At 40.8% G+C, this 288,358-nt stretch overlaps 4 protein-coding genes across 10 annotated transcripts; 1 reads left to right on the top strand and 3 right to left on the bottom strand.

The window, feature by feature from the left end:
- Window positions 1–25,827: 25,827 nt before the first annotated feature.
- On the bottom strand, window positions 25,828–49,377 carry PXDC1 (PX domain containing 1). The gene is made up of 5 exons (XM_086740272.1): window positions 48,829–49,377; window positions 36,006–36,097; window positions 35,601–35,718; window positions 31,741–31,852; window positions 25,828–27,460 (listed from the first exon to the last, which is right to left on the bottom strand). The coding sequence occupies exons 1-5, from the start codon at window positions 49,082–49,084 to the stop codon at window positions 27,343–27,345; spliced, it is 696 nt and encodes a 231-aa protein (XP_086596398.1). The 5' UTR covers window positions 49,085–49,377; the 3' UTR covers window positions 25,828–27,342.
- A 25,435-nt stretch (window positions 49,378–74,812) lies between these two features.
- On the bottom strand, window positions 74,813–157,063 carry LOC147601700 (uncharacterized). Its single transcript, XM_086741481.1, has 7 exons — window positions 155,728–157,063; window positions 149,464–149,603; window positions 142,519–142,662; window positions 139,456–139,579; window positions 135,856–135,892; window positions 135,121–135,167; window positions 74,813–74,943 (listed from the first exon to the last, which is right to left on the bottom strand). Exons 2-7 carry the CDS (start codon window positions 149,473–149,475, stop codon window positions 74,813–74,815), a joined length of 495 nt encoding a protein of 164 aa, XP_086597607.1. The 5' UTR covers window positions 149,476–149,603; window positions 155,728–157,063.
- Window positions 157,064–157,235: 172 nt separating this feature from the next.
- PRP4K (pre-mRNA processing factor kinase PRP4K) lies at window positions 157,236–183,062 on the top strand. Of its 4 annotated transcripts, none has more exons than XR_015257630.1 (19): window positions 157,236–157,352; window positions 161,247–162,440; window positions 165,407–165,580; window positions 165,839–165,994; window positions 166,683–166,764; window positions 168,324–168,534; window positions 171,055–171,128; window positions 172,602–172,692; window positions 173,073–173,220; window positions 174,475–174,612; window positions 175,795–175,948; window positions 176,925–177,039; window positions 177,543–177,694; window positions 178,143–178,229; window positions 179,038–179,315; window positions 179,676–180,370; window positions 180,895–180,980; window positions 181,815–181,860; window positions 182,881–183,062. XR_015257630.1 is itself a non-coding variant. In XM_086740257.1 (15 exons), exons 1-15 carry the CDS (start codon window positions 157,315–157,317, stop codon window positions 179,239–179,241), a joined length of 3,018 nt encoding a protein of 1,005 aa, XP_086596383.1. In that variant the 5' UTR covers window positions 157,236–157,314; the 3' UTR covers window positions 179,242–180,576. The 4 variants fall into 4 exon arrangements, 1 of the variants encoding a protein (XP_086596383.1); XR_015257629.1 differs by having other exon boundaries at window positions 179,038–179,810; window positions 180,325–180,370; XR_015257628.1 differs by having other exon boundaries at window positions 179,038–180,370.
- A 13,698-nt stretch (window positions 183,063–196,760) lies between these two features.
- Window positions 196,761–228,046, bottom strand: ECI2 (enoyl-CoA delta isomerase 2). Of its 4 annotated transcripts, none has more exons than XM_086741905.1 (10): window positions 227,973–228,046; window positions 210,145–210,307; window positions 208,792–208,890; window positions 206,973–207,164; window positions 206,055–206,124; window positions 204,044–204,146; window positions 202,311–202,431; window positions 200,281–200,370; window positions 198,098–198,241; window positions 196,761–197,305 (listed from the first exon to the last, which is right to left on the bottom strand). In XM_086741905.1, exons 1-10 carry the CDS (start codon window positions 228,038–228,040, stop codon window positions 197,150–197,152), a joined length of 1,206 nt encoding a protein of 401 aa, XP_086598031.1. In that variant the 5' UTR covers window positions 228,041–228,046; the 3' UTR covers window positions 196,761–197,149. The 4 variants fall into 4 exon arrangements, with proteins under 4 accessions (XP_086598031.1, XP_086598032.1, XP_010122339.2 ...); XM_086741906.1 differs by having other exon boundaries at window positions 227,837–228,040; XM_010124037.2 differs by lacking the exon at window positions 227,973–228,046 and adding an exon at window positions 213,705–213,722.
- Window positions 228,047–288,358: the final 60,312 nt, after the last annotated feature.

Genomic DNA, 288,358 nt, shown 5'->3' with positions numbered 1-288,358 from the left:
ACATATAAACAAGTTATTTTTCAGAAGTGGAACACTTCGTGCCTTCTACTATGCTCCTGAACACCACTCAGCAAGTGATCATCATCAGCAAGAAGTACAGAACCTTTCTATAAACCTACATATTCCTCCTTGAACAGCTGGATTTGAAAAGCACATCTCCAAAGTTTCATCTACAGATCCAGGTAGCTCAGAACACAGAGAAGTGGCCATTGGGATTTTTAGGGATTCAGAGGAGACTGCCCAGCAGCCAGCAACTCAGGCTATTCCTGGTGAAATGATAGTCTCACCTTTCCACTCACTTCCCAATTTGCTGTGCCTTGACTCCTTTTAAAAGGAAAGGTGCAGCAGGCACTGAGCAGGAGATGAACACACACGTTCAACTGTTCACCAAAGTCACTGAAGACCCACTGTGGTTAGACAATATTTTCACTTTCCCACTGAAAGTTCATATCACTGGAAGCCTAATTCAAACCAAGAGGCAACAGTAACCCACTGCCACAGAGTAATCCCAGATTGCAGATAGCAAAAATAGCCCTTGCTAGATTTACCAAAAGGAGACTATTTCAGAAAAAGGTTTTCAAGTGTTTTATTTTAAAGATAAAGATTACCTACTTAACTTTTCATCATACCCATAGAAGAAAAGGCACTTCGTATTGCTGTATGAGGGGATTTTAAAACAGTTTCTAAAAAAAAAATCTCTGAATGGCATTTACAGCAGGAACAAGCCTCCCCTGGTATTATCTACTTAACCTCATCCACTGCTGCATCAAAACCACAACTGGTGCAAACCACTGTCTGACTGACTTCACTGATCAGAGGCCAAGTGATGTTGATTAGCAAGAAAAGAATAAGCTGTGGTTTGAAACCCAGGCAGCCTTGTGCAGACAGATCTAGGCACAGAGAAGTGCAAGCAGAGAAATTCCATGAAAGCCCCAAGATTTGGGGAAGCAGGAAACAAGGGAAGAGAAATCTGTTTAAACAGAAACCTTATTTACCAAACTATGGTTGTTATTTGATCTGTTGCTCTGGATGCACAGTAAATTAAATCCAGAAAACATACTCTGCCAGGCAATCACATTATGATGGACACCATGCCCAGGCACACAGGCCACTAAATTGCCATCAAACCTTCAATTTGGAGCCGTATAAGACATAGCTGGGCTCATGGGCTTATTACCTCTCTAAACAGGCCTTGACAGGTAAGATACCATCATACTGAACTAGACAATCACAGCTGACTGTATGTATGTAGTGCCATCTGTCTCTCCCTTGGGAATGTGCATCTTTGGGTATCCAAGTCCTCCTCCATCTGCAATTCCTGCCTAAGCCCATGGAACGATTTTTATACACATCAGTGTCCAAAGTGCATTGATATGCTCACATGGGTGTTTTAAGCTTTGCACCTTAAAATTAATGTTGTCCTGGCATCCCTGGCCTCCTCATTCTTTGAGAAAAAGGAAAAGGTACACTTGCTAGTCTTGAAAGGTGAAGTGTCAGAACAGTGCCCTAAATTATTCTGAGCAGTCACTTTACAACTGGCCCACAAAGCAAAGAATATCTACTTGCTTGGCAAGGTACTAGCATGTTCAAATTACTTTTAGCACTGAAGCTCTCATTCTGATCAGTGTAAAAGCACAGTTTCTGCAAGCATTTCCTCATAGCTATAACCTGCCACTCAAAATCAGCTATTGCATGGGTACATGAGGCTTTGGAGCACAGCAGTAACCAATATACAAGCACGACCTACTGCAAAGCCTCTGACTAACGCTCATGAAAACAACCTCTTTCTGTTAGATCCTGGGCAGAATTATGTCACATTTATGAGATTGAAACAGCTGGAATGAAAAGGATTATTTCATTGATTACTTCAAGCAACAAGATTATTGCTTTTCTTTTTACAATTCCACTGCATTCACAGTCTCCTAAAGCTATCATAAAGACTGATTCCTTTCATACTAACAGCACTAGCAGCCTAAACTAATGAAGAGCCCACAGAGAACTTCAAAAACAAGGTCGTTGCATGATGAAAGGTTACAGTTTTTCCTGTAATTTTGGCTGTTAAATCCCAATCTATTGAGATATATGACAGGCAAGAAGTAAAAGAAAAACAGCTAGAACTACTGCAGTGATTCATCTGAATTTTCTAAACAAACTCCAACGCATAGACACAGAGGAGAAGCTAGTTTTCTTCCTGTGACGCTGAGTACTATTCACCATTGCCTCATTTACAGCTGTATTCCCGTCATCGCCCAGGGTACCTGCGCAGTTAGGTGATGAAGCATCGGCAGCAACAACAGCCAGTAGTGCAACACAACAGTCAACAAGATTGTTCTCTGACAGCCAACACACTTACAGAAGCCTAAAACTCCTGTAAACAAATAAGATTGAATCAGCCCATGCATTTGGATGTTGGACAGCCATACAGAAACTCATACTCTCAAGTATCACCTATCCCCTCCCTTAAGGGCCATAGGAAGGACAGAGAATCTACTGATAATAGCTGGTTCAAGCCTCTCAGTCTTGTAGATCATTCTCATAGGCAAGCCATGCTACAGATTTCTTAAGTCTATTGACAGGCCTTTGTGGTTCTGAACTCAGGTAGAAGAGCTTTGCCTGGGTAAATACAGGCTAGCTCCTCTGTGAAGTGCCTTAGTGCATACTGGTGCTTCATGTGAGAGCACAAATACTGTTGGTAGAAGCAATAACTTTGAGAAACTACATCAAACTCATGCCTTAATACACCTGATATTTGAAATAACATGTTAGGTGCATTGGTGGGATCTTATACTCCCTTCCACAGGGAGAAGCAGCCAAGAAGCAATGTTTGGGACATAGTGAAATTAACTGATTTTAGTTCTGGCCCAGTATTTAGATCCTGATTCTCAAATTCTTCCTTTAAGGTGCAAAGCTTTGTCAGCATATGGAAATGGTGGTGAATGTTCAAACAGATATGTACATAGATATACAAATATACACATATGTCTGTGTACATATATTTAAATCAAATATTTATATTTGATTCTATGAAGAGTTTCATTCCTTCAATCACATTAGAAAAGCACACCCCTAACACAAATTTTCCTTAGTAACAGCACTACACTGATAAGAATGACATGGTGGACTCTTTCCAGATTACCATATTGTAATTATTACGGTATAATTGCAAACAAGAATAACATGTAATCATAATATTGATTATATCACGTAATATGTTTTAAACTATACTTCTTAAACAGGTGAGATAATAGTGTATTAGCTAGGAAGTAATTCAATATCATAAGAGTCGTTTCTTAGGACAAGAAATATGATATGATATGTATAACAAAAATTAGAAAATAGAGCTCAAGAATCCAGTCCAGCTGTCAACATCCTGCGTGGGCTCAGTTTGCAACTCAGGCTGGAAGTACAGTAGACACAGAATACAAACACAGCTCCAGTGAGTAGTATGAGCCTCTTGCCACATAACAGCGATCCTTTTATTTAAGGGCACCAGAAAAGTGCGTATACTAGGGGCAGGTTGGGCCAGAGGGCAGCAGGAGGGTATGCAAGACAAGAGGGACCCCCAAGAGCACATATGGCTTATAACACACTTGTTTTGTGCACTGTAGAGATCTCTCCCCTGACTCTAACACAGCTACTTGGGCCACTCAGTAACACCGCCATCACTCTACAGGAACCGTGCCCCTAAGAAAAGAAAACTTTTCAGTCTCATTCAGTTTTGGCACCACATAAGAGTACATTTGAAGTAATTAAGAGCTAATTAGAAAAGCTAATCAGTTGTCAGAAGCCACTGAGATCATCAAAACCAGCCCCCTGCAATCACAGGCTATTAGGACACAGATACTAAATTTAAAACATCACCTCCACTTTCTTCCTGCATGCCACAATCCACAGAACTTCCTCTGAAGTCCTAGACCCTCACACCATGTAGATTTTCCTTTTTATACTGTAGTTGCCACCTTTTTCTCCCAGCTAGAAGCGTTCACTATACCCAACGCACATCTAACAACCTTGGGGAAGGCGAAATGAGTCTTTCGGGGGACACTCCTAAGACAAACAGTTTTGTTTTACACAAAAACTGGAGGCACACAGGAGGATTAAAGTCTCACATCACCTTACTAATGCAAATGTGGCAGCCGACCACATCTTTCTTAGATGCAGTGATCCATTTATGTGCTTCAGCATGTGCTTCTGCCAGGATCATAGAATCATGGAATAGTTTCAGTTGGAAAGGACCTTTAAAGGTCAGTTAGTCCAACTTTCCTGACAAGGAGCAGGGACATCTAGATCAGGTTGTTCAGAGCCTCATTCAACCTGGCCTTGAATATTTCCAGGGATGGGGCATCCACCACCTCTCTGGGCAACCTGTTCCAGTGTTCTACCACCTTCAGTGTAAAAAAAGTTTCCTTATTTTCACTCTAAATCCACTTTCTTTTAGTTTAAAAACATTACCCCTCATCCTGTCACAACAGGCCCTGCTAAAAAGTCTGTCTCCATCTTATAAGCCCCCTTTAGGTACTGGAAGGCTGTTATAAGGTCTCCCTAGAGCCTCCTCTTCTCCAGGCTGAACAACCCCAACTCTCTCAGCCTGTCTTCTTAGGACAGGTGCTCCAGCCTTCTGATAATTTTTGTGGCCCTCCTCTGGACTTGCTCCAGTAGGTTCACATCCTTCTTATGTTGGGGGCTCCAGAGCTGGATGCAGTACTCTAGGTGGGGTCTCATGAGAGCAGAGTAGAGGGTCAGAATCACCTCCCTTGACCTGCTCCTTTTGATGCAGCCCAGAATATGAATGGCTTTTGGTCATGATCACACATCAACAGCTCATGTCTAGCTTTTCATTCACCAGTATCCCCAAGTCTTTCTCAGCAGGGCTGCACTCAATCCCTTCATCCCCCTAGACTATTGATTTCCAGGGTTGTTCCAACCAATGTGCAGGACCTTGCACTTGGCCTTGTTGAACCTCATAAGGACCACATGGGCCCACTTCCTGAGCTTGTCCAGGTCCCTCTGGATGCCACGGATGAGGAGCTTTAGGGCAGGTTAGGGTGTGAGATTGTTGCTAGTGCTATAGCAGGAAAGGGAAGGACTCAAGCAAGGGCCTTGGCTGTTCTCACAAAGTGGGCGCAGAAATGAAGCTGTGAGATAGGCTAGGATGGGTAATACAGCCACTGAATAAATTGATATTTGCAGTAAGGAAATGATGCTAGTGTTTATTTTGTATTTGTTTAGTGAGCTACTGTCCTGAAAAGCAGTGTATCAAATTTTGGAAGTTGGCTCATAGAGTAGATTTGAAATTCTTCACTCTCACAAGTGACCAAAGAGTGACCATTACAAGAGTTGTTTTACATTTTTCCCTACCAGGCAGCCACTGTAGGCTCAAAGCCCTCCAACCTAAGAAATGTATGTTGTAATATCATTATTTAGTAGGCTTTAATAAAAGGTGCTCTCTAGCATGAATGTGGAAGTCATTAATTTTTATGTCCAACTGGAAGAAGGCTGCTTCTCAGTTATTGCCATTCATCTACAAAACACCAAAATCTAATCTCTCTAGTCACTACTGCTCATCTTTATTTTTTTTTAATGTAACTGCCTTTCTTGCTGTGACCTATTTTCTAGAGAACGTATACTCAGCTAATGCTGGTAGATCAAACGAAAACTGTACCTATGCTTCCTTTGAACAGAGATACATCCTTTGCATTCAAAATAAAACACCAGTTTTTTTTTCTTGGCATTTATTTCTAAATGGAAACACTAGATCTGATGGGATACCTAGGATGCCTAGCTTAATCTGAGAATCAGTCAACCTTTTTTTACAAAAAATATTTCTGTATTACAGCAACAAAAGCTCATTATTTTCTCAAAACAGGCTGGGATACCTCTATAAGTAACTCAGTTATCCCTTGTCCACAGATCCAATAAAAAGCAGATGGGAATAGCTCTGCTGATCTGATTTTTGGTACATTTGTCCCTTGCTGCTTCTGAAGCCTGTTAGACCCTCACCAAATAGAGCAACTTAAATGATACAGCTCAACCCAGTGAGGGGCAGGGAAATACCTTTGTGAGTCTTCCTACAACCAGCTCAGCACAAGACATGCTCAGTTCTGCTTCAGCACCCAGTTACAGCTCAAAGTCTTCCTACCCTTTGAGGTATTGCAAGAGTATTTACCTTCATTGCCCAGCAGCAGCCCATGGCCTATGCAATGTATATTTCTCTTTCAGTATGTATCCTGGGCTCACCAGGAGTTCATTTCATCAGGCAACCGCAGCAGAGCACTTTGAGGTGGGAATTGCAGGAGCTCAGCAGATACCAAACCATCCTCCACAGGGACAAGGTGCTGCTGACCAGAGCTGCGATTTGCAGAGGAGGCAGCCTGATCTGCAGCAGCTGCAGGAACCTGGAAGCAGCTTGAGGCTGGGTAGGGCAACAGGATATCCACTTGCAGGGATTCAGCAGGAGCTAGGATTTCTTTTCCCACAGCAACACCATCTTACCTCTCAGATAAGACTTACACCCCTTAACTTGGAGCCAGTGAAATGAAGACAAGCTCTAAGTGATACTCTGTGGGCATCCCTTTTTTTTTTTCTCCAGAATACATGCATTCTCCCAGCTTGAGCAGTGACATGGAGGCTGTGTATTGGAAAGGGAGATCCCGGATGGGTTCTGGCAGGTGAGTAGAAGGAATTTTTGGTCTGGCAAAGTAAAACTTTCATACCTCTGGCTGTTGAGCTGCATCCTTGGCCATGTTGCAACACTGACAGCAGTGGTCCTTAATGGCTGGGCTGAGCTGAATGGCATGAGGTTCAACAAGGCCAAGTGTCGGGTCCTGCACTTTGGCCACAATAACCCCATGCAGCGCTATAGGCTCGGAGCTGAGTGGCTGGAGGACTGTGAAGAGGAAAGGGACCTGGGGGTGTTGGTTGATGCTCAGCTGAACATGAGCCGACAGTGTGCCCAGGTGGCCAAGAGGGCCAACGGCATCCTGGCCTGCATTAGAAATAGTGTGGCCAGCAGGAGCAGGGAGGCAATCATCCCCCTGTATTCGGCACTGGTGAGGCCGCACCTTGAGTATTGTGTTCAGTTTTGGGCCCCTCACTACAAGAAAGACATTGAAGCCCTGGAACGTGTCCAGAGAAGGGCAACAAAGCTGGTGAGGGGTCTGGAGCACAAGTCTTATGAGGAGCGGCTGAGAGAGTTGGGATTGTTTAGTCTGGAGAAGAGGAGGCTCAGGGGAGACCTCATTGCACTCTATAGCTTCCTGAAGGCAGGTTGTGATGAACAGGGGTTTGGCCTCTTCTTCCAGGCAACAAGCAGGACCCGAGGAAATGGCCACAAGTTGTACCAGAGGAGGTTTAGATTGGACTTGAGGAAAAACTTTTTCTCTCAAAGAGTGGTAAGGCACTGGAACGGCCTGCCCAGGGAGGTGGTGGAGTCTCCGTCCCTGGCAGTGTTCAAGAGGCGGCTTGATGAGAAGCTACAGGATATGGTTTAGTAGCTGTGGCAGCAATGGTAGTGGGAAGACGGTTGGACTAGATGATCTTATAGGTCCCATCCAACCATGTGATTCTATGATTCTATGGCTTTAAGAGAGGTTCTCTCATTATTTAATAGCTGCCCCTTAAGCCTTTGTCTGACCTGGGCCTTTAGAAGGCCTGTCTCTGCTACTTCCCCCTAAAGATTGTGCTTTTTAGGGGCCTGTGCACACAGAACTCTCAATCCCTAAATATTTCAAGTTACTTTAAAAATACCTCTTCCCCAGCTCCCCAAAAAGGGCACTGTTGATAGCCTGTGAGCTGCACACATTAGAAGACAAAGTTGCTATATAGAAAAAGAAGTTGGGAGAAACCTAGCTACTACAAAAGGCTCCCTTAAAATCTTTTGTCATGGGCCAAGAGTCACATCTAAAGCTCTTCTCACATTAATGGGCATCTTTCCACTTGCTTCACTAAGAGCAAGGTCAAGACCCTGGCTTTCCTCCAAGAGCTCCTACACTGAGAACTTATCTGCCACAACTGGAAAAAGGCTGAATTGACCCCGCAAAGATTTGTAGCCAAGCTTCAGGGGAGAAAGGTGGGCACATTGATGGAACATGAGTGGTCATGCATTTGTGTTCTCTTATTATTCTATACACCTAGATCTTTTATCATATTTGCTTTTGGAACTACAGTTTTAAAAGTGTTTCAATTAGGAAAAAAAAAAAGGAAATAGTGTTTTTATGGGGCTTTGACTCTTGATTGGGACAATTTTCAGCTTGCACACATCTATGTACTTATTCAAATATTTGAAAAAATTGTGTAAAAAGGACATTTAAAGCATTATTCAAAATTGACTTTTCTCTGTGCCAGTTGAAAAAGTCAGATCTTTTATACTATGCCAGCTGGAAAAGATGCAGTTCCTTCTTGTCTGAAGAAAACAGGATTCATGTTTTCTAATGCAGTGTTATGCTCTGAATCAACTGCACATGCTCTAATACCAATTCTCCATGGATTACCTTCTACTAAATATTGGATATATCTTAAAAAAAATCTTCTCTAAAATGAAAACAGAAAGCTTTTTCCTCTTTCCACATAATTTCCAGTGCAGACTAGGTGACAGCTTGACAGCCTTGAAGAATTTGATGCAACGAGTTTACCATACAGCTGCAGACAATCACTGCAATCTTGATCTTCTAGTGTTTCAGTGACCATCTCTCAAGTGAATGATAAGGATCTTCATATTCAAAAAGTAGTGGCACAGATGACCAAAGGTCAGAAGGAATAAAAAAAACCCATAAAACTCTCTTTACTATGTCCTGCAGTTTTGCCTTTAGATATCCAGAAGACCTTCTAACAACACAGTCCTGTGCCACAGACAATTTGGAGTGCAGCTTCAGAGTGAGAAACTGAAGTATTGCAGGTTTATTTGAGTGGACACTCTTGAAAGGAGAGATATTTGATTCTGGAATAACAACTCAGTTTTCAAGTGCAGTACTTCTCCAGAATGGAGTCATCTGTGTTTTGGGGGAGGGAGCGAGCCGGAAGAAAGGACCTAGCTGAAGGAAACCCATCACATTGCCACATCGGTAACCAAGCTCACTATAGCAGAACAATACACTTAAGACAGTTGACAGCCCTAGTGAAGCCCAGCCTGCATTCCAGTTTACAAAAGTAGCCACTGCTACTGCAGTTTGCATGCCATTTCAGCCTAATGAAATCCTTCTCTGTCTCTAAGCTGCTTTTGGAAAAGCAGATGTGGGCTCCTCAGTAACTTAGGTATTACTGAAAACTCTACCCTGCTCATGTTAATTAAGAGGAGAAGAACACATTACAGATCCTAATTAGCACTAGATTTGTCAGAGGGTTATGTATCATAAATGTGCAATGTTTAATGAGTACATGACAGATGTTAATCATCTCATTTAACACACAGCTGGCAGAGATCCCTTTCAACAGAATAGGAATGTAAAGAGGAACCAGCCACAAATACCACTTGAACCTACACTGTCCTTTACATAAGTGTTTCTGGGTCACTAGCAGACTTGTTGTGGTTTTTTTTTTTCCCTGCCCATCAATGATTCCTAGAGATCCACCTTGATTTTTGTGGAGCTAGCACAGCCCCACATTTTTGCAGGGCTGCTGCATATCTTTTAAAGGTGAAGGCAAAGCTAGAAGAGGTGATTTTCATGAAGTAAAAGGGATAAGCCCCACATAGCCAGGCAAATGCTAGGTCACAGAGGCACGCATACATTTACTCTACTACATAAATCAGAGCAGTCCCAATTTTCTCCAAATTTGGTTTGACTAGAGCTGTGCCCTATGGCTGCCAGCAGTGTAAGAAGTGACCACCATAGACATTTCTGTCAGGTGATTAAGAACACCAGTAAACATCTGTCAAAAATTCTCCTTATGGAGGAGCTGTTGCCTTGTCAGGAGAGCCTCATGGCTGGCTGGTGGCTGTTATGGTGGCCAAGAATCAGCAGCAAGCTGTGCCTGGTCATATGCTCAGCTGAAACCTGTCCATCACAGCAAATAGTTCCTTAACTCTTCAGAACTGGCAGCATTACAAAAGCACTCAATTAAATTTCAATATCCTATAGTGTTAAGCTGTCACCCACTAGAAAAAGTGAAGCATTCATTTTAATCATTTTATTGGAATATGGAAGCCTGGAAATGTTTTGCTTTGGTATTTGAATATTTATTGCCATTTGCAATGTTTTACTGCTCAGTAAGCTCCCCTGAATGGCTAGCCACTTCTTTCATCAAAAACTAGTTTTATTTTTCTTGGTTACTGCAGAGTTGTACTGGACAAGTTGCAAACAAAAAGACATCTGCAACTTGGGCCTTATAAGAGACACATTTAAAAATGGGATGGCTTTTTGGATGTATTTAGCCAAAAGGTTAATTTTTAACTGTACTTAAATGAAGGATTTATAACAATTAATTAAAATAAAGTAAATTAGCATAAAGGCTTTGTTAGTCTTGCCTGGAACATCAGTTAGTCCCCCAAGTGCTTTTATCAGCATCCATGAGATCCAGCTGCACTCATCCTGGAAATTTTGTTGATGCTTGCTCAAATAAGCAGTTCTGTGTTAAAACAGTAACAAACTACAGTTAAACACTGTGGAGGAGGAGAACAGGAGCAGTCACGCAGTTTAATTTCTACTGTAAGATTTTTTTTTCCTTTGTTGCTTTTTCTTTCCCCTTTCTGTTCACTACAACCAAGGCTTACAGAAGGGCGTTAACTAAAGTTACCTGATTGGCAATTAACACTCCAGATTTGAAACTTTTTTTAAGGGTTGGCATAAGTATCCCCTAGCTCCTCATTCCAGGCTACATACTTGTGCAGAGGCTCTGTGCTGGCCTTTTCAGCAAGGCCTGCCCATTCACCCTCTGCTTTTGCAGTGAAGGAGGCTCCCTCAGGTTTTGCAGCAGAGGCGATAAGTTCTTCAGTGACAGTCATGGGACCAAGGCTTGCCTCAGGTTTGTAGCAACCAGTTAACATGTGAAAACACAGCTTCTTCCTAAGAAGATCTTTGTGCATAGTAACAAAGATGTTTAAAACATAGGGAGAGACTGTTCAGTAGGGCCTGTTGTGATAGGACGAGGGGTAATAGTTTTAAAACAGAGGGAGGTAGATTTAGATTAGATATTAGGAAAAATTTTTTTACACTGAGGGTGGTAGAACACTGGAACAGGTTGCCCAGAGAGGTGGTGGATGCCCCATGCTGGAAATGTTCAAGGTCAGGTTGGATGGGGCTCTGAGCAACCTGATCTGGTTGAAGATGTCCCTGCTCCTTGCAGGGGTGTTGGACCAGATGACCTTTGAAGGTCCTTTCCAACCCTTACCACTCTATGATTCTATGCCCTGTGTTCCTGTAGATGTGGCCAGCACTGTTCCTGGGTTCAACAAAGCAAGTGCTTGAGACTCTGACCAGCTCTGCACAGTACTTGCCAGTGCTACCAAGAAGCGTAAAGGCAAGGAAGGAACCACTACATCTCTCCCAAAACTCTGGAATTTATGCTTCCATTCTATTATTTCCTCCAAATAAAATGGAGAAACAAGCTTGGATAAGAGGGGAAAAAGTACTTTTTCTTAAACAACAAAATTGCACAACTTTGTTTAGTAGCATATTTTGCAACATAGCCTGTTTCCTGCTCTTTAATACTCAAGAGAACACAGAAGTCAGAGTGCTTTCAGCAATCTAAAAAGGCCTAATGGTAAAGGAGAGCACTATATTTCACAGTTAGACAAGGGGGTTAAGAATAGCATCCACTTTTCCAATTTCATATTGGCTTTTACCTAGGGTGGAATGGTCATTATGGATACAAAGCACATTTCCCATGTCCCAGATGCCCTGATTTGTGTATTTGCTCTCTGCAAATTTCTCACTCCAAGAGCAGCTATACGCTCGTAACCATGGAAACTGCTTGTGGCAAATTCCCTCAAAACACAAGCAGAAGGATGGAAAGGAACAAACATTTTAAGAAGGTCATACACAAAGAGCAAGACAGCATCTTCTCATCATAGAAGCATTTCTGGTGGCTTGTGGAATATGCAGGAGAAAACTACAGTTTCTTGATGCTGGAGGGTCAGCTACCAGGACGCTTACCTTCCTCACTGGACAATAAAACAGAGAACTTCGTCTAAGGCTATTCTTTAGCATCGTAGTTGTACTCTGAAGACTTGCACGCATGCAGTGTCAAAGCTTTTCTGAACATTTGGTGGATCAAAGTACTCAACGCTGAATGTTCATGGCAGTATACGACAACCTTACATCATGTCTAGAACAGATGCACTTTGAATTAAAAAAAAGGAACTCAGATTTTTGCCTCCAAAAGTAAGAAATAAAGGTATGCTCTTGTGTAAAATCATAACAACATAGGAAGAGTCATATCTGAGCAGACCTTGGTCCACCTAGTCCAGTTTTCTGCACCCAACAGTGCCTGTGAATGAGGAGGAGTAAGTATCACTTGGGAGGCACTTTCACCCCAGTACTCTCCCTACCTCCAACTCTCCCCAGCCTCGGGGGACTCCCCAGGCCTGTTGTGGTTTGTCTAGATAGTAAACCTCAAAGCAGCTCTATTCCAAACACTTTTCCAGGCTCCCTTCCAAACCATCATTTGGCAGGCAGTACAACAGGCCTCATTTACTCCACATGAACAACCACCTCCTGTTTGCATTGAGCTTACCTCCTACCAGTGTCACTTGATGGCCCCCTGTTCTCATGTCAGAAGAAGTAACAAACCATTAATCTCTATTTACCCCTCCCATGTCACTCATGATTTGTAGATCAGTATCATATCATCCACCCATCCTTGGCAAAGGACAATGTGAAATTCAGCCGACTTAACTGTTCCTTGAGCAGATCATCTCATACCTTTGCTCACACACATTGCCTTCCTTCAGACTTTCTCCTGCTGTGATACATCTTGAGATGAGAGGACCAGAACTACATGGAGGGGGTGAAGTCTGCAGTCATGCAGTGTTCTTTTAATCTCTATTATTCCCTAGAAAGTAATAATATTTCATCTTTTTCCACTGCTATTGAACACTGAGTTGTTCATTTCATGGAACCCACAGTCTCACTCTTAAGTGGCAATAGTGAAGTCACAGCTCAGAATATTATACGTGAGGCTAGGATTACTTTTACCCAGGAGTTACATTTACCTACACTGAATTTCATCTGCTATCTTACTATCCATCTTTCAAATTCTGCAGGTCATTCTTCAGTCTACCCTTGAGCTCCTCCAGAATGCTTGGGTGGGTGAATAGCACCAGCCCTGGCAATCAGCTAGTTTTCCTTTTGTTTATTTGTACCTCAACCTGTTCCATAGTTATGTCAAATTTTAGACTGATCATATGCTGAATCATTGCTAAAAGAGAATGGCATAGGGAATTACTTCAGCTTCTTCTACAGCAAGCAGACACAAATAATCACTTTTTCTGCAGTAGTCTTGTCCACATGGCTATCAGGTCACCCCACCAACCATCTGGTGGACTTTTCGTTCTGAGTATTAGGCCCTGCAGCCTCTCCTCCCCCTCCCAGGCCCTTGATAGCCATTTGTCCTGGTTCTGGCCAGGACAGAGTTAATATTTACCTGAGCTGGGTGGAGAACTGAAGCTGGTAGCCCCTATGGCTGGGATAGTTAACTAATTAGCTAACAGCTGGGGCTCATTTACCCAAATTAGCCAAAGGGCTATTCCATCCCATCTGACATCATGCTCAGTATATAAGTGAGGAGGGTGCTGAAGGGAGGCCCCCCTGCTACTTGGAAGAGACTGGATGTGGAGATCTGTTGTGAGCTATTGTACTGTATTTGTGTTCCATCACTGTCTTGTTTTCTTCTGTCATTACCGTTAAATTTACTTTTTGTTCAATCTCAACCTGTGTGTTTGGTTTTTTTTCCTGGTTTTCTTTTGTTTGTCAAATCTCCTCCTATTCTCTCGGAGAGTGGGGGGAGTGAGAGAGAGACTGCGTAGTCTGGTCGCCGTTGGGGCTGAACTACGACACCATTGCTCAAGGACAGCTCTGAAATAGTGCAGCTGTGTGACCTTGGACCTGACTGCTGGGAACAGAGCTGGAAGAAGCCTTGCTGGGAGCCTCTGCTCCTTTCAGGGCATTTAAACTCAAGCCCTTGTCCTTGATCGTTGCCCACGCTATGCTGTAGGTGGTCCTGTGCCCACGCTTGCTCGTCACCAACCAGGACCCTGACCCAATGACTTGAATTCCCAGCCTTGGATCTGCTTGTCACTGTGGGCTTGTGTGGCAAGCTGGACTCCTGGCTGCCCCAGGTCACTGTCACTAGATCTGCTCTGCTCCCTCTGCCTGCACACTGTGGGACTGGGACCCATCATGAGGGCACTGTCCTATCTGCTTTGCTTCACCTTCACTTCCAGGCCTCCTTCCTCTGTGGAGCCACCTCAGCCCCATTGCTGCCTGGCAAACAGGCTGGAAGGAGGGCCAGTTCCTTTACCTAGCTGATCCTCAGATTTGGATTCATATTATATTATCATAATACATTTCAATCCCATGAAGACTAAACCTGAGGAATGTTTCTGGAGAGTGATATGGAGAGGAGGAGAAACAGAGGCCTCCATTTTATCCTGGTGTTAGCGGAGGAGGCTCGGCAGCTGCATACTCCGCACGCGTTCCCTGGGCATGACCTTGATCTGGTTGCTTAACTGCTCACTGTTAGTTTCTCTTGCTCTATAAAGGGATTAAACTTTCCTCCTGAGAACAAAATAACACTTCTTCCTCCTTCCCTGTAACAAATGTCAACAGCAACAGCCCTGACTGGAGCTGGGGAAATTTGGAAGTTTGCCATTCACTTTAGCAAGTTAAGAAAGAGGCTTAATTTACAGAGCAGGGACAAGATGAACTGCAGAAAAGAGTTTGATTCACCTCTGTATTAAACACCTATAAACACAATAGCACATGAGGTTGGTCATCAGATATAATTCCCAAGCCTTGTAAAAATACACTTAGAAATTTGCAGAAAGTATCTTTTCATTCTGAAGCACCAAAAATCTACTAGTGAATACAATAGATTAAATGGCTTGTGTCAATGTAGCCAGCTTGTAACCTCTGCTAGCCTGCTTTCCTTTTTAAAAATCTGTATTTTAGCAACAATTTTACTATGCCAGGCTACAAAGGAGATGACCCTTAGTCTTCCACTTGCTACACTTTAAAAAAAAAAACCTCTCCTGAAATACTAATTATTAATATGGCCTTCAAAAAAAAAAATGCTAATACAGTTTTGGTAAGTGTGTGTTGAGGTAGACATAGAGGCACAGAAAGTCAGAAACAAAACTCAATCCAAGCTCAACAGTCACGTTGCAGCAAGCTGTAAATGAACTGCAAGGGGGCCAGAAGCAGGGAGAGCACCTTGGAAAGGCAGGAGGTCAGAACACCAGATTTTATTGACATCGAACCCACCTGTGATATTAAAATATCTTGTCTTTTTTTCTGATTCCATTTAAGAAAACGAAGACAGATTTGCAGTGCTGTGCACTGTAATTGTAATGTTTTTTTCCACCCCTCTCTCCTTCCTCTCTTTTTTGTTGCACCTTTCTTACCGGTAAAGTGACAAGAGAGGAGCAGTGAGAAAAACAGCAATACAAATATCAGGGCAGAGGGAAATGAAAAACTAGAATATATCTTATCATAATGAAACTGTTCAGGGTGAAAATTGCCCTTTTTTTAAAAGAAAAAAAAAAGAAAAAAAAAAAAGAAAAAAAGCCTTGCTATAATGGCATAGGAATATATGGAAAACCAGGCCTGGAGGCTGAAACAATATTTGTGGGTTGTTTTGTTTTGAACTGATAGATATCATTGGTAAAGTTTTTAGGAACATAGTAAAGCTTATGAAGGAAGTCTATACCTAAAAGCTTCAGCTTTTCTTCACCCATTCCTATCAGTTGCTCTTCATAAAACATAACTCTGTACAAATTTTGCCCCTTAAAAAAAAAGTTGGCATACCTACATTCATATCTATCTATGTTTAGCTCAACTGCCTAAGATGTTTATCTTAAATCAGATTCCAGTGTCATCTCTAAGATTAAGAAGCACTGTCAGTAACAGGGTAAAACGAAAACAAGCTTGGTAACTGCCTCACTTTGTGTTTAAAGTTAGTCCTTCATTTCAGTGTCCCAACTTGGCTTCTGAACAGGGAATTGCATACAGCATCTACCTAGAGTATGGGAAAAGTTACTGATAATAACAATTGCAACAGAGCACGGAACACTCCTCAGCTCTGCAGATTAAAGGGAACAAGGACTTGGAATCCTGGTGCAAAAGGCTCCCAGAAAAGGCTTAATATTTGCTACATAAACTCAGGGAGCAGATTATAGTAAAAGGAAAAGGCTCTAAGGAATCAGTATTGTTCATTGCATGTCACATCCTTCCTCCCAGGCCCTTGCCAGTCAAAAGGTTTAAATTGTTGCACTGGATCTAAAAAAAGAGAGATAAACAAGCCTTACCTTAGCTCTGGAAGGTGGTGCCTGAAAGGCCTCTGCACTGGGTGACTGAGCAGCTGATCCTGCTACAAGCCCTGTGCTGGCACTGATTTAGAGGGGCTTGTTTGGGAATAGCTTGGTTCTCTAAACACCATGCAGGAGTGTGCAGAGCAGAGACATCCTGAGTCCCAACCTAAGCAGAAATTCACATTTTCACCACTTTCTGAAGCTTGGCAACAGCCAGGTGAGAAGCTGGCGTTTCCCACCTGGGGAAATTATTCCTATGCTCTGGAAAGCTTGCTACAGATTTTAATTGCTCAGAGCAACACATCTTCTAGATGTGTGCCCCATACATCTTCTTTAACCAAGAATTCAACATTCATAAATGCTATCAGTGTCTGTTTCTAGGCTGTAACCATAGCTTCTGCTGCAATTGTAAGCGGTAGGCAGCTATTTTTAGCACAGCAGCCTGGAGTCCCATTTGATCTGTGTTATGTTGGAGGCTGCTTCACCAACCGGAATGACAACGCTACCATACCCAGAAAGTGTATTTTCCTCTTCAGGCTAATTAAATGTGTTAGGGGAGGTTCCCGAGTGAGAGCATTTAACCGCATACAAAACACGAAAGATATCCATCTTCCTTCCCAGCTATTAATGAATCACCATTTAGATGCCTAACAAACTTGCACATTAAATTCTAATTGCATTCCTGCTTCCCTCATTAACCTGAAGCTCTCTACTGGTGAAAAACCCATTATTCCAGGAGCCACTGCAGTGCCTGATACTCCCTGGTTGGACTAAAATCCTGTATCTGGATCTGCAATCTCAGAGCTGCCTAAACTGATAATTCCATCTTTTCTATTTATCATGGCCATGCAACTGCTCTGGAACTCTCTTCTGACTCATTGAGCTATATATTTCTCTGCCCTGTTGCTTGCTTCATAAAAATCCTGTCTGGTACCGTAGCTCTATGGAAAATAACGTCTGTTTTCCATGTAAATGCTTCAGACATCTTAAGCCAAAGCCCAGTAAGTTCATTATAGATTGCTATAGCACCTGTTACCATATCCCTCAATTGACATTCTTGCTCCTGTTTTGCTAACATCTACTTATACCCATTATCAGCCAGCTTTCTCTCCCCTCAGTCATGTATCTAATCACGCATCCTCCACAGCTGGCTTGTCTCCTTCATCATTTCTCAGGTAGTTAAGCATAAAGGAGCTAGAAACTCCTAGAAACTGCAGTTCTGTGCATTTTAGTACAGATTGGTTAAATGTCCCTATTGTCTCCTCAGCTTGAGAAGTGGGACTTCCAGCCTCCTTAACCTGTTCACAACCAAACCCCAGGGTACTATGATATTTTCCCCATCTGCACTTCAGTAGTGATTAAGTAGAAAGGAGATCAGAATTGTTCTTTCTGAAAAGTGTATCACTTGCACATTCAACATGACCAGCACCAGCAGTGGTTGTGCAGACACAATCACTAGTGATTGTGATGTCTCACCCATCAAACCTGTGATCTTTATGGACCACCTGCCAGGGGACACTTCCGTTCTTCCTCCTGCAATGATCATATTCACCACCCGGAGCCAAAGAGTATAAGCCCAACATAGGTTCAAATTTGTGATCACTATACTGCCAGCTTGTCTGCTGGACTAGATATTTACACACTCTATAGAGAGGATGCCAATAAGCCATCTCAAGTGAACTGCCCATTAATAGTTTTTTCTACCAAAACAGGTTGGATTCAGAAGAGAAAGACAAGCAAAGCATGCAATTATCAAAGTCTGTAAATTGATTATTACATGTGGACAGATTTTATCATTTTATTCTAAAACCCAGAGCATCATTAATTCATCATAAATATCAATGTCACATCAGTGTTTTCTAGCGGCTGAGCCATCAAGCAGCTATACTCACCAGAACAAACTTACTATACTGTTAACTCACGTGTTTTACAAAGAATATATTCCCAAGCATGTAGTCTCTTTACACACTGCTGGTAAGTGCTCCTCCATAACAAGGAAGTTCACGCTCATATAATGAAATGCTTGTAAAGATGATGTTTATCACACTAAGTGAAACAGGGGAACTCACTGTGAGCAGAGCAGAGTGGTGACAGCAATGGCTCCCACCAGGCATCCAGTGAACATCAGGCAACACACATGTTGCATCAGAGGGCAGTGCAAGAAATCCCCTCAACAATCCAGGAGCAGACCCAAGAGCAGCCACTCTTGTAGCCCATCTTAGGAAAGGATTAAGGGCCCCAGGCTGAGCTGAAGTAGAGCCCCTGGTGAGAGGGTGTGGGTGGGCTCCCAGGTGAGGGTGGTCAGGGCAATCACAGCCTGTTAGTGCCCTCATGGCCCTTACCTGCATCCATGTGCATTTTCACTCCTACAAATGCACAAACAAAGCGTGTGGTGTAAGATGCATGGCGGACTAATTGAAACAGAAGCTGAATTGCTAAACACTGAATGTTAGCTGTGCAGTGCTTTAAAGGGGCAATCACAATAAATTTTGTTGCTGCAAAATGTCAGTTTCCAAAAAGTTCAGCACACTCGGATAAAAGACCTCCTGATCATATGCAGACATCACCTCCTTTCAACAAAACCAGCCAGGGCTCATACTGTTCCCTGCAGGATAATAGGTAAGGAACAGTGTGATCCAGCGCCCAGACACTGCCAGTACAAGAGCACACAAACCCACCCTCACTCTGACAAAGATCATAGAATCATAGAATAGTTTGGGTTGGAAGGGACCTTTAAAGGTCATCTAGTCCAACCCCCCTGCAAGGGGGGTTCAAGAGAAGCGTGGCCAGCAGGTAGAGGGAAGTGATTCTCCCCCTCTATTCTGCCCTGGTGAGACCCCACCTGGAGTACTGTGTCCAGTTCTGGAGCCCCCAACACAAGAAGGACATGGACCAGTTGGAGAAGGTCCAGAGGAGGGCCACAGAGATGATAAAAGGGCTGGAGCACCTCTTCTATGAGGACAGGCTGAGAGAGTTGGGGCTGTTCAGCCTGGAGAAGAGGAGGCTCCGGGGAGACCTTACAGCAGTCTTCCAGTACCTCAAGGGGGCCTACAAGAAAGATGGGGAGAGGCTGTTCAGTAGGGCCTGTTGCAATAGGACAAGGAGTAATGGTTTTAAAATAGAGGGAGGTAGATTTAGATTGGATATTAGGAAAAATTTTTTTACAATGCGAGTTATAGAACACTGGAACAGGTTGCCCAGAGAGGCGGTGGAAACCCCATCCCTGGAAACGTTCAAGGCCAGACTGGATGAGGCTCTGAGCAACCTGATCTATTCGGGGATGTCCCTGCTTCTTGCAGGGGGGTTGGACTAGATGACCTTTGAAGGTCCCTTCCAACCCTAACCATTCTATGATTCTATGATCTCCAACCAGATCAGGTTGCTCAGAGCCCACCTGACTGCCATGGCTTTTCAAATGTCATGGAGAGTGGCTTGGCAACTACATCAGCCAAGTCATCATAAGATGACTTATTGCAGCTTCAAGACTGAAACTATCCCTGGATAAACTATCTCTCCTCTGTTTGCACTACAATCCTTCCCTTATTTCTCCATCCCTCTCCTTCCAAGCCATTCATGCCCCTCCTGCCCCCTCTTCTACACACACCCACTGCTTGCTTTTCTATCTGAAGGTCACTTCAAGATGGCTGAATGCAGCATGTGGTATCACTGCACTCAACCACTGAAGCCAGCTCCCATGAGACAAAAAGAAACTTGGCAAAATTTTGGAAATTTCTGTCTTGAAAAGAGCGTATGTTCATTCTGAAGTCATGGATTCTGTTCAAGTCCATTTTAATAGCTACAAGGGAAAATAATGGACAATGGTTGTTTTGCTGGTGGTGGTGCTAATGTTGGGGTTTTTTTTCATTTTATGTAACAAAGTTGGCTTCTGGTACATGTAATTATTTCTATCTTCAGCCTGCCCAGTATAAGGTGATACAGCTAAACAAGAGGTTGTGATTACTTGCAGATAGTTTCCAAACCAAACTACAATGCTAAACAAAGCTATCTTACTAGTAGAAATTGCTAAAGATGCTTGGAGCCCGTCAGAATCCTGGAGGCATTTTAAGGTTACAACACAGAGCTTTGTACAGAGGACCAGTGCCCTGAGGAACAGAGAGCCTCTTGTGAGATGCCATGGGAGCCAAAGGAGGCTCAGTGGCTCACAGACCTTATAAACACACACACTGTAATGGTGGCCAAGTGTTAATTTTTGCCAGGTTATGTCAGAAATAGCTGTACCAGAGGGATATGCAAGGTCTTACATGGAGCTCCAACATATGCTGTAAAAGATTTTAGAGAAGAATTCTCTGGTTTTTTAAGTTCACTTGAAAAAAAATACACAAAGAGCTGATGCTGGGATGCTTTTAATCAGGATTCAGTGTTCACATTTGGGTTTTTTTCTTGCAAGTATATCAGCTCTCATTTCCGTCTAAAAGTTTTTGAAAATTGTTCAGCAGCATTTGAGGACTAGAGGACAGGTGTTGAAGGCATCTCTGCAGCCCAGGCAAGGGCTGGGATTTAATCCAGTTCTTTCTGGCAGTAGAGGGCCCTTGTGCAGCTGAGAGCTGATCTGGAACCAGCCAGCTTCTCAGTTCAGACGTGTAGGTAGCCTCACCAGACAGTAGAAAATTAATTTTACTATTATGCAAGGTTTGACAAGGCAAGTTTAGAGAATAAGGAGCTTGTATCTAAATCTCTGCCTGAGCAGGTTCCTTTAATAGCAGCCTTTCAAATGAAGAATGACAACCTAAACCTCTGTAGCAACTCCCATCCTGTGGTGCAAGGCATCTACCTGCCAGATGTCCTGCTAGAACAAAAACTAAGCACTGCAAAACCCTGTCTCAGCCACCTCTTTGCGTCCCATCTCCCCTTCTGTGATAGAAAAGTCCAAGATGTTCTCTCTCACCAGAGCATGGTGGGGTTATATACATTAATTGTAAGAAACACAAACATGATAACAAGGATTGGGAAACTCCAAGAAAGTCTGAATTCATACAATTCAACTAATGCATCCGAGCAATTCCCACTTCTTCGCTGCTGCTATGGACTTCGAGGTGAATGCAAATTCTCAATTTCTTAAATCTGGATGTATTATGTATAAAACTACTTTGTTTTTTTTCCCTTACCTAAATCCCCCGATGTACGTATTACTAACAATGTTAATTATAATGAGAATGGGTTTAGAGCAAGAAGAAATTACCTGACCACACTGAAAATGGCAATGCTCTGCATACTATAAAACTTGGGAACTGCACTTCAGGGTATGAATATTTCCATAAGAAAGCTACTACACTGATGAAAGCTGAGCAGTGAAACAGCCTGAATAACTTGAGTGTGTGTGGGAAAGAGAGTTCAAAGATAGCTGACTGGAATAGAATTGAACATTATTATAGGAAGAAACTAAAAAATGTTCATATATATATTTTTTTAGAGTTTGATGCTGAGCAAATTACTATTGCTGCTATAAAGAATGGCCTTGGAATCCAAGGTTGAGATTTTAAGAAGTATTTGCTACAACAAAAACATAACAAAAAGACTGGTGGACATGATATAGTGTAGTGTGATACCCCTTCTCTTCCCTAACTCTCTTAAGATTTGGCAACACTACTATGCTAGTATATTTTGAAAAATAAAAACCAAATGATTTTGTCATTACCATTCCTCCCGAGAAACACAGACCTCCTGCTCCTCCACTAGATACCAGCATACTTCAACTCTATTCTGCTCGTGCAGCTAATAGCAAGGACTGCTACACACGATCCCCACGCAGCGTGCCAAACAGAGAAGCCACAGTTGCTGAGAAAATAAAGACCAGGATTTTAACAACACAGCTTACATAGGAAGTGGCTTTGCACTGTGGAGAGAAGTCTGGGGACAAAATCCTTGTGCCACTCATTTCTGTTAGAATGATCCATAGGTTAACTAAGGAACAATGCTGAAAATTACATGTTCACTGTTAGGTTTTTTAAGAAATCCACCACCAAAACGGATGGCAGCACTTCACATCCCGCAAGGTATTTTTCACAGGGTTCTGCAGACCTGAGCATGGGGGATTTTACTAGCTACAGTGAGTTCACAGGGAGGAGGTCTTGTTTAGACATCTAAGAGATGGATTTTATTTCAGCTATGTTTTTCTTAAATGATGAAAGAGTGGTGTTTGTTTGTTTGAGGGTTTTTTTTGTGCATACAATAATGCAGCAAGAATTGAATTCTGCACCATGTTTCATGCCCCCAGAATATCAGGCTACCCGTTTAACTGTGGCAAAAATAAATGTGCTTCCAAAACACGCAGGACAAAAATCCTGAGCATCCAGCATCTGGGCCCCAAGGGCACTCACAGACCTGGCTCTCCCTGCCTCTCCTCGGCCCATGACCCCATGTCAGCTCCCCAAGGCCATCAGCCCTTGCCCCACCAACACCACAGCAGAGCCACTCTCCAGCTTCCCACAGAGAGCCCCCGTCCTACCCCATACTTGGCCTGTCCCCAGGGAGGTGCCCAATGCCCGGGGCTGTCCCAGTGCCCCCAGTGCCCTGCTCCTTGCCTGGCGGTGGCACAGGCCCCGGCTGCCAGCCCCTGCCCTGAGAGCCCCACGGGGAGCCCCCACTGCCACCAGCCATCACGACACCCTGACATTCAGCTTGAGAAACTGGAAATGCAAGAAAGAAAAGGAAGAAAACCCAACATGCCCAAATAACGAGAGAGAAAACCAGTTACCATAGCGTATGTTAAGCACCTCAGCAAAGGACTGCAAGGAAAGTTTAATTCCTGATTTATAAATTGTTTTGCTGGCAGCAGCCACAGCAAGTCTTTCCACACAAACCTTGCCAGGCTAGGCATGAGGTCCTCCTGTGGGCACGGAGCCCGGCATTAGTCCAGGCCCCGCAAGCCCTTCCCAGCAGCCAGGACGCTGGGGCACCAGTGAAGGCTGAGCACAAGGCAGCAGTGGCTGCCACCATGGCCTCAGCAAGCTGAGGGAGGAGAAGCCCTGCACACCCAGACCGCTTGTTGAGACATTTCTTTCCAGTTAATGCAGCAGTTGTTGTGCAGTAACACTGGGACTGTGCTTCACAAATAGCTTTTGCTCATGCATTTATGCATGTCGGTAGAACACTAGAACAGGTTGCCCAGAGAAGTGGTGGATGCTCCATCCCTGGAAACGTTCAAGGCCAGGTTGGATGGGGCTCTGAGCAACCTGATCTAGTCAGGGATGTCCCTGCTCCTTGCAGGGGGGTTGGACTAGATGACCTTTAAAGGTCCCTTCCAGCCTTAATGATTTTATGATTCTATGCTCTCAGTACATCAAGAAGATTGTTTATATACAACCATATAAACGGGCAGAACATCCCCATACAGACAGACATGCATTAACTGCCCACCACCATGGCTCCAAGCCCTGTATAAACCCACCCTTATATTCTTTTTCAGCAGCACTGGTCAATGGAAATGGCCACTTCCCTACCAGTTATCATGAAAAAAAGGGAGTGGAGAGTCTGCCTGTGTTCTAGGACCCTCTGCCCCTGCACCAGTTTGTGCCCATCATGCCAGCCAAGGATCTCCGTAGACACACACTCTTTCCAACAGATAGGATCCACAAAGAAGTACCAGCAGCTCAGTGACACCCAATTGTGGACAAAAATTACAGCAAATCTCTGAATAACAGAGATTTCCGGATGGATCTCTGTTTCTGCAGACTTTCTTTTTTTTTTTTATCCTCCCAACAGAGAAGCAGCTGCAAGAAGATACAAACAGGTTTTTTTGCAGTCACCAAGGTGAAAGAAGAGGAAGTAGCTAAGATATGTTTTTAGGTATTCATTTCATTGAAAAATAGAGTTTCTTCTGTGAGGGGTTCTGTTGTGACACAAATTCTCTGGCTTAAAAATTCCCCAAAAGGGTGCTGTGGAAGGAAAAAAAAATGCATGCAGCCTTCCTGCCCCCCAACAGATGTTTGGAAGGCTGTTTTGGAAGAGAGACACTCCAAGAGAAGAAATACATTTAACTCACACACTGAGCACTTGGGGTTCCACTTTGCCATCTTTTATTTGCTTCTGAGTACTTGATGCTTCAGCTGAGGCAAGTAGCACAGCCCCAGGTCTCCTCTCACTCCTCCGTAATGCTGAGGACATTACCAGGAAGCCAAAAAGAGTGGCCCAAGCTCTGTGCGAAGGGCTAGCAGGACACAGCAGAAGGTGCATGTCTGCTCCACGGTGGTCTTACACCCTCTAGCATTGTGGGTGAACCGTGTGCCAGTCCCGCCCCACAGTGTAATTCAGGGTATTATAAAATGTGAGCTGGAGAAACACTGGGCCAGAGTAGAAGAGAGACAACACCAGGGCATGGCAAGAGTGAACATTCCAGCTGGAGCCTTCCTTTTCTTAGCAGGGTGAGAACTGTTCATAAAGGCTCTCCACTCCCAAAAAATAATTCTCTAAGAGGGCCAGGTCCACTCTCATCACTAACACATAAGCTTAGGGCTATTCTATCTTTAATGAGTAACACGTTTACATCTTAGTACACTATTCACAACTCACACACACTTGTAGTTGTGCATACATTTCTACCTCATATCTGTTAAATGTTTATCACATTATATTGATTGAGGAATATCTTTACTCTTCAGCACTGGCGTAACCAACCACATTTTTAATCATAAGCTTTATACCAAGGCCTTAATCTGCCTTGATGACAAAACACTCTCTTCTGACCACAGTTTTTCGTAACTATCTATGCTTAAGCTGCTACACTACAGGCCCGTCCTCTGGATCCAACATCCCTTCCACACCTAAAGTGTTCAGAATTACTATATCAACCCACGTCCTGCTGTAAGCGATGCTCTCTTTATAACGTTGCCATGACATGCTACCCAACAGAATGGAAACTGAAGCACAGTCAGAAAAGTTGAGTATTCTGCTACATCAAAAGACAAAATTCAATGGAATGATGTCTGGACTATTAATTTAGACTGTCTTCTTGCAGGATGTTACTAGTCTATAATTAGAGCTGGTTGAAAAGAAAACAAAAAAAATCATGTTGAAACTATGATTTTTGTTTTTGATCAAGAGTGAAGTACCTCTACATATGAATTGACCATATGCATAATTATACTCTGAACCTCCTCCACTAAACTTAGTGGTATTAAACCACATACACCTAAACAGAAGATCAACAATTAAACAGAGAGGTTTCACAAGGGTATACACCACATCTACAGCATGGGCAATGCATGGAGCACCGAAAGAATTGCCAACACTCAGCATGTTTCCAGAACTACTAGAGATAAAAAGAGGATTTGGCATGGCTGGGAAAGCATCCTCCAAGGAGAAAAAAAAAAACAAACAAAAAAAGGAGCCATTGTTTTAAGCTGCAGAAGTGTACTGAAGGTGAGTTATATTTTATTTCATTAAAATATATTTTAAAAACATACTGTGTAAAAGAATTAGGATTCTCAATAATTTATTATTTACATTAGCAAATTCTGTTTGACTCTTATTCTATAGATAGAAATGAAAAGTCTGCAGAAGAGACTCATATCAACTTCTTCAGGATCAAGCCCCTTTACCAAGAAACAAGTCCAAAATGCATTCCTTCCCATTTCAATCCCTTCAAATTCATGTTTGCAAACAGATCGCAAAAAGCTCCATGAAAGATCACATTGGCGAGCGTTGAGCACTCACAGCGAGAGCCAGGATTTCGAAGTGCTCCACAAGAAAGAGACCCCGGGAGATTTTAACGTTGCATTACTCAGTAGTCAGGAGGCTGCAGGGCCTGATCCCGCTCTTGCTCCCGCTGTCCTACCTCCACTGAAATCCATGGCATTACACGACGACGAGGCCTGCATCCAGCCCTACGGGTGTATCTTGGAAAGCTAGACAGACTCCTTGAGCCAGGCTGGCAGGGGAGAGAGTGTTTTTCCCTCCACTGTAGCTTATCATTCTTTTTCAGTTTAAACATGACATAAATCTCATTGTTTTCCTCCCCATCCTCTGGGGAAAAATATGCATAGGGAATTATCTCTCTGATGTAAACAACTGTAAGCACCATTCACATTTTCTGGTCCACATGAAAAAATTCGTATCCAAATGCCTGTCGTAGCCTTGACTGTTCTTAGCAGGGTGCAGCTCAGCTTTCCCATCAGCTTTCCAGACCTCTGAAATCACACGGGTACCCAAACATCATGCACAGTCCATTGCAATGCCAGCTGCTGCCTGCTTCACTATTCCACAAAAGAGTAGTCACCTCTTCAGTGATTATATAAAAACCCATGATTAAAAGCAGTAAAGCGGTCAGCTCGTGTTCTATTTCCTGGAGGCACTCAATGGTATTTCTGACATCTCATGTAAGGCACCAGTCATGTGGTAACTGAGCAAAAATTGACTTGCAAGACCTCCATTAAGCAACTGCAGAGGGAACTGACAAAAGTCAGCTGGTTTGCTTGCCTTCTCGGTCACATAGCATAACAAATGTGGTCACGCCATCTGGGGAAGTTTCTGCTGGTATCCTAAAAGAGGAAGCCTCAACTTGCACTGCAAGCCAAGGAGGATGGGTGACAGCGTACTACAGCACAAGTTTCCGATGGCTGCATCAGAGTGGCAGTTCCCACAGACACGGCAGAGGTTTCCTCGAGCTCCAAGAGGCCTCTGCTGTCTTGCTTTCATGGAAAATGAGTTTGTTGTCAACAGCAAAGCAGTTACCTCCTTACAAGATGTCTCCATAACACACAACGGAGGTCCAGACTACAAAATCAGATTTGTAGCGTACTTGCTGCAACTTCTCTGCTGTTGATCAGCCTGCACAGCCTTACTCAGAGAGATGCAACACCGGAGATAGCAGAGCCTATGGACGAAGAGGTCGGCTGGATGCTGGCTGATTGCGTCACTGAGCAGCCTCAGTCCAGAATATCAGTCTCAAACGGGACCAGGTGGTAGTATGTCAAATTGGTGACATAAGCTGTTGGATCATCACTGTCTTCTAGCTCTGAGGTAAAGTCACTAACACTTTCAAACCTAAAGAGAAATTAAAAAAAAAAAAACAAAAACACCAAAAGGCGTTAGGTCATTAATGTTCACTTAGAAAATCAAAGTCAAAGGAATGGGAAGAAAAGTACTGGGGGAGAGGGAGAAGGCTAGCATATCTGAAGACTGACCCCCAGAAATTTTGAGAAAAGACATTTGTAAGAGGACTACTTGGAAAAAGGGCTGCAGGCAAGAATGCTTCTGCTGGTACTGCAAGTTAAATTTCTGAGTAAATGTAACGTGGACTTGCTTCACACCAGAGCAGTGTTGCAGTAGAAGTACTTCTAATGCTGGTTTACAGCTTCAGCTTTGTGAAGCTCAGTTTGCAAGACAAAGATTTAGAGTCCCAACTCTTTTTCCAAAGCTTCAGTATCTCACTCCCTCACTTTGCAGTCTGAAATTTGAATTCATACTAGAAGTTGTCAAGGAAGGTCCATACAGATCAACTATGAATCATGAACCTACAGTTTCTCTGACATCAGCCTATGAATCATTTTGCTAGCATAACCTACTGGAGACACCAGCAATGGCATCTACTGTCACTTTCATAAACCAAGATTCAACACTTCCTAGAGAGAGTTGAGAAGGAAATGGAAACCATTGCTTTCCATGTCTGTAAATAAAGAGAAAATCTATTTCTTTATAACCTATGAAAATGAATGGACTAAAGAGTTTGCTTTCAGTAAAACAGGATGGCTATTCCCTTTTAAAACTGTGATAAAACACAGCTGCACAGCTGTTTCACTTGTTTTGGTATTTTCCTTCCCATTTCTTAACTCCTGTGTTATAACCTGAACTTTTGCAAGGATTACCCACTGTCTGACACCTACTCTCAACCAGAAGGCATTGACTTTTTAAAACATACACTTTCCTCAGTTACAAATGTTCCTGTTCCAAGAAGGCTTGGATTTCTGCAGTCAGAAAACATTTTACTTCTTCCCAGATAGCCTAACAGTTAAAGGCAACCACTGCAGGCCATGGACTAAATGTCATCTCAGTTCAGGAAAGGGGCTTGAAGAACTGTCAACTTTCTTTTTCTCATACTCTCTCTTTAATATTTTGAAAGAACTTGCATTCATTCTGATAGAGTGAGAAAAAAAAAATGAAATAGAAACTGAAAAATTGCACAGGATGGAAAGAGAAATTCTAACCTAACTCTGACTAGAGGACGTCTAACATATTTTTCAGCTGGCATACTTCAGGTCTCTGAATAGCAGATAAACAGATGAAGCTTTCAAATAATTTGGTTTAAAACCGCATCTTATCTACATATGAACTAGTTAGACTCCTTCAGGTAAGTAAGGCAACTGCAGACAACCCTCTAACCTTGCCCTAGACAGCCCTAAGAATCAGGTATTTCAGAGGACTCGAAGAAGAGTGGTAGGGTAAACAAAAAGATAAATCTCCCATTCCCATCTCTCCCCAAAACTTTCTCTAGAAGTATCATAGGTTATTGGATAGCATGGTCTGTACATCCTGCAATGTATGGACACAGCTCTGTCTCTTCCACAGTCCTACCTGGTCCTTCTCACCTCTTTTTTAACTATGAGGACCACAACATTTTTTTGAGCAGAAACTAATGGATTTTCTTCTTGCAGTGCTGTTGCTATACTCTTTACTTACAACCGAGCTGAAATGAGACCGAACTTTTAATGTTTATTACCCTCATTCCTCTATTCTCTCCAAGCTGTTTGCTTGCTTGCATGTGTGGGAACACATGCAGAAGGGAGTTGACTTGGTATCTTGCAAACACTTCACAGATTACGTTGTGCTGTCTTTCAGACCACTGGTGATCCAGAGACAACAGATTATGAAACAGCAGTGGGGAAGACAAAGCAAAGAAAGCAGAAGAGGAGTCAAGAAGGCTACTCAGATTCTGCTCTCCTTCTCTCGTCAATTGTACAAAACTAGATTATCACAAGTGGAAGGCCTCACAGATTTTGTGGTTTTTCAGCCTCACTGATAGAGTACTACAAGCAGCATGTGAAGTACAAAGCAGTGGCATTCATGTGCTGCGGTTACGCACCGAGCTTTCCATGCCGCCAGAAAGGAAGTGTAGGCCCAGAAGTCTGCAAAGCACTGCTATGGAGAACTCATACAAAACCAAACCAAATAAACCAGGACTGGTTACTACAGCTAGCAGCTGTATAGCTGAGCACACTGGCTTTACCACGTTTTGCAACAGTATGGTGTACTGCCAACTAAAATTAGAGAGAAAATGAAGGAAGTGGAAAGCAACTACTTCAGAACAACAACAGTAAGTGACTCCAGCTTGCAAAACCACTATAGTCTCTTTTGCAACAAATATGAGATGTTTCAGCTGATGGATCACTGGGTAGGCAGCACTGCAGGCTACAAGAGCTAACCGGTGTAGCAGGACCTCGGGGAACGATTGCTACCTGTTGAAGCTCCAAGTGCTTCTCTCCAAAAAACACAGGTTTGCTTTGCAAAATGTCTGATTCAAGTATATCGGCAGCCAAAACCCCAAAGTCATACAGATTTTAATGCTGCTGAAAGGAAAAAGTTCTCATCTAAGGATATAAAAGTCCACAAGAAATTAACTCTGATTAAGAATAGAAAATACCTATCCCGTAAATAAAATTTTACAGAGACCAAAAAGGAACTGCATAGGATTTTGAAAGATTTTCAAGCTTCTTTTCTTGGCTACTAACCTACATATAAAAGAACAGTATAGAAAACTCTTGCTTTTAAAAAAGTTCAATTTTTATGAAACAGCTGTGCTACACAAGTGCCATTACCTCCTAGCCATTACCTCTGAGCTATAAAGCACAGCTACAGGATGGGCAAATTTAGGGCATCATGTAAAACAGACATTTAAAATCTATTAACTTCTTGACTCCTGATTTAACTTCCTTCAGGAAAGTTAAAATACAAATGCAGAAAGCCAGGCTGTTATCATGATTTATTTCTTCAACCACAGTTTCTGGGAAACCATGCCTTCTACACAGTTTTATCATATTAATATTTTCTGGCCTTAATATTTTCTGACTTCAATGAGATGACAATTAGATGATGACAGTTTCTGATTCCAGACCAGTAAGTTTTGTTTGGGCTGCAGCATGTTTTTAAAATCAAAGCTAGATTTAAATTTATTTATTTTTTTAAAAAATAATCAAAATAAGGCAGAAAAAGGCTTTGTTTTGTAATTTGCTCCTATTATTTGTCACTCTCAGTACTGAAAAGTGATCCACTATGAACTATGACAACATTCATTTCCAGACACTGGCCTTACAGAATTACCTCCAGTGTGTCACTTCAAACTTATTAATACAAACCTATAAGCTTCAATGTCATTAGCAAGGTCGAGGTTCAAAACACTATGTCATAAGTTAATGAAAAGACTTCAAGAAATTACACCGCAGCCAGAGATCCACTCCAGTCCCTGACAAAATCTTGTCAGGCTCTAAACTTTTCCACAGACTGACAATGACCACATTTCAAATGCCGCAAGGCAGAGCGCTGTATTCAAAGATAAAACTTCCGTAAGCCTTTTAGTCCTGTTTCCATCATTTTGATTTTTCTAACAAAAAAGTAGGCCAATGTTTCTCGTTAAAAATATTTAAATGCTTCGATACCTGAAGCTCATGGAAATATCAATCACCTGTCATGACACAAAGGAGACCATCAATACCCATCTGCCAGTAGAGTCACTGACTTAAGACCTACATGAAAGCCCTCCTGGTTACAGGTCTCTGACCCCAGAATATCTACATGCATTAGGAGGCAGAATTTATGAATAAGACTAGTCTAACACCCCCTAACAAAATACACATGCTTCACCAAGTCCCAGCATGGCACAGCACCTGAGCAGCTGCTCAGCTTCCTTTGACTACATTCAGGGGGTGTTCCCCTCCGCCGAGGATTTGCTTCCCAAATAAAGCATAGCCTTTGTAGTGGGATATTCCATTTCTAAGGATGTTTGAGTTTCCAAATTCGGGCTGAAACCAGCTCTCATCACAGTTATGATAGAAAGAAAAAACCTAGCAGGACCCCTATGACAGCGACAATTTTTTCATACACAGAGGACTGAGCTCCGTGGGATCAGTCATTCTCACTGACAGTCATTTTATCCATTTTAATAGAAAGACCTGTGAAGCCTTAGCAATCAGGCCCAGTAATCTTTAACCAGTCAGAATGACAGCTGGACTGGTCTTGCTCCTAGATAGAGGATAACATTTTGCTGAGAGGGGGCGGGAAAGCTACAATTTATCCAAAACTGACAGCATTACTCATGCACAAACCCCACTTACAAGTGTTCTGCTGAATCTACATCCAGGTGCTTCTCTTTTCCGTTTGGTATACTGTGGTCAATGACTATAGTCTCAGTGTTGGCTAAACAAAATCCATTTGATCGCATGATTTCTGTTGGAAGAAGAAAGAAAACCAGATGAAAATAAAAAAAAAAAAAGCTGGACAACAACTGCATCTCATATGTGATTGACATGGTTATGAACTGGGATGTGTGCGTGACATTGAAAATCTGTACAGGAAAGTAGGAATGAAAAGTTAGTTTCACAGCTTCTTACGTTTGCAAACTGGCAGTGCTTAAGCAATTTTATTCACATAATCAATTCATGACACAAAGCGTTTGAAGCAAGGCCCAGTCTCAGTCTCATTATTACCAGTGGCAAAATTCTCATCACACTTAGCAGAATGGCAGCCCATCCATCTGTTGCAACCTACCACTACCAAAATATAATTGTATTTTTCCTAGATAGTCCCATGCTTAAGCCAGTTAAGCAAAACCCAAAAAGACAGGAAAAAGGAAATAAAAAGTGACCTTCCAAGTTAATCCAACCACCATCTTTAAGGCATGTAAAACAATACCATCTTCTACACTGCCCTCAACTCTGCTTATTTGTTTCTCACTGTGTAAGAAGCCTCCAATCTGGAACAGCTAAAATTTGCAGCTAATTCCACTGACTTACTACCACAAGGAGAGTTTAAAATTAAAGAATAGTATCTGATGTGAATGAGAAGTTCTGTGTTACATGGAAAGGCATATTAGACAAGTCACAAGGATTTCTTCTGGTCCCACAATCTTAGATGAAGCTAGGGCCACCACAAAATGAAAATATATTTCTACATAAATCAGCACCGACTTAAGTGGGATGACTCATGATTTGCCTCAAGGTACAAGGACGCTGTGTTACACCCTTGCACTATCAGCACAAACAAAAGCAAATTAATTTGTGGCACAAAATATGTTAGGCTCAAAATATGCTTGCAGGGAATCCTCAAACAAACCAATTTCAACTACACATACACTTCAAGTAATGAGCAGGAGAGCAGACAGGAGAAAGGAAGGAGGAAATTTTTTAAAGTGTTTGCATGTTTCTACATTAAGGAAACACCAAAACTCACTTCCATATTTTTCTTGAGAAAATCACCTTTGACTTTCAGTCTGTATTTTACTGCGGCCAACTAGCAGAATATGTTTGGGGGTGGTAAAAAACACTGAGTCCTAGCAAAATGACACTTTGGTCATGACTCATCTTGAACCAACATCGTACTGCAGAACAAGATTTACACCATAAATTCAAATTCAGCTTTCACCTAAGAGGGCGGCCCTTTTGCTCTTCCCCATCACCTACCGCTCTGAAGAGGACCATATGAGGGACAGTTCACTTTTTTTCAGAGAATACAAAACATTTTTGCCTGCTTTCCTAAGCCTGCAGGCCATGTAGAAAGCTGCACTATGATGAACATGAATGCCACAGTGTTTTCCTAGTGTCCTTGACATGACCTAAGAGTTACAGCATTATGTGAATGGTTTTAGACGTTAACATTTACTGCCATCTACTGACAATGCCGCCAGACACTGAGACTGTCTCCAGTGTGCAATATTCACACGAGGCAAATACCAATTATCATCAGATTTCTGCCTATGTTCTTAAATTCTTTGCCGCAATCACTTAAGTGAACAAACAAACAACCACAAGATGTTTTTGGATAGCTGCATGGGTAGGAAAATCTTTCTCCAATTAATTAGGTATGACTCATCTCTACCAAAATTAATTTAGAATTAAACCAAAACAAGTTCTTATTCAGCTAATGTAGTTTCCACAGGTCCTCTACATAGAGGCTGGCAGGAGAGTTCCCTTTGGTGCTAGCCTGGTCCATCAGCGGGGCACCCTCACTCTGAATTTATGTTCATCTTGGCCAACCCTTTGTTTTACCCACCATGTGACATATTCTGTCATGCACACACAGAGTACGTGTTCCCTAAGGGGGTACACATCCTCACAAAAACTATACAACACCCTTCCAAACTGTAAAAAGCCCCAAGCCAGAGCAACACTGCAGTTTCTAACCAGTGTAATTCCAAAGACATTTATTCTTGGTATTTGCCTGTTTGAAAAAGAACAAGGTATCACTGACAGCAGCCACCATTCAAAATATTTTTTACAGCATACAGTTTGAGGATCCTTCATTTCGTAATGGGCAGGTGCTAGGACTCATTTCGCAGGAATTTTACCAGAGGTTTCCACGTTGACTCAAGACTTCACCCAAAACTCCCTAGCCACAGATGGAGTGTGAGACGGACATGTTGGCTCCCATCTCTCATTCCCAGGAAGCCAGACCTGGGTCACTCCCCTTTGTAGTACGGGTCCAGGGGCTCTTCTTTACAATCACTGCGCTGCACTGCAGTGCGGGCTCGGGGGAACGATACAAGAAGGCACCAGCCCAGATGGGCTGGCAAGATCACACGTCTCACTGAAGCTCAGCCTTGCACAGCACACTTCTGAATAGTTATTGATGGGCTTGTAAACCATTTACCATTTAATTAAAAGAATATTTATTTAACAGAGGACTAGTTTTCACTTAGAACCAGAGCTCAGGATCAATTACAAAAAGTCTACCTTGTTTATAAGATCAATACTTAAGACACACTGTTTACACCTTTAGCGTGTTGACATGCCTTCTGGCCATTAACCGATATACTGTTAGCATCTAAGAAAACTGATGCCAGTTTCATGCCAAACACTTTATGCACCTTGGAGGACTATGTAGTATTTAATTTTATTTAATTCTCTGAAAGAAACTCTTCTGGTGACACAAAACCAGCAGTTGCCATTAGGCTCAAATGAAATGTTTCAGTATAGAAATACAAAACCAGGCACACCAAAAGTTCACAAACCTTTCAACAAAGGTCACTTAAAGATGAAGAGGGGAAAGGCTGAAAGAATAGGCAAGGATAAAGTGATACTGCTCTCCATTTTACCCCCCCAGCAATCTGTGGTTTAGAAACTTCCTACGTCTCCACCTGTGACAGGTCTCAATGTACTTTTCCTCCATCTGCTTTTCTAACTCCTTTTTGAAGTCATTTATGCTTTCAGTTCTGCCATATCCTATGACAATAAGTTCCACTCCTTAACTGTGCTCCATATGGAAACAAAACAATATTGTGACTTTTCTTTTGTTTTTTTTTTTTTTTAAAGCCTGTTGTCTGTCAACATTACTGGATAACCTATAGTTCTTGTTTCATGAGAAGTACAGGGTAATTGACCTCCATTTATTCACAGCTTTGTAGACTTCCACCATCCCCACTCTGTCATCTCTTCTCAAAGATGAAGTGTCCTTCTTTATTCAACCTTTTTCTTAGAGAGGCTGTTCAATTATTTGAATCCTTGTCCTTTATTTGTATGCTTTTAAATTCTACTATATCCTTTCTGAGATGGAGAGACCAGAATTGTGCACACTGTATTCAAGATGGGGTGGTGCTCCTTTCTTCTGTGCTCACCTCCTTTCCTAACAATATCTAATATTCTCACTGCTGGTTTTGCTCATCGCTTGGCACTGAGCTTGCACTTCCACAGAACTGTATCAATAGCCTCAAACTATGACAACAGCACTATGTATGTGCCTAATGAGGACTGCGTTTTTCTCACATCTACATCTTTGCTTTTATCAGTTTTCAATTTCACCTGCCACTTTATTGCCTGAATGCATGTTGTATGTGAAGGCTAATCACACGTTCTATATTATAAAGCAGACTATGAGAACTATCTTTTGAACAGCTGATGCAGAAAGAGTAAGGGGAACAGCAAATACAGCAATTTTCATTCTGTAGTTCTTGTGTCTACTGTAGGAAGCTAACAACTCTTACCTGATATTTTAACTGGACTTTGAAAGCTCGGCTGAATTTTATGGACATTGTCATTTTTTAGAACTTGGTCCAAAGGAGATCTCTCAAAGAATGTGAGGACGACTTCAGATCTTGAATACTTAAAAAGAGAAACAGAAACAGGTGTCCATTTTTTACCAGTAGTTTGCTCTGACCCTCTTTTCCCTTTCCACCCCGTCATAGTATGACAGAAAGACTAATTACAAGCAACAGCAACAGGAGATGTCATTACACAATTCTGGCACTCAGTACTTCTCCAAGACACACAATAAATTGCTGATTCTTTTAGAGTCTGGCAAAGCCCACTGCTTTCTAATCTGCATGACAGTGTGTGTCACCATCAAGGAGGAGTCAGTCTGGGCTAAAGATGGAACTTGGCTTACTCACCTTCCAGGGCATGTTTATAATAGTCTTCAGAAGTTTTTCCACTTCATTAAGTCTGGCTTCTATATCATGAGCTTCTTTTATCGTGATGAGACCTAGAAACAAAGTAAACAGAACATAAGCATAGACAAAAGCACACTTTGATGTATACACACACTTCAGCAGCCAGGAGCAGGCGCTCAAGAAGATGTGGAACAACCTCAAATATCATGCCTCCCAGAAATGTCTTTTAACCCACACTGACGATAAAGTGCATATTCCAAACTGAGGTGTGTGTAGTTACAAGCAGAGGTTCAAGCTCGACACAAATTCAGCTGTTGATGATCATATTTAGGAGTTGCAAGACGAGCAGAAGCAGAACCACCTACTCCTTCACCCACAGTTTCACTACACAGCATTCCCAGAAGTGATAATAAAACAGCCTGTTTTCTGCTTCCAAGAACCATGATTCATCCTTTTTTTTTCTGTCAAAAAATAAACCAAAATAAACCCCAAGAAAATAAAAAAAACCCACGACCCACAGAGAAGAGGAAAAGACTAAACACAAGCTAAACAAAAAGCTTTCAGGGCACTCTTGTACTTATCTGAATTTAAGCCCCAGTGAGCAGCCCATGAAAGATTTTTCAGTATCATCTTCATCAAGCATAAACCAGGGGTTTTTCATTCCTTCCTTTTTTTTTTTTTTTAATACACAGAATTACCACAGTGCTACAGAATTGATGCATTACAATGCTTCTAATTTTGAATTGCTCAATATGGGGATCTTCAACCGTAATACCGTATTTTGTATATACAACCTTCAGGACATCTGTAACTTCCCTCTCTTCTGGCAGGCTCAGGGAAATACAGCACAGGTTATATGCACCGTATAGGGAATATGATGAGAAGTAAACTGCAACATCTTGCATCCCTCTAGCAGCCCTTTTATTTCTAGTCTTTGTAACCTACTTTTTCTAACCCAGTCATTGTTTCACCTCTACATTTGGGCAGCTTTTCCAAGGATCAGAATATATGCATGAAAATGAAATACCTAAGAGACTATTCAATTTAAAAAGCTCACTGGTTTAAAAAAAAAAAAAAAAAAAGAAAAAAGAAAAAGGTAGAGGAGAAAAAGATCCAATAAATCGGAACCATCTAAATAAAAATCAAAACTAAAAATCTGAAGCAATCTGTGAGAAACTATTTCAATACACTAAAATAGTAAGCGCTAAACTCTAAGTGCATCTCCATCTCCCTATTGACAAGGCAAACATACAGAAAGAACCAGTGAACATGCATAGTGTAGGGACAAGATCCACAAAATGTTTCAGCCTGCATCAGTCCCTGTTGTTTGTTACCAATGAGATATGATCCCATAGAAACTTTCCAGACAAAAGTGTGAGTTTGAACCTCCCAGCTCTCCAATTACACCTCTCAATAAGACAGAGATTGTCTCTGGAGCAACCAGCTTTACTTGATGGTTGTCCCACAAAAGCAGCCTGGTTTCATAAGCCTTTCATCACTCAACAGTCCTGCATTTTGCCTGTTTCTCTCAGCATTGCTACCACCTCACCCCGGTACAGCTTGGTCCCTCTTCTGAGAGCAGAGCAGAGCAGATAGGGAAGGCAGCTGTGTATCCTGCTCTGACCGGTGTACACTACAGTCAGGTAGCTTTGCATGGAAATTCTCTGAAAGGCTGTAAACGCAAATTAACTCACCTGCGTGGGTCCACAGACTGTGTTTTAGCTGGGCTGTGCTTGACATTACTGACCCGAATTGCAGACCAGCACCCTTCATCTTCCTAACTACCGGATGTAAGCAGGCCTGGGTGGATCTGCTTTGCCCCTCCACAAATATGTTCCCATACCACATCTGAACAAAGTTCAAACCTTTCAAAAAAAGTGTTTTCATCTTCCCTAAAAAAAAAAAAGCTGCCAACAGCCCCACGGCTTAGACACTCACCTATGATGTTAGAAACACGCTGTTGCCCTGTCGCCCACATCAGAGAAAACAGAGCCAGCCACCATGGTGCCAGGTACCATGGGATGCCTCTATTTGTCCTACTGGTCTTGCCTACATTAAATACTGACACATTCAGAGCAGAAACTGCCTGACTGTGGCTCCTACCTCGCAGGCAAACACCTCATCGCTGACCCACTCGGGATTCCGCATTCAACTGCTCTCTCTCAAATCCGCCCTTGACCTTGGACCCTTTCCCAAACAAGCATTTGCTGTCGAAACTAGCATTCTACCAGGAAGAGGGATAATCTCAAACAAATGAAGATATTCAGACTAAGGGAAAAAAAAAAAAAGACCAAAAAAAAAAACACCCAACCACATCACCAAGAACGCTGAGCATTCATTCCATGAGGAAAACCAGCCAAGCTGTCAGGATTTTCTCTCATTAGTAATCAAGGAAAGCAGCTGCAGCTCCACACGGCCTTTTCATGCTTCAGCAAGAGAAGTCGGGCAAGGCCATCAGTCTGTCGCACTGTCACAGATCACCCAGTAGGAGGTTTTACAGCTTCTTGCATTCACCAGGAATTTCCAGCCCTGGTGTATTCCTCCTTCCAGCTCTTGGAAAGGCACCAGCCACGCAAACCCACGCTCCTACTTGGAAACTGGCACAGATGACACGCAACATCTGACACGATAACAACTGTTCCTTACTGAAGCTTTTAGTAATATCAAAACCAAAAGGCAGACAGCGTAGGAAGGAGAGCCTAAGTGATACATCTGCCTGGACAGCTTCCTGTATATGTGCTTAAAGATTACAGATGCACAGCTTTGGGGTGTAAAGCTGCTGACCTTACATGAATTCCCTGTACAGGGAATTCAGTTTGGCTGGGCTAAAGCCTTCCTTTTCATACATCTACAGTCCAAATACACAGAAACCACCTGACTGGCTATATATACATTGAACCCTGTAATTTCTTCTGCAATAGCCACAAAGTTTGTAAGGCCCTTATTTATCTTAATTCCCCAAGTCTCTGTTTTTAAGAGTTAACAGATGCCCTCGTGGTTTTCAGTTAGCCGTCGCCTATGATCCCACAACCCGAGGGATCGCTCACAACCCCACAGCCACGCTACCCGGAGCAAGGCTCTGCCTGCCCAGGCAGCCAGGAGGAGGGGAGGCCCCGGCGCCCCCTTTTGCCCTCTCTCAGCGCCTGCTAACTGGCTGCTGTCATCGGCCACAGAACAGAAACGCACAAGGGAATGCTGTGGTTTCATGAGGTGAAGCCTCTGGTGACAAAACTGGTTTAAGGTGCTCTCACCCTTTCCTGCAACTCATTTCCTCTCCCACACCACAACACAGGGCTGCGTCTCCTTTGCCAGCACAATTAGGTGAGCAGCGGGGAACGTCTCGAGCTGCTCTTGTCAAAGCCTTCATCTCAGGAAACCCCAGCCTTCGCGGAAACAGCAAGAGACAGCAGGTTAGGATGCCTCACTAGAGCTCCTTTCTCACCCAGGCACTACACTGAGTTTGAGCAGGAATCAGGACTTGCGTAAAGAAGGGTCACAGAACTGCACCCAAGCTTTCCATCTGTACTCTTCACTATGTAGGGGTTTCTCCCCTGCCTGTGTTCTTTTTCCTGTTCAGAAGCTTTGATGAGGCAGAGAAAGAAAGGGAAAAAAAAAAAAAAAGACAGAGACTGGTGTAGGATCTCTAGATGCTGGAAATGCCTGAACAAACAGACACACGCACACGCCAGCTGACTCTGCAGACAGAGCCCAGCACCTCTATCATTCATTAACCCTGACACCAATGCACCACAAGCTGGATGCATCTGGAGTGCACAGGACTCACTGGCCACGTAGGCAGCATCCGCCCAGCAGCTACAACACGTCCTGAGGCTGTTGTCTCTCTGCCCACAGACCATAAATATGTGCCCGTCTTTCCATCTGGGGCTTTTAGATCCCAAGAACCCTTATTCAGACAGTTTGTTATAAAATAAAAATAAGACACCAGCAAAGCAGCCAGTAGCCTGGGACCGGTTGTGCTTTCTTCCACTTGTTTAGTCATGCACCAGCGCTGAGCTCAGAGCTGGGAAATCCCTTAGTGAGACGATGGTGAGAGGCTGTTCTCATGCCTTCTCCTCTGCCCTGGCCCCTGTCTGACTGCTAATGGAAAACATGTGCAAACTCCTCCCAGGAAAACTCTGTCTTGTTACCTGTGCTGTGGTTGGACAACTAACTACCATTTCAAGTGATTTACATGCTATAAACACCTACGGTTACAGAGCTCAGGTAAACTGGAGCCCCACTGGCTCTTTTTGTACCGCAAACCCTGTTGCCAAATACCACAAACCTCTAAGATTTCTTCACTCTGCGCACAATGGAGCCCACACGCCGGGTGACAGGAGGGATGAAACAGGCACATCATCTAACCCAGGGTGGCTTTTAGCACACCATCCCTGTAGTCAGCGACCTCATTTTAAGAAAGGAAGAGGCAACCCCTTTGATATCTCTGCCCCTTTCCAGACCAGGAGCCTCAGGCAGACTCCTTAAGACTAGGCAAAAAGGATTTGCCTGCAGTTTGAGACCACGCACACATAGCAACTTTACGCATAGCAACACGTCTCTGGAAAAATATGGCACAAACAGCACCAGAGGCCTGGAGCATCCTCTGCTCTGGGACCCTGGTGCCGGAGCAGCTGCAGGAGGCTGAGAGAGCAGGCCAGCAGCTGTGTACCCGGCACGCTGGCTTACGGCGTGGGAGAGGGGCCCAGAGCTGCAAACGAGCAGGAAACAAGCTCAGCAGAGGAGGAGAAGGAACGGGAAGCCAATTCCTGATGTCAACACACAAGCCTTGGTAGGCCTGTTAGCCTGTCCTATTACCGTCATGTGAGCCACCCAATCTGCAACTAATAGTATGTTGACACCTGCAGATAATGCACTGCATCCTTCTACCAAATGAAGCAGGACAGGAATTGCAGCATGCGCTCCATGGCTCGTAATGAAATCACAATGCAGTCCTGACAGTCAGTGTACACCATGAGCATGTTGTCTCAAGAATCCTCTACAGCCTTCCAAGGAAGAGTAAGTTCATGCCTGTGTCAAGTGTGTTTCACATGCCATCTCTCAATGATGACACAGAGCAGTCTGTTTTTCTGGAGATGTGTTGCTATGTACAAGTGGCTATGTATACATGATCTCAAACTGTGGGCAAACCCTATTTCTCCAATTTGAAGGATTCCACTTCAGGCTTGTGGTCAGGAGAGGAACAAAGAATGTCCAAGAGATCTCTTATTTTCTCAATATCAATTAAATATGTATAGGAGGCTGAGCAAGAGCAGTAGCCAAAGTGTACTTTCTGAAGATGTGTGCAAGATGGAATGGCACTGCTCCTATAATGCTGTGTATTTTAGTATATATATGAAGATTAAGATATTGCATTGAGCCCTGCTTACCTAATCCTCTCTCCATCCCTTATGGAAGGACCCCAGAGTAGATATCAAAGTGAAAAAAAGGAGTAGCAAATAAATCCAGGAAGAAATATTTCTGTGTTCTGCTAACCTGCGCTGAAAGATAGATTTAAGGCCAACAGATTTAAACCTTGAGCCCATCCTCTTTTTGCACAAGCCCATGAGCAGCAGTTAGGGATTTCAAATTTTTTGGGAAGACACATAAGCTGTCTTACACAGGAGACTGTTACTCTGCTCTCTCTCCTGACAAGACTGTATGGCTTCACCAGGAGATACGCTCATTTTCCCCAGTATTCGTTAACACTGCAGTGCTCAGTCTTTTTTATCCTGTACCCTCATTCCTCCTTTCCCTCAGATATGTTCTAACCCATGTGCACACACACAGAATTTGGAAGCAATGGATGGAAGCAATAGCAGGAAGGTCCCAGAGATGAGAGGAGGTACACAAAATCACAAAATAATGTCCAATGGAAGAGTTCAATCCGGTTCATCCAGAGAAAGACCAAGTCCGAAGTCATATCAGGCTGGTGGGGACCATGTCCAGTCAACTTCTGAATATCCGCACAGACAGATATTCCACAGAATCATGTAGGAACTGAAGCTACTCAGCTGGGACATGGATCAGGGCCAATAGGGGGCAACTCAGCACAATGTTTTCTGCTATTTTGCTCCTTTGCACTGCTTCCCATTTCCTCCCTCTGCTGAACTGAGCTTTCCTCAATAACACTTCAGCTGGCATCTTTCCCTGCTTCATGGCCACGATGCCTCTCTCTTCCCAGCAGATGGCCTTGTAGCATCCCTCCTCCCTGCAGACACATGTCCCCTCAACCTTGCTGCTTGGAAACTATGGCATTAGCCATCTCAGACTGGTCTCTGAAGAGGCCAAAACAGCTCCCGCTTAGAGTTGCCTCCTCTCTGATGGAGGAGAATAGGATAAAAGGTTGTTAGAAGGACAAAGGAATATTCAGTAGTATGCAAAGGCAGGAAATTAAAACAAACAAACAAACAAACAAAAAACCAACAAAACCCAAACCAGCAGATGGGAAAGCATGTTTCACACAGGAATCCCTTAAGTCCAAAGACTTGATAAGATCCAGAGAAGGGCAGATAATTACAGGCAATCAAGGATATCAGATCTTCAATTACTACAGACCAGGACTGTCACTTTTCTTCTCTCTGCCAATTATTTATGCTGCCTTCTGCAGCATCTGGTTCTCATCACTAGGGACAGGATCCCAGAGCTAGCTATGGCACTGGCCTGACTTAGTCTGGCAGCTCTGGTAACTCTTCTTTGACGACTCTTGCCTAATTCTACAACATCCTTCTCTTGGGGCAGACACACTTGCCCCTTCCCCTCATGTGGAAATTCATCCATCTCATATGACAAGACTACAGTCTCTAAAGCCTTTACAAAGGATTTACTTATGCAATACCACTGACAAAATCCATCTTGGTGGCATTACTCAGGGAGCAGCTAAAAGTATGTGATGGAGTTGAAAAGAGGTGCAAGGAGGTGGATTTTTGAAATTTGTTACATGTTATGCTGCCCTTCTTATACTTGATGTTGAGGAACAAAATAGGGACAGGTTTTTCTAAGAGGTATGGGTACACAAAGTGCATGTAAGTCACTCTATAATTTTATAAGTCCCACTAGGTGGCAATGAGCATACTGAAGATACTAAGAGAAAGCTGCTAGATGCAGAAGGACGGAGAGCTTTCAAAACCTTGCCCGCACTGCACACACTTAGCTCTAAGACAGGCCTTTTCTTCTTTTGCAGTTCATATGGAGCAGATGTAAAAATACAGATGGAGCAAAGTCCTATCAAAAAAAATGTCCAGCTGAAATCCCCCACAGCAGAGGTTGTGACCGTGATCACCTGAGGACCCTGGCACGCTCAAATACCCATGTAAAGCAGAGAGGCAAGTTAAAAGCTGAGAAGTCCAGACCCCCTGGCTAGCAGGTTTTCCACACGTGTATTATTAGTTACAGGTTGTCCCAGGATCTCTGGAGGAAGATGGCACCTCCTGGTGACAGAACTCAGCAGACAGGCTTTCCCTACAGAGTTCCCTATCTTGACACTTGAGAAGCCACAAGAAAGAAAAAGATGTCAAAGAAGCATGAGACAAAAGCGAACAGAGCAATCAAAGCCTGATAACATGCAAGCTCCTACAACCATTTTTAGCTCTGATTTCTTATCAGGTGAGAACTATAATAAAAACCCAACCTCATTTCCATTCCTTTCCACCAAAATCCTCCCAGACATATTGCCTGGGTCCACCACAAAAAGGCAACTTGTGCCTAGCTTTATAAAAACACAGCCAGCTTCAGTTATCTCCATCATTACTAATGAACCATGAAATTCAGCTAATAAAAAAAAACAAACCCAAAAGCCCCAAACTTAATTTCAGTTATACAGTGCTGCTAGAACCTGATAACTACGAGCTGCATCCTTTGTCTGCCAGACAGAAGCTCTGAGCAAGCTCCACTAATGAACTGTTGACAATGTCAACAATGAGAAGAGCACAATAGATGCAGTCTATTTATCTGTATTGTCACAGCACCGAAACAGCTGCAGTCTGTGGAAACCATGTGCTGCTTCTGTAGAGCTCCCTCTTCTCATAAATCATGCTCCCAGATGGTCTTGTAAACAACAACACCATGTAATGCAGCATATAGAAAATCTTAAGTTATGAATGCGACATTTGCAAGCAAACATAATGTTCCAGGGCCGGCTTTTCAGGAACTGCCTTCTGCTTCATGCAAGTCCTTCCAACGGCAGCCCTGAAGGAGCTTCACATGTCCTTCCTGGTGCACAGCCACTCGGACACAGAAATCAGCCGATCATCTACAGACGGACAGAGGTTGAGCGCTGGCAAGGAGAAAGATGACAGAAAAGTTCTGGAGAGCCACAGATAGCAGCGAGCTGGTGAGGGAAACCTGAAGGCAAAGAAAGGGAAGAAAAAGCAGCTCAGGGAAAGCGACTTGGAGAAGCAGAGAGACAACAACAAAAGGAGAGCAAGGGGAAAAAAAGCCATGACAGGGTAGAATGAGTCAGAGGAGGCATGGAAAGAAGGAAGGGGGAGGAAAATGAGCACATTGGAAAGAGAGGGCACATCTAATAAAAAACAAATCTGTAAAACTGAAGAGAGTTTCTGACTTGATGGCTCAGAGTATAAGCAGGAGTAGGTACTACATGTAGGCACGATACAGTGACGTTGGAAAAGCATCTGAGCCTCTGTTCTGATGACAAAGGCCATAAAACAGTGGCAGAGGATTGCCAGAAACCACCCTGCCACTCTGACGGCAAACCAGATCCCAACTTTGAAAGGCTGCCAATGGACTCTTCCGGCTTCCTGGGCCAGTACTTAAGGGGCTGACCCTGCCTGCACTGAAGTCAGAGGCAGGTGCCTGACTGAATCGAAGATGCGTCAGGTCCTAGGATAAGTCTTAACCAAGAACCCCTTAGAAGTAATATTTAGAGAAAACAGAAGAAAAGAAATGAAAGACTACTTTTCCAGGTTTATACTTTACTTCCAGTGTCCATTGGGTCTGTTGCAACTATTTCCAGAAAGCAATTTTAAGTTGGCTTCTAAGTCCATAGTGCTGCCTTTTTCAAGAAGATTGATTTACATACAAAAGTTGTTTATTTTGCATATAGAAACAGGCAGTTTAGCAACATTAGGCTGTCTTCGAGCTCTGCTAAGAGTGAATTAGCCTGTGTTTTTTTGTGATCCTCTTCTGTGCATTTGCGTTCAGCAAGGGATGGGCACATTTCAGACACAAATAAAATACTAGCAAGTTACTGGTAACATCACAGTGAATCATATTTAGTCATCCTGCAGGTATGCACATACCTAACCTTGTTTAGCAGCTTACTAGTAAGATGCTTTGTGTTGCTGAACGTCCTTGGCCCTTAGCATCACAGCACGCTCCAGATGCAAAGAGTGCACTTTGCCATGTGTTGTTATTAGTTTTCAAAGACAAGACCAGACTGTGTGAATGCCATACTCCCCCCCGGGACCTCCCCTCTTCTCATATCACAGAAAAGGTAAGATGAACAGCCAATGCAGCAAACTATACCTCTTGTCCTCTCCTCTGTCATCTCCAAGCGCTCTGCAGATCTGAGAAATATGGAGAGGGAGAATGTTGTGGAAGTCGGTCCAAGGGGATGGGAGGTGGAGGAAGGAGAGGGCTGTTTGCTGTTGCTGAGCAGAAAAAGGAGCACATTCCTGCTCAGTATTAGCATTTTGCTGAAATCAGCAATAATGGTAACAACTGACTCTTCTAATATTGCTGACATTTAAAAAAAAAAATCTTATTTAAAAAAGTTAATAACATGAAATAGCCCAAGCTTTCACTCCTCAACCATATCGCTTAAATGAAATGTACTGCAGCTTGACTGAGCTGCAGGATAATGCTTGTCCTTTTAATGCTCCTTAGGCAAATCTGCAGAAACTTTGGAGTCCTTCAATGCAATGCAAATTTGGTTTGCATCATTTTACCACTTCCTCCAGATAAAAGGCACAGCTAATATTCACCTTCTTTCAGAAAGCCTAAGATAAACATATACACAAAGTCACATACATATGCATAGACATTTATATATATATATAAAAATATTCACACACAAACGTGTATGACTGAATGCAAACACACACAAGAGCGTGCTTTTGTCAGGTGTTTTTGCTGGATTAAGTGTATTGAGCTTTACTGTAGGCGGCAGGATATCTGCTTTTAAACAGGACATTAAGAAACGATGCTTACCCCAGGAGTTTTGTAAAGACCGGACACACTCCGTGCAATCTCTTCTTACATCCAAAGCTTTGCATCAGTGTCACTTAGTTAAATGAGATCTTTATGTTTCAACTCAGTGAAGTCACACAAGGCTGCGGCCAGTCACTTTAAAATGCTGGTATGATGAAGTGTTCTCTATGCAGAGCAGCACACTCTACAAAGTAATTTTTTTTTTAGAGCAGGAGCAGCGTAATTTTAAACAGAGTATTACTGAAGTTGTGAAGTGTGCTGTGATTGCTTAGAAACTGCTCCTGATTTTTATTCCATCTCTGTTGCAAAGTTAACTCCCACCCCCTCACCAAGCTGAACAGATCAAGATCTGCTTATATTGGGTTTCGATTTTTCAGATCCTGGATTGATGCTTTGCTCATTCCCCATTCTACTGAAGTCAGTACTCCTGTTCCTGAGATAAGGGTAAGTGAAGGTTGCTGGCTCCAGGTCTTAGGCAGGAACTGAGCATCGCAGGCTGAGGATGCTTACTTTTTCCCAGCAGCTCATGCACTAATGGTGTATCTTACCTGCGCCTGTCAAGTAAAGCCAGTGCAAGGGACTATAATTCCTTCTGGCTGTAACTGCACAAACGATGCCTCAGAGAGATGTGAAAACAGTTCAGTGTTTTGCAAAAGCTGTCTTGCGGAAGGAGAGGAACCACGCTCACTTAAGGGAGGCGCTGAGGAATGAGAATGGCTTTAGGACACACAGGGGCTCCTGTGCCTCATCGATGGGGAAGGAGCACGCTAGCAGGGGCAGGAAACCAGGGCCAGCAAGGACCAAGTCCCTCTCTGGCCAGAACCAGCACACACCCCAGCCCGGCTGCCAACCAACTCTTCAGCACCCCATAAATCCAACAAGTACAAGGACTACCGGCACCCTGGGAAGTCAAATTTTAGTTCCAGTGACCCTGGCAGGTGCTGTGCCCTGCAGGCCACAGGCAGGCTCACTCCAGACCTTCCTAGCATCCTCAAAAGCCAGGGCCAAGGCACCATATACACTTACAGGCCGTGTTATTTAGAATTTTCTGCCGCTCAGCACTACTAAAAATCACACTCAGGGTACTTCAGGTAGAGCACCCGCAATGGATAATGCATTTTCACAGTATTTTAGATCATGTGAGACACTGTACAAGCCTGCAGCAGGGCTGAGAGGCGGGGGTGCTGGTGTCTGCAGGAACACCCAGAGGACTCCCTCATCCCCACCCTGCACCCAAGCTGGGGGAGACAACCTCCCTCCGGCACCCAGTAAGCATCTCCCACCCCGCACCTCCGGAGCGGGCAGCAGGGGGACGGGATGGGGAAGAGGTTTTGTGGGGGTGCTGCCACCAGCCCGGCCGCCTCGCACCCATCCCCGCCGTCTGCAGGGGGCACTCGGGGCCCGCGAACCGCGGCCCCGTCCCTGCAGCGGGAAGGGGGAAAAGCCCAGCGCCGGGGGAAAGACCGGGATTATTTTAAACACCCGTCAGAAAACATCCTTTGAGAGTTCCCGCTGGTCACACAGGTAGGGCCCAGAAATAAATCCGGCGGATTAACTCCGGGATGCAGGGTGGAAAACCAGCCTCCAGAACGTCAAAACGCAGACCCTCTGCAAGGGAAGGGTCACTCTAGCAAGGCGTGAGGCGAAGTGAGAGCAAGGGAGAAATTTATCCTCTTCACGGAGGAAAAATTCACAAAATACCGGCTTCTCCCCCTTCCCGTTCAAGCAAATCACTTACGCAGTGACTCGAACAACTGAGGAGTTGGCAGTGCTACGCACACATCCATTTTCAGAGGAGCGGATGCTCCGCACCGCTCTACACGCTTGAAATATTTTTGAGCAAAGCACATAACTGCAGCTAAAAAAAACACCACAAACGTTAAACAAATCAAAAACCAACCCCCAAGGCAGCTTAACAGGTACGCGCTGCTCCTGTACCCGTGCTCAGCATGAGCAGCATCCCTTGAATTGGGTTCGATCCACTTCAGAAACCAAAAGAGAAAACCCGGCTCTGGTGCAATTCTGCTTTGCAGAAGTTATGCGAGGAATTATGCCAGCTCCCAGAGTCGCTCCGTCCACTGGCAAACGCTGCAGCCTCTTCCCCCCCCCCCCCCCCCCCCCCGATCCCTGTGGCAAACAACATACCGACATGCGGAGATTTTTCAGCTACAGCCCTTCTCCTGCCAACAACCCCCGCTCCTGGGGAGGCGGGAGGCAGCGGGGAGGGGGCAGCGCGAACAGGGACCCCTCTGTCTTCCCTCCCTGTCCTCGACCCCTTCCTGCCCGGCCCGGAGCCGCCCGTCCCCGAGGAGCTGGGGACAGCGGCGGGGCTGAGGTCTCCCTGCTGCGGGGCAGCCCAACGCCTCCGCCGTGTATTTACAAAAAAAAAAAACAACCAAAAACCCAACCAAAACCCAACCAAAACCAAACCAACCCACAACACAAATCAACAGCCCAGGAGGAGTTTCCGACGGCAAAACGCCCTCGCAGCTTTTCCTACCCACCCCCCCCCCCAACACACACACACCCTCCCCGCCCCGTCCGGTCCCGTAGCGACTCCGGCTCTTCAGCCCCCTCCCCTCCGCCCCGGGGGACGACACGACGACACCGCCCGCCCCGCCACCGCCACCCCGGGGGAAGCGGCGAGGGCTCGAACCTTGGAGCAAAGGGGAGCGGGAGAGCTCGGGCCGGTCCTCGGGGAAGGAGTCGAGGAGCCGCTTGAAGAGGCGGCCGAGGTCGGAGTAGCTGCGGTGCAGGTAGAGGACGTTGCGGTCCGACCACTCGGTGCGGATCTCGTAAAACTCCTCTTCGTCGCCCCGCCGGCTGATGATGAGCCGCCGGATCCCGTTCACCCAGCAGCCCCGCACGTACATGTTCACCAGCGAAGTGCCCTCAAACACGGCCGAGGCCATCCCGCCGCCCGCGCATCCCCCGCCGCTGGCGGAGGAGGAGGAGGGCGAAGCGCACCGCCCCGCGCCGCCGCGGCCAAGTTAAGAGGAGGAGGAAGAGGAGGAGGAGGAGGAAGAAGAGAGAAGGGGGGTGCCACCCGCCCCGGCCAGGCCCTGCCCGCCGGGGCTGAGCCGCCTCCCGGCGCTGGAGGCCGGGCCCGCCGGCGCCTCATAAACGGGCGGCCCGCAGCGAGGAGCCGGCCCGGGCACCCCCAGCCCCCGGCACCGAGCGGGGCGGCTCTCACCCCCTTCCCGGGGCGGGGAGCGGGGTGGCTCGGCCCCTTTTTCCCCGGCGCCGCAGGACGGCCCAGCCCCTCCCGTCGGAGGGGAGCGGAGCTGTGACCCCCCTGGCCCCGCAGCCAGCGCCCGCCCCCTCCGCCAAACACCCGTGGTCCCCGCGGCGGGATCCTCCTCTTCCTTCTCGGGACGGTTTCGCAGACGCCACAGACACGACAAGGAATTTTTTTCCCCTCCCAGTGACAACAGAATTTTTTTCTCTTTTTCTTTTCTTTCTTTTTTTTTTTAAAAAAAAACAAAACAAAAAAAAAAAAAAAAAAACAAAACCCAAACTTCCAGCCCGGACAGCTGAGGGAGGAAGCGGGGAATTGCTTACGCCGCTTCCCGCTGTGGGATGCGAGGCTGTCAGCCCCCGCACGGATGCAAACCATCCCTCTGTGCTCTGGGAAGCCGAAACGGAGATCCCGGCAGCCGTGCCCGCATTTTAGGGAGAGGGAGGTCCGCTATAGACAGAAAAAGCAGGAGAAAGGGAGCAGGCTGCTGGCGCCCGGGGCTCCTTCGGCCTTTTCCTACATGCTCTGGTGGGACACCGTCCCGGAGGGAACTTCCAGCAGCATCGCATAGGGAGGGAGATGGGGAGGCTTGTGCTTGCAAATACAGTCCCCTCCTTCCCACGGGACCCTAAGCACTGTGTCAATGCAGAGACTGGGGCGCTGGGAGAGCTGTGGAGGGCTGCAGCAAGCCAGAAGCGGTCATCTGGCAAAACCGGAGACGTGCTGTAAAGCAAGGAAGTGTGTGGGAGATACCTGGATGCCTGAAAATGCCTCGAAGCTGCAGGGTTAAGATGTACACACTGCGGGTGATGAGAATGACAGCGTGGTGACGTGGGATGCATCATCCGGGACGGGCCTCTGCTTGAAGGCAGAGGCCTCGGCAGCAGCCTCCAGCAGCGGGCTTTCTGCTATAGAGAGGTTCAGTGGGGCAGAGGGAAGCGGTGGGTGACTTCCCGGGGTCATGCCATGGCCCAGGGCGGGAGAGACCCTTCCTGCTTGTATAATTTGTGAAGGCCAGAGGTCGTTGCACTCACAGTAGATATTATCAAATTTAAGCTGGTTTTCGCCAGTGTGACATCTGTGGCTCAGGAGGCCAGGAATTCACAGGGAAACAACTGGAGTGCTGTTTAACTGCTCAGAAAAATCAGCAGAGCCCAGAGACAAGGCCGCTGTTATGGAAACCAGCCAAAAAGCGGTGCTTGGACAACACTGCAGCTGGATCAGCTTGGAGCAGTACAAATCCACCCAAATGTGTGTGGGGGTGAGGAGGCACCGAGATGAAAGATACTTTCACAGAAGTGAAAGATAGCTTTCTGTAAAGTGCATAACTAACTAAATCACGCTTTCTTCAGTGGATAACATTGCTAGTAACTGCCTGAATCATTAAGGTGCCACATGCCTCTATGGTAAACCAACCCCAAACCAACAAATGCAATGATGTCCCAGCCTCCCTATTCAAATACATAACTGCATATTTTATCAATTTAACTTCTACACAACAAAATTGGTTTTAGTTCGCTCTGAAGCACAGTCATGTGTAAAGAATGCAAACAACTGAGCCCCATCTCTCCTAACAGAAATGCACGTGCCTTCTTACTGCAGCCATGCTCTGCAGCACCTGCAGACATTTCTTTAGAGAAACCTGCATTTTTCAAAACAGCATGGGTGGTACTCAAGATTTCAGAGCGGATCCTGAGGCGGGCAGCACTAATTCCTACCCAACCGGCTTCACTGAGAACAGCGCTGGGCCTGTAGCTGTGATACAAAACCACAGACAGAACCAAAACCAGACAACCTGAAGGCACATAACTTTCCAAGGAGAGCTGTGGAGCAAAGCATGTCGCAGAGGCCCACCCCACTTCACCTTGGATGACCAGAAAAACGGTTTTTGTGTCACTGTTGGGCTAGACATCTCCTGAGTACCCCATACTAGCTGTTCAGAGTATTCAGTGGCTTCACAGGAGAGGAATTGTTGTGAACTTTTGTACTGCAGGAAGATCTCCACGCAGCTCCTTTTGTTCAGGGCAGGCTTTTGTAATCCCTCCTCTTGTTCCAGTACACGGTGGTCTTCCCAGGTCTTCCAAAACAAGAAAATAAAATGCCTTCTCTTCTGACAGTTGCTGTGGTAACCCAAAATAACCACATATCCTAAGGAACTGAAACTCCTAGGAAGAGAACTGCGAGAGTAACCCCCCCTTTTTTAAAGCTGTCAGCCTTGCATTGCTTCTATTTCAGCAAGGAAAGCATTTGACTTCTGCTCATTCCGTCTGGTGTTTTCTGCCTTTGCAATAGAATGATTTTTGCCATTGTCGGCCTGCCCACAAACTGTGTGTCCCTCAATAGACCTCTGAGGCTCTCAGCACCTCATCGGAGCTGTGGCTTCAGCTGGATGCTGCACGGTCTTGGTTGAGGGTCCCCAGCTTCTGCTGGGCTAAGGGTGATATGCACTGTCCTGTAGGCTTGAGTATTCAATGTTTGGTTCTATTTTTCTCTTTCGGTCTGACTGGTGCCACGCTTCCAACTTAATTAAAATATTCCAATCACAAAAAACCCTATGTGCCTGTCACTGCCTGCTCACAGAAAATGAGCCTATGCTGAAAATTCTATATCTAAAGGGCTTGAAGCTGACATACCGATGCCAGATCCTGAATTTTAGGAGTATGAAAGCTAGAAGTACTCCTATGTGAAAGTGCTCACACACAGAAAAGAAATGTTTGCATTAGACTAGCGGTATGCTGAGGAGGACGGCAGGACTTGCAAGATTATCTGCAGCGTGGAACATAAAATGCATGTGCAGGAAGGACAGATAGTCCCAAAAGATACAGGCATCTTCCAGATGAAAGTGTCTTTTATTAGCAGACCTTTGATTGTTGCTCTACAAATTGCATCTGTCATGCACTTTTAAAAGTACAGAGAGGGCGAGCATTTGCATTTGACTAGTTTTTCCTGCGTATGCAGCATGGGCAGAGGCACTGAGCAGCAGCTGCTCTTCAGCAGAGAATGGGAAACATGCATTTGCCTTTCTTTAAAGAAAGGCTTTTATCAAAACACATTTTATTCTTTCTTGTGTGACATGTAGGTTTACTGTTTTCCATATTTAAGTTTTGAGACAAAAGTAATTAGTGGCAATTGCACCTTAGAGAATAAAGATGCTGGCTGAGTATGTGTTTTATCCCCTTGCATTTTTGTGATCTTACTGTCTCACTGGAGTCATAAAGTATTATGGGAATGCATGCATTTTCTTGGCCACTTACTAGTTTGATTTCTACCTAAGAATTCTCCAGTCTTGCATTTTGCTTTCAGAAATCGGTAAACAATTTCATTCATTTAAAATACATGCCACATACTGTTGATCAGCTTGCTGAAAGGACTCAGGCCCTGTGAAGGTTACTGTGGCCAAAAATTCATTCTCCAGTCTTCAACGGATGCAAACGCAACAAAAGTGATGCAGCAAAATTGTCTGAATTTGAGAAGAGGCCAGGGCCAAATCACGGGGCTTAAGAAGCCCAAGGGCAGGTAACTCTTGCTTCTTACACTGCGATGTGAACCATGGCTAGAGAGAGACAAATGAGGTTGAATGAGCCTGTGGTTCTAACCTTGTGCGGCACCATGACATCTGTCAGCCCTGGTTTTTTTTCAGGTTTCGGTGGTAATGATAGGGATACTTGCCTTCTGTCAAATACAAGCAGGCTATGAAGACTTCTGAAAGCTGTTTCCATACTATCTACATTTTCTCCACGTGTCCTACACCCTCCAGTCCACTGCAGCACCTTCTTTTGCCCTCACTAGTCATAGTCCCCAGCAATTGTTGTCTCCCAGACTGCATCTGCATTTGGGAGGAACTTAATCTAAATGTCTAAGAAGATCTCTCCCTGTTATTGTTTGAAAGTCATTTTAGGGCTCCTTTTGCCATTATGCCTTCAACCTCCTTAGCAGAGAGGCATGATGATTCACCCTCTTTCTGTCCACGTCCATGAACTATATACTTTGCAGGGTAGGAAGAGGCTTTTGTACTATATTTGTAGTTAAAGTCCTCCTTTTTGGAAATAAGCTTTATAGTAACTAATAAGGAGTATCCACTACTGCAAACAAGTGACAAAGTAAGCAGTTTTCTTCTTAAGGAAAAAATAGATAGTATCTTTTGTGGGCACAACCAGTGAAGTTGGCAGGTTTCCCTACTTCAGTTTAAATCACTCATGTCTTTAAAGGCAATAGATTATGGAAATAGCAGCAGCCACTAACCAGCCAATGTGCATCTTCACCTGAAATAGAGGTCAGAGGTGTTGCAGAGTCTCTCTAGGGCAGGAACACCTAAAGGCGATGATTCTCATGGAAGAGTCAAGTTGGAGCTGAAGGACAGAGGCAGGCTGTGATCTCAAAGCTTTGGCAGCACTGCCAAAGAGTTATGTTTCCTGCACCGCAATGACTACCCCTGCCAGGTGATCTGGGTTAAACCCACAGTATTGAGGTATGGAGCAGGAAGAACCAGCCAGAGGAAGGGAGGGGAGGTATTTCCCTGAGCTGATACCACCACCAAAACTCAAGTGTTGGAAAATGCTGATCTGAGGAAGAAGTCTGAACAGCTTTGATGCACCACCCTGGAAAGAGTCTGAGAGGGGCAGGAGGAGGACAATGCCTGCCTTGGGGTAAGAGGCCCTTTGGTTGTTCAAGTCTTGCTTTGCTCAAGGAAACTGACTTTCTACATCCTTGAAAATAAGCAAAAATTGCGTCCAAGGTGCCTGGCTTCATTAATAATTGCTCCTTCTAACTATTCAAGACCCAAAGATTTCATCAGGCCACTTAAGTCAAGAAGCAGTCTCAGCTCCGAAGCCTGGAGTCACCAAAGACCTCCTGCTTGGTGACTTTCTTAAAATTATTCGTGCTATGAAAACATGGATGGCCTGGACTCTGCAGTGAAGAACAGAGTCACATTTCCAGCCTCAGCTAGCAGATCTGCAAACATGGCAGACCAGAGCCTTTGCAAAGACGCTCAGTTAGCTCATTCTGCTCTGTTGCCCGTGTGATGTTGGAATAAATGAAATGCTCACCTATTGCTTAACAGTACCAAAAATAATTTGGAAAGCAAGGATTGAAGCTTTATCCACTTACACAAACAGTGAAAGTAAGATAATGAGCTTTAAAAAGTGGCCCACACCCCTGCAATACCTGCAAACAATGTGGAATGGGCACGCTTTTTCTGTTCTCTCACGATATGCACCCTTCTGTTTAAAAAGGGGAGGGGGAGGGTAATATGCAATCCAAAGGCAAAGCAGCTCCTCCTGTCTTTAGTTCATTCGACAGGATCATCCCTTCTGAACACCTCTGGTGAGAGGGGGCCCTTGACGAAGTGAGCTACTGGCTGAAACATCCTGTCACGCTCCTGTGGGGCAGTTTGACTGCAAAGGGTTTGCGTGCACAGCCAAAGTACTGCTGGGACTGTGTATTCTCACTTTGTTCTCCTCCTCTCTCCCCCAGGCTGATTCTGTGAAGTATTGAGCCCTCCTGGAGCCAATGGGAGTTTATAAAGTGCTCAACATCCTTCCAGCTTTGACTACCTCGTAATACAGCCATTAATGTATGCACAACCTCTTTTTAGAACCAGTAACATGTTTTCTGGGTAAAAAACTGCTTGTAAGACCCCTTCCTCTCCCTCAGAGTTGACATTCATTTTGATTTAATAGAAAAGCCTGAAATTCTTTCCATTAAAAACAGTATTATAAATGCTCAAGGAGCTGTAACTGCAGTTGAAAGCTAGGTATATTCCTGCCAAAGGGTAAACTAGGTTCATCTAATAGGAGAATATTTCTAGCGGAACAATTTACCCTTTGTAAGCCTTTCTCCTGGAGACAACATAGAAAGCATGTCTTCACTAGGTTTCCAGGAAAGCAAAATAAATTAAATATATCTGCAGGTTACTGAAAAAAAAAAAAAAACAAACAACAAAACAACACAAACAACATCATTGGCATAAAAATATGCAGGACAATTTATTTGCATTTTCAGACTCTTAGCCTAGTGCAATTAGCCAGTTGGTCAATAAAAGGTCCACAGTACTGGCCTTCAGTATGGTTTGTAATGATCCTTTGTATGGCCTAACACTGCAAATTTGCATTGTACATCGAAATAGAAAGCCCTAAAGTATTCAAGGAGATGAGCATTATTATTCTGAGTCTGCACAAGGGCAGACAGAGCCACAGAGCAGAGAAAGCAGCTAGCCTAAGATTGCAGAAAGAGGTTGTCCTAAAGGTTGAAATATTCATAGAACTCAACACATGGACTTGTATACAACCCTTAGAGAACACACTGTTTTGAAGAAGAAGAAAAAAATATCCACCAGAGCCGTAAATGCACAACAGAATCATTTGCACATGCTAAGAAATCTTAGCTTTTTTTTTTTTTAAACGATGAAGCTTCTCTAATATTCTTCCAATTTTTTTCCTCATTATTGGGAAGAAAAATCACTGAGTTTAAAAATGGTAGGTGGAGGATAATAATGTCAAGTTGGGCATTTTTTGCTACTGTAATTGGAACAAATTCTTCCTTTGCTCTTGCTACACTACCCCAGGACAAGCAATTGGCCTTGTTTTAGATGCTGAAAACTCTGGCTGTATTCTAATCAGTGTAAACTCTCCCTGCAAACATACGAACAGTCCAGCTGACCTGTGGTGGACTACTCGTGCTCTTAAAATTAAGGGCACACCAAGCGCTTAGCTATGTGAATACGTAGCTCTTCAACATCTGCTCAAGCTAAGGAGAAGTCCTTAATGAAAGAAATACATAAGGAGGTCACAGCAACAGGAATGCTGAGTATGAAAGGCATGTAGGATTGGACCCTGATCCTGATGAACGAGTATTACTGAATTGCATTCATTCACATAGCAGCATCCGTAAGATACAGCTCATCAGTGTTTGCTGCTTCAAATACTTCAAGTCAAAACAAGCGTGAGTGATTTGATGTGTCTACACGGCATAATTAGAGATGTAAACAATGACTGCCATTGCAGAAACTAGAGCAATATGGTAAGTAATTACCTGAGTTATTTCAGTCTGGCTATATTCTGCATCGTTAGTATAATTACGGGAATTAAATTCAAGCCCATCATACCTTTGGTAGTTCCGTTTGTGCACAACTACCTCATCCTTAATTTTTATTATGCTTCCTCGATCACCAGGGTGGCCCATGCTCTCCTTCATTTTTCGTTATCTGATCCACAAAGGAGAGACCCATTAACGAAAACAAGGTTAATTATGCTTTCATCAGAATGGCTTCAGAAGGGATTCCTTCTGAGAAACAGCAGAGTGGGGAGTCCATTCATTCTGTTTGCTTCCTCCTTAAAAAATAAAGTAACACCACACAATGAATGTCTCTATTTACATTTCAGAGTTCTTTTCATGCCTAATATGCCCGTGTGAATGTACCAAACACGAGTGAAGCATGAATAATATGTGACTATTTTCCTTTTTTTTTTTCCTATGGTGCTCAGCACTCTATTTTTCTAACTCTTCCCAAAAGCAAGAAGGAAACAATTTCCCTGCCCCCTTCCTCTTTGTTTCTTTTTCTTCTTATTCAGGACAGGGCTTGTAGTGAATCTGTTAGGACTATTGTGCTGTATTCATCAGTTCTACTTGGCGCAGCTCATGTGTGAATCGAGGTTCTTTTCTCTATGAGAAAAGATATTTCCCTTTATAGTGTTCTAAGTCAATTACTCTGTTGGCCTTAGGTATTTTTTCCCTTCCAGCCAGACATACGATAAGTATTTTCCCTAAAGTCTTTTTTTATTATTTGTCATATTATAAAGACCAGAGTACCTTAAACATACATATGGTTTGGTTCATGTATACTTAATACACACTGAAAAAGGTCATGAAACTCTTATCACTTTCAATATAAGGAGGTTAAAAGAATAACTAGAAAATTTTTGTGTTTGCATAGGACAGTGACAGTTTTTCCCTTAAACAAATAAGTTCAGTTACTTCAACCAAGGGTTGACTCTCAATTGAGCACACTGTGAAGCCTCAGAGGAACATGAAGAATGAAGCAAAAGTGGTTTTAGTACAGATTGCTGGAAAAACAACCTCTACCCACGTTAAAAACCTTAGAGCTTGATTGTATAGATGCTCCAAGCACAAAAATCCATCAAGTTTCAGCATTAATTATAAGTTGTTTGTTTTCTTTGGGAGAAGATGGGACACAAAGCCAGTGGGAGTTGTCTGGTTCTTGTTTCCATGCACTGCAGGTATAAAGTTCATTGTATTCCAGTGCTAATCCCACTGGACTCCATCTTCAGTTCCAAGTGCAGTCAGGCCCAAATTAGACCAGCTGGAAAAAGCTACAGAAGCCTCCTGGTTTCAGCACACAAAGTTGTCACATCCCATAGGACAGAGCCAGCAAACACTGCAACATGGTGCACTGACCCAACTCATCTTGTCGGAGAGGGAAGGTCTGTACAGTCAATGTCAAAAGTACAGGTTCTCAATTTTTGCTGCAAACAGAGCCTATGCAGCAGAAATCGCTGCAACATCCTACTGCAAAATTACTGTTTATGCAATGCATATTTTCTTTAGGCCTTCCCAGCACAGTTTAACTCCTAGTCATCACTATATGAGCCCAGTGCAGTCCTTAGTCCAAGACCATCTCTTCTGTTGCTCAGTGCAATTAATACAAATATAAATTAATTCTATTAGAAGTTGGAGGTGGTGTATACAATCATTGACCTCAGGAAACAACTGGAAATTAAGGGAGTTCAAGGAGCACTCCTCTAGAAGGATGAAGTTTTAATGGGAATAGTTAAAACGAATTTGACTTAAAAAAATTAAAGATGCAATACAATGAGTAAACAAAGAATGATACAATATAGACTTCTTATGGAAAATGCATATTGTCTAAGCAGAAGCAAAAATTAACAAAAGAACAAACCACAGACATCTAAAAATAAAAGAAAATGGTTTCTGAATAACTCTGCTAGGGAATTTATCAATCAGGGCTGAAAACTTTATGTAACTTCAATTCAGGGACTAACTGTCACAGAGATTTTCACAGTCTCTGTAGAAGGGAACCGCTGCATGAACAGGGGTTCATTGCTGTGGGAACACCATCTTGGAGCCAGACTCTTCTTTTACATGAAACCCAAACAGTGTCATCACTAACATTAAATGATTTAATTATATAAGGCAAAGAGGCAGGATAATACAATCTTACCTTAATCTAAAAGTATCGTAAAAATTGCAACTACTGGCTAGTTTGCTGATCAAGTTGTTGCCTGCAAAACACTAAGGCTTGTTTTTTCTCTCCCACCTCTTAGGTTTCCCAGTTGTTCTATTTCCCATTACCCTAACTGAAGCTAAGGTGACAAAAAACTGCCTGGAATGGTTACATAGATCTGCTAAACTAGTACTCATATTATTTCTCCTCCAGTCTTTAGTGAACATCCTATGTTAGTTCTTCTGTTACCTCATTGTAACTACTGCACTTAGGCCTACTAAAAAAAGTTAAGATTAAATGAGAGGTACATACAGTTAGCTAGATGTTTCTTTGTCCAAACAAGAGATGTACATTCCACTATTATGTGCAATTTTCTTTGAATTGCATTTACTTTTGGAAACCCATTTGACAATGTATATTCCCAGTGCATGCTCTGTTTCAAAAGAAAAAAAAAAAAGGTAATGGTTTTGTGAGGATCTGGTTTCTTTGCATTTCAATTGCTTTCTCATAGCATTTGTGATCAAAACCCCATAATGGTGCTTGTGCAGTGAAACTTCTGAGTAAGTTAGTTCTGTTAATATTACACATACATATATGTATGTGTGTATGTATATATACATACACACTGCTAATATAAGGATACTGTTTGCTCACAGGGTCCCAAATGCAAAACAAGATTTGTTACTTGCTGCAAGAAATGTCTTAAGAGTTCAGCTAGCAGGACTGAACGGGAACAGAGGAGGAACAGTCTTTGTGAGGACTAAAGGCAACGGGGGATGCCTTCTCCCTCAGCCCTAAGGATATTCCCCATAAGAACTGGAAGGTTTTCTGCTGCTGAACATTTTGGAGAGATGTAACTACAGAAACACAGCTTCATTGGTGCAAATCACTAGGGAGCTCTGATCACTCCCATGTACAACTATGTGTCAGCACAATTAAACACAGATGCCAATTAAGCCTACGCAGAATTAAGCACAGAATTGGAACTTCATAGCAAGATGCTTCACTGGGATTAGAATTTCAGTTTTCTTTCCCTTCCTAAAAGGAGTCACTAGGAAGGATCTAGAGAAGACAAAAGCATCTGCATAGATGAAAAAGAGATGACAGACCTTGGGAAGACCTACAGGGAATAGGAAAACCAACAGGCTAAAGCTTCAAAAGCACAGCAGCTTTCTTGTCTTTTTAGCTGCACAGAAAAAAATCAATGTGAAGGCCTTGTATCCTCCTATCCTGAAAGGAAACAAGAAACACAAAGGCAAATTAGCACAAGTATCAGCCATCTGCTTGGGGGGAGCTGCCAGTCGCATGGTTTCCAATAGGTGATGCACGGACGCAAGTCCGTCCTACTGGCAGGTGGGGCAGGAGCAAGCTTTTGTTCCTGCCTTGCCTCGACTGACAAATGCCACCTTCTTTCCAGCAAGAAGTTCTCTCTTTAAAGTGGCTTGATTCCCCCACAGACCAGAAGAAACTCTGTCTCCAAATCAGTTAAGAACATAACTACTTTACATATAGCCAGCCCCTTGCACAGCAGCTGAGTAAAACAAGGGAAACTCTTTTAACTTCCTCTTCTCCACAGTTTTAATTTTAAAAAAGCATGTGTGTGTGTATGGAGAGATTCAACTGCCTCCTAATTGTTCCCCAGCTTCCCGTCAAAAAGGTTTGAACCTAAATCCCTGGAAACTTCTCACTCCCTGTCTGAGGCAGGAGGCAGGACTTGGGAGAACAATAGCTGGCTACAATCAATGGTGCTGCAGCAGAGACTTGTTAAAATATGTGTTCACATTGCTATCTTCTACTGAGAAGTGCCAGTGTATAATAGCAGCACAGAACAATTACAGCAGAAAAGTATCAGTCATCCTAAGCGCTGAAAATCACCAACTGATTTATCTTTTAGCTTCTCTGATGATTGCTAGCAAGAATTACCTTCCTTTAAAAAGAAAAACAGGTCTACAATGAAATTTACCACAGTACAACCCAAAACCATAGCACAGTGTGGTTTAAAAAAGAAGTTTTTCCCAACACCATCATTTCTCATATTGATTTAAGTTTCAAGGATTGGTGAAGCCATAACAACTGAGATGGTGAAACAGGGTGGCCCTAGAGTCATTATTCTTCATACCTTTCTGAATGCTATATCACAACCTTCAAAACTGATAAGCAGTTTCTTCCAATGTAAGCCCAAAAGCTATTTATCCCATAGGAGTTTTCCAAAGACATGTTTGGTACTCAAATGAGTTGGCCTAATTTTCCCAGTAAAAGCAACCCTTCTTTGCCTCCTGGAGCAGTGACAAAGTTGTCCAGCATGGAAGACAGAGTCTGAACAGCTACCCTTTCATGTGGTTGCCACTACCAGACAAGAGACCCCAGCACATGACTGAGGGAAATAAATATCAGACTATATAACAGGCTATATCCTTCTAATAAAGTTGTCATTGTCTCCAGCTTACTTCCCACCATTGTCAGCATAAAACTATTAAAAATACATAATGGTTTCCAGGTTGCTTCAAAACACGTGATAAGATCTCCCCTATCAAAGTCTTCCTTTTCAAATCCTGCTCGGATTTCCTCTGATGTCCCCCTCTGATAGCAGGGGACATTTAAAAAAGTAGTAGATTTGAGGCTGACTTCTTTGAGAAGAAGGTGAAGTGTCGTCTCTTATTTTTCTCTCTCATCGCTGACTCTCAGCTGAGTCTTCCACTCAGCACTGGGATCATCCAAGATATCAGCTGTTCCCACTGATTCGAAAACTTGAAAAACCAATCCTGGAAACAGTGAACAGGACTGGAGGCCCAAATCCTGCTTGTCTGGCTTTATGGCAGAACTGCACATTGAATCAGTCCTTCTTTCTGCCAGAAAGCATGAAGCATAGATGTGGTGGTATAAGCATCAGCAGCTTACTCAGGGAGATCTGATCAGACCGCAGCACATCAAATAAATTAAGAGGCCAAGCAGAGCACAACATCCTCTGTCCTGTTGAGAACAGGGAGGTTTGATGATCAAACTCTCAAAATAAGACTGCTTACTAGAAGCATCTCTGCATATGAATGTCTGGTGCCTACCCACAGGCGCTCAAGCTTGACCAAGTCACACAGACTAAAAATGTCAAGATCACCAAGGAAATTCAGTCAAAAAACAGGAAAAAAACCCTTATTGTCCTATCACTACAAGGCTTGCTTTCTTCCTTTGTTACAGTAATTCACTTTGTACAGATTTAACAAACTAAATCTTAAAGTTCTTCCTAAAACAGATTTGGATCCAAGCTGCCCTCCATACTAGCTGGCGTAAGCGAGGTCAGAATTCAGACTTCCATTCTGCTTCATTCCTTTCCAGGCAGCCCTCCCGCTCCTTCAAATTAAAGTGTAGATGCCAATTACAGAAGTAAGAGCTCATCTCTATGTAAGTGATTAGAAGTGCATTTTTTTGCCGTACTTTTCACCTTATTAATAGTACCATGGTACTTCCAGAAAGTAACGGTGGCTTTAACTGCTAATGATCCTTTTAGAAATAGAAGTAACACTTTGCTTTGCTTTCCCTAATAGGATTCAAGAAACACAGTGTGCAGTAGAAACCCCTGTTGTGCATCTCAGCCTCCCACAGAGATCATTACCGGGGCGCATGTCTTTAACAGAAGTGCATCACCACCTTTCTATTCCCAAGGAGAGGAAAGACCGCTAGAAGGAATTCATCGCAGTTATTAGGCCACAGGTTTCTTGTGCTCAGAAAGGATCACCTATGGTCTTCAGAAATAGTCTTCAGAAAGGTCAAGGGCTTACTCCTGAGAGAGGGAGGAACACTCTGAGGAACAACCCCTGGCTCCAGTGCAAACAGGGGGGCTGCCTGGCCAGGGAGCAGCGCTGCAGAGAAGGACCTGGGGGTGGTGGCAAGCAGCGACCTGGGCACCAGCCACAGCCAGCCTGGCAATCAGGAAGGCCAGCAGCACCCCGAGTTGTACCACCAGCATCATGGACAGCAATTATTTCCTTTTACTTGGCATTCTTGAGGCTGCACTTAGAATATGGCATCCAGTTCTGGCCCCAGGACAAGAACAAGGACAGTCACACAGGACAAGGCCAGGGGAGGGCCAGGGGCTGACACGCAGGTCTGTGAGGAGAGGCTTAGGGACCAGAGCTTGTTCAGCCTGATAGCAGACATCCAGCACCTTTGAGAAGAGATAAGGAGGGAGGTGCACAGCAGAGGAACAATGGTCACAAATTGATAGAAGGGGGGAAATTCTCCATTGGGACAGTCAGGTAGTGGCTCAGGTTGCCCAGAGAGGCTGTGCAACCTCCGTCCTTGGAGCATATCAGGACCTGACTGGAAAAAGCCCTGAGCAATCTGATCTGATCTCATTGCTAATTGTGCTTTGGGCAGGAGGGTGGACTAGAGACCTCCTTAGATCCCTTCTAACCTAAATGGCTTTAGAAAAAAAATCACAAAGCAATAAAAGTTGCAAAATATCTACACACCCCTTGTCACAGGAGAACTGCAAAGTTTTAGGAAGCAGGATTTTTCAGATGCAACGTATAAAAACAAGAACACCCCCCAAACACACCTCAATAACATGCAATATTGAGCTATTATACTAAAATCTACTCCAGATAGCATTATCTGACACTTAAACTTCGTTCTGACCAGTCACTTCAGAGATTAATGTGTTTGGGATTCAGAAGAAAGAAATCCCTTTCTTTCTTCTGGCAGGTATTCATAGCAAAGCAAAAAAAGGGAGTGTATTATTAAAGCTTAACTGCTGCTGAAGCTTTTGAAATAGGACTTTTGCCTGTTTCTTCAAGAAAATCCCTGCTCCTCTGCTCTACAAACATAAAGCCAGACAAAATCCGCTAGTGTCATCCAGGGAGACTCTTATCCTGTTTACACTGGCCCGAGACTGAACAACTCCTCAAGAAAGAAATTCCTCTTGATATACACCACAGGGACTGAGAAACACACACCCTGCTGAATCTCAGCATACACGACTGTACAAGAAAAAGGCCAATCAAGTTAGGTGTTGCTTAAGAAAAATGAAGAGGCATCAAATGAAGCAGGTAGTGCATATCACTTTGTTGGCACAGATAGGAAGCTGCAGAACACTCTCAGTTCCTAAATTTACATGCCACATAATTTGGCCAAAGGGGCCCATGGCATCTGAGCAAGGAAGGCTGCTCCTGACCATCTGCACAAGAACTTCTGAAGTCCTCCCAGCTGTACAGCGATAGGCATGAAATGTCCAGAGTGCTTATTGCATGTCCCATCAAAGGGCCAGACAGCATACTGCCTTCTCACAGAAATGAAAGGAGTCAGAAAACACTTGCAGCTCATACTGCTGCCTTAGCTCTTTTAACATCAAAAACCATGGGCCTGGCTTGACTCTTCATAATGACCTAGATCAGCAATGACCAACTTGAAAAAGACGGGCATGAAGAAGAGTTTTTAACTAGATCCTGAGTATATTGTAAGTTTTTGTTCTGGAAAGATCATCTACATGGCAACTTAAAGGGTGAAAAGTAAACTCTGTGCTGAAAACTTACTTCATCCCATGCTTTGAAATGCTACACTCTGTTTTCAAATTAACTCCCATTCCTGCTTGAGTAATGCAAGTTTAAATACTCCTGCATATACATCTGTGTTTTAAAAAGCATTCCAGAATGAACCCCCTCCATCCTGCATGAAAAAATGCTTTCGGGAATTTGTAGGAGGATTAGAACTTTAACAACAACATGCAGAATAAAATATTAAAATCATATAATGCCTTTCAAAAAGTGGCATTTTCCTTGGAAGTTCTGTGGTAGAAAGCCCTGCCCATGAATCTTCTCTGCTTTGAAGTCCTAGCACTTTTGCAAAATAGGAAAAATTGAATCTGAAGCATAGGGACTGTAATTATGTTCCATCATTCAAAATAAGGGGGAATAAAAAGCACATGCTTCCTTGACTCTTAAAGCTGTAATGGCCATGACCATGAAGGAGATGGTAAAGCCTCAGGATAAGATTCCAGCTTTGCTGAAGTTGACAAGGGCTCTACATAAGACTTCACCCTTAGGATTTCACTCCAAGGGCTTGAACCTGGCTTTGTGCTGTTGTACATCTCATTTTAATGATGGCATGCAGTGATGTACAACTCCCACATTTCAAAGGGAAAAACTCTGGGTGGGTGCAAAATTATTCTTTTCCTCCGCCTCACACACACAAAAAGAAGCATTCAAGTCTTTAGTTCAGTAAATAATATGGGAATTTTCAATAAAAATGAAATAATTTTCTGTGAAGAAAGAAGAAGAACAAATTCCAATTCTATAATATTCAGCAGCCTGTGATTATAAGAGGTTTACAGTTTTTTCTTGCAAAACGCAAGGGATAATGAAACTTTTTCCTTCAGAGCAAATATGATGTCATTCACTATAATCAAAGTTATAAATAGGGCTAATGAATTTTATTAAGTGTATGGACTGCATTTCAGGAGGGTGCTGTCTGTCTCAAACAACTCTCTAGACAGGGAAAGATGTTCCAGAAACAGATCTAGTGTTTATAAAGGGGAAGAAAACCAACAATCATAAAACACTGTGTAAAACAAAGACTAAAAGTAGTATTTTTACATGGTGTATACATCCTAGTAAATGTAAGAAAAAGCTATTAGCACTTAGAGGGTTTAATTCTTCCCTTTCTTGTAATGCTTCCAGTGTGAATTTTTGGGGCTTGGAGTTAAAGAAAAATCATAGAATCATAGAATAATACAATAGTTAGGGTTGGAAGGGGCCTTGAAAGGTTGTCTTGTTCCAACTCCCCTGCTCTAGGCAGGGACACCTTCCACTAGACCAGGTTGCTCAAAGCCTCATCCAACCTGGCCTTGAACACTTCCAAGGACGGGACATCCACAGCTTCTCTGGGCAACCTGTTCCAGTGCCTCACCACCCTCATGGTAAAGAGTTTCTTCCTTATGTCTAATCTAAATCTACCCTCTTTCAGTTTAAAGCCATTACCCTTTGTTCTATCACTACCTGCCCTTGTAAAAAGTCCCTGTCCAGCTTTCTTGTAGGCCCTGGAAGACCTCTATAAGGTCTCTCCAGAGCCTTCTTTTCTCCAGGCTGAACAGCCCCAACTCTCTCAGCCTGTCCTCACAGGAGAGGTGCTCCAGCCCTCTGATCATCTTTGTGGCCCTCCTCTGGAGGGCCATTTAAAAAGGGAAATCTCATTGCTCAGTTTTGCTTGTCTACAAGAAACATACTGTATGCAAAGGAAGATGGAAGTCAAAAGAGAAAATGATGGGTTCTCTTGTTGTGGTGGGAAGCAGAAGAAAACCTATGGTGTATTTGCTGGAAACCCCTTGAATATCGCCCTGAAGCATGGTGTAATAGCAACTTTCAGCTGCATTTAGGAGCAATTTCACCTTCACTATACTTGAAGTGAAAACTTTCATGAACTCCTTACAACATATTGTCATGCCTATGCACCATCATGTGTCATGATGTATAGGCATGCATAGTGACATACTAAAGATCAGTGATCTATGTCAGACATTATAAGTATTTACCACTTGGTTCAAGAGAAAGCATATTTTAATGCTGCTGCTATCTATTTCACATATATTTTGTTAAGTATCTTGCTTGCAAATTACGTTTTGTATCATGCCTGTAACCCTGTAATTCTGGTTGGATCAGATCATCTGGTATGGATTGTTACCAAGACCTGCCCAGAAGTAATAGTGTTTTGGAAAAGCTTTTTTAGAAGCCTCTCAGGTCATTCCTTCTTATCTCTCATCACTTCTGGTACAGGACTATAGCTACAACCCAACAGCACCTGTTAATACAGTACATTGCACTTGGCAATTTACATATTGTTTTGCAACAGGCCAAGAGTGCTTGTTGTTATATGTGATTGTGCCTTGAGTAAATCTCAGAAAGATATAATAAACTTTGCAATTTTAGATTTATTCTCAAAGAAATTATCCTTGGGTATTTCTCATGCCCCATAACTTACCTTCATTTAAATCTACTTTCAAGGATCAAACCTCAAATATTCTTACTGTACCCAAAGAGAATTAAACATACTGGAAATGCTAAAGCCTGTAATATCATCATCTGCTCTTCTGCCATGTTTATGGTCATTCCCTGTCCTATGGTACATGATGGAGTCATTACCCTGAAAGCCAAGCTGGGACAGTGTAGAAGGAAACAGGTTCTGTTAAACTACTGCCATGCTTTAAATGATGCACAACTCTTGCGATCATTGACTGCAAGCAACAAAGTAGTCATTTAAGTGGCAATAAGTCCTATTTTTGGACTATGTTAACTCTTCTGGAGTCATATGGACTAATAAATGAAGTAAGATCTTTCCTTGACATCTATTCCCCTCAAAAAAGTGAGATCAAATTATTTCAGACAAGCACAATGTAATATTATTACAGCATGTTGCACTAGATCACCTAATGCTTCCAGACTCATGCTGAACTCTCCCTTTGCTGCTTCAGTCCCCTCAGAAGTAAAGGGACCAAGAGGCTTGGATGCAAGATCTTCCACTATGTAGAATACATCCACATAGTCTTAAAGCTGATATATAACAAAGCATCAGAACTCAAGAACTTCAATAATTTACTGTAGTTGAAAATTCAACAGTCCTCATACCACGCAGCAGTAGAAAAATGTGGTCTAAAAGAAGTCAGGGAAGAGCAGTATCTACTGCATGCACCATGTTTTCATTTTCATTAAGATCATGAGGATTTATTATTTGTCTTACTGTAGGTTTAGACATTCTATTAAAAACAACAAACAAAAGCATCAGGGCCTAAAGAAAGAAAAGACAGTTCTGAATTGGTGTGCTTATTTAAAGATAAACAAACAAACCCCCTCTTTCCTCATCTTTCTGACATCACTGGATTTTGGGTTACGTGCTTTTTAAATCCTGCCTGAAGAAAACACTTTCCTAATTGGGGCCTAAATAGTTCAGAAGGCAAAACTGAGGGCTAAAGCACAATGAGAGGATCATCAGCATTTTGCAGTTAAGGAAACAAGAGAAAAGGCGAGGAGAGCAGGAAGGCTGAAGGTGCTCTGGAGGCCCAAAGCCCTCTTGGTGTCACCTTGGACTTCCACTGTGGTGTGCCCCCTGCAAATACAACTAGGAACAGTACTTTTAGATCACGGTAACAGGAGAGCTTTTCTTCGCCCCAAGTATTGAGCCTAGTCAGCTTATTTGTCCTTCTTAACTTAGTCAGTCATAAATGCTGGAGTGGAAAATGACATCTGACTCACTTCCACAGTAATTGATCGTGATTTCATAAAAGCATCATTATGTTATTGATTCAGACAGAAGGAAATTGAAATAGATAAATAAAAGTTAGTAATCACACATGTACAAACTATAATAAATTATATACTTGTAAAACCCTTAATTCAAGGAATTACAGCAATTTGATTAAATACGATGGAAGATACATGGAAAGCATATGTAATAATGTATTTTAGTAGTGACAATTGTTCCTAGTCACTAAGCAGTTCAAGTATAACACAAGCAGACACTCTAAAAGGTTAATTCAGAGTAAAACACCGAACTAGGATCAAGGAGATCCAATTCACCCCAGCAACAGAAGTTTCTCCTGAAACTTTAAATGAGTCTCTTCTAATCAGCATTATCTGTGAAACAATTTTCTGTAGTCTAAGAAGGTCCAGTATTTCAGTAGTTGTCCTTAGTTTGTGTCAGTGCCACAGGTTCTTCGCTGGGTTAGCAGAGACCAAGCCTGAATGCCTTGATACAGTTCAAGAATTCAAATGTGATCTTCTAAACTTCAGGACATTTTGTGGGGATGTAAATAATCAGTTTGGCTATAGGACTTTGCCTTTGATAATTCTCTTCTGTAATAAAAATTCTCAACCTGATAACAGATTTCCACTTCCAACATTTCAGAAGCAGATTGTCAAAAATCTCACTTCAGTTCAATTCCTGCCGATGCAGGCAACGTTTCTCTTGGTGTCTTTACAGTCCACAACACCATGAAGTATGGATTTAGCTTTGCTAAAGCAAAACATCCTAGAAAATGGCATGTTCAGGACCCCATGAATACATCTCCCTTCAGCCGCCTGCAGAGCAGAGCCCAGTCTAGTACATTATGGCCCTTTCTTGCCCACATGCAGTAGTTTATTAACCTCTAGGTCATCCTAGGAAAATCCTTGTGAGACCAACCCAGACTGCAGACTGGATAAGGTAAAAGAACAAAGTCTTGGGTTTGTCAAAAAAAAAAAAAAAAAAAAAAGGGTGATTTCACCTTTCTGGTTGCCTAGCATGGACCCACAAGCAATTGCTCTGGCTCCTGTTTGGAAGAAGAGGGCAACAGAAAAAAACAACACTCTAATTTAGCTGGTCCTGTATTCTAGTTGTGGTTTAGTCAGCAGCAAATCTCACATTTACTTTATCAGATCTTAAGTTTATACATGTTTGCTTCTATTTGTCACTTCAAAAGCTCAGTTTGTCATAACTGGTTCCTACTCTGAGTTTCCCCTTAAGCACTTCAAATGCTCTCTGTCTAGACACTACTTCTATATACCAGGTCAAAATTATTTTCTCATTTGTGCTCAGCTCTGGGCAATAACTCCCTCCTCTGTGGTAAATGCTACAAAGACCTTTCCCTTCCAAAACTGAAAGGAGGATAAAAGTGGTATTTTCCTCACACAGAAGTAGCCCTCCACTCCCTTTGTAGACCCAAAGAAAAATGCTTAAAAATGAGTTTTCATTGAAACTCTTCCTATTTTCATTTGCTTATGTTCTTCTTTTAAAAGGTGTTACAAAAAAAGGAGCAGAAAAATAAGTTTCTGCATTTGGTTGGTTGTTTTAAAATTCATCAAAAGTTTTTTTTTCTCCTGCATTTCATATCCAAAATGTTTTCAAGGAAAAGAACATAAAAAGTAATAGAAAGCAATACCAGATTCTCTTCTCTCCACCATGAATTAAAAAAAAAAAGGAAAAGAGGAAATTATGGTCTCTCTAGACATATATATATACACACACTGACTCTTTTATCTTCTCCATTAGAAATCTAGGACATTTAAGAGCATTTTACTGCCCTATTCATTTCCCTTCACGATTTTATTCATGCTTGCAGAAAATGAGGTCTATTTTCAGTTGGCACTCCATAAGAGCATAAGCGTTTTAAGAGCTCTCTCAGCAGAACACCTTATCAGAAGTTGCTCCTGCTGACAGGAGTCAGATACAGCATTCCCAAGCAGAGTGCAACTCTGCCTGTAAGCAGCTCCATAAAGAAAGAGAGATTCAACTTTGCCCATTATTTCTTTCTTTAATAAAATTAACTGAAGACTTGAAATTTCAAGGGCTGGTATGTGTTCAGCCAAGACGAGTGGGTGACTTCTGCCTTCAGCAGCAAGGAGGTAACTCCACCCTTGCCAAGTGTGATAGTTGCCGACATCAGAAAGGAGCCTGGAACACCTTCAAAGTCAGGTTCAGCCTTTACTTCATGGATGCAAATCCAGAAGAATGCCATGTATCCCTGGAATTGCATTAACATCCCATGTTGGATGATGTGATTTTGTCCACTTACATCAACAAAACTATTCTCAAGTTGAATCTTGGTTACTGGGGACAACAGAGGTATTTGGTACACCAGGAGTCCAGCACAGGACCAACCTAGATGCACTGAAACATAATGAATGCCTGTGTGAAGAGGAGAGGAAAAGGAAATTCTTCGCACATATACAAACCAGATTCTTATCTTTTGAAAAAGGTTCTTTTAAGGACACTCTGCAAGGCTAGGTTTGTGAGGGTTTTTTTTGATAGCTGCTGTGTCACTTCCTTCTTGTCTAGCCGAAGATGAATTGATGCTTTTTGACAAACTCATACTCACAACTTGGATAATTCCTAGCCAGCCATCACATACCATTCAATTTAAAACAGCATAAAAATAAAATAATATGAGAAGTTTGGAGTTTTTAAAAGCAACGTTTTACAATTTCAGCTTGAACTTGTTGCCACCAAAGACAGTTGGTGCTCTGGGCCTTGCAACAATGGCAGACTTAGCTTCCAGCTCTGGATGCTTGATTCAAAAATACCTTATTTTCAGGTCAGTTCTTCTGAAAGTCTAAGTCTAATGGTAGAGGACACTACTGCTATACCATCACATAAAGACCATTTGCAGTTATAAGCTTAAGCTACAGTTTAATAGGAAATAGTGGACAATATGTGCACTGGGCTTGCTGGTGTATACATTTGGGAACCAGAATAAGGGAGAAAGACAAGAAAGATCTCTTTGTACTGCTGGATATGGAGGGAGTTCCACAAGGTGTGGAACTGCAAATCTCATCAAGTGCAAACTTGGCCTTGGTGAATTTAGCAAAGTGAGGGAACATCAGAGCTTACAAAGTAGGAAAGAGAAGACTCCTAGAACACAAGACATGGAAGGTTAACACAAGCCAATGAAAAGGCATTTTTGGTACCTGAACATTCACCTATACTTTTGTTGCAAACATAAATAGGACAATTTACTTGTAGGATACAGGAAGAAGACCATAGAAATGCCTTCTCTGAAAACTTTACTAAAAGCAAAGCATTTATTCTAATACAGTCAGCATGTCCTTTTGAGACCTATTATCTATATACATTAAGTTCTTATTGTTGCTTTAAAACCATAAGGGTCTCCATGAGGACATGGACCTGTTGGATTGAGTCCAGAGGAGGGCCACAGAGATGATCAGAGGGCCGGAGCACCTCTCCTATGAAAACAGGCTGAGAGAGTTGGGGCTTTTCAGCCTGGAAAAGAGAAGGCTTCATGGAGACCTTATAGCGGCCTTCCAGTACCTAAAGGGGACTTTTGAGAAAGACAGGAAGAGACTCTTCAGCAGGACCTGTTGTGATAGGATGAGGGATAATGGTTTTAAAACAGAAGGAGGTAGATTCAGACTGGATGTCAGAAAAGAAAAAATTTACAATGAGGGTGGTGGAACACTGGAAGAGGTTGCCCAGAGAGGTGGATGATGCCCCATCCCTGGAAACATTCAAGGCCAGGTTGGATGAGGCTCTGAGCAACCTGATCTAGTTGGAGATGTCCCTGCTCCTTGCAGGGGGGTTGGACTAGATGACGTTTAAAGGTCCCTTCCAACCCTAACTATTCTATGATGCAGAAGGGCCCACAGAAACAATCGTCTCTTGTTCAAGCTGATGTAACTTCTGTACAAGCACTCTCTAACTTCCATCACTGCTGAATGTGATCAGTTCTAACATTGTAAGGAAAGTTGGAGACACCTGTGTGCAGAAACCTATTGATCTGATTTGAAATGGGTTTAAGGTCCCCTCCCAAAAAGATGGTGAGATAAAGAATGGCTAGTACCTTGTTGGCAGGCTGGGCCACATCTGCAGCTGCACAGATCACACAACAGCAGGCATTAATACTACACTCTGCCACTGCTCCCTCCCTTACCTTAGCTCTGCTTGTCTCCTGGCTTGCTTTAAAAGGTGACACCCTGAAAGGCCAAATGGCGTAGGGGAGAACTGAGCAGTTTGGGGGACATCAGAAACCCCTGGCAGGATGGGAGAGGGAAGGGAGGAAAGGAGTAGTGAGAGACACACACATTCCCCCTCAGTGAGAGCAGAGAGGAGGCTGCTGTACACCAAAGGGCAGCACCCACAGCCCCTGCCAGGCAGTTGCGGGACCCGCACTCTGAAAAGGAGGATGGTAAGACACACAGGAAGTTTCTAGTTGCAAGAAGTACTGCCATGCAAAAATCCTCCCAAGTGCCATGAAATGCAGCCTATGGGAGCAACAAAGCCTGTAACCTTGTAGTTGAAATGCAAACCCAAGTTATGCCAGTTCTTAGTAGGTGACCTCTTAGATACACATACGCATGCATAACAAGATGAGACAGTTGTATGCAAAGGAAGAGCCAGCACTAGTGTTTGGATATAAAATGACAAGCCTTTTTGAAATAATGCTTTTGTTTCAGATAAGGTTTAGATTAACAGGCTTTTAGGGTAAACCATTGCAGTCCATCTAATCTCACAAAGGCCACAGAGCTGTAGAGCTGGAAACCAAGGATTAAATCTGAATATGTTTCTAGATCAGTTTTGACAAAAACGTCCATAAGACTCTTCTGAGGTGGCAACAGCCACTGTGCAAAGACTTCCAGGCCTGTGTCAAGGCTCATCTCAAGTCCAAGAGGAGGTGGACCATATTCTTAGATTTTCAGATCCCATCTAGAACCATCATCTGCACCTAGTGATTGACATCTGGAAAATGCATGCATATATGCAACAGGGGAGAAGTACAACACGCAACTTGAATTTCTCTCCAGGGGAAAAGAAAATAGCAGCAGGCAAGAAAAATAAGAGATTTTATATAAAATAGAGAGGAGGTGGCTGCAATAAATGTATCAGCCCATGAACAGCACTTTCTGGTTTGAAGGCAACAGAAGTGCAGTCATGAGCAAGATTCAAGGCATGACAGAAAAAGTCAGAGAGGTTAATTGCCAAGAAGAAAAACACCAGATGTGAAGTGCCAGCTCACAAAATCATGTGAGTTTTACCACTGATTTCAGTGCAGCCAAGCCTTTGCTGCAGGTTTCTTTAGGGCAAGCTACGGTAATTTGTTTGAGTTGCAAAGGAAAGCGTGGAATTTCCTCTCTTCCCTTCCCTTGTGACATTTTCAGGTTTACTCAATAAGGCAAAATGAAGACTTTGCATATGCCAGGGTAAATAACAGCCTTTGTGTAACTTCCTCTGTATCTGCTGGAGCAGTATTCACACAAGGGTTAACTTTGGTTTGGTAACCTCAGTGGATGGCTCGCTCTTGTTGGCAGTCCCTCACAGAGTTTGTTCCTGCTGCAATGTATTATCTGGAAAGCTCAGGTCTCTGCTAAAGATTGACTTCCAAACATCTCTCATTTCAAATTCATTACGCTGCACCACAGTTCGGGACAGAAGGTGAAGGCAGCACATTTCATTAGAATGACTCCATGTTACAGAATATGACACAGGCATTAATGTCTAGGATGGCTGCCCTCCCAAACCCATGCCAAATTTACGTTTACATGATGTGGAAATCCTCAAAACAGAACCCAATAGATGCTACAAAAATAACTGTGCTCATTTCAAGGCTCAACTCCATGCCTCTAGAATCTGCAGCTCTCTTTCAGTGACTGCAAACTAAAGGAATCTTGTAAAAATGGAAGCAGAATCCATCAGTATAGTCCCACTGCCCTTCTGAAACTCTCTTTGGTGCCATGCCTCTTCACCCACAGCAGTTATCCCATTTCTGTTCTGACCTGCATGCTTACTCTTTTTTTTTTTTTTTTTGAGAATGTCAGCCACTATTTTCTGTTTTTGTATCTCCAACTCAAAAGTGTTGCCTTTCAAAAAAAAACGGAAAAGTCCACAAGAAGGCTTCTCTCTGTCTCTGGGCTCAATTCCACTTTGGTCCTCCATGGTCTAAAATACCCTTTCAGCCCTCCTCAGGCAATGTATCTCTTTAATAAATGTCCAGCAGGAAAACATTTCTTGCATAGGTCCCCTGGAGCTTTCCTGCACTGAGGCAGAAAAGGAAAGAGAAACTTCCACGTTTCACTTGAGATGCTAGTTTGGAGCCTCTAAAACAGCACTAGTGCCTGCACCAGCATTTGTCTTTGTTGTACAAGTTTTTCCTCTTCCCAAGTTTTACATTGCCCCAGGGTTCTTTCCCATCCCCTCCTTCTCTGACTTGTAGCCAGCTGGCTTGGAGAATTTCACTATTATCACCCCCTGGGTCAAGAGCTGCAAGATGTCTCTCTAGCAAGTTTCATGGAGAAAGCCAAAGGAAACATACATTGCACAGTCTTGCAACCAGCAGCCTTTGGCATATGCCCGCTGTCATGAGCCTCTCATCAGGCAGTCAAGATTATATCCTTCTCAAATCCTTTGCTTGGGGCTTGTTGAGTTGGTTCCTGTCTTGGGGATTCCCCCATAAAGGTCAGATAGCAGCCTGTTGACATCATCATGAGCTTTTATAGGTACGTAGGGGACAAAAGAAAGTGCAGGGAAAATGTAGGCCCCCTCCAGAAGGGAACTGGTGTCCTGGTTACCCAGGACATGGAGAAGGCTGAGGTTCTCAATGACTTTTTTGCCTCAGTCTTCACCGACAACAGTTCCTGTCCCACCACCCAAGCTGTAGAATGTGCAAGCAGGGACTGCGAGGATGAAGAACCGCCTATTGTACTCGAAGAGCAGGTTCGGGATCATCTGAGGAACCTAAAGGTGCACAAGTCCATGGGACCTGATGAGATCCATCCGCGGGTCCTGAGGGAACTGGCGGATGAAGTTGCCAAGCCACTGGCTATCGTATTTGAGAAGTCGTGGCGGTCTGGTGAGGTCCCCGATGACTGGAAGAGAAGGAACATAACCCCAATTTTTAAAAAGGGGAATAAGGAAGACCCAGGTAACTACAGGCCGGTCAGCCTCACCTCTGTGCCTGGCAAGGCCATGGAGCAGATTCTCCTGGAAACCATGCTAAGGCACATGGAGAGCAAAGAGGTGGTTGGTGACAGCCAACATGGCTTCACCAAGGGCAGATCGTGCCTGACCAATTTGGTGGCCTTCTATGATGGGGTGACAGCATCGGTGGACAAGGGACGAGCAACGGACATCATCTACCTGGACTTGTGCAAAGCTTTTGACACTGTCCCGCATGACATCCTTCTCTCTAAACTAGAGAGACATGGGTTTGATGGACCGACCACTCGGATGGCTGCACTCAGAGAGTGGTGGTCAACGGCTCAATGTCCATGTGGAGACCAGTCACAAGTGGCGTCCCTCAGGGGTGCATGCTGGGCCCGGCCCTGTTCAACATCTTTGTCGGTGACATGGACAGTGGGATAGAGTGCACCCTCAGCAAGTTCGCCGACAACACCAAGTTGTGTGTTGCCGTCGACATGCTGGAAGGGAGGGATGCCATCCAGAGGGACCTTGACAGGCTGGAGAGGTGGGCCCGTGCCAACCTCATGAAGTTCAACCAGGCCAAGTGCAAGGTCCTGTACCTGGGTCATGGCAATCCCAGGCACAAATACAGGCTGGGCGGGGAATGGATTGAGAGCAGCCCTGAGGAGAAGGACTTGGGAGTGCTGGTGGACGAGAAGCTTAACATGAGCCGGCAATGCGCCCTTGCGGCCCAGAAGGCCAATCGCATCCTGGGCTGCATCAAGAGGAGCATGGCCAGCAGGTCGAGGGAGGTGATTCTGCCCCTCTACTCTGCCCTGGTGAGACCCCACCTGGAGTACTGTGTCCAGTTCTGGAGCCCCCAACACAAGAAGGACATGGACCAGTTGGGGAAGGTCCAGAGGAGGGCCACAAAGATGATAAAAGGGCTGGAGCACCTCTCTTATGAGGACAGGCTGAGAGAGTTGGGGCTGTTCAGCCTGGAGAAGAGGAGGCTCCGGGGAGACCTGATAGTGGTCTTCCAGTACCTCAAGGGGGCCTACAAGAAAGATGGGGAAAGGCTGTTTAGTAGGGCCTGTTGCAATAGGACGAGAGGTAATGGTTTTAAAATAGAGGGGGGTAGATTTAGATTGGAAATTAGGAAAATTTTTTTTACGATGCGAGTTATAGAACACTGGAACAGGTTGCCCAGAAAGGTTGTGGAAGCCCCATCCCTGGAAACATTCAAGGCCAGGCTGGATGAGGCTCTGAGCAACCTGATCTAGTCAGGGATATCCCTGCTCCTTGCAGGGGGGTTGGACTAGATGACCTTTGAAGGTCCCTTCCAACCCTAACCATTCTATGATTCTATGATTCTATGATCCATTTCTAAGCACCTTTAAATCAATACTGTTAAGGTTCAGGTAGTATGAACTTGTGTGAAGAAGTTGACACAACATTCAGATTTTTGATGAAACAAAATAGAGAAACAGGTACCTGAGAACTAAACTCTAGAGAAACCTCGATTTTGTTATTTGTTCCTCCCTTGAGTTCTTCTCTGCTTTCTCTTCCGTTTTGCATGGTTTCAAAACTCTTTCTTATTTCATGGAAATATTCTCACCCTTGACTCCTGCCCTCCAGCCTCATCAGTTTTTCTGTTTTGCAGAGCCAGTGTGGGCCAGGGGTGGCAGGAGCTTCTTCAAGCAGTCAAGGGGCCACTTTATTTTCAGTAATGACTCAGCCCAAAGCAAACTGCACAGGGTAGGGCAGGCAGTGACAGCTTTTGTAGTCATGGCACTGCACAGCCACACTGTTTTTGAGCTGCCCTCTCCATAGCGAATGATCTGCATGAGGGAAAAGTGAGGTGTCGCAGCCTCCAATTTTTATTATTTCACCTGTTTTAATATCTTTAAGTTCTGAGGACACTTTCTCTTCAGCTCCAGATTCAAGCCCAAAATCCCATGCTTTTTTCACAAGAAAACCAACAACTGTTCCTTGCTCCTGAATAGCTTGCAAGAACCCAAATATTGCTTTTCCAACACAAATCAATCAATATTTCCACAGGGGAGGAAAATAATGGTCTATATTAATACTTTGACTAATACTTAAACATATCAAGCAACAAATAGCATCCAAAGCTTTTCTAGACAGCAATGAAATCTAAAAAAACCCTGTCATTCTGCTACCCACAGCTTCCTAACCCAGGCACGCCAGCAAAAGCACAGAACTAGACAGGCCACTTCCACTAGGAAAATCGTATTATCATTGTCCTACCATGATAGGTAGGAATTGTTATCTCTTTCACAAAACACACAATTAACTGCAACCTGCATCTTCTCAAAAGACTTGTGAATCGTTTGTTTGCACTATAGCAAGGGAGACTAAGAGCTATGTTTGGAACTGTTGCCTTGGTTGAACCTTTAAATGTGCTGATTTTTTTACTTTAGTTAATTTATTTGTTTGTTCAAAAACACTAACCTATGAGGAAAGGAGTTTGCTGGCTACCATTATACTATTTCCTGTAGTGTCTATGGAGTGTCTTACAATGTTGGTAAATATAATGCTAGAGTAGTAGCCACAATCCCATAATTGAAAGGGTCACAAGGGACAACTACAACAAAAACTGGCAGCACAGACCCCCTGGATTAGCTAGGCTGAATTTCTTCAGCTTATAAGGGCTTTGGAAAACACTACAGAAAGAATTTTGAAATGTACATGGTTTTAATTTCTCTACACATTGCCCAGAAGTCAACTAAACCACTGCTAACAGCTGCTGGAAAACCCATGTGATGCACAGTGAAATTTTTTTTAACCTGATAACTTCGAATCTCCTCTGTGATTTTTTTGGTGCTTGCTGTGTCTCTCATCTGGAGTTCATATAAGTTTCAAAGAATCCTGAACCTCTATTGAGGCTTGCAGGTGAACAGAAAACTACATGACCATGCTGCTCTTCTTCAGGAAACAGCTGCCAAGTTAAGAAAAATATCTTCTGTTCTTAAATATTTTTCTCTGCCTGCTGTTTTCAATTGACATCAGAACATCAGTAACTCAGTGTCAAGTAATTAGTCTAGAAGGTTCATCAGGATGCAGCACTCACACCATAATTCTTAGGGGGAAGAAAAAAAGAAATTAGAAAAGACTGTCTCCAGTGACTATTACTGCTACGCAGTCAACAGCAGGGAGTCAAAGTGTCTGCTTCTTACCTGGAGGCTGAGATAATTGTATCGTGTGATCTTCTTGCCATCTGCCAGCTTGATGAAATAATAACCCAGAGCTGCTCCTGCACCCTTCCATGATCTCATGGGTTTAGCCACCATGTAAACTCTTGTTTTGACTCATGTGGAAGAGAGTTAGTGCCAGTCTCTGTCCTCTGCACCAACCACAAAGCACAGGGAGAACAACAAGGTCTGAATGCATCACTCATTAAAGACTGCCAGGATTTCCTTTCACTTCGGATTGCAATGCTCAGAGTTAAGAAGTTTTATTGCTATCACGTCAACACGGGAAGCCTTTGGTCTGTGAAATCATTCACCCTCCCAGCATTTTCCCTCCTGGATTTATGTCCTTCAGCAAAGCCAATCTTCTGAGTATTTCACAATGCTGCAAATATCACTGTCTCTTAGCATCAAAGCAAGCACCCAGTGAGGAAGCCTGCGTAGGTAACCACAGGAATGGCTCAGGAGAGGCAGGAGAGCCAAGTTTGGTGAGCAGTGCTGAGTGACGTTACCTCCTGGAGGAGTTCAGCTGCCTTTCCAGCCTGTAGTAAACACATCTTTCCCTCTGGCAGAACGGAGGAGTCATCAGTAAGTATTACCTACTCCTGCTGCTATTTGTGAGCCTAGTACAAACTTTGAGGTAGTTTCATAATTTACACAGAGAACTTAATTAACTTCCAGTTACCAGAGGGACGGCTGGGCACTACAGCGGAGGAAAGCACCACAGCTTCAATTTTTAAAGGTAATTAGGTGATATTTCCAAGGCATTAAGAGGTCTAAATGTCATTTTGAAGAGTAACTAGGTCTATGGAGCAAAGTGTCAATGACATATAAAGGGATTTCAGTTGAGTCACAGCCTGAGGTGAACTTCAGCCATCCACATCACATAGGCCATGTAAAAAGTGGAAGGACACCCAATAACCTGAAAATCTGAGCCTGGGCGCCCATTCATTGCCAGCACTATTAAACTTCGCAATTTACATTTTATTTATTTCCTAAGAGATTCTTCTCCTTTTACTCTTCCATAGTAGAGGAAGCAAACCACCTATTAAGCGATAAACCTGCTAGAGGGTGCAGGCAGTACTTCAGATACACCACTGCTCATTATCTGATCATCTACCAGACCCAATTTGTTTCAGAACACAAAGGCAGAGTGGTCTTTTCAAATAGTGAGCCAATTAGTAATAATACAAAGTATTTACTTTGGAGCTACAACTATTTGGAAAGGAAATGTGATTAATCTTTATATATCCTTTAAATATCTTTAAATATTCCTGTTGTCTCCAAAGACCCCTTGGAGAGAATTCCCTTATGTGTCTAGATCAAAACAAAAAAGGGGTGCATGAGAAATAACACAGTCACTCAGCGAGCAGATTATTCAACAGAACGTGAAGTCCTCAGTAACGTCAGGAGAGCTCTGCAACATCAAGAAAGCACGACTCTTTTAAGAAAATGGTTGTACGTAAAAAAAAAAAATACTCCTGAGAACATCAAAATGTTGCCAAAGCATGTGATTTGTAGTAAAAGAATCTCAAAACTGTTTTGAAAAACCATCTCACCGAAAAGCTCAGACTGCAGAAAATTTGCTACTTCTGCGGAGGTATTTGGTCTCGATTTTCAGAGGCACTGCTTTCATGAGTCGCAGTTTCATGGCTCTTCTCCTGTGGATCATGCATAAGGAGCGAGAAGTAAGATCAAATGACCTCCTCAGGTTTCCCAATAATGCTATGAAAAGTTGAAGGACTGCCCAAAAGAGTTTGCCAGTGGAAGCTTGGACCCCCTGAAGGCCTTCTGTATGAAACCCCTGCTAAAACAGAGCATAAAAATGCACCCTTTGCAAAAGGCCAGGCCCTGCAAGACACAGGCTGTTGCTGAAGAGGAACACTCCAGGCCAAGGGCGTGCAACAGGGTATGGGATGGAGCCACACACGGGGAAACATGCAGTGCGGGACTGCACTGAAGTACGAGAACCAGCTGATATATGATATGGCCATGGTTTCATACAAAGGCTCAGGTCCTTTTCAAAGCATCCTGTTACTTTAAGCACATGCCCAAAGTCCTGAATAAAGGCCATTTGAGGCAACGATACAGACCCTGGTAACGGCAGTGACATGAGGAAGAGGTACCATGTGCTTTGCAAAGGAGTATTTTTATCAGGAAATAGACAGCAAAAGTCAAATAATACCCATAAAATCTGAAACCACCAGAATATAATTTATTTCCCTGGGAAAGGAGGTTTCCATGAATGCTTAGAAGGTTCCATGTATTTTCTCAGCCCCACAACAGCTGCCACATGGACAAATCAAAATAATCAGTCACATAACTCTGCTCTGGTCCTGAAAAACCCTGGCAAAGTTAATCTGGGTGTGGACTTTCCCATATACGCCCTCCACATGCAGTCGGCTTCATTTGCAGACCTCACACATTTCTAGGGGTCAGATAAGACTGACTCACAACTTAGATCGAACTTCAAACATGTCAGAAACTTGAATCAAATGCATTTTCTCTTAACAACTGACTTCTGGCTATAGGCTGAGGGACCTCAATGACTGTGTGGACCAGTGCATGCAAGGGAACATCAGATCCACTTTGGGAATTGTTGTGAGCAACCTGCTGCTGGGCAAGAAGGGATGCAGATAACTTAGGATGCCTCTGCCCATGTGCAGGTTATTTCTGCGGCTAGCAAAAAGGTTCTGGGGGAAGCTTCAGAACAGCAAAGATGCCAGATTCCTTTGCAGAGAGAATCAGTCTATCACCACCACCTTGTGAAAAAAAATTACTTAAGCAGCTGCCAAGCACCTGATAAAAGGTCAGTATTGTCATAATATATTGGGGATACCAGTTTTGTAGGCTCAGAAGGCCTACAGTGTAGTTTTTATTGGAAGCACAGAATGTTTGGGTGCCCAGAAGGAAAGCAAGTTGTTCTGAGCTGAGGAAAGTATGTGGGAGTCAGGAGCTTCATTGAAATTTCCAGCTCATTGCCTTTCAGATCCCTCTTTTGTAAACTGTGGTTGAAGTTTCTCTAATTCACGGAAGTGTTTTGAGAACAAGCTAATGTTTATGAAATACTTTCAAAGTAGAATGGTTAGAGTATTATTCTATTGCATTCATCTTCTTACTTCCCAAGAATTGTCTCATAACAAGAACTCAAACACCGTTAGCAACTGTTTCTTTACTTTCACATAGCTGTTCAGAATTGATGCATATATGAATTCATGCTGGACAAGAAAGATGAAAGGTTGTAGACAGACCGTCGTCTAGACCATTAAATAGCCACTATTTCAGGCAAAGAGCTTGAGGCACCCATATTCCTCTATTATTTTAATTCATGGCTCAGACTGCGTCTGCTGACAGCCTTACAGCAGGGGCACACAGGGCAGTAAAATTGTCCTCTGAACGTTCCTGGGAACATATTGCAGAAGGACCATGAACCAATGAAACAAACAACAAAGAAAAATACATCTGAGTGATTGTCCACAGAAGATTTCCCTGGGTTCTCATGCTGACATTTCCATTAGAGGGAAGAATCTTAGGGCTTGGGTATTTAAGCTGGTTGTCCACCTTCCAGGTTCAACCAGATGCCGCACATCATCTGTAGGAAGCAAAAATGGGCTTTGTAGGAATATAGAGGGTGCCTAAAGGAGCTGTTAGAATGAAACTAAGGCTACCAATAGCTAACAAAAAAAAAAATCAATAATGCATTTACAAAATAAAAACCCAGCCAGAAGAAATACATTACAGTCACCTACTACTGTCTGAGAGAAAGGGGCAAACCTCATTCATCTGGCTTAGAGGCCATGTAGCTAATGCTTCTTGAATTTTTGCTGCCAGACAACGCACCTAAATAGAATATTTTTTCCTCTCCCGCATACACAGCTAATTAAAAATAGTTGTGGTGTTAGGGGACATCTGTAGTTGGCCTTGTGTGGAAGCTCTGTATTCCACTGGTAATTACAATTATTCTACCATTGCAACCATCTTCAGCTTCACTAAATTAGCCATTTATTTTCTCAGCTGTCAGAGTTCTGGCTGAAAACACAGGAACTATTAAACTTCCATCCTCCTCTTTCACACTGTGGTATACAAGACACATCTACATACTCTTCAGTTTTCATAAGACACTTAATTCCTTTAACTCAGAGCAGATTTCCTCCAATAATGTACACACTCAAGGCAAAATCCAGCTCCTTTGGGATGCAGGTTTAAAATGCAAAATAACTCTGCTTCTTTTTTTTTCTCCATAGTCATGTGTCTCCCTTTAATAAAGCGCTTTTAGACACAACCCCATAACACCACTGAAAATGTCCAGATCTCACATCAACCTGTAGTCTTAAATACAGATTGGACCTTCAGCCCATGTGAGAACGAGGCAGTTTCGCATTAATTTCATAGTAACAATATCTGGCATTGCTCTGCTTTTGAGGGACTTCCTTTGAAACAGATTTTGCAGACAATTCCAAATTTGGCATCAGTGCAAGCCCACAGAATTCATTTGAAACAGCCTTATTTACTATGTCTCATGGAGAAGAAAAAATGCTTGGGATTCTGGAAATCCAGTCACTTGTAGGCAGTGTCAAATTTTTAAAATTTAGAGGTGACACAGTTATTTCAGGGAATTTCAGAGTTGATGATTTTGGTGAAGATCAATTATACATGGAGCCATGTCCAGGAACCTGAATTCCTATTCAGGAAAGAGTGGCTAAAGCAGGGGAATGACAATGCTGCTTGCTCACACCTGGATCTGGACACACTTTGGGGCTAAAATAGCCAAAATATATTAAGATATGTAATATGTTATATAACATAAAACTTCACTGAAAAATGAAGTTTTGTGGAAGGGGGAAGCACCTACAAATACAAAACAAGATCACAGAACAGCTTAAGTTAAAAGAACAGGAGAAAAAATAGGATAGCCAAAAAAATTATTTTGACATCCTCAAATAATTTTTTTTCTATGTTGAAAAGTGACTAAACATAATTTTAAAAGGGAATTAAAAGAGGTTCAAGCAAATGTAAATACCTCAACAAAACTTGGATGCTGCCAAAATATTCTATCCAGTCAAAATAGTTTTGTTTTGTTTGTTCATTTTCCCAAGAAAAAGGAAATGGGGAATTAATTGCTTTTATTTGTACTTTCTGAATATTAAAATATGCAACTTGTAGCATGTGCTAGAGTCACCAGGCACTTGTGACTTGACATGACTAACCCACATAAGGTCTAGTGGTTTCTGACTGGCTGCTGCTGCAGTGGGAGTGCTCGCCAGTCCCCCAGGCAAACTCACTGAACTCTCAAGGGAAAATATAACTTCCCTCCCACACATAAAGCCGTCCACTGCTGCAGCATTTCCCTCCTCAGCCTTATGTTCGTATTACCAGGACTGCTGTAATCTGAACGTGTGCCTAGAGCAACAAAATATAAGGCTTTAATTAACTTTGTTTTAAACACTTATCATTCCTGAGATTTCCTCCCTGTGAATCATGAGTTTATTTTCGTATCCCTGTGCCAGCCATGCCTTCTGCAGCAGCACCAGAGGCGCTACCAGGGAAAGGATTCGCAGGGACGGTCACCTTTCCTCCAAAACAGATGACATTAATTACCCTCTTTCCTCTTGCCAAACCACGTCTTAAAGGTGGAAGAAGGAAACATGGTGCCTGGGAGCGCACGTGGGCACTGGGCAAAAGCCGTGGCTTTGAACATGGCACAGGCACCGCTGACCTGGCAAGGAGCTCCTCTGAAAACCAGTGCTGGTCGGTGAGGGTACTGTGGGAGGTAAAGGGGTAAAATACAGAGACTTCCCCATCGGGGTTTCCTTCTGCGAGACCATCCACCACTTGCAGAAGGTCCTCAGCACCAACCAGCGTCCTAAAATGCCTTTTGTAGGCAGAGCTAGAGAGCTCCCCTGGCCAAAATAAACACACTTCTGAGCATCCTCACCTGCCACAGCAGGCAATGACCAGAGTCCTGCTGCCAGCCAGGGCTGCCAGGACAGCTTACTTTAGCAAACCATGGCTGCTGCACACCATCTGCAAGCAATCTCAGCTTCACCCCAAAAACCACAGCACCCAGCCGGCTGGGACGCTTGCTCCTTCCTGCTGCTGAGCTATTTTTTCACCTGTGCTACGATTATCAGTGCCCGCTTCTGCCCTTTCGCCTTCCTCCTGACTTGGTCCCATGGCTCTGCCGGTGACACTGCCAACTGACCTGCCTGGCCCTGCCGCTGCGGCCGGTTCCCTTCCAGCAGCCCCAGCAGCTGCTCCGCTTTACGCACGGCTCGTGCTTATTGCAAATGAGTACAGTTAGGGAGGAATCACATGCCAGAGAGGCAGGCTGACTGGCTACACCTCCTTTTTCTATACCTTTTCCTATACTGCACTCGCCCAGCACAACACAGAGAGCCTGGCAGAGCAGCAGATATTACAGCAGAAGTGGTTTCAGCAGCCCTGGGAGCAAGCACACCCCCAGCCCTGCACTCGCACGGTGTCTGTGCTTCGGCTTCACTGTCTCTAGAGCAGAGCCAAACACCTGGGTCACTCTGCAGAGGCTAAAACTGGGCTTTTTCACTCCTTTTGGCAAGAAGGTGATAATCCAGTAAACAGGATCAATGTGGTTTTGTAAAATATTTTCTACATTTTGAGCCTATTAATTTATAATTTTTTTTTTTCACCAGCTTGCCACAAGGTGTGACTTTTCAGATCACTATACTACATCAGGAAAACATCATTACTAACATGAAGTATGTACACTCTTTAAAAACAGGACACATTGGATGGGAATAACAGTACTGATTCCCACAAATTTATACAAAATCAAGTCTAAAAAACATTTTTGAAATCAGCACAGGCTTGATTTTGTTCCTCACCGATGTACCTCTGTCACTTTTACACTGAGACATGCTTCTTGCCACATACTGCCACTGATTTTTATTTTATTCTTGTATTTTAGCAGCTGCAGAGACAACCATTGTCCTAGGCACTGTCTGCTGAGCTACACCAATGTGCTGGATTTCAGAGTCTTATCAGCTCTGCCACTGAGTGGTCCTTAAGCCAAAGCCCCACTTTGAAAGGAAAATATGTCAACGCAAACATGCTGCCTTAGCATCTCAAGATTTTCCAGCTAATCTCTTACGAGGTATCAGAAGCACAGTCTCGAGAACCCACGGATAAAGGATATCAGGTTGTGATGAGTGCCTGGTGGCTTCCTGTGCATTATCCTAGAAAACAGATAAATTCTTTGCTAGCTTTGTGCTTGCAGAGTTCACAGGAATTGTCACCTAGGTATAATTCCTGTTCTTAAGAAGGAAAAAAAAAAGAAAATCCAGCCAAGCAAACCTGCATCGGCAATCAAATGAGAAATGTAAAGAAGATTAGATTCTCCTTACAGTTTCTATACTTTTTTACAGATGCATAATCACCTGCTTGGATGGGATTTTTCTTCAATACTTTCAGCTGTTTCCCTTGCTACAATTTACACATCCGTATCTCCCACTTGATTTGTCATTACCGATAAACCTTACAAGACTATGTCTACTGCTATTTTGCAGGACAGCCAAAAAACCAAACCACTTCTGCCTCTGAGCATCACTTCGCAACCCTTCTCACAGCAAGGGCTGCATTTCCCAAGGCCTGGGATGGGATGCCGAAGCACTGATGTAATTTGCCTGAACTGCCAGGCCCTTCTTTTCCTGTTTCTCTTCGCTCAACAAACTCCTGAATCATTCCAGCTCCACCATGTGACTCACACAGCTTGTTCCATAAATAATTGGAAGTAGGAGGGAGCCGAGAGCAACAAAAACAGAACCTGAAAGTGCTGGAATGAGATCGGTTGCCTTGGTGTTGGTGCTTTTTTTTTTTTTTTATTTTCCATAAGGAAATCTGCTCTTTAAAAGGAAAAAAAAAGTCATCTGCTTTATTTAGCAGGAGTTAGCAATGCATGCTTTGTTCCCTGCAACGGGCCAAGCTGATGTCACCAGTAGCAGCTGGCTGATAAATATTTTTCAGTATAGCTTCACATATTCCTCAAACCCTTATACTGAAGTTGGGATGAGAGGATTCCAAGCTGATTTGCCTGAATGCAAGCCAGAGGAATAAAGTTGCTCCAGTGGCTCCATTTTGTGCTGTTGTAGGTATTCATTAGCCACCAAATACCTCACTTGGAACAGCAATAAAACCTTGTAATCTCCTAGCATTTTCCAGCCAATACTTAGCAAATATTAATTACATTAACCCTCAAACACTCCTGTGAAGTGAAGTAGAATCTTGTTCTACCTTATCTCTACTTTAAACAGAAGACAACAAGAGAAGGGCAAGAATGGATATTTATGCCGACACAGACTATAAGTCTGCACTAAAACCAGGAGTAGAATAAAAGGACTGCGTTTTCTCATCTGTCATATGATGCGTATTCAACTGGAAGGGTTAGGTGCATTGGATGAACTACACATAAAACCCTGCTATCAAAGTATCAGGAGCAAGCAGAGGTATAATGGAGTTTCGACATACTATAAAAAGTGTGTGAGTGATAGTGCAAGGAAGCCAGCAAGCAAGGAAACAAGTTGTATTCAGGATCAAATTTCTCACCAATCATTTAACATGGTGCCCTCCAAAACAAAAATCATTTAGACCTGTGAGGGAGATTGAGCTTGCCTGTTTTCAACTCGACATGACTGATCTACACAGCAGACATTAGCGCAGATGTCAGGTTACTACACACTCAGGGCAGGGTGGGAGCTTTGAGATGCCCTATGTCACAAACAACTTCCAACGCTTTTACAACATGAAGATCTTATTGATCACACACTGATGTTACATGCATACCACAAATGGGCCAATACTGTTTTCTTGGGTCTCTCCTGATTTGTGTGGTCGCTGTTTTTTCTGGACAATTCACACCTAAATATATCATATAACCCATTCCCAATCTCTGTTCTCTTACTAATTTCTGTGTTGCCAAATTGGATTAGCTGACCCATGGCCCATGGCGCATTTACAATATGCGCACCTGTGAAAACAGTTTCCAGCCTGGCAGGTCTGCACTTCTACAGCAGAATTCTCACTGTGGGAGCACGTCATGCAAAGCAGCTGTGCTTGTGGACACCCGCACCTGAGGTGCCCATTTCCTTTTGAACACCTCCAAATCACCCCTGAGATTATTAACTCCCATTAACTGCCCATTACTACAGATCCCAGAATAAAATGGGAATTGATGTCAGAGCATCTCTAGTAAATCTCTGCTAGGAAAGAGTTCTCCTTGAAGTGGTCACAAAAAAAAAAAATCAAAACAATAATGAAGTACAAAAAAAAAACCAGTAAAAATTCTCCACAATTTGGATTTATTTATCACAGAGGTCTATTCTTCAGTTATTTTGCCACTGAGTCTTTTAAGGCATTTATTTCCCCTCCAGCCCCTCACAGTTCAGAGGATTTGTCATACAGGTCTCTCTAGTGCCTCAGCTGCTCATGGCTTGGTCATTACCCGTGAGTTAGACCAGCTCCGCTCTCCACAGAAAGGCACTATCCTTTTCATCTTCTAAGTCAGTTTTTTTTTTTCTGCCAAACTGTGGCACTGACACCCTCTGGGCGTGATTCAGCCAATTTTCTCATCCACTTCAATGAGCCTTGACTCTGTGTTAAGAGGATAATTTCTTCCCACAGCTTCTGGGAACATCAAATGAAATTGGACTGTCACTTACTGGACCCTATTTGTCTTGTTTTTAGGGCAGCCTACTTAAGTCTCCAGTGTACTGGATCTGCTTGCTTTTCATTTCTTTCAGCCTGTGTCAACCTACTTTTTTACCTTTGTTTTTTTTTTCCACAACACAAAATAATCTGTCTTATCCTCATATACGCCCGGAAATTCACCAGCATGGCTCAGTCTGCAGGGGAAAAGATAATCTCAGATTTCCCTTGTGTAGAAATCTTCAGGTGCACAGAAGAGCTGTTCTCATGAGGATGCTGCTGGGCCTTCTAGCAATTCTGCTTGCTGAAAACCCAGCAGGAAAATATCAGCATTAGAGCAGGTGGGAATGTCTATTCCAACATCCAGGAATATCTGTTCACATTTTGAAGAAACCTGTTGTAGAAGACACTGTTCTCCTTTCCAGCTGTCCCCGCCACCTTGGTAGAGCAGATTCTCTGCCCCTGCAAAGCTATCCCCAGCAAGATGAACTGAAAAGTTTTGTGGGTTTCTCTCCCACAAAAAGCTTTATGGGTTTCAGGTCCCAGATCTGACTTCATTAGGATGTCTGAGGTGGACCAGGGCCAAAGGAGCCTTCCCAACTTGTCTTTGCTGTCTTTCCTGCCCTGATGCAGGTATGTGCTGTCCTCAAAATGTATCAGGCCCATCTCTAAAAGCATTAGGCTTTTTTCCCTTAAGGCAAACAGTCAAAACAGGAAATGTTGCAACCCATAGCAAAAGAGAATGTGAAATTAGGAAGAGAAACTCCAGCTAAAGAAGGAAGAAATCTGCTGGGTGTCTATCACAGTATTATCTCCAAGACCATTTTTCAGCACAATAATGGCAGGAAGACAAAACTAGCAGGCACCTACCAGGTCACTGAGCCAAGCCCACTGCTAATACATGCGCCCACACCACCCTTTCCCATTCATAAGTGCAGCAACATCTTAAAAGCAGCCGCGAATCCCACTTGTGGGGCTATTGTTTGAATGCCTAGAAACCATTTTCTAATTTCAAGCTTAAATTTATTCCTGGTCATTTATATTCTAAGGCGTCCACAGCTCCTTTTCTCCTCTCTGGTATTTACCCGCCTGATGCATTTCCAGACGGCAAACATATCCCACTTCTGCTTTTGTTTTGCAAGGTTAAACAAGTCATTCCCTTCCATTTCTTACTGTGAAGTAGGATCCCTGTTCTGCTGATCTTTCTCAATGCCCTTTTCTGTATCTGCCAGTTCCAAGTCACCTTTCTGCAAAGAGAGTGATCAGAACTGTATGTGGTACTGGAGTTAAAATTAACTACCTCAAAATGAGCAGAAAAAGGATCATTTTTGAGGACCAGCTTAAAACCTGTAAAGCAAACCCCAACAGCATTTATAGCCTACATTAGAACTGAACTCCTTCATTCCTTATACCTGTGGAAAAAGACTTAAGGAACAGCTCTGTGTGGCTGTTCTGTCTAAGGATTAGATGGTCAATTGGTCATCACTACTACTATCTTGTATAATTGTGTTACAATTTGACCCTAGACTCAAAAAGAGATTGATAGAAAATAAATTGTAAGGTTTGTGGGATGTCTACTGTGTCATGGTAACATTGCTTCTGTCCCTGAACGTGGGACTAAGGGCTTGAGGCAAGGACAGAGAACTCAAGCGAAAGCCTATGCGCTGATTTCAGCAGGCACAAAACCATCTCCAGAGGAGTGATTTTCATATTTGTGAACCAATGGACCTTTGCAAGTCCACAGAATTTCCCCTCTGTAGGTGGGAGCAGAGTGTGGTGCATGGTCTGCCAAACGACTGTAAAGCCCTGTATATCCTTGCAGCCCCAGTGTTTGCTGCCTACTGGGATGCATCCTACATAAGCCCTGATGCAACCCCTGCAACCAGCCAAAACTATTTTCTGTAGTCTTCTGACCACAGAGGGTTTCCCCAGAGCAGAATTTGTGCAATGGTACCCTAGGAGCATCCTTGGACATGCACAGAAGCTTTCAGAGATAGTTTATGAAAGACCATGGACATATTGTCTCATGCCAGATGTAAAAATACTCTCACAATGAAAGGCAAAATGGCTCTACCTGGCAATCATTTCAGTGACTTTGTCTTTGCAGTCCTAGGAAGGATTCCTTTAGTCGTGAAGGCAGCACAGTGCAACCACAGCAGAAACTGTCAACTTGTCACATTAGGAGTCCTTCCAGCAGAAAAGCGTGTCATCTTCTGGTACCACTCTGCCTTGCATGGATGCATTCCACAAGTGGGAAAAGGGGAAAGCCAAGAGCTTCCCACTTCCATCTGCTTTCCATCATTTATACCTTGAAAATTTATGTTATGAACAAATGAAAGAAATACATGCAGGCACTGGGGCCATAGAGCCAGCAACATCCTCAGAGTATTGGCTAGACCTTCTCTATAGGCTGCTTTTGAGGCTATCAAAAATAGAGGGATTTCTTCCAGGTTTATAACAGAAATAAAGTTCAGAATAGAAAAACACATCATGACTAACTCAAGCAATTGCTCCACTTCAGCACTTACTGCTCCACAGTTCTCAATAATAGTTATTGTCCTTACTGGACCAGGTCAATTCCAATTGTACATCTTTTGTAGACTAGATTTACGCAGACACATGCTAGTGCTCTACTCACATACAGCAGAGAGGAACAACACCCTTGGGTTTTAACTTTTCCCAACTTTCAGCCTTTCTAAGGTTTGCAATGCATGCTTAGTTGGGTTTACATGGCAGTGGGAACAAGAGATGTTTGTTTCTAGGCTTTTCATTTGGAGATACTTGAAACACACATATTGTTTGTAGCACAAAAGATTTTTCAGAGTATCATATGGACATCAATGAAACACACTTTTGCCAGCATTAGTTGAAGTCATAGAGAAGTCACAGTCTCAAAGAGAGTCAGTTGGGCTGGCAAGCCCTAGCTGTCACGCCTGCTCTATTTTCTTGCAGGAGACTCTGTCTGTACACATATTTACCCACGGGAGAGAAACATAACAGAAGCAGAAACCTAACAGAGTTTTGAATTTGCTTACTAACATTTGCTTGACCTAAGGCCCAACACACTGAGAATTGCCAGAGAAAAAAAATATTAAAGTAACTGTAAATACAAAATTTCCAGTGAAGGGATGAAAGCCAACTCAAAAGGCTGAGCCCTTCCTGCAAGAAGTCCATAGCAGGCTAGTACTAGGAGAGGATCCAGGACATCTATCAGTACTTAATGTCTCAGGAATAGGTCCGTAGACTGCATTCAAGTCTCCTTTCTCCATCACAAGGACTTATTAGCTCATCTGCCTTACAGCATAAAGCTCTATTAGTCAATTTAAGCATGCCCATAATGTGCCTAGGCACTCCAACAGTGTTACCTATGCTAATAAACTGTGAGAGAGTTCCCTGGCACAAACGTAGCCTGCTCCAACTAGTGCTTTCCCAGGCAACTTTTGGACCTGTTTTGGTTGCAGGAACGTGCCAGGAACCACGCCCAAACAGCTTGCAGCCACTTAGCACAAGCAAACCCAGTTTGCAGGCCTAGATGCAGGCTGCTCCACGCCAGTTGGCCTCAACGGCTGGGAACACTCCCAGGGACGTTTAATATAAGGCTGGTGTAAACCCAGCCTAAGTCCTTTAACAAAATTACAAAGTCAAATCTAATAATCACTGAAAAGCTGTTATACATACGGTTTTAATAGTTCACTGTTTTGCAAGTGTCTGGCATTTTCTGGGCTCGCTACGCAAATAGTGTGCTCCAATTATACACCCTGATACAATTTCACAGTTAATGGTGAGGTTGCTGTGATGCAGAACTTCAGAAAGGCTGTGATCATCTAGCTCCTTTCAAACAACTAGGGTGGAAGAGTCTAAAAAAGACTTTCTAGGGTCAAGTTTGGCCATGACGTAGACTGCTCTCTCTAAACCTTTTCTACCTGTGACAAGCTCATAATTTTTTGCTGTGTCATTGCAATTGCCTCCCACAGACAGGCACCATCTGAAACAATTCCAAGAAAGCAACTGCTGTCCTATTGTGCGAGTAAAGTTGGAAACACAGATGTGATCGATCAGAGATCTGGCAAACTATACAGTGTATTATTTTTAACTCAAATCGCAAGATCTAGGGTGTCCCATTAATTTACTGAAATAAACATAATACCTTATTTTCTTCAAAATCAGCATGCAGTCATTCTGGTTGGAAGGGACTTTCAGAAACTCCAGTCCAAACTCCTGCTCAAAGCAGATCCAGTTAAAGCAGGTTGCTCAGGGGCTTGTGCAGCTGTGTTTTGAAGATCCCCAAGGGCGGAGAGTTTACAGCTTCTCTAAGAACATGTTCCAGTGTTTGACCACTTTCATAGTGAAAATATTTTCCTCCTACTAAGTCAGAATTTCTCATAGAATCATAGAATGGTTTGGGTTGGAAGGGGCCTTTAAAGGTCAGCTAGTCCAACCCCCCTGCAAGGATTTCTCAGAGCCCCGTGCAACCTGGCCTTGAACGTTTCCAGGGATGGGGCCTCTGTCACCTCTCTGGGCAACCTGTTCCAGTGTTCTACCACCCTCATTGTAAAAAAGTTTCTTCCTTATGTCCAGTCTGAATCTACTTCCCTCTATTTCAAAACCACTACCCCTCATCCTATCACAACAGGCCCTGCTGAAGAGTTTCTCCCCATCCTTCTTATAAGCCCCCTTTAGGTACTGGAAGACCACTATAACATCTACCTGGAGTCTTCTCTTTTCCAGGTAGAACGGCCCCAACTCTCTCAGCCTGTCTTCATAGGAGCCCTCTGATAATCTTCGTGGCCCTCCTCTGGACTTGCTGCAACAGGTCCACGTCCTTCTTATGTTGTGAGCTCCAGAGATGGACACAGTACTCCAGGTGGCATCTCATGAGAGCAGAGTAGAGGAGGAAAATCACGTCTCTTGACCTGCTAGCCACACTTCTTTTGATGTTCCAGCATGTTCCAGCATGTATTTGGTTCTTCTCATCCTGTCACAGTACGCCCCAAAAGTCTGACTCAATCTTCTCTATATTGTCCCATTAGGTAGTTGTAGACAGCAGCAAGATCTCTCCTCGGCCTTCTCTTCTTCAGGTGGAACAGATCCATCTGTCTCAGCCTCTTTTCACACATCTTGTGCTCCTGGCCTCTAAACATTTTGATGGCCCTCCACTGAAGTCACTCCAATATGTCAATGGAGACTGGGGAGCCTAAAACTGGTCAGTACTCTAGATGCTGTCTCACAAGTTTTCATGACCTTCCCAGGGATTGTCATGAGACTGAGCAACCCATAGCTCCCTGGATCATCCTTCCTTGTCTTGAATGCAGGTATATTTATATATTATATTATATATATTATTATATATGCATATTTCCCAATCATCAGGAATCTACCTCAGTCACTGTAACCTTTCAGAAGGCAACATCACAATGACATCATTTGTCTCCCTTCACACCCCTGGATGCATCCCATGTTGGTATCATGTACTTCCATATGTCAAGTTGGCTTAGTGCTCCTCGCTGCACCTGCAGAAAGTAGTAAGATTTGCATTCCTGCAAACTCTACTAGTAGGCTCAGGGAAGCACAAAGCTTAAAATTAGATGGTTTTGGTTTCTGTACCTTTTAGACATATATCGGGTCACTCGTGCACTGAAATTGTAAAAGTCAGTAAAGACTTTATTCTACTCTGTATGCCCAAATGGGCCAAATTCAGACTGCACTGTGATCTTAATTCTTAGTCTTCTCAGTCCCCAAGGGCGAGAGTTCAGCAAAACTTTTTTCAATGTAGGATTTGGTATGTATTTGTAATATACTGTAGAATGCAAGACTGAAAATGAAAAGCTCAACAGCTAAAAGCCTACCTCTTACTCTGTCTCCCAAATTATAGACAGATGAGCAAGGCCCAAACAGATTTTTTCTCCTTGCACTTATATCTATCAATATAATGCCAGCTATGTAAATGAACACCAATAAACACTAACCAAAATGTGCAGTATTCTTTACCAGAGGAGCTTTATGAGATATGACTTGGCCTTTAAAGCAATTGGTCCAGGTCCTTCATAATAAGGACAGGTGAGCTCAGTTTAGTTCACTATGATTGATGATAATTCTGATTGCTTCCATTCTGACAGGCTTCTATACTATGAACAGCCAGGAAAAAAAACAAACCAAAACCCACTACCTTCATTCAGAGAACTTCTATACCATTTAATAAAAGACAAACTCATTAGACCTATGTGTCACAAAAAGCTATCCCTCCTGCTAAAGCACTTTGTTGGGTCAGGGCAGGAAACGGTGACCCCATTCACTGAACATTTAGGCCAGCGTAGACACATCCCATCACATGATTAGGCCCTAAGAGAGGCATTGACGATTAATTACAGGAGATTTTTTTTTCTAACAAAGGTTCAAAAGCTTGTGACAGAAGATACACTGTGCCTGACTACTACTGAATTCAGTCTTGTATGGATTCCCAAGGAATGTTGTTGTTTGGTCTCCCTCTTTTGCAGTGACTCATGTTGTGACACATTTGTCAGGGGAATACTCACAGGTACAGAAATACATACATAGGAGAAACAGGCACAGTATTACAAAGGGGGGGTCAAATTATGGCTCCATTAACCTTGAGAGCATCTCTTTAAAAGGAGATGAAAAACAAAACAACAAAAAACCAAACATAACCTCCAGCTACAAACAGGAGCTCTTCAGCTGAGCACTTTTGTATGCGAGCAAATATCTATAGATTGCTCAGAAATCCTGAATAATGGGGGGTTTAATGGAGTCTGACAGGTTTTAACTAAAATAGTGCTAACGGGTACCATGATGAGGCTTCTCTACCCTTTACCACAGGGGCCATTGTGCTGGCAGACGGTTTGCAGTCTCTGTGACCATGGATAATTCATGTTAGGTAATTAATGACTCCTCAGGGAAAAGAAAACTATAATTCCTGGAGCTTAACAGCAAAGTAAGTGGGTAAATAAATAAATAAAACCTAAAGCTTTCAGATTTCTGTCACATCCATCAGGAAAATCTCAGAATAAAATGCAGAGAGAAAGATCTATTAAAGACAGAACACAAAAACAACAATAGCATGTTTTTGACTGCCATCAATCTGCAACTGGAAGAGATAAAGGATTTGGGGCAGAGGGACAAGTGCACTCAAATTTTTAAAAGGGCATGTTTTTATTTAAGGATTTCCAGTGTTCATTGTTAAATTTTCCACTAGAAAATAAATGGCTCATTGTAATGTCAAAAACTGTCAAGAAATGAGCAAGAGAACTGCAAAGTTCTTAATTCAGCCCTAGGGAGGACTCTCTGGTCACAGCAGACAACCCAGTGTGTGTTTAAATAACTCAGATGCTAAATCCTGTGGAGAAACAGTGGTTTTTATTTGCTACTTGTAGCATTAATAAACAATCTCCTTTCCATTCCTTACAACCCCATCCTGACTCTTTTATAGGGCACAGGATTTTACAGAACCCAGCAGGGTAGTTCAGGTCTCAGTGTCAATTCGGAGGACTGAGATATTTGGCTCTAGAGCTTGGGTTTGGCTAACTGTTAAGACAGGAGAGAGCAACAGGGACCAGAACTAAGGCTAGACCTGGACATCTCTGGACTCAGCATGCCCATGGTTTGCATCTGGAACATCTGTTCACCTCCACAGCAGGACTGAAGAAGTGCGAACAGTTAGAAACATAAGAAGGACATGAACTTGTTGGAGCAAGTCCAGAGGAGGGCCATGAAGACGACCAAAGGCTGAGAGAGTTGGGGGTGTTCAGCCCGGCAAAGGGAAGGCTCTGAGGAGACCTTATAGCGGCCTTCCGCTACCTAAAGGGGGCCTACAAAAAAGCTGGAGGGGGACTTTTGAAAAGAGGTAGTGGCTTTAAACTTAAGGAGGGTAGGTTTAGATTAGATATAAGGGAGAAATTCTTTACTGTGAGGGTGGTGAGGCACTGGAACAGGTTGCCCAGAGAAGCTGTGGATGCCCCATCTCTGGAAGTGCTCAAGGCCGGGTTGGATGGGGCTCTAAGCAACCTCATCTGGTGGAAAGTGTCCCTGCCCAGAGCAGGGGGGTTAGAACTGGATGATCTTCAAGGTCCCTTCCAACCGAAACCATTCTATGATTCTATGAATATCTGGTATTGATCCCTTTGACTTTTATCCCTCCATTTCAGAATGACTTTGTTTATGACTCAATCACCAAGACAAATCTGGAAGCTTTTATTCTGGTGATTCCAAAGCATTCTTTTCCCCTTAGGAAAATGTTAGTATTTCTTTAGGGCGTGGTATATAACTTGGATATAAATTTGGGCTGAGGGCTAAGGCTAACTAAGAAGAGTGCGAATGACGTTTTGCAAGAGATTAACCTTCTTAATTTCCCTCAGTCATTATTGTGAATACCTTGAGACACTTAGTTTTGAAAAAAACATAATCTAAAATATATATTAAAAGGCTAAAGTATACATTTCAAAGTACTGATCCTTACAATACCAGATTTAGAAATGTTCAGTGCAAGAAACTGGCTTTAAACCAGTAAATAAACAATGCCTTTTATTTTGTTTCAGATAGCTGGAGGGGGTGGCCAAATCACAGTTCAAAACCAGAAAAAATCAAGTCCAGCTTTTCTTATTTTGCTAATAAAATAAACAAAGTTTCATCCTCTTGGGTGAATACTTTATAATAATGATTGCTTAAAGATTTTGTTATCTTTAAACACAACACCTCTTTGCGTATCATTACAGTTTCTCTGAGTGCCAGTCACAGTAGCAGTACGTGCCAGCTACTGTCCTTTTCCTCCTTTTCCTCATAAATGGCTGCCTTCCAACAACTTTGGCTATATATAGCTACTGGAGTGTTTGAGGAATTCGGAGAATGAAAAATCTCCAGAAGATGAATTACAGGTATGTAGCAGAACGTTGAGACCTATCTCCATACTTCCTAATTAATGGTAATTTAGGAATATCTATTTTGCTGGCTTGTATACATTACATCTACAGTCCACTCAGACTATGGCTCCTGGATGTCTCTTTTTGTGGCAGTGCTCATGTGAACCTCCACCAGCTCCCATACCCTTCCCAGCTATTCATTTCCACTACTTCACCACTCTCTTACTGGTGCCAGGACATTTACTGATTAGAAAGTTGTGTCTGAACAAACCTCAGGTGGTATCACTTTGCTCTTAGGGGACATTTATTTGGGATGTGGTTATATAATGCAGCTATAAACATCACAAGATGAACTGATCAGGGAATTGATCCAGGTTTAAATCAGGGTATTTTTAACCCAAAGAAGTTCCCTGATCTGATTCATCGTTATAACTAACAAAGAATGAAACAAAAATGAGGAGACCAGTGGTGCTGAAGGTGGCACTACCATCAAGAGTAACTATAGGTGTCTTAAGCTCTCTTTCTATGCCTACAAGCCTCCTCCAAGCTGCTTTATGCCAAAATCGATGGCTTTATCTCACCTGCTGATGGAGCATATTGACATCTCTGTAGGCCATGAATCAAACCTAAGAGAAGCTCCCCAGGCAAGAACCACGAAGAGCACTCAAGGAGTTCATCCTTTGCCAGTGATACTGGGTTCAGATGGAAACCTCATGATCTGGAGGAGGGCTCTGTCTCTTCCTGTGCTCAGGATATGCCACCAAAGGGCCATCCCTCCAGACAGAGACGGACAGGAACTGGATAAAGTCGGTAGGAAGGACTCCAGAGCACATCTCAGGATCCAGCACATCAGCTCATTTCAAGTGGAGGATTCATGCTACCCAAGCTTAGACTGCTTGAATAGGGAACAGAGAAGAAAGCTCCATCGTTCAGGCACTCTCTGTCAGTCTCTGAAGGTTCCATTGGCTGCATATGATGCCTGCAATTTTATTTTAGGCTCTCAAGCTAGATGAAAATAAAGCCAGACAATGTGAATGCTCCATATATGTCTCTCTACTTACTGTGTCTTTTGTCACTTTGGGGGCTAAAGGAAATGAACAGGGGCTCTAACGTTGCAGACTGCTCAGATCCCAGAAATGCTATTACAGATGTGTGTTTGCAAAAGCCATCAACAGCAATATGTAACTAATTGTTCTGCAGAAGAAAATCTTCAGTTAGCAGTTGAAAATTAGATTTTTTTTTTTAAACATTCTCTTATTGCAGTTTCTCATACCATCACTGGACATCTGAAATGCTATCTGGACACTCTTGTATACACAAGAACGATTTCCACCTTCTTTGTTTTAACTCTGTGGTATACAGAGCTCATCTGGATCCCAGTGTGAATTTTGTGCCTCACACCTCTCTGTTAAGACTGCAGACCTAGCAGATGCATCAGCAGGTGTTAAGTTTCAGACCATCTAGCAGAATGTTACAGTTCTGAAATTCTTCTTCCTTTTTTTTCTCAGTCATATTTCCCATTCATTGAGTACAGTGAGAATGCATATCTCTGGTCTTGGTTCCCTGTAATACACTTTATTTTCTTTTTCTTCAAAGATGCAGTAGGAAAATCAGCTTCTTAAACAGGTGGGCAGGACCAACAGTTTCATCAACTATCATTATGAGATGCAAAGGCAGAAGCTCTTACCTGTAGGAAAGTGGGTATGCTTCTGTTTTTCAGTATATAACAACTAAATATATTTATCATGTTAGTACTGTCTTAGTAATGAATAACCCAGACTGTTCTGGTTTTGTATGATATTGTTCTCCTAAATCTCCACTGCATTACACTTGTGTGCACACATGAGCACACACTCTACCACAAAATTTTCTGCTGTGATCCCCTAAGCTAAAAAGCATTACAGCCACTACCGGCACCAGCAGAGAAGGGAAGGAGCTACAGCATATTTTTTAAAGAATGCTGCTAAGCAAGCTAATAATTAGAATTTGCTATGGTCAGCTTCATTCCAGAACACTTTGCTGAAGGTACATTAGTGTGTCCTTTCTAAAAGATTTTCTCCTATAAGACTCACATTCATGCAGAAGGCAGATGTGCATCTGTGGTTTGCAGCCCCTCAATAAATAAATTGCCCACAACTAAGATTTAACAACCTGAAGAAAGCAACAGATGAACCAACCTCTAAAGAAGCAAAAGAAATTTTCCTGCTATGAGGGTGTCACATACAAAACTACTTGAACAGAACATCTGTTGTCTATAATCTGATAGTAGTCTAGTTTTTGTACTGCACAAAGAGATCCTAAAACATGGGCAGATGTGTGGCTAAAGGCTGTGCACAGGATGGTCCCCATTCTGTGCTACGCTTTCCTCTCAGAGGGAAGAATAAAACCTCACGCCTACCAGAGCACCGTCTCACTGTCAGCACACATTTGGACAACCTAAGACCCTATGGCTTGTTTTATGGAGTACCAGCCTTGTATCAGTCAACCTGAGCCTTTGTCCTTGTGAAATCATGCCAAAAAGCTGCTCAGGACAGGGACAGATGTCCTTTGTTCCAGAACAGATGTGGCCTTGCTTTGTGCCCTTTCTTTCATGGCCTCCTGGCTGGGGCTGCAGTGGCACCCTGTCCCCTAAATTGCCGTGTCTGACATCTGTCATCGCGGCACAGGGGACATCCCTGCCTCAGATGCAGAGCAGCTGCGTGAGTCGTAAGGGCACTGCTGCTGCACAACTGCCGGGATCCACTCGCTGCTGCCGCGGCCATACATGTGTGCGGTGCGGGGGCACATGTGTGTGCTCGCCTCCTTGTCTATGCTTCATGACCGCAGGAGGTGACACATCTGTGATTGAAACCAGTGACACCAGCGCTGAGGATGCAAAGAAGCAGGACGTGGGGAAGCGCTGGAGTTGCTCTTGCTGAGTCAGCAAGCCCCAGCCGCCCCCGTGCCTGTTTATCTTACAGCACTCTGTGCAGCAAGCTTCCCATTACACCACGCTTGCTCAGTAAATTAGAAAAGTGCATTAGAATGGTCTCAGCTCTCCCAAAGTAAAACAAAATATCTGAATTTGCATCCCTAGGCTGGCTATTTCTGCTCTGATCTTTGTAAGGAGAACATTGCTCGCATTTCACCCTTCACAAGACCTGACAGAACTTATTGATGGAGGCGAGGATAAAGACATTTAATTCTGCTTCCCCATAGAGTTCTGCTTCTTTACCGTCATTCAGAAAGGAACTCTCTGTCCAAAAGTCTTGAAAAATCTCTATCCCACAGCAAGCATGGAAGCACTGTGGCTGTGTCTAACCTGGCCTTAAGCATATTGGAGGATGCTGAATCATTCAGACACTCTGTCTTTGTAGATTGTCTCCTGAACTTTTCATTTGTGCCAGCAATAAGTAATATAGCAACTGGAAAACAAGCCACTTCAAGGAGCTTAAAATTTTGTTTTGTTTTGTTTTGCTAAACTCATTTTTAGACAGATCAATTCCTTGAACCGCTCCACTGCCTGATAACAGAACTACCTGGGGTGGGAGCAAGCATGCACTGGCCAGCTAGGTTTGGACTGGCTTCAGCCATAGCGAAACTGTGTCCTCCTTCAAAAAGGGAGGCCTTAACCAAGGCACGGCTCATGCAATGACCTAGAAGTTTTTAAAAAAGATGTGGTAAGTGATAACAGCAAAGCCTGAGATAGAAAAAAAGTATGAACAAAGTAAGCTGATGTACTTCCTGAGTGGCTGACCCCTTGGTGGAGCATGTAATGCCTCTCTTTTTCATACACATGGTTATTTGGTTGCCTCATGGCTGAGAAGTAAGCTGTCTAGTTTCTAATCACTGCCTGATGTGGCAAGGACTTGTTACACACACCTTCTGGATGGTGAAGCTATGAAGCTCACATCTGTGAAGCTCAAATAGAGAAATATCGCAAGACACTCAGAGGAAGAAAAGATCCCTGTGAAGCCTTAGACAGCAACAAGTGCTCATGGAACTGGGAGGGAGAAGATCTGAGTCTGTCTTGAAAGGATGGGGAGAAAATATGACCGTTTTCATAGAGAAAGTATCCTAATGTATTTTCATTCATTGCAGGAATACCCTGCAGTTGGAAACTGTGGAGTGATTTAAAACCGTAGAGAAAAAAAAAATCAAAGAGATGTCCCCTGATCTTTTATGTTCTCTTCCTGAAGCACATATGCTAGTTATGGCTTTTGATGTTTGATATCACATCTTTAATTTGTAGGGAAGTTTTCTGTAAGTTGTGATATGTAAGGGCAAGTGAAGATCATGTTCTGTGGCCCCCAAGGCATCTGAAATAACCTCTGTCCTGGAAAAAAAGAATCACTAGGTTGAAGCACACAGGCTTCCTCAGAAGCCTCACTTAACAGTTCAAACTCCTTGGATCCTCTTACCTGCTATGGTGACAGCAGAAGTTTCAAAAATACTATCCCATCATTTTCTGTAATAATTTTTCTCCCTGAATTCAGAAATAGTTCCAACCCCAGTGCAGTCATTGTACAAATCTGATTCTTTCTTCCAGCTGTTAAAGAGGAACACGTGTCATACCATCAGCCTGGAGGTTAGGGCCAGCAGATGAATGTCAAGGGTTAGCCTGCATTGAAACACTAAGCATCTCTCTCTTCCTCAGGCATTGACACAGGCTTCATATCCCTCCCTCAAGACTAGCCATCTCCCACAGATTACCTTTAATATACAACTTCTTTCAAGCAGACTAATCTCCCCCATTGTCTAGACTGCACAATACAGCCTTCAAACAAGAAGTGCAAATGAGGACGATTGTATGTTCTCTCCTCATCCCTCCTACATGAACAGCCAAGAGACCAACAGGGAATAGAGACTTAGATCTTGGATTTGGTTTATACACTGCAATAAAATTGCTATCCAAATTGTAATACTATGACAGGAGAAGGATTTCTTCATTATATTCATAGACTCCACAGGAATTTCCTCAGAGATATTCTTTGGAACTCAGGGCAAAGAGCTTCCTCCTCAGACAAAGGGTATTCTATCTTTTCAAGATGACTTGTTGTAGAGGCCTTTCCTTGGCTTGCCACTTGGACTCTGGTCTTCAGACACGACCTCTTTCTGTGAGAAATCTTCAGAAAGCCTTTGGTGCTGCTGGCCTTGACCCGCCGTGGGAAAATGTGTCAGTGCCAAGGAAGAAGAGGTGATGTTTATAATGTGCAACAACTGGGTGGCTCTCAGCCAACAAGAAGTGAGGTCCAAGGGTCATGTATGCCCTGCTCTGCTGCCTATTCTGAATGAACACCAAAGATCCCCAAAAGGCAGCTGTTGCTGTAGACTTGCGCTGCAGGTTCTTTATTGGTGTTTGAAGGATTTTATTTAAATAATTATTTTTCTGGCTACAGTTTCCATCTGTTTTTTCTCGAGTTGGTGGATGGTCAATTAACTAGAGTTTGGGGAAATCAGCAGTTTTTTGTTTGCAATCATTCATGCAAATCTTTCTCTGCCTTCAGACTGAGCCGATTTGCAAAGACAAACAACTAAAATAAACATAGCTGTAACACTGCCTGGTTCAGAGTCAACTGAATATTCAGCTCTGGAAGTACTGCATGATTTTTAGGTAAAAGCATAAATCAGTCCAAATTTACTTCATATTTGAAAGAAATCCATCGCCAGATGGGCCTGCCTTTGGTTCAGGGGCTGACAGAGTTAGACTGCACTCACAGTTCCTGCCCGGGAGCAGCAGCAGCAATTCCAGTGGAAATCCTAACAGAGTAAAAGCTGAACCCTGGGCAGAAGCCTCAGAATTTAGTCTCCTGGGTTAACTCCATTTCCTTGGCTTCTGCATTGACTGGTCGGGAGGAAACACCCTTCAAATATTTCCTGGCTTTTTCCCCAATTTCCCTGCATCCTCACCCTGTGCTGTTCATCTTCAGCTCTGCCAGTATGGCTCTTTGCGTGGCCAAACCGTAAAACCAAAAAGGGGAAGAGTCCAGCTTAACAAAAAGAGCATGGAAATTTGGAGGAGAGGAGGGAAATACGGAGTTATAACCCAAAATGGTTCCCCGAGTCCATTTAGGATGGGATCCCACCAGCTACTGTGTCAGCCCAACTGAGTGGGGAGCCTGGCAAGGAGAGGGAAGGTAAGGGCAGGCAGAGATGGAGCAAGTCTTGCTGCCGAGCACAACAGCTTGTGAAACACTGACCTGACCCAACAGGGACGCCAGCGCTGCTGCTGCTGCTGCAGCACCCCTCTGGTCATGCCACACCACGGGACAGCCCAAGAAGCAGATTTTAATCCCCGTGGACCTTCAAGAGAAGATAAAAAAATCTGTAGCTTTGCAGGGGAAAAAAGCAGAGGGTATGTTTCACTCTTCCTTGCCTTTTATGATGAGATACTGATCTAATGTCCTCTGAATTCATTTGAAAGACCATTACTGAGGGCACTGGTTTGGATCGAGACTTCAGATCAAATATTTTTAAGACTTTATCAATTCTTCCACTGCCTACAAAGCACTGACAAGGAAGCCTGGGAAAAGATACAAGAAGGAGAAAAAAAAACACAGAGAGAGAGAAACAGCTGTACACCATTGAAACAGGATGTTACTGTGAGATGTAGTTTATTATAATTAGTTGATCAACATGCTAGGCAAGGGATTTTTTTCCATTTTGAACCAGTAGATGCACAGATGGAGTCTATAATAGAACTGGCATGTGTCTGGATTTTTTTTTTCTTTAAGGCTGCAAAATTTTATAACCACTACTAACATTCACGTGTGTTGATATAATGGTAAGAGTACTCAAACTTCTGAGAATTAACATTGTCAAACTGGCTTCCTGCCCACCAGGTGACATTGAAATTGCAATAGTCCTTGTCTGGAGCAGCAGTAGTGGCTACAGCCAGATTGTGTAGATCCACAAATTGCTCCTAAGTAGTAGTAATAGCAGTAGTAGTAATACGATCAGAAGTCCTTTAAGAAATGTAATTTTCCCCATCTTTTCAGCCAGAGGCATAGTGATTGCTACCTTGATGAGGATCAAGCAATAGATCTGCTTTTGAGGCAGAGTCAGAAATGAGCTTTTCTGAGTCTTGTTCCAGTGTTTTTGCCATATACAATATGGTTTCCACGTGAAAGAGAGCATCAGTACACACTATCCATTTAGGCCACATTGACAAACCATGCTCAAGAGCATTCCCAAGCACTCTAACGCGCTCCTCTCAACCAATTAACTACCAGAACATCCTTTCTGGCACAAATTTACCACTTCCAGTCACAGTCTCCTCAAAACATTACCAGATATGGTCTGGCAGTTAGAATGGTCCAGGAACCTTTCCCAAGAGGTGGTTCCCCTGTGACAAGCATATTCTGGAAGTAATGATAGCCCCTCTAGCCCAGAGGTCGGCTGTCCCACACAGGCGGCCAACCGCTTGGGTTGTTTGTGGCCACAGCTGTAAAGGCCACTTCACAAATGCGTCTTCTGATTGCCAGTTCAGGGGTTTATAAAGCCACCAGATTTTCTAAGGCAAGTTTGAGGAGGAATTATTATCCCTTCCTCAGTCACCTGTATCAGTGAGAAGCAAAGAAAATGAATCGAAGGACACCATCAATAATAAAAAGCCTCAGAAAAAGACATGTATGTCAAGAAATGTGTATTCTGCCTCTTTCCAAGGACAGTGCAGGGAGTACATTTTGTTCTGGGACTTCCACAAGGAAACAATCAACTCTTGGAGATTAGCAAATAAATGTGAGTCAAGATTTTAAAATCTGGATGTGTTAGAAAAGGCCAGCACTAGGGAAACTCATACAGACATGCTTTCAAAATTCCTCTAGTACTATCAGTTCAGCCGAATGCCATTAGTTCACATGAGGTGCAGGGGGTCCCCTAAGCAATTCAGCACCTTTGAAATACTTATTTAGATGTCCAGCTACAGCAGGAAAAGCCTAGCCTTAAGCTATGTATCTACCAGAGACCCATACTTAAAATATTACACTAAAAGCAGCTATTGCAGTATTTGGTCACTCCTAAGACCAGTTCAAACTACTCTGCAAAAACACTGGAGGATGTGTCCTGATCCCTGGGATACAACTCAGTTGTGATATATGCCACTGCAGTCACATTTGTTAGTGTTTTAAAAGAAAGGCCTATATAATGCTAATCTGAGCAAACCACAAGCTCAGCACTTCAGCAATAAAAAGGAAGAGTTTTCTTGGTCTTTATTACTGCACAAGTCTTAAAATCTCTGAGATGTAATATGACATCTAAAAGACTCTTGATATCTGCTTTTAAAAGCATAGCTATCCAAGACAGGAAAATAAACGTAGTAATAATTGAAGTAACCACAATCCAACGAACTAGTAATCAAGAGCCTCTCTGAAGGGCTTTCTGTTTTGGATGGGTTCTGCTGATCCCTTTTGTTTGTTTGATTTTATCAGGAACATCAGTGAATCAACAGCTCTAAGAGCTGAGGCCAGTACAGGCAGCCACTGCAAGGCACCGCACCAGGATGGACCTCACCACTCCAAAATAAGTTGCAGATTCTGGGACATCAGGTGAACAAAACCCACTACCATCAAAAAACAAAACTACAGAATTGAAGCTCTGAAGCAGCCAGCATGAAGAGAGCAATGCTGTGCCAGTAGAGCCATAGATTTTTTTCCGGTATGCTTGTCTTTCGGATTATTGCCTCCTCAACCGCTGGTAGCTGAATTCCCATCTCACAAAAGCTTTTTGGAGGAAAAATCTCTCAGAGACAGTCTACTTGCCCATTTTTTTTCTTCAGTTCTTTAGTTCTGTGGAAAGCCCACCCAGAGTTTTGGCTCCCTATTGCAGCTCTTAATTCTGTTTAAATTATTTTCTTGCTCAGTTATTTGCAGCTTCTAATCAGAGAAAAAATGTCTGCAGGGCTCTTATTAATTAAAAAAAAAAAAGAAAAAGAAAGAAAAATCTTCATCTCAGTGCTGAAATCAAATTTGGAAAGCTACAAATATTTCAAAATACACCCTATCTTTTATTGGTTTGGTTGCTTTTTGTCCTCTGTCCCAACTACTGCCAAAATAATTACCTACGATGGATAAACATAAGAAATATACCATCACCTATAGCAACAGTTCTCAGTTTGAGATTTGTGAACCACCATATGTGCATGATGCTTTCCCTCAAGAGATGCTACAGTGGTCCTTGGAGGGTAAGAGTTCCAGACATGCTAATGTCATAGTGCAGACTGTAAGGACTGGATGACGATATTTTTTGCCATTATGAAATGCTTTTGAATAGAATGAGAGTTTTTACTTGAATAACAAGGCCCTGTGATAACTCATGAAAACACCTCATATCTTCATGAAAGGATATTACCAGAAATAACACCTGTATTCTAGGCTACCTTCTTCAGGTTCTGCCAGAAATTTAGACTGCATACACCTTTAACTGATTTTTATATTATATGTTTCCTATCTCCATTCTCACCTCTGGTAACAATACACACATTAATCAATGTCTCATTATAATACTGTTACCTCAAAACTTTTTACGGTACAGTTGTCTCGTAGCCCTGGAAAACACTGTTTTCATTGCACTGCCATTTTATTGCACTTAATGCAATTATAAAATAGCATATACTTCTGTTAAATATTATTATTAGAGAAGTAATAAATCCACTGTAGCACAAGCAATACATTTTTTTTTATATAGTGCATATTTATATTTTGACACTTTATTATCTTGATTCACAAAAAATAGAAGCAATACCCTCATTGTTTATCTAGTTTTACTTGAAGGATGCTCTAGCCAGTTTCTTCCAGGAAGAAAGGATGTTGAATATTTAATATATGTGATCAGGGAAGTCTGCAGTGACCTCTTCTAGTATTCTGTATTGTTAAAAATCATTGAACCTTACAGAGGAAGAGGAGCAGGGGCTGTAAGAGTTCTCATGCATTTAAGATAGTTTCACAAAGCCATTAAGTTTCTTGAAGGAAACAGGTAGCTTAAACTGTTAAGGAATTTCAACCAAAATACGGGTACAAGTCACCATCCAAAACAAAGGGTCATGAGAAACTGCTCACGGGGTTGAATTCTGTGCCTGAGTGGGAGTCCCCTGGGTACTATTTTATGTTTGTTAGAAAGAGACAATAGGAACGCCTCTAGATTTATCTCTCATCCTCAGTGTTAAAATTTCAAATCACTGTGATAATCTTGGCTTTCTCTAGCTCAGCCCCTCAGCAAATCTGCTAGCTGCTAAAAACAATGTAAAAATGGACCCAAAACACAGTGAGCTCTCGAGGCATCACTTCCACGATGGCTGAGATGCAGGCTCTTTCCATCCAGACCCTAAGAGAATATGAGCGTACAGTGCACGTAAATGGATTTTGGCTTGGGTTCTCCTCCAGTCTGAAAGGGTCAGGCAAAAAGAAATGAATGTTCACATGAACACAAGGGAAAAAGTTGGGATCGTAATTCAGTATTAACTAAAGCACTAGGGTTACCCTTTCCCCAACTCCAGAGCTGCCCTGTTCAGGTGCTCGCTGCCTTTCCCCAGCACTCCGCAGTTCACGAGCCCTCTTGCTGACACATCCCAGCTCAGCTGTTGCTCTGGCAGATTGTGAAATTCACCCTCACAGAGCAACCTTGGCGATGCTACTGCACCCAGCACCTACTTCCACAGTAACTTTGCCGGCTCAAAAGCACTTTGCAGTTTTGCTGCGAGGCACGGCGAGAGAGGCAGCAGAGCGCAGAAGGGAAAATTCCAGCTGCGGCTGTGTTTCCCCTTCCCTCCCTTCCTGCCCGACAATAGCTTCCCTGTCAGAAACAACAACAAACTGCGTGACCACATTTGTGCTGATCCCCAGGTGCAGTTCCTACCGACTTCAACCCCTTGTTGTTGAGATCATTTTCTTAGGTGCATTTAACTAGCTCCAAGCCCCTATGCCCATCTAAAAAAGCAATATCAATTATTAATAAATGATAATACATAATTAATAGCAATGCTCAGAAGTAGTTCTGCTTTGCACTGCTCTGGCTACTAGCTAATCAAGCTTTACACTGAAGCATGCTGGAAGATTAATTTTAACATCATCCTATCATTTACAGGATAAATCACTATCTATTTCTAGGGTAACCAAAAGGCAACAGCTCCATTCATGGAGTCCAGTACTGGCCAGGTGTATCCAGGCTACAATACATAAATACATTTATTAGCTAATGACATAGAATATTGTATGAATTATACAAATGGTCAGAGACAGATTTTCTCAGAGCTATAAATGGTCCAAGTGAGGGGTGAGTAACGCTGATGAGATAGATAGCAACACACACATACACAAACTGCTGTTTGCCTGTGGGTCTAGAGTAACTGTCCGGCCCCTCTCTCTTTCCCTTCAGAGTGCTTTTCCAATGCGTGCTGTTACTGCTAGTAGCACTGTGCCCATTCTGTAGAGGAAGAGGAGGCACAGGTAGGTAGAGCAGCTGTCCGGCAGCTCAGTGGCAGAGCCAAGAACAGCAGCCAAGTCCCTCAAGCTCTGTGGCCACGTCCTATTGAGTTAGTCGCATGCCAGAGAGCACCTTGATGAAATAACGGGAACGTTGCCTTGGTAGAGTTTGCTACAGAAGTATGGCAGGAAGAGACTTTGAGTCTCAATCTTGTCTGCTCTGGACCTTTCTCAAGCAATGCGCTCATTTCAGAAGAATTTACTGAAAGGATTTGTAATTTGTTATCAGCCTGCATGGCTTTCAGCATTAACTATCGCAGTTCTCAAAACCACAAAATAAATTGAATACAGATGATAAAGACTAGAGTCACAGATAATGAAAGGGCTCAGCAGCAGAAAAAAAAAAAGAAAAAAAAAAAGAGAGTTAAACAGAAAACTGCAGTTCAAAGACATTCAAATCATGTCAGTGCCCACTAAGCAATGACAGCAAGTGGCCTTCTTTGGGAGGTAGTCACTGTGTTTGAAGTGGCATTTCATAAGGGAGGTTTATTTATGGATTAGATTTTGTTTGGAGACTTAGTTTAACTTTCAGGGCAGTGAAATCTGGGGCACAGGGCAGAACATCGTATCATTTTCTGGAAGAAAGTCTCTTCAAAGGTTGTACATAATCAGAACAGGCACGTTATCACTACCGTATTGCTTAATACACCTGTTCCCCAATACCTAAATAAGTGATCTATAAGACCACCTAAGTAAGGGTCTATTTCTACACTTGGCAGAATGAAGCAGCAAAGGCACAGCAGAAATGGTGGTGAGGGCACGATGCTGTATGGAACAGCAGTGATCCAGGCCTGCCTGATAGGTTTGCATGGACTTTAACCCTTTTTTGTCCTGCTCCTCTCCCAGGCTAGAAGAGGGAACTATTTCGGCAGTGCCATTAAGTACCACTAGCCAGTCCATACTGTTCCAGTTCTCTTCACCAGTAGCTTTTTCTTGGAAAAGAAGAGATTTTTAGAGCATCACAGAAAATTCATCTGGGTCTTTTCACATAGCATGCTGTAGTCAAATGACTTCTGCATAGTGATAGATGTACAAGAACATGTTTTGAAGTCAACTCTTGAATTTTTCAAAGCAGAAAAAGTATTTCCCTCTCCTGCTGGGAGTAAGGCTAAATATTGCTGACCACAGTGACTTCTCACAGTGATCCCTTCCAGAGGCAATAAAATAAACTGCCTTTCAGCATTTGCTGATGTGGTGGTTTAGCCCGGATCACCACACAGTTTCTTATTCACCCTGCCCCTACCTAGTGGGACAGGGGAGAGAAATTGGGAAGAAAGGAAAACTCGTGGGTTGAGATAAAAACAGTTTACTGAAAATACTAAAAACTACAAAGCTAACAGGATATAAGGATATTAATATCTACAAAATATACAAAATGAACAATGTACAATTTCTCACCACCCGATGTCCCAATGACCGACGCAGCCCGTCCTGAGCAGCGATCACAGGAACAACACCGAGCAGCAAGAAAGGGGGAGAGCAAGCTAGCAAGGTAGAGGGAACGATGCCAGCAAGCAAGAGAGTAGAAAAGGATGCCAAGGGTGCCCAAACGGATACCCGACAAGAAAAGGAATAACTGAAAATGATGCCCCCTCCCATGGGCAACCCCCACTTATATACTGAGCATGACGTTTATGGCATGGAATACTCTCTTTGGCCAGTTTGGATCAATTATTCTGTCTGTCTTTTGCCCAGCTTCCCGCATCTGCACGTTAACGAGACTTGGAAAGCCAGACAGTGTCCTTGGTCTCATTCACAACAACTCGTATCATCAGAATGTTTTTATCAACATTCTTCACACACAAAATCCAAAACACACCAGCTACTGAGAAGAAAATTAACTCCATCCCTGCTGAAACCAGGACAGCTGACTATAAGGCTTTAATAGTTTCAGCCATAAGCAAGCAGCATATTTTCTTTTCTGTCAGAGATGCGTGAATTTCAGTTGTAAACTCTTAATAAATACTTATTCATGTACCTTCTCCTGTTACATTTCTCAAATGCTTTGAGCATAAGACTTACTTCTGTATTTCTGCAGCTGATGCAAATGGCTTTAAAACTCTCTACACACTTGTCACCTTTGAAGCCTCATTCAACCGTCCAGGCTCTTTCTAGATGTCAAGCACAGATCTGAATCCTGAGACAGACGCTGTACATTTTTGGAGATCCATTTCCATTACAGCCAGACATGGCAGAAAACACTATGCACTGGAACTATGCTTATGAAGCTTCCTTCACTTCAGCCTGAGCAGCCTGCAATAGCTCAGCGACATCTAAACAGTCTGGTTTTAAAATTTCTACACTGAAAAACTTTTACAAAAATCTTGCCTCCTTTCCATCTCTCATTTTCCTCCTTGGAATAAATTGGCTAGCTCATCGCTGCCTTCTGATGTGCCATATTAAAGGGAAGGAGTACTAGTACAGAGCTCCTTTTCGCATTAGGCAAAAAGAATCAGTGCACATGCCGTATTTTTCTTGGAGTTTCTTTGTCTTACAAAACATGTATATTATTTTGCACATACACAACAGCAGTCCCAGATTTCTCCTATTAATGACAGTGACCTGACCTATGATCTTTAGCCCAGTTACCTCTAAACTTATGCAGTCTATTCATCACCTTCCCTTTCCCTTGATAATAGAGGCAACTAACACAGCTGCATTCATTCTTCTAGCTGCACCTTGCAAACCTGGGCTCCACATCTGTCAGGAGCCTGTTCCCAGAAATGGCATCAGGCTACAATGCAAAAGACGCTTCAGGAGTCCCAGATGCACTACCTGAGCCCCGGGGAATAACTGGGGTTACAGAGGGTGGAATTTCACAGTTTCTCCCTTTGCCACGTTGTAAAGCCACCGTCTACTCTGAAATGTACGGTACTTGCAAACTGCTTTCGCCAGGGGTTAAACACTTTTTATTCACAACACCACAAAGACTTCTCTGTGCAACAGTGCCAGAAGTGTCTAGGAATTCTGCTTGGCTTCATTTATATCTCTCTGGATGTCATGTGTGCTATATTTTCATACATTAAGGATTTCTATAGAATTTATCATCAGCCATAATGGTTTCCAGGAGAATCGCTGGCTCAGCTTTAAGAGTGAATAGCCTCATCTTTAGTTTAGCACTTATGTCAGGCTAGGATCAAATCCAGACACTTTCAATTTTCCTTTTAGTGGATCATCTACACTTAATCTTAGCCTCTGACAAACAGGATTAAGAAAACACTCTATTTTTGTTCAAGGTCCCAATCCCATATATAAACACTGTAATTTACTACATAATAGCAGCTCTTTCAAGGCCTAAGTATAAGTAGCAATAACAATCGTGCCTTTTTTTGAGAAGTTCTTGTTTCCAGAGGTAAAAACCACACAGTTGAAGCGGGATGCCCGTGACCTTCACATACCTGATCTCCACAATGCACTGAAAAACCTGCTGCAGATCAGGAGGATCAACACAGTCCCTTCTCACTTGGAAAATTGAATGAGATTACATAGAACAGCAACAATTTCTCACCTGAGCCCTCCTGCAAATGAGGTTTGCTAAAGTGCCTTGGAGATTTCAGAGGGCAAATTCACCCACTGAGTTGCAGGAGTTACAGCAGGGTTCACTCTGGTTTCAGTAAAGTGAATGGCTTTTGTGTACTGCTGAGGTTACAGCGTGTGCCGAGGAAACGAGATGAAATCACAGATTAGGGAAGGCCGCATTTGCTAAGATATTTTAACAATAACAGAATATTCCTAAGGCTCTAGTACACTTTATTAGTTTAGCTGGTGAAAAAAAAAAAAAAAACAACCAAAAAACACCAAGTTATTTTCCATGGAGACTTTAAACAAGGCGAGGAAGGGGTTTCTGAAGTAGAATGATTTGGTTTTAATTTAACAAACAAAGATTTTCTGCTGTAAAGACTTTTGAATGAAACAGTTTCATTTTTAGTGAAAAATCCCTTTTTGGCCACAATCAAAGTTCCAACTAAGAGAAGTGGAAAAAAATGGTTTTGAACAACTTCTGCAAATATTCTGGGGAAGCTTTGCCTTCTGGTACAGCCATGGCAAGCTAGAAGACAGTATACACTGGATGTTTTAAAAAACATACATTTAAATTCCCCTGTTCTTACTTCCTTTACTGCTGAGCTTGCAGAAACAACAGGTCAAGGGGAGGAAAGGCTCCTGTGAAGCACGCCTGTGCTCCTTGCAGGCTGGCTTAGTCCACATCTGCACACTCAGTCCCTGGCACAGACTGCAGCGGCTCCAGGATTCTCAGGCACGGCACTGTGGTGCTTTTTCCCCCATGCTGAAGTAATGACAACTTGTAGAAATTGGTTTTTTCCCTATTTCCCCACTGTTCCTGCAAAGAGCTGCAAACAGAACCTGTTTATTTGAGCAGTATGTGAACACAGACCTAAAGAAAAGGGGGCAGGGAAAAGGGCAGTAATTTTTTGTTTGTTTGAACTCTGAAATATAGAAAGTACTTGTTATAATGATTTCTTTAGTACATGAGGTTTTAACCTAAGAAACTTTAAATAAATGAGGAGCTTTATACATGGATAATAAGCCTCCAAATAATATTCCAGCAGGGAATATTTTGGTGAGCCACATAGAAATGAGCATAATAAGAGTTAAATTGCTCCTGCTCCAACAGCAGATTTTTCTTAGAATACATGCAATGAAAGCGCCGTCCCTTGAGTATCATTTGGCATTCTGGAGCCAAAATCTTCTCTTATTTACACATAAATCTAGGGGCCTTATTCACAGGATACCAGTTGCTTTGACTCATTTCCCAAGGCAAGCTCTCTCCATCACCCCAGGTACAACCCAACATCTGCAGTCAGGCTGTGGATCTCAGAGGATGTATTCCAGAGATATATCAGGATAACCGCGTTCAGAGCTTAATTCTCATACTTATGGCTAATGAAAGCCCGATGTTGCAGACGTTTATGTACCAGCAGAGGCCAGCAATATCTGAACAGGGGTAGCTTAAATTACCATGTACAACAGTGTTCAGACTCCTTTTACTGCAGTAAGGGAAAAAAAAGCCATTTGAATCTGACTCAAGAAAGGCAAGGTTATTACTTATATCCCAAGGAGATACGGTGTGTGTGATGAACTGAAAATGCTATTAGAGAAGAACAGATTCCTGTTATGATAGGCCAAGTAAGTGCTGGTTTCACTGGTACGCTGTTAATTACACATTCACTCTTTCACATAATGAAAAAAGAGTCTCATGTAGTGTCTACAAAAGGGGCTTGCACATTTGCATATAATGAAACCAGCAACGACAAATGTCAGCAGTACCATACAGTGATGCCATGAATAATGCATAACACAGAATTGTGGAGCTAAAAGCACAGAAATAATCAAAACCGTTGATCTTTTTTTCCCTCCCTCTCCCTCTACAGGCAGATAAAGTATAATTTTCTGAGCACTTCAAACCCAAATGGTTTCAAGGATTCTGTTTCAGACACAGGAAACTGATGAATGGTCACAGTGGCTTTCACATTTACCATATCAGTTCAGGTCTGGTCAGTGAAGCATTATCTGTCAGCTTCTGTATCTGCCCATGGCTCTACCTGGGACTTTATGTGGCCGTCCTCAGCAGAGGATGGGATTTACCTGGTTGTTTCCCTCCAGGAGCAGTGTCTTCATAAAAATGGTGGGGCTGATGAGAGGAAATGTGGAGAGTCATCACTCCCTGCTGTATATTCTTTGGTTTCTAAGATTTTTCCATGTCAGCTAAAAGCCTGCTGAAAGGCTGCTTTAGAGGATGGAGAAGCAACCGCCCTGTTCTGCTCATATTCAGCCATGCTGTATTCTCAAACAATACTGTTTGCACTACTGAGCTGTGCTTTCTGACAGCCTGGCTGGGCAGATGGTACCCAAAAACTGCCAGATCAGAAGTTAATGTTTCTCCACTGGCTATAGGAAGCACTGCAATTGCCCAAGCTGAGGGTTTCCTTTGGTAATTATTTGATTAAATAAGCAGATGCTCACTGACTTCAGAAGGCATAAGCACATGTCTCTACAGAGGAGTCAGCAGAACCAGCCCCACCAGGGAGAAACAGAAACACCCTACGGGGAAGGGGGATACTGAGGAAAGCTGGGGGAGAGTGGCATTGCTGGTCTGCAAGGATGCCTAAAGAGAGACTTCAGGTCAAGCTACCCAGTAAAATGCTTTCCTCTGTCGTGACTAGTATTTAAACTGGAATTTGAATAAAATCTGACCTGAATGAGGCAGCACTGATCTAATTCTCCACTGATAACATCTCATGCTATCATACAGACAAGGAAGGTCACCACCTTTCCACAGCTGCCTCTAGAATAGGAAGGAGATATCATTTAGTTCACAAAGCACATTCATGGGAAGCTGTAAACTTTTTATTTAGCATCATCTTACACTGCTGGTTATCTCCATCACCTGTATTCTCCACTACACAGTTTTTTAATACATGTCCAAGCATGTATATATGATGTAGCTTTTAATTACTGGTTCACACTCCTAAGTATCATCTGTCTCTTTTCCTACACAGAAATCCACATAAAGAGCCCCAGTGGAATTTTTAATTGTGTTTCCACTGCACTGTACACTGTGATAGACTTCTTAATCATTTGATCGTGTACTGTTTAATCCATAAGAACCTAGTCTTGTTCCCTTCACAGAAAATACGGTGTCTGGAAATGCAGCAACATTTGAAAAGAACTTAATTTCTTTGTGGCTCTGGGTGCGACATTGATACCTACCTTGAAAACACTAGATCCTGCACAGATCTGTGTCATTTTTATAGAATGTTTTGGGTTGGAAGGGACCTTTAAAGGTCATCTAGTCCAACCCCCCTGCAAGAAACAGGGACATCTTCAACTAGATCAGGTTGCTCAGAGCCCCGTCCAGGGCTTGAACATCTCCAGTGATGGGGCATCAACCACCTCACCACGTCTCTGGGCAACCTGTTTCAGTGCTTCACCACCTTCATTGTAAATTTTTTTTTCCTTATGCCCAGTCTAAATCTATCTTCTTTTAGTTTAAAACCATTACCCTCTGTTCTATTGCTACAAGCCCTGCTAAAGAGTTTCTCTCCATCTTTCTTCTAAGCCCTGCTTAAGTACTGAAAGGCTGCAATAAGGCCTCCCCAGAGCCTCCTCTTCTCCAGGCTGAATAACCTCAGCTTTCTCAGCCTTTTTTCTTAGGAGAGGTGCTCCAGCCCTCTGATAATTTTTGTCCAGTCTGAACAATTCTTTCTATAGAATTAAAATGAAAAATACTGAACTATAATAAACATTGCAAAGGGAGAAAAAAAAATATTTTTTAAACAAGGAAAGTAGGAAAGCCCAGGAAGGATGGAAGATTATTTTTAATACAGAAATCCCATCACGTGAAACAAGAGTATTTGGTCTGGAAAGCCAAACCTCTTTGCCCAGTGCAGACAAACAGTGAGACAGGGTCATCGGCAGCATGAAACAGGACGCTCCAGGAAGCTTGCTTACTTCCACAAACATCATCACAGACCACATAACAAGAGCCTTTATATATTAAAATGTAACATTCTTATGCGTGCATGTGCAAACACAATGGAGTACTGAGAGATTGTCTACTCAATGAGCACTGCCATACTATTTATGTACGCATGCATGGGCAAAGCTAATGAAATGCAGAGACAATTTGGTTTATTGTACGACCAATATGCAAAAGAAACAGATTTTTAAGAGACTGTTAGTTCAATCCTCTGACAACCTGTTTCTTCCTGGCACCAAAAGACACACCAGCTACCTAGAGATAGCAATCCAGTAAAAAAATCAAGCCTATACTTAATTTCAGGCTTGTACCAATGTGCTGCAAGTCCAGTTACAATCAGAAGCTAAAAATTCAGAAGGCACTTAAGAATGTTTTCCTCACTTAGGGCCTCGGCTTCTGTCAAACATGTTTCCATTGTCTCTTCCTGAGGTCAAATATCAGTTTAAAAATGCTACAGAGGTAGGTTGTTTTTTTTTTCTGCAGAAGAAAAAACAAACATTTTTTCTTTCTTCTTGCAAAACTGCTAAACTTCCAGAGCGAAAGAAAAAGAACGTGTTGATGTACCAAGAACAAGTGGACCAAGTATGAGCCAAAGAAGGAAATGCTGGATTAGACTATCTGAAGAGCATAAGATGATGTTTAGCAACCAGCTGAGGACTTGCATCCTCCCAGATGCCAAAGCAAACTGCCCAAGAACAGAATATTCATTTCCTACATTTCAGCAAATAACACCTTTTACCATTACTAGTTTTCAAATGGAAACTCTACATCCCTACCCTGCATATTTTCAAACAGATAAGTAATGGCAAAGAGCAAAAACATTGCAAAAAATCCACATTAAACCCAGCGAAAATGTAATTTAATATACACTGCATAGCACTAAGGACCTTGAGGAATTTGATCTTTCAGCATAGTTCTAGCACTCTGCAGCAATTAAGTACCAGGCATTTCTGCAAGGCAGAAAGAGCTCTGTAGAGAAGCAAAGGACTTACATATTGTGAGGACATGCTTGTCACTTCAGAGGTTTGGATTTAATACTGTGTGCCTCGGTTTTTGCCACTGTAAGTTGTAAACCAACTTTCTTCCTAGAAAACATATTACCTACAATGGGGTCCCCAAACTGTGCTATATGTAGTACCAAAGGGACACAGGCCCCTTCAGAGTGGCAAATAGTCTGACAGTAGAGGCACCATCACCATTCCCCTACCACTGATGGTGTATTTACACTTGTATCTCACTTGGCAGCTGCTTGTTGCCAAGTTTACTCTGGAATTGTTTCTTATCCAGGTAGCTTGTTACAGGTTCAGCACAAAGAAGGAAAAAGGGACTGATGGGAAATAAAACCCAAAATACTAAAAAACTACCTTATGTTGCACCTCCTTGCAACATCAACATGGGCAAGAAATTAAGCTGAGAGAGAACAGGAGCAAAGCTGCAGCAGCTCCTAATCTCTTTGGGTCCCTCCAGGCTTTGCTGTCTGTGGAGGCAAGTGTGTCTCACTCCCAAAAGCTTTGGAACAGAAAGCCTGAGCTTGAAACTGAACTACTTTAAATCTTGCTGTTCCAGGGTTATAATTCACACTGTGTTTCAGGTCACGAAGTGGTACATTTACAGTGCTTTGTGGTACTTAAAATTTCTTTTTAAGAACAGCAGAAGACGCAGTGAAATGTCATTCATATGACCTTCTATTCTGGTGAACCAAAAGTGAGAGCTGGGGAAACCAAAGCCAGTTAAGAGCAGATTGCTGTTGCCCTGTGCTACAGAGTCTTCTCCTGCACTGTTTTGTCTTGGTAGCACATTACCTGCTTCTACGATGGCAGATGCAGGCCAGCAAGGTCTCAGAGTTGTATCTACTCTGGCTTTCTGTCCATCACCATACATATCCCTCAGTGCATCAGCACCAGAGTAAACATCTCACATATACGTGGTGTGAAAACTGCTCTGCTCTGACGCAGACTATTCTGCTGTCATGACCTGATGGAGTTGAAGCTTGCCATTCTGCTTCACTGACTTTGAGGGCAGAGTTTAGAAGCAGGGCTGCTAGAGTGACCACGGACACCTAGGAGTATAGTTCTGCTAATGCAAACTTACAAAAGCTGGCTAGAACCTCCAAAATACCTCTTCCATTCAGCCTGCACAGCTACAGTAGATAGTCTCAAACTAATGCAGCTGGTTAGGTGAGTTATGATGCAGCAGGAATAGCTCTCCAAGGAGAAACCCAGAAGAGCAATTACAACAAAGCCACTGAATATTATGAATGAATCATCAGGGGCCTTTCAGAGATGTGGCTGCATTTCGTCTGCCTCCGGCTCACATTATCCATTTCTCAGGCTAATGAGAATGACAGAGTTCCTCCAACCAGAGTAATTCAGGACTAGATTATATCTCTTAAGAAAATACGCACTTCCAAATGCTGTAAGAATACCTCAAACAACTGGACAGATCTTGTACCTTGAAAGCCAGTAAACTGGAGTGGCCTCCTGAACTTTTCTTTAGGAGTACCTTCCATTTCCAGGTGAGCCAGTCCAGTTTTTTCGTCATGTCAGATCAACACAGGCTTTGGCAGTTCTTTTTAAAACGCTTTTCCTGCTACTAGTTTTAAATTCTGTATCTTCTTTTTCTTGATGCAGTAAAATTTCTCATCCTCACATAAAACTCCCCTGTCTGTTCCAGGTAGCTAGTTATTCCTGCTCTATACTTTACATTTTCAGAGTGAACCTGGTTTTAAGTCCCTCCATCAATAAGACAGGAGGGAGCAAGTTTGGTGATAACAGGACTTAGCAGGTTGCCATCTGGAAATCAGATTTTAGAGACTTCAGCAGTAAATAAAGAGATCTGCAACTTGTACAGTTACTAGAATTAATAAAACTGACTTGGATATCAAATCGTCCCTCTCTTTTGGAGGGTGAAGTTCTCAAGCTCACTCCCTGACAAATCATTGCTAACTGGGGGCAAGGGACTGGTTGGCTGGTTTTTCATGTCAGGAAGGAAGCCAATTCAATCTTGTATATTTAGACATTTTCAGTTGTTTATAAGTAAACTGTGAATTAAAGCCATATTTGTGATGCAGGCCAAATCACATAATAGCTATCAAAATGACATTTTTTTTTCTCCAGAGCTTATTAAATGTAGCATGATAATGACGTTGACCTAATGGTAAGATTCAGGTGAAAGTCTGGAGTTTTCAAATACTAAAGTCCCTTCCTCAATGACTGTGTGGAGTTGTAACATTTTCCACAAAGTCCATCTGACATAATTAGCATTTGTTTTTTTTAAAGTGTAAAAATCTCCCTCACTCTCTGGAAGTCTGCTTGTTTGTCTCCTGTGATAATGGTGCAAAACAGTTCAGTGGTGCTAATCGGACCAGCAACACAAGAGACACCGAACCATACTGGATGCTCCATACTGGAAGATTTCAAAATTACTTTCCATTGGTTCTCTCTGTAACAGTAAATAGAAAAATTTAAGGATAAAACTAGAATTCATCCCCCCAAGAGTTATCTCCTTAAAAGATGCACAGTAGAAAATCTAAAGACTCTTTTTAAAACATAGCAGAGATTACAGTTTTGGATCAGTGAGAGGAGCTCATAATCTTCCTACTGCTTTCCTTAAATGTTATTAGCTGATGTGCTTTCCTATGAAATATTTGGACATGCAGTGGATGATCTGTGGGAGTCCATCTGGAAAAAGTTCACTTTTTTGCCTACTTTTACTGGATGATACTGGAGAATGCTCACCACATCACCGGATCTGGCCCTAGGATCACTTACTGTATTACACTAACTGCTGAGCCTCATTTTCCATCCTTTTGCATTCATGTCATTAAAAATGGGTTTAAGTGTCCCAGATGTGTTGCACAGCAACAGAGCATCAAGGTTTCTGCATTTGCCTACCAGAACCAGCTGTTTCACCGCAGCTCTTCCCAGCAGTGTTGACTGCAGCAGTTTTCCTGGTGATACTTTGCTTCACTAGTTCTCAGTCCCTTTGCAGATCACGCACTCCGAAACTTCTCTCTCTTGCCTTTTGGCTCTAGAGGTTTTTTCCTTCTCTTCTGATATTTTTCTCTGTAATCTCTTAATTTGGCAACATTTTCAGGGAGATGCCCTAAGATGTCAGTGTCAAGGGGCAGAATTAATAAAACTTAGGCAGTAAGAGATATTAAAAATTCAAAAGTTGCTTTATTACACTTTTCAGTAGAAGTCTGTTTCAAATTGCACTAGTAAATGGCTATAGTCATCAGATGCATGCCCTAGCTGCAGAGTAAGAATCATTATGACCTATCTAATAAGGATTTATGCTGCATTGACTGGAATGTAACAAATCCCAGACACACAGAGGCCATACTTGGAGGGGGGGGATGTGAATCCTTCCAGGTGCATATAAATCAGACATCAGTGCAAGTGCTAGTGTACACATAAGAACAAATTTGTCCCACTTTCCCCATTCTGCCATTTGTATCAGCACCTAGATTGTCCAAAACTGTAACAAATTACAGAGCAGAACTCTGTAAGAATCTCTGTGCTGGAAGCATTACTGCAAATCATGTTGCTAAAACAAAACAAATAGTTAGAAAAAGTTAGATTTTCTTTCTTTTTTTCCCCTCTAAGAGGGTAGCTTGCATATTTAATATTATTATTATTAGCCCTGTTTATTATTCATTTCTGGAACCCTATTTATTTTTAACTAGGCAAGAGATCACCAGTACTTTTTCCAGACCAGAAGAAATGCTCCATAAATAAGGAAGGGGAGTGAGAAAAGAACTTTGTTAGATCATAGAATCATAGAATCATATGTGAAGCATCTGCTGTTTCCAGGGAGGTATATGGATTTGGGATTGCGTTCATGGATGGGCTCCGAAAACACTGGGAGTTAGGTTTCAGGGTAAACATCTATTTCTAGATGAGATGTAGTATTGCTTCTTGTTCATCACTCAAAAGCAAACACTGTGTTATGCTTCTAAATCCCTGCAAAACATTTCTACTTCCCTTGGTATTATATATCATGTATTTTGATAACTTTTGACAACAATCGCCATTAGAAAAAAGAAACCTACTGACTTATGAGAAAAACGCAAATACTTTTTAAAATCTATTTTTCTTCCATGTTGTGCTTGCAAAGGGGTACTGTAATTACTGCTTCAGAAGTGCCACGACGCACAGGCTGGTTTTGGCAGCTTTAACCTGTCTTCCGCGGTTTGCTGAAAAACTCAGATCTCCCATTTGCCTAAAGCCTGCTAATTATTAACTGCTGTGATAAAGAAGTCAGGTCTTAAAAGATCTAACCCGTACTAATAGGACCTTTTGCAGGAGAAGCTATTTCAGCCTATGCAGCCAGCAGAGCATCCTTAATGTGGATGTAACTTAAAAGCAGCACAACCACTGTATTTGGCAACCCTTCTGAAAGTCACCCTATAACTATATGATAGTTACATTGGTGTAACTGTATTTCTATTAGATTTTCCTAGCCTGGCTCCACTAGCCAGAGATGACATCTTTTTATACCCCTGGCTGGTATTGCTGTGCCTACAGAAGTCTGCAACACAGATCTGGCTACAGATGTCCCTGCTGCGTGGTTCTCCAAAGGGACTTTGTTCATGTGAAACAGCACAGCCATATTTACAGCATGTAAAGGGATTTATAAATAACCATCCTAACCTGACACCATACCTTATTAGAAAGAGAATTGCAATTCTGTAGAAGAGGTCCAAACACTCCATTGGAGACAATCAGTCTCTTCACTTACACCAGTGCAAGCCCACTAATTTCTTTGGATATGACCCAAATTTACACCAGTGCAGAAGCAGAAGACAGCTTCAGTTCCAATGCTGCTGCTGTGTTTGGTGCTAGTGATGTTGAATTCTGAACTACTTTCCATTAATGTGACTGGGTTGGGTGGTTTGCAGCTGGACCTAAGTTACATCTTCATCTGAAGATGTGTTGAGTTTTTCACTTAAATTATCCAAGTGTTTAGGATTTTTGCCTCATCCTAATAAAGACAAATTGCTTTGCAGTTGCCATATGATTTAGAAAAATGAATTAAAGATTGCAAGGGAAATTTGCATCAACATTTCTTTTTACTGTCATGATTTATACCAGCTGTAGACTTGACCTCAAAAACCCATACTGATGTACACAGTGCAAGTCAACCAGCACAACACAATGCCATTTCTCACAGTTCCAAGCCTCCTTCTAGCAGCACTGTATTTCTCTTACTCTCTTGGGAGACCGATCAGCGACAAAGTTTGGGGTCTATATTAGTTTCTTCTGATTCTGTGGGCTTCCTACTACTTCTGCTGCATAAACACAGTGCTAGGATTAAATCAGTCTCTTACATTTGTTGTCAGCACGGAGGAAACCACGAAGCCACATGCCCCTCATGCTTCCCAGACTTGCTTAGCAGTTCCCAGTCTTTTTCAGTTGTCACTGCATGGAGAGGTATTTAAATTGTTCTCTCCTTTCCTGGATGGCATCCAGCAAAACATAATTTCAGGCAGGTTCGATGCAGAGCCAAATGCTGTGCCTAACAGTGTGAAAGCATTTAACAAAAAGACAACAAAAAAAAGAAGGAAATTACTTATTGCTAATGGCTTAATCTCTTCTGCTTTTTAGCAAATGACATCACAACCAAATCCAGGAGTGCACAAGTCAGAAGGAAAAGCCAAAGCCAAAGCGAACGTGAGATTTACCTTCTATCCGATGTGCACGTGCACTTCATTCCACTACCTAGTATGCAGAGCACAGCAGCAGAGCTAGTAATGCCATGATCTGAAACAAGTGGAGAAAGATGCCAAGGGTGAAAGATGGGGTGTGGGGATAGGAGGGTAGGGGTGGGTGATAAAGAGCTACACTTCTCATAGTCTAAGCAATTTGCTTCAGCATTTGACTCCGTTGTTATTGTCTTACCCATGCCTGAGTCACAGTAGGGCTTATTTGTTTTTATCCCTGTTCTGATTTAGTTAGAGCACCACATAAAAGACAGTGGGATTTGTGAAAAGGGTGAGATTATACAACTATCCTCCTATGGAGATTTACCATTCAGGCGTGTACAGTCACTCATTAAGGTCATCCAAATTGTAAAGCTGGAGTGATATGCCTTTAAAAGGTTTGGGTTTTTTTCTTTGACAAGGAGGAAAACCACAGCCCTTGAGCAAATCTACTGGAGGATGATTTGGCTCACTCATCACTTGCACTCTGGAACAACTGCGTCTTCAGCTACACAGCTCTAAGGCGTCAACAGCTAGGTTTTCAAACAACACTTTCACTCAAACTCTGCTCATCATCTCAAACTCCTCTTCCAGCCACAAAGCAATTGAGTATTTCTCTCAAAAATCTCAAACCTGGTTAATGGCACCCCCAAGTAGCCAGCAGTGAAGTACAGAAGTGGAGCTCTCAGATGAGAGCAAGACGTTTGCCATTCACTGAGGATTTCTCTACAGTAAGAAAAAATATTAGCTTCAGTTAACATCTTGAAGAATTACTTGCCTAGACAAGGTACAGGAAATGTGTTTTTCACCTTGATTTCTGCCAGTGTACGTTTCCTCACCTCACCCTCCTTAAAGAATCTGGACAGGACCTGAGACACTTGTACCCCAGGTGTGGAGTTAGATTTTAAGTGACTCAAATTGGAAAAGAGTAAAATGTAGTTTTAAGGCTGGACTAAATTAAGCTTCCACTAGTTTCAATATTAAGGTTCAAGTAAAATAACAGAGGCCTGTTTCCACCTTCTAGAGAAATTTTTCAATATCCAGCAACACAGGCAGACAGTGTTTCACCTGTGGACAGTCTGGGACACAGACGACACACCATACAGCCAGAATGTCTTCAATAAATTACACTGCACTCAAACAGTTGACTTGACAGTTATATTCATATTTCTGACACCGCATCCTTATTCCACCACTACCAGCAATGTTCTAGTGCAGACTTTGTAGTTTTAGAAAAGTCACAAAACAGCTGCCACTTGCTGCATCTAAACTTACGTAGGGTTACAAGAAGCTATCTTAGGCCTGGTCCCTGTTTTTTCCTCAGACATGAGTCCCAGGAAAGCCCACAGGTTGACAGAATATGTCCTCAGCGATGAACCCCTCATTTCTTCTTCAGTGAAGATCTCCTGCAGATCTGTAACTTTTGATTCAACCATTCCCATTATTATTTTCCCTCTTCATAATGTAAAAAATACTTCAAGAACCCTTGGGGAAAAACCACATGGTTCCAATTCAGAGTAATGTGTTTACAGTTAATGGAAATAAGTTCTTAAGACTGGGGTTTTCTTGAACTTAGTATCATTTCTAAGGTGTCAAGCACAGTTCATAAAGGAAGTCTTGCCTGAAACACTAGTTTAGCAGACATCACAGATAAGTGTTCCTGTTGCTTCTGGCCACTTACAAGCTCTGCAGAAGAAAGCATGCTCTCTAGAAAAACATTCTCGAAAGAAGCACCAGGGAGAGAAAGAAGAGCTCTAAGAGGAAATGCAAACACCCTTCAAAACATAGAAAACAGGTCTAGAATTTGTGGTGAGAATTAGAAGATGACTTTAGGGTAGGAGAGAACCAGAACTCTGGAGCAGCTTTTCAATAGAGTGGGAAAATTACAACCTCAAAATGGAATTTGACAAATTAATCAGAATTCATTTAACTCTTGGGAGAGCAGAGATGAGACTCAATGACCCAAAAGATACTTTGCAGTCCTGTATTTCAGAAGTGATAGTTTTGTGATGATTTCAGCTGACCATTTTAGAACTTAGTTGCATATATAGCTGAAATATATTAATGATGTCCACTCCTTTACATCAGGCATGTTTTCCTAGTACATCTTGCTCTAGCATGAGACAGGCAGGAACAGATATTGGCTTGACTCCTAAACGTCTCTTAAAAGATAAAGGAATTGTACATTTCTTCTATGAGGACTCCTGCCAGCAGTTCTGGAAGCTGGAGCTGTTGTCCTTATGCTTAGCGATACAGATATACAACACCGCTTCATTTCACTCTAAGGAACATATGGTCTGTCTAGCATGCGCTTGAACCGCTGCCATTTCATTCTAGCCTGTTTTGTTAACAACAAAAGAATCTGATTTTCAACCCATCCATTTTGTCAGTAGCGTCATCTTAAACCCATACACCTCGTCATCCAGCTGGAGGCAGTTGCAGCCAGCCAAGTTTAACTTTGCTCTGCAGCAGCACAGGAAAAAAACCGACCTGCCAGCACTTAATCACTCCATGCACAAGGTTAAAATGTTTCTTAAAAAAAGGACACTAGTACACTCCGCATAATTAATGTTTAACCCTAAAGTGAAATGGTTAATCTGAATCTATTGATTACCCTCAGAGACTAAGGATTAAGCATATCACTGTGTCTGCGTGGCACAGTCGCTATTCCGTGAGCAAGAGGGCTCAGCAGTGAATGAGATGACGCCTCATGCATCAGATAGGGGCAAGCAAACAAAACTGGCGCAAGTATTTACCCAAGAAAAACACAATAGGATGACCACTCTGGATAAAACCCATGCAAACTGTAAACTTACCCACATTTGTTTATTATTATAATTAAAAATTGAATAAATTACTACCTCAGAATACATTTTTAGAGGAGCAAAATCCGGTCAAACACATGCTCTTTCTGCTTAGGGTTTTAAATCTTTTGTGATGCTAGTTTACCAGACAAGTTAACAAAAAACAGCCCTGATGCTTTCCTTGTGCAGGGCAAGGAGTTGAATCAAACAGGATCGCTAATCAGATGAGAAAAAATACGCTGTAGAAAGAAACAGCTGGCAATAATAAAGTTAAATTGATCTTCATAGAGAGAAAAAACAGAAACACGTTGTGATAGGCCAACATCTTCAGGAATGCACACACTGCTTGGCTTTGAGCAGGGCATTTGAGGATCTCAAAGGAACAGCGTGGTTCGACAAATGCTTGCTAATGAATGCAAGAGCTGTAAAAGGAAAACTAAAGATAAATATTATAGAAATGCAACTTCATAAATTAGCTGGTTTTACAGCTTGTACTGTACTAGCATCTTCACAGTCACACTGAGGAAAAAAAACCCAAACAGTTGATGTTGCCATCCTCACATTATCGTATGTTTTTCTTGTGCAAAGCAGATAGGAAACAGGATATTGCTCTTTTGCTGAAGGTTCTGTGCCAGACAGAAAGCTTACTACAGATAGAATCTGACAAGTAATTTGTAAATTGTTTTTTGACGACACTGATTGCAACTACAGAGTGAGGAGAAAAGCCAGAGTAATATGAAGGCTAGAGAAAATGCCTCACCTTAGGGGCCTAAAGAGTTCAATGTCCTTCATTTATCAAAAACAAAATCAACAACAATATAACTATAGCACGCACACACCTTCATGGTGAAAAATAGCTGGTCTCAGAGGGTTGTCTAACCTAGCAGAGAAATGCATTGCAAGAATCAATAGTAAAAAATAAAAACTAAAAATAACAACACAAATTTAGAAATAAAATAAGCAACATTTTAACTGTGACAAGTTGCTGAGACAGATTATGAACAGAAGCAGTACATTTCTTTTTCGGTTTTAAATGATATAGTATTTTCATAAAACACAAGCCACCTCTTGTCTAGCAGAAGCTGGCACAGAAGTTCTGTGGAATGGACCACAGAGAACAGGCGAGGTAGGAAATCTGACACAGACGCTTTTCTGTGCTTTTTGGGGCCAACCACACTTCGAACTCAGTCATTTCTCAATACTCTAACACATCACCACACCCCTCACTCTAAATTTGTTGCCAAGTTTCCTATGAAAATAAAACATGTGTCTTTGTGCTCTACATAGACATGGGTCTGTCCACTGCCTCTTAGGAATTCTGGAACCCAGTGGTATATTTTAACCAACTTTAAAAGGCAGAGGGTTTCTAAAATACTAAAGCCTTAAATAATCTGTGAAAATAGACAAAAGAAAGAGGATGTCATATTCCCCACAGAGGAGCTGGCCACAGCATTAGACACCAGAGAATCCCAGAATGGGAGGAGGAGAGACATGCATATGCACACTTTGGAAACAAGGCTTCATTAGTTTTGCTGTTTGCTTAAGTGAGAATATTACATAAGCAATTTTGTGCTATTGCTACTGACAGTTTATCTTCTGAGCTAAACGGTCATCTCCCATATGCTATCTGGGAGATGTTGATCTGATGATGTCTTTTAGCCTTAAAATCTCTACTAGTGTGTTACTTTTTCTGCAAATCTTGTCATATAGTAGGGGTCTTTCACCAATCTTAGTCTGAGGAGCAATCTAAAACATAGTAGAGAAAAACACGACGGACAATACTGCTTTTCTTACTCATCTGAATGCCACATTCAGCACTAGACTGCAAGGCCCGTTCTTTTTAAAATGCCACTGCAATTTTCAGAAAGATCCCAAAAAGGAGTTTTAGTAACCACTGAGTATTGACAGCGTTTCATTTTACTGAAAATCTAACCTGGAAAGATCCCTCAGCAGATCAGATTTGTGGAGAGCAGAGGCGCTGGCGCTGGGAATAACTACTGCCTCCACTGGCTCTAGAAGGAATCCAAATGCCTAATTTTAGACGGAATGCATGACTTCTTAGGGTACTAAAGTCTGGAAAGATCAATCACACATCTGGCTCCAGGAGAATTTGAAATGAATACAAGATCAGGTTGGGAAGATGCAGTAACAGCCAGCATGACCCCTTTTAGCAGGGTGCAGAGTAAAGCCATTGCCTGGAAACATGGTGCATGAAATCCTGGCTTCACTCTCAATAACATGACTGGTACCAGCATTTAACCGTATCTGTCATCTACAGGAAGGAAAGCACAATAGAAGGAAGGCCATGCAAAGTCCATCCTTAGGAAGTAGGTTTTTTCCCTGAAGAGATTCCCCCCAAATCTTTCACAGGGCATGTTTGTCTTGTCTCAGTTTTATTAGAGACAGTTGCTATTAAATGACCTTCTTTTGCCTGTTCCGTCAGCAGTGACTAAGGCAGGTTTAATTGCATGCTGTGAAAGGTGTGCTGCATTGCTTACTTTCTACTAAGGAAACAGAAATTAAAGCTGCCACATGAAAATGGAACTGTTGTTCCTTCACACAGCAGCTGGCAAGTGAAGAAAAAGCATTCCAATCACCAAGACATCATTTCCGAAATTCGGGCAACAATCAAACGCCAACTAACATACCAACTAATGCTGAGGAAGTGATGCTTTCTGAATACCTAAAAAGATTATATTAGGTTGTTGTTTCCTTTGTGTATGAACAAAGAAAAATGACAATAAACAGCAATGCAGTTATTTTCTGTTGCATGGCATTTTTCTAATCCTGTAACACTAATATAGGACACACCCACCTCTAAAAACTAGAATCCAAAGAGAGACACTATCTCACAGCAAGGGCCTCAGTAGCAAAAATCTGGGAACAACCCCCTGTGCAACTGCATTCTGAACAAGAGCTGCTAGTGCACATACCCCAGTGACAGGGCCACTGGAGAGACAGACAGGATAAGGAGTCATGATTTCTTGCCAACCCATACTGGCAACGAGAATAAAGTTCTGGCCAAAGTATTCCTCATGACACAAAAGAGGAGAGCTACAGATTCCTTTCCCCAGGGATAAGAATTACTAATAATTACATCAGCACACTTTGTTCTCCAGCAAGACTTGAATCGACAAGGTCCTGAGCCCCACCTATAAAGAGGAAAATTCCTCTGCTCCTACTAACAGCTATTAATCAGTCCAATTCGGATTAGAATAAATGAACACCAATTAGATGCAGTCAGTACTTTCAGCAACAGCTTATGGGCATACCTTTGAATATGCCTGGTTAGGAACACAAAAAGAGCTTCCTTCTCCCTGGACTACAGTTGCTTGTCGCTGTCGTATGACTGTATTACTCACTGGGTGTGGAGTTATCAGGGCAATGACCCAAAAGAATGCAGAATATCAGCTCACAGTGTGGAACTTTCACCTACCCCATGGCTGTTGGTTCATCTTCACAAGCCATCATTTGGCACGTAAGAATCCATAGGCAGCTGCTTATTGTGAAAATAATCAATATACTGTAAATGAGGAAACATAATCCATAAATGTTTTTGAGATGTTTTCTGCCGACAGTGCTGTTGTGTTTGCAGCCAATTTATTTCTGTTGGCCTTGTACATTTCCTGTTATATGCAGAATGACCTTTGAAAAGAAGAATGTCAAGTTAAAAATATTGATTTAGATTTTCAATATACTTGAAAAATCATCCAAGATACTTTCAAGCAAGGCAATCCAAGAATGTAAATCACATACATCACTAAACCTTGCTTAGTTATGATCAAGAAAAGAATAATATATTAATCTAATGCATTACCTTGCAGAACATAAGAGTTAATCCTTTAACTACTGGTCTTCCAACAAAGAAACAGGTTTTAATGAGTCCATCTGAGTCAGACTCCTCCTTCATACCTTTTCAGTTTTATTAGCTATCCTGAATTTGTTTTCAAGAAGAATCTTCCAGGGGAAGAAGGGAAGGAAGTTACCTTCTCTATTTTTACTACTGTACTACAAAGGACAAGTATATTTGAAAAGACTGATGCATAAGACAGAAGTATTTTTCCCTGCCTACCTTCTGCCCCTCACTTGCTTTGTAACCTCAGTATCATAGAATCATAGAATCATAGAATAGTTAGAGTTGGAAGGGACCTTCAACGGTCATCTAGTCCAACCCCCCTGCAAGAAGCAGGGACATCCCTGACTAGATCAGGTTGCTCAGAGCCTCATCCAGCCTGGCCTTGAACGATTCCAGGGATGGGGCATCCACCACCTCTCTGGGCAACCTGTTCCAGTGCTCTACAACTCTCATTGTAAAAAATTTTTTTCTAATATCTAATCTAAACCTACCTCCTTCTAATTTAAACCCATTACCCCTTGTTCTATCACAACAGGCCCTACTGAACAGCTTCTCCCCATCTTTCCTGTAGGCCCCCTTGAGGTATTGGAAGACCGCTATCAGGTCTCCCCAGAGCCTCCTCTTCTCCAGGCTGAACAGCCCCAACTCTCTCAGCCTGTCCTCATAGGAAAGGTGCTCCAGCCCTCTGATCATCTTTGTGGCCCTCCTCTGGACGCTTTCCAACTGGTCCATGTCCTTCTTGTGTTGGGGACTCCAGAACTGGACGCAGTACTCCAGGTGGGGTCTCACCAGGGCAGAGTAGAGGGGCAGAATCACCTCCCTCGACCTGCTGGCCATGCTCCTCTTGATGCAGCCCAGGATGCGATTGGCCTTCTGGGCCGCAAGGGCGCATTGCCCACTCATGTTGAACCTCTCGTCTACCAACACTCCCAGGTCTTTCTCCTCAGGGCTGCTCTCGATCCATTCCCCGCCCAGCCTGTATTTGTGCTTGGGATTGCCACGACCCAGATGCAGGACCTTGCACTTGGCCTGGTTGAACTTCATGAGGTTGGCACGGGCCCACCTCTCCAGCCTGTCCAGGTCCCTCTGGATGGCATCCCTCCCTTCCAGCGAGTCGACGGCACCACACAGCTTGGTGTCATCGGCGAACTTGCTGAGGGTGCACTCTATCCCACTGTCCACGTCGCCGACAAAGATGTTGAACAGTAAAGGATAAATTAAAAAAAAACCTCTTCTGCCCTCTTCCTCATCACCCCTAAATAAAGGGCCTGGACCATAAAGCTAGAAGAACATCTGAAACCATTGCTATGCACATAGACTAATTCAGTAATTATTAGCCAACAGAAAAAGATGAGAATGTCTACACAGCATAGCATTTAAGGCGTGCTACCTGGAATGATGAGACCTAACTCTTGTTCCATTTAATACAGAAGATTTAAATATTCTCTGGAATAGAAATTAGAAGCCTAGCCTCCTCATGCATAAATAACACTTTCATAGGAGCACTTGATAAACCCCATTTCCAAAAGGTTTTACCCTTCTGCACCCTCTTGGGAAACACTGAGTATTAAACCATGTCTTCCTGTGCGAAGGAGTGATCTGAACTGCCATGTATTATCTACACACAGGCAAATAAATTAGAGTGGAGGCCCCAGGACTTTCTCTGGCTGTGTTTTGTCAAAGCAAACTCCAGCTACCAAACAAGAAGGTAAGAGTTCGTGTGTGAATCACGACCAGCCAGAGGTACCAAAGTCTGATGATTACGGGTAAAACTCAGTCTTACTTTCAGCCTTGCCTCTCAACTTGAAGGCTCCCTGCTCAATGGCAGCACCTTCTGGATCGGACTCTGAGGCACTCAGCTCACCTGTAGCTCAATACACACCCATGCTGGGACACTGAGTTGCCCTAGGCACTCAAAGCTTGTGGTCTGGTGTTCCTACAGCACTTTCTGAAATCAGCCTTCAGGCACTTCTGGATTTCACATCGCTTAAAGAGTTCTACACATTTAAATCCTATTTTAATCCTAAATTCTACTTCTTAGAAGCATTCTAGCCATATGTTTCTCCAGCTTGCCCACAAACAGCAGATTAGGGTGCCCAACCTGGACAGCAATAAAATTACATTGGGCCACCCTGATCTGTTTCTCCTTTTTTGTACAGTTCTGCAAGTTGGGGAGTAGTGGTCATGTACTGTTTTAATACAAAAAAAAAAAAAAGGGCAAAATTAATCTTGACACTGTTACATGAGTTTAAAATCAGACTGGTGAAGGCATGCAAATAGAAATGATCCAAATTAAAGCAAAAATTAATCTAGTCCAAAGCAAACAAATAGCCTTCACACAGATTTGTACTCACTCACTTACACACCACTTTGGTAACTGTCGGAAACCTTTACTGAAGTGGGTAGGATGTTATGTTTAGAAGAGGCCCTAAGGTGTGTTTTTAAACCAATTTAATTAAAATGCTACAAAAAGTTGTGCTCATCCTCTTAGATGTGATTAGTGTTCCACCTTCATGAATTAGGCAGGTATCAGCTCAGTCACAGTAATTGTGCATGTAAGCCTAAACCTGTGGCTAACATCAGGCACAGCGTGATTAATCCCAGGGAAATCTGGCAAGAAATGAGTATATTTATTATCTGCTTTTAAACTCATCCCCTACTAACAGTTAAATTTACTTTCAGTAGGTATGGCGTGCGATCCTATTAATACTGACCAAGGGAAATGGAATCTAGAATTCTCAACATCAGTGGGTACTCAGTCTTGTAATAATTTTTCAAGCAACTTTCCTAATATATGGTGATAGAAATTCCCAGATGATTAGCTAAATACGACATTTGCCTTCATTTACAGGAAGGAACTCACTAGCAAAGGGAGGACTAATAACAACAACCAACCACAGCTTTGGGGAATGTGTTGTGTGTTCAGCACGTAAGCAGAATCTGCCCCTAACAGATTATACTGAAATCCCACAAGCCTGGAGAGACTGATATTTCCATTTGCAGTTTCCAATTAACACATCCATTATTTATAGCAGTAGAACCTTTGCCTGAATATAACAAGACAAAGAGTCCTTTGTCAACTCTGCTACAGCCCCCAACTTACGCTGAGGCTGCACTTTGTGTAGCAACTGCTCTATGAAAGGTCTTTCCTGACAGCAAAGGGAAGTAGGAAGGAAGGCAAATGTAAGGGACAGTTTGTTCAAGAGGAAGCGCAGTTCATTTAACAGCTTCATAACAGTCATATAGAAAATCTACCTCAGTTTTCCTTTGGACTCGCATTAAGTTGACACTCAAAAAACCACACACACATCACTGTTTACTGTTTTACACAGTTTACTGGTTTACACAGAAAGAAAACAAAGCACACTAACTCAGATATTCCTAGAAAAATTGTGCTTGGAGCTGGAAGCAGACTCGGAAGATTTGTAACACATGTGGCAGTTGAACTAGAAACTAATTGTTTACTGATGTAACTATATTTAAAATACCTTTTATTAATAAATGATAGTTTTACATGATAGCCACTTTAGTTTTCCATTAATAGCTACTCCTGAATGACCAGGGTGTGTGGACTTTTGATAAAAGGCTAGTATTCCAAGATGTCTTACACAACAAACAAGAAACACGCCAAGATTATTACTTTCTGTATCTAAATTTTGTTCCTTCTCTAGAGAGCAAGGAAGTATTTCTGATAGACCATGTCATATTCATATTGAAAGATCACTTACAAGGACACACCAAATTCTTCACTTTACTGCAGAATAACTGTACTGCCTGAGGCTAGTATAAAGAACAGATTAGAATTTGGCTCTATAAATCATACCTTAAACACACAAACACTGCTACCAGCAGTCTTTTCAGTAAACTAGCTAATGCTGAATATTTCTGCTCACTTACAATAGGCTAATAAATATATAAAAAAGAAATAAAGCACTTTATATTCAACATGCCATTCCTTATTAATTATCAAATCTATTATACAGCCTGCACTAACAACAGTGGGAAAAAGATGGGGAAAAAAAAATCAGCACATTAAAAATTCTAGTGGGCATGCAACTGCACCATGCTATGCCTGCAGCTCTGCTACTCCAGGCTGTACTCTTGACTGTTCTTAAATTCTAAGGTTGAGCTTGGTGCATATATAAAAGATGTGAAAACAGGACAGAATGCTGCCAGAAGTAATATCTTGTAATTACCAGTAATTTAGTAAGTGGTATAGACCATCCTTCACAGCATTACTGAATAAACTCCCTAGAAAAGTAGGTACTAGATTGCTTACACCACAATTGTCAAGGTGACATCAAAATGAAAACTCAGATCACTTGCCAACTATTAGAAGTCCCCTTGCGCTTTTTGCAAGATTGGGACTGTTGATCTGAGTTTTGGCTGAATTCCAGTTTCAATAATTAAATTCTACATATCTACATCCCCTCTGCAGTTCACATCTTTTGCTACCGCTAAATGCTATTAAACAACCAACATGTTAAGTAAATGTCCTCTGAGCCTAACATCAACAAGGATCAAAACATTTCCCCAATGCAAAGTTAGTGAAAAGTTACTGGCATCCTTCACAATAAAGTACTGCTGTTGTCGTAAATGAGTACTTACCATTCAAGTAATTTCAAGTTCAAGAACCATCAGACTACTGTACAAACAAGTTAAAATGCTGCAATGTAAATTGCAGTAAGGGAAGAAAATATTTCCCATTAGTAATTATGTATGTGCTCAGTTGCAAATGTCCAACTATTACAGCTCCAGATGAAGAGGAACCAAGTGTTTATGTTTGGTACACATTTCCAATCTTTTCTGTTCCAACTGTACAACAGGAAGATGAGTTCTGTGATGCTCATTACTTTCTAACAGAATTTTCTTCTCTGAAAAAAGTTTCTCTTTGATTCTTTAATGAAGATTGTACCTACAATTTGCCAGTAGCTGTAACTTTTTTACTAACATTTTCCTGTAAACGAAGAAATCTAAAACTTACCAGAAGGGAAACTTATAACCACGACAATCCTATTGAAGGAGTATATTCTTTACATTGTGTTTAAGAGAACAGCGTAGGCACGCTTCAGTCACTATTTGCTTCGGTCTGGTAGGAAGTTGTGATGTTAGGTTCTTTATTTTTAGCAAGAGTTACCCCTCCTGAGTGACGCTCATAGCTAATTACAGACTCCACAAAACCACCATAGTCAAAGAACAAATGTGGAGTCTTAGAGTAAAATCAGTCCTCTAACAGATTAAAATTACAAAGTATTCCATTCTTCTAATTTAATCTTTTATTGAAGTGAGCAATTTCTATTTGGCCAAATAAGATACAGATGTATTTAACCACTGAATTTTCAAGTCAAGTTTATTGGGTCTTATATTTCAATAGTTTATATTTTTACTTCAACATTGATAATTTTGATAATAGACACATTTTGTTACTAAAAATAACCATGAAGGAATTTAATTATTTTATTTTTTAACCACATTATGAGTGCTACAGCATCAGTAGATTTTCTTGAATCATCTACTGTTTTATATAGAGACCTGTAATAAAAATGAGAGATGTAGTACAGAAACCACCTGTAGGTTCACTGTCAGCTTTGGTACCTTTCAACAGATTCTGCCTTGAAATGTCAAACTCTTCATTTGTAGGTAAGTGGAATATATCAGTGAGAGGTAACCAGAACAAAAATCAACATGTCCACCCTTTGTGCAACACCAATCTCCACGCTCCTCTCAGCAAACCAGAGTTACCTGTACCATAACCCACACAACGCTTTTCAGGAAAAACATTATAAGTGCTTCTAATTGCCACATAAGTTTCTTCTCTTCTTCCAGATAACCCCTGACTTTCAGCACAAAAGTCTGACAAAGCCAACAGCTTCTTTATTTGCTAGGATGCTCTGGAGGAAGTTTAAACATGAAAAACCTAATGTTCCACAGGATGTGATTTGAGGGTAAAGGTGAGCTGTGAACTGGCTAATGAGGTGCCTGAACCCAGGTGATATTTCTTCATGTGTTTTCAGAGAAGTTTGTTGTTGGGAGAAGAACTGCAGCAAAAACTACAGTAAAATGCCTCACCAGTGATATGTTGGCACATGTGAAGGTCCAAGCTCTTCTTCTGAATGCTGTAAAAAAATTAAAAATGTATCAGTCACTAGTACCATCAGAAGCAGTGAGCATTGCACAAACACAGGCAGTCAGTTGCTAGCTAGAGCGTTCACAAACCCAAAATAGCCAAAGAGTAGGGCAGGAGATGAGTCACATCTAGCAAGACCTCATGGCTCTGTCTAGTCACAGAGCTAGACCAGAGCACAGCTCTCCTGACTCCTAGCCCAATAATTTCACTTACAGCTGCCTATATTTCCAAGTGAGGATTTCTAGACCTAAGATGTCTCTCATTTTACACAAGAAAGATGATGCCTTCCACCATTTTTTTTCACTTGTCACTTCATTCTACTTATTTTGTATTATGACAAAGGAATATATCTTAAAATAAAAAACTTAGCTCTAACAAAAAATACTATCAAGGATTCATTCTATATTAAAATGTGAGGTCTGTTACATATTTACCATGAGTCTAAATCCTGCTCTAAGACAGTGGGATTATCATCTGGTCCTAATCAAAACCTCAGTTCTTTCGGATTTAAAGAATACCAAATCCAGGATCTAAATGTTTGGGGTTTAGCACTTCCCCTGAACAAGGCCAACCTAGAATACAACTGTATACAGCTTGTAAGAGAACCCAGACTGAAACTTGTGGGTTAGTCTCAGTACTTGTTACCTAACATCAAACAATCAAATTTTAGAACTTACCAACTTGTAATGTAAGCTGCTCCAAACTTAAGGTTTCCTTTAAACAGATATAGAAGATCTGTTTATTTTGGCAACAACTATTTGCAGCCCCATGAACTAGGAAATTAAAACAATCACCTAGAGTAGGATTAATCCTACACAAAGTTAGTCAACCAGCACATTATCTTCTAGATTTCCTCCGTAAAGTTAGTTGTGGGTAGGCAGTAAGTAACTCTAATGGAGGTGAATTACCCCACACATTTAACAAATGTCTCATATGATATCGAGACGTTTTGTGGAAATGCCCATCGTTTTCCATTGAGTATAGAAGGTGATTCACAGAAAGGTTAGATTAAACAACCAACTAAGTTTGCTAAGTCTAAGAATGAATTTTAGCCATGTATACACCACACCAGTTTAAAACCTTCATGGTTGGTGCTGCAAATATTTATGGGCTTTCTATATTCAGGGTTGTGGTACTTAGGTGGTGGTGGTATTTATGTGAACGCAACAAGCAAAAGACTCTAGATTTTCTTAAAGTATGCTTAATCAGAAAAGCATAGCTTAACCTTTCTTTCCCTTCACATCTAACAAAAAATGCAATTGGTTGATCTGGCATGTAAGAAAATATTTTACTACACAGGCATAGAAAACCTTAGATTTTCAGGCTAAGATTTATACAAAAAATGAAATATTTTACCATATATTCTTATTAAAGCAGCATAGAACTCTATAAATCCATATCTGTATTACTATCAGAAACGCACAACTTTCAGGAAATCCTCTTGCAGTTTTTTGACAGCAAAACTACCAAAATGTAAACCTGTTGGATTCTGTGCCATCAGAAGCCATTATCTAACTTTTCACAGTCACTAAGCAAGGCAGATATCTCAAGTAAATTTAAATCTCCTCTTCTATATAGCTCTGAGATCTTGATATGACAAAAGTCTTAAAGTAAGAAGACTGTACATGTTGTAAACAGCCCAGTTACACACATTTTAAATCTTTCGTTCACTGCATATTTTTTTTTTCCATGTATGTATATCAATACACGCAGAGATGCACTTTAAAATTGCATTTCACTGTAATCCTGAATTTGATGAGCAGTTGCCACTGCAGATTTCACTAGACTGTTTTTCAATCAATGCCTCTGGTAAACTCTAATCACAAATAATCTTAATGGGTGAGAGCTTGAATAATGACATTTTTCTAATTGAATATCAGTAAACAATACATATTTATTCACAAACTCAGTCAGAATACTGGAAAAGTTTAGAGATTACACTTTTCCTTATATTTCATCAGTGCAATTATGTCATCCTTAGTCTTGTTTACACTCAGACCTGCATGCTCATGTGTGATTTCTACCCTCTGGGCCTCTCTTTTGAATACAGCCCACTGAATCAGTCAATGGGTTCTATGTGGGTGTAAAGTATACGCTTCGGGACTGGAAAAGGGTTAATGCATCTGTTTGGGTTTTTTTTCTTTCACTTTTTCTTCTTCTTTTGTATTCATCATTTTGTTGTATTTTTAATACAATTTCAGAAATAGAAGGTGTTATGTTTTAGTGTGCTTAAAAATCTTAAGATTATTACAGACCTGAAATAGATCACTTAAGTAAAAAAAAACAAAAAAAAACAAAAAAAACCCACAAACCCTTAGCTGTATTTACCCAGTTCAGGCAAACTGTTTCACAAGTGGCAATTTCAAACATCCAAACTATTTAAGTCTGGAACAGTATGCAGGCATCTGCAGTTATTGCTATGCAGACAAGAACTAAATATTTTGTAAATACAGAATTTACATACAAGAAAAGAGTACTTCCAGTGTTGTCATTTACTCTCACAGACACAGGCTAAAACATTCACTTCCTGATCCCATAGACTCTCAATAAGTTTTAAACTTATTAAAGAGCAGTTCTACTAACTTCAGTGGAACTAGTTCCACAGCAAAAGTTAAGCATGCTGATGGCTATCATAATGATGGCATCACATAATGATGGCTAATGTGCATCTAACACTGCAAAGCAGGCTGGTAGAAGGAGACACATTGTTAATTTGCAAGCAACAAAATCTTTGATCCCTGTAAGTTGGGCTGACTTGCTACAAATAAATTAAAAAGTGTATGTTTCTGAAGTAATACTGCAAAAAGAAACCAAATACTATGAGAGGTTTTACAGAATGGTTTCTTAAAAAATAGATTTTTAGTAGCACAGGACTTAATGACAATCCCTTGTCATGCTTAGCTGTATCCTATAACTAAAGTTTATCTGATAAGAGAGGAAACTGGATTTCTTGTGCCTACTACGGTAGTGCATAAAGAGTAACAGGTTACCAGTGTTCCACTCTGTAGTCTGCGGAGTTCACTACCACCGTTCCCCTCAAATTTTCCAACCACTATTTTCTTCTGCTTTTGTATTAGGACATACATGATTAGTTTCTAGGAAGTAAACATCTGCAAACAAATATCTGTCTTTGTAACAAGGCCAGTAAGTGACCACTCTATTACACAAATTTGCTTCATTTTTTGTTACAACATTTGGATAATGTTTACAATTCTGCATTTTTAGACAGCAGCCACAAAAATTAGGAAAAAGCCTTTTTCCCTGTTATTCCATTACCAGCTACTGAAAAGCTCCTAGTGAAGGAGGAATTCACTTTGAGCTCAAGCTATCTTACAACTTTTGATAGATGCATTTCCAGATTTTAATTCTGGCATCAAAAGACTCTCCAAAACCAGCACTAGGTTTGTAATCAGAATTACCTTTATTATGACAGATAAAGAAACAGAGTAAATTAAGCTTTCTCCCACATAAGTAACAATCCAAAACTAATCAACCTGTCCCTCCACCAACCACTGCATACCTCAACAACTGACTGGTGGGCATTAGCTTGTCTCAGTTTAAACCTTTTTGAGTTTTAAAAAACAGAAAGCAGGCAGTACATCATTTAGAGTACAGTTATAAACACATAAGAATTTAACATTTAAACAGCCTCTAAGGCTGCTAAGTACATACATTCAACACGTACTTCAGCTTTACTAAGACTAGCTAATGCTCCCACTCATCACATGATGCACTCTGCCAACACTGCAAAACTAAATGTGTTAGCACTGTCAGAAATGTGATCATTTCCTCCATTGGAAGGGGCGGGGGGGCGGGGGGGGGGGTGGAATGAAAACACTATAAGCAAAGCTACACACAAAATCAGGGTACACCTAATACAGCAAATTAAGACATATAGTTAGTGAAGAGCACATTTTTTTTTTTTATACAGGTCACTACAATTTGTCCCCATACTCCTTCACATGCAGACACAGATACTATCACCTTCTTCTGCTTGGGTATTTTTGCATTTATCACATTAGCGTTCCATACATCTTCCAGCACAGTCTATGCAGTAGTTATATACAGAAAGAGCTGTAAAGAGGGGACAGAAAGCAAACCCTTCAAATAAAAAAGCCTTCATAGAGCCACGCTCCCAACAGGAATATATTTAAATGCTTGACTTGGCTTTTATTAACAGATAGGAGCGCATACCTTAAAGTGTGGGGGTTTGTTGTTGTTGCTTTTAAAAAGCCAACAGATGTACAGAATTTCTCTGAGAGATTATTTACACTTACCAACTATACGAACAGAGTCAACATTTGTAGGTCCTCTCACCAGCATGTGTTCAGAAGTGCCGCTGCAGACAGCTTGCATCAATGGAGGGGGAAGAGCAGATCTCACATTCAAAAGGCTTCTCACCTACCAGGAAACGGAAAGCAAACATGTACCTTCTATGGGAACACAAAGTGTGTGGGAGAAATTCAAAAGAATATCAGTGGATTAGCATTTACAGCACAGCCTCAAAGCCACAGCTCATCTTCCACATGATCTTGTTGCTAATGAAGCATGATCTTAGATAATGGTCTGGGCAGTTAAAGGTTACAGTCTGTTTTACCAGTAGGAGACCTACTGCATCTAAATTTGGCTTCTACCATAAGTCTAACCAAGAAAAACTGGCCAGAACCATTTCCAAATTTAGTTTTGATCCTTTTTCTGAATCAAAGTTCAGAGGACCAACTTTCAGCATACTCTATGTCAACAATTAAAAAACAAACAAACAAACCAACCCATCAGAAAGGGGAAATGTAGCAGAACAGGAAATTTTCAAGAAGCAAAAGGAAATTACATAAAGGGAAAGTAATTTTAACTTCATGTAGAAAACAAAGAAACTTCTGTAAAGACAGCAAGGATAACATTTAGGTCACAAAAACAAAGGAAAACAATGCCTTTCAATAAAAATACCGTTCAATAAAAACATTGAGATGTACATTCTTAAAGGACCGGCCTCCACTTTCATCTACATTCCCATTGACAATTTCTGATTTACAATATTTATCTTCACATTCTTCTGATGTATGAAAATTCTGAAATATTAGCCTTACAGTGGAGAACCTGAAACGAACCTAACCAGAAAGAAACGATAGACTAAAAAAAAAATAAAATTAATAGAATCACAGAATGGCTGACTTTGCATGAGACCTCTAGAGGCCATTTGATCCAATCCCCAAATAGGCAAATCAATTTTCATTTTTGCAGCCAAAAATAAAAACACAAACCAAACAAATACATTTGAGTTTTAAAATAATAAAAAGTTAACATCTTCTAAGAATCTGAGTCCTAGCACCAAGCCTGGTAGAGTAATAATTCTCCTGAAGTCAGCACTTCATGCCAACATTATTACAAATAACTCTCCAGCTCCAGTTTTAGTAGTGTTATCTTTTCAGAATTAATGCAGGGACTATCACATTGCATGATCATTATGTAGTCAGCATGATGTGGAAATCAAAGAATTATTTATTTATTTATTAAAGTATTTAGTTATTTCCCAAATGTCAATGGGGAAGGGTAGAAAGAGGCTGATGACTTTTTCAGGAGCAGTTGTCAATGGCTTGATATCTAGATAACAAATTACATTTTCATAGGTAAGAAGCAGTTTCCTAAAACTCATTACGTGTGTTTGCTGTAGGTTACATGGCAAGTCAGCAGCAGAATGAGGAATAGGAGGAAATAGTTCTGGATTTGCAAACCTTCTTCTAGATGGTGACTTATTATCTTAATTTTTTGCAAAAGTTTCATTTATTTTGTATGGTTTTGGTGACTTGTCTACTTATGCACCTGAACACCATTAACAGTGGCCAGCCACACTGCTAGCCAGCCTCCTAGCAGAGGTCAATTCTCTCTTCTTTGGGTATCACTCTCCTTTTCCTGTACCTTTTGAAGCTCTGCCAGTTGCCTTCTACATAAGCTAAGAATATTTAATACAGCAAATGTCTGTCTTTCAAGACATGGCATACTTGCTACCACAGAGATTGAGAGCCATCTGTCCCAGTAGCATGAGATGTCTATCAGCCCCCTTCACACCTGTGTTTCCTGCCAGACATCTGCCTACTCTCCTCTGCTGTCGTGTGTGATGCCACAGCTCCAACACTGCAGGATGGAACACCACCCACGCTGCTCAAGTGTTGGAGCACTGCACTCCTGCCAAACCACTGCAAGGCTATTTAATTTCTTCAACTCACTGAAAAGCTAATTTTGCCACTGTGGACAAAGGTGGCTCTTTCTATTCACTATGCTGCCAGGTCCTACAGGCCGAGTTATCCACAAGCTGATTTATTTAAACATTATCACAAGCATCTAATTAGCTCCCCACTGTCCTGTCCACCCACTTACTGCACACATCAAGTAGCAGGTTTCAGAGGGCCATTAATGCAACATAGCACATTCTTGTTCTATTCATTCACTTAAACTTCTTCTCTAATCCTGTAAAATCCTCAATTCAGAAGAAAGGAGAAAGGCTGCACTTTTTAAATATCAGCAAGACGGGGCAGGTCCAACAGTTCCAAGTAGACAGTGCTACAAAATACGTTATTCTGTGTAATTTAGAATTTCTAATGCATTTGGCAGAATGATGGACTTAATATAACCATAGCAACAAACAGTCTATGTAAACAAATCACTTGATCGAGACAGAAAGAACTCAAGAGCATCAGTCATAGAGAGGCTGGGCCTTTGACAACATTAAACTTTAAAACAGAAATTTGAAGCAGGAAGCTTTCCAGAAAATGAAAGGGAATGTAGCCAAGATGGAGAAACAATAATCTATTATATTAAAAATCTTGAAATATGCCAATATGTGCAAGTTGATTTAAAGTGTTTTGAGAAGACATTCCTATTCTGTCCTGGCCATGGACTACCAGTACAGAAAAAAAAAAAATATTATGAACTGGCTGACGTCCCCATCACTCTGAAGTAGCAAAGACATCCTTTACAGCTAACACACCAGAGCCATAAGCTGTTGTTGTCTTTGCAGTATCTATACCTTTACATAGGTGTCTTCTGAATATAAATCCTAAACCAGGATCAAACATATCCTTAAAGATCAATATCCCTAAATGCCACAAAAAACATTTCAGCTAAAAATCTGCATGTTTTGTTAAATCAGGACCACAGTGTTTGATTTTTGCATATTCAACGTAAGAGGGAGAACTACCAATAGGTAAAAAATACCCCTTTTATCTAGAAATCCTTTTTATGTCACAAAAGAATCACTCATATACAGCACTCAATATTCAACTGTACAGCATGTTTTTTTTCCTCCCAAAGCAGTTTACCAAAGTGGCAACATAAAGAAGACATACATGTAATCCACCTGTATGCATTTGCATCTGCTGTATCAGAGCAGCCTTGAGCCTTGTTTCGTACTCGCAGCGCTGGCAGTGAAAGGCTTTGATGCCAGCACGAGTTCCCATGTGTTTCCGCAGAGCTAACTGTAAAAACACTTCCTGTCAGAAAGGAAATGAACCTTGTCACAGCTGGAAAATCATCATCTATTCTTCCTGTGTAAGTGGTCTGAAGGGACATTTCTCAGCTACTGTGTTAATTTAGGCTTTTAATGCCTTTTATCATGAGTGTTTAAAGCTATTAGTTAGGAAAGCTTGATATCATTATGAGAGGCATGAGAGCACAAAGATTCCTATCAGACCTGTCTACAATCAAGTACTGCAGTTATTATTTTCTTATCTTTCAACTATTTATTTATATTCCCAGAATGACATCCTTTGCCATGTTGAGTAATTTCCTAGCAATCAATACTGCAAAATGCAACATGAAATCAGATTGTCGTATTTTGATGTTTTAATAGTCCACCTAAGTCTTCTACAATTTTTTTGTCTGGATGAAAAAGACAGATTCTACTTTCCCAATTGCATGACGTGCTACTCCTTCAGGCCAGCAAGCGGAATTTATTTAGAAGGGAAAATAATGCATATAAAAATTATATGTTTGCTTATATACAAAGAGAGGATTCCTAGGGAACAAAATTGTAAAACATTTGAAAAGGCCTACACAGATCACAGATCTGCTGTTCCAAATTCCTTGATTTTCCAAATTCTTCCCCACACCATGCTTAGAATACCTCAAAACCATTTAACTCCACATCTTGAGCACTTAAAGTTCCTCAAAACTCAGCAACAACAGAAGCAACACTGCTTGTTCACAAATTCACAAACAAGTCTATAATGCTGTAAAGTCACATTTGTAACACACAATAATTTCAAAGAGAAAAATATGAGCAAAGAACAACTTTAAAATCTTGTCCCATGGACGTCACCTATAGTAGGTTTAAAAGGTGTTTACATCTCTGTCCAGATTATTGATCAATACTCAGCAAAAGGAAACAATGTCCTTTTGAATCATACCTGTAAATAATTAATTGCTAAGTAAATACTACTTCCAAATACATACACTACATTAACTTGTTAGATGTAATAAACAGGATTACTCATTCTTTAAACACTCTGTAATGAAAACATAGCTATTTTCATGACATATTTGTCAAGGTACTTAAAGTCCTGATATGATGAAAACAAAGTATTTTAGAAAACAACAAAAATAGTTTATATTATATTCAAGACTTCTACCAGTAAGAGTATTCCTGCTAATTCTGAATTAAGAGTGAATCATACAGCTGGTACTTTATGCAACAGTATTCAAAATAAGAAAGATGCAAAAGCGGATTTAATCCTCAGTTATTTCTGTGGATCAACACTTGCTTGCACCATAGAAATAAAGCTTACATTGCTCAAAGAGTAAAAGCCCTTAAAGAATAAAAGCCCTTAACTTGCATGAGGGAACTTAAGTACTCACGTGTTGGATGCATAGAAGGTGTGAAAGCTAAAACAGTGATCTCAGTAGAACCGAGGGCCTACATGGCAAAAACCTGGGATTTAAACAACAGGCTTCAAAATGAAAGCCATCTCTGAAAGGCAAACTGTGCCACTCTGAATAACTCTTTATATTATTTTTTTCCCTCTTCCCTAAACATTTGTGATCTTTCATGATGACACTTATACTAGTAGGGTTGGTTCAATCTTCTAAGGTTGAGAAGCAAAAGTCCAAAGGAACCTGGAATTGCAATATGGATGATTTAATCCTTCATCCTTCAGGTGTAAATAAGGTGTGTTTGAAACAGTGGGAAATTCTGACCCATTAAGACCAAAGGGTCTTGAGTACTCTCGATCAAGTTTTAGGCTCCATAAAGCTCCCACATGCATTATAACACTTACGATTTCAATGAAACAGTCAGGCAAGACTACCAGTAAACCAGTCTTGCTAGAAATTAGTTTCATTCTTCCCAGTTAGCTTTTGAACACTGATTATAGGCAGCTGATCCTCACAGATGCCACTATGATTTTCCCTTCTTTATACAAACTACTGGATAATACTCAGGAACTTAAAAAGCTAGACTGCCCTCTCTCTGTGGCTTCTTGCTAACTATTTGATCCGTAACGTAAAACAGAATTATGGCCACATACTTTCAAGAAATTCACAATGGTGGGTATTAATAAGCACTTTCCCATATAGTAATAAAAAAATACTCCAAATCAGTAATATTGTACACCTTCATAAAGTTTTAAATTATAAAACTGTACTTTGTTGCCAAAATAAGACAATAAAATTTGGTTATATTGTTTAGTATCGCTAGTATTCCCTGTGAATTGTGGCCTTTAACTCACAAGCACTGTCAGTAGATTGCATAATCATCCTTGTACATGAGTGCATTAATTAATAAGTTAATTAAAAGCATCACTATATTGAGCTATTCTCAGTTTTATCTTCTGATGGGAGAAAATGGCCATTATTTTGAATTGTAATATTACATTAATTTAACTTGAAATATAGAAAATATTTGAAAGATGTTAAGCAAGACTTAGGTGACATTAACTAACAATGTCATCGGGTTCGGTTGTTTGGCTATTTTATCCTTTAAAATATACACACACGTAATGTCACAGTCATAAAAGTCTTAGACCTTCATACAGAACTGTGGTTTTTTATAAACTTGAAATAGATTTTACTAAATAAATTCTATTGCCTAACACTGAAAAGAATAAAGACGTCAATTCATACATTCCAGCTATCCTCATAGCAAATAAATTGGGTAGAAATCATCATTTTGAACTCTAACATCCATAGGCAGTCTGCACTGAGGTTTACAGGCAAAGAGAAACAGGAAAAAAAGCATTTGAGAATTAAAGGGCAGTGTGACGATGTTCATTTGCTGCCCTCTTCTGGGGAAAAAAAAAATCAAAACAAATAAAAAAAAGCCAGGAAAACAACAGTTCCCAGAGTACTGTGACCTACACTTCTCTGATAACTCTGCCTTGTGACAGCAGATCTTTTTCAGTTTAAAGGGAAGAAGAGAAAATGACATTACTTGCTTTGGAGCTCTGCGTAGCAGCGCAGACTGTGCCCTCAGAGTTGCAGTCAGCATAGCAGCATTACCTTTATGCCATTCTGCCACAGCCATTCAGTCTAAGCTGTGGAATACAGCACTGAATTGGCTGCAGCTTGCAACAGATTCTGTTCTGCCATGGGGTCAGGGCCTTTAGTGGAAAAAAAAAAGAGAGACGGACACAGACTGATAATATGGTTAATTGCTAGTTTCATTAGTTTGCCCTTCAAAGATGTTGTAAGAAAGACACAGTGTTAACATGAAATTTTCTTTGCAGCACAGGTAACAGAAAAGCTCAAATCAGAACTAGGTATGAAAAGTTCAAGTTCTTCATCTTTGCAGTAATTACAGGCATTGTTTCAATGATAGCTCCAGAGATCCAGTCCATAAATGCTCTTCTTACTTCCAAAACAGAGAGGTAATGCATTCATCAGACAACACCACATTTCATATGTATCCTCAGACTAAACTTGAATTGCCACTAGTTCCAAAATAACTGTTGTAATGCTATAATGATGTAAAGTGCTTAACATCATAGTTCCCCAACTTCTTTAAAACTGAGACAAGTTATTTCAAAAATACCTCACTGTGAACATGAGAGCAACTTTTCTACCTGCACTGTGAATGTGTAATGACTGAACTGTGCTTTGACTATGACAAGGCTTGTTAACTGACTACTTAATCTAGAACAAACAAACAAACAAAACAGAGAGATGCCTGTGTGAAAGATACATCATCAGCATGTCAGTCTACTCCCTACCTACTAGCAAAGCTGCTAGTTCACTACAAGTAATCAGGTCTTTGACTATCCAAATTATCTTTTTTTTCTTTCTTTCTTTTTATTACACCAATTTCAGCAAGCTTCTAAAACATGTGTTTATTTATTTCCACGTGAGCAGTAACAACTTCAAACCAGGAAATCCAGATTCAGTATAGACAATTACTTCAGTCCTAGAAAACAGTGGGGTAAAGAAGATATTCCGGGGAAAAAGATTTGACAATTTGAATTAATTAATTAATTACAATACACAACTGTAGAAGCCAGAAAATTATTCCTCTTGTCAACCTGAAGATGTCTATTGTGAAAGTGTTTTCTAATAATGTAACAGATGGGTATAGCCATAAACAACAACAACAAAAGAACATCCCCAAAACCAAACTCACATACTTAGAAGAAACCTACAGAAACAGAATGTATGCTAACTTCTCTACCTAAATACTAGAAAAGCCATAATTAGAAAACTGTGATGTCAACCCATGGACAGGTGGCTATGAGGGAATACTATCTTCCTCGTCAAAGAAAGAAAAAAGATCTTTTCTGAATAAGAGGAAAGCATCAAATGTCTTCTCAAGTTCTCTTTGGAAGAGAGGATACACTTGAGGTCTGACAAAGTCTTAACTCTTCTAACTGTAGATAAGTGGAATTTTGCATTAACTGATAAAATTGATGCTTCAGTAAACATATCTCTTAGAAATGTAGCCATGACTGCAAAAGAAGCTGTACTTTGCCATAGTTCTTTTTCATCTAGTTTATGCACAGAATTCCAAGAAGTCTCACAGCACAGCTCTTGGCTCTTCAAAAAGCACATCTCAGTGCCTCTCCTTTGTTACTGCTTGTAACAAAATGTGAGAGAAAACTTTTGATCAGTACCTGCTTACTTTATTCAAAAGACTGGTACTATCACAAACCAAGTAGAAGACAGTTATTTGAATTTGAATTGAATTTTTGTTCAGGCTGTGGCTAACATTCTTGTAAAAACAAATAAGTAAACAAACAGATATGCCACATTATCAATTATTCTCCAAGAAAGATCTACTTAAGTACTTAGAGCATAACAAAAGAAACAGCAGATGTTGCTATAATACAGGTCATACATACTGTAGGTACCATATGCAAATCAAATTGAATCCTTCTTTCTAGTCGCTTTTGTGTTGGAGCACACGTTATTATATTCAGCCTTCTTTCTTCTCTTCCTTGTTTGTTTTTTTTTTTCTGATGCATTTGTTTGCGATGTCCTTTCATCTGATGTCTGGTTTTGAATACTTGATCCCAAAATGAAGACAGAAGGGCTGTAGAAGTTTTGTGATTTTCCATATGTTCTTTCAACTCTGCTCTAGATTGCCGATTAAGAAATAAGTTAACCAATTAAAAAAAAAAAAAATCCCAAAATACAGTATCAACCAGTGACTGAAAAGACTTAAGAATCTTGGATAAGATACTTTCAGGTGAAAGAGTCTTAGAGGGACTTTTGAAATTCAGTCCACTAAGAGAGGAAAAAAACACCTTCTGCATCGTTCTGTATTATGTTTGTGAAACACACACACACAAGTGGAAAAAAAAACAACTTCCCAAAAAAGCTAGACAAGCCATTTGTTTGCGTTCAGGGGTTTTTTTTGTTGTTGTTTTTTGTTTGGTTTGTCATTTTGGTTTTTTTTTTCAAACTGTAGGGCAGAATTACATCCAAGTTGTTAAATATAGGTAATGTTGAGGAAAGAACTGCTCTATTTTATTTTTGCACATATTGTAAAAACAAAGAATAGGCAGATGACATATAGCAACGTTTAACTGCCATTCACACACAGGCTAGAAGTACAGATTATCATTCTTGGATGTACATTTTCATTATAAAATTGCCAGTGCTGCTGAGCACAAAAAGAGAAAAACAAAATTAAATAAGCACAAATTATAATGCTAAAAATGATAGCATTTGGAAGGTCACTACTGTGTTTGACACACTTGCGACCACAATAAATATTCTTGTTTTTTAAAAGTAACAAAGCATGAAGGAGAAACATGATTTTCAGGTATCTCATTTGACTTGAATCCATTTGGTTTACCAGATTACAATGAATTTATCATACAAAAGCTTTATCTAACAATGCACATTTTAAGTAGTTGTCTTTTCTAAGTTTCCTCAGCTAAACTTCCAATGATCGTGATACATGTAGATAAAGAATAAGCAATATATTTACATAGTATAACTATTATATTGCAAGGAATTGATTTATTATGTTAACAATATCCAAATATTAATCTTCCTTTCTTACACTGTTGTTGAAATAGCATAAAATTCGAATTACATTGTTAAGACTAACACCAAGATCAATGAAATGACAGCCATTTCCAACCTAAAATGTAAGCTTAAAAAATACAGTGCTCCATACCCTTTAAAATATATAGCATATCAGGTAAGACTAGGAAAAAAATTAAGTCCATTAGATGACTTAGAAGATAGCCAGTATTTGTGTCAGAACAACAGAAATACTTTCAGCCACAGAAAATATCATTTGGCACAGAATCACAGAATTCTACTCAATCTTTTTGGTCCTGACATAGTTTGCATATTACTGCTTTTGTATGAGTTAATTATTTTAGCAACAAAGTACCAAAAACTCTCATTTTGCTCTCCACAGCACCTACAAACAAGATATAAAAGGTGAAGTGTTACATAACTGATTCAATCTCAAAACAGTTGCACTAACTCTGAATGTTATTTGTAAAATCCATCAACTTAAGCAGGATGTATCAAATGCTCCCCGCAAGGTCTTGGTAATGTAAAGCATTTCAGCACACTACTGTCTACAGGAAGAAAAAAAAAATAAGTATTTTTCCTCACCCATTGTCATCAAGCCTTATTTATTAAATTGGCAATTCTTTTTAATGTGATAGCACAGCAAGCATCAGATTACAAACCCTGCTGGATCACAGAGCCTGTAGTGACTAGGGGAGAAGGAAGGATGAATTGCCAATTTTATGACTATTTATAGATTTTTTAAAAATATATTAAATGTCTTATGCTTTTTTCAGATGATATATTCAAGACAGCATTATGAATAAACAAACACTTACCTGACTTTCCATTCAGTGTACGCCAGCTCCAGGCTTTAGTGTGGTTCAGTGGTCAATACATCATCATCAATATAGCCTATGTTAGGATGTCACGATGGAGCTGAAGCCAGTGACCCTAAAGGGTCTAGATGTCACAGGACCTAAGGAAAAAATATTTGAACTTTTATATAGCAATGTACTGTATGGTCTCACAGCCTATTAACTAAGAGCATACAGCACATGCGGCTGAAGATGATGGCATTGTTTGTAATTTTAGTATGTCATGGTAGATTTGCAACATAATTCCCACAACACAAAATAAATCCTACATTAAAAAAAACAAACAAAATCCCAGCTCATTAAGGTTGCTAAGCCAAGAAACAGAAATTAGCAATTGTCAAAATTAAAGTTGCCTTGGTAACCTTACTTGCATTGCTTTTTGTGTATATACTCTATGCTCACTAAACAATAAACCAAGGCTAACGAAGCATGACCCATTCTACATACTAAATTTTGGAAGGATTACATTGGGGAAAAAAAAAATTGTATAGAGCCCAGTCAGGCAACTGAAGATTTTGCAAGTGTACCCACTAACAGAGATGATGAGTTTGACTTTGCAACCTTTATCACAAGTTTTCTTTTGTGGTTTCAATTTTTTGTGGGTTTTTTAAAAACATGTTTAACATGGTGGATGCCCTATCCCTGGAAAAGTTCAAGGCCAGTTTGGATGCGGCTCTGAGCAACCTGATCTAGTCGGGGATGTCCCTGCTCCTTGCAGGGAGGGTTGGACTAGAGGACCTTTGAAGGTCCCTTCCAACCCTAACCATTCTATGATTCTATGACTCTATGTTTTAGGCTCTATTTTTTGAAACAAAATACCTAAGAAGCTAAAATATAAATTCCAGATTTGACAATAGGGACTTATATTTGGGCTGATTGGCATTGCTGAAACCCTTAAGATACACCAAGACCTCTGATGCTTGAGCTAATTACCGTTTGAGTAGTCACAGCAATAGTAAATCAAAGTGATCATGTACCCTGTTATATTAATGCTAGTCCATGTATCTGAGACTCTGAATCCCTTCTGTCCTCTTCAGGCCACCCTGTTGTCCAGTTATTTTCATTCTCTGAGATTCCCCACTTGATTTTTCCCCACTATGCCCTGTCCCAGTAGCAGTTTTCCTAACATGCCAAATTCTGCTTGAGTTAATCTTCTCATCTCATCATGTCCTCTAGCAACTTCTCACAGGTTTTCCAGCCTCGCTGGTCTTTCGTATCCAAACTTTTTCTATACGATCTTGTCCTGGTTTTGGCTGGGATGGAGATAATTTTCTTCCCAGTAGTTGCTGTGTTTTCAATTTAGTATGGGATTTGGTATGTGGAGGATGTTGGCAATACACTGACATTACCAGATGTTGCTGAAGAGACCAAGGACTTTTTCAGCTTCCCAGGTTTCACTAATGTGCAGGTGCAAGACGCTGGGAAGAGTACAGCCAGCACAGTTGAACCCATTTGGCCAAAGAAAGTATTCCATACCATAAACGTCATGCTCAGTATGTAAGTGGGGGTTGGCTGGCGGGCAGTTGGCTTGCTCTCTTTCTCTCTCTCTTGGGATAGTTCTAAGATTGCTCTCAGTTCCGTTCCATGATCACTGAGTGGGATGGGCTGTATCGGTCATTAGGTCGTCAGGTGGTGAGAAATTGTGCATTTGCATATTAATATATATTATTACATCTTCCTTTGCTGTCCTAGTAAATTGTCTTTATCTCAACCCCCAAGTTTCCATTTCTTTTCGATTGTCTCTCCCATTCCCCTCTGGGAGGGGGAGGGTGAGCAAGCAGCTGTGTTGATGACTGGGTTTAAACCATAACAGATCTCTAAGAAAGAATTCAAAACCTTTGCAGCCAGGTACCAAAGAAAATCAGCAAGTTTTCTTAGTTCCTGTCACCGCCTCTCTAAAATTGTCTGTCACAATTAGCTTCCTGCAGTAAGGTATCTACACTGTTCACTGGATTCTTCAGAGGCCAAGAGCAGGCCAAATCTTGACAGACTTTTGCGGCAGAGGTATGTCTTTCATCTACTCTAATAGAAGACACCATCTGAAAAATGCTTAGATCCTTCCTGCAAGCCATGCACTAGTAGGGCTGTGGATACCTTTTTTTTTTTTTTTAAAAAAAAAAAAAAAAAAAAAGGTATCCACAGTCTTACTGGTTCCACTTGAAAACATTATGAACAGAAAGTTTTCCCCCCACATGCATTCCAGAAAATTGTTTGAATAATTTTGGTTGATGTAGTTTTAAAGGAAAGGTATCAGTTGGAAGCAAAGAACCAACATGAAAGATTTCAGCCAAAACAGTTTAAACAAACAAACAAAAAACCAAGAGAGGAGAACAAATGAAAACAGTATATTTAAAATAAACAGCAAGATTGATAACAAAGCAGAGTAGTAAGAAAAAAAAAAATGCAGTGTGGGTTTATAACACTAAATATGAGGTAAGCACTTAAAATATAGAAGAAGTGAGAGATACAAAGGTTTATGTCATAAACTTATTTAATTTCTGTTTTCAGAAGAAGGGGTCTTCTTTAACATAATCTTGGGGAAAGTATATTTATCAGCACAAAGAGGAACGGCTGCTAGAGATGTATAACATCTACCACTATTAAAAAAATTAATTACAAAAATAAATTTGATGGTGTAAGAATGTACAGCTCCCCCCACCCCCTTTTGTTCACCCCACAAGAGAAAAAGCTGGATAGAGTCCTTTGAAAGTTCTTTAGGATTTAAGAAGTGTTGAAGTTAGCTGCCCCGTTAGATTCACCCTGCTTCAGTGAACAAGATTAACCGAAGACAGCAGTCAGAAATCAGAGACAGAGGAACAAGTCTCTCCACATAGCTCTGTTCTAACCATACATCTAGGACTTTGTAGAGGTCAATGTATGACTGCAGTGTGAATTGCAATGTGCACTTTTGATATCATTAAATGTCCAAAAAGGAATCAGAAAGATATCAAATTCTTGGTCAAAAAAAGATCTAAGTTGCAGACTGAACTTAGCTGACCATCATTCAGAGTATTACAATTCCGGCATTATTCCTGTCACATTGTCACAAAGCTAAAGTCAGGAAAGCTTCAGATATAAAGCATCTGTCAGCCTTGATATTTTAAGTAGTACAGTATCCCTCCCGCGCTCCCAAGTTGAAGGGCCCAGTTTGATAACAAAAAAAACCCCACAAACAATAAAACTGTGAGGTAATACAGAGTCTTCCTTGTATGAAGCAAGAATCTCTACCTACTGCAGATGGAAAGAAAGCTCTTGCTGAGTAAGACAGAGCAAGACTGATGAAAGAAGATAAACTTGCTGCTACTAATTTAAGAAAGAAGAATTTCCTTTTAAACTACAGACAACTGCTTATGTAACCAAGCAATTAGCAATTGCAAAAATAAGCTCATCAGAAACCCAAATCAACACAAAACATATCCAAAACTTAAGCATTTTGTCATGTCCTGCATCCAAATTAATTCCCTGCACTGACTGGTGTTGTCATCTTTTTTTCTCCTCTATCTACTTAACAGCTGCTAAGCTGCAAGCTCAATGCAGCTGTTACATCCCACTGCCACCAACAGCTTTTGAAGGTGGGGATCCTTGTGTAGTGCCTTCCCTAATCCTCTTCCCCCTCTTCAAACCACAATTTCAGTCTAGCTTAATAAACAGTAAAGCCTTCTTCCACCAATGAAAGCAAGTTTACTTGTATTTACAGTTGCATTAGGCAAGTATTTAGCACTGGAAAATTCACCTCCACTCTATAAAAGCAGACAGAAGTAAAACATTTAATCAGAAATCCAGAACACGTTCATAGTATTTATAAAGTATTTGTTGCACTTTATAAACTAAGCAGTTAAAAAAAAAAGTAGAAGAAAGATCTATTGAAGGAAAGGGAGGGGGAGGAATAAACAAAATTTTTAAAAAAATCTACCTACAGCTGGAAAAAAAGTCTCTTATCTCTCACATTCATACATTGATGCAGTTTGAAATTGTAACCATGGCTGCACGTGCTTGTAGAATTTAATTCATTCCTTGTTTGTATTAAAAGCCACAGTTTGTTAGAATGTTAAAATCAGATTAAATATATTAATTTAAAATAGAAGAAAAAGACTTATGTTAATAATTGTTTCATGTACAGATAAAAGTTCCAGGTTAACTCCAATATCGTTTCAAAGTGTTTTGTGCTTATTTAAGCAATATTATGTTGAATTTGGCTGAGATGCACCGTATTTAATAAGAAATACAAATTACTAATTATGAAGACACAATTTGACCATGTGGGCTCTCTTGGCAAAAGCAAGGTTAGCTCAGCTCTAAGGACGCTCAATGCACTTCTCTCCCCCAGTGTCAAAACAAAAAAAAAAAAAAAAAACAAGGATAGCAAGCAGTTCTCAAAGATTTCAAATCACACTTTAAAGTGAGTTAGTAAAATATATACTTGCACTGGAGTTATTTTGATGCGAATTATGAAGCATATTAAGGAACAGACACTTAGGAAACATCAAAATACCCAAGCTTCAAAGGACTATTTTTAGTGATGAGATGCAATACACTTTACTTATCCATTTTCTCCTAAGCACATCTGCTGACAGTCTAAATTTGGTCTGGAGAAAGCACTGGTTGGAGATTGTGGGTTTTGCATAGAGGATTTCTGCTTAATGCGAAATGCAATCAAGACCACTAAACCTTTCCTGTAAAGGTTTTAATACAAAATCACTAAATTTTGTGGCAACTCTTCTTCACAGGTTAAGATTCAAAGGCCAAAAACAACAACAGACAGTGTGACAAGTCTTTCAGTCTTTTGCCTCTTTATCCCTGATGCAAAAGGTAAACTGTCACTATACAACCTATACAAATATGGACAACTATTTCCATACAAGCATTGTTCATATAAGCACTTGTAAATCTTTTCACTGCTGTAGTCATCTCTGCTCTAAAATACTGTTTCAGCTGTCCTTCTATATGCTTTCCTTTCCAGCCTCTTACGAGAAAAGTTAGATCAGACTGCAGCCTTGTCTCATACAATTAAGTGGAGACACCATGATGTTGTGAAGCAAGTAAGATACTTATTTTGCTTTTAGTTCTAAAGAATTCTTTTTTTTTTTTGTTACTTTTCCTGCAGAAATTCTGCAATAACCTCCTATGAAAATTTTATCTCCTGCCCTTCTAAACAGTAAAAACTCAGAACAACCCCACCTATCCCAAAGATAACTTCAAAATCAGATGACACAACACATCCTCTAATCTAAACGCTTCAAAACCTACACCACAACACAGATTCAGCACCTGGCCTGGCTGCAATCACAGAAAACCCTCTTATTCCACATTCCCCAGTGCTCCTAACATTGTCTATTTTCTTATGTGTCCACTGCCACAAACTCCAGAGCTCACTCCTCTAAGCCATCAGCTTATTTCACATAAATTACCTGGTTTTGCACTGACCTTACTGAGCAGTCAGATCCATATCAGTAGTTCAACACAGGCAGCAAGAATTGCTAAAATCAATTCATCATTGCTATCACCTGCAACACTGAATGGTTAAACAGAAAAATGCCTAGAGCACCTTTGTAAACAAATCTTTAAGATTTTACTTCAGACTTGGATGCAAGCACTAAATACCTGGCTTTATTGATGGCAAAACACTTGCAATTAGTAACAGAAACATTTTTGTTTTTCCCTGCTTGCTTAAATAAAGCACAATTGGTACCAAAGCAACATTTGTAGTCAATGCAAAGGAGAACAGCACTGGAATTATGTTCTTTGGTGATTTAAGAGACATAGGTTATGTTATTCTACCAAAGTCCTCTACTTATAAACGGATATATTAGCAGTGTCAGAAAACTTTGAGATAAAAAGCATTAACCTTAGTAGCAGCACCTTTACAGTACTGTTACAGAGCCATTAAAAAGCTAATAATACTGAAATTATTGGAATATGATGGTCAACTACTCCTAGAAATACTCAGAATCCATAACATAAAATGAGATAGGATTTTGCAGAAGGAAGGAACATCGTCAAACGGTGAACACTTACTTTGAGAATTTTTGCAATTCTTGTATTTTCTTTTTCTAAACCAGTTTAAGATGGTTTTAAGCAGATGTTTTCCTGTAGCTTCCATTACAGTATTTACAGCTTATGCGGAAACTTTCCAATAAATTTTGCACTAACCAAATAAAGTTATGTGCACAGAGAAGTTTATAGCTGAGGCAATTGCATGAGAATAAAAAGTAAAATTTTACTTACTGGTAAAATCACTGTGTGGACATTTAAACATATCCTAATAACGGCAAGCTACATTAAGATTTCTTATCCGTTCAGTTTCAAAAGATGATGAATACATTGTGCACTGAAAGAGATAAGGCTTCCTCTGACAGCTGTCCCTGTGCATTTTCCAAGCACTTTGTGACATAAAAGCACAGTTTCACAGATGAGGCACTGGTAGGTTTCTTTTATCTGCTTGCATGATTCTAAATTATCTTCCATCAAGTCCAACTCAGTCATGTGACAATAAACACATTTAAAGCCACAATGCACATCACGACCCTTTTCATGAATTTTATCAGCATCTTTCAACTTCACTGCCAAGTTGCACACATTGCAGAAATGCAGCATTGTTTCAAAACCCAGTTTTAAGGCACAAGCGTTTTTCACAGGATGAGATAAACCTTTAGCGTGCCATCTAGCTTCCTCCGGATTTTTGTAATTTTTACACCTTGATTCAGCTTTAGGGATTTTTATCTCCCCAGTCAAGATGTGAGTTCTAACACTGGAAACACAACAGAGGCCAAGATGTACAGACTGGGCTTCTTCTTCATCTTTGCTCTTGGAATAAAAAAGAAAAGTCAGCACTGCAGAATAGGGCTCCTCAAGTTGCAAATGAGCAGCTGCTTCTCCAAACAAGTTGTTCACTTCACAGGAGCGAGAGGCAGGAGGATTACTGCCCTGACTGCTCGGGCTCATGTCACAACAGCGAGGACTCATATTTTGAAGCATCTGATACACAGTAATAAGACAGGCATTTTTTGCAAGATTTGCTTTGTTTTCTTTATTTTCTTAGTTAGCTTCATCTCCTACGCTATACAACTCATTTTCATCTTGGTCTATTTTAGAACAGCCTGAAATTTCACACGCTGTATCTGTTTCATGCATACGAGCCAGGTATGTCCTGATCTTACTTTTGACGCTGCTTGTGAATTGGCAGAGCTTGCACCTGTACGGCCCCACCAGAAACAACTCCACCGGGCCGGCAACCTGGGCTTCAAAGCCTCCAGGCACAGCAACACACAGCCGGGATGATTTCCTCGGGGCGACGCAAGTTCATTGATGCCTCACGTTGGTATTCGCATTTAAATTCATTCGTCTTCCGCAGTTGCGGGGCAGGTAATTCTACAAAAGGCAATGAACAAGACAGTTAAAATCCACTTTACCATGGCTGGAAGCGGCCCCTTCGTCCCGCTGAGGTTCCCTGAGGAGATGCGGCGGCCCGGCCAGCCCAGGAGCTGCCACTGCAGATGTGGGTGTTGGGACCGAACACCCAACGTTCCCTCCACCTTCCCCACGCCTCACCCGTCACTGCACAGCCTCCCGCCACTCCGGCAGGCCGGGCCGCGTCTGGTCGCTCACCGGGAGCCGCCTCCTCTCGGCCTCCCTCGGGGGAGGAAGGGGCGGGGCTTCCGGTCCGCTCCCTGCCCAGGACGCTGGGTTCACTTCCGGTGGCCGGTTGCCCCCGCCTCTACTCGCCCCCCCCCCCCCCCCGCCACGGTGCTTCCGTGCGCCTGCGCCGCGGCCCCGCGTCTCCCCAGCGGCAGCGAAGGAGTTTGGAAGTTCAAAATGGCCGCCGCGGCGGAGCCCGAGCTGCGAGCGCCCGAGTAAGAGACCGGTTGGGAGGCTCCTCGCGTGCGGCGCCTCGGGGAGGAAGGGGGCGGAGGGGGAAGCGTGGGTGAGGGGAGAGGGCGAGCAGAGGCCCGGGTGGAGGTGGCGAGGGAGATGAGGGAAGGTGGCCGCTCCGGAGGAGAGGGCTTGCTGCGGGAGCCGCTCGCCGGCCGCCCCGCCGGGAGCGGGGGGCCCAGCGGGGCCGGGGCGCGGGAGCCGCCTCCCGGCCGTTTGGGGTGGGGGGGGGGCAGGAGGGCGGCGGGGGGGGGCGCACAGGAGGCCGCGCGCGCGCGCGAGGCGGCCCGCTGGGGGCGGGGGGAGGGGAAGCGGAGCCGGGACCGGCGGGCGCGTGTCCTCAGTTCCGCGTGCGCCTTCCCGCCTCGGGGATGGGGGGGGGGGAGGGGGGGGCGCTCCGGCGCTGCCCTCCCCGCTCCGGCCCCTCCTGCCCCTACCCGGGGAAACGGGCCCGCCGTGGGGGCGGGAGGTGTAGGGAGGGGGATCCTCTTCCTGCACCCCGTTGCGAGGCCGTTGCCCTCCCGGGCCGGGCGCGTAGAGCTCGGGCATCCCTGAGGCGAAGCCGGGCCGCCACTACCCGCGATCCCGCCCCCCAAACCGGGCCGCGGGCCTCCGAGGGCCTCCCCGGACGAGTAGGGTGATGGGGGGGAGCCGGTCTGAGAGGGATGCCTCGGGGCTGCCCCTCCGCCTGCCGCCGCTGCCCGCCCTGCGGCGAGCCCACCTCCCCCCAGTCCCGGGAGCTCTCACGTTATACAAAAAAAAAAAAAAAAGTGCCTGTGCTGGTGGAAGCAAAAAAGCGATTTGTTGCCGCCAGCCCCTCCTTCCAGCCCTCTCAATGACTGGCCACTGCCGGCTCCCGTCGGGAAGCGAACCTCGAGCTGCCGCCTCCCCGCCGGAGCGGGGCTCCGAGGGTCTGTTTTCTTGACACCCCGGTTGGCCTCGTGAGATTTAGGTTTGCCGACGCTCACGACCTCGTGAACGCTTTCTTCTCTGGAACTTTTACTCGGCGTTGACAACCTAATGCTTGCTTTATTGCTGCTCTCCCTTACACAAACACTTCAGCTGTATAAACTGCTTTCTGTACTTTTTCTTAAAAGTAGTGATTTGAGGCTTTGCTTTTTTTTTATTAATCGTGAGAGTAGAAAATAGGTGAGGAAAAGCAGTGGGTGTACATGTGAACCACGTAAAACATGTGAGCACGTGGGGAAGAGTATTTAGTGTATTGTATAGAGAAATATAACTAAGAGCAATAAGGTGAAAACTGGCAATAGGGAGCCTGAATGTAGGAAAAGATGGTTGAAAGCCCATTGCAAATCTTCATTAACTTCTTATTGTTCTTCTCCTTGAATTCAGAAGTAAGAAAAAGTGGGGCTGTAACAAGATCATGTCACAATTCCTCCCTGCTTAAAGCCGCTAGCACCTGAACATGTAGTTAATTACCCATCTGCCTCATCACCTGAAATCTTCTTAAAAGGTTTCTCATCTGTGTTATTACACCTTTGAAGCATTTAAGTGAAGTAAAAGTTTATCCAAGTTTTGATTAAATTTCTTGAAATAAACAGATTCCTGTACATGAATAAACTCTGAAGTATTTATTGCACTAACGAAATTAATAGTAATTTTATAGTTGAGGTAGAACTGTAAAGAAAGCTGGCAGTCATATTAGCGGTCTGTAGTGGCCTGAGATACTGTTGTGGTGCTGCAGCACCTCTGCTACCAGGTTGCTTTTGTGAAATGTAAGGTGAGGTTATTGCACAACATTAAAATACATATGATAATGAAATAACTTCCTTACAGATTTCAGTGTCACTTTCCGCTTTTAAGAGAAGGAAGACTTAATCTGTAGCATCTCGATTGGATCATGTGATTTATGTTGTTCTGTAATATTTTTGTAGTGTGTTGAAGTACCATTAGTGTTTTATTGAAGACTTTTGTGGCATCCTGTATCTGACTAAATGAAATCTTGAAAGATGCATAGTTCCCTTAAAATTCTTCTTGTGACATTTCTCTGCCCTTTAACCAACTTATGTCACTGACATACTTGCTCTGGATTGTTTTGAAAAAGTTTTACTTCTAATACTTTTTCCTTCTTTTTCATGTCTTCTGTACCAAATCCAACATAGAGCAAACTCATTTTAAGGCAGTTTGTCTTCTTTCTTTCTGATACTCTGTTGTCATAATCGTGCAGAGTGTCAGGCAGAAGCAATTAAGAGAAACACACTTCTTTCTATATGCTTCGAGTAAGCAGAATTAGTAGGAAAGATCAAGAAGAGAAAGCATACAGCATTCTGACTTTCTGAATATTGCGTATTTTTAACTCAAACAGTCTGTTTCCTTAGGAAGTTTTTCATTTCAGAGCACTAAAGTGTTGATGGTTTTAGCAAAAAAAATGTAGAGTATGTTGCAGACAAGCCTAGATTATTTACTAGTACCAGAGTTTGCATTAACTCAAGCAGGAGAGAATCAGTAACTGTGCACTGTTTGAATATCCTGTCTTTAATTAGGAAGACACTAATTGTATTTATAGTGAAGTGCCATCCTTTAGGGCTGGCTTAGAATACCTCTGATGTATTTATTCTATTGGATCATTGATCATATTCTTCAGGAACATCTGTCATATGAAACTAATAGTGTTCAGAAGATATATTTATATTTCCGAGTATGTCCCCCGACCACTCCTGACCATCGTGCTTGGGGAATTTCTTTTCAATGAATGAGGCTTGGGATACATATTTAAGTTATGAAAGTGTTAGATAGTAAATTCCAAAACTGTAGCTTAGATGGGGTGAGTTTGTAGAAAGGTGTCTGGCACTTAAAATATTTGGCAACGCATTTCAAAAGACAAATACTGGTCTTACCACAGACAGTAGCCTAACTGATGTTCTGAAGGGTATCAGGAGGTATTTGCTAACCACTGTTAAAACGTCTGTTGGTAAGCCAGTTTCAGCATCTAAGGAAGGTAAGTGAATGCATAATGTCAGGACTGAATTTTATAACTTTTGAAGTTATGAAGTACGCTATTTAAGTTGCTTGTTGCTGTGACTAGCTAATTGAAATGTTGGAGGGTTTTTTAGAGGAAACACGATTATTTTAATAACCTGCTGTAGACTTATTTTGTGCTTTTTTTGGCCAGTACTATTTTACAGGTCTAAAGAGTACAGCATTTTTCTTGGGAGGCTGACAGTCTGCTGTATACTATCAGAAAGCCCTTCTGAAATTAGCCTTCCTTAATTTATCCTGTTCCTCAGCAGTGTTCCCTATACTAGATAAATAATATAAATGCATGAGTAGAACAGTTCCTGATTTTTTTAAAAGGTGCGTACACTTGCAGAAAGAAATAGCTGTTAAAGATAATCTGTTGACTATGTGTGAGACTTTGCAAGACAGATTCATTAGGTGGTCAGCGTCATCCCTTGAAATAAGTTTTGATCTTTGGAGCACAATTGTGTTCTGCCGTTTGCAAATACTTCTAAAAGACATCCACTTGGGTTAGGCATCAGAGTGGAGCAGCAGATAAGATAGATAATGGACTGACAGGATGCATAAATACGCAGCACTGTTGTGTACTATTAACAGATATTGTCGGTATTGAACCTAAAAGCATAAGCATTGATTTCACCCACACATTTTGTTTTGTTAGTGCATTTGCTCTATGTTCCTTCCTTAGTATTTCTTTTTGCTGTCATAGCTGTCTGTTTATGAGGAATTGTAGCTGTTATTATAACTTAAGTTACATTAGTTGTACGTTTTTAAGTCTCCCAAAGGTAGATAATTCAATGGCAGTTACTTTCTATCATAAAAAGGACTGTCAACACAAAATTAAGGACTGCAATGAGTTGATAGTACTGATCTGTAACTTTTCTCTTTTTTTGTAGGGTTGAGGATGCTGATGCATCTGAGAGAAGTGTAAATGAAGAAAATGGAGAAGTATCAGAGGCAGACCAACCTCAGAACAAACACAGCCGACACAAAAAAAAGAAACACAAACACCGAAGTAAACACAAGAAACATAAACATTCTTCAGAAGAAGATAAAGACAAAAAACATAAACACAGACACAAACATAAGAAACATAAACGGAAAGAGGTAGCTGATACCTCTGACAAGGAAGATGGACCAGCTAAAAGAACTAAAATTGATTTTTTAGCTCCTCTGGAAGACTTGGAGAAACAAAGAGCATTATTGAAAGCTGAACTTGAAAACGAATTAATGGAAGGAAAAGTCCAGTCTGGGATGGGATTAATATTGCAAGGTTATGAGTCAGGATCTGAAGAAGAGGGGGAGATTAATGAAAAAGTGCGCAATGGAACGAGACCTACACCGAAGTCAAACACTAAGGGGAAATTAGAACCTGTGGACAATAAAACTAGTTCCAAGAAAGGAAATAAGAGTGAATCAAAAGAAAGGACTAGGCACAGATCTGACAAAAAGAAAGGCAAGGTAGGAGTTGATGGAATCAAAGAGAAGACAACCAGAAGCAAGTCAAAAGAGAGGAGGAAATCCAAAAGCCCGTATAAGAGAAGTAAGTCTCAAGATCAGACAAGGAAATCTAGATCTCCCATGCTTAAAAGGCGATCTCAGGAGAAAAACAGAAAGTCTAAATCTCCCCCAGAGGATAGAAATAAGGCTGATGATAAAAGTAAATCAAGAGATCGCAGAAAGTCTCCAGTTGTAAATGAAAGCAAAAGCAGAGATCGTGGCAGAAAATCTAAATCTCCAACAGAACTAAGAAGCAGATCCAAAGATAGAAGATCACGGTCCAAAGATAGAAAACCTAGGAGATCAGAGACTGACAAAGATAAAAAGCCAATTAAATCTCCTTCTAAAGATGCTTCTTCAGGGAAAGAGAACAGGTCCCCTAGACGACCTGGTCGAAGCCCAAAAGGAAGAAGCTTATCTCCCAAACCACGTGAAAAGTCAAGAAGGAGCAGATCCCCTCTCTTTAATGATCGTAGATCTAAACAGAGTAAGTCCCCCTCTCGAACCCGGTCTCCAGTTAGAAGAGTGAGGAGTAGGTCTGCAGAAAGGAAAAGAAGAGAATCAGAAAGAAGGCGTCTTTCTTCTCCCAGGTAACTTAAAGCTGTCATAAACCACTGCAAAAATGCATTACAGGGTGAACTGAACATAAACTGTCTTGTAGTTTGGCATTTATCTCTTTGTTTTATTTTGAAAATAGCTATTAAAAAAGGTAATTAGATTGTGCGTTATATTATGAGCTTACTTTGTATGTTATTCAGTTTTTTAAAAATACTCCCACAACTGTCAGACATGCAAATTCAGCTTTGGTTGTTAAAGTGCTGGGTTGTATGCTGCTTGCACCGTTACTGGGAACAAGTTTTGTAGCTCAGGTTCTCCTTTTTGTCACTCAATTGGATTCAGAATTTGGCTTCTATTTTGTTTCTTAGTTAATAGTTGTGTTGTTTTCAGGAATTCCTGTGGGGTGAGAGTCCCCTCCACTCTTAGGTATCTATGTTGACTAAAAGCAGGTAATTAACTCCTTTTCCAGCTCAAAAAAAAACCCCTAATGATAGAGACAGCATGTGTGAACGTAACCAAATCTTTTATATCAAGATGTTGTTTTCACGGTCATGTTTTTTCTTAAAAGTATTTTGTATTTTTCATTTGCTAGAGGTATGGTAGTGTTGCTTTCTTATTAGTCTGTTGTATATCTTTACCATATTTTGCGTGCTCTTAAAGGAGGAAGGCTGAAGTCTTTTTAAAGTATTTTCAGTCTTGGCATTTTTTAAAAAGACAATTTAGCCTATGAAAGCAGTTACCTTGAAATTTAATGTAAACCATGAGACAATAATTACTAGCATCTACTTCTGTGAAGCTGATAAGCCCTGGATGGTAAGTTCCCAAGCAGAGAACAGTGTAAGTTATGTATTTTTGGAAGTTAATTCATTGAATGTAAGAAGTTCAACAGACAGAAGAGTTCAGCATTACTTTTGGATAATAAATAATTTAAAACATGTTATCATGGGGTCTAGCTTCACCCACTCAGAGAATTAAGAATAAAGAAGTATGAATTTAAAACTATGAATTGAAACCACAGAGATCTAGCTCAGTAAATAAACGCCTAATAAATGTGAAAGTCTGCCTGCATCACTGAGGTTACTCTGGTTTCAACTATGGGATATCTTCTACAGGCACGTTATCAGCTTATTTGTCTGTACTACAGCATAGTGATACTGCAGATACTTTGGAGGATGGCCCCAGTGGTGTTAACCAGATTAAGCAAGTGTTGTAAATGCTAGCAGTTTATCTGACTGCTTTCTGGTGAATCAGGAATGTAATGGTGCAACCACTACGTTTCTTGACATATTTTCTTCTGTAGCGTTTTGCATCTTTCAGTTTTCATTTCTCGTGACAGCTTGCATTGCAGCCAGTTCGAATTAGTTGTCTAGACACTATTTCAAGTGATGCATGTGTCTAGGATTTTGCTATCAAATTCATACTTCAGTAACACCGTGGTGAGCAGCATGTGAGTGGGGGACTACTAAGGAATATTTTCTGCTGGAAGTGTTTGCAAATTGACAGGAATAATCTTTCTTCGTGAGACATCCTGAACTAATTCCAACTATGTTGGAGTTTTAACTACCTGTAACTACTCAGACTGCCAGATAATTTAAGGATCTTTAATGAACAGTTTTAACCAAAAAATCCCAGCAATTATATTTTTCATGTTTGTTTCCAGTGTTCTAATGATGTAAGATACTTTTCAGGTCTTTGTCTGAAGGTACTCACTATATGATGTTACTGTTAATTCTTAATCAACTGCTATTTATCTCGTACCTATGATCGCTGAACTGATTTAATTTTTTTACAGTTATTTTGGTTGGGATTTGGCAGTACAACCACTTTGTTAACCAGGAAACCTGGAGCTGTCAGTTCATCCTGTGGCTTTTTTTTGTAATGTTGTTCACAGCTATATAACATAAATTAAGTAGGGTAAAGGGATCAGCCTGCTTCAGCATTTGAGTCCACAGTAGTTTCTTGTAGAAACTGCCAGCACTTCTGTATGTGCATAAATTTTCCTTCTGTCCCCCTATTTTGCATCAGTTCTGGTCATCATACGTAGCTAAGGTAACTGAAGCTGATGTAACAGTCTCAAAACAAACAAAAAACCTTTACAGAAATGAGGGAATTAATCTTTCAGACCCCAGAGATTTTTTTCATTGATGAGAGATAACACCTGAAATAACTTGTCCCAATTTGATTTAAAAAAAAAGGGGGGGAGGGGGGAAGATTAAAAAAAAAAAGGAAGTAGCGTTGCAGCATTTTCTTTGAACAGTAGTGTGGAAATATTTTCCAAGAATTTCTGTTGCAGCCTCATTATAGAAGAGTTGTTAAATATTTTTAACTTCTTTTTAACTTCTATTCTTTTCAGTTTTTGACTGAGATCTTTGTATCGTGGAATATAATTAAGCTTTTTAATGTAGTTGTCCCATCAATTATTTTTTTCCTGAATAATTGTGAATCTGTAAACAAGAGTGAACTAATTTTGAATAGCATATAATGTCAAACTTGACTTACTTTTTTAATTTGAGGAGAGTTAGTTTACATGTTAATTAAGGATTTTAGTTTTCAGCTGCTGTGTTAGAATGTGTGAAATACTGAAGCCATCCAGTTCTAGTGCCCGAATTGAAGTAGACATTAAAGTCATTGCTGTGGAGTAGCATGGTCCTAAATTTCAATACTGTATTGTAAAGTGAAAACAGACCACTATTTACATAAGACTTAAACACAAGCTTTGTTTTAAAACCTCTCTTAGCTTCGTGGTTAGTAATTAACAAGCTCTGTTTCCAGACTTGTCCTGAACTAGACCTATGTATGGGCACGTATTTCCCAGAGTGGGCAAACACACACAAAAAAGGCAGCCAGCTCTGCAGCATACTTATCCATCTCACCCTTAGAAGCCCATCTGGTGGTCCCTTACCTACAGTAAGATTTTGAAGTCAGCTTTTAGAGGGAATTGTGATTTTTGTTTTCAGCTTGCTCCGATTTTACTACCATTCTCTTCCTCTCTTTTAAGAACGCGGACCAGAGATGATATTTTGTCTAGACGTGAAAGATCAAAAGATGTTAGCCCACCCAGTAGATGGTCCCCATCCAGAAGAAGGTCTCGGTCCCCCATTAGAAGGAGGTCTCGTTCACCCCTTCGACGTAGCAGATCTCCAAGAAGGCGGAGTAGGTCTCCTCGGAGGAGGTAAAGACATACTGCCTTTTTTAATATATTTAGTAAAATATTACTGAAAGAATAAAGGTTTTTATCTTATGTGTAAAAAGACAATGCCTTTTTTGTACACATTTGTATATGCTAACATAGTTAAATTTATTTTGTCCTCCATTAAATTAATTTGTTTTGTTACTTGGAGTTGCTGTGTACCTTTGTTTTATGAATAGATTTTCTTCCTCTTCTAAAAACCAAACCGAACCAAAACCACAACCCACTTATTGTTACCAGGGATAGAGGCCGAAGAAGTAGATCTCGCCTTCGAAGGAGGTCCAGGTCACGTGGTGGCCATAGACGTAGGAGCAGAAGCAAAGTTAAAGAAGACAAATTTAAAGGTAGTCTTTCTGAGGGTATGAAAGCCGAACAGGAGTCTTCATCAGATGAAAAGTAAGAATTAATTTCTCACTGGCACTGATTATGTGAAAATGCAGATCTACTGGTATGGAGAATGAACTGACATTTATCGTCGTAGTGTAGTTTTTGGGTTGTCAGCTAAAACCTTAATCATGTTCGAGTCTGTGTGATCTCAAAAACTTTGGAGTATGCAAGAAATTCTATGACCTGTTGGTTAGTGGGCAGACCTGAGGGAATGATATGTTGTTTGGTTTCGAAATTCAACTTGACCAGTATTTTGTGAAAATATTTGGTCTTATTCATCAGGCTTATTGCTTGAAGAAAAACTGTAACAGCTGAAAGGATTAATTACAGTCTGCAGATTTTTTTTATATTTGCTAAATATCTACTTAATCCAATTGTACAAGCCACATGCATTCTTAATCAAATTATCAAGGTTTTTTTTTCTTGGCTTTTTCTCTTTAAAGGCAGTTACTGTTAATTGTTTGCAGTTAAAAATTATATGCTCAAAGTCCCAATGAGATACCGAAAGATAAATTTTCTCTGTAAGGAGATGTAAATACACACACTAGGATTTAATACACCTTTGCTTTCTGAGTCAGTTAAACAGCTATTGTTTAATTTGTTGTGTGCTTTCTATGCCAGGGAACTGCATTTGATAAAATTCAGTAGATAATCTTATGTTTATGATGTTATATAAAAAGTAATTTTATTTTTATAGTCTTGAAGACTTTGATTTGGAGGAAGAGGATGAAGAAGCAGAGATAAGACAAAGAAGATTACAGCGGCAAGCAATTGTTCAGGTACACAGTTATATTATCACATGGGTTACAGAAACTAGTTTTATACTTTTAGTCTAAAATGTTGTGATAAAGAAAGGCTCTTAGCCTATTACTGCATTACTATAGTAGTTATTATTACTATGCTTTTCCAATTCATTTATTGTAAATGTTAGTCTCAGTTAAACTTTACACTTCTAGTGCAACAGCACTGCTGTTAAGACTGAAGCAACTCTTCTGAGAGTCAATTTTGTGCTATGGTTAAATCTTCTCTGGCAGTCCCATGACATATTAAAAATGTTCTTCCATTGTCTTAAATCTGTAGATTTTCTTTGTAGCTGTATCTTTGATAGCATAATGTCCATATAGCATTAAGTTTCACTTCAGTTAACTGGTCAGTCTGTTACAAGTAGAAGTTGTCCTTGTCCATTTCCAAAACTTCATAAAGCCACTGAAATGGGTTCCCTCTCATGAAAGTAGATAATATATTCAGTTACGTGTGTGAGTTCCCATAAACTTCTTATTCCTTGTAAAAAGGTAACAGTAGTGACAGGTTAATATGTGATTGAGATCCTGGAAAGGAAGCTGTGGCCAAAGGGGATGTTATTCTACAGCACAAGTCAGGTATCTTTTTTTAAATTTGGGATTTGGCACGCAGCTGGAACATATTAAGGAAAATGCTGTAGCATACTTAATATTTAATTACAAAAACACCAGTTATCATGTGCTGCCTATTTTAAGCAGCACTAAAAATACTGTTCATTGTTTGAATTTATGCAAGGCCCGTTGTAAAATCCCTTCAGATCTATAACTGAGCAAAACCCCACAAAGTAAATAATTTTTAAAGGGCAGTGACACCTGTTGTTGGTCCATGCAGGAAACAAAATTCCAGAGCTTCATTCCCTAAATGGGAAACCTGTGCTTGTATTATTGAGTATTTTGACCTTGATAACTCAAATGATATCAGCATTTATTCAGTTTGATTTTTAACTTATGGGAGAGGAAGTTATATAGGTATAAATTTCATACTACATGAGTTAAAAAAAAAAAAGATGTTTTCTTGAACTTTTTTTATGCATCTGAAATTTTTCAACAAGAATGAATGAATAAACAGGATTTCCAATTCAAATAAAAAAACGTTAATCGAAAAACTACTAATAACACTAATAAAATTGGAAAAGATTCTAGGATGTAACATGTAAGATCATTAATTCTTCCTTAAAGACTTTCTCTCCTTGTGTGCCAGAATGGTTTAGTAATAAATCTATTGATACTCATGTCTTGTTACGCCCAGCAAAATAGTTAATCTTCAATAAAAATAACTTTTTATGGAAATGTAAAAGCCTAAAGGACACACATGAATTTTTCAGTATTTTTTTATGGTATAGGGTGTGGTACATTGTAGCAAATTGAGTTCTTGAAAGCTGTATCCTGTTCTGCAAATAATGTGTTGCCATTAGAGATGTAGGTGATTATGAAAGCAAAGATTATGGTTTAGCACAAACCATTGAAAGAGTGAGTATAAAAATGTTTGAAGTGTGATAAACTGTGATGGTGAGGTTAATAATTAAATTTATTTTCAGAAATACAAAGGCCAGACAGAAGATAGTAATATATCTGTACCATCTGAACCGAGCAGTCCTCAAAGTAGTACACGTAGTCGCTCAAATTCGCCAGATGACATCCTGGAAAGAGTAGCTGCTGATGTCAAGGAGTACGAACGGGAAAACGTGGACACATTTGAAGCATCAGTAAAAGCCAAGCACAACCTCATGACAGTTGAACAGAACAATGGTAAGAATCTGAAATCTCACTGTATAGTACAATTTAAGAAAGCTCAACTCTTAAGCAGAGCACTTCAAAAGAGACATTTTAATGAGTTTTCTTATATACTTCCAGACTTGCAAGTAGATTGACCTTTTGGACAGAATTTGAGAATGTTTACACTAATGGTGTATACTTATGGTACTTAAAAAATAACAAAATAAAGCTTACTCATTAAGGAGGGCAATATGAATGGAATATGCTCTCTGTATTTCTTAAGACTCTTAATACAACTCATGCTATAAATTTGGAAGAACAAATAACGATGTCTGTCTTTATAGTTCAGAATCACCCTTTTTACCTTCCAATTTTTTTTTTTTCGCTTATGCATGTTATTTTCTTAAAGCTTAATATAGTCCTAGTCTTTATTTTAGGGTGGGTTGGAAACCACGCCACTTTTGTCCCTTTTTTTTGGTCAAGGCCACTGTGTTAGAAGAATATAGGCAGGTCTGTAGTAATTTAGAATCATTCAGGCTTTTGAGAGTCATTGCTTGTAAGTCTGTTTTGGTGGCATAACTTCTTGATGAAGAAATGGCTGTTTCCTCCCTACACATAATCTATTGTACAACAATACTGAAATGCAATACATCTTAGTATAAAACCTGCCTTGTGTCTGCTGCAGCAAAAGGAACACAGAGCAGCTTCCAGTGCGCACTGTAATATTGAAAATTTGCCTCTTGTTTTTTGTCTTTTGAAAGTGGATTACTGTGCATCTTCCAAGTAGTCAAAAAGTGTGACTAGTTGCTCCATGGACATACTTGAGCTAGTTTTAACTACTTCAGTTTGTATTTGCATTTTAATTGCAACAGTGTGCTGTTTAAGAAGGGCTATGAAATGTGCCCAGCCCCTCAGGAAATGATTGGACAGTTAGCTTGTTTCCTGTCGTGCACTAGGTGTATCCTTGGGGCCTAAATACGCTATGTTCTAGTGGCTGCTTCTCTTTGAAGTAATAAAGCTGCATCTCTTTGAGACTGATGTACTGCTCTGTAGTTTGTCCTGGTGTTCCCTTGAGCAGTATGTTTTCAGATTGTTCTCCTGCGGTGTGGGTGGAAACAACTACCTTACACGCTTTTCCTTTATTTGCATACCACAAGTTTAGAGTTAGTCGTCTTACGTGTAACAGACAATATATTTTTCCTTTTTTGTCAGAGGGAGGCATGTACTGCTTTCTGATTTTGTCCACTAAAGTATATGAAAATATAGCTGTTAACTACACAGACATTTTTAAGATACAAAAAATGTTTATTTTTAAAAACAGATCAGTTGCACTTAAATCTGGGAATTTTCATATTTTGGTAAGATTCTGGGTTGGAGGTGCCTATAACAAGAGAAGGAAGCAGTGGATTATCTTTTTTTGTGAGAGACCTTTTTATTTATATCCTGACCTCATACAGAGACAGGATGGTAAGTTGCTAAGGCACTAGTTAGTAACTCATTGTAGCCCAGTGCAAGTCTGAGTAACTGTAACTAAAAAGAAAATTTGAGGCAGTTGCTGGGAGGGTCTATATCTTGAAACAGTGGTGTAATATGTCTCTTCATAATGTCAGGTGATAGGTCTGTACCTTGAAACAACAGTGTCAGCATAATGGATGAGAGTTTTTGCTGTTAGAAAATTTCAATCTAGTAATTTTGTATGAAAGTGGTTGGCTATATGCATCACAAGACCTGAAGCATCTGAGGATTAACCATTTATTTTTCTTCATTGCTCAGTACCCTAAAGGGAGTGTCTGTGATTTACCATGGTCACGAAGGGATGCTACCGTAATGTGTGTTATGAAGTAGTTTAAAGATTACTTGCTTTACCGATGTGTACTTAATTTGTATTTCTTCACTTTTTATTGTATCAACCAAGTAAAATGTCTTTGGAACTTTAAAGATGATGAAAAGGTGAGAAAGGGATAATCTTACCCACATTAGAAATGTTTCTCTTAAACATAATAATTAGCATTGTATTTGACTAAAAGCTACACATAAGGTCCTTTTTGACAGGGTTGAAGAAAACATTTCGCAAAGAAACAAGTTCTGGGCTTTACAGCTCTTCTTGTTAGTAGAATACTTCATGATTAGCAGAAAAACCTGAACTTGTATATTGAAAGAATGTCTGTATTTTTTATATGTGTGTGTGTGTATATATATATATATATATACACACAGTAATTTATATTTCTTTTTATACATATATATATAGTCATTATAGGGATTGTGTATGTATGTACTTTTTGCTTTCTGCTGTGTGAATTATTTGAAAGCAATTATACTTAATTTTTCAAGGAGGTGTAAATTTTTGAGTGCTTTGAAGACCTTATCCATTAAATTTTGTATTTCTACAATGTAAAATGGTATGTGCTAGAAACGTTAGTAGAGCTGCTTGTTTGCCAACGTACTAATCTTAGATTATATTGTAAAGATACCAAGTCACAATTTACACTGGTAACAGAGTTATTAGTTTGCCGTCTTTTTCATGTTGAGTAATCTAAACTTTATTTTAAGGTTCAGCTCAGAAGAAATTGCTAGCTCCTGATATGTTCACAGAATCAGACGATATGTTCGCTGCGTACTTTGATGTAGGTAATTCTTGGAAATGAAATGTGTGACTTTTTTTTTTTTTTTTTTTTTCTCCTTGATTTTTTTGTTAGAGAGATACTGTCACTTGAGGTTTGTGGGAAGTTTGATTTGTAAAATTGTGTGTAACTGTGTAGACAGTATGTTCCTAATCTTTTGATCAACCAAAGCAGGCAAAGTAGTTCTTAATGAATATTTCAGTAAAAGAAAACCACCTGAAATTAGTGGGAGTTTTACCAGAGTAACCAAGTAGGGAATTCGCCTGTTTGAATAGGGCCTGTAGTAACCAAGTTATTTATGAGTTACACTTTATATTAATGTTACCCTACTGCACTGTTGTAAATGCATGATTTTTTTTCCAGAGGTTCATGTATAGTTAATGAAAAAGTATCTGTGCAAGATACTTTAATTTGCTAGTGATGCTGTGTTAGAGTAATGTGGTGGTTTGGTAGGGTTTGGGGTTTGTTGGTTGGTTGTTTTTTGACAGAGCTGCATTTCCTGATTTTATTTTGCACTGTTCCAACAGCTTCTCTCTAAATGTGCTGAAGTGGCTTGCAAATCTTGACAATCCAGTGACTAGTTTTGAGACTTTACTCGCTATTGCCTGTAAATCTTCCTTGTTGTTGACGCATGATGCTGAGAAATAAGTCAATACAACAACTTTCTTCTCAACTTAGAAATCCTTCAGTTAATTTTGGTTTATGGCAGACATAATCTTTTAGCTATGACAGAGCATTGGTGACAAAAGGCTGCCATGGTGTCACTGTTGTAACACTGGTAATAATAGGATTTTTAAAAGTCAATCTCACTTTGACCTGGAAAAAGATAAATACTTGAAGGACAGTGTGTGGGAGGGGTGCTTTTAAAAATGTGGAAGTTAAAAGTAGGGATTTTAATGGCTTGTAAGTGAGCAGTTCCCCCTTCTAGAAACTGTTGTTTAATTGAAGATATTCTTTACTACTCATAGATTTGAATTTGCATTAATATATTGTGAAATCTGTTGAGATACCAACAGCAACTGTAGTAATTCTATGATCGTAAGTGTAATAGTATGAAATCTGTGAAGTGGCATTGAATGAACAGAAATTCAAGGCTTAAACAGTTACATTTTCTCCGCAAATTGCTTAAGTTGATTACAACCAACATACTGTAAGTAAAAAGTCTTATTTAGATGGTCCAAAGTGTGCATTCTGACATGAGGTATATCAGTTTCTTGTGGGCATTAACTGAAACGTCACACATTTATGTTTAATAATGGTTGTATTGGTTATTCCCATCCTCTTTCCTTCCATCAGTCTTTAGATACTGGTATGTAAATAGCATTCTGTGTTCAGTAGTTTCTCTCTCCTACAAGATATGTGTGTTTGTACTGTGGGGAGAAACAGTGTTTCAGTAGAAAAAAGGGCTTTTGGTATGTAAATGTCAAGGAAAAACAGAGCACACAAGCAAAGCTGTTATTTCTCTTTTTGTTTCAGAGTGCTCGTCTAAGGGCTGCTGGGTTTGGAAAAGACTTCAAAGAAAACCCCAATCTCAGGGATAACTGGACTGATGCAGAAGGCTATTACCGTAAGTTGTATTTGTTGATTTGCAAGGACAGCTAGAATTAGGGTGCAGAATGGAAAAGATCCCCGTGTAAGAAGTACCGAAATGTTACTCTAATGTAAATGTACTACCACAGTGCCCTCACTGAGTGTGTAATGTAATGGATTAAATGAACATGCAGGTTTTAAGCTCAGTTACGAAGAGACTCCAGACTTACAGAATCCCAGTTTATTCCACGTAATTTCCACAAAGCTAGGTGATATAAAGCATTGTACACTGTGAAATTAAGTGATTATATAATTTATCCTGTTTTTCTGAATTACACTGAATGGTTTATTTTTCATAAAAAGTTTCGTGAGATATTTCACTCATAACTCTTTAAATTGCTTGATTTTATTCTTCAGGTGTTAATATAGGTGAAGTTCTAGATAAACGTTACAATGTCTATGGTTACACTGGTCAGGGAGTCTTCAGTAACGTAGTGCGAGCCAGGGACATGGCAAGAGCAAACCAAGAAGTAGCGGTTAAAATCATCAGGAACAATGAACTTATGTAAGTAATGATTTTGTTTAATAACAGTAAAGCATATGTAACAGTTTTTCATAAATTCAAAAATTTTTCATGATGTGATTGGAATCTCCCTTTGTTTCAAGTGAAGTAACAGGTTACAGCTGTGACTCCTGCCTTTTCTGCTAATATGAGCCAGATAATGGGAAGCGCTTGAGGACTATGTATCCACACTTCTTTACAGCTATCACAGGAGAAGGGTACTTGCATTTTCATCAGGCACTTTCTCATTTGCTAAACTGCAGGGAACAGCGGTAGCAAGAAACAAGGTTACAGTTAATTATGAGACCTTCCCAACTCTAAAATTTGTGAGATGGGACGCGTGGACTATGAAAATTTTGTTTTGATTGACCAGATTGGTTTGGCAGGCTGTGTGTTGGATCCTAATCGATCATCTGCAACTTAAAGACCTCTGTACATTGATTATTTTTGTGTGTTCTCTACATGTTTGTGTGTAGATATATAAAAAGGGATGGGACACTCCCTGTTGAAATAAAAAAAAAGTGAGGTCTTCCAGAGTGAGTGAACATTGACAAGTATGGTCTATTAAACTCCATTACATGAGGACTTGTCTATGACACTGATTCTCAGTATCTGCTGCAGTATTTCTGTAGTCATATATTACGTCCTCTTCCATTAAAGACAAATTAAAATCTTTCCCATGCATTTTATCTTGGAAGCTTTAAAAGTTATCTTGCTGTGTGTATAACAGAGTTATTTTGTATTATTTTAATAAATAACCAGAAATTATTTTTTTTTAAAAAAAAGGGGGGAGGGATGGTAAGCTATTTCAGTTTGGTATCTCAGATAATCAGTTTGGGTGCATACTTGGCTCTATAGTCACGGTATCTTAAAACTTTTTAAAATAATGTGTGTGGTTAAGTACTTTTTCTAAAAAAGTAAACTCTTCAAATGAGTGTTGTTTGAAACTAAAGCATCATATTGCAGGAGGAAATCTAATTTTAGCTTTACCTGCAACCAGGAGGGAGAAGGAAAGGATAAGTAGGTTACAAAGGCGCAGTGAAGATCAAAGAATTAAACAAACTTACCCAGTGTGTAGACACTGACAGCAAAACATTGTTGTGACTTTTTTTTTTTTTTTAAGCAGTGGTACATTAAGTAATGGTAAGACACTTCTAATTTCCTGATAATTATAACCACAGAAGTGAATGGCTAGATTTAAAAAAAGTATTAGCATTTCACTGATTTTGTTTTCTAATCATAATTCTTTTTTTTTAGGCAAAAAACTGGCCTAAAAGAACTGGAATTTTTGAAGAAGCTCAATGATGCAGATCCTGATGACAAGTTTCATTGTCTACGGTTGTTCAGGCATTTCTACCACAAACAACATCTCTGTCTGGTATTTGAGCCACTCAGGTAAGGTGACAAATGTTTGGGGTTCTCTATAAAAAGTAAAGTACTATTGAGTGATCTTTACTTTTTTTTTGTTTTGGCTGTTGATACCTTGTTCTATTGCCAAGATTCAAGAATGCAAGGAACTTTTCAAAATAGAAAAAAAAAAATGTATAAAATATGAAGCCACAAATCCAGATTACTGAACTATTTCTCATTTACTTAAAGCGTCATTGTGAACTTTGTCTGGACAATATTTGAAACAAAATGATATGTTATTAAAGATGGTTCATCTCATCAGTGCTCCTCTTAATGACTTGTGTGTGTGTCACAATATTTTTTTACCTTTCATAGTTCTGTATTTTATGAGTTTGGATGAAGAATGTGTTCCCAGAGAGATGCTGTATGTTCTGTGAAGAGTACATCTATGCTAGCAGTCTAAGGAAGAAAATTGTTAGTGCTTTGCACGCTCACTTTTTCTTTAACTAATTAGTTTTTTTTGACAGGTTAATTGTAGACACTGTGGTTTATATAGATCTGGATATATTAATTGCCTTATTTCCCATTTTTACTTAGAGACATCAGTTGTTTGTATCCTAAATTTTCTGTGTGTCATACTTTAATTTTTGCCATATTTGCAGTGAAGATAAGTTATGTGCTGAAGCAATGCAAGTTTTATGAATTACTATTATGTTTTCATTAAGCCACAGAAAAAAAAAAAATATTTTCTTTTGCTGTACTATCTCTTTATAATACACTTCTACTTTATTTATATCCAATGATGGTTTTGTCCTGGAATTTTGGTCTTTTTATCTGCTGTTTAATTCATCAAAAAATCACGTCCTCAACTTGTATCCCTGCATACTTCCATTTCTATTTATTTCTGAAGAAAACAAGTACAAAGGCAGTACAGTTGTTAAGGTGCTGTTTGTATGCAAATAAATGCTGTCAAATTACTCTTAATTAAAATGTGTTCTGAACTAAGTCCAATCTAGTAAGTAACTAGACAGTGTAGGATAAATCTGACTGACTAGCATTTTTGTTTCGTTGCTGTAGCTAACAGAGCGGTGTGTATGTTAAGTTGAATGCTACTTTTCTCCAAAAATGTCTAAAGCTAACTGGTTTCCTGAAGTTTGTCTTCCAGTTTAGGAGACCACTATATTTTTCCTTGCTAAGCTCCTTTCTGTTCTTTCTCTCTTTTAATAGTATGAATTTACGAGAGGTGTTGAAAAAGTATGGGAAAGATGTCGGACTCCATATAAAAGCTGTGCGTTCCTACAGCCAGCAGTTGTTCCTGGCTTTAAAACTCCTTAAAAGATGCAATATCCTACATGCAGATATTAAACCAGATAATATTTTGGTAAGTAATAAGTAATTGAAACTTATTTTGCACAGTCTGTAGTGTAAAATTAAATATTTGAAATTAATATCATTCTGTTAATGTAGGTGAAGTCAAAATATATTTTAAGTGAAAATGTTAAGGGTTCACATTTTGATATAAAATGCGATCGTGGTGTAAATAGTAAGTAAGAAATATAATACAACATCTAAGTAAAATCTTTTCAGTACAATCTTTCTCAAACAAACCTGCATTCATTTGTAACTTTATAGAAAGCAGATCTTCTAAAGTAAGACAGTATCCTTTCTTAGGAGAAATCTTGGGACTTTTTCCATCAATAGTTGAAAAATGTTCTTGCTTTCTAAAAAAATGTAAGTAAATGGAAGTAAGTTACTTGAATCTGGATGGAGATTTTGTTTATGTGAATGAGATAATGAGGAAAAGTCCTTAATGCCTTTTCTTATCTTCTGTTTCCATTAAACGTTCTGGTTAGTAGGGTGTGAGAGCTACACTGGAGGAATCAAACACGTTTCCTTTGGTTTTCTTGGTGGTCATCCCTGTGACAAACTCGGATTTTAATTTTATTTAAAGTGTTCTCTTCTTGCCATCACAGCAGTAAAATTTACTATGTAAGGATGAGATAATATGCTGTTTTATGAGTGGTACTCTGGATACTAGAACTGGAAGTCTAAACTGGTGTAATTTCAGTATCTGGAATGAAATCCAGGTCCACAAGGATATCTCGGTAAGGGAAAAAGTACATGAAACTGACCTTTCTGTATTTTGTAGTATCTGAAGACATTAACTGTCACTTTCAATTTAAGAGGTCTTTATAGGTTCCTTAGAATACAGAGAGGAAGGATTGAACTATAGGAAGAACTTACAACTTACAAGCTGAATGTTTTTCTTATCTCTGACTTAATTGTGTTGTTACTTTCACAGTGCATTGGTAATTCTACCTACAAATAGTGCTAATGGCTATTTGTTTAACTTTCAGGTGAATGAGTCTAAAACAATATTAAAGCTTTGCGATTTTGGATCAGCTTCGCATGTTGCAGATAATGACATCACACCATACCTAGTTAGTAGATTTTATCGAGCTCCAGAAATCAGTAAGTACATCTGGATTGGCTACGTGTATCTTAAGCGGCAGCAGGATATACCAGTACTAGCAAATGAAAATTTGACTTGAATTTACTCTCTGTTTGGTCTTAGCAAAACATCACTCTGGAAATATGATGGCAGTCAAAAATTCAGACTTTGAAAGCATGCTTGTGTGACTCTTCATGTATGTTGGTGGTCAGCTCAGTGAGGACAGGGAGAAGTCATTCTGATTGGTTATAGTTGTGTTTTAATTTAGAGGTATTGTTCTGACTTCTTGTTTTTTACTAACTTAATTCATGCTGTTGAGTTTGGGTGTTAGGTAAAAACTTCCCTTTCTAAAATAGGGATACTGTAAAAGTTAAGTCTTGCATCCTTTGTATGGTGACTTCTTATCCCTCCAAGGAGAAGCACCAATATAGTTTACAAACCACAATTTTTTAATGTCTGTTTTTGTGATGTTATATCATTTAAGACTACCATTATGAAATTAACTGAAATTGCTCTGTTTCAGTTATAGGAAAAATCTATGACTATGGTATAGATATGTGGTCTGTAGGCTGCACACTATATGAACTTTATACAGGAAAAATACTCTTTCCTGGCAAAACCAATAACCATATGTTGAAACTAGCCATGGATCTCAAAGGAAAGATGCCTAACAAGGTAAGAAAAATAAGTAGATGAATTTTAATTAATACCTGAAACTGCTATAATGAACAGTAGAACATACTTTCTTTTTTCTTCCTGAATTCTCTTTCTTATCATATACATCTTCTCTTAACAGCAAGTAAATATCAGACGTTACTCTGACTGTATAATTAATATTGATTTTCAATCTTATGAAGTGAAAGTGTACAGCTTTTTTTTCATAGACTAAGTATAAAGTGAAAGCAGAAACCTTCTAAGCATTGACCTGAAAAAAAATACGTAAGTCAATGGAAGACACTGTGTCCTTTTTCAACTGGGTTGAACTGTATTTTTTTATTCAATCTAGACATTTCTTATTATCCTTTTGATAATTGCAATAAATTAGTAGACATTGATGCTAATTGTGGAGTTTGTAAGACACAGAGAACTTGCCTGAGACTCTTGCCTCTCCCTCATTTTCCAGATGATTCGAAAAGGTGTATTCAAAGATCAGCATTTTGATCAAAATCTCAACTTTATGTACATAGAAGTAGATAAAGTGACAGAAAGGGTAAGTCTTTAATGTGTCAACTAACGTGTGACATTTTTCCAAGCTTTCCTACTGTTATGATCTTTCAAAAGTATCTTAACATCTTAATTAAAAATAAGATTTTATAAACTATTAGAATGTCCTTTTGCAGCAGTATGGACAGGTTACGTATTTATAAACTGGCAATGGATATTTTTCTTATGATTTAGGAACGCATCTAAGAGAAATCCAAGTTTAATCTTCGTAGGTATACAGGAGATCGCCATATAATCTATCCTTAAATTACTAATAAAAGAAATTTTGCCTTCATTTCAGAGAAGGATGTCCAACTTGAGTATGTGGTGCTTGTGTTGTAGGAGGTCACTATTACTTTCCATATCATTTTAGTATAGTATATGCGACAGGGCTCTGAGCAACCTGATCTGTTTGAAGATGTCCCTGCTCACTGCAAGGGGGCGTTGGACTAGATGACCTTTTAAAGGTCTCTTCTAACCCAAAACATCCTATGATGTATCGAGAATCACAGAATTAGTGGTCAGATATGAGAACTTCCCATGTGGAACTTTGATGTTCTTGGTTATCTGGGATGTTATTTTCATGTGTGCACCTGCTCTTGGTGAAAGATGGAGCCTGGCCTACCCCTGACAGAGTTATTTCCACTCTTTTCCTTTACCCGCATGAGGATTTGTGAGGCCATATGATGATGAAGGGCATTGCTGATCAGACCAGAGATAACCCTGCAGAAAAGTTGCTGCTGAAGCTCTGTAAAAGGGAGAGGGGTTTTGTGCATTACTTCTGTTCTACAAGGCTGCCATTTTTGTATTTGTAGGAGAAAGTTACTGTTATGAGCACCATTAATCCAACCAAGGACCTGTTAGCAGACTTAATTGGGTGCCAGCGACTCCCTGAAGACCAGCGTAAAAAAGTACACCAGCTAAAGGACTTGTTGGACCAGATTCTAATGTTAGACCCAGCTAAACGGATTAGCATCAACCAGGCTCTGCAGCACGCCTTCATCCAGGAAAAAATTTAAACCAGATGAAGAAGTTCAAAGGGTTTGAGTAATTAAGATACAAAGACTGAAGAAATTTCACAACAGTTATTAATGTATATAAACATAAATATTTCCCCTGCAAAGTTGAGGAAGAAATGATACATTTGAATTAACATCAAGGCTGATATTTCTTTTAGAAATGTTAGAGTAATTCTGTTTTGTGTCTTATGTGAAAATTTTCACTGTAGAACTGTTTTAATTGCCAAGACTGCACAGAAGTACAATGCTAATGTATATGGTTGCAGTTCGTATATATTATAAAAAGAAACAAAGCATCTGTTATAAAAAAAAAAAGAAAAAAAAAAAAAAGAGCAGTAATACTGGGTGGTTGATTTGTTTTTAGCAGACTTGGCTTCATTTTTGTCTTTAAAAAATGGCCAGCATAAATGCTGTTTATATTCACATTTTCCTAGGTGTGTGTGTGCAGGCCACAGCAGCATGCCCTTGGTGTAGTCAGTGCCGAAGGGGGTCTGTTCCTTCTTGAGCCTGCCCGCAGGGATGGTCTCCTCTTTTAAAGCAGGTTGTGTACAACTTTCAGTACACTGAAGGTAAGCTAACCCATCAACATCACCGGTGTTTAAGCTGTTATTTTACTGGAACAACTGACAAATGAGAGACAATAGCATTGTGGCAGAATTCCCTGCATGTTTGATAAATGATCTTGTTTTATTTTCTGGCATTGCAACCGTGGCATAGTTACAACTTCTGTTCTGTTCATCACATTTAAAACTTTGAGAGTGCGCACTTGATGGATAGAGCGCCTTCAGTGTACTGTTTCTTATTACTTTAATTTTTTTAATCAACTTGCTATAGACTTTGTATACATTTTGTTAAAGACAATTCACTATGACATAGAACCAATACTTAACAGAAGAGTTTTCATTTAGTAATTACATACGTTGGGATCTCATTCGAAAGACCTTATATCTAAAGGATAGATAGACAACATAACGAAATTTTTAACTATTTGTATGTCATTTTGAAAGTGTACTGCTTTATGCTAAAAGTGTTTCATTTGTTCATTGTTTTCATTATTTGTGATCATGTTGTCTTTCAATACAGGCATAAACCTTCCACTCTTGAACAAAGCAGCTGCTTTTTAAAAGCGGTAATTGCTTCTTTACCTTTTATTTCTTTTGTAAATGAAGCTTTTCTTTAAGAAATGTGACTTTAAAGTGTTGTCTCTTGCATAAAACAGTTGACACTTACTTATTGTAAAGTGAAGATTGTTCTGCTGCATGTAAAGTGGACCATGCAGACTTCTGTATGTTTTCAGTATGCATCATTAGATAATAAAGTCTTTTGTGAACAAGGCATTTGTAGCCATTTTTAAAAGAATCTGTCTTCAGTGATGGTAAATCAGGTAATTCGTAAGAACCGCTCCTGCATTTCTTATTAATCATTTAAATTAAGGGGGTTATTAAACGTTATGATCTTTGGGAGAGCTATAGGCTATGTTAATTAGATATATAATTATAGCTGCTTAAACAAAAGCAAAGCAAAAAACCCTACAGATAATGTCTGTCTGCTTTCATTGTAATGAAATTATTCCTGTAGGATGTGGGATTATATTCAGGCTTTAACTAATGTTTGTGCTGTTTTTCTCACTTTTCCTTTTGATGGTGCTGAAAGAGAAAAAGGAAAGCGAATCACAGGCCTCTCAACGCCTACTCCATGGGTCTGATTTGCTGAGACACCAACTTCACCTTCCTAACAAGGTTATTTCTGACAGCATGTGTAGATAAACATTTAGCAACAAGTTAAAACGGCTTGAACATTTGAATTGGTTATACAGCGTGAGGAAACCAGAATCAAAACTTTTCAGCTCCATACTGCTGTTTTATTGTTCTCTCTGACAATATTAAGAAGTTCATCTTTTAATTTTTATTAATATATTCTGGAAAATTGTGAAAACCCCAGTGGTTTCACATACTTTGTTCAATACTTCTTTGAACTAAGAAGGGTTTTTGTATCCATCTAGGTACATAATGGCAGCAATCATGCACTCTTAGTGCACTCAAGGATGGAAAAATGACACAAAGCAGTCATTCTGCTGGTGGGGAGTACCCCACCGAGGAGATGTAATGAACTAACTACGAAAACAAGCAGGAGATGGGTGGTTTTGTATGCCTATTTGGAACCTTCAACCTGTCTCTTCTCAATTTATATTGTAAAATTCTTAATAAAAAATAATCTCTCCTTATTTCCACATATTAAGGGATCTTGTTCATACAGGAAATAAATAATAAATAATTGTTGAAAGCTTTCACATTTGATGAAATACTAGTTGCTTGCTAGTTAAATGCAGAAAGTAACTTGCACTTTTACAACATAGGCAGCACTACTGAGGGCAATTTTACACAGATGTAGCAATAGCTCACCCTTTCTGTTGCTTTGTACTTTATTTTTAAAATAGGAATATAAAACAATGAAATGAGTTGGTGATACAGAAACAAAGCAGTAGAAAAGATGCCCCTTAATGCCTACAGAACTGTTTTAAGCTATTCTGGAGAAGCATAAAGTTGCTCGTTTACTTGTTCTTTGTGTTGTAGGTGCAGCTCAAAAGAAGATGATGGCTACCAGAAGACATGAACAAAGGTTTCTGTCCTATAAAAGATATGAAAGATACTCTTCGTGTAGTTCTGTCTTAATCTTTTGATTTCCAGCATTCCAATTTAGAATTGATTAACACTGCTGCAGTACTGATAATTCCTGACACATACTTTACTGTGTTAGAATTTGTTACGTAGATGTGCGTGTTTCATTTCTGGTTGAAGTTATTTTCTTACTGTGATTAAATGTAGGAAAATAAGCATTACTGTTTAAATGCAGTTTTCTTAAAATGGTAGAATGATCAGTACAAAACCTGTAAAATCTAGCAAATATTTAAGCAGATGATGCACTTTTTTCTTTAACTTCAGCAGGTTCATTATTTATTTTAATTCTGTCAAACTTTGTTGTTGATACAGAGACTAAGCTGACAGGTTATTCAAAGCAAGTGGATTTCAGTCCTCCACCCAGTATCAGCTTCAGCTGATACTAGTTGTTGGCAACAATCGAAAATTTTTAGTTGTGGCTTCAAAAGCCTTTGGAACTGAGGACTTTTTGACACTGTTCAGGAACCTCTCCAGTTTTAGGCAATAACCTGTCTCAGTAGCCTGTGGCCTCTGAGGAGAGCAGAGTAGCCGGTGGTGCCACTGCAGTCAGCTAAATTCCAGCAGTTGCAATTGGTTCAAACAGAACAGCTGTGCAACAGAGTGTGTGTTGAACTATTTCTCAGCTGATCTAAGAGGGAGGATAATTTAGCTTTTCCTCCAGTACATGAAGATGTAATTTGTATCTTCACCTGAGCTCCTATGTATAGGAAGTTTGTCTAAATCTGCTGTGCTAATTTATTTCCTTCTCCCTCATGGGTGACAAGGAGCTTTACATTTAACAAACTTAGTCTGCCAAGCATTCAGAAAAAGCAAGATATCAGCCCTACGCAGTTAGAATGTGTTTTTACTACCTCGGTGTATACTACTATAATTTAAAAATTAAATTCTGTTTAAGAGTTTTTGATGGAATGTAACGATTCCTTTAAAACTTTTTTTAATAATACTTTATCTCCATATATAGGGTAAGTGGCATTAAACCTCTGAAGAACCTTTTTGTGCATATTGACCCATACACAGAAGGCAGACCAGTCTGTGGTACTACTGGAGACAGAGGGATCTTCGACAGTACGTGTGAAATTGTAGCTCGGGTGGAGGATGTTGGGAAGTGGCAATTGCTTGAAATTAAAGTGTGCTGAAAACTTACTTGCATCCTTTCTTCTGTTGTGTTTACAAATGTCATACTGCGAAGCTGCCAACTATGTGAACAGTTTTTAAATACAGTAAAACCAATGTGTAGTTCTTTGAATGAAGTTGTCTGCTTAGATATCTGAGATATTAAAGAATCAGTAAAAAAAAAAAAAAATCTTGAATATGTGTAAAATGGAGCTTTTGTTGAGTTGCCTCTCTCCTGGTTGTGGAAGCCCAGTGAAAGCCAAATAATTCATGTGGATTTCACTTCGATTTTCCCCAGGGCTTTTTTTGTTCTTTTATAGGGAGGTACTAGCCTGTGTGAGTTAGGGGACGAAAGAATTGCATTGTGTTACCGTGAAGGGAAGCCAGATACATTTATAGATTAATCTTTACAAGAAAAGCATGAGGCTAGTCAAATGGGAGAAGCAGCATGGTGAAGCGGGATGGAGCGTGTATTTTCATTTCTTAATGTGTGAATTACTTACCAAATTATTAATCTAAGTGTATTGGTTATGCTCGTTATGTGGGTACGGAAGCGAAACTACAAAACGTGTCTCCTAGACTTTCAGGTCTTAGATGAACAAAAGTAAATACTTAAATAACTAAAACTTAACTTAAACTTGTGACTTTTTCTAAATGGAAAACTGGGCCTTTCCCTCCCATTATACACTTTTTGAACACTTCATTGTCTCAATTATTTCCTCATAAACACTGAGTCTGGTGATTGTGGTCCAGATCTTTCTGTAAAGTAAGTATTGGCTAATTATTCATAAAATATTTATGAATACTTAAAAGATTCAGTGTTCAGTTTAAGTTAATTAAACATACTGTAAAGCTACTTCTGGGCAAGTAGAAATAAATGAGTCTTAACCCAGAAGGTAGATACTGATACAGTCACCATTATAACTGTTCATCTTTTCATAGACTGATAGTTAAACTGTCTCTGCCATGCTCTACAAGAATTTGGAAGCCTATTTAGACCTGCAGCTGCAATAGACTTGTCCCTTTGGATAGGTAGATTTATCACAGAATTGGTGTTACCAGGCAGGACAATTTCTTAGAGGGAGGATGCAGGTTAATTTCTGCATTGATGGGAAGACTGGCAACCACCTTAAGTTACACGCTGTCTAAGCAGAAGAAATGGTAGTAATCTGTTTTTGACATTCTGCATATCAGCTTTCCTAACATTCTGTAGCTGCTCTTAACTTCTGTTCTGGTTTTGTTAGTGAGGGGGTTGGCCTAAGGTGGTAGCTTCTGTAGGAAACTGCTAGAAGTCGCTCCCCTTTGTTCAGTGGACTTGGCCGGGCCCAGGGCGGACCTGCTGCTGGCCAAGGCCGAGCCAATTGGTAGCAGACTGTCCTGTGATAATGCCTCTGTGATAACGTATTTAAGTAGGGGAAAACAGAAAAAAAAGAAGAGAAGATGTGAAGCAGCTGAGCGGGGGCAGAGAGGGAGAGGCGCAAGCCTCGTGGGCCTTGCAGGCCTCACCCTCTGGCCTCCCGTCGGGCAGCCGACTGGGCTCAACTCGGCCTGGCCTGGCTGCAAGAAGTGGAGAGGAGATGAGAAGTGAATAAGATGTAAAAAGGATCCTGAGAGGCGTCTGCCAGCCTGTTGTGAGGAACGGCTGCAGACGCCAAGGTCAGTAAAGAAGGAGGGGGAGGAGTAACGCGGCTCCTGGCCAAGATTCCTCTGCAACTCTTGGTGACAACCATGGTGGAGCGGGCTGTCCCCCTGCAGCCCATGGAGGTCCACCGAGGGGCAGAGATCCACCTGCAGCCCGTGGAGGACCCCGTACTGGGGCAGGTGGATGCCTGAAGGAGGCTGTGGCCTGTGGAGGGCCCGCTGGGACAGTTGTTCTAGAGGGACTGAACTCCGTGGAAGAGATGACCCACGCCGGAGCAGTTTCACGAAGGACTGTGGCCCGTGGGCGGGACCCCACGCTGGAGCAGAGGAGGAATGCGAGGAGTTCTTCCCCCGACAATGATACAGCGGCGTAAAACAACGTGTGATGAACTGACCGTGACCCCCATTCCCTTCCCCCCCGCCCCGTGCCGCTCAGGGAGCGCTCAGGGAGGGAAGGTAGTAGAGATAATGTTAAGCCCGGGAAGAGGGAGGGGTGGATGGAGGTTATCTTGTTCCCTGTCTCATTCTCCTGCTAATTTTAGAAATAAATGAATAGTTTTCCCCAAGTCGAGTCTGTTTTGCCCATGATGGTAACTTTTAAGGATTTCTCCCCGTCCTTATCTCAAACCTCGAGCCGTTTTTTCTTATATCATCTCCTCCTATTCTCTCGGAGGGTGGGGGGAGCGAGAGAGAGACTGCGGAGTCTGGTCCCGATCAGGGCTGAACTACGACAACTTCATCACTTGCAAAACTCCCTGGGTAAATGTGGGGGGTTTTAGTTTGCACAAGCTAGAAATACGGGCACTTTATTCCTTGCATCCTAACTGGAGTATAAGGGTCTAAAAATAGATTGGTGCAGTGTCTTCTGCAGATAACAAAGGAAGGAAAACGCTCTGAGAGCGGACAGCAGCCTGTCTTGTGGGCTGCTGGGAATTGCAGTGATGTAACGGGAGGGCAGCAGCACATCTGGGACAGGAAGTGCAGGCTGTGCAATCCCCATCCTTGGAGGCAGTCACCATTGGACAAGATGTCATGCCAAGCAGCCTGACTTACCTCTGCAGCTGGCCTTGCTTCGAGCATGGGTGACCTATAGAATATAGACTGGAGAGGACCACCATGATTTAGAGGTTTTTTTTTCTGTCATTCATAAAGGTTCACTAGCAGCATTGATTTTTATGCTACAGTCCTTGTGATGAATGAGGGGGTTTGGTTCTAAAGCAATAAAAATGTTTAAGTCTTATGCTTTCATAAGTCCCATACCTCACTGTTGCCATAATTCTCACCCACTCTATAAAAACCTCAGTTAGAATGAATAGGAGAATATTTTTCCTGCAATTTATTGAACTTGAGTTGAATTCCAGCAAAGAGTAAGAATGGTCCTGAACACATTCCAAGAAGGAGCAGTAGAACATCCCCGCGCTCTGACAGGACAGGAAACAGGTGATTTCACAACCTGACCCAAACTGCTCTGCTAGCTCCTTAAAGCTAATATACCAAGTTCATTCCCATTTGCAAGTAATTAATCTAGTTCTGTTCATAAAGGCTTAACAAAAAAAATTCAGCTATGTTTACATGAGAATCCCAAATAATGCCGTGATCAATGTGCTTTGCTCTTCAGGTTTTTCTTCTTTAAAAATAATCCAAAAATTCTCTTACCATGTGGGAAATTGTGCAGCAGTTGCATATATGCAATTAAGAGCAGTTTCAGTTGTCTCTCAGAAGATCTGCATACCTGAAGCAACAGCCAAATTTTAACATGACAAAAACAAGCTAAATTTATGTGTGGGAAGCTCCTGTACACAGCCAGAGAAATGAAGACAATCTAAACACATACTTAATGGAAACAGCCCTCTTCTATACAAAAAGATAAAATAACGTACGTAATTTACTCATAAAAGTTTAAGGAGGTTTTCTTGCAATGGTCATCACAGTTCTCCAAAATCCAAGAGTCCACAGGAACATGTTCTAGTCCTAGATTCTGAGAAGGGAGTAAATGTATTTACTTAAATCACGTATGTATCTGATTTACAAGGCCACCCATTATTTGCTCTCCGGCAACAGTCAGGCTATCAGTAAGCTATTTTACAGATTATTCTGTTTACACCGAGGTGAATATGAGTAATTCCACTGGCTTCTGAAAAGCTTTCAGCCCACACCGGTTTTAGGCAGTTGGAATGTGGTCCGGAGGCTCTGAAGCCCTACCACCACTTTTACACTGTTTCAATGTATTTATGCGAAGTCATACAACTGTAATTAACATGCAGTCTGTATGCTACATTTTATTACTGTTTTACAAATATCTGAAAAAAAAGCTGTAATTGTAGAAAGGATAAGCCCTTTGAAAGACTGTTATTTGCTGGCTTGTTTTATAAAGAGGTCTTACAAAAGTCTCAAGATCCTGGCACATAAAATGAAAGAAATTTGATATATTTTTTTAAATATAACACCATTATATTCATTCCAATGAGGTATTAACCACCACTTCTAAACAGTAAGAAAACTCTTACTGACTGAACTTACACACTACACTAAACCAGCAATGCTGAAGGAGACTCACTCACTCACAACAAGTAGGAATTCAGGAAATTAATGTTTTTCAGTATTAATGCATTCCAGCTTTGCCACAGTAAGACAGATATTCTACTTTTTCGACAAGACAAAAAGCTTACTCATTACTGAGCTCTTTCTGAAGAGGTTTGGGTTCTTTATTGTTCCTTTATGGTATAGAAAGGGCAGGAGGCAGCTGTATTTGGTGGCTGCAAGGCTCAAGTCACTAGAACAACCGAATGAGAGCTTGGTTCAGAGCAAAAGGAAGATCTCCTCGGGGGCTCATGCTTTAAGTTTAACATCGTGGGCGTCTCAGTGCTCTCTGGAGCGTCGCGTAATGCTCTAACGTCCCTTGCGGCTGAACTGCCAGCAGCTGGGTGTTCCACTACACACCTGCCTGTCCCACAGCACGGGCAAACACATTTTGAACAGCTCTGCTCATGTGTACAGCAGCTGGAATTTTTTTTCTTGGTTAAAAGCTGTCTGACGACCAGGAGAACGAGACAGCCCTGCCTGACTGATGCATGGACTGAAGAAATAGGTCGATTGCTGACAACCATCAGAGGAGAAGCTGTGAGGTCTTTCTTAGTCTTATCCTGGCATGTAGACAGATGCTGCATTCCTTCCATTTCCAGTAGATAAGAGAACACTTTCACATCAGAGCCTTCTGGGAACAGATCAAACCATAATTTGCGGTTACCCTATTTTGAGAAGACCACCTTTTTAAAGACTAATGAGTGGTGGGGGCAGGAGGAGAGAGGGATTTTTTTTTTCATGTCTGGATATTAGTTCCTTAGTTGTTTACTACTGCTTATGGCTTTTTAATTTCAAATTAATGCTTTTGAAATATTTAGGCAAACCTTCATTTATCTTTTCATTCACAGATAGATACATTATTTTCTTCCATTAAAAGATTGTCCTCGGTGTCTCTGTGTCACAGTTTTATAACCCAAACAACATTTGAAAACAGAGCCTGAACCGTCAATAATAAGCTCAGTAGCAGGCTGAAAGTTAGAAATAACAGCTTCCATTCTAGTATTGAAAAATATCCCGGTCTTCTTTTGTCCTGCAGATTGCCATTGGTGTCTGCTGAAGATCGGTATAAGATGCTGTTTAATATTCATTCACATTATTTCCCACTGCATGATTAGCAGCAAAGAACTTGAATTACCACGTGAGCTGGACTTTCCATTGGAGGCTTACTGGTGTGTCTGAGGAAGGACAAAAGATGGAAATAAACCAGAGCTTTAATTTAGAGTAAAAAAATGTACTAAAGGTAAATTAGTGGCCCCACTGAACTCAGCAAAAATCTTGTCCTTCGTTGTACTGTGTATGCTAAGGGTGCAGATGTTGATATTCCATGTCACAAGGAGGAAAGTAGTACTCTACTAGATTTATTTGGTATTTGCTGCTATTTTGATTTAAGCATATATTAAATATGGTCTAACACCTCAGACTGGTTTTCAACGCCTACAAGCAACTAAAACACAACTCTGCTTCCCTCATTCAAGTATAAATGCAAGATTGCTATTTTTATTAAAATATCAAAAACTGAATGTCATGCTGAGTTACCTATCTGCTGTTTTTCTTTTCAGTGTTACATCTTCAACCTGCAATTCATTGACTCCACTGACAAAAAAATGTAATGTGAGTTTTATTTTTTGAAAGTTATCCTGGTTTCCTTCTCTTCTACATGAAAATTAGTATTCCCAAAAGGAACATTCATTCTTGTGGTCTACGTGAGCCATGTTCAGTTCCAAAGACTGAAATCAATTATGTGTAATAGATTTCCAAGTTTCTTCTGGACTACCACAAGAAGGTGCACACCTAATTTAGCTTCTTATGCTCCTCGGGCCAGGGGGAGGTAGAGGGAGGCAGAAGGCCTTTTCTGTATTGTTCCTCCTGGATTCACAACACAGTATGTGTTTTTGCTTTTCTAATACACCAGTTACAGAACAAGGCAAACACCAGGATATCAAAATATAGGTAACAAACTGCCGCCAGTGTACCACCTCCTAGGTTTCCCTGCTTTTTCCAGGTGACATTCCACAAAATAAATTTTCCTGTGGCAAAGCACAGTCTTCTTCAGAGTATATGTTGCAATGTTGTGAATTAAAAACTACCCAAACTGCGGTAACGCTGCTAGATACTCGGCAAAAATAACAAAAACCAGAGCAGTCTTGTCTTGTTTTAGAAAGCATTGTAGGCTGAAACTCCCTTGTCCCAGTAACCAGGAGCCTAGTGCCCTGTGGCAAATACAAAAGAAAATAAAGTGGTATCAAGGTGTTTATCTGCAATAGGAATGGTAATGGAAATGAAACTGGAAAGGCACAAGAGAGGCTGTGGTTTGTTTTAAGCTGATTTTGCATGAAACGCAAGTGAAAGAAGTTTAAAAAAAATTTTTTTTTTTCTTGGCTTACCATCCATCACAGAAGTAAAATACTATCTGCCTTTACTGAGCACTGCTTGAGCCACCAGACTTCCACAAGGTTTTATGGAATAGAGAAGGAGAGATTGGCAGAAGCCACCATCATGGTTCTAGTTTCCAGTTGACTCCCAGTAGAGACAACCAAGCATATTTTAGACACTTTCCTGGTTTCCTATGGTGCACATGGGGCAACTGCTACAGGAACATCCTGTAATGGGAAGCGCAATCTCACAGACCTTCTTCCTAAGTCTTTTGAAACACACAGTTTACAAAAAGCTTGCAAAAGTGTATGAAAAACCCTTCAAAACCTTACCAGTGTGATCACTGATAGCTACAGCACAGAGTAGCAAAACTTGGGACAATTCCCCACTTTACCCCATTAGGCTCACCTTTCTGTATGTTTTTCAACAAGCACAAAGGAAGAGCACGTTCTCAGAGATGAAGAACTATGAAGGAACGGAAGGGTTTGGGAAAGGGAAGTGCTTAATAGTAGTGGTTTTATATGTATTTGAGGTTCTTCGCTCTATGGCAGAATTTGTTCTCCCTTGATGGGGAGATTAGTGAGAACTAAATTTCAAAGTAACATACTTAAGGTTTTGCTAAAATAAGATAATCACTATGGAAATATTTCTGCGGTAACCATTTTAGAGCAATTATGTCAATTCTTGGGGTATCTGATTTCGGCATCACTAGAAGATAATCTAATCATCTGTAGAATCATCAAAAGAAAATTCAACTGTAGTAGTATGAGTGGAAAGGTCCTTCTCTTTATTTAAATTCAGCCTGTTGATTACAGACAATCCAACTCACCAAGATGAACTTGAAACTCGGTGTTAGCCACATATTTTATAATATAATGCTCTCTTCTGACATCCAACTCATTCATGAGCACGCTGAGCAGAAGCAACACCAGAATAAACTCCTGTCAGATCCCAGTCTGTGCCCTCTCACTTCAATAACCTGATGGCTACCACTTCGTAGAGTGTTTCAGCCAATTCTACAAGTCTACAACTGTGATTTAATCTAGATCACATTTCCTGGAATTGTTTATGGCAGCTGCACAGCGGAAGAGCACAAAGATCTTTCTAAACTTCAAATTACATTCACTGTGGTTCCCTTATACACCCAGGCAGTCACCCTAATGAAGGAAATTAGATCAGTTTGATATTGTTTGTCCTTGACAAATAGAGCTTATGTTTTGTTCTATTACTGCAGGGTAGGGAGGAGATTTTCAAGAAACTCTCTCCGCTAACTTTATGTACTTAACTGTACCTTCTGCTATTTCTCCTTGTACAACAGCAGACCTTGATTAAAAAACTTAGCATTCTGTCCTTGTATCACATAAGAAAGTCACACATATTTAGAAGATCAGGGCTAACGGAACAATATGATCAGAAGTTATCTTCTGCCCTTCTGTTGCTCAGATACTTTTTAAAAAAAGTTTTAAAATGTTACTCAAATCTAATAACTTTAAATGTCAAAAAGAAATAGAACAATATTCAGCAGTGCTGTGAGACAGGAAAAATATCCTTTCAATCAATGCAAATGGTAACTACTTACAGATTGTTTCGTTATCTTCTTTTAGGTACATTGTTACAAACCCCAGGAATTTCTGTAAGTACTTTGATTTCTAAATTTTTGTTTAATCTATGCAAATATTTTTCAGATTTTTAAATTAACCTTCATATCAATAGTTAAATGATTCCTTACTTCATATCTGTAGGATTGGTTATACTATTTTTATCTAAAAGGTCACGTAAGAAATAAATTTGCAATAGGTATTTTTCTGTCTGAAAAATACGAAACCCTACCCATCACAAGAGGTTAATTAAGGTGAATATATACTATGATGAGGGATACAAACTGGAGATACCATCAGTTTATTTACATATACATTTAGGGGAAAGGGGGTAAGTGAATTATTCAAAGTTCAGGTTGAGGTTTTCAGTCTGCATAAGCACTTCTTATACATTAGAAGATGTGGTGCATATGAAATGTTGTTGTAATCCAAAGTACTGACGTGGGTCTTACAGTTCTAGGGTCTTAACTGAATTAGAAGAGAAAGCCCAGTATTGATAAAAGAAAAACAGCCAAACAAAAATCTGCTGTATACTAATCCTTTAATAACTAAAACCAGCAGTAGACAGAGCACATAGAGAATCTATTGAAGAAATTACACTACTAATGGAGTTAACAAGTTGTATATTTAGATATCTACAAGCATCCTCAGGGTGTAACTATAGTACAAACCAACAGAAGAGACTAAAGGCTTTTACTTGAACACACTGTTTGTTACCTCCCAAGAGCCCTTCCTTAACTTTAATGAAAACCAATTTACATCGATTAATAAAAGCCATTTGAGCGCTCCAATTAAAGAATATCTAAGCTGATGATTACCTGTTGATATTTAATTTCACTAGCATGGAGCACTAGCATGTCTTTGCATGCATTGCTCCCACCTGTTCAGCCTGGCTGGATGGCTACGACATTAATTACTCATTTTAATTTGATATAATTATTGAAACATTATTTTACCTGCTCATAGCAATTTTGCCTTCATTGTGTGTCTTCTTCCAGATGAAACATTCCTTCTTCACTGATATTTTGAGTTAGTTAAAGTAAGGAAAACAGTTTTGTTTAAATATCAGAAATACGTTTCAGAATGAGCACGTGGAATATGAAATAAAAGAGGATGCCTAATCTATCTGGTCAACAAAGTTCGTCTGTGTTGTGCCACTCTTATTTTCAGATGACCTCAAATCTAGCAATAAGCCTGCTGGAAGTCTTCAAGAGTCCTGCAAAAAGAACAAAAAAAATTCAGCTTATAGTGTGTGTGAAAACACTTTTCAGAAATTATCACTCACTTTTTTCTTTGATCTTTTACTAGAAAGTTCTAACCTGTTACAATTAGATATCCATTAGTTTCAGCGAGCTGAAACTGGCTTTTGGTAACACACCTCAAATGTTGTGCCCGCATTTGACCAAGATGGGGATTTCAGGCAGGTGGAAATAACTTCTATAAAACTAACTACTATAGTTAGAGAAAAGAGGTGTGTTTTTGAGGACACATGAAGAAAGAGCTATGGTGCCAGAAAAAATTTCAACTTTTTACACAATGCTAACTACTCTAACAAAGGATGTCTTCCTACAAACCTTGTTTTGTTTCTATTCTTAGCGTGCTATGTCTCTAACATAATATAGGTGCATGTAAACTTCACACTTACGGAAAACTGCTTCATGAGGTTTGCAGGTCCCAGAGGAGAACATCTCAGCTTGGAGTGCAGAGCTCAGGGCACCTCTGGGACAGCAGGAGGATCTGTGTAGGGACGAACACTGCGCTGGAACCCCTCTGCAGCAGTGCTACGACCAACACTCCTTCAAGTGACACTTCTCACCTCTCCATGCCTGTGGCAGACTAATAGATACCAGGTCCTCATCAGCTTTCACCCTGACCTTCAGGTGTGATGAGAGAGGGCCTGAAGAGACTCTGGGTGTTCTCTGTCAGAAGATGAAAAAAACCCTTTGATCCGGAGAGTAGCTACTACCTAACAAGTTACTATTGAATTTTCAGTCATACAGATTTATCTTTTAATCCCAAAGTTTCGGACAATGTGACAATAGCAATCTTAGGCTTTTTGCTCCAGCCGGCTGCAAATCCTGAACTCATTGCCTTGCAAAGCTCTGCAGGCTTCGCTGCCAGTTCTGTTCGTCGTCAGCTTGTGCTGCATAACCATCACGGTGAGAAGCTGCTGAACTGCTATCATAGATGTGTTCCACTGCAACTAATTAATTAAAGCAATAGCACATTAAACACCCTATACAAACTGCTTTCAACTGTATACATCTTGATTACATTGAATTGAGAAGCAGTTAGTAAGTCATAAAAGGATTCAGTTTTGAGTGTTTTTTTTCCCAGGTTTTGGATGTTGCATTCTAGATTTATTCTACCTACTTAGGGCTAAAATGAATAGATATTACATTTCACTTGTTACAGGCAATACAGACTGCGTTTTAAAGTTTGCTCACTTGCAAGTCAAAGAGGAGAACTAATCCTTAAAGAAAATTCTGTGGATGAAAATATTTTGTTTAGTTTCTACAAGAAGATTACACAACATGCATAGCTGTCTCTCCCTAGGTACCTAGGGAAGGTTATACACGGAGGAAACCTTTTAAGAATGGCCATGGTTTAGTTTTTCATCGTGATTTCTACCTCGTTTGAAAAACTTAAAAGTCCTTGTTGAGCTACGAGATCTACTTCATTAACCTCATGAAAGCGCTCACATTAAGCTGGAACACAGGAGAGGCACCTTAACACAGCAGAATTGTTAGAGGATATTTAGAACTGAACTGTGAACTCAATGTTAGAAACACAAAAGTCAGTATAGTATCACGATGCAGCCCAACCATCCTGCATTGTTTATGATAAAAAGATGGAGTATATCATTAAGGTTTCACAATGTCCTTACACATTGTGGTTTTGACAGACTTTGGAATTTTAATTGCTGGTCTCAAAGCTACTTTTTGTCAAACAGGTGTTGTATTAACAGCACCTATAATGAATATAATCAATGAATGTTGCAGGTTTCATATCCAGTGTAAACTTAAACCACTTTATTTTCTAAAACTATGTTTAGATAGCTCGCTGTTGGTATTTATGTGATACATTTGATTACTTACCTGTGACTCTATGCAAACATGGAGGCAGATTATTAAGCACTTGTGTAAATGTGCAAAGTGTGACCTGAATCCTAATGTACGTTGCACCTTGGTGTTAGCAAGACGTACACCATCAATGGTAATACCTTGATAGGAACCTTTGATGTAGTCCTCACAACAGTGTTATTATAAATATAATTCAAAAGTAGCTGTATTTCAGAAGAAATTACCTAAAATTAGTATTCGTTGCATGGAGTAAATAGAAATTGTTTGAAGTGATTTATCAGAGTTGTTTTGTTCTTCATACCAGCCATCTAGAGAATATAGATGTAGATATAGTGATGTAAAAATTACTAAAGATGCTTTTGGGCAGAAATGTGTTGGGAACAAAGAAAGTTATGAAGTGAACTTTGTTAGTGATCTGAGGCAATGATTTGACTTCCCCAAAGTTCTCTAAGAACACCCAGGAGTACCATTCCCTAGAAGCAATGTTGATTTTTTCTTATTACTCATGGAAAGTCAGAACAGGAAAAAAAATATTTCAAAAGATCCAATTCATTACAAAACCAGTAATGGTTCGTCTCCCGTTGCTGTAAGTGATATACTGGCATCCACTGATCAAAGAAACACTGTTTCTGTTATTTCATCCATCAACAGATTACTATCAGTTGCACTTTTCCTTGAGGAAAACAAAGTATTTGCACACACAGAAGATGGACTTGATGACATAGCTCATGCACTACTAAATCCACTAAACGTTATCACCAACAAAGAGCTCTCAAAAAGCTGAACAACTACTGTTTATCTCAGGCTACACCAACAATGGCCACAACTACATCACCACCACAGTGCCATAAAAAACCCACAGCAAGTGTTTCAGGGACTCAGGCTCACGTGAGTAGTGTGAAAAAGAAAAAAGCACAAAAGAACCACAAAAGTCTTGGCAAAACAAAGCCACGTTTCACCCCCTGGTCCCGAAGGCGTGTCCCTTATGCCGCCCCAATGCCAGGGGCTGCCACAGGCCAGGGCCACAGCTCTCTGCCTCGCCACCATTTTGCAGCCAGAACGGAGCCTCGTGCCCTACCATTGCCCCAAGAGCTGCCTCAGTTGCAGAAGGGCCCACCCAGGTCTCTGCCTCAGCTTCCTCTCTCACTGCCTCTCCCACCACCACCCCCTGGGCCTCAGACACTTGACTCCATAGCACCACCCCCGCATCCTGCTCCACAGAGCTGTCCCCTTCTCTCACCTGCCACTGCTGTGCTACAGGTGGCCACCATGCCATGGGGCCTGGAGCCACATCCCCTCTCTTGGCACTGGAAGGGAAGGTGGAAGAGCCCTGTTGCCTCGTGGCTGTTCCCCACATCTGCTGGAAACATGCCCTCCTCAACCCTTTCCCACATTATTCCATGACAACGGGAAATTATTTTGGTTTCCCTCTCCTGTGTGCTGGGTTCAAGTCTTAGACCACCCTGGCAGCTTTACCCTCTCCTTCTCCCCTGTACTGCTTTGCTCACCCCATGTTTCTGTTGGCTCCGCTTCTGCCATCTTGTGTGTGACAGCAGACTCTTTTGCTGGGAATCCCCTGTGGCAGCATCAACTCTCACAGAGGATTAAGGAGGATCCTGAATCCATTTAACACTTCTCAGCATACCTGAGTGATACACACCCACACTTCTTGTTTTCTTTTTCTCTACTCTCATTTCTCTTTCTCACTAGTTAGATCTCAACGGCCAGGTGCTATGTTGGAGGCAAGGTCTGGACTTTAAGACCTGCTTACCATATGAGGCAGCAGTGCCACTCCTGAGCAGCCATCCGCACAGGTGACCTTCTGGCAGTAGCACCGCAAGTGTCAGCCAAGGTGCGCTGGCAGCACCCCTGGCCATCCATTTCTTGTAGCTGGCTGCTGTCTACTTTTTTATATGCACCTGTCTACACACACAGGGCCAGGACCTTTTGTGTTTCTCACTGTCAGTGCCCTTGAGATCAGAGTTCTGAAAGAGTAGTACTGAAGTAAAGACTTTTTCTTGACAACATTCAGTTCCATGTCATCGAGAGGCTTTTCTTGATGAGTAACTGCTGCTTCTCCACCATTTGCTGTAATATCTACCCACTTCCAGCAGCCTGACCCTGTCCTCTGCAGTGCCTGGTACACCTTCTACTCAAAGATATTCATGAGCAGTTGAAAAATAAGTCTTTTGTTAATTTAAGTCCAAAATGGCTACGGTGAAAGGTCATACTATCTTTAATGTGATTTTTCACACAAAAAGGGCAATATGAAGCAATTAATGGAAAAATATATTTAAGATTAGAACCACAAAGCTCACAACAAACATATCTGAGAATCCTCTAAGTTAGTCAAGCAAATACTTTTTATAAGATTATGATACTAATACATCTCCAGGAACTACCTTCCCTCCTACTGAGAAAGCTTAACAGGAGTAAGAATCAGCACAACAGTAATTAAATAATTCTGTTTATTTTTTTTTATTAATACAGTATTTCCTTCCCCACAGAGGAATAAAAAGAATCACTCATAAGATAGTTATTGAAGAGCTATCATAATATGGTTCTATTGAATCTGTTGCTTCTTTTGGAAGACAATCTGCTTTAGTATTGTTTGGAAACATCACTGCTGCCTCAAGAATAACAAATCTTTTTCCCTGAACCTAAGTAACCAGAACAGATCGAAGGCACATAACATTGTATGAATCAGTTTTAATGCAGTACTCAGAATAGAAATACACCACATCAAATGGCATAAGAATTATTATTTGAAGAGAAAGTTTATTAGTGATAAGGCCAGATTAAGCTATTGCCAGAAGGTGAATTATTCTACTTGCGATGATTAGAGTTTTGACTTCTTCTGAAAGAAGCTGACAATAGCATTTATACATTCATCAGATAACCACCTCTCCTTCAGGACTTCACATTCTTTACTGTTGACTGCATGGAGCTTCTCCTTGTCTATACTTCGTAACAGTTGCTTTGACACTACCAAGGACTGGAGGGGAAAAAAAAGAGAGGAACATTAGGAAGTTATACTTTCTATATCTTAATGTTTCAGAAAATAGCACAATAAACACATTGGAATTCAAACCAAGTTGTATTAATATTGTACTTTTTAACCCATAGTCAACCTTTTTGCTGGAAGTAATTATTGCATTTAATTACTAAGACTGCTAACAAGGTGGAGGAGTTTTATCGGAAGAGAAACAGCGATGCACTATGCGCTCATAATCAGAGTAGATGGGCATGAGAAAGGAAACCTGTTCAACTGTCTGTAGTGCCAAATGCAATCTACGTTATCAGCAGTTGGCACAAGCATCTCCTCTTGTCCAATGGAACATAACAGCATTGTAACTCAAGCAGTTTTGCAAAACCTGAACTAGTGAGCAGGATGCCTGAATTCAGCACTATCTCCAGCACCTGCAGTGCACACAGTACAATTAATACTGTAGAACTAGTGGTAAGGCTCTTAAACCTAAACTATTGCCAAAATAAAAATCTAAGAGAAGGCATTCAAGACACACACACAGCAACTGCACGTGTATTAATCAGTTTTTAGGGCTTTTCAGCTGTTGAATTTCTGTATACAGTGCACTGTCTTAGACACAGGCAGGGTAGAAGAGAGGTATCTGTTGCCCAGCAGCAGAGGGACAGGGATAGATCTGTCCTTGAGGAAAAATATATTGACCCTTGTTATTCAGTTAAGGATGAAGTGAATAGGATAGGTTTGGAGGGGGACTGGGAATGCTACAAGATTACAAGCTGGAGAAAAAGTTAAAATACTGACATTTTTGGGGAGGCTTGCATAAGCTTCTAATCTTGCCCAAACTTCCTTCTGAAAGGTCCTGTCGGGGAAGACTTCAGTCACAAGTCCCTGGGCACATGCTTCTGCTGCAGTCAGCTTTTTATTGAAGAGCAACATCTCATTCGCCTATATAAAGAAAAGTAGAAAGCGTGATTCAACAAGACAAGACTTGAGTAGTCCGACAGGAAAGGTACATGCTTCCAAGTCACATTTGTTTTACTCTCTTGCTCATTAATGTCTGCCCTCTGAAAAGAACGCAGAATAGATGTGGGTGCAAGGGACTGCCAGATACTGTCTAGTTCAAATTCCCTGCTCAAGTAGGGTCAGCTGGAGCAAGCTGCCCAGGACTGTGTCCTCTTGGGTTTTGAGTATCTCCAAGGATGAAAACTTCACAGCATCTCTGCACAACCTGTTCCTGTGTTTCATCACTCTCCCTATACTTTTTTTTTTTTATATTCAGATGGAATTTCCTGGGTTTCAATTCATACCCCTTTCCTCTTGTTCTGTCACTAGGCACCACTGACAAGAATCTGTCTCCATCTTCTTTACCTTCCCATCAGGTATTAATAAACATTGACAAGATTCCCCCAAGCCTTCTCTGCTCCAGGCAAAACAGTTCCAGCTCTCTCAGCCTCTCCTCACACACCATATGCTCCAGTGCCTTAAACATCTTTGTGGTTCTTTGGTGGGCTTACTCCAGTATGTCCATGCCTCTCTTGTAGCTGGAGCCCTGCCCCAAACACAGCACTCCAGCGGTGGTCTCACCAGCACTGAGCAGAGGGGAAGAATCACCTCCCTCAACCTGCTGGCAACACCCTAGTGCAACCCAGGATACTGCTGGCCTTCTTTCCTGCAAGGGTGTGTTGCTGGCTCACGAGCAACTTGTTGCTCACCAGGACCCACAGGTCCTTCTTCACAAAGCTGCTTTCCAGTCAGCAAGCTCCCGGCATGCACGGCAGCATGGGGTTATTTCTTCCCAGGTACAGGACTTTGCCTTTTACTTTGCTGAAGTCTATGAGAGTCTCCAATTCTTTCTCCTCTCTAAGTCCCTTTGAATGGCAATGCATCTAGTGTATCAACTGCTCCTCTCAGTTTTGTATCATCTGCTGTATGGCCCATCATCTGGGCCATAATGAAGAGGTTAAAAAAGTATTAGACCCAGTACCAGCTCCTAGAGCACACCACTAGTGGCTGGCCTCCAGCTCCTATTGTTCACCAAGAGTCTACAAGTAGTTTTGGGCAGAGCTCCAAAGGTTTTCACCCCAAATTACCTCGTCATAAATTAGTTTGTTCACTTCCTGTAGATTTCTAGAACATGGACTGGTAGGCCATATCTCACTGAACAGACTACCCTTGATACCTGGATGTTTACGAAGCACTTGCACTACTTCACAGATTTATACCCTGCTCAACAAAAATACATTCTATTATAACACAAGCAATAATTTCAGATACTTATCTGAAACTATCCAGATTTTTTCCTGTGGAATATCTAAAGAAGCAGAAAGGGAGTTATGTCACTCTAAGAAAAGAAATTTTGGATTCTGTTGTGTCTCTTTCTTTTTTTTTTTTAAATTACTATTATTTAGTTTCATTATTTCTAGAGTAGATAGAGAAAATAAAGAGTATGGACAGAAGATCAATATCTATTAGAACAAACCAGATAATATAAAAGGTCTGAAAGTAAATTAATAAATGGCTTGTTTCACAATCACGTTTGGAGGAATGGTTGAATACAAGTTTCAGACAAGGTTGGCAGTAGCCGCTGCAACACTTGCTCCCTTACCCGATAAAGGCGGCCTACCAAGACATTTCTTAAGACTGCTCATATTTTCTTTTTTTAACCTTTCTTTACATCATTCCCTTACATTGCTGGAAGGAAAATACAACCTTTTGCAGTATAGAAATTGTGTCAAGAAGGTGGAGGAGGCCATGAGAAAGAAAACTTTCATCAGTATCACAGCATGGTGATACTTTAGAAATGGTCACTTCTCTGTTATGGTGCCTGTGCTGACACTGTCATGATATTTCTTGATCTTTGGTTCAAAAGATGTGAACAGGAGCTTTCCTTGAGGACTCTTGCTGTGACTCCACTTGCTCTTACAGTTGGAGGATACCAACACACAAAAGTCAGATGATCCCACATACAGTACAGACATTCTTACCTTGGCTAAGCCCATGATTTTTGGAAACAGGTAAGAGGAACATCCTTCTGGGCTCTGTCCAAGTTGACTAAATGGGCTGTGAAAAGTAGCCTAGGGAAAAAAAAAAACAAACAACAAAAAACAAAACAAAACAAAAAACCCACCAAAGCAAACCTCACAACAGAGCACAAAACTACAGTACCAGGATTTAGTTTCCATTTTAAAGCTTCTAACAGAGTTCACCAGAAATACATTTGAACTGCTACCATAACAAGCTTTAAACACCATGTGGTAATTCTGCTTCATTCTCTCAATGCACTCAAGAGCTGACTTTGTCTGTATAATTCAATTCCTTTATCCTAAACAATCCCATTGATGAAGTTACCTTATTTGAATACAGCACTTACAGAAACTAATTTACAAGTGCAAAATCTTTACAGAAAGGATGTTCATACATATCTGCCCTAAAAGTTATTAAATACACAGCCCAAACAACTCAAGAGGTAAAGAGCATTTTGCTTTCTGAAGGCACACTAAGTGTATTCTACTTCTGAAAAATTCAAGTCATTGAATCTTCTTTCCTCAAATTTTATGCAAATTTAAAAAGAACCTGTGGCAGAAATACATCATGAGATCATACAAAACAATACCCTAATTGCAAGTTAGAAGTGCACTGCAGAATTTTACATTTTGACAACTCAGATCATCTTTAAGCAAGGAAAACAAAATGCTTGCCTTTATTTCCATTTAAAAATATGAACTGATACACACAGAGTGCACGAGTTGTCAATGCAGCTTTCACTGTAATGGCAATAATCTCCTACTGTACCGCAGACAGCCATGCAGTATGACAGATCAATAGACTTCCTAGCAAGAAAGTGGCATCTATTATCATTGTAAGAAAAGATTAGACAACAGCTGCCAGGATACATGCTAGTGTAATTGGTCACGCTTTAGCAACAGGAGACGAACTATATCAGAGGCACAAACTGGTGCCCCAGGAACTGGAGTGAGACAACTAAGTGTAAAACTAAAACAAGCATGCAGAGATAAAAAAAAACAAAACAAAACAAAACAAGGCATTAAAAATAAGATGCATTTACCAAAGATTACGTATATAAGTAGTAAAAGGAAATTCAAGTATGTATCTCAAACCATTCAAGAAAGAAGGATAATATTAATAGGAGGACAAAACATTTAATGCTTATTTGGATTAAACTTCAACTAAATCTATACTAACTTGCAGCTGTAGGAGATACTATGCCAAGGGGGAAGTGACTGGAATTCAAAATTAACTTAATAAAATGGAGAGGTATGAGTGAAAAGATACCATTTAATATGGACAAGTTAAAGTTTGGCACAAATAACTTGGTATATAGTACACAATATACGAGAGGACCAACTGTTTAACTGGCAACTCTACAGTAAGGGATCCAGGTGTTACAGCAGATCACAAGTACGTAAATCAAATAACACTGTGGGATCTCAAAACAGAAATACTGTCAGTAAAATGTGCAGAAGTTGTTCTGCTCTACTTTGCATCTATAAGACACAAGCTGGAGTGATGTATCCAGTTTGTACCACTATGCTCAAAGAGACACAGTACAACTGGAAGGAGGCCAGAGGAATGTGACCGCAGGCCTAAGAAAGCACGAGGAAAAACTGAATGAATTTCTGCTGTTTAGCTCAAAAAAAAGAAACAACAGAGAGTGGATGTAAACTTGAGGTATATCTAAGGGTCTAAGTACACTGACGGCGAAGCACACTTATGGCTACTGTAAGGGAGGATGAAAATAGTCTGTTCTTGTTCAGGAACAAGAAACAAGAGGCTCACCCTGCAGCAAAAAAAGATCAGATGGGAGGGGAGAAAGAATTCAACAGTCTTCCAGTAAAAGAGATCTAGGGACTGGAATAGAATGAATAAATCATGCACATTATATAAGCATATGTCAGGAGTGACACGGTCCTAGATGATCCCGTTACGCAGCAAGCAAAATAAGTTGGTCGCTTGTAGCTCAATTTTCTTGGGATCAGCTATGTCAGGTACTTACCCTGTCAGAAGCATAGACAATGTCACACAATCCAAGGACTGTTACACAGATTCCAACAGCTGGGCCATTTACCACTGCAATCAGCGGTTTAGGAAAATCAATAAAATGACCCACAAACTCTCTAGAGAGAATGAAAAACAGAACGTAAGAGACTCATCCTAGTCTTCTTCATCAAATACAAACAACATGATTAGACACTGCGTAACAAAAACCATGATCTAGATTCTATGTAACATATGTTTTTGACCCTTTCTCAAATTAATTCTGACAAAATAAGAACTACTTAAAACATCTGCATTCCTTACCAACTAAGAATCAAACATATACATGACAGCACAGCTTTCCTACTTCCTGCAACCAGGTTATGAAAGTGCTGTCCTCTTCAGCTATCTGAAGACAGCTCACTAACAAGGACAGACTTTTGCTCTGTCTACTTATCTGCTATATATCCATCCCAACTCCACCCATGGGATATTAATTTCCTTCACAAATTCTGTTCTGCAGTGAAGTCCCACAAGGCATCAAAATTGTGATGCTACCTCAACACAGACTTCCCTAGTGTTGTTCTGCACGAGTTTGAGAAATAGCATTTTGTTTCATTTAACAACCACTTCCCCATCCAAGAAGTGCAAAATACATTTTCAAAATATAAGTGTTGTAAGAATGACACTTCTCTGGCATCTCTGTGCATCACTTGTAATGAAGCACTGTGCTTGTGTAATAGTAACAGCATAGCAAATAGTCTTCTCACAAGAGCAAGATGAAAGACCATAAAGGACGTGTGAGACCATGCACTGCATTGAACACCCTGCAAAACGCTGCAGGCTGGAACATTTGCCTGATACCACTGAATAACATCTTTGCAATACCACTTGGACTGCATCATTATCACTTTGTAGGGGTAACTGTGATCCACAAACATTTTGCCTAAGTAAAAGCTGCAAAACTCAGTACTTTACTTGCAGTTCATCTTTAAAATATAAATCAAAACCATTGTTTGCTTTTCTGTGTATTTTAGATTTTCCATCAATTGCAAGTGCTTGAGGAAGCAACCCAACGTGCAAGCATCTCTCAGATATAATCATCACATGTGGCAGTAAAAGAGAAGGCAAAACCTGCTTAAATATGGAAGAAAGAAATATGTTGTTTGTCCCAAAAAAAACATCTCAAACACTGTATCAGATGATGCCCATGATGTCCTTGATCTCCTTGGCCTTAGAAAATAAGTTAGTTTAACAGGTAGATTAGATCTGACTCAAAGATGGAACCAAGATCTCAGAATTCCTGGGCAATTTTGAACAAGTTCATTACACCGGGTCTCTATCCCAAGAAGTTTGACAGTGAAGGTATTTTGTCATGTCCTGCTAGTGTAGACACTGTTGGATATCAAAAAACCCACAATTTTTTCATTGTAGCTTACACAGACAAAATAATATTTTTGTCATTACATATGCACTTACCTTGAGGACTAAAAAAAAAAAAAAAAAAAAAGGCTTTATCATCACTGTACTTTAAAAGGTTTCTAATATTAATCTAATTTATTTCACACAATTAATAGTACTTCTCTCACATGATCATTGTGTTTATGCACATGGTGAACTCTTGGACACAACCATCTCAATGGATGTATCGCAGTATCACTGGGTCCCTGCTTCTCATAATTTCTAACAATGCCTGCAAAATAAATTTTACCCATTACAGTAACTTATGCACATATTAAACCAAATTGTTACTTGAGTAATACTGCTCCATCTTCTGCCATCTTCTCCATTTCACTGGGCTGGATATTAGTAAAATTAGTCAGGTCATTTCCACTACTGTAGTAGTCTCCATTTCCTGCAGAGAACACATATGAATATATGTGTCAATGGTTTCTGAGTAGGTAAGAGAAGAGAAGCTTCCATTTATTGCATCTACAAAAGAATATCATTCTAAGTGTGTAACATTATTAAGTAATTAGAGGGATTGTCTCAAAGTATACACATCACCTTAAAAGGACATCTATGGTTTAAAAATAACTTTTGACTGTCAATTCACAGAAAAACAACAGGTAAAAAGCCAAAATACTAAATTTGAAAGATGTGAGGAGGGAAAAAAAAAAATATTTTTTTCTTATCAGTGTCAGATGGAAAAATAAAAGTTATTTATTTCCATCCACATGTGCTCATGGTTTTTTTTCTGTCAATTCACTATCATTCACACAGTGATATCTGAGAAACTTTTTTTTTTTTTTTTCAAACAAGAAAAAGGAAATGTAAGCTTATGCATCTCCCTTCATCCCTCTTCAAACTGATGAAGGAATCAAAAGTAGACAGAATGACCTATTTAATAGATGGTAGAAGTTTCATGGGGTTTACGACTAATTAAGGGAAAGGCATAGCATTCGAAGGATCAGACTGACAACACTGCACTGAAATCATTGTACTGAAAGACAGACACTTCAGTAAGAAGCAGATAACCTGTTAGTGAATATATAAGTCAGTTTGAGGCACCATCAAAAGAGCAAGGAGTATTTAAAAGCTAGAATATATGATTTAATTGTCTAAGTCATTCTGTGTTCCACGAGGACATTCACAGGATGGGACCTTTCACTGGTTAGCACATCCAGTAAGAACACTGCAGTGTTCTTACTAACTACGTGAAATGGAACGGAAAGGTTTGTGCAGGGGTGTTTGCTATTTACTCCTAGCTATACACCTGTTCGACATTCCAGTTGTGTGAACTACCCTTCTCATTTTCTAAGGGTTGTTGTGCTTAGTCATTGCTACTGAAAGAAAATCCAGCATCCTGGGAATACAAGGTGTTAGTAAAGAAGAGAGTGGAGAAAAATTGCATACATACGCAATTACCTCAAAAGTAGTGAGTAAACAGGCTTAAGCCCAAATTCACCTTGCATCCACACTACTTAGCTGCCAGCCAAAGCTCCACCTTTGGCTAATTTCCTAAACACACACCTATTTGCAATGAGGATGCGCCAGACAGACCATGTCTCAGCTCTTCTGTCCCTCCCACCTGCCTTTGCTACTGTGTCATTCAGTCAGCATCACAGACAGACCAAAGGGTCCTCTAAAGAATCCAAATGACATGTCCCCAGAGCAGCTAGACATCACAGGCAGCATGAGTTTAGGCTGCCCCTCCACACTGCTGCTGCAGTTGTCCAGCTGCATACATCTGGTGGCAAGGATGTATATAGCTGGGCCAGGTTGCAGCTTGCCTGGCCAATCCTTTCCCATGGTAGTCACAGGAAAAAAAAAAACAAAAACCACCAATAAAAAAAACCCCATCAACATAAACTATCTGTCTTTTCTGATGATGATAAGTAGAGATGCAGCAGAAACTGGCCATGCCAGTGCAGGATTTGAGAGGCTTGTTTCTAGCATGTTCCAATGCATCACAGAGGTAGAGAAAATTGACTAAACCCATACCGATGAACTTCAAAAGCAGTCATGAAGATGCTGTGGAGCAGATATATCAGCTACTCAAAAGCAATAAAGCCCTTAGTATTCCTTGTCTATCTTCTCATCTCAGAAAGATGTTTTGATTTAACACCAAACTTGCTAAAGAATTCAAAACATCACCTTGAAAGAACTTTGCCAACTTTGGAAAAATAGCTGGTCTATACTAGTGGAAAGAATTTCCTCACTTGCACAATTCTATCTTAGTCTAAATACAGGTAGATAGTTCATGTCAGTACTGCACTTTGGCATAACACAAAATCTATGAGAGGCATATTAAGTGTCGTACCAGTAATAACTGCTATGGTAGAATCGTCTTTTCCAGCTTCTTCAAGTGCTTTCATAATTTCTCTGTACATCTGCATAAAACAAAAACCAACAAAGCACAAATGTGATGCTGCAAAAGATTATAAGAAGGAGATTCACACTGACAACAAGGAACTTGAAAGACACATTAACTATGGTTCCTTTAAATATGAACACAGTTTGCATCCACAGAAAGTTAAGTATTACATGTGAGGTATTTCTGAGCATGAAGACACATGCTTGCAATACTCAAGACTTCCGATGCAAATCTAAAGGACAAAATAAGGTCCTTTGGAAAACACACATCAACTGGAAATAGCTAATTTTAAAACCTGAGAAGTAGTTTAAAGGGGTAAAATAATATATTAAAGAATTTGCATCAGCTAAGGTGAAATCTCTGTTCCGGTACGTTTGTAGCTGTGAAACAGGATGATCACATTTCCAACAGGATGGACTTCCTCATGAAGATAGATATGGGAACTGGAAGACTATCTAGACACACTCACAACAGTGCTAAGCCAAAGTAGGCTACACACATGCTTTGTTATACATAAGGCTACATGTCAAATCTTGTATCCACAAAATAGGCCAGTCTTCCTGCAGAAGACTTCTTTGCCAGTTTAGTTTAGTGCAGACTGTAATCTTATTATAAGTCTGAAAGAACTCAAAAGACGCAGAAAAGCCCAATCCACAAAATTTTAGCTGAATGCTTTCATTTTGTACTGGATACTTATTCCTTAAGTTGTCAGAGTCAAGAAACTAAGTGCTCATAAAATTCAGACCACCATGCTTCAGTCAGTTCTGCAAAACCTGCAGTAATGATTCTTTAAAAACTTAACTAGATTACCCAGGAAAAAAAGAAAAAAAAAAATCACTAATCCTCCTAAGTTAATTTCTTTACCTTGTGGTTGATGGCATTTTTCTTATTAGGTCGGTTAAACATTATCTTTGTGATATTGTTTTTGGTGGTAACTAGTATGGTTTCATAGCCATCATGCCTGCTCTCTTCTGGAGAAGCATCTTCCTTGTGGCCAGTAGATTCTGCAGACACCAGACTTGAGACGAGCTCAGTATATTTCTGTCTGGCATTATCCTGTAATGAAAGAAGAAGAAAAAAAAAAAAAAAAAAAAAAAGGAGGAAAACCAAAAAATCACACAAGATTATCAAAGGCTGAAATGGAAATCAGTTTGTTATGCTACCTATAAAACTCAATTAGAAGGCATTCTAATTAGTGTGAGATGAGGAATATGCTGTATTGAAACACTATAGATCATGCCTAAAGTCATCTGAAAAGTAGCAGCAGTGGATCCACAAAATAAAAGTGCATAGATGCTGAGAAGATGACATTTATTTTGTTGGAGAAGCACCCCCATCCACACCTAAGATTACAAGAGAGACCTTTGTCATAATCCCAGCATTTACACATTTCCATGGATCCTTTGTTTCTGCTTTCCAGTCGGACATTTCTCCAACAAAATGGAAGTTTTTGTTTTAGAACATGTGTTGCTGAAAGGAAGAGTGCTGAAATGGGTCTAGAACATTTTAAAAGTGCTTGAAGACACTAATTTTGATTTAGTACAAACGTGACATTCAAAAGCCTAAAGAATCCTGCTTCCCTATTTCTACAGTAAGCAGTGATTTAAAAGAATTGCAAGTTCTTGGTTGTTACAACCTATTTTCCTGAAAGGACCATATACTTTGAGCAATTCTGTAATCCATAATAATGAAATTGTCTATTCTCTTTTGACTATAGCTTCAAGAGGAGATTCTTTTCCTCAAGTGTTTTTTGGCTATTCCTAAATGCTGCAGAGTCATCTCAAAAAAAAAAAAAAAAACAAAACCAAACAAAAAAACCCAAACAAAAAACCAAAACACACCCCAAAAGCCCCAAAGCAGCACAAGAATATGTTAAGTTCATTAAATGAGGCAAGTATGTTTTCTTTTAAAAGTAAAAAAGCAAAAAATCTCTCTGTATTGAGTAATATCTTTGACTGACCTCAGAAACTACTCCTGAACAGCGGGCCTAATAGAGCAGTGACACAGCTGGTTTGTAAAGCTTATGTTTCCTTCATTTAACAGTAGCTGAAGAAACTGTGGTAGCCATATGTGATGTCAGACGTACTACAGTCTGCACGAAAAAAGAACACTTCTGTATCTTTGCATCTATATTCTTCCTGCTCACTTCACTTGAACTAAAGATTTCTCTAAAGCTTATGAAAGGTATTAAAGATGTCAAAATACAGTGAAAAAGAATGAAGAGAGGCTCTCAATACACCACTTTTTTCTAGTTCCTTAGTCAGTGGCACAAAAGATTGACTTCTTAAAATTACAAAGTTATCAATATGCTGGATTCACAGATTTGTTCTTTGTTGTAAGAACCAAGAAGCTCAACCCATCTTTCTTAAAGGGAACAGCAGAATAGAAAATAATGTGAAAAAGACTATTTTTTTTTATCAGAAGTGACCATATACCTAAGATCTCTTACACTGCTACAAGCTGGTAGTACTAACTTACAACTAGGAGTACACAGTAAAAAAAATCTCCAATCATTGAGGTAGTGAAGTGACTGTAGAATAAAGCGCAAAACATTCTGGTGTCTGAAGCAGCGTCACTCAACTAGCATGTAATATGTTTAGACATCAACCATTCACTTATAGACCAGGCACTTCAAATAAGAGTAATCTACAAAGTATCTAAGTGAAATTATAGGTATTGTCACCTGAGACAAATTGCCAAGAGAATTCCATGCATCCCACTTGGCTTTCTTGACAAAGTCCAGCATACCTGGTTTTGGAGAACTGCAGGGACCTTCAGTGGCCTGAAAAGAGAGTGAAACAAAACTTTTTAAAACCTTTGATTAAAGTTCAGATGCCTTGGCAGAAAAGATGACAGCTGTTAGGAATATCTATCTGATCGAGATACGGAATTCAACTCTGAGACAGAAGGAATACCTGGTTGTCGGGCAATATTCAGACAGTTCACATACCATGAAGTTTTCAGTGTCTGCTATTTCCTAACACCTGGTGCTGGGCTTTCAGAAGTACCTAACCAACATGAGACACTACTTTCCAAAACATGTTAAGTTCTCCTATCTCAAAAATTGTGGAGGTTTTATACTTAAGAAGAAAGTTACAGACTTGTAAGCTATCTGAACGAAGAAATCATTGCATAAGATCCATTAAGTTGGATCTTACTTCAAAGTTGACCCTCCTATGAGCAAGGGCATTGGATCAGTTTTCCTGAAAAAAAGTACACTATTGGAGAGAAATACTTGAAGTGGGAGGCAGGAAAGAAAGAATACATTTATAAGCTCATTATTATTAATTAGTAAAACTACCTGGAACAGTCAGCTGTCTTTTTTTATTTAAATAAACAATTGTCATCTTCAATATAACAAGCCACAGTCTGTACTGATCCTGCAGCCAAATGTGATCCACAAATACTTCCCCAAATGCCAGTACAAGGCCTGCTAAGGACTTGCAGCTATTTCTAAAAAGGTCTCCTTCCATGCTGTAGTAAAGTATAACCTTCACTCAAAGTGTGGAAGAACAGTTCCTTGATTTTTTTTTTTTTTTTTTAAAGAAAACAACTATAATGACCACACAAAAAAAAAAAGAAAGAAAGAAAGAAGAAAAAACCTCACAGAAATCCACCTTCAAATGTCAACACTGTTATATTATTGGCCCAGCTGACTGACTGTAGATACAACAAACTTAAGAGGAAGCATGGGGCATAGACTCTTTTTTTCCTATGCATAAGCGATTTTCCAGAGCTGCATCAATATGTGCTGTATTATACGGAAGGCATCACACAATGCGTGTAATTTGTCTCTACTTCTTTGAATAAAGGTTTCTATTCAAAGCATGATTTGTAAGATGAAGGAACTTTGGATTTCCTCAGAATTCAGGCAGGGTTTGAGGGGCTGGCACTTCAAGAACAGAATTTGAGCACCTGAAACAAAGAGCTTGTTAAGACACAACACGTGAACAACCTCTGTTTTAAGTAAATATTTTACAGGTCCATCCCCTCAGACTATAAATGCCCCTTATGAAACAAAACCAGTCAAGCTTACCTGTTTAAACAAAGCGTAAAGCTTCAACTTAGTTTCATTCCCAGGATCCTTTTTCAAAAGCTTCAGTTGTTCTTGAGCCTTTTCAAAGTCTTTCTGGCTGACTTGCATGGTGGCTGCAGTCATGTGCAGGTGAATCGCTGGAATGTAAGCAGCTTGTGCTTGCCTGTTGGTAAGTGAGAAAAAAAAAATCCCCATCGCTTGGTTTTTGTGTAAGACTAGAGGAGAAACAAATATGCTACTTTTCAAGACATTTAAAGTAAATGTAAAACATTAAATATTTGTACCTGCACTGATTAAAAAAAAAAAATCAAAAAGCAAGACACTAAAAATTACAAGAAAGTTGCTTTAGAAGTTTGCTTTAGCTGCAACATAATTAGCCTTTGGAGGTACACAAAGTGCTAGATTTAATGCTGACAGATGACAAAAAAAAATATGTAGTAACATACCAGATAATCACACATAGACCACTAAATGGCAGTAATGGCAAACTAATGTTTTGCTGTTTCTGGAATAAATCATAGCCCTACAGGCTCTGTCCACAACAAATAAATAAGAAATATAGAACTTTTTATTAACAGTTTAAATCTCTCTATGCAACATTAACAGCTTTATCTGTCTATGAACTAAAATGAGCACACAGCCTGACTGTTTCTTGTGATCTTTGTGTGCTTCTGCCTTGAAGCACTTAAATCTCAAAGCCTGGTTCTCCAATCAGGGCAGCATAAGTGAAGACTAATTTTAAAATCTACTTCAGAAAAGGACTGGCTGTAAAACAGCCTGCAGACACTTGAAATAAAGTTAAGCAAAATATTCTGAAAGAAGAACTTTCCACCAGGAAAAAAGGTAATTCCATCAAAAAAAACCCCCAAACAAAACACCAAGTACACACCCTCGCAAAACACCCCTACAAACCCCATCCCGAAGAACCAAACATAACTTAACTCTTTAATGCTTTGTAAAAGCACGTTTACTTCAACAAAGTTTAGAATCAAAAGCCAAGAAGTCTAAAAATTTTGGCTTGTTTCAGTAGGGCAAAAGCATGTTGTCTCAGCTTTCTTTGGGCAGATTGCAATATACGTTAAGTATTTCTACTATTTTTAAAAGGTTAGCAATTTATGTATCAATGTTCCATTTCTATTTTAGTAAAAAACCAAAAACCTCAACTTGTCCCATGCTAACTTACAGACAGATATCATGTTAGAATATCATACAGGATAGATAAATTAATTATCTCTTTTTCAATACTAAGTTTCTTTGTTTAGTCTGTCCTGGAGTCACAGAACATGACGCTCACTTTCATATCCTATCGCCAAGAGTGTTTTTAAAGTCACATTTACAGGAAGAAGGAAATGAGAGTGCAGAAAGACTAGTGGTTTCTTTTCGTTTGTTTTTTTTTTCCTCCCTCCATTTTTTCCAGCCATGTTTGGAACTAATTGAATGCTGCTGTTCCCAAAATGATCCACATATCTGGCACGATTTTTTTTTTGTCAGTCTAGGCAGTGACTATTCTGAAATGGATTCAACATTTAAAAACGGAGATTTGGGTTTACAGGATGTTTGACAATCAGGACATAGCTATGGTCACACAACATTTTAAATATTGTAAATAGACTATAAGAATCTCTTTTATACACAATTAAATAGTGACCGTATTTTTGTGACCCTAAATGAATGATAGTTGAGGATGGACAGCTGGGGATAGGGGAACAGCACAGCAGCCAGTCTGAAGGCATGTATGTACATATATTCATGGTTAAGGGTGTTTGGGATTTAGCAGATCACAAGTTCTCTTCCTTATTAAGGATGCAAAGTGGACAAGTTAGAGGAGGAGAAAACAATTAGGTGAATTAAAAAAAAAATCTAGCTAGGGAAAAGTGGAACAATCTTTCAGTAGGTCCAGACTCAGATCTACTTTTCTTTGCTGTTTGTTTATATCCAGTTTTAGTTCTCTGCAACAAAATGTTTGGGCAAAATACATCATCTATCCAATTCAAATACTCCATCTTTCCTTCTTCTTTTCCTCCTTACCTACTGGTTTGTAATAGGAGATTTTGCAATTTAACTGTTTATTGAAGTCTGGTTATAAAAGAAGGCCTCGTTTCTTTAGTTCTCCCCTGCTGCTTGTAACTCAGTTCTCTGCAGGATACTGATGACTCGCTCCTTTCTCTGTCTTCTGATCTCAGAGGATACTTCCTATACATCAGTGATGATCACCAGTTCTCAACATGCTAAGGCTACGTTGACTGCTACTATTTCGCTATTAAAATAACAAAGGATGAAAATGCAAAGGAAAAATTAAACCATTTCACTTCACTCATCTTGGGCAGGACCTCATTCTTCAGAAGGACATGTGAAGAGGAGGAGCAGAGCTCTTTGACCCCAAGTAGATCACATAAAGAGTGCAGAGGGGACAACTCGCCACCTGTCAGCCCGCACAACGGCACTGCCATTGCTGGGACCACACTGTGATGCCACGCCATAATCCCAAGGACTGAGGAGCAGGACAGGCTGCTGTAGCCTACTATGGGGAGGACTTACTCCCTCCATCTGCTGCTCCCTTGTTGTGACACTGAATCCCTCTTACTCCCTCACTGAGCAAATCCATGCCTCATTTTAGCATCCTTGCTGAAACCACACAAGACTTTGCCAACACCACACAAGGCAGGCAGACAGCCCGAAACCTGACCTACAAATTACTGGTGTCGAACCTGCACTTGTTTCAATCTAAGCAGAAAAAGAAGACTAGGAAAGGCAATCAAAACCCCCTCTGTATTCCTCCTCATCTAGTCGCTGCAACAAAGCTAAATTATTTCCTTCGCAAAGCTTCCTCCCTTCATAGACATACACCTTGTGGGCAATTAGCTGCCACTGCCTCACTGTTACAAATTACCTTTGTTGTACCAGTACCCATGGAAGAGTGATGAGGGCCTGGCAACCTCCTCCAGCTAGGTAAAAAGCCAGGTCCCACCAGCGAGAGAGAGGCAAGAGGAGTCACAACGTGGCAGAGTAGGCAGAGTCCACGGCAAACACCTGCGCACTCCTGCAAGATCATTCACTTGGTACTTTGCAAGCTGTACACTCTGAAAAAAGAAACGAACTCTGGGCATCGCTGCCTGAACCCGAAACATCCAGGCTGACAATCATTTCATATTTATTCCTTTGCCTTGGACATCTTTTTGTTCCCATTCAGTCATTCTGGATATCCTGCAAGCTTGTAATTTATCCTGTTCACATAAATATCTCTTACTCTGATAAACATTCAAACATAAGGCTTTTAATTAAGATTTTAAAAGTCAGTTGCACTGAAAGTGCTTTTTCACTGTTCACCAAAGTCTGCAAAGCCTGTTAAAGACAGGGACCCTCATTACAGTGTACTTCTGTCACTTGCGTAAGGACTTTTATAGAGTTAAAAATGCCAACTTTTTGTAAAATGCTGGCTGCTCACTTTCTAACTTCTAAAGCAACTTCACAGTTTCTTCATTAAGACTAAACAGAAGCCAAAACATCTCTTTGCATAGGAAACATCAGACATACTGAGCAAAAGAAAGGGATGGATATACCTGAACTCCATCTTCCATTTACTTAATAAAGGTTTTAAGTGTTAGTAGATCCTGGGGAAATAAAGCACAGAGAAAAACAGTTAAAAATCCTATTAGGATTAAAAGCAGTGGGTGGTGCTAGAAACACATGGGTTTAAAACTCCTGACAGAACTGGAAAATGCTCATTTCACATTATTGTAACTAGCTTTAGAGAGACAAGTAAGGAAAAGAACAGGAAGCCTTGTCACACAGAAGCAAGCAGTACATTAAAGTGTCACTCGCATGAATCCTGGAACATAAGTTTAATAGAAGATGTAGATATCTTCTGTATATTTTGTGTAATACTTCAGATAACGCATACAACATCTCCTCTTTGCCATGATCACTGTCTCAAGGTGCTGTGATCTTTTGTTCTGTTTTTTCCACAGGTTCCTCATGCAGAACAGCGAGCAGCACAGTAACCACCCCTTGCCATTTCATACAGACCCGGCATTACAGCATCAGAAAGTGGCAATATTTCTGCTCATGTTCTTTCCATTTTAAGAGAAAATTAAACAAAATACTGTTTTGCTACTGTAGAAAAAGTTGTATGGGTTGGGTTTTTTGTTTGTTTGGGTTGGTTTTTTTTTTAGTTAGAATACAAAGGAATTAATTCCCACAAACCTCAAGGCACCATGTGTTTGGTTATAATCTAAAACAAGCTTCTAATTACGTGCCTCTCCGGCGTCCCCACAAAGAGAAGACAGTACATGTCGCCTAGATCAGCCCCTGCTCACTGTTTCTGAGGCACCAGCCAGAACCTCAACTGTTCTACAATGTTCAGGAGTCCAAAACTTATCCTGGTCTGCTCCTGCACCAGCAACCACTGCTCTGAGAGGCTGCTGCGAAGTCAACCAGCAGAGCAACCTCCTGGCTCCCTGTCCTCCTGCTGTTGGGACACACAGAGCCACTGTGGAGAAACCACAAGCCCTCCCTGGCAAGGTGACTGGGGTAGTCCTTGTCTGCCAGTGCCCAGCCATGGAATATTCCCACTCCAAGAAGAGTCTCAGGCTTCACTCTCCCTCTTCCAGTAGCACTTCTCCCATTTTGGTCCTCCCTCAAAATTATCCTGATTTTTCTCCATGGATGAGAAATAAAGGGATCTGGAGGAGGAACAGCAACCTTTGATCATTAGTTCAGCTTCATCAAGGGATGCAGGAGCAGAGCTCGTGGGAAAGGTTGCCACCACTGTCAATTGCAGCAACTGTTAGGAAATAAGGCATGTGAAAGGAATAGAAACCAGTGTTTAAACTGTAACTGTGAGAAGAATAACTGGACCATCTGGAAAGAGATATTCAACCCGAGACATCAGTTTCTCTTATTTTTCCCCTCTAGACTTCATATTAGAATCTCTAAAAAGATTTTAAAAGGAAAAAGAAAGGTTAATATATCCCAGTAATGACAAGCAAAGCATTAGCAGTACCAGCACTTCATAGCTTTCTCTGTAACTAGGAAAATAATGTTACTGTTTTCCATATTCACTTGCAGTATTTTCTGCATGCAACAAATTTAAAGTTGTACTTCCCTTTATTTTGCTGAGTAAGATGAAACTACTGTCCATGCTGTTAACATGGAAATCAGTACAAATTTTATCCTGCAGGTTGCTCAAATCACCATTCATCATGTCATTGGTTATACATTACTGAATCCAAACAGATATTTACTTACACAATAACATAACATAAGGATTCGTAAGTTTTCACATAGCCAGGGCATTTACACAGCAATGTCAGAGCTTTCCCCGTATAGCTGAAGGTGGACAGGGCTAATGTAAAATTTCTGCCATACTTCTCAGTCCTCCAGTTATTCTCTCCATAAAAGCTATCTAGAGCTGAGCTGGAAAAGAAGAAGCACCTGCCAGCATTAACTCAAACTGAGCAGCCTGTGGCATGGCTGGAGCAATCATTCCTCCTTTGCTACTGGAGGACAAAAAGGAGTGGTATGTGGGGATAGTTAATTAATACAAAAGTTCTGGGTAAAAGTTCTTCTGGCTGTAGAAGCAAAGCAATCCTCTCCTTCTTTATGTCATCCTGTTACAGGCTTCTCCCAAAGAACTTCAGATCATTTGACTACACACACAGTTTCTTGTCGTATACCCTATATACCCTTTTCAGGTTGTTTCCTTTTTTCTTTTTTTTTTTTTCCCCTGTAGAATTATTTTGTTTCCCATGAGTGTCTATCAAATGAATATGATGTCTGCTACAATATCTCATCAGACCTTTAGGTGGAAAGCAGTATCACTGTAAGTTATACAGACAGACTTTCTTAAAATACGAGTTCTGTAGTAGGCAGTGACAATGTCATACTAAAGAAACCTCAGCTTGACAGTTTTTACACTAATAAAGTCAAATTACTTCAGCTGTTAATTTCTAGTCCTGCCCTTTCAAGTTTCTTCTCTTATACTGGGAAATGTGGAGTACGTGAACATCTTCCTGCAACTTCTGTCATCTTGAGAAAGCCTACATCTGCTTCCACAGCCATCCCATGTGGAAACTTCCACTTCCCCTCATTTGTACACACCCCTTTCAAGATCCTCTGCCATTAGTTAAAACTAAAAAAAAAATTCAGAACACGGGCAGATGAAATTCAGTCTTCATTCAGAAGATGGATAAGTTGTGACTGCCTCTAACAGTTTTTGTCTGTCCAAATTTCAGTAACCAGTATATTTTCTAATAACTACAAAAGAAGGAAACAGTTAAACAATTAAATTGCTCCTTCGAGTTAAACCTCAAAACCCACACTTCTCATGACAGTAACTTTTACACCTTACAATCAACAAGTCAACCAATTTGCAGTAACTACTGCATGCAAAGCAGTCTGTACTTTCCCCACGTAAGTTCACAGGCTCACTCTGTCGAGTCCTGCCTGGCTACGGCTTGCTAACACGCACCATGGCAGTCGATTAGCAGCAACCCAAGTTAGCAGGTCGCAGTAGGTTAACACCAGCTTAGCAGAGCTCCTTTATTTCTTTGTGCAGCAAGAACTAACGCACAGGTCTGTTTGGTAAAGCAATGCTACTGTTCACCAGGCTCCTGCAAAGACTTATCATAACAAGCACGTCACCTCTTAGACCAAAAACCAGTAGCCTAAGTCAGTCTTATCAGCACCAAGGTTATTCTCTACAAATCAATGCACTTGGTTCACTTGGGGAAATACAGAGTTTTATTAATTATGGTGATAACATGGAGGTGTCGATGACTCAGTTGACAGAATTCCAGTTTTCCTAAAAAACATAAGAAAATAATTATTCCTCCCTGTTGCGCTAGCACAGTCCCTGGCAGTACCCCATCATATTGTAGCTATAGTATGGAGTAACTAAAATGTATTGCTCTCAGGTAACAGGAACGCTTCTAGTGTTCTGATATTTCCAATACATCTAGCTAGCAGAAAAGATCAGTGCAAATATTCCATAACCAATTCACTTACTGCTGCTTTAATATACAGAAAGAAATTAAAGTCAAATTATTTCCTCCTTTACATTAGAACATTTTAATAGTTGTTCTAAATACAAGTTTGGTGTACAAATCCTTACCAGCTTTTACTATTTTACACTCCTACGCTGTTTTGACATACAAAAACTAGAAGATAATGATGTGTCTGTTGGCAAATTGAAGAGCTGAATCATGTTGTTTGGTGTAAGTGGCTCAGCTGTGCTTGATAGTTTTTTTTTTTTTTTTTAAATACTAAAGAATAGCTAAGAATCAAAGATCTAGATTAGCATTCACTGAGATCTGAAATGGGCTGCTCTTTGTACTCCACAGAGGCACAGTTAATACTCTCTCACCACAGCTGCTGGAAGGGAAAATGGGATAATCTCCTGAAATCTCTGGAAGAGCTCTCTTTCCAGCAGACTTAAGTTAACTGTACATGGTAAATGACTAAAGCATGAGAGAATTTCCTGTACATCCTCAGTCCACATAAGACATCTACAGAAGCAAGAAGATTTATATCAGATATCCTCTGAAATGCATTTGAAAGTTATAAACATGAATGTTAGCAGAGAAATATAAAGCTGTGATATTCATACATGTGACATTTGCTGATCATCACTCAAAGATCATTGTAGTAACCGGAGAGCAACAAACTCACATAGGTTCTTTATGCATCCTTATCCAAGGTGACTTTAACACAACAGTTATGAACAAATAATCAAAATAATTTTGCTGCTAATAGAGAATGGAAGAAGCCATTTTTGTTTGGCTTCTGAGGACAAACTCTGCTGACTGTATGGACAGCACGAAAGCGTACACTTTGATGTTAATGGCTTTTGAGCCAAAGTAGGTATGTTTCTGATCAGGATACAACCAGCTGCTGGAGCCCTCATCTGCATTAGAAAACCCACCGACACTCCTGCTAGTTCAGCTGAGCCAACAAATGAAGACAAACAATTTGTCCGAAGCTTTCTCTCCTGATTCTGTGACACCTAGCTACAATGAGGATTAATACAAAGAACAATGAACAAGCTATATGACAAAAACAAAGCAGTATTTCTCAATGGCCAAATCCAGAATTCTTTCAGCTAATTTAGAAATAAACAAATTAGGTCTAATAAAAAAAAAATCACAAAGTAACACATTGCTCTTGGTTTTGGCACTACTTCCAGCACTCACAACCAGATACACTTGCAGGTGTCCTGTAAAGACCTGGGCCAATTTACCTAATCAAGATCTGATGATGACTTGGGCTTAGAGCTGAAGTTCTTGCACACATGCAAGACTTGCAAGTACATTTCTGTCACAGCGGAATTTACAGCTGCTCTATGAACAACGGTGTTATTGAAAAGTTTTATCAATTGGAAATGGATAACTTTCTCTTTAGATACCCTCTGTAACATACATTGCTCTTAGTTTTATCAGAGAAAATCGAGCTTCTGGATGTGACACACTACTAAGTCTTGCGTTCAAAATAAAGCACTGTTTGTCAGTTTTAGAAACTAAAATTATACACAATTCAGGGGACTTCAAGTCATATCTTACTAAAACACTGTAAAAAGCTTAAATAATAAATTTAGAAGGCTGCACCTACAGCAGCAGCTCCCAAGACACGAGATCAGAGACTCACGTTGGATCAAGGCAGTTATTAGTGGGGATGCCACATGTGCAGAGTCATATTGGCTTCTGCTATCATTGTAGAGATTATGACAAACTCTTGGTCTGGGAAAGTGGCTGACAAACCAAATAACTTGGAAGTTCTTCCCCAGAATAAAAGTATGTTTCATCTGGCATCTTACTGGCAATTAAGAAAAACAATACAGAAGCAACCAGGAAGATCCTTTTGTCTCAGGAACAGGCTTGCTATATTGACAGATTTGAAGCAGTAAGCATTTTACAAGCACATTTATCATGGTATAAAATGATAGCATATTTGAAATAAAAGCTTTACACGGTTTTAATGGTTGACTTCTACAGATCAAATTATTCAAGAATTATTGTGCATTCTACGAGTCACATATATCATATTTTCAGAATAAATATTATCAGAGCACCTTACTAGAAAAACAGCAGCCACTTTTCTGGAAGGCCAAAGAGTCAGTAAAGAATCCATACAACATGATTAATCTAATCCTCAAGAAATAATTTTTATTTTCAGTTAAGCATGGAATCTCCTCTACTCAGCACTGGGGAGGCCACATTGTGTCCAGTCCTGAGCTCCCCAGTATGAGAGATACAGACATACTGAAAGGAGTCCAGCAAAGGACCATGAAGATGATTAAAGGACTGGAGCATCTCACATATGAAGAGGAGGAGAGAGCTGGGACTGTTCAGCCTACAGAAGAGCAGGCTCAGGGGAATCTTATTAACGTATAGAAACATCCAAAGGGAGGGTGTAAAGAGGATGGAGCCAGGCTCTTTTCAGTGGTGCCCAGTGACTGGACAATAGGCAGTGGACACAAACTGAAACACGGGAGGTTACTCCTGAACACTTCTTAATGTGAAGGTGACCGAGCACTAGCACAGGCTGCCCAAGGAGGTGGTAGAGTGTCCATTCTTGGAGATATTAAAGAGCTGTCCAGACATGGTCCTGGACAACCAGCTCTAGGTGGCTCTGCTTTAGCAGAGGGGTTTGGCCAGATGACTTCCAGAGGTCCCTTCCAACCTCAGCTAGTCTGAGATTCTGTAAGAAACAAACACATTTAACCTACTAGCTGTACTGAAGCAGTACACAAGCGGCCCACTAACTTTAACAGTTCATCTCTAGACCAGACTTCGAAGCTGTAGCTCTTCTTGCCTTTATGTAAAAGCCTGCCTGTTTCAGCAGAGGAATCGGAATGAGCTGTTCTAGGACACTCAGAAAATAGGAAGACTACATTTGTTATTAAACTGTGACTGTTTAAATTCTCAGCTGGCAGGCTCACTCTATAAGTCAATCAACACTCAAGGACAAAAACCAGTACTGAGATGAATGCACACATCCAGTCTTTGTAGCCAGGAAGTCCAATCATAGAGATCAATCTGCAGGATCATGACAGAAGAAAAAAAAAAAAAAAAAAAATCCTCCAAACTACTGACTGCCTAAATTAGTAAAGATCTTTCACAGAGCAAAATACGCTATGACCTCCTTGAAATCTTAACACTTGCTAAAAGCAAAATGCCCCCCTCTGCCATTGCTCAGGCAATCAGAGACCAGGCTGGGACAAAGGGCAGGTGTGCATGCCCTCTGCCACAACGAAAGAGGCTCATCTGCAAGCTACCCCAGCTACAGACAAAATATGTCAAATACCAAGAATTACATCGGGGTCAGGGCCTACAAGGGACAACTCTTGTGTGTCTTCCTTCTCCAACCTAACCTTACTTTTGGCAGAGCAATAATATTATGCAAGGGCATGGGGTGAGAATAGAAAATAAAAGAAAAAAAAGCAAGGGGGAAGGGAAAGAAGAGGAAAAAACACCTCCTTCTGGGGAGTCAGATGTTTTGAGGGTGGACTTAAAATTTATTTGGTTTTAAACATTACTTTGCATTACCATGGTCAAAAAGCTACCATGAACTATGTGGTCAAACAGCACTGATGGCAAAGTTGTGTTTACTTGTTTCTAAAACACCATAGTGATAATTTCCTTTTAATTTTAGATTAAAATAGACTTCATTCACTGATTAGATCACAGAAGTTTCCACTTGGAGTACTCCACATTATCAGAAAAAAAAATGTAGCTTTTATACAAAGAGCAAACCCACCACATAATAAAACATCACACAAGTTTTCTCTGGATTTCAGTAAAAATTAAATATGTCTACCTGCTATCTAGTGCTGTTATCTTTTCTGTAGGTATTTAGGTCAACATAAAAAGTCAGTAGCTTATGAACAAAATAATGAAGTTATTAGGTCACTGACAATGTTTACGGTCTCCTTTCCATGGCTGGCTAACCTGCACTACTTAACACTGCTCATATTAAAAGCACTAGCTGATAAAATACCATTTGACAATTGTAAGAGTGACTTTTTTCTTTAATATCATCACTTTCAGTGATAAAAGATAATTGCCAGGGTAATTTAAAAACCAGGATGTTGGCATTTTATCAAACTGTTACAAGTTAGTCACTGCCAGACCTCTTGACAAACAAATAGCACCACTTATTCAGTGACTTGAAGCTGACTGAGTTTTGATGGAAGAAAGAAGCTTTAAACAGAACCCATTTCAAGAGAGCTTTTGCTTCTCTTTTCTGGTGGAGCATCTACTACTGAATTACTTGGCAATGGTTTCTGTTTCTCTGTGAAATAAAGGATGGTTTAACAAGACTTTTAAAATCTTAGCTCATAGTTTTTGCTGGATTTACTGATTACAGTCTAAATTTTATTATAATGAACTTCAATGGAACCGAAAAAAAGGTTAACTGTAATCAGTGGGCTCATCACAACAGAACGGCTCGATCATTTACTACATCAGAATGATGAAGAAACACCCAGTCTGAACTGAATATCAATATATAATAGTTTTAGGCAGATTATTTCACATTGATCAACATTTAAGTTACTCTTTTAAAATAGAACAGTCAGGAAATAGGAAAAAAAAAATCACAAATATTCTTATTCTGAATATAACAATGAAGTGGAAAAAAGAAGACTGACATAACCGATTTAATCCTCGGAACGCGCTCGCTCTAAGCAAGATAACTATCAGTGAGACCCCTGGGGTCTGCTGTGGCATTACTATAAAGGGAGGTTACTTGTAAACCAGGTTCATTACAGTGAATTAAGTCTGCATATCAAGCCCAGGTACAACATCAAGTTTTGCACTATGAATTCTGAAATCTTGACATTCAACTGTTTTTCATATTTTCGTACATGCAATGTTCCAAAAATTTTCTCAGAAATAAAGAGAACAACTTCCATCCTAATAAGGACTTCTACGTAAAGACAGAATCATAGAATAGTCTGGGTTGGAAGGGACTTTTAAAGGTCATCTAGTCCAAACCTGCAAGGAAATGGACGGATGGATGAAGGATAGCTTGCTTGCTCTCTTCACTAAATTGCAGTTGTAGACAAAACGTAATTTGCACAGTGAGAGAAGTACAAGGGAAGAAATAAGTAGCTTCTTAGAATGGTACTATTCAAAGACAGTATCTTCTACCTTAGCAAAAGCTCAAAATTAATTCCTAACACCATATTAAATTTTTTAAAACCCCAAACATTTGAAAATGTATTTAATTCTCCTCAAGAAACTCATAACTAACTTCTGATGGGGAGAGAAATCTTAAAAAGTAAGGGCAGAAAGAAACTGTGGTTCCTTACGTTAAGCGGGAGCTATTTGGGAGTCCACTGTGGAGAGAACGGCCGTTCAAGCCCAGCAAAATTCAACAACAAAAAGTGCAGTTAACCACTGCCTTATTTGCATTCACATTATCAGATTCTTTTGAACTCAGCAGTAAAGCTGCTACGGAACCTTAACTACTGACTTAACTACTGAACCATCGCTGACTTAAGCAAAGCTGACAAGGTCACACTGACTTCAATGATCAGCTGCTTCAAAGCAAACTAAGTAGAACAGAAAGCCGTCTTCCAAGTCAATCCATCATCAAGACTTCCGGACACCCTGGCTTGATATTAGCTGTGAACTGTGAAATCCAGCTCAATCACATAAAGTTAGTGAGCTTGCTGCTCCGCATTTCATTTTGTTGATTTTAACTGCTGTGTGTATTTCTGTTCAAAACAGTTTAAGAGAGAGTGCTTAAATAAGGACGTAAGTTTATTAAGATGCTCTTCCGGACAACTGTTCAATCATTTCAGCACTACCTCTTTTGTCTTCTAAGTTGTATTGGTAAACCAGTATGCGCAAATAAGATGTAGTAACTCATGCAAATAACATTAGTATTTGCAGAAAAAGCCTTCCATTAAGAGATTTAATTGTTCATTTTCCATTGACTAATTAGGCTCAGTTTTCAAAAGATAGTGGATGAGTTTACTCTAATGGCTATGTTTCAGAAACCCAACCCTTAAAGAAAAAGAGAAATTCAAGATTTATCGGTGGTACGCAGAACCTTTCTGAAAGACTCTGAAAGTGACCTTGCTGTCACAATGCTAGGGGAAGCTGATTTTACCAGTATTTTGCAAAAAGATACTGCAAAAGTCAAATTGGGCAAGGTTTCAACAAAGGAAATAAGTTGATTTTAATATTTTTTTTAATATAGATAAAGAGAAAAGGGAGATATGATGAGCTCTCCGAACTTTTTTTTATTGACATGCACCAAGACAGAAAAGACTGAGCATTGGGGAGGGGAAAAAAAAAAAAAAAAAAGTTTAAAATCAAGGCAGTTACATGCTCTTCTTGCATTTCTGGTGGGCAGGCAAGGATCTGTGTTCCAGTTAGTCAAAGGCTGGGCAAGATAACTTGGCTCACAAGCATCAGCTCTCAAGCAGGAAGAGCAGAGTACCTGCAACCTACAGAATCCAGCATAAGCCAAGGAGAGCTGATAAACAGAAATACGTCACACACACATACACACAAAAAATGTTGGCTGGCTGATAAGGAATAAGAAACAGCTGAGCTAGTACAGCCTGAAACATAGCACCTAGAGGGATGACTTAAGAGACTCGGAAACCATAACACAAGAGCCCATGTAAGACAGCAACAGGGAGTAAAAAGTATATTCCACAGGGCATACTGGTGTCAGATCAGGGTATGTGTTTTGTGCTGTGGATAAAACACAACCCTGTACATGGACATATTCCCTACGCCAGCGTGCCAGGATGCATTTCCATCCAGTTGCTAGGGAGTAGGGAACTTGGTGGGCAGATGTTCAGGAGGCTGCAGGACGCCTGCTGCCTATGGCACACCCAGATCAAGAGGTGTCAGTGTGTAGTTGTTTATAGCATAGTCCAGTTGTTAGAGCGAAGTCTCAGTCATGGTCTCAGACTCTACTGCAAGCTAGGCAGAGAGCCCCCTATTCTTACTGTTTCCATGTTTTTATACCCATATTTTCTCTAACTACCACCAGGTGTCCTTGATTTTGCTTCTCTTAGAAAGTCCCTTATTTCTCAATCCCAGGGCTTCTGATATTCATCACCCCCAACAAAGAGGGAAACCATACCCAAGTGATGCAAGACCTAACATCTAGACAAAAGTTCCAGGCATAAAAACAACTTCTGCCAGCACCGGGTGTTTTGGTACAGACTCACAGAAGATTTAAGAGTGTTAGCAAACAGGGTTAAGAATATAGTCTGATATGTTACTTGAGAGCAACACTACAAATATATCTAGTCCTCCTCCTTGTAAAAGGGGATTGGGTTGGGGGTGACAGTGGACAGTAGGAAAGAGAAGGAAAGCAGCTGCTGCAATACCGAAATAGGGCCTAGCAGTGGGAAAGCCGGTGAGAAGCGTAGAGGCAATATTGCTCTTTTTGCTCAGCCAGCATGAGAATGTCAGAACAAAGCTACTAAAATTTTTTTGTCCGTATCCAATCACAACTATCTGTATAGGATTGACAGAAAGGACTAGACATTTCCCACTGCAAGGATACAAGGCAGACTCTCTCTGAGGCCGATTACCTCATCGTGGCCAAACGTGGAGAAAAGAAACAAGACAGGAGAAGGGATAACTTACTGGTTATCTCCAGGACGACAGTAGATTCAAAGAGGTTTTCCACAAGGTAAGGCTTACATGTGCTCTACATGTGCTGACATCTGCAATTACCCTCAATGCAGGAAACTTTACTACACATCTGTAGCAGTGAAAGACTTTGTTTACAACCTCCACACATATTAAAAACAAGCAAACAAAAACCCATGATACAGTCAATAGATCATTAACAGCAATAAAGTTTCAGGAAATGACCTGGAATACTGAGCCTCTTCTCAGTGAGAGGCCTCAGAGTACAGCCACTTGATGAAGCCAGAAATAATCTCTCAGCTGCAAGAGGTCAGCTCTTCCTCCACTTTCAGTGGAGGAGTTTTCTCACAACATGCAGGGTTCCAGAGCAAAGACAAACCCCCTGGGCCTTTTCCCAGGACCTTACATCTGACTGGCTTAGTGGGAGGGAAGGCAGAAAAGAGCTATAAGGTCTGCATTCAGAGACAGGAAAAGGAGGAGATTCAAGGGTTATAATCTCCTGCTTTGCTGTAAATGCATCAAAGGGCCCTTCATATAATGACCAAAGAAAGCAGCTGCATTAACAAGTAAAGGATAAGCAGTTCAGGGAGCAGGTTCAATTAATTCCTAGACAGAAGTAGAAAAGGGCTGAACAGACCGAATAAGGACTGTTGCATATTGTGCTGGGACTTAATAGCACCTGAGCTTCTGCTGTGTGGGTGGGCTGTAACCATGCAGATATCTTGCCACATGATGATGTGGGGATGCCAAGAAGAAATCTGGGACACTGCTCAAGAGCCAGGGTGGAAGTGACCTTGAAACCTTAAGACTGCTGCCTCCCAAGCTGAAGAGCAGTAGTAGTAAAGACAGATTTACTATAAGCAGGAAGTGTTCCAGGCAAAGACCAACAAGGCCACATAAGCAAGGACAAGCCAACAGCTTAAGAAAAAATTAACTGTTTTTCAATCCACTTTAAATAAAGACCAGCATTTAATAGTGCTCCTCTGAAAAAGGCTTTTCAGAGCTGCTGAGAAATAAGAAGAGTAGCTCATGGAAAGACTGTTCTTGGATAAGATCTGACCTTCTTTAAAGTTGCTGAGATAACTGTTCCAAGGAACACACTAGGAAGTTAGGGTGTTACTGTTACTGCCTTCATATGGACCAGAAGAGCACTGTTGTGAGCTCCATTCCGCTGCTTTGTGCCGCAGAGCTGTCTTGGCGCATATGAGTTAGATCCCTTCTAAATTACATAAAATGGGGAGCTGTCCTCCAGCCGATGACAGAATCATAGTATAACCAGCCTAAAGGAAACCTCCAAAACAAGGATAGTGTAAATGCAGGTTTCCTGGCAGCAAACATTCTGCTCCCAGTGGTCTGACCCGCCACAAACGCAGATACAGCCCCATAGCAGCAGAGTTGTGAGGCCTCCGATCTCAAATAGCTGCATGCAAAGACTGTTGAATGGCTAGAGCCCCAACAAGACTTTTCCGAATGTGCACTTGTGTCAGCATCCCCCCTCCTCAGTCAAATTCAAACCTGGAAAAATTACACATGGTGACAGGGCAGGACAAGAAGTGGGCACGTGGGAGAAGAGCCGATGGAATTCACAACTCCATGTCTGAAAGGATTAGGAATGTCCTGCTCAGAAAAAAGAAAACAAAACGACAGAGTATGAAGAATTCTTGCATTTTGCCCTTGTATTTGTGTAAGTCTTCCTCTCCTAGTGCTCCAAGGACATGCCTCTTCTTCTTCTTGAGTTTAGACTGTGAAAAAAAGCTTCCTAAATTAATTGGTGCAGCAAGGCTGGCAGTGTCTTTGATATAATTCTGCTACTATACTGCTGATACAGGAAATAAGGCCCACCTGTCTAGTATTCCATCATTGGGAAAATTGCACCATTTTCCTGTATTTATTCACCATTTTCTGATTATATACTAAAAACATTAACTAATTTTTAATATTGACTTATGATCTTATTTCACATACAGAATCTTGCTATTTCAAATACAGTTGACTTCACTAGCCTAGTGAAGGAGGCCAGTCTTATGTATCTTCCAATTTAGAATTGCTTTCCCTCCCTCTCATTGTAACAGCTTAGCTATTCATGTTATTTATCTCTAGAAACCTTGCTTGAAGAGTTATTTTTTTTAAATGACGGCAGAGGTCATGCTGATCACACAATTCATATTTTCTTTGTTTCTCCCTATACCTTACGATGTTCATGCACATACTTCAAATAATTTCTCACAAAGCTTTTGGAGAAAAATATTACAGTTTAATGCATAAATGACTACATTTTTCTGGTCAAGATGCATTCATGCCTAACGGAGATACTTGAATACCTGAGTAAAAGCATTTAACTTATGAAAGTGTGCATTATAACAGTCGAATTTGCATGTTGTTAACAATCAGGGAATCACAGGTCTTTAATCTATTGGTATGATGATGCCTGCTTCAATATTCTACTTAGGAACTTGCTTACTGAGTATACCTAACACGCTGCATGCTTCCTTCTCTTTAACTATGTATTTACTAAGCTATTTTTGATGGAAAAAGGAAACTCTGCAAATTGACATCTTTTGTGATTCTTATTTATACACAAGCAATTTTACCACAAGAAAACACAGAATCATGCATTCTTCTTGGTATTTCAGTACAGTTTCAGATGCCTTACCCCCGGCCTAACCAAGGACTTATTTGGCTGTTAAACATTTACCTCAGGAGACAGAAATATGAGAGTACTGATCCTGTTCGAGGAAGGTAACAAATGCAGGTTTCCCACTCGCACAGTGCATTCACTCACTTTAAAAGCAGACAGTATGGCTGGAAGGGTCCCTCTCCAAAGGGAGAGTGCTCTCCCCCGTTTTAGGACGAAAGCAGCCTCTCTCTCCATCAACCACGTACCTGGGCACCTGGTTTCCACGCCAGGCCCCGGCAGGAGGGAGATGGGGCTGCCCAGGCCTAAGGCAACAGCCGGCCCTCCCGCCGCCCCACGGCACTTTTACACCCCCGGCTTCCCCCAACCCCTGTGAGGGGAGCGGAGCGGCGGGAAGGAGGAGGCCGCCGCCCAGGGCCCGCTGCCGCTCACTCACCCCGGGAGCGCGGCGGGGAGAGCAGCGGCTCACGGAGCGGGCCCGGGTCCCGGTTCTGGTCTTGGTCCCTTCTCGGGGCAGGACGACACCAGGGCCCCCGGCCGCAGCGACGGTGCAAGGGAAGATCGGGGCTCACCTTCTTGTTTCGCGGAGCGGCGGCCAGCGCAACCTCCGGGCTAAGGTCAGGACCGCAGCGGCCGCCATGACAGGGGGGCGGGAGGAGGAGGAGACGGCAAACCCCGCCCGAGAGTCGTGGGTTTGGCTCAGCCCCCTAAAAGTGCCTTGTAGGGTACAGCACGTTATTAATTACAGCTATTAGTAGCATTGTTCTTCTATTTTTGCATGCTAGGTAGCTCTTGAAAAATGCTTGCGTCGTCGTTTTTCCGCAGGAATCACTTGGCGGGCTGCTGTACCTCAGCAGGGCTGGCGCCGTGCAAAGGTGGAACAAACCCTACCGTCTGCTCTGCCTGACCTAAAAGATATTACTATTTATTGCTATGCTTTTGCTCTTTCAGTTTCTGAGGTTATATTTAATTTTCCTTGCCGATGTTATCTGCTCTGTGAAAGATGTTCTGGTGTTCAGTCAGGTGCTGAGAAGACCTTCATGATTCACATACTCAGCTTTGTCAGTCTCCTTTCAAAACAGAACCAATAAAATCACCTATTAGTCCTGTTGTTTTTTTTCTTTTTCCTCCCCCTAGAAGTAAATGCATTTAAGACTTTGAGCTCTCCCTCAAGGATAAATGTTTCAAAGCCATTAATGAACTTGGGCTCTCCTTTCTTAAATGTTTGATTACAGTTTTCCAAAATTGTACATAACAGTTGGAGACTAGCAATTAGGATGGCACCTTTTTTTTCCCTCATACTGCTAAGGTCGTGATGTGTGACACTGGTCAAATCACATGTAGCTGACTTTTTCTGACATAGCCTTGGATTTCAAGTACAGGTGTTCTTTGCACTTGGTACACCTTGATTCTTACTTAGATTACAGATCCAAAAGCCTAGCATTTCTCAATTTCAGACACAACCTGTACAGGTTTGTACCTTTAGCTGACCTACTTAAAATATTTATTTGCGGTTCAGCCTCTCAGTGGCAAATTCCTTCTCTGCTACACAGGGCTGTGACATGAAATTAATTCACATTTGTAGAAGACTTTGAAAGCACCCTCCCAAAGGTATTGTAGTAAATGCTATTGTTGATCTATATCCTTACTTAACCCTAATCAAGCAAAACTCATGGCTTTTAAGTGTGTACCTTGTTAGAGACAGTATTTTGAATGCATAAAACTGAACTATGGCTAAATTGTGCTCTGAGATACAGGAATGAGGCTTTCTGTGAATAAGAAAGAGGAAAATTTGGTTTTAAAATGCTAGCATTTGCTTTATCAAATAATGGCACTTTTTTACTGAAAGCTTGTGCACACAACAGTTTCAGTCTTGTATTTTGAAAAGGCTAGAAAAATCATTACAGAAATGTAATATAATGAACATCAGTTGAAAGTTTACTGTAGTAGTATTGATAGCACTAATGTAATGAATCTAGAGAGGACTTCCTAGATAACTCATTTGGTAAGTTGCTTCAGATTTATTGTTTGACAAACAAGTCCCTAATGACAGTGCCCTCTCTAGCATCTTATTGTTAATGGTAAGATGAAGGGTTTTTCCTGGCTGCATTTTTATCCTTGTGTAAAAGTCTCATATTCCTCTTTACTTCAAAAGAGTAGAGCGTCACGTTTTCTGCTACGGTCTAAATGCTACATGAGAAGGAAAAAAACCCTGCACTTTTCCTGAAGTCTCTTTGCCTTTAAATTATTACCCTCTTATAAGAGCCTTTTATATATTTGCTTAGTTGAATATAGCTAACAGTAATGAAAGAGACCCATTTCAATTCCAAGGCAAAATAGTCTCTTGCAGTATGTTTTCTATTGCCTCTGTGCAGGTGAATACAAAGCACAGCAGCTGTGCTTTATTTGGGAGCTTCCTTTTCACCCAATACCATTTGCAGAGAGCTTTTGGTGCTGATATTTAAATATCTGATATTAAATATCTTAGATTGTATTTTTCTTAATTTCTTTCTATTAAATGTATGTCAGTTTAAATAGGCCTGCCTTTTTGATAAAGTCACACTGGATCTTCTGAGAATGAATTAACATTTTCTAATTTTTACCTGAAGACAGCAAAAAGGCATCTCTGGGTTCAGTGAAGGAGAGATTGTATGCTGTAGGAATTAAATACAGACACCAGCAGTATTCAGTGCTCACCAGAGAGAGGCATAGAGGAATAATAACTGCAGTGACTTCTTTTTCTTGTCACCTCTCTAAGATAGATATCACAATCCACGTATTGTGTCTACAAGAGTGCAATTTGCTGTATGTGCCTGTCTCTAGAAACCTAGACCTCCAAATGTCCTCCTTCCTTTTTTTCTTCTCTCTTTTTTCTTCTCTTCTCTTCCTTTCAACTACTTGGCTACTAATATTCATCTGGCTGCTCAGGTGAGCTAAAATATTTAAAAAGCATGTTGCGAATAGCATGTCACATAAACATCTTTCTATTCTATTGGTGGTGTTGGCTTTTCCTTACATATGTGATATTACTTATTTTCTTAGCATGCTTTTAACCATTTCTTCTTTGCAATGTGTTCTTACTTGTGGAAGTGGGATTTGGGGGAACAAAGTCTCATGTCTCACAGGATGATATTTAAATGTGGCTTAATGTTACGCACTTTTGTTCTGGCCCTTTGTATATGTGCGTAAGTGCATTTTGCCTTATATGTCCTGTCATAATGACTATAAGCTATGTATATGCTAGAGAAACTATTGTGCCCTTATTACTAAACATAAAATCACGCAGTGAGTTTTCAGACCACTGAGTCCTGATGTTTTGGCTGCAGAATGAGTGGTTTGGCTGTTGTGATCTGTATCTATGTGCTATGTGTTTCAGCGTAATGCAGGTTCTTTGACATGCTGATACAAGCCTCAACAAAAAGTGGTTTGCCTAACTTCACAGTTGAAGGGAGGAATGGTGCTGACATCATGGGAGCTGATTGTGATACTTCAAGGTGATCACGGCATCTTCAGTTTCTTCAGGATTGTAAAATATTCTACAATCTGATCAGCACAATCATATTTATTTTTTTTCTGGTAATGATAATTCTTGTATCTTTGCAGTAATTTCTGCAGTCTTTATGTAAAGTGTTTGACAGTTTTTCCCGTAGGTTTTCTGAAATATGTTTTCTCTAATGTCACTGAACTGAACTCAGTATTAAGGAGTTGAATATTTTTCATTCTTTACCATGACAAGGCAGCTGTTCTATCTTTAATAGAAATTGTTTACCCAGGAAGCAGATGTGTTGGGTACTTTATTATTCAGAATTTGATTTCCATGGCAGAGTTTTGCATTATCACTACAGGGAACTTTACTACATATTTAACAGAAAGTTATCTTGCTGATTTGTTCACCTTCCTCTTGAAAATCAGTCCAGTAATCCCACAGGGCTTACATGTGTGATGATATTATAATTTTTTTTTGCATTGATGATGACAAGCCATTTCGGACATGTGGGAGAGGGAGTTTCATAGTTTTGCTGCTACAGTGTAGGAAACAACAGTGTTAGCAAAGGACATTAATCCCTGATGTCTTTGTAAGCCTGGTTTTGGAAACCCCTGGTTATGTGGGCTACATTCTTATCTCAGCATGAAAGGTATGCTCAATTCCTGACACCCAAGAAGAAATTAGACTTGGAGCCTTTTACTTAAGCAGAGATTTTTATTGACAGAGAAATACAAAACATGTGTTCTACTCCACTTTTCTTGGCTGGACTGCTGGTTCATTCCCAGGCAATCAGAAATTCTGGAGGAATTGCCTTTTTGCCACAGGTTCCGTAGTTGAGATCTAAAATACCAAATTCTTAGTCCACAATTCTCATTAATCACCTCCACTGACCAACTGGTGTATGGCTTGAGCTGTCTCTGTCTTCTCACACTCTGTAATAATGTTCATTCAAAAGCATCATTTCTGCTCCAAATCATTGCTGTTCTTTTACCATCAATGCAAATTAATTTACCCCATCTAGCTGCAGAATATTCTTATCTAATAAAAACATAATCTTTTCTATCTTGAATTATGTATCTTTCCAAAACTCTCAGCATTCAGTAAAGCTGGACAACATATATAATTTTTATTAAGATCATATGTCCTGGACTAGAAGTTTAGGCCTACCTCACTGAAATATTTTCACAAATGAGGGTCTGGAGGGCTAAGCCTCATGTCTGGAAAATACTGTAATTATTTAGGCACTTTCCTGCTATTGAAGGACTTGCCTCCAGTGTGTCACGAAGTTAGCTGTCAAGTTGTATTTTTATTGCTTAGTCCTCTCCATGTACTGTAGTGTCTCTTAGTATTTTCTCTTAGCGTTTCACTGTACAGTCTTTCTGTTCCCTTTACAATACAGCTACAGGAGCTGCTGTACGGGGTCTGGTACAATTTTCCATAGATAGAACATGGGCAGATTTCTGTTTACTTTGCTCATTCACCATTTGCTTCCTGTATTCAGAAACAGAAGGCAGCTATATACTCTGTAGTAATAACAACTTTTGTGCTTCTTATCACAGCTGCTCTTACAAGTCACTGTTGCATGTTTAATTAAACTATTTGGTAATCTTATTTTGAGTTTTTGAAGCTTCTCTCTGTAACTAGTGTGTTGGTGTTCAGAAATTGCTACACCTTCTTCAGCAGGGTGGTCAGTGTATTGACTGAACATTTAAACTGCACAGGAATATTATTCTTAAGATACTTAACCAGAATAGAAACAAAAGTGCAATTACAAAGAATTTTTTTTTTGAGGAAATATCCAAAAGAACTTCAGAGATTTTTGTAGAGGTTTACCTGACAGCCAGCAAATCTATATATTTAGCTTTTGAAAGACTTATATGTTTTAAAATACGTTGTAGATTTGCAACCCCTACTAACAATCTGTGGAATGTGTACGTTCTCATCCTGCTACTATTATTTGTGAAAGGTTACATATCATATACTATTTGCCAGGACTGGCAAGATATCCACTTAAAAATTATTTGCAAAATGCAGGAAATGAAAAAGTACTGTTTGAATGCATCTAAAGTGGTATATTGGGTTGCATTGGGTTTTCGCACTAAGAGCACCTGGGAAAGAAATATTATTGACAGGAGTTCAATCAGGAGATGTGGTTACAGGAGTCTTATCTTACATATGAATCAACTAACAACAGAATTGTTGTTAATTAAAGGAATTGAAATCTTCCTAAGCTGGAGTCCTTTTTAGTTTCTTGAACCATTAAATGATGCAGGTATTGGCTGTGAGCTCGTTAGACTCTTTTGCCAAAGAACTGGCACTTCTAGTTTTTGTAGTTTCACTTTAAAAAACCCAGTAATTTGGGCCGTCATTTCATAGTTTGAACTTTAAGCCAGCATAAGCAAACAGTGCTACTGAAAGGAGCAGGCTTTCTATTTTCCTCAGTCCCTCCCAGTTCACTCCTATGCCTTCTTTTCTGCTGACACAGCTGTTTTCATGGCCAAGCATTGAACTGGTTCAGGGGACTGATCTGAGTTACAATCTCCCCTGATCCTTTTTGTCACACAACTGAATGCGTGCTCGTGTTGGTGCCAAGGAGGGAGATGTAAGGGAGCCTGACAGGCAGTAGGATTGCTTCTTTCAGCAGTAGTCCTTTGTCTTGGGCTGTTCATATTGCTAAAACGTTTTACTCTCATATCACAGAAGGTATCTCTAGAAACGGGTATAAATGGGACTGTTATCTTGCTCCTCTAAGGAAGTGAGTTATAAAGCAATACCAATGTCTGTCTATGAGCCTGTTAAAACCAAAGTTGATAGAGAGGTAGGGGAAGATAGTAAGTCTCTACATATTTTTTTGGCTGACAGAGGTAAATAAACTACTAATGGTCCCAGTAAGCAAAAGACTGCATCACAATCTTTACCCTCTATCATACAGTTGTCGTAGTAAACATTTTTCTCTGAATGTGGGATTCTCTGGGCCTTGATGTATTGTCCGTGGCAGCAATCTCTACCTCTGCTTGTTTGTGTTCACCTTTGCATAGCCCGTTGTGCTGTGCCTACATCAGTATTTGTATGGACATTCAGTGAAACAGATCAGAGAACTGATCCAGTTAAAAAATAACCCACCCAAGAACACCCATCAGCTGGACCAGTTTCCAATTTTTATTTACTCTCTTCACAAAAACAGTGGAGCTGACACAGCTCAGAGCATAGTCACTATTCCAGGTGGCATGATTGCTAAAACATTTATATGTCTAGTAAGACTTAGTTACTTCACTAGGTTAGCATATCTCACTTTCCATATGTTGACCACAGTCTAGCTGGGGTAGATCTCTGCCTGGCTTTATTAACATGAACGTTAGTGAGAAAGGTATAAACTACCTAATGACTCCTACCAAGCTGCTGAATTCAGGGCAGCATAAACTTAGGGCAGTTAAACCACTTGAGACTTGGGTTTACCAGTGTTGGACTGCACCTCCTACAACTCCAGCACTTCAGCAGTCCCAGTTTGCCCAGTAAGCATCCAGACTGCAGGAGGTACGTGCTGCTTTTTGGCTGCTCAGTGTATAATTTGCTTTGCAGGTTGCCTGTTGTGCAAGACTGGCTTACTTATCAAAGGCAGAGTTTTTTTTCAGGATGGTCTCAGTTAGATGACTAAGTAATTAAACATGTTTTTTGTCTGTTCCCAAAATACTCGGCACGTACTTAATATGTCCTTTTGCTAAGGGAGGATTTCTGATCCAATTTTCTTCATCTAGGGCAATTCTGTTCCAGTAAAGGCAAAATTCACCTCAAAACTTCCCTCATGGATCTCTTTAAGATAGTAATGTCCTTCTCATTTAAGGGAGGGCAGACCCCTTTTCATCTCTCCTTATATTAGCTTTTAGGAGGTCACAGATAATTACATTGTCTCCCAACAAAGTTTAATTGTTGGCATTCTTTCAAGCTGTAACTTTGCAGTTTAGCAAAACATGTCTGTGTTGCTTTGACCTTTAGTGTATGGCACTATATCCTTTTCTCCGCCCAGATCTGATGGATAATACATTCAGACAGTTAAACTTTAGTTTTTTTCACTGTAGATTTAAATAAACTATAAAATAATGTCACTTTGGTAAACAGGTTTCATACTGTGTTCTGATGATTATTCATTGATATCTATGTTGCACCTCCACAATCCTTAATCTCTCTGCTTTTGTCTAGACCAGGATATCACCAGGATATTCACCTTCCTTGATAGCATCTCTCCTGCTTTCTTGTAGAAATGTTTTTGGTTAAACTAGGTAGCCAAAGTAATCACAAACAACATCTGTGAAAAATAATTATTATTTATATGAGTTATTTTGGATTTTTTTCAGAAAGAATGTTTGTCAGAATGTTTTAGGCTCATCCACCGCAGTGCAGCTTACTGGAATCCAGCCAATTTGGTATTTATCACTTAGCAATGGCCTTGAATGGTAGGGAATTTCTGGTAAAGAAATTAATTTATTTTATTTTTAATTTTTTTTTTTTTTAACAAGGACTGACATTCCAGCTGGCATTTTCAGATGACAGTGCTCATACTTTTTTACTTCTTAGGATTTAGGTGATTTTTAATTACTTCTTTTTTTCTTCAAGTGCATGCTTAAATCATCCCTTCTGGTCTATACATATGGATGGTTTAGTTTGTGTTTAGCACAAAACAGCTCTGAATTTCTCAAGGGGATGATGCAGAGCGTTCATCTCTTTTGGAGGCTGTTAAGCCCAAGTTTTGTTTCTGCATTGTTTAACACTTCTCTTGTAGTAGCATGAGTCATAGGCCTGCTCCCGATAGTGGTAAGTTTTGTATCGACTCAAGACAAGAGTGTCAAAAGGAGTAAGGTTTACGTTGTCTTATAAGACTGTAAATCAAGAGACAACATACAGATATGATTGAGTGAGACACGACGTAGGAGTGACAACATTGGCCAAAGGAGCAGGCAATGGTCTCTGCCTGCAGATACTTCATATTTGTCGGGCACAAGCTAGAGTATTAAGATACTTATATTTTATAATTTTTGTAGCCTCGATATATTTTACATTAAGAACTGGATCAATTCTGAGGTGTACTGGTGATGATACTAGGAAATGTTAGTAAAACAATGGTTCTGAGGAAGTGGTGGTAGATATGCATGAACTGTCACAAATTTTTAACCAGATGGAAAAATACAAAACCCAACAAAATAAATTCTAGGACCTGATCTTCTAAAACATTCTCAGTGGAAAAGGATCTATAACCACAGTCACAGTGGCGAATAGGTTCAGCACGCGAGAGTGATGTATAGCTTGCTTTAATTTTTATTTAAGAGATCTATACTGCAAAAGGATTCAAGTGCCTCCTACTGTTGCCCAATGGCCTGGTTTTGACTGTAGCTGGTACGTTTTGGATTTTGGATGTGAAGAATGTTGATAAACACACTCACGTTATGAGTTGTTGCTAATGAGCCAGGGACACTGTCCGGCTTTCCAGATCTTGCCAATGGGCAGGTGCAGGAAGCTGACAGGGATATAGCCAGAATAATTGACTCAAATTGGCCAAAGAGAGTATTCCATGCCATGAATGCCATGCTCAGTGTAAGTGGGGGTTCCCCAGGGTGGAGAGGGGACATCTCCCTCTTGCTCTCTCCCTCTTGCTCCTTTGCTTGCTGCTCGGTTTCATTTCCATGATCGCTGCTCAAGACGGGCTGTATTGGTCATTGGGACATCGGGTGGTGAGAAATCATGCGTTGTTCATTTTGTGTATTTCAGTATCCTTATATCCTGTTATTACTGTAGTTTTCTTTTGCTATGCTAGCATCCCAACCCACGAGTTTTCCTTTCTTCCCAATTCTCTCCCCCATCCCACTGGGGAGGGGGAAGGTGAGCGAGAAACTGTGTGGTGACTCGGCCTAAACTGCAACACCCAACTTTTAATTTTCCATGCACTTGTACAAGAGAAAAGAGATGTCAGAAGGATGGCATTGAAATGTATCTGCTGTTTAGGGAGCTGCCTAAAGCATTAATTACTAAGTTAAGGGGAATGCTTTCAGTTTCCTTCCTCTAGAGCTGACACAGGGTTGCAGACAGGATCGCACTCCAATGAGGGGTGGTGTCCATAGGATTCCCCCAAGGATATGTACCTATCTTCATTTCTCAAGACAACTTTACAGAGCTGGTTCTTATTTTAACACGGGAATGAATGAAATCACAGGGAAAGGGATAGAGCAGGAACAGTAGGCATTGCCCATCTCTCACACGTTACCTACAGGTGAAAGCAGCCAGCCGGGCCTCGAGAGACCTATGTTGCAGCTTATAGCTCTTGCAAAAGAGCCTTAAATTTGTTTCAGTATTGCATTACTAGCATTCTACAGTTTCCACAGCACTTAAGTCATATACAGGCTGTCCTCTGACACTGATTTTTATGGGAATAGAATTAGCATACGGCAGATGGAAAAGAGAACCAAGCAACTTTGTATCTTCAGGGAGCTGCAGATGTGTTTTGAGCTGTCCTCTCAGCCTTGACTTCCTCAAGCTCCCTGCCTGCAGTTTCTGCAGGATGTCTGTGGCTGCTGCACAGGGTCCTGCTGACTGATGACAGCTGCACCTGTGACAAACTGAATGAGCCACAGCTGGGCTGGCTAGAGGCCATGGCAACAAGTTGTCAGGCAGTAATCGCTGGTTCGGATTTGGCCTGGCCTTCAAAAGAAGACAACTGTTATTTGTTTTCCTTCCACGTAAGGGTTTCTATAGTCATTAAAAAAACCAAAATTGCCACTAGATCTTGGTTAAGTCTTTTTCATTGGAAGACGCCAGTCTTTTCTTTTGATTGTAATTTTGCTATATAGCTCATAATTTTCAATTGATTAATTTACTAAGTTAGCAAGTCTGTAAGGTATGGAACTGTAACATGCTTTCTGTCTTTGCTGATCTCGGTGGGACTGTTCTGCTGAACAAAATAAAATGCACGTGTGCTCGCAGCATAGCACCCTTGGTATATGTTTAAGTGCTGTTTGCAGTCATGTTCTCTCATTCTTATTGTTTATATGAATACCAATATTTCCTCTATATTTATCCAAAAGTGTAAGAATCACCTTCTAGTACAGGGATAATTGATCTTCCCGTGTGTATAATCATGTATCAGAATCTTCGTATAAGTAAGAGCTAGAAGACAGGTGTCAGCAAACTATGAAAAGAAGGAATTTTAGCAGTGAATCGCCACTGGCTAGCAGGTGAGCGGGGTAGCACATTCAGCTGGGATCCAGTGTAGTCTGGAGACTGGCTGCTGCTAATTCAGTTCCTCCCACAGCCCAGGGCTTAGATGACCTAGCAGACTCCAGGCCACCACAAGCCTGTTGATGAGGCTATGATGTAGGTACATTTCAGGAGCTGTGCTTGAGCTGCTTGCAAAGTTGAGGTGTGAGAGGCTGGTCACCCCTCTTTAAATGGGAGCTAGTGATTTTTTTTGGTGTTGATGATGTTCTTGGAAGCTACCCTAATACACAACATTTTCCTTTGTAAATTTTCTTTGCATTGCCTTTTTGCTTTAAGGCAAATTTAGTTTTGAAATGTGATTTCAGTCAATATCTATTAAAAGACCTGTTAATTATGTGAGATTGACATAATTAAAAATTATTAAAATTATTTTTTAAAAATAGAATTTGTAAGGAGATAGATAAATATGATCTATTCTTTTGTAATGTTTTTTTTTCTAAAGAATCATAGAATTGTTAATTTTGGAAGGGAACTCTGGAGATCATCTAGTCCAAGTGCCCTAGTCAGAGCAGGGTAAATTTAGAGTAGGTTGCTCAGGACTGTGCCCAACTGGCTTTTGAATATCTCCAAGGATGGAGACTCCATAACCTCTCTGGGCAACCTGTGCCAGTGTTTGACCACTGTCACAGTAAAAAAGTTTTTTCTAATGTTTAAACTGAATTCCTTGTATTTCAGTTTGTGTCTGTTGCCACTTGTCCTGTCTCTGGGCAGCACTGAGAAGGGGCTTGCTCCATTGTCTTTACATCCTCCATCACGTATTTACACACCTTGATAAGATCCCCCTGAGGATTCTCTTCTCCATAATCTCCCAGCTTCTCCTTCTACATCTGATGTCCCAGTCCCTTAATCATCTTGGATGATGGACCTTGTCCAGCACATCCATATCTCTCTTCTGGGGAATCTAGAATTGGGCACAAAACTCCAAATGTGTGTCCTCTGTGCTGCATAGAGGGGAAGAATCATCTCCCTCAACATATTGGCATCAGTTTTTCTAATGCCGCCCAGGATGCTGTTGACCACCTTTGCCACAGGGGCACCTCCAAAGCTCATGGACAACTTGTCCACCAGGGCTCCACAAGTCCTTTTCTGCAAAGTTGGTTTCCAGCTGCTTGGCCTCCAGCCTCTTTTGGTGCGCGGTTCCAGGTGAAGAACCTTGTTGAACTTCTTAAGATTCCTGTCTGTCTGTTGCCCCATCATGTCCAGGTCCTTCTGACTGGCAGCACAACCCTCTGGTGTATCAGCCGTTGCTCGTGGCTTTGTATTATCTGCAAGCTTGCTGAGGGTGTGCTCAGTCCTGTCATCCAGGTTAAATGGTGCAGGTCTCAGCATCAATCTTAGGGATGCACAGCTAGTGACTGGCCTCCAGGCTTCCAGCAGCTCATTGCAACTGTTTGAGCCCAGCAGTTCAGGCAGTTTTCCGTCTACTTCACTGTTCCCTGTATTGTCTGTACTTTATCACTTAATGTAGAGGAGACAGTGTCAAAAGCCTTACTGTAGTCAAGACAAATAATGTGCACTGCTCTTTCCTCATCCACTGATAACTCCCGATGGAGTTACTCACAGTAGGAACGATGAGTGCCAATGGCAAAGAAGTGCAGAAGGACATAATGATATTGAGTGACCGAATGATAAAAATGCAGATGAATTCAGTCCACATAAATGTTGAATGATATACATGTGAGGAAGAAAATAGGTATTTTGAACAGAGATACTAAAGTGTTTATTTCTACTCAGGGTCAAAATTTAAGTTATAATAGATAGTTAGGGTTATAATAGATAGTTTTGTGGTAACTGAAAAACAATTAAAACCGTTTACTCTATGCATTTCTGTTCAACGTCTGTATGAATTGGATCAAAATGCCTCTACATCATATACATCTTATGAGGTTAAGTTGAAGTATATGTGCTACCTAGATGCCTTGATACTAGGATTTTGTGTAACTAATCTGACTGATTTCTTTCATTTCTTTTAAAACTATATTTTTTTTAATTGGGTTGATAAGCAGCTTGTATAAAGGAATCTGTTAATTATTAGAACAATAGCAGTACTTTCCAAGAGGAAATCTCGTTTTAAAGACTAATGTAATTTGAGAATCAATTCAAGCAAGATCTTACCACACTTGGTCAAAATTTTCGAATCTCAGTACTTAAAATCTAGACCCTCTCCGCTTTCTCCAAAGTAATTTCTGTGTTTTCTTCCTGTAGGTTTTCCTTCCTTTTCTCTTATTTCCTTTTCTTAAGTAACCCTCTCAGTCTTTATTCTCTTGCACTCCTCTCTCTTCATCCCCCACCTCAACCTCAGACTTACCCCTGTGTCACTATTTGTTTTAAATCAATTCAATCAATAATAATCTAAGACAGGGTAATCCACATGGTGGAGATGCTTTTCTTAGAGGGGAGTGATTATGAAAATACCTTTTCCAAATTATGTTTTAGAATATTTTGGGTTTGGTGCAAGCCCCTGGCTGCTAAAATAATGGAGAAAACCTTTATAACATGAAGTAATTGTAATGGAAACTGAAGCATTTACCTGCGTTTATCCATTTGGCAGTAACCTGACCCTCCATTACTACTTTCCTTTCTGCTGCATGGAAGTACCACTAATGAAACGAGAGGCATCTCATGACTATGAATGAAGTGAGAACTTGGACTCCAGTTTGATTACAAAATGGACTGGTGCAATGCTGGGGCACTGTACTTCTGTGCTGCTTTTGGCTAGGATAGAGTTAATTTTCTAGTATGGGGCTATGTTTTGGATTTGTGCTGAAAATTGTGTTGATAACTCAGGGATGTTTTAGTTACTGATGGGCACTCCTTATACCGAGCCAAGGCCTTTTCTACTTCTCACACCACCCCAACAATGAGCAGGCTGGGGGTGCACAAGAAGTTGGGAAGGTACACAGCTGGGACAGCTGACCCCAGCTAACCAAAGGGATCTTCCATACAATATAACATCTTGCTCAGCTGGAGGAAGAAGAAGGAAGGGGGGGAATTTGGAGTTACGGCATTTATCTTCCTAAGTAACCATTATGCAGGAGGGAGCCCTGCTTTCCTGGAGATGGATGAACACCTGCCTGCTGATGGGACGTACTGAATTAATTTCTTGTTTTGCTTTGCTTTCATGCACAGCTTTTGGTTTACCTGTGAAACTGTCTTTACCTCAACCCACGAGTTTCTCACTTTTACTCTTCTGATTCTCTCCCCCATCCCATTGAGAGGGAGTGAGTGAGCGGCCGGGGTTAAACCACAGCAACTTCTCACTGAGAGAACCTGAACATCACCAGTAAATGGCTTTGAGTTGTAGGTGAAATGAAAGGCAAGACTGCTTCTCCTCAAAAGTGAAGCCCAAGCTGCATGAAATAGATTTGGCATATCTGGGAGTAGAAGAAATTAGCATCTTTCAGTCTTTGGTTCATGGACTTATTCATGGCTTCCAGGATAACAGAAGATGGCCAGCAAATGACTGTGAGAACAGCTTTAAAAGTGGCAAAATGTTATATTAAATTACCTCTTGAGATCCTGTCAAGTCCTAATGTCATCTATTTTGTTCCAGTAAGTAAGACTGTTTCTCAAACAAGTAGGTAAAGTTTGCTGAAAAACACCATGCCTCCTTCCTGCATGTATGCACTCAATCTGTGCATCCCACTCCTGCTATAAACACTGTGAGCCATAAGCATTGCCTCATTCTTAAAGGGGCAAGCCATGCCTAACAAAGAACTTAGCGTTGTTGTAATAAGTCAGTATAATTTTGCTCTGTCGTGTTGGAAATGGTTGGTTGAGGAAAGGGTAGTGGCGTTCTTTCTCCAATAGACAATGGATACCCTTTCATTGTCCAGCTTTAAAACATACTTTTAGTCATGTGTACAGAATGTTTTCCAGCTATTTCTCTTAGCATTGGGCTATTATGTATTTGGACGGTGCAGAGCCATAGTATGCCTCTCAGAAGATTTCAACAGATTTATCTTTGGAGACCTTAAATATATCTGTTCTAGATTTTGAATTTGTTCTGACAATACATGAAGAAAATAGAGTGTTAGTTTATTGAAAGAGTGCATGGTGTATGCCATTGTATTCATGACAGCGGCTTTTTTAGATATAGCCTCAATTCATATGAGGGCCTAGAGACCCTTAGCATAAGTGATGAAAGCTATTAGTAAAACATCTCAGTGCTCCAAATTATCCTGTTTATTGTATCACTGAAAGCAAAATTGTAAAGTTCCTGCAATTAAAATGAAACTTCATTATTGACTGAATGCTCTGGGATGCTGCTTTTGAACAACATGTCAAGTTTGGAAGTAGAGATTTCTTCTGCAAAGTAAAATGCAATCCTAAAAAGGCATATGATGGAATTAGACTCAGCTTGCTTCTAATTTGTAGCAAATATGTGTCCATATCATATCAGTCAGTAGCACCAGTTGTCATGCTGGTAGACAGCAGCATGCAGTAGAGGAGCAAAGGGATGAATAGACCTGAAGAATGAACTGAGTTCTACTGCTCATACGTTGGGAGAAAGAGAATGAGGAGGAAAGATCAGGACAGGAGAAATATCAGTAAATGACTGAAGTATCTGATTCAGGAGAGAGAAAGGTAGATGCTGGAACACAGAAAACAGAGCAAAAAAAAGGAAGATATAGTGGGATTATTTCATTTTTATACTTACTTTCTGTTAATTGGCGAAAAAAAAATGTGATATTTTTCTCATCCTTTACTGCTTCATAAAGAAATGTGTTATTAATCTCAATTAGGAAAAAAGTTAAAACATTTCAAAGTATGATTGGCTTGTAAAATATTTTTTATACTGTTGCTTTGACTAGCATGTTCATAGTAGGCCATTAGTGGTTTACGTCTCTATAACTAAATAGTAAAGCTGCTGTAAAGTGAAGCAGTAAATAACATAAAATTCCATAGGCTTCAGACAAATTTCTTGACTAATTTCTCCTCTGGAATTTAAAAATAATGTGTACACTAAATTTTTGGAAGACATTAGAATGTAATGTCTGCTAATCCATTTTCCCTGCTTCTCTGGAGACAAATCAGCCAGTTTAGTATAGGCTTCAGCTTGTGGTAGACTTGTTCTCTTGGAAAAAAAACCCCAAATCTCTGGTACAGAAGGGACTTTGCACGCACACATGCATGTGACTACACAGGAATCTCAGCGCTAACAATTGGTTCCACCCATCCTGCATTTGGAAGAAGTGGAAGCTACAAATAATAGCTAACTCTTTATTAGTAACCTCAAAAGTATTTTTAAAAGAATAGAAATTGAATTGGATAATTTTAGAAAACAAGGGTCTAATGTATCCTTTGATTGTCAGCCATGCTAAGTATTCTCATTCTAAATGTTGTTGTAAGCATTTGGCTGAAATACTTGTTTCCAGTAGCAGCTGAGTCTGGAGCAAATGTTTCCTACTTGTGTGTTTGAAAATAAATTTTCTGGGAGTTTTCTACCTGGTTACAAAGGACTTTACAGCTCCTCCTGGTGGTAAAGCATTGCAAAATGAGGACAAGGAAGATGGTAAGACTGTATCCTTTGCACTGGAGAGCACAGATAATAAAATACAGTATATAAAAAAAAAAACCTAATCAAATTATTCATAATTCCTATAAGTAACTGAGTCTGGAGAAATAGGAATGTTGTATATACTTGCTGTCCTGTAGAATAGCTTTCAGATTGCAAGCTGCAAAGAATAGAAAATGCAGGGCTGAATGCAACCCGAGTAAGTAATGAAGTAAGATCAGAAACATTAGCGATCAGTAACATCTGAAGCATAAATTCTCGTGATGCTTTCTGAAAATATATCTCTGCGTCCAGGGTTTAGTAGCCTTTGGTAACCTGGGACATAGCAGCATTGATGTGTATTTTTAATGACGTTACCCTTCCCCTACTAGCAAACACAAGTTGTAATACTTAAGCCATATTTCTTAGGTAATTAAAGATTCTTAACACAATCTAGGAAATATAACACATACTCATTGCTTTGTAAATAAAACCAGTATCTTTCTTCTTGGAGAAAGGCCACTAGATGTACTGTAAGTTAACTGTAAGGAAATAAATGTAAACTTGAGAAAACATACTAGTTCTCCTCCCACCAGTCCACCTCAGAACGATCTTTAGCACCCTTTACTTCAATGGTCTTTTGAACAGTGTAAGTTTATAGCTAATACAGCTCTATGTTCTAGGTCATTTGCTGGAAGCCAGTCAATTAGTTGTCTGGAACTGATACTGTGGGTAAATACTGCAGAAATCTCCCAATCCAGCTTTGCTTTTGCATAGAGCACAAGCTGATACAGGTGGCTTTTACACAGCAGGAGCTGTCTGGAGTGAAATAGCAGCTTTCCAGAGCAGAAGAATTGCTAATGCCTTTCACTAGTATCAGTTGCTGCATTTTTAGGGACACACAATTCACAGGTGAATTCCTTCAAATTCTGAAGTGGATCTGGGAAAACTCCAGACTTGCTCAAGATCTGAAGAGGTCTGCTGATAAATTCACGTGTTTGGAAAAACTACGGTGTTTTCATTTTTTCCCTAGCAGTGCTGATGCAAGTTGTAAACAGGAACCCTGCAAAAGCCAGTAAGTGATTTGCATGTATCGATTCCAAGGAAGCATACTCTCTTATTAAACTTTGGTTTGGTTTTCCCCCAACTCCCTCCTTTTGTGGTATGCTGTGTAGGATTTCATTGTTCTGCTCCCCCCGGTTGGAGTACAGGGACATTTGTATCTTCAGAAATGACTGATTTGTTTGTGCTTATTGAGAGCAAAATAACAGGAGTGCGTCTGTCTTCCACAGATAATTTCAGGAGTTAGGCTTCCTCACAGTCATCTTTGGCCAGCTTAAAAGCAGAGGAGCTGATACAAGTATAGATACCTTTGTCATGCTTATGCTTGTAATATCTTTTAAACTGTCCTTTTGGTCAAGGATTTGATAAAATGCAGTTTATTGATGAAGCTATGCAAAAAAGTATTAATCTCTCATATTGTGAGAGATTTTTGCAGCCGTGTTCTTAAACACTTTCGTAAGTCTCTGTTGTACCTGTCAGCACATTTTATTGCTATGCCCCAGCATGTATGGATTACCGCATCAGTTCTAGGTTTTTGCACCGTTTTGCTTTGCCAATGACCAGACACTTTCCACAAACTCTGCAAATTACTGTTAGCAGAGTTTGTTCTTTGGCTGAAGCTTATGCCAGCAATAATACCAACCTGACCTGGGGCTGGTTTTAGCACGACTTGCATTCTTTGCCGCTCCTTGTCCTGAAGTTGCTTTGTTCTGGTTTTTTTTTTGTTTTGTTTTGTTTTGTTTTTTTTTATCATGATCTATAGAAATTGAGCTTACTACGGGGGGAGAAGGGTGGTTCTCAGAGCAAAAATAGGACAATAGAGCAACACTTAACATGGTCCAAAGAAACCTGTCTTGTTAGACTATGACATTATTTCCTGAAAGCTCTGCGCCTTTTTCTTTCAGATGAGATCCCAAGCCATGTAAATTTCTAGTAGATATATTACTATGACATTTCTCTATTTTTTTTTTCGAGGCAGATCTGGAGGCTGTCTTCTCTTTGCTCCTAAGAAGCACATGGCAGGACTAGTTTCACAGGTTGACAGCTGCCTGATCACTGCTTGCTGGATCTGTCCAGTTGTTTTTGAGTATTTTGAGCAAGATCACAGGATCCTCTTGATCTCTTTGAATCCTAGGCCTCTGTCATCTGCAAGAATTCAGATTAATTATTCAATTGTGTTTTGTTTATCAAAATATCTGTATACAAGTGTTCTGATGGTCAGCAATTCTGTGATACCTAGTCCTCTCATAAATCTAAATCCTTTTAAAACCCCTGAAGTCTGAGGAGCGTTATTTGTCACTTGGATTAAAGTAGTACTTTCAAAAGTCCTTTGAAATACAATCTGAGCAAAAATCTGCTGTTTCAATACCTATGTAGGTAACTGGATGGCTAGCTGGCAAAGGTATTGAATGCACATTGCAGACAAACAGTTATCATGGATAGTTCCGTTTGTGCTTTGTGCCTTGAATCTCTGACCCCTTAGCAATTACACTTGCAGCATCTGATTCCTTTCATTAGATGCCTCTACTCATATGGATATGATTGCCGTTATACTGAGGACAAACGTCCCAAAATTTATTAGGTTTCCATTACTGCAATCTCATGGGTAAGCAAAGAAAGCTTCAGTAAACATATGATTTGTGAAAATGAACAAGTCTGAAAGGCAGTATTAAATTTTTCTTGGTAGATGTCATCGTAAGTACTGCTGATTGGTTGTGAAGTTCCCACTTCAAGTAGACTGTATCAGTGAAGTAATTAATCCTTCGTGATTTCTTTGTGCCTTGAAGCATTTGTTTCTTGTCCAACAAAAGAAACATTCTGCCTCTGTATTGTTGTTTCATGTTAAATTTGTTTGTCACTTCCTAGAAATTTATTCCTAGCTGGAATTATAGCTGCCTTGGTCTTTCGACACAATAATATTTGAACACTTTTCCACTGAGAACAGGGGTGCAGCACTTTATTGAATCTGTTTTATTTAAGTCTAGTTCAGGTGTTCCGGTAACATGTGGGTTTACAATATGATTGAAGCTCTGGGGATCTCTTCGGAGAGTATCCCATGAATTAATGCTTTGGAGTAACACTAGGTGGACACCTGGATCTTCTGAAGCTGTGTGAATTTTATGTTACATGTTCTCATTTAGAATGGAACGCACTGGATCCTCCTTCATTGCTACTTCCATACCTTCAGCACTTATCCTTCGAACGTGCATTCAGTATTATCGTAAACAGCATCAATTACTTGCTAGTATTAAATAATTGCCGTACCAGTAGGTGCAGGAACAACACCGAGTTTGCTGAACTCAATGTTGGTTTTAGTGACCATCTCAAAAAAGCTGCTCGTATGGAAAAGCCACGCTGTATGCCGTAAGACTCTGATAACCCCTATAAATAAACTTGGCATCACTGGTGATTCACTGGATTTTTATCACTCTAAGGGACTTGATCTTGCCAAGGAAAAAGCAGCACAGCCTTCTGTCTCACAAGATGTCCTGGTGTGGCCAGTACTAATGGGGTGAGGTAAAAAAGTGTCACTTCATTAGTCTCTTTCCCTTTGTGAGTCCTCAGCTGAAATATGTGGAGTACTGCAAGGTAGTAGAGATGTGAGGGACTCTATTCTCAGTGTAAAACAAGTAAGAGTCAGCCTTGTAAGATGATGCACGAGAATCCTTTGCTGTTTGCAGGATCACTTAAAAATAAGCTCAATTATCTAGCTGTTTCTTTTTCACATACAGTAAAAGGAATTAATGTCTTAAAGTAAAGTGGTTGTTACGAGCATCTCGGAAAAACTAGCAGACTTGGGAACAAATTATTAAATGATAAGAGGAACAAACTCTGAGAGGCAGATCTTTAAATATTTTGCACATGCAGGCTGCAAAAGCTTTACAGTTGCACTTCAGACATAATGTTAGTTCCTTAGTTCTTTGATAGAATTGCATTGTGTAAGGTAAATATGATGAATTTGCTTCAGGAGTTTATTACAGACATATTTAATACAGTTTACACGCCTAAATAGCTGAAATTTTATCAGATTAATGTGGCATAGACCCACGTTTCAGAGCATGAGAGATTCTCTCCAGAAAAATACACACAAAGTACAAAATATTATGCAAGTCAGGCTTTAAGAAAGTTTGATTTTTAGTTTTGCAGTTCCTTAAAAGTGTTAGGAATTTATTCACATAGCTGAAAGGAGAGATTAATTTATTCAAATCTTAGAATCATAGAATCATGGAATCATTAGGGCTGGAAGGGACCTTCAAAGGTCATCTAGTCCAACCCCCCTGCAAGAAGCAGGGACATCTCCAACCAGATCAGGTTGCTCAGAGCCCCGTCCAGCCTGGCCTTGAATGTTTCCAGGGATGGGGCATCTACCACCTCTCTGGGCAACCTCTTCCAGTGTTTCACCACCCTCAGCATAAAAAAAATTTTCCTAATGTGTAATCTGAATCTACCTCCCTCTATTTTGAAACCATTACCCCTCATCCTATCACAACAGGCCCTGCTGAAGAGTTTCTCCCCGTCTTTCCTGTAGGCCATCTTTAGGTACTGGAAGGCCACTATAAGGTCTACCCGGAGCCTTCTCTTCTCCAGGCTGAACGGCCCCAACTCTCTCAGCCTGTCCTCATAGGAGAGGTGCTCCAGCTCTCTAATCAGCTTCGTGGCCCTCCTCTGGACTCTCCCCAACAGGTTCATGTCCTTCTTATGTTCGGGGCTCCAGAGCTTGCTTAGAATAGTCACTACTGGAACAAAAAGGTGTTCCAACCAAAGTACCACTGCATTGAAATGGTGCTGACATTTAGACACAAATGAGAATATAAAGTCATTTGTCAGAATTCCTGAAATCACATGGTATTTTGATTATGCTTGAATCGACTACATAGCTGTAGACTCTGTTCTTAAACACTACAGCTGTAGGGATGAAAGTGACTGTCAGTAATGAACTGTCTGAAAAACATGGGTCAGGTGTCAGGTAGTTGGACGACCTCTCTGTTGGCCTGAGTAGTGTCATCTCCAGAGGCAAGAGGTATATATTTTGTTGCCTCTCCCCAGCAGGTAGTGGTGTTTTAGATAGCACTTGCTAAGCTTTGTAAGGAACTCAACTTACTGACTAGTTGTAGAAGGAACAGTGTGTGTACTGGGGAAATGAAGCCTTTAGAGACAGACTGGTTTCACTTTCTTCATCATCCATTAAATGTGCACCTACACTTGTGGTGAATGTGTAATTTTTTAAAAGGTGAAGTTTATTCTACATAATTGTAGAATACTGTCATTGAAGGCATGATGAAACATTTGTGTTCTGGTGTTTGAAAGCTTTAAAAAGTAAAAAGTAAACCTTCTCTGGACCTAAGTGCATACTGTAAAAACTTAAGTACAAATATGCCAGTTCTTCAGAGGCAGTTAATAAGAACTCTCTTCCTTTCTCATGAAGAACAATATCATGTTCTTTCCAATTTGTCTTTCTGTTATTTTTGAACAAAACCAGTCACTGTAACAAAGATTGTTTTGCTCTCTTTGGCAAGAGCAGCCTATAACTTGGTCATCTTTTTATGCCTCTGTCTCTCTTCAGAAACCTGATTGTATCTGTAGATTACATATTGGGCAGTATTTATATTACACATATTTGAAGAAGAGTATTTGAAACCCTCTTCTGCTCACTGCAGCTGAAACCACTATCTTTGGGAAGATGTGTATGGAGTGGTTTCTGGAGTTTGGCTGAGCTGACCCTAAAAAGGGTCTAAAATGCCACTTATATAGATAAAAAAATAGAAAAAATTGCATGAACACATGTTGCTTAGTATTATGGTAAAGCTTAGGAACCTCATTGTGCTGAGTGCTGTCCAAAAAAAAAAACCCACCACAAAACAATGAACAAAAGGCCTTTCTGCCACAAAGAACTTACAATTTAAAGAGACAACAGGGTGAAGAAAGACAGTGAAGCATAAAGAAATAAACAGCTGCCTCTGAATTCATAGGAGACTGGTACAGTTGTCATTGCTGAGCATTTAAAAGAAAGTGGATAAGAGCACAGCTTCAAAATCCCCCAGTGTCCTATTCTATAAAGAGTAAGTGTATTTATGTGGTGTGTTGAGATTGATAACTGTATCTTCTAAAAGCTGATATAAATTCCTCTAAATAATGAAATCCATACGTACACACTGTACATCCTTTGCCATTTCTTACATTTTTTAGGAAGGAAAAGAAAATAAACACATTTTCTGCTGCACAATGATCCTTCCTTTGCAAGTGTTTTGAGTTCTGGGACTTCAGCTTTACAGGAGCAGTCTCTACTCCATGTGTTGTAGGACTGAGTACCTCAGCCCTTTGAATGCTGTGATCTGAGATTATGTGGTTTGTTGATGAGATCAGTGGCAGCCTTGTCCCTGGTGACCATTAAACAGTGATATTCAGGATCCTGAGGTGGGTGAGATAGGCAAAGAAAAGGGAGCAGACCCTGGACTTAAGAAAAGCAGACTTTGGCTTATTCAGGGAACGGGAAGGTGGGATCCTGTAGAAGGCAGCACTGAAGGGAAAAGGAGGTCAACTCACTTAGAAGATATTGTCCTTAGGGAGTAAAGAGTTGTTCATGTCAGGACTCAGGAAAGTGAGTAAACGTATCACAAGACTGACTTGATCAAACAGGGAACACATGACTGAGCTCCAATGCAAAAGAACATTTATAAGAGGCAGAAGCAGGAGCAGACTACAAAGAAGGGATAAAGAAGTTGAAACTGACAATAATCATTAAGGGCACACCTACTGCTGTCTTAGCAGTAAAAGAACAAATGTGGAAAATGTAGGCCCGTAGCTAAATGACCTGAGTAAAATAGTGGCAGCAGATACAAATAAGACTGAGGTACTCAACAATTTCTTTGCCTCTGTCTTTACCAGCATCTCCCAGGCCTTTGTGCCTGGAGATGTGTTCAAACAGGAAAGGAACTACCGATAGTGAAGGAGGATCAAGTCAGGGTTCACCTGAGAAATCCTAGCCCGTATAAATTCATGGGACCAGATGGGTCAACCTCGCTTACATCTCTGGGAAATCACGGTCCAAGTCCTCTTGGAATCCAGTTCTCAGCACATAGAGGAGAATAAGTTTACTGAGAGCAGACAGTGTGGATTTGCCAATGGTAACATGCTTGACCAACATGATTCATGATATAATGAATCTACCTGGACTTGTGCAATGCATTTGACACTGTCCCACACAACATCCTTGTCTCTAAACTGGAGAAGCATAGATTTGATGGATGGACCACCTGATTGACAAGGAATTTTCTGGATGGCCACACTCAAAAAGTTGTGGTCGACAGCTGATATCCAAGCGAAGATCAGTGATGACTGGCATTCCTCAGGGTTTGGTATTGGGACTGACATCGTTTAACATCTCTGTCAGTGACATGGACAGTGGGACTGAGTGCACCCTCAGCAAGTTCACTGGTGACACTGATGACACCAAACTGTGTGGTGCAGTCAACACTGTGGAGGGAAGGGATGCTATCCAGAGGGACAGACAGGCCCATGCATACCTTGTGAAGTTCAAAAAGGTCAAGTGCAAGGTCCTGCACATGGGTTGAGGCAATCCCAAGCACAAATACAGGATGGGCAGAGAATGGATCAAGAACAGCCCTGAGGAGAAAGACAGGAGTGCTGGTGGACAAGAAGGTCAACATGAGCCGGCAGTGTGCCCTTGCAGCTCAGAACGCCAAGCATATCCTGGGCTGCATCAAAAGAAGCATGGCCAGCAGGTCAAGGGAGGTGATTCTGCCCCTCTACTCTGCTCTGGTGACACCCCCACCTGGAGTACTGTGTCCAGCTCTGGAGCCCCCAGCATAAGAAAGATGTGGACCTGTTGAAGGCTGGAGCTGGGCTGGAGCACCTCTCCTATGAAGAAAGGCTGACAGAGTTGGGATTGTTTAGCCTGGAGAAGAGAAGGCTCCAGGGAGACCTTATGGTGGCCTTCCAGTAGCTAAAGGGAACCTACAAGAAAGCTGAGGAGGGACTTTTGACAAGGGCATGTAGCAATAAGACAAGGGGCAATGGCTTTGAATTGCAGGAAGGTAGATTTAGATTAGATTTAAGGAAGAAATTCTTTACAGTGAGGGTGACGGAACACTGGAACAGGCTGCCTAGAGAAGCTGTGGATGTCCCATCCCTAGAAGTGTTCAAGGCCAGGTTGGATGCTCTTTAAGGTCCTTCCCAACCCAAACCATTCTATGATACTATAATTCTATAATGAAACTACTAGATCTATGGATGAGGAAGAAGCAGCAGATATTGTTTACTTTGACTTTAGCAGGGTGACAAGATCTCACACAGCATCCTCCTGCCCAGGTTGGGGTGTTACAGTCTAGGTGGTAGATAAACTGCCAATTCTAATAGTTTCAGTTTATTCGTCAGTTGACTTTTGGGTGTTTCCAGTAGTGCAGCTTCTATAACTGGCCTTTATACTGTCCCATATTCCAGCTGTTCCTACCACTACAAATAACATCAGGATTTTTTTTTTCTATGAATGTTTCTTTTCAGATGTAATGATACAAAATAACTTAGTCTGTCCTGGCTAACAAGTCATCTTCCCTCACCCCCTGCCCCAATTAGGGTAGATAGTTGTGACTTTTGGAGCTTTTTTTTTTTGCCCCTGTTGCCTTTTTTTTCTGAATTATATATGATTATTATATTCTCTGGTTCTTTTTCAGTGTTGATTCATGCAACAGTTTTGTCACATTTGTAGCATGATCTTCTATGAATTGCCTTCTAGTTTCAATATCACTTTTGTTGTTGAGTTACCAATTGTAATGTCGATTCATTGATCCTGGATAGACATATAATGTAAATTTCCCAGTCCTTAGAGTTATAAAGAATTGTTACGTTGCTTAAACAGCAATTAGACTCTTACCTTGTGAGGTTATTCCTCCCTAACTGACCTAGACATCTTGATCTTTATGTATGCAAGTTTGTGTCATCTGTATAGGCAGAAACATGTATTAAAAAAAATCTGCCATTTTTGAAAGCCTTCTCTGCAAAGAAGTGTCAACCAAATGCCTTGGAGTACATAACATTCGTATCACAAACAGATGATTCCATGGCCAAGTCAACTTGGAGGGGAGCTTCATGAGCATGGGTCTTAAATGGACTGGCTGCTGGGGTTCTCATAGATTTTTAACACAGTACTGCAAATACCTATGAGTGCTTAAACTTAGTTTCATATTCACTGGTGTGATTCATCGCATATTCAAGATTTGTGCAATGGTGAATTTTTTGCCTTTTATCTACTTAATAAATGCATCTGAAAATTCATTTCACTTTGCAATTTTCCTTGATCTTAATTCACATAGTATAAAGGAACAAAATATTAATGAGTATCCTAATAAGGCTGGTTATAAATTAAGACTGACTTACTTAAATTTTAGGGTACTGTAGACACTTATAATAATTTATGCATTCTAGAACAGGACTGCTTTTTGAAGAAAACAGTTCTCTTGTGATGGTCCTTCACCATAAGGAAAACACAGTATTCCTATAATTCACAAATGTCTCTTTCAATGGTTTCAGCTTTAAAGGGTTTTCACATTTCATTTTCAATCTGAACTGTGGCAGCATCCACATTCACAAATGTCAGCATGAATTTGTCTCCTAATTAATTTAATTATCTAAATATCAAAAGTAATTTCATACCTGCAACTCTCATCTAATTCACAAAAGGCAACATAACTAAGCTGGCTGCAGTCTTCCAAACAAACTGTGGCTCTTGAGTGCAGCTAAAAGTATTACATTTCCCAGAGTTTGTCTTAGTCTTCCTTTTCTTATCTTAGCAGGTTTGGTGGCTGTCCAATAATGTTCCTTTAACACCTGAAAAATGTGTTTAAAAACCACCCGTATCACAGCATCTAAAGGAAAGAATACTTTATCGTCTCAAAGTGTACGAGTACCTCATTTGAGAAGAAAATGGTTGGCAGACAGAACAAAAATTGTACTAATTTTTTTGCTGCATCCTGAAAGACCAAATGCAGAGATGTATCACATCACTGTCATAATGTATCATTTTAATTGTGGTGCTCAACAATGATGTGGTACTGTTATGACTGCACTATAAAAGGCTTTTCTGGTACTTCCTATTTTTAACTTTCCCTGACATTTGAAGAAAATTCTATTTTTTTTTAAACAACCTTTTTAATAAAGTAGAAGTGAAAAGAAGGTCTTGACTATTTTGGTTTTATATTAAGATTTTTGGGGAGGGAGGAAGGGAAGTACAAGTACTGGGTTTAATTAGATAAGTTACTTAAATAGGAATGAAACAAACACCTTCTTTTATCTGCCTTTATTATCAACAAGCAAGCACTGAATTTTAAATAAAAGAAAGACATATGCCTCTTCCAGGTCTTGTCTCAAGAACACAGGAGTATAAGCTGGCCATCAATAGAATAACCTTCCGGTTAGCAGGGATCCCTTAGCAGGGCACTTGAAGGCATTAACTTACGATGTTCCATATAGACCTGTGTTTCTCTGCTAAAGGAGATGAGAGGTTACTCTCCTCATCCTGTCTTGAAAAATGGTGCTCCCCTTTCCTTATCTCCCTCCCTCCCTCCCTTCATATGTGCCCTGGAGCCTCTCTGCTGCTCTAGCTGGTGCAGTAAGAACTTGCCCTTCCTGTCTCAATCGATCTCAACCATTGTGCAAAGGAGTAAGTCACAGGAGAAACCAGCTACCTCTGAGCCCATTCTGAGTGACTTGATATTTTACTTAAATCTGAAGAACTTTTAGTATTTTAAAAATCTTATTCCATGTAGGAAGACTCTTGTAAGCAAATTGAAAACTTATTTTTCTTAAAAACTCTTATTAGAATAATGAGAGTTGAGAAGAGTGCAAAAGCCTTCATAGGAATCTGAGATGCAGTAAAATGAGGCTGGATACATGAATAATTCAGATCTGTAGTGGGAGGAGATGGTAAAAAACTGTGGGACTTGTGCTTGTGTTGCAAATAGACCGATGTAGGGACACTCCTATTTTCTCCTGAATTCTCATAAAGTTTCCTGGAAAAAGCTACTGTTGTCAGCTGACTACCACTGTGATTGTACAAATGCTGTTTCAAAATCCATCTGTATCTGTCTCAGAGCAGTGCCCATAGCTTGCCTATATCACAGATAACAACGCAGAAATCTCCAAACTAGTCCCCTGAGCCACTCTTGCCTGGAGGCTGTAGCTCAGTCTAGAGTGCAGCTCTCACCTAAGATCTGGAAACAGCATAGCTGCACCAGCAGAAGTTTTGCACCAGGGTGTTTTTATTGTCTTTGATGATCTTTGGCTCAGGTTCTTATGGACCAAAGTTTTAAAATGTCCTTTCTTAATTTATTTACTCACTCTCTAAATTTTCTGCAAAACTGTTGATGCTGTTCCTGTGACAGTAGTAATTGCCACTTCCTGAAACAATGAGGAAGACTCCTAAACACACCAATGCAAACTGATGCTGTTCTTAAATGTGGGATTCAGCCACTTTTTCAGCAGGTACCACCTGATGATGGAGTTGTGTCTGACAGGCACAAAGGAAGTGATGGGGTAAGGGATCAAGCCCAGCCTTCTGAGTGGTGATGAGGCATAAGACTGGGCTCAGCTGGTTTGTGTTTTATTTTAATCAGGATTCCTCCAGATGCTCACCTTTGGCTGTCAGTAACACAGAATTACGGAGGTTGAAGGTGCCCTGAGGTCACAGACGTTTCCCTGTTTCCCTTTTGTTACTGGCCACGGTTCTCTGCTATCCCTGCTGGAAATCCTAGCAGCCTGGCCTTTAATAGACTTGTCCTCTTTGCAGATCTACTGGTTCCTGGAGCCCCTTGTATAGAGCCTGTACACAAGAAGACAGGAGGCAGAAATGAGGAGTTGGTCTGATGTGCAGTAACCTGGTCAGTGCAAGTTTGGCAGTAAATGCCCACAGAGAGATTCAGGAGATGCAAAATGTCCAAGTATTCATCTCCCTGCTGAATATTTCCAGGGAAGTAAACTCCTTGCATTCACGCCAGCTTCCTCCTGCCGTAGCTTTGACCTGACAGACTGGTCTGTCTTCCACTCACACATGTCAAAGATCATCTGAGCTTTCCTGCATTACGTCAAGGCTGGCTAAGAAGCACGTGAAATGTGATGCCTGTTATGACACTTGCAACTGAACTGTCCTTGGCAGCTTCTCTAAGTGCTGTGTGATTTCTGCATACCTCTGAGGAAAAGGAGTAAAAGAGAGAGAAAGAATAAGAGAGACTGTTTTTCTGCCAGGATTTCTAGGAAGAAAAGTGTAATATGAATCAAGGGGAAGAAAATTTTGTTTTAAATAAAAGCTGTGAAGAGGTAGATACTGGACTCGAACGTCACGACTGTGGTCTTGCCTACTCATTTTACACTGCCTCCAGTTGAATGACACGTTGCTCATGCTGGTAGAAGTGCAGTCGGGGCCAAGACCTTGAGAGCCAGCAAACTATGATCCCATAGTTTCAATCAGATTACTTTGTGGTTTAACTTTCCAGGAGTATTAACATTTTGGATTAATTTAAGGCCCAATTCTTTGACTTCCTCAGTTCTTTGACTTTCCCTTAACTCCCGAAGGACTAAATAGAACTTGGCTTGTACTCAGCTTAGCTACTGAAATCTGTAATAATTGTATTTGATATGAATCGTTTTATGAACAAATCATAGACCAATTTGTGCCCTTCCATCCTTTTTCAGCAAATGAAAAACAATATTGCAAATGTTAAGGTATTTGTGCCTTCCCTTAAGTCAATTTCAGATATATTTAGAGTATAATAAACTTGATTGCTTTTTCAAATGCATTTTATTTTGTCTCCCCAACCATTAGTTGGTAGTGAATGCCTTCAACAAAAACATTGTGAACTTCAGTTATTAAAAGTAAAGTGTACTCATGTTTTGTAAGCTGCAGGGCTAATTTGAGAAGGCATTGTTCTGAAAACAAACTTCATGGAGTGGAACACATCTCCTACCTATAATTACAAAACCTGATGTTCAATAATAAGGAGGTGACTTCAGTCAGTCCCTTGAGTACTTTTAAAGATAAATCCATAGCCTTGTATAGGATCAAAAATTTGATAGTCCTCAATTTTACTGGAAATTTTACTCTGCTAGCTGAAGTTTAGGTGTTCTTTTTGATGGAACCTCACTTAAATTAGTAAGTTTGATAATAGAATATTGTTTGCATGATAAAAATGTATGGTTGCATTTTAAGGGGAACTCTTAGAAACTACTGTGTTTAGTATATGTGTTTGACCATTTGTATTTCTATTTAATATTTGCTTATAAAAGAGCAAAACCGTAACAAATTACAGGTTTTTTTTCTTTGGATTAGAACAAATATTCAGTGCATTGTTTCCAGTCTTGATCTAGTCACGCTTCTGATAGACAACGTACACTTGCTTAGATGTGCTTCATTTTGCCCTGATTACACTTTTGTTGAAATCAATGGATGTTAGTGGGATCAGAAATTCCTTTTGACACTCCTTCAAATAGATCTTAAAATTCATTGCACAAGCTTGGTAATCTGTATATGTATTATTCAGTGCGCCACAAGATTGGTATCATTGCTTTTTCTGGGCAGTTTACTGTTGCTTTGGTTTTGCTGTTAGTGGTAAATTGCAGGAATCTGTTATTTGCATATACGATTATCAGAGTCAATGTCTTCCTGAATTAATGAGTTCAAATTACAAACAAGATAAGAAAATCAGGAGGGATGTTATTTTATAGTTAACGGAAACGCAATTCCAGTTGAATCCAGCACGAAACAGATGCTTTCAGTCAGGCAGTGTTTTGTATCCAAGCTTTTTCTTGTTGATAAGGGCTTTAGTGCATACCTGAGATAAAAAGTCAGCAAGCAGATCTAAAATTGGATATGAATGCAATACTTTTCCTCCACAGTGCCCTCCACAGTAGTCTTCCATCAGCTTCAAATAATCTAAAGGTATTTGTTGTAAGGGTGATTGTAGTTGACTGTATTTGGCTTGAAGGAGGTCTTTGGGATGAGTTGCATACACCTCAAGGCTTTCCGGATGCATATAGCATAGAGGAGTTGCTAATCCAATGCACGCAATGTGTTTTTTTCATGAAGGCTTAGAGCAGGAACAAAGTGAACAAGCAAAACTTGCAGTGCTCCAGCACCATCAAACAGAACTACACAAATTAATAAACTACAAGCCCTGTTTGTCCAGGTCTCTTACAGTGGACAGAAGCTGAAGAGGTATGTGCCCAACACCTTCTGTCATGCAGGAATATCTTGTACAGTTGCCTTCCATTCATGGCAGAGACTAGCAGGAGGCATCTTTTGGGATTGCTTGTTTGGTTTTTTTTTTTAAACGCTTTATACTTCCCTAGGGATAATAAAGAGTATTTTCAGATGAATTATTTTCTTTTCTTTTAAATAACTTTATCAAAGGTATTTATATTGCAACACCTATATTAACATTTGAATTAACATCTCAGAATACTATTTATATATCTAAAGAAATGGAAAAATGGCAATAAATCTTTAATATTTGTATATACAGTATACATTCTTAGACAAATATGCTTAGTCACTTAAGCTGGGGATAGTGAAGTTAGAAGAACTGGACACAATGGCGGGACTTGCACAGCACGGTGCCAGCTCAGATTAGAAAAGTTTCAGGGCATCTGTAGTTACCCGAAAGACTGGAATACAGAATATTCTGACAAGTAAGAAAAGCAGAAGGAAAGTGAGAATTTCCATCTAGCTTCTGGAACAGAAAGACGCATCAAAACAGTGCATGAAATCAATGTGAATTAGGGACCTAAATTGCATATTAAAAATTTGAGAGGTCTGAGACATTTTTTTAGGAGTCATTTTTTTATGGGCCCATCAAAAATCCCATCCTGGAATTCTAAGCTTATATCTAAAGAGGCTATTTTCTGGAAATCAGAAAAGATTCCTAATTTGTGGCTGTAAGTACTTCAGCATATTCCGTCTGACAGTTCCCTGAGATCCTAGTCACAATTGACTCTTGAAGCTGCTTTTCCAAAAACCTGAAAAGGAGATTTGTTCCCTGCTCTGAAGTGTCTAGGTAGATGAATAGCAAATAAAGTGAAGTCAGTATCAAGTATAGGATACGTGTTATGTTTGTTTATGCAATTACTATATATGCTTTCTAGTGGCACCAGTCAACAGCATTACACTAGGACTACGTCCATCTCCAGCCTTGAGGCTCTATGGCCAAGACATGTCCTGTTGCTAGTAGTGTGTTGGTAACAGCCAATGATTGGTTGTGTCCTGTTTGTTAATGCAGATGTTCAGCGGTACCAGTACCAAGATTAACACTTTAGAAACCTCACTGGTAACTGACTGCCCTTTGAGCTCTTTGAGGCTTGCAGTTCAGCTAGTTTTCCACCCACACAAGCCATACCTTCACAAAAGATGCTCTAGGAGTCTGTGACAAAAGCCTTACTAAAGTCAAGATACATGACATCTACTTCCATCCACTTGTTTACTGAGTCACTCATTTCCTCACCTTTGTCTCCTTCATGTGTCCAGAAATTATGTTCAGGAAGATTTGCTGCATTTTCTTCTCAGGGACTGAGATGAGACTGACCAGCCGGCAGCTTCCCATACCTTTCTTCATCAAATAGGAGTGACGTTTGCCAAGACATCCTCCTGCCTTGCCTGCTCGACTTACTGCACATCAGAAAGGACCACTGTCTGTGTTTTGAGTTTGCCCTGGGAGATCAGCCATTCTTCTGTTCTCTGTCTTGTTAGGAGGCATAGGAGATACTATTTTGACTGGAGTCCTATTAAAATCAACAAGACTGTTCACATGCTTAAAATTGGACAGAGTATTAAATATGTGTTCAGTTGAGGTGCTGAAGTATTCTCATTTCTAACTGGCAACAAAACAGGCATTAGCTAAAAGATAAAATATTCAAATGTCTAATTTTGCATCTCTTTTTCAGGAGTCAGAAAACAAAACCCAAATGTTGGCCAAGTTTTGAGGAAAATTGATCTTTAGAGCCAGGCTTTGTTCCTTAGGTCTGTCCCTAGTCAAGAGACCAATTGGTAGTACTTTATTTCTGAAACATATAGCAATGAGAAAATTAGTTTTAACCTGTTTCAGACAATACACTAGGCTTTCCCTAACTGGATTATTTCTGTCAGTGGGAGCCAGGCCTTCTTGAAATCATACAGTCAATATTTCACCCTGAGAAATTGCAGTGGGAATAGTGCAATGTTTTATCCCATCTAATTCCAAATTTAATGCATTTTTCTTCTAATTGCTGATGATACTTCCTGAAGTTGCTAAATGCTTCAAGAGCAAATATTGACAGCTACATGAAGCTCCGGAATGTTCATAAAAATATCTTCAATACTCCTTAGCAAATAAGAGTAGACTTATTTAATTTTATAAAATCTCATCCTTTCAAGACTTCAGAGACTATAAAGCAAATGCAATTGAAGGAACCCCTACCTGATAAGGGAAGCATCTGTACTATCAAGGATGAACACTTTGTATATTTTACATGCAGTTTATTTAAAGTATATGTAGTCATTGGTCTTCTCCCTGGGTGCTGTCTGATGCGTGTGGAATTGAAGTGCCATCAGAAATTTTTGTTTGTGACTGGTTTGCTTCTTCATTCTGCTTCCTATATTGATCACAGATTTCACACCAGAGTACCTTTTATCTTCAAAGGGAACATTTCCTGAACCTTATGTAAGGCATCACTGTTTTGGAGCTTTGCCATCTGCAAAATTGTTTCCATCTTTCCTGGAGTTGATCAAACTTGTTTGGCAATGGGCATTTGGTTTATGTACTTATCCTGGTCATTTCAGCTTAGCAGATCTTTCTCCTCTTTTTCTTGTGTATTTCTCCTCTTTTTCTTTGGCATATTGCAGGCGTTTCTGTTGCAGAGCCCGTGTTGTGATAGTGATTGTCTGTGTGCTAGACAAGAGGTCTTTTACAGTCTTATTTCCTCCTGATCCTGTTGTGTGAGAAGTGGCATTTTGGGACTTAACTGCAAAACGAGACAGCTTAAATATATACTTTTTAATACATGAGATGAAGATGCAGCATTTTGTGAGGTCTATATCAGTTCAAACCTGCCAGAAATATTGGTTTTCATCCAAACTTGAAACTGTTTGAAGTTTACCTGATTATCTAGAATGCTGTCAGGCGGAACCACAGGTTGTTTCAGCCACATTGAAATCATTGTGCCTTATTGTGATTATCTCCAAATTTAAAGTAGAAAAACAATTTTATACCTAGGCATTCTGTATATCTTTATTATTACTATCATTTATAAAGCATGGCTCTTAATAAGTCTTGCAAAAAGCTGCTTCTCCTTGAAAATTTTTACCTGCTTCTCTCAATAACGTTGCTTTGACCAGTTAGACTACAAAAAACTTGCTCTCAAATCTGTACTCTCAAATTTCATAGCTTTAATTTATTTTATTTCACTTCAGATATCTGTGACACAATGGGAATAGTCTTGCGAGGTAGCTGATTCCTTATGAAGAAAAACAGTTTTCCTGGAAGAAAGTTTTAACAAAACAAAATTATACTTTATATTTCTGTCTGACTTTGTCTTACAGTATAATTCATGCTCCTGCTGGAATGTTTTGTGAATGTCTAATATCTAGTTACCAGTTTAGCTTCTGCCTGCATACTTACTTCTTTCAAAGAAATTTGGAAGAGTGGGAACCGTTTTCCTACATCAAATTCCAGAAGATTCAGGTGGCTTTTGTCACCAAAACCCCCTGAATTTTTTGTAAAAATGAATCAGAATTTTTCCAGTGGTGTAATTCCTGCCTGCCTGAAAATGACAGTTCTGTCACTCAAGCATTTCACTTGGTAGAGACTAAGTTCACCAACCATCTTTTTGATGAACCCAAGACAGCGTTTATCAGAAAGACATTCAGAGCTCATGGATTCTGAAGCCCTAGCCCCTGGAGCTCGGCACAGTCTTTCTTGTAGGAGGCTGAGACGGGAGTGCTCCTGGTGGGACATTGCCATGCGGGAGACCTGGTTGGGCTTGGAGGCCTCCAGCTGTGGTAATGAGACACAGAGCAGCATGAAGTCTCTTCCAGTCTTCTTGAGAACTAGATCCTTATTATTATGCCAAGCTGTGAATAAATGACATGTTCCCATTTGGGGGGAACATCTCTTTGTTCTACCTTTTCATTCTTTTCTTCCCCCTCTCATTTTCTTAAGGAAAAAAAAGAGATTTAATACCAACGTGGTAGAAATCACTATTTCATAATTTTTTACCAAATCAGAAGCTCAGATATTTTTTTTTCTTCACAAATGCTTATAAATAATTTTCCGAAGTGTGAAGTTGATTTTCACTCTCATTTCTTTGCTGGTCTTTCCACGTCATCAAAGCCGCTGCAAGAAAATACATTCCAGTTTAGAAAGTGTGCTTTGGTGTCTTTGGAAAAGATATTTATTCTATATTTCTGATTTGCAAGTGAAGGGATTTGCAAGAAGCCTTCAAGAGAGTATCTATAAAGCATAGGCAGAACAGCTTTGGAGCCTGATGTCTGCTGGTAGTCTAAGTTCAGTGCTGAGGGCCAGCCCTACAGCTGAGCATGGGAGCAAAGCTGACAGGCTCAAATGGAAGCCTGCATGAATGGCAGACTACATAAAAGTCCCAAAGACCATTCAGTGGTAAAAATTTTGTGTCATCCCTAAATGTATTTGCAGGAAACTGTGCGGTGATGAGTCAAGGAGACACCTCCAGCAGCAGGTGGAGCTGTACTTTTTGCTTTATGTGCGTGGTCCAAAGCAGTTGCATGGAGACATCACCAAGTTGTTGCAGGCAGACGCTGAAGTGATTTGGAGGTCGTTTTTTTGACACACAAACATGCATGCAAATACAGATGATGCCTTTTCAAATCAGGAACATATTTGTGGGCCCTGCTGAGGAAATTATCTCTAGAAGAATGCTTGAAGGAATAGATGTTAGAAATACGGTCAGAAGAAGAACAGAAAGGAGTTTATGTACTTACTGAAGTGGTGAGAGGTAACAAACAGAACTGGGAGAAATACTCACCAAACATTTGATTTATATATATATATATAATTACAGTTGCCAGTGTAATAGCCTGGTAAACAAGGAGCTGCAAAGAACTTCTCTTACAACACTCACATGAGAGAGCTTGAGGCATACATATTTCTGTGGCAGTGGGAGAAGCTTGTCCTACTTCTCCTTCTCCCTCTGTATTTGTTTGTTTGTATTCCTTTTCTTCAGAGGATTTGTACATTTTCCTTCCCATAAAGTAGTGCCACTTTGAGTACAGACGGTTCTCTGCCATCCAAACCCACCAGCAGATCAACTGGTTGTCTATTATTCCTTTATTACTCCACAGAGTAGCTGCTCTCAAGCACATGCAGACTATCCCAACCATCTGTCTGCTGTTCAGAAATAGCTTCCAGAGGTACTTCCCAATCCTCCTCCATTCTTTTCTGATTTATCTGGAAACTTCATTATCAGTAGCTAAAATACATTTCAATGCAGAAGTTGTTTTGTTTTGTTTTTAATTTCAGTTCTCATTCTCCCTCCAAACTTAGTTTTTGCCCTTATCTTCTTTCCCTTCACAATAACATGCATTTTTACAGCAAAGAAGAACCCATTATAACGCAACCTTATTACAGATCATACTCTATGACAATGTGATTTTCTCCACGGCTATGTATAAAGAAAACAGGCAACAGAACACATAAAAACAAAGTTTTAGTGTTAATAAGGCAGATCGCATCCTGAGAGGGGTGAATCAGGGCAGCTCTACAGAAGTTAGTGGAGATTCACCGCCCATGTACTTCTGAATGAAGTCTGTTCCCTCAAGCAGTGGGCGTTACAACTGACCTATTTTATTGCCTTCACCGTGTCATCAGTTGTCTCCTTGATAAATTAATAATGTGGTTTTTAAAGAGCTAATTGATATTACTGTATGAAACACAATTTAATTAGCAATACTGTAGCTGCTTCAAGGAAAATTCTATTTCATGTATTTAAAACATGAACTTAGGAACTATTGTACTTACAGGATATAAATTTCAAGGTTATATATTTTTATTCAGTTTGAACTGTGTTTTTTTTTTTAAATACACTACTTCTTTTTCTGCTGAATCCATAATTTTATGGGGTTTTTTTTCCTTGTTCTTCTTCCCTTTTTCTTGAAGTATTTTTGGTTTTATACTGAGATCTCCTGAGCTAGACAGTGATGTGAAGACTGATACTGTTGCCCTGCTATCCCTCAATGTCTTTAAAAGGTAGAATGGTTTTGACATAAAAGCAAATCAGAAACTCTACTTTTGATTTAAAGGCCTGATTGCAAAAATGTGTTCACAAACATAACTTAGTAGTTTAGTATAGATGGAGAACTCATGCTTAACATGCATTTAAGTGCCCAAAGTGAGCTGTCAGGATACATCTTTTACCCATGTTTTAGGAGTCGGACTCCAGATTAAGACCTCTGTGTCTGCTTCCTAATTGGGGCTTCCCTTGTTAACATACAAGGTATTCCCTAATCTAACTTCAGAGGAGATAGCTTTTAAAATAGCTTATACTATTATGCAGAAGGAGTAATTTACATACAGTCACTTACTGTAGTGTGTAAGTGTCAAGGGAGAGGGAAACATCTTTTGTTTAATTTTGCATTGACATCCATGGTGGCTGCACTAAGGAAGCACAGCCTGCTGTAGTCTCCCCAGCCATATCGAACCGCAGTCCTGCTGGGCATAACAAGGCTTTATAACGGAGCTTCCCAGCAGGCTCCACCATCTGATTAAAATGTTACTGCTGCTCTCTGTGTTATAACATAAATTGGGGAATTCCCCCTTGGTCAGAGCGCCAGGAGCCTTTGCAAATTGTGTTTGACAACTGGCCCATAGGAATCGTTCAGTCCAAACAGTCAGAAATGCCAACTTCTGTGCAACTCTGGAGTGCTTCCTAACTGAACTTTTTTTGCTTGGACAAAATATAGAATCGGTATCTGTGCTCTATGTGTGCTGCAAAGTAGTCTATTTGCAGCAAAGAGGTGCAAAGCTTTTTTTTGCAGGTCAGGAGGGACAGGAGGAGCTTTGGTTTTCACTTGCAATGAACAATGCTAACTAGATACACTGTCAGAATTTCAATGCACTGAAACAATGCAACGTATACCCAAATCTATTAATGGCTTCAGCAGTTGTGATGAGACCTGGGGACTGAAACTGACTGCCTTAATATTACCACATGTAAAATGAACTTGCTTGAAATTGTACTTTCAATAACATAGTAGAATTAAAGTAATTAAATATTCATTTCCTTGTTGCTGGAATGCTTCATGGATTAGTGGGTTTGGGAGTTTGGGGAAAAGGTCGTCTTTTTCAAAGAAAAATGTAAGAAAAAGAGAAGAATAAAAGAGGGTTGGATGTCAGCTGGTCTATGACTAATTCCTAGAGTAGGGTTGTCCAACTAGTGTTATCCAATGTCACTTATGTCATCCTTACTGACAGTTTCAGAAGAAATGCAAAAAAAAAAAAAAGAGTTGGCACAGGGAATGAACTGTGTTCCTGTCCTTATAAAAAGGAAAGGGAAGGCAATTTCTCAAAGAAGTGAAAGGAGAGGTAAGATAGTGAATGACAGAGACTTAAAAGGACCTGCTGATTGTAGATATATAAACTGTTGAAGGAGGAAGAAAGAGGATGAAGAGAAAAATAAGCAATAATAACGGTATCAGTTAAATCACATGTTCTAAAAAATGCTACGTTCTGAAACCAAACTGGTTTGAGGTCTCACAGTAGGATCATAGAATAGTTAGGGTTGGAAGGGACCTTAGAGGTCATCTAGTCCAACTCTCCTGTAAGGAGCAGGGACATCTTCAACGGGATCAGGTTTCTCAGAGCCCTGTCCAGCCTGGCCTTGAATGTTTCCAGGGATGGAGCATCTGTCACCTCTCTGGGCAACCTGTGCCAGTGTTTCACCAGCCTCATTCTAAAAATTGTCTTCCTTATACCTAATCTAAATCTACCCTCTTTTAGTTTAAAACCATTACCCCTTGTCCTATGACAACAAGCCCTGCTAAAATGTTTCTCCGTATCTTTCTTATAAGACCATTTTAGGTACTGGAAGGCCACTATAAAGTCTCCCTAGAGCCTCCTCTTCTCCAGGCTAAACAACCCCAACTTTCTCAGCTGCTCTTCAAAGGAGAGGTGCTCCAGCTCTCTGATCGTCTTTGTGGCCCTCCTCTGGACCCTCTCCAACAGGTCTGTGTCCTTCTTATGTTATGGGCTCCAGAGCTGGATGCAGTACTCCAGGTGGGGTCTCACCAGAGTGGAGTAGAGGGGAAGAATCACCTCCCTCGACCTGCTGGCCACGCTTCTTTTGATGCAACCCAGGAAGCGGTTGGCTTTCTGGGCTGCAAGCAAGCTTTACTGGCTCATGTTGAGCTTCTTATCACTCCCAAGTCCTTCTCCTCAGGGCTACTCTCAATCCATCCTGTATTTGTGCTTGGGATTGGCCCAACCTATGTGCAGGACCTTGCACTTGGCGTTTTTGAACTTCATGAGGTTTGCACGGGCCTGTCAAGGTCCCTCTGGATGGCATCCCCTCCCTTCAGCAGGATGGCGACCACACCACATAGCTTTGTGTCATCCGTGAACTTGCTGATGGTGCACTCAATCCCACTGTCCATGTCACTGACAGAGATATTAAACAGCCCTGGTCCCAATATCAACTCATGAGGAACATTAGGATAGTCTTTCCGTGTTTGTTATCTGTAAACACTTTACAGATTGTCACAGAAAGCAGCCATTTTTTCCTAATAATGGATTGCGGATTCTTTGGTACAGCCTGTAATTAAAGTCCATGATTTTTCTGTTGCGCTACCTAACATAAGGGGTATGTTTATTAGCACGTATTAAAAGAAAAACTACCCATACCATCAACATCAAAAGCAGCTGAAGGTGGGTATGGGCAAAAGTCCTTCTTCCTGGTCCTTCCTCAGGCTATCAGTAGCATATTCTTGTAAGAAGAGATCATTACAAGGAGGAGTGGTAACTCCTTGCAAAATGTAGACATAGCACTGCCAATCTGTGTTTGCTCTGGAGTGCAAACGTATTGCACTCAGAGGCATGATTGCCATTAATTAGGAGGTATTGTAATGATATCCATTAGTATCCACCTAGCTTGGGAGGGCACCCTGGAATCATGACACGGTTTGGACACCCAAAATGAGTATTCATGGTCCTGGACAGCATGACTGAGATGCCAAAACTTCTCTACTGTTGATATGTAAAGTAGATAAAATTAGCGTTTGTGGGTCCCTGCAGAGCAGAAGTGCCACCTGACTGTCCCAAAGATGTATCTTGAGGTTATACTTGCTCTCTGGAGTTTTCAGTTTAGCACTTCCCTCAGGCACTACTACTTTCATTTTTTTTTTTTTTTAACACGGCAATCAATAGTTTGTGAAGATCTCTCCTCAGCAATCAAGCACACTGTGCTTGAATATTTTGTACCTGCTAACTTGGTCTAAATGACATTGCCCAGAAGCTGGCCCTGTTACTTCCCTGTGAGGATGCACAAATGATTTATGATGTTAACTCTCCTCCTGAAATGATGACCCTTGAAGTTACTGCTGTTATTTCCACTCAATGCCTTGGCACAACCTGTTCGGGTTTTTTCCTTCCATCTACAACATTTTGGAAGACTGGGTTTTTTTTTGTTATTGTTTTAAGGCAGGTAGAGATGACTGTGCCCAACCAGCACCAGACACTGTACAAGTGTGTTGTTATTTAAGGGACTGTCTCTGGAGAGAGGCTTTGCCTCTGAGTGGCGGGTGCTGTCGTTATTTTTCACCTAACAGCTCGTTATGTCGTTTGGCAGGTGGCGAGCTCAGAAGGGTTAACAGGAAAGTCAGCGGTGATGCTGTAATCCTGCAGGACTGCCAGCACGCTGCACTGTTGTTGTGTCAGATCAGGGGGTCTGAAGGAAGCTGTGCTAGCTCCAGCAGCTGCCTCAGTCACGTCTGTCATTTTGGGTTTCTGCTCAAAACAACATGGCTGACGTAGCAGGTAAAACGAACGATTCCCCTACTGGGTTCGAAACGGTATTCTTTCACTCCCTCCTGCATCCAGAAAGTGCACGGCCCCTGAGAAAGAGCCATCACCTCCTCAGGAAGCTAACACGGCATGTCAGGAACGTGTGTCCTTGTTGGGGAAGAATGCAAAAATATGTGTTTGACAAACAACCATCGTCCTGACTCTAATGGTGAAAACAATGCAGGTAAACCGAACTGGCCTCTGCCCTACTTCTCCTCTGCTGTAAGCAACTAATTCTCCAGCAAAATAACCAGAGGGAGCACTTTTTCCACAACATTGCTATTTTCTAAAATCTGCATTGACTTCGTCCTTACATTGACATTGCAACCATCTGGTATGAACGGTTTGATGTGAAGTGGGGCAAATCCACCCTCTAGCTTCTAAAGAAGTACTCTTAGTGAACCATGCCAGTTTTCCCTTTTATTTTTAAAAAGACTATGTGCTTTAAATTGGGGAGAGCAAAAGTGATTTGGAAATGTCAGAGCTGGACATAACTACGGGTCCATTTGCAGTCATGTCGTGTAAGTTCAGGTATTTTTATGGTTCCTGTCTCACTTGTTATTGAAACATCTGACATATTTAGCCACATAAACCCCTTCCAAGATATAAAAGAAAACAAACCCAAAACCATAAAACCACTCGATTGTTGTCATCTTCTGGGTGGAGAACCAAGGCACATAAAGGGTGAATCCAAAGACACTAAAACATTTGTGGCTAGGGTTATTGCCCTAATCTCTGGATTACTCTTCTGTGCATGTCTCTCCCAAGGTGCTGACAGCCATGATAGGAAAATCTGTATTTTCTTGGTAACATAGATGGGCTTTTCCTTTGTAAACCTCGGTCGTACAGAATACAGTAAGCTTTGAGGTAATCACCGAGCAAGGCATGCAGCAAGCCAAGGGCAAAGCTGAGACAGCAACCTATATATTCTGAGATTCATAATAGGCGTGTAATGAGTCAGAGCGTTTGTTCCGAGCAAGGGGTCTGGTGCAAAGTGCCCTACTAGCATTTCTTCCTCCGGGAGGCTCAGTAAGGAAGTGGGAAATTTTGGTCACATCTTGCAGTCTCGCTGGGAGAAAGAAACAAAAGGCAGAAAGATGGCCCTACTAAATGAGGCTGGAAAGCCAGCTTCAGCCTATTAGAGGGGCTGGTAATGGATATTTAGGGAAACATAATAACCAAGGTAAGTATGTTCTTCCTGTGGTACCTTTCCATCTTTAAATAATAGGTGGTGAGGGATTTTTAGATCTGTGGCTTCCATCCAGACCACCACATTTAACAGGACTCAGTAGACCTTTCTATGAATTGGTCTGGTCCTTTTTAATCAGTTTTTCCTTTTGACCTCCATAACATCCTGTGTCAATGAGTCCCACTGCTTCATTCTGCAGTCCGTGGAAAAACACTTCCCTTCGTGATTTTTTCATCTTGAGGCTTGATAATTTCCACTGGGGACCTCTTGCTTTCTTCTTGTCTAAGAAACAACGAATAATTGTTCTGCTTGCTACTCTAGATATTTTAGTTATCTGATAATCTCCCTGGGTTGTGTTTTCTCCGGACTGGAGTGCCTTAATCTCTGTCTGAGCCAGACCTTTCATTGTTTTGATCATCCTTTCTGCCCTCCTCTGTTCCTTTTCTAGTTCTGCTGTAATATTTATGGGTCAGAATGACCAGAAGTACATGCACGATTCAGGTTATCAGTGCACCATGGATTCATATAGTGGCACAAAACTGCTTTCTATTATATAATTTACTCCCTTCCTGGTAATTCTCAACTTTTATCCTTGTGTTTATCCTTGTGACTCATGCTAGGGATTCACATGACATCTTTCTGAGAAATATTCACAGAGGAAGGAAGAAGGCGGCTTCCCATAGTCTGTACCACCTAAAGACAAACCAAACTCATTTTTGAGGAAAACATCGGTATGTTTTTCATGGTTTTAGCCCTTTCACTGCTGGCTGAAGCAAGCTAACCCTCCCCTCATCCCAAGATTTGGGGTGGTGTCTTGGAGTGAGGGCTATTGCAGATCAAAAAACGTCACACACAGGAGTGCAGATGGAATTAATGTCATTGCAGCCCAAGAATTTCACTTGAAGGTCAGGAATAGAGAGAAAATGTAGTCTGGGTGTGGAGCAGGGATACAGGAGCAGAAGAGCTGTGCTTTCTTTGTCTCACTTGGAAGGAAAAACAACTGGCTTAGGTCATAGCATTTTATGTGGTGAGATTGGGCAAGGATTGAATAGATTACAGGGCTGCAGTATTGCAAAAGCAAGGGCAGGTTGTATTGATGGTTTATCTGACACTGATTGTGAACAAAACTTGGGAAATTCTCCAGCGGCAAACAAAAAGCTTGCATACTTTACAGCTGACTGGAAGCTTAACTTATTTATCACACTGCTTGTGGTGGGTTAACCTTGACTGGATGCCAGGTGCCCACCAAGCTGCTCTATCACTCCCACTCCTCAGCTGGATAGGAGAGAGAACATATGACAAAAGGGTCGAGATAAGGACAGGGAGATCACTCACCACTTACCATTATGGGCAAAACATACTTGGTTTGAGGAAATTAATTTAATTTATTGCCAATCAAAAGTCAGAGTAAGATAAAGAGAAATAAAACCAAATCTTAAAACACCCCCCACCCCCCCACCGCTTCTTCCAGGACTCAACTTCACCCCCGATTTATCTACCTTGTCCCTTTGAGCAGTGCAGGGGGATGGGGAATGGGGATTGTGGTCAGTTCATTACGCATTGTCTCTGCAACTCCTTCCTCCCCTCTCTCTTCCTGTGTTCCAGCAGGAGGTCCCACCCACGGGAGACAGTCCTCCATGAGCTTGTTCAATGTGGGTACTTCCCACAGGTCCCCCACAGTTCTTCATGAACTGCTCCAGCATGGGTCCCTTCCATGGGGTGCAGTCCCTCAGGAACAGGCTGCTCCAGTGTGGGTCCCCCAAGAGGTCACAAGTTCTGCCAGCAAACCTGCTCCGGTGTGGCCTCCTCTCTCCACAGGGACAGAGGTCCTGCTAGGAGCCTGCTTCTATGGGGTCACAGCCTCCTTTGGGCACCCAGCTGCTCTTATGTGGGGTTCTCCATGGGCAGCAGGTGGATCTCTGTCCCTCCATGGGCCTCCATGGGCTGCAGAGGGAACAGCCTGCCTCACCATGGTCTTCACCATGGGCTGCAGGGGAATCTCTGCTCTGGCGCCTGGAGCACCTTTTCCTCCGCCTTCTTCACTGGCCTTCGTGTCTGTAGGGCTGTTTCTCTCAGGTATTCTCACTCCTCTCCACTGGCTCCTGTTGCACAGCAGTTTTTTCTCTTCTTAAATATGTTATCGCAAAAGTGCTACCACTGTTGCTGATAGGCTTGGCCTTGGCCAGCACTGGGCTCATCTTGGAGCCAGTTTGTGCTGGCTCTATTGGACATGGGGGAAGTTTCTAGGAGCTTCTCACAGAAGACACCCCTGTAGCCCCTCTGCTACCAAAACCTTGCCATGCAAACCAAATGCACTATTAAAATATAATTTAAATAGCGGATAGGATTCTGGTGATTTGGATTTATCAATACTGATGTAATTTGTCAGTTAAACTGGTGCCCCTATCCAACTGTAATTTAAAAGTTGGGCTTTCTTCCAGCTGTTTCCCAGGCTAGCAGCAACATGAGAGTCATTCACTGTGATTCATGGCTGCACAGACGATTGACCTTGCTATCAGAAGGTGATCATGAAACAGGACTTCCTCAGCTGGTGTGTAGGTCACATCATTACCTCCCTTCTAGCCTTCTTAAAGCACTCCAGTAGAGGGGGACCACACTTGGAAGTACATGCCAAACTGCTGTGGTGTGCCCAGAACACCCCGCTGTGACCCAGGATAAAGCAGCTCATCACCCAGCCTGGGGTGATGGAAGCAGAAAGACAATGTAAAGCCATCTTCATTTTCCTGTTCTGCCCTGCGGAGTTCTGTTTTGGGGGAGGGAAGGTCTGTGCCAGAGGAGAAGCAAAGGCTTCCTCCTGCAGGTTTGACATTGCCCTTTTATTTTTATTTGCAAGGACTGTAGAGACGAGCATTTCCTGCACTCTGCGGCTTCCCCTGTCTGCCTTATGAATGAGTCACATAATGCTCCTGCCTGAGCTTTCTTGCAAGGTGTGGCAGCATCGCCGTCAGGGCACCCAGACTCTCTCTGTAGCTGTCCTCTAATTTATGCATCAAACTTGCAGTAAATCTACAATTCCTTTCACCATTAATAACTCTCTTGGGGAAAAAAAGGACATTAAATGTGAAGTCATTATTGCTCGTCTGTATGTGTGTGGAGCTGTTCAACTGGAACGCGTGCTCAGACAAGGAATGTTTGAAATGCAGGAGGCACGCACTCCCGGCACGCACTCCCGGCCAGACGGCGTTTTTTTTGCACGAGCTCTAAATTCCACTCTTAGTTATAATGATGCCACACCATTTCCATCTCATGAATTGGGCTGAGAGAGAAGAACCCAGCCCTTGAAATCGCGTACGATAGCCCTGTTTCTGTGAAGGTGGTTGGTGCTGGAGATGTGGCAGCCACCATTGCTAAGGAAATGTTGCGGTGCAGTTTGTGACCTGCCACAGCTTCTGCTAGCTTGAAATGCTGCCAACAAAAGGGTTTCATCAGCAGTGCCTGGAGACAGCAACCAGGTCACCTCGCCCCTTGGCCCCTCGAGCCCGACCTGCAGCAAAGCTAAAGAACTGAGGTGAATTGGCACTGATCTCCAGTTCAGGAAGAGCATTAACCCAGACACTCTGGGCTGAGTCCATCCCTGGTATGATGTCAATGGAGTTACATCAGGCTTCATTTTGGCCCAGATATCTGCACTGGCTTTCACAGCAACAAAACTTTCCCCTTCCTTCAGAAGTAAGGGTGGTGAAATGAATCAGGTCAAAGGAGACTAAACACTGGATATAGACCTTGATCCCAGTTAGGAGTTTTGCCTGTGTGGGGACAGGGCTTGGCTGGCTATGGTAATCATGGGGTGGTTACGACATGCTCCAGACATTGCATAACTGCCGGTTTAATTTACTGTGAATGTTATTCAAAGCTGAGGATTTAATTCTTCTAAACATTAAAGCTTACAGCTGGGTTAACCTCTCCTTCATAAGTCACTGTATATTATTTTCACAGAAGTAAGGGATATAATCCTGGGGTTTTTTTTGCTGCTGACAAGTTTGGTAGCTCTTTTTTTCTCTTGACTGTTTTTAGATTTTTATTTTCAACACGAATGTGATGTGCATGTACCTCCTCAGTCACCATAAAATTTTCCAAGTCCACCATCAAATCCTGTGAAATTTCTGGGTATCAGGTTAAATTTCTTGACTTATTCTTAGATGGAGCACCAGCTTTTGATCCTATGTCAAAAGTCAGCATATAATCATCCCATTAGAGCAGAAACAGTTTTTTAAAATTCTGACTCTCATAAGCTTCTTACACTACCTGTGTTTTGTTGCATTCCAGATTGAAGTCCTTGATAATTCAGTCTTGTAGTAAAATCAATCATCACAAATTTTACTCCAGATTAATTTAATGAATTACTTGATTATCATAGTTACAAACAGTTTTTAAGTTGTTTTTAAAGTTATTGCCATAGTTCAGCCCCAATCGGGACCAGACTACGCAGTCTCTCTCTCGCTCCCCCCACCCTCCAAGGGAATAGGGGGAGATGATATAAGAAAAAACGGCTCGAGGTTTGAGATAAGGACAGGGAGAAATCCTCAAAGTTACTGTTTCAGGCAAAACAGACTCGACTTGGGGAAAAATATTCATTTATTACTAAAACTAGCAGGATAACGAGACAGAGAACAAGATAACCTCCCCCCACCCTTCCCAAGCTTAACATTATCTCTACCACCTTCCCCCCCGAGCGGCACAGGGGGGAAGAGGGAATGGGGGTCACAGTCAGTTCATCACGCGTTGTCTCATGCCGCTGCTTCATGGTCGGGCGAAGAACTCCTCACATTCCTCCCCTGCTCTGTTGTGGGGTCCCACCTATACGCCACAGTCCTTCGTGAAACTGCTCCGGCGTGGGTCATCTCTTCCACGGAGTGCAGTCCCTCCAGAACAGCTGCCCCAGTGGGCCCTCCATGGGCCACAGCCTCCTTCAGGCATCCGCCTGCCCCTACACGGGGTCTTCCACAGGCTGCAGGTGGATCTCTGCTCCTCCGTGGACCTCTATGGGCTGCAGGGGGACAACTTGCTCCACCATGGTCATCACCACAGGCTGCAGGGGAATCTTGGCCAGGAGCCGCATTACTCCTCCCCCTCCTTCTGAACTGACCTTGGCATCTGCAGCTGTTTCTCTCCTCTCACAAGAAAAGTTCTTCACAACAGGCTGGCAGACGCCTCTCAGAATCTCTTCACATCATCCAGCTCATCTCCTCTCCACTTCTTGCAGCCGGGCTGGGCCGAGTCGGGCCCAGTCATCCGCCTGGCAAGAGGGCAGAGGGAGAGGCCTGCAAGGCCCACGAGGCCGGCGCCTTCCCCTCTGGGCCTCTGCTCCCGCTCAACTTCTTCACATCTTCTCCTTCTCTTTTTTTTTTTCTGTTTTCCCCTTCTTAAATACGTTATCGCAGAGGCGTTATCACGGAACATGCTGCTACCAATTGGCTCGGCCTTGGCCAGCAGCGGGTCCGCCCTAGGCCCAGCCAAGTCCACTGAACAAAGGGGAGCGACTTCTAGCAGTTTCCTACCTTAGGCCCGCCCTCACTAAACAAAACCACAACAGTTATCTTGTTTAAAAGGTATTTGGAGGTTTTCCCCACATACATTTTTTTTAAATACACTCTGTCCCACTCTTCAGCATTTTATTTTCTGCCATGGTCTGCAGGATCTTATTCTTCACTTTTGCAGTTCATTCAACTGAATTCTGACCACTGGACCAAGGAGTGTAAAGATACAGCACAGATAATTTATTTTTCAACTAGGTTTGTTTATTTAGCGTTGCCTCCTTGCTTTTGACGCACAGAGTTACAGATTCTACCTCAAAGAACAGCATCAGGAGGTAAACTCTCTTTAGTTTAAAAAGTAGACAGATTACTTTTAGTGCTGTCCCTACTGGCTTCTGAAGGTCAAACAGGATTGCTTCTTACTTCTGCTGAGCTCTTTCATCTCTTGAATTTTGCAAAAAAAAAATGTTGATTATTCAAAAGAAGGAATTCAGTTCAACTGAGCTCTGTTATCTGTATCAGATGTGGCTTAACTGCTAGTAAGAGTGAAAACTTTCTTGTCATTAAAGTCACTAAAGGGATTCTGAATACACAGAAGTGGCAGTTCTGTTGAGAAAAAAAGAGCATTTATGTAGAGTTTAGTAAGAAAGATAATCCACCATTATTTTGAAAGAAGTGAATCAACAAGTTCAGAAACAGTAATATAACCTACTATTTCAATATTTCAATATTGAAATAGTCTGGTTTGGATTTGTTGTGAATTTCTAATAGTAGATAATGTGACCATAATTTTCTCAGTTCAAGTGTCCTGTTAAGATTTTCAGGATTTGTTAAGATACTTTTGTTATTTCACAGGTATTTATGTTTCTTAAACACTTTGTTAAGAAAGAAGAATGGCTTGTTTTCACATGTGCACATAGTATTTGGATTATTAGTCTGTTCATATTTGTCTCCCTTTGGCAGAAAAATTACAAGACTGTAAAGTCCATTACTTTAAAACCTCTTCAGTAGTACTGAGTGAATTACTGTAGCTAAGATCCTCTTCAGAGAAGATGGCAGGAGTAAAACCAACATGTTTAATGAATTTGTCAAACTGCAAATTTAAAGTAAGGCAATGTTTTATTTCAACATCCTTAAGCCATAATGTTTTAAGTATTCTCCTGGAATTTTAGTCAATTTTTCAAAACATCTTTCTTTAAAAAAAAAAAAGTTTGATGCTGAAACAGAATCTTGTTTGCCTGAAAGGAATCTTTCTTTTTGACTGAATGAAATACTATTTAAAAGTCCTTTTGGGCTAACTTATAATGAAATTTCTTGGATTATTTGTTTGTCTTTCCTTTCCAAAAGTACCAGTAACATGAGAAAATAAGTTCTTGTCAAAGTTCTACTCTTTGGATTGCCAATGTCTTGTAAAATGGACTCCTTAAAATGAAGCAGACTGACTTGTACAGATCAGTGATTATTTTTTTCCTCCCCGTTATCAGCAGCATTCAATGCTTGGCACTTACTTACCCATCTTTCATCTTCAAATGCATTGCCTGAAGATACAAATGGAACTGATTTGAATCCTTTACACAACCACAGCTGTAGCATGTGAGACTGTGGTGATGGAAAGGAAGAGAGAGTGGGCCTACAGCCCTGTTACTTCTCCCAATAAACCCAAACCTGCAGCTGTTGTGTGAAGGTCTAAAATCTGTTAATGAAGGTACTGACTCATCTGTTCTTGAATCAAGCCTTCAAATGAGTTCTAGTGCTCTATAAGTGCCAAGAAAAGAACTTTGCCTATTCCAAAGCAATGCCCAAGCTCTGTTTCTTCCAGAGCTCAAACAAACTGAAAAGCATTCCTGTGAAAGAGCAGGTGGAGAATTCTGGGTAATGATGGATGAATAAATATGCTCAGCATCCTGCTTTCCTTCAGAATTCCTATGTCGGGTACACTGTAGCGAATATTTACATTTCAATACGCAGATTACTTCCTCTGCTCTTTCAAAGCTGTGTTGTTTGAGCCCTGGAGCTGCCCGAAGAGGGTTTGGGCTTTACTAGGGATGCAAGTACTGTTTAAATGAGGGAGGTTTGTTTTATTCCCCTGTCCCAAAACTGTCAGGAATATAACAGTGTAACTCCTTTGCTAAGTGAATAGTCAAAGATTCCTCTTTCTTGACAAATCTTCTTCTGAAAGCCATGACACAATAACTCTACTTGAAGTTATTTAATTTATTAAAAAGAAATATGACTTCATGTGACAGATATGAGTTGATGCTTTAATAATATATGCTACTGGATGCAAAACAGTGAAATATCTCTACTGTCATCTTTTTCATTCTGTTGGAAAAACATATCCATGTGTTAGGGTGAGCTCTTACTTGTTCTTTGTGGCATTAGTCAATTAACTGAATAGAAGGAGAAGGGACAGCTAAGAGTAGGTAATATCTTGGATTGGATTAGTTTGCAGAAGTTTACAGACTTGCATGAAGAATGCCATGGTTACGTAAAAATGTATGCAAATGGTGATGAACAAATCTGTTGTAAAAACGTCTCAGGCAACATGACTGGCTTGTATATTTTCTACGTAGTCAGTAACACAAGGTGGATATGCATTTGTCAGTGATTAGACTGATTAGATCTTGTTAACGCTTCTGCATTACAGAAGCACTAATATTACGTCCTGGGATAGAGGTTGTGTGTGATACAGGAGTGCATTTCTCTGGGAAAAAAAGCACATGTGTTCTGAAGAATTTATGATCTGGGAAGCCAAATTTAATATTGCAAAAAAATGGCATGAAGATGGTGTTAGACCAAGACAACAGAGACGAAAACACATAAACCCCTCAACCATATGCCATTATGAATTAGCTGAGTTAAAATGATGCAATGTTTTAAATTTAAGAAAAAAAAAAAAGAAAAAACAAAAGCTCCAGCTCCGCATCCACAATCACTGTTGAGGCATTGCTCCCTGGAACTGCACAATCATGTCGGAACAGACGCAGAACTCCAAAGGGAGCACAGGCTGTATAAAGGAATAACCTGGAAGAGGCACCATAAAGTTAGTTTTGTGCACATGGATGAAATGTGCATAAAATAAATGCAGCTGTGATGGTTCTATTTATAGTTATTTTAATAAAGACCTGGTTTAGTTTAATAAGTATGGAGCCCTTTGAAGTTATTACTTAGTACAGGCAATATTAAAACAGAATGAACCCCTTCTACACCTAGTAGTCATATTGCCCTGTGTGAAAGACAGATAACTCTGAAAACTGAACTGAGACTGAAGACTTCTGATGACACCATGTTTTAATTTGGAAATAAAAAGGCAAACTAGCTTAAGCATTATATAACATACAAAATTCCCAGATAAATTTTAGCTCATAGTGAGCAGGCATGCAAGATGTTGGGGCTGAATCCAGAGCATTTTTAAGTAAATGGAAAGATCCTCATTTTCTTCACTGGTGAATGAGTTAGGACTTTAAGAGACTTTAAGGACTGACAGAAAGATAAGCTTTTCATTATATTCATTAGATTTCCATTATCAGTTATTGAAATAACTTAAATCTCTGTGTATCAGCTACACTGTTTTTTAAATTGCTATAGGAACCTAGGATTTCCCTTTCCTTTCTCTGCACCTATCTGTTTGATCTATTAATATTTCAGGGAAGTTTATTATTTTACATAGATTCAATCTAAAACTCAGGAGGACTTTTATGCTGGCCATGGCATTGCAATATAGCTGCCGTGCTGCTATCCTACTCTGTACAGAGATATAATGCTCAGTAAAAAATAAGGGAGACAATATCTATGGGGTCCCATACAAGGGAGTGAGAAGTAGGTACATGCAATATTCCTCACATTAGAAGTGTTAAACTTTTAATGTTGGGGTGAACAATTAATTTCCTTGAAATGGCTTGTGTGTTAAATCCTTCAGAAATGTTTGAAGGATACAAAATCCTCTTGTTTCTGAATATATATTTTCAAATTTGCATTGCATGGTTTCCAGTTACTTATTTATATAATTCTGACAGTTGTCCAGTGTTGTGCAGAACTGAAAGGATCTCCCAGATCTCCTTACCAAATCATTATTTCTAATACTTTTAAGAACTTTGTTTGTCCATTTTTGACACTTGCAGAGAAAATCCATTTGATAAATGAGAAATCCCATATTTTCTTTTAAATGGCAAGGAAAAAAAATTCTGAAAAAGTAAGGTAAAAGAATCTTTTGATGTTTAGACTTGTTAGGAGTAAAAATAGATGATTGTCAAATGTTCATCAGTGTTCACTGGTTTCCATGGAACCTTTTTCTGTAAGAAGCCAAATTTTTGGTGTCCTGAACATAATAGCATCACTTCACTTATCAATAAAAAGCATCGTATTTCTACTTTGCAGTACAATTGGAGAACGTCTAGTATGTTGCATGAAGAGTGGGGTTTTTTTTTTTTAAAAAATTTGTTGCTAAATCTGCCTCTGATACTCAGAATCAATGAAGTGGTGTGTTCTTCTAAATTTAATGGTGGAACTTCTTTTCCTGCTGATGTTATTTTTAATAGGAAGTGAAATTTCTTTAGCCTTGTTTCATATATGAACTTCTTGGTAACAACATGAAAGAACTCAGTGTCTGTAAAACCAAGTTGGCCCCTTTGTTATGAGAATTATTTATAGAAATGTTGCAGTGGAAGCTCCAAACTTCTCATTGCAGCTGCAGCCTTTCCTGCTGCAAACTCTTCTCTTTCTTCTGAGTTTCAGAAAAGTTGAAACAATTCTGTTTCTAGAACTGCATATTTACATCTGCATTGAAAATTAAATAAAAGGTATAAACTATGAAATTGGAGGATTTTTTTTTTTCTGAAAAATATGAAAGTCATTCCGTTAACTTCAACAAAGGTACTCCTGCCCTGTGTCAATGTATTAAAAGGCACAATTCAGCTTTGGTTAGAAATGTCCTGTACATGCTGGCTGGCTCTGTTCTGGAGAAGACAGACATTTGGGAGGGGTTTCTTTTTGTTCTAAATACAATCTTAAAGGATGGCAAATATAAAGGAATAGATCAATACTTCGTAACAACAGGGCCTTCTTCAGAAAGCTGGTAAAACTATGTATATTTCTAATTGAAACCATTTAGCTCTTCTGAAAATTGGTCGTTATCCTCAGTCATCTAAACACACAGGACTGATTTACAGTCCTATGATATTAAGTACCTGGAGTTTCTATTGATTTCATGTCGGAAAATCAGGCCTTTTTTATTTAACTGCTAATTGAAACTAAGCCACTAATATCAAGATCTCTAGTTTTGGAAAGTTTATTTGCCAAGTACTGAATATGCATTTTAAGGTTTCTTTAATTTGAATTGTCTGTTTAGATACATAATGATATTAAATGGAAAGGCCTATGTTAATACAACATTCTGTCTGAAATAATTTAATTGATGCATACAAAAATTAGTGTTCCCCATAAGATCAATGTATACAAAATTAATGATACAGTAGCTGTATGTCTTATGGAATAGATTAACAACAGGAGTGAGCAAGATATTTAACCCAAAAGACAGAGAGAGAAAATAGCTGGTGACATGACCTAATCCTGCAGCCAGATTCTTATGCTTGACTGCATAAGCAGTTATTCCTGCTCACTTAAATGGAGCTACGTAATGATATTCAGAGGCGCCTTTGTCAGGAGTTTGTCTGATTCTCTAGGTAATTACCTATTTCTTATTTCCATCTTCATATGTATTAATCTTTAAATCAACCCTACGTAGTAGGGAGATGCTATTATCCTTGTAGTCGGGGATAATCTTACAGCTGAAAAACTAAGAAACAGGGAGTCTTTAGGAGAAGGAGAATTCATCTTGCATCAGAACATTGGCTGTCTCTGTGGGCTGGTCATCTAGGCTTGTACCATGCTTCAATAGCTTAGGTACTCATCTCATCCTGTGACAGGCAGGAATAAATTTGTGGAGGTGCTGGTCTCTCTTCCCTGACTTTAAAGAAGCACCTAGATGACTTTTGTATAGTAGATACTGGAATTTTAAAAGTGTTTAAATCAGTTGAGAAGAATCCTTCTGAAATCACTGCTTAAGGTTGCAGAGAAAATTCTGTGATGCTGGATCTTGTCTCCTAGAAGCTCATGTTCTCTCCATTCGATGCTATGATCTGTCTTAAGGATGGCCACCTTAAGTGATATTCCTGTCACTGACATTTAGCATTTCCTGAGGCTGTCTGTGGTTGTAACTATGCAAATTTCATTGAGGATTTAATAATAGACTAACCACACGTGTGTGCGGGCGAAGGACACATAGATTTGTTTTTCTCCTTAACGTTGGATATTTGAATGTTTGGATGATGACTTATCCAAAAGTTCTTCAGCTTGAAGAACTCACTGGTCTGGTGCTTTCTCTTTTCCAGAGAATTTGAAAGCTTAGTAGTCATGCAGCTAATAAGTGTTATATTTCTGGTTCAAATATGGGCTAAGGAAAAGACTTTTTTTAAAAGCACTAGTTATTAGTCTTGTCCTACTCCTACTGAAGAAGACCGCCCTTTAACTTCAATGAGAGAAACATTAATTCATTGTCAATTTTCAGCTGTTCCATGCTTCTGAATTTAGCATGTAATTTTTGTACCAGTGTGACTATTAGTTTAAAATGGTGTAGTGTTTGGAAAGACATTTTTGTGCATTTGCTTTCTCTGATATAAATAGATTGATTCGACATTTACTGATGTAAATAACAATATTCTGTGTCTAGACAAGTCTTTTGCAAGCCACATATTCAGGTTTAGCAAACAATAGGTCCACCATAGTTTTCTCTTTTACCTCCCCATCAGCAGATTTTTAGGCTAGCGTGTCTCTGAATCAAAAGCAAGTAGTATTTTTAAAGCAAACAAAGATAACTCTGTTAAATACAGTGCACCTGATCTAAAGCCCACTGCAGTTATTGTGGGTATTTTATTGTTTCCCCTTGGCTTTGGATTAAATTGTAGGTTCTGTGAGTTTCAAGAAACACTCTGTTCAGAAATGAATGAGTAAAATAACTCACAAATATTAATGTGTTTTACTGTAGCTTCCTTTTTCATTTGAACACTCCCTCATAGCTCTTTTCTATAAAAATAGACCACTGTCAGGCAGAAATTAAGAATAAGAAGTTTCATTTCAAGAAGTGAGTGTTTTCAGAAAGCTATGAACATATTAAGGTAGTGTCATAACACGGAAACTATCTTGCAATCTGAACCACTGTGGTCACTGATGTTACCTGCTATAATTAACTTAGCAAAGTGAGTTGAAATGCTTGTTCACTTGGACACGTCACAAAACCTGACTTAAGCATCAAATTAATTGGGCAAAATAACTTTGCATTTTGTTTTCATGATGATCTCAATATTACAAAACTGATGCACTGCAGCATGTTTTAAATTCCCTTTTGCATCTGCAAAGTCATATCCTTTATTAAAGACTAATCACTTGCCTATTTGAGTTGAAGAACATACAAGAACAAATGAGCATCTGGAAAGAAAACATCTAAATGTCGACTGTGAAACAGATTAACCAAATAAATCTAAAATAATAGAGGCATTCTTTGTCTAGAAAAAGTATTCACATTCTGAGATCATACATATCGTAACTGATTGTGGAAAAAAAAATATCCTAAAAAACCACTAAGGTAACATTTATAGTTATGATGTGCTCTCACATCTTAATTCCAATTTGTGTGTCTTTTGGTGTATGTCTGTGACTCTGTAATAGCGAGAGGGAAACCTTATGAACTGCAGCATTTCTGAAACCGTTCGCCGTTCAGATTCAGTGAAACTTCACAAGACTGTGATGTGGTCATGGCTGGTTTAAGTGGATTTCGTTCAGATATATTCCCAAGGGGGTTAGCTGAAGCACTAGTATTTTTCCATAAGGTAGAGAAAAGATTACTTAAAGTGGTATGAACTAACCACAAAAAAATATTGTGGTGGCAAAGCAGAAAGAAGCAGCAGAGGAAGCAGCAGTTAACATTTGGCTAACCGAGTTGCTCAGCTTAGTGAAGCCTGAATGGCAGAGATGGCCTGTAATAGCACCCATGTGTGATGTACATTAGTATTGTTGAGTAGTTTAGCTAACGTGCTATTTCAGAGAAAGCTAGCAAAGATCTCTCTTAGCAACCAAGGGTGCAGTTTCACATTACACCTAATACAGTGTGACTGCAGGCTGCTAAGAATATGAGCAGTCCCCATCCATTACCCACAGCTGTAACTTCCCACACTCTTCCTTTCTCCCAGTCTAGCGATTCTGTGGCTGTAGGGCGAAATGGTTCAGCTTTCTGATCTGAGGGAAAACAAATCTTTATCTTTTCCTCTTTTTTTGTGCTTTTTCTTTTTTTTTTCCTTTCCTCTGGAGGACGGATATTTGTCAGAGCAGCAAACCAAGCCAACTCCACTTGCAGCTGTGTGACTACAGGAGCCAGTGTAAACGCAGGGGTGGGAACCCACAGCTGGGCCAGGAGGGCTGTTTGAAGTGGTCCCAGATAATGTGCCAGATCAGCCAGTTTGGGAGGAATAAAGTTCAGACCTAGCTTGCAGCTATACCACAATCAGTAGCTATCATTAGATGACATCAGATAAAGCTGTATTATACTCAAGTTTAAGGTCAATTTTATACTCTTTTCAGCACATTTCCACATCAGGCTACTACATGCTGCTTCAATTCCAAAGAACATTCTCACAAGAAAGGGCTTGTTATCATATTCTTTATCCCAAAAAGGGCACTGGAACACAGGCATAAGTGTCTTCTTGAATCATGGTTTAGAATCAAATCCTGCTGTAGCAGGATTACTTACTGTTCCAGAAATATGGTTTGCCTGGCTTCTCTGATTCATCTGTGATCAGCGAGTCAGAATGGCTTTGAGAAGTGGATATTTTTTAAATGATCCATGTTTCCTGGTTTTTAAAATACAAAACAATTGAGATCATTGAAAAGATCTGGATCCTTCCAAATATGGTGAGCTCAGCAGATCTGCTGGATTTACAATCTTGTGCGATGCTTCTGTTCCGATATGGAGTTTGAAATACGGCCTGAGCATGACAGATTTCTTCTTAATACTGTCTAAAATTCCTTAAAGTCACAACATACTCCTAAGAAAGGATAAAGAATTTATCCAAATTCAGAACCCTTTAAGGAAGACACCATAACAGAAACACAGAAGGAAAGAGTGCAGGCAAAGAGGTGAATTGAATGTTTGGTAGGATAAAGGAAATATTCCCATTTCTGCAACTGGAAGAATGCAGGAGAGTAGGAATTTACACAGGGAGCCCACGGAAGAAGCAGGAATTGAATCCAGGCATTCTGAATGCCAGCCCAACAGTTCCTCTTTCCTTCTTATTCAAGAAAAAAAATGAACAGGAAAAAATATCCAATTTTGTTTGATTTTCTGAGATTTCAAAATGTTCCCCATTCCAAACAAGCCAAAAGCTTTTGAAATTTTTAAAGAAAAAGCCACTAAAAGCCTAAAGACTCTTTTCTGGCATACTGGATTTTCAATTTCTTGTCCAAAGTGAAAGAGTTTCACCAAGAAAGCCTGACCTCTGATTTCCTCTTTCTGTTGCATTTCTGTAACCTTCAGGACCTTTTCTGGCCTACCCCTACCCTGTTCACCATCTCTCGGGCACTGCTGAGGAGCGTGGCTGAGGTGCCGTGATCCCACGGCACAGACGGTTAAGCAGTGTACTCATGACAGGTATTGCCCTGATGTAAACCAGCTGCAGCAGCGAGTCGCAACTTTTGTATTTCACATCCCATGCCGGCAGTCCAATCCCTAGACTATACGCTACCCTAGGGTAAATGAATCGGCGCTTCTCCTTTCCATTGGAGATGTCATCCTTGTCAAAACCGGGAGCATAGTCTCAGTTGTCCCAGTGGGGATGCTGAAAGTGGTTTCAGAGGAGCGTTTCAGATAGATACACTATTGTAAAATGAGAAACTTCAGTGGGAAGGTGCCCATCAAGCTGTGTTAACAAGCATTCTTTGCTTTTAATAAAAAGACACTGGTACTGGTACTGGGTGTAGGGAATGGGGAGATAGCCAGAGATCTGCCTAAATCTCCAGAAGAGGTTCGAGCTGTGCAGAGCCCACATCCAGCCTGGGATACACAGAGAGCAGGAAACTGCACCCCGTCCTGTTGTGTCCCCTTCACACTGGGAGTTGCCACTTAAGTGCTCCTCCACTGTGTAGGAATTATAGCTGTTTAGGGACGTGAAATAACTGTGAACAAGGAAGGAACGTGAGACAAATTGTTCTATGCAGAACTCAAACTTAGCCTGTCGCTGCCTCTGCGTGTGCTTCTGCAACTGCCGTTCGTGTAGTCCCACAATAAAATGCCTGAATTATGCATTTTTACATTCCCTGGATAGCTAAACCATGCCACTGACTTCAGCTGAAGTAATTTTGACCTCATGAATGCATTAGAAATGGTTTGTTAGGGGACTACCAGGGGCTGCAGGAGCAGATGGCTGCTCAAACTGGAGCATTGAGGAGGAGATGATATGATTTGCAAATATCATTGCTCCCTGTCTTCTTCTATTTAGGGGACCACTATGAAAAACTATACTATCTCTCCTCCTACTTGCTCACCCCCCTGACCAAAAAAAATACTGGGAGATCTTAGCACAGAACAGCACACAGTGCCTGTACTTTTAGAGATGGTTGCTGCAGGGGGAGAGAAAAGATAGAGATCAGAAAAGGAAAATTACAAAAAGAAACCCAGTTACCAGAGAGACTTTGAGGAGTTAACACCAGCCAGATATCAAAAAAGCAGATCTCTAAAAGTCCTCCATGGAGGTGAGGATTTGTGTGGTTAAATCTGATGGAAGGATTTAGTGGGCAGGGTCATTGGCCTAAAAAAAGTAAGAGCAGTGGAAATTTTGCAGTGAGGAGCAAAGCTGCAAAATAAATCAAGGTTTGATCAGGAATAAAACCAGAAGGAGTTTGCAGAGAAAAATCATAAAAGAAAAAGTAATGTAAGAGTGAGGAGAGGAAGTTCACAGGAGGTGTCGAGAAGGGAGTTCCTTTTAAATACTTCAGGCAAGATCTTCACTTCTTTGTGCAACTGGAAACAAATCCAACAATCCAAGCTGACCCCAGAAAGCTCTCTCTACCCCTGCCAACAAATCCGTAATACGAAGATTGCGGTCTTCTAAACAGAAGGATAAGGTTCTGAAGAAGGTTATAGCTTTTTTTTTGCGGGAAGGACATAAACCAGAAAGGTTTCAGGCTCCATCGCTGGCTGCTTTAAGGGAAAAGGAAGAAGTGAGCAATATTATGGCCTACTTTAGAACAGCAAATATAAAATATAGAGTTTTCCTTTCAAATACCTTATTATCTATCAAGGACACATAATAAAAAAGAAAAAGGAAGAGATTAAATCCCTGAAGAACTGAATGTGGTTGGAAAAGTCTAGAAATACAATGTGAATCTGATGTAGACACCAAAAGACAGCATCATGATACTGCATAGCAAACTTGTAGTGGAAATAAAGATGAAATTAAAGCACAGGGATAAGAAAACCGCAAATTAAAAAAAAAAATCACAAACGTGAGTGTTCAAGAGGATTTGATTAAGACTGAAGAACAATATGAAGGAGAGAATAAGAAGTGAAGATGGAACATCACAGGAAATAATAGAGGTGCAACTGAACTCCTGGAAAAGGATGTGGGAAAAAGGGTTTTCTGAGGCTGAAAGGAAAACACTGGGAAGGAGAAAGTGTGATCGTAGCAGAGGAGAAGTGAACCAGGACGCCAATCTTTGACAAATATATCACAGGGCCACAACTTTGCCCAGGTTCCCCATCAAGAACCTACCACTGCTCCCCTGAGGAGGGGCTAACTACCCCTCTCTAGAACAAGACTAGGAAAATTAAATTTTTATCCTTTTTCTACAGTAAGAAATATTTTCCGCCCACTGTATTTCCGCCCAGAAATATTAACTGCCCACTGTACTTGAAGAGTGGGTTCGGGATCATCTGAGGAACTTAAAGGTACACAAGTCCATGGGACCTGACGAGATCCATCCGTGGGTCCTGAGGGAACTGGCGGATGAAGTTGCCAAGCCACTGGCTATCGTATTTGAGAAGTCGTGGCGGTCTGGTGAGGTCCCCGATGACTGGAAGAGAGGGAACATAACCCCAATTTTTAAAACGGGGAATAAGGAAGACCCAGGTAACTACAGGCCGGTCAGCCTCACCTCTGTGCCTGGCAAGGTCATGGAGCAGATTCTCCTGGAAACCATGCTAAGGCACATGGAGAGCAAGGAGGTGGTTGGTGACAGCCAACATGGCTTCACCAAGGGCAGATCGTGCCTGACCAATTTGGTGGCCTTCTATGACGGGGTGACAGCATCGGTGGACAAGGGACAAGCAACTGACATCATCTACCTGGACTTGTGCAAAGCTTTTGACACTGTCCCGCATGACATCCTTCTCTCTAAACTAGAGAGACATGGGTTTGATGGACGGACCACTCGGTGGATAAGGAATTGGCTGGATGGCCGCACTCAGAGAGTGGTGGTCAACGGCTCGATGTCCATGTGGACACCGGTCACGAGTGGCGTCCCTCAGGGGTCCGTGCTGGGCCCAGCCCTGTTCAACATCTTTGTCGGTGACATGGACAGTGGGATAGAGTGCACCCTCAGCAAGTCTGCCGATGACACCAAGTTGTGTGGTGCCGTCGACACGCTGGAAGGGAGGGATGCCATCCAGAGGGACCTTGACAGGCTGGAGAGGTGGGCCCGTGCCAACCTCATGAAGTTCAACCAGGCCAAGTGCAAGGTCCTGCACCTGGGTCATGGCAATCCCAGGCACAAATACAGGCTGGGCAGGGAATGGATTGAGAGCAGCCCTGAGGAGAAGGACTTGGGAGTGCTGGTGGACGAGAAGCTTAACATGAGCCGGCAATGCGCCCTTGCGGCCCAGAAGGCCAACCACATCCTGGGCTGCATCAAGAGGAGTGTGGCCAGCAGGTCGAGGGAGGTGATTCTCCCCCTCTACTCTGCCCTGGTGAGACCCCACCTGGAGTACTGTGTCCAGTTCTGGAGCCCCCAACACAAGAAGGACATGGACCAGCTGGAGATGGTCCAGAGGAGGGCCACAAAGATGATAAAAGGACTGGAGCACCTCTCTTATGAGGACAGGCTGAGAGAGTTGGGGCTGTTCAGCCTGCAGAAGAGAAGGCTCCAGGGAGACCTGATAGCGGTCTTCCAGTACCTCAAGGGGGCCTATAAGAAAAATGGGGAGAGGCTGTTTAGTAGGGCCTGTTGCAATAGGACAAGAAGTAATGGTTTTAAAGTAGTGGGGAGTAGATTTAGATTGGAAATTAGGAAAAAATTTTTTACAATGTGAGTTATAGAACACTGGAAGAGGTTGCCCAGAGAGGTTGTGGAAGCCCCATCCCTGGAAACGTTCAAGGCCAGGCTGGATGAGGCTCTGAGCAACCTGATCTAGTCGGGGATGTCCCTGCTCCTTGCAGGGGGGTTGGCCTAGATGACCTTTGAAGGTCCCTTCCAACCCTAACCATCTATGATTCTATGATTTTCATTTCTGGGAAAGTGACAAGGGGAAGTGATTAAACAGTCAGAGAATGCTGATAGGGAAGTAAATTCTGGCTAATTGTGACTTCCATCAACAGTTTTAGGGCTCTACTATATGCTAGGAAATGCTTTGGGACCAAAAAAAAAATGAGAGCACAATACATGGACAAGGCCTAAAGAAAGCCAGATCTTCAGTGGCTCTTTTAAATAATGTAATTAGTATTACAATAAAATCCAATGATTTATAAATATTTGTAACACTTGAGAGAAGAAGAGATATGTTTTGAAAATAAAAAGAATAAGGTAATAGTGATAGAATGATAGAATCAATGAAAATTACTTTTATAAATTTTTTAAGACCTG

The sequence above is a fragment of the Chlamydotis macqueenii genome, chromosome 2 (assembly GCF_036417535.1).
Source record: "Chlamydotis macqueenii isolate bChlMac1 chromosome 2, bChlMac1.mat, whole genome shotgun sequence".
Taxonomy (NCBI): Eukaryota; Metazoa; Chordata; class Aves; order Otidiformes; family Otididae; genus Chlamydotis; species Chlamydotis macqueenii.
This window is presented reverse-complemented; position numbering and strand designations above follow the sequence as displayed.

Excerpts from the sequence above, each read along its gene's own strand:
- PXDC1 (XM_086740272.1), bottom strand. The coding sequence starts at position 49,084 with ATGGCCTCGGCCGTGTTTGAGGGCACTTCGCTGGTGAACATGTACGTG. Across the intron at positions 36,098-48,828 it reads CCGCTCCCCTTTGCTCCAAG|GTCTCATCACGATAAAAGAA; the intron begins GTTCGAGCCCTC and ends CTTTGTTTCTAG. Across the intron at positions 31,853-35,600 it reads AAGTCCAGTTAAAATATCAG|AAATCATGCGATCAAATGGA; the intron begins GTAAGAGTTGTT and ends TTCTTCCAACAG.
- LOC147601700 (XM_086741481.1), bottom strand. Across the intron at positions 139,580-142,518 it reads TGCATACAGGTGGATTACAT|GTGAGAAGCCTTTTGAATGT; the intron begins GTATGTCTTCTT and ends GTTTCCTGGTAG. Across the intron at positions 135,893-139,455 it reads TGACTCTGTTCGTATAGTTG|GAAACCTTAAGTTTGGAGCA; the intron begins GTAAGTGTAAAT and ends ATCTGTTTAAAG.
- PRP4K (XM_086740257.1), top strand. The coding sequence starts at position 157,315 with ATGGCCGCCGCGGCGGAGCCCGAGCTGCGAGCGCCCGA. Across the intron at positions 157,353-161,246 it reads CCCGAGCTGCGAGCGCCCGA|GGTTGAGGATGCTGATGCAT; the intron begins GTAAGAGACCGG and ends CTTTTTTTGTAG. Across the intron at positions 165,995-166,682 it reads GAGTCTTCATCAGATGAAAA|TCTTGAAGACTTTGATTTGG; the intron begins GTAAGAATTAAT and ends TTATTTTTATAG.
- ECI2 (XM_086741905.1), bottom strand. The coding sequence starts at position 228,040 with ATGGCGGCCGCTGCGGTCCTGACCTTAGCCCGGAGGTTGCGCTGGCCG. Across the intron at positions 208,891-210,144 it reads TTTACGCTTTGTTTAAACAG|GCCACTGAAGGTCCCTGCAG; the intron begins GTAAGCTTGACT and ends CTCTCTTTTCAG. Across the intron at positions 197,306-198,097 it reads ATGCAAGCCTCCCCAAAAAT|TCCTTGGTAGTGTCAAAGCA; the intron begins GTCAGTATTTTA and ends TTTCCCCTCCAG.